Raw genomic sequence first — 274,723 nt, forward strand, 5'->3', positions numbered from 1 at the left:
TGCCAGGTTTGGAAAAGTGTGTGTGAGTGAGGGCTGGCTACTGGGCAAAAGGGAGCTGAAATCAATGGCTCAGGAAGTGGACTCATGCTTGCAGTTCCTCAGGGCAAGGAGAACTCCTCAGACACAACTGACATCGGTCCAGGAAAGTCCTGTCTAGCCACACTTCATCAGCCACCCCGAAAAGTCCTGCTTGGGGGGCCTATCCCTTGCCCAACATATGGGCTGTTATTATACTCCATTCACTGGGATGAAGGCAGTTCTCTTCTCTCAAAACAGATGTTTGCTATTAGCTTAACCTTATGCCATGTGCATCTCTGATGCAGTTGTCAATTTTGTGCAGGCCCATCTGCCTACAGAAATACCACAATAATCCCAAATGGGGGGCATCTCGGAGCCTCAGTCTTGCTCTGTGAATTTTAATTCTCTTTGTCCTAGCCCCTGAGATAAAGACTAAGGCCCGGATCCTGCAAACACACAAGTGCTTAACTTTACTACTGTGAGCAGTCCCTTCGACTTGGCGGTAAAGTGAATCCCATGAATACGTCTTTGCAGGATCTGGCAATAGGGGTCTCATTTACGTAAGTGCTGAGTGCCCACAGTGTGCACGGAAATCAACCGGAGGTTTGGATACACAGCACTTGTGCAAATCAAACCCTTAAATACCCTTCTGGGATTCAGCTAGAGCCACTAGATGTCCCTGCTTCTCTGTTATCAAGAGGGCAAGCAAGGCATCCATGCTGTGTGACTACTTGAATAGGCAGAAAGTTAGATTTCTTAAAAAAAAAAAACCCAAAACCCCCACACTTCAGGCATGAGATTTTAATTTCTCATTGAAACCCACATAAGCAAAATCCTTCCTCCCAGTAGGAAGAGGTTTTCAAATAAAACTGCCTTAGACTTCATCTAAAATGAGGGTGTTTTCCTCCCAAAGAACAAGAAGTGGCAGGTGCATGCCAGATTGATCAGACATCTGGGTATGCAGAGTGCAGAAATAAAACACCACTCCCAAACTGCGCAACGTCTGGGATTTAATTACCTTTTCTGCCCTCTACAGTCTGGGAGCATGTGTAATCCCATGGGCAAATCAGTGATAGAAAGGGAAGGGGGGGTATCATTTGATTCGTAAAAATCTACAGAATCATCATGCTCCCAGACTGTTAGGGGACATATATAGCAATGGCACTACAGTAGCACCTCGGAGTTACAAACACCAGAGTTACGAACTGACCAGTCAACCACACACCTCATTTGGAACCAGAACTACACAATTAGGCAGCCACGGGGGGGGGGGAGGGAGGAGCAAACACAGTATGGTGTTGTATTAAACGAGAACTACTAACAAAATAAAGGGAAAGAAGCATTTTTCTTCTGCATGGGAGTGCTTCAAAGCTGCATTCAGTTAATGTTCAGTTGTAAGCTTTTGAAAGAACAACCATAACATTTTGTTCAGGGTTCCGAACATTTCAGAGTTACGAACAACCTCCATTCCCGAGGTGTTTGTAACGCTGAGGTTCTCCTGTATATAAATAAAAGACTAAATAATAATAGTTAATAAGAGCTCAGTGTACTTCTGACATTGAACTAAAACCACTCACTGCCTGTTACAATAGCATTGGTTTACGCTCTTCCCTGAGCGACAAAAGTTTTGCTGGCATAAATGCTAGACTAGACAAAGCTTTAGCCTCAAAGCAGCAAAAACACACCACAGCCCTAGTGTAGACGCAATTATACCTGTATAAAAAGGTTTATACCAGTGTAACTGCATCTACGCTAGGGTTTTTACTGGCAGAAGTATGTTGGCAAAGTATTACGCTGCTGACGTAGTTCATAGATTCCACTTAGTCTGGTAAAACTTTTGAAGTGTAAATCAGGCATAGGAAAAAGGGTGCTTTTTTCAGGCACATTAGTTCAATTGTGCTAGCTCAACTCTAAGTATTAAGGCCATGTATGCCTATTATGTCGACCTAATTTATGTCAGCATACAGCCACTGCAGTTATTAAATCGCTCGTGTGTGTTTGTGTGTGCGTGCACACTTGGCTCCTTGTGGCAGTGGTGCACGTCTTCACCAGGAGCGCTTATATCGATTGTATTGTCAGTGTGGGGCATTGTGGGACGGCTCCTGAAAGCCAGTAGCAGTCCATGTAAGCAATGACATTGCATCAAGCTAACTACCTCAGCTATGACTCTACACTGCTTGGAGAGGTGGCGTTACTGAATCGGCGTAGAGAGGGGCTTATGTCAGTGGGAGCCAAATTTAAGTGACGATACTTCCATAGGTAGGTCGATGCAGGACAGTTTACATTGACCTAACCCTGTAGTGCAGACCAGGCCTCAAAACGTATGGTTTTTTCCTCAGGCTTGTCTACACACAAAAGTTGTACTGCTTTAACTATACTGGTAGGGGTTAAAGTGGTGTAACTCCAGTAGTGTGGCTACCAATACATTGGTATAAATGTGCTTATACAGGTGCAGCTTTTCCCTTACAGAAAGGGGAATAAGCTGTATCTGTGTCAGGCACCTTTACATCAGTGTAACTATGTTCACGCTAGGAGTTGTACTGGTATAACTATTCTGGTTAAAAATCACATCCCTACTTGACATAGTGATACCAGCGCTAAAACTGTGTGTAGACCTGGCCCTAGTCTAGGCAAAGGCCACAGATAAATTCACACCTTGCAAAGCACCCGACCAAAGACACCTCTGCCCCACATATTCACACACCCTGGCTGCCCACACCCTGCTATGCACACACTCCGTCTACGTCTACACTCCCAGTGCAGCAATGCAACTGTGGTGCTGTAGCATAGACGCTTCCAACACAGACGAAAGGGATTTTTCTGTTGATGTAGTTAATCCACCTCTCTGGGAGTCTGTAGGGAACCTAGCTGTGTCAACACTGGGAGTTAGGGTGACCAGAGGTCCTGATTTTATAGGGACAGTCCTGATATTTGGGGCTTTTTCATACCTAGGTGCCTATTCCCCCTTCCATCTCCCCAGACTGTTCACACTTGCTGTCTGGTGGTGCTACTGGGAGTAAGGTTGACCTGACTCCAGACCTCATAATGCAATTGTTTTCACCGCCCAGAGCAGCATAGCTAGATCGCCTTTTGTTAAGTGTAACCCGTGCCTCACTTGCAAACATCTCCCTACCTATGCACCCCTGCTGCATGCACACCTGCCTGTGCTCTCTCACAGGTCACCTGGTCTCCCCTTCACACTGACGTTCCCTGCCAGACCCTAAAGCTTCTGCCCTTCGCTCTCACGCACACGCTCCTTAATCAAACCCTCCCCCCTCTTTCTGACACGCACTGCCCGCTGGCTCGCTCCCTCCTTCCTGCTGACTCGAATCCGCCTGGGCGGGGCGGCCGGTTGGCTGCAGAGTTACCCCACGTGTCAGCCAGCCCAGGCTGGACTACGTTTCCCGTGGTGCCGTGCGTCTTCTGCGCATGCGCGATATCCCTTGTCCCACCCGCCCCCTTCCCTCGCCGCTCCTTGGGCGCGGCCCCGGAGACCCCGTAGCGAGGCCAGGGTGCACGCGCAGCGGCGGTTGGCGGGCGGCGCTGAGGGGAAGAGTGGGGCCGGAGCCGCCGTTGCGCAGCTCGGGAGGGAAGCGGAGCCCGTGACCTTCCGCCGCCGGGGCCTGAGGGAGCCGGGCCCGGCCCGGACGTTGCCAAGAGGAGCCGCCGCCATGAACAGCGTGGGAGGCGCCGACGAGATCGGGTGAGGGGGGGCGAGCTGAGGGAATCGGGGGGGGGGGGGGTGAGGGGCTCCGGGGACGCCGAGCCGGTAGGGAAGGACGGGGAGGGGGCGGTGGGGGTGGTGAAGGCTGATCCTGAGACCGGGTAGTTACGGGGGCCTGGGATATTGTCGTCCCCCCCCCCCCGGCGGCCCCTGGCCACGAGCTGGCGGCCGACGCCATCCTGGGTCCTCGCGCATCTCTCGTGGTGGGGGAGGGTGTTTCCCACATGCCTTTCCCCCCCCCCGCGCCGGGAGCCTGGCGGCTGCAGGTGCTTCGAGCCGGAGCCCAAGGTCATCGGGGCTCCCGGCCCCGGCGAGCTCTGAAGCGGGAGCCCTTGTGCCCTGCTCCAGGCCGTGACTCGAACCGGCCGTGCAGCCTCGCTTCCATTTCCGTGGGCCTGGGAGAGTCGCGTGTCTCTCGGGCGGGAGGGGGGGCAAGCGCAGCTTTGTAGGGACCCCCTGTCTGACGGCTTGCCAGCCCCGCCGTGTCCCAGGGGTGGGGTGCACGTAGACATACCGCCCCCCCCCCCCCCCCCAGCAGGTATCATGGGACTGCGGCAACCCTGCATCTCATGAATCCCTGTCTTGTCCTCACCCTGTCCCTGGTGTTGCACGAGATGCAAAATCTGCTGACAGTCTTGCCCCAGGGCAGAAGGAGTCCCTGACTCATCAGGCTTTGCCCGCATAGTTTTCCCCCTTTGTGTCTGAGGGTGAACTACACATCTGAGCGTGGGGCCCAGACCTCTTCTCCAGGAAAGACCGGCAGGACAAAGACTGAAATGGAAAGTCTTTCTATCTCCTCTCTGCTTTCCTCTGCCCTGCTAGAGACAGGAACCTTGTACTGTGCATCTCTGCTCTTTTAAACTTCCCATCCACTCCCAGGCTTCCACATATCAGTTTCACCATAAGAATCCTGAATGGCTGAATTTAAAAAAGAAAAGTTCCACTTTTGCTTTAAAGGCCTTCTGAGGACTTTGGCTATTTTAGTTAGATAACGCTCTATATGGCTCCCCATGGATTTAAGCTTGCTTTTTATTTAATTTTCCATGCACACTGTGCTCAAACATTTACAATATTAAAAATTACGATACAGTGGGCTGTGTATTGGAGAATTGACAGAAAACTATAAAGAGAACTTTTACACAACTCTGGTTGCCAAGTGTTTTGTTGTAGTGAAATGTAGCAACAGTTGATAGTAAATTTTTCCACCATGATAAACTGTTCATCTTTATAAAAACTAAAATATACATAAAACCATAAACTAAAACCTTAGATTACATTGTCCAGAAATACACACACAGAATGGTTCATCTGTTGTGTTGCTCTGTGTTTTAAGTTTTGAACTATCTCAGAAGTACAAGAGATACATTAGTAAGTGAGTGTCTTGAAAATAACTTCTCAGTGAATGGGGTTTGCCCCAGGGGTTACGTTTACTGCATTTTCCTGTTCTGAAAGTATTATTTTTGTGTCCTGAGTCCCAATTACTGTTGAAACTAATTTATGAAATGCCCTCCCATGGGAGAAAATAAGAGATGCATTTCTTAAAGTGACTGATTTGTTGCTCTTGGGTTACATGTTTAAAACAGGCTTTTAGATACTGAGCAAAATAACTCACATTCTGGCCAAACCCCACTGTTGTCAATGGCTTGTTATTGGTTGTAAATTGCTCATAATTTGGCCCTCTGGTAAATAGTGGTAATCATTAATTTCTTTATCTATTAAAAATGCTTAGAAGGGAAAGGTGAAAAAATAAGATACATTGCCGTTTTAAACAACTTACTATGATGTCCAGAAAAGTCTGTGTGGCTGTCAACTAGAAATTAATCTTAAGAAATACAATTTTTATTTTGAAAGCTGTTCTAAATCTTCTGTGGCTGTCATATTGACTAACTAGAGTATGAGTGTTTACCTTCTAATGCAAAAATGTAAGTTGATAACATTTTTTTTAAAAGTTTAGAAATAAAATGCAAGGGTAATTAAACTGTCAGCATTAACTTAAAAGGAGAACATTCTAAGCTTGCTGAACTAATTGACATGTAGAATATTAAAGTTGTATGTGTACAATGGGAATATTGAATCAATAGATACTTGAAAAAGATTTAAAAAATTCTTGCTATCAATTATCTGTTTCCAGCAAACTAACTGCGAAAGTTGATATGCGATAATTACTCTGGAGAAATAGTTTGAAATAGTTATGGTTTTACAATATGTAATATTATAAAGAAATAAGATCAGAAAGATGTTCCAGGTCTGCTGGACTCAAAACATCTAATTTGAAAGATAGTGTCTGAGAATGGAGTAGCAGGGATCTTCTCCTGCCTTTTGATTACACTCTCTGACATAGTTTTTGTTTTCAAATCACTCTGCTGCTCCTTGTGTCTTGAGGTTTATTACTTTAGCTACCTGTACTTCATGCTTATTGTCAAATAGTATAGTTCTGACATTCATGGAAGCCTGTTAACCTGAAATCTAAAAATAAGACATTGAATAGTTCACTGGCTTCCCATTGTATTGAGAAATAGAGTAATGGTAATGAAGAAGGGGAGTTTCAACCATTCAGCACATGGTATTTTAGTTTTGTGAATTTGGAATTTGTGGTTGAAGATATTTAATACCTGAGTGAGAATACAGTGTCATACTGCTATAAGCCTCTAAAAGACTTTTTGTGCCTTGACTGCTGGTGAAATCTGCTTCTCTTACTTCATGCCGTGTCAGTTGTGATTGCCTATATAATTAAAGGGAAAACTACACAGGATTCCAAGGCAAATCACCTAGATGGATGATAAATTATACACAAAAGGCCTGTAATCTCTTGTGGTAGCTGGGGCACATAGGGCCACTTGCACTGTTCACTGCAGTTATTGCTTAAACTACTGTGAGTCAAAGAAAATGGTGTACTCCTGGAGGACTTTATAGTCTACTGAAGCTACATTGAGAACAAACTGACATGTATTAATCAGCTAGGATATTAACTGGAGATTAGTTTAAAGTGTTTTTCTGTTATAGTTAATTCCAAGTTTTCACATAGTTGAAGATTTCAACTGTTGTAAACTATAAAAAAATAAAAAACTTTATTTCTGTGCGTGATTACATAGTTAACATATTGACTCCAGAGGGACTGCCTTTCAGTGGTGGGTGAAATGGCGCTGACTAGAAGTGAACAGTTGGGGGATGCAGCTACTTTGCATAGGTCATATATTCCTCCTCCACTTCCTACTCTGGGATGAGACGAAGCATGCAAAATTTCAGAAAGATCAGCTTTGTTTGAGAGAAGTTAGCTTCAACCATAATATGTGTTGACTGCAGTAGCTCCATAATATAAGTTATATACAGCTTTGTGAAAACATTGGGGTGTGTATGTATGTGTCTGAAAAAGTACACTTGGCCAAGACTTGAATTGATGGCAAGAGTTTTTCTAACTACATGTTCTTAAGTGTTTGAACAAGCAAAGCTGTAAATGGCCAAGCCTCAGCTTGTGTAAGACTCATGAGAACAGATTGATGGTATAAGCTGAATGTTGTAGGATGAGCAATCCTCTTGCACTGTCCTTTCTTATAAATAATTTGTTTCTGTCAGCTTTCTTGTTTTATATTATGCCTATATCCTTGTTTTAGACAGGTGTGTTGGTTAACTAGGGTTTACTTTTGCTCAGTGTATTAGAATCCATCCATCCATCACAGAGGTGAAGGCTAAGATTGTCTTGGCTTTTGCCATTCTGTAGCATGCATATAAATAGAAGTACTCTATTTACATACAGCTGCCGTAGTTGACCTTAGACAACCCTGCTTTTTTGTTTGAATATTTGTCTGTGAGGTGGCTAGAAATAATTTATAATGGAGCTGGAAGGTTTCAATGGTCATTATCGAGAAGGGGGACTCCCTGCAGTCAACAACTAGGAGATCTGTCAAAAACCCCACAGATGGTATCTTTTTTTTTATATATTTGATAACCTGGCATAGAATAGCTATTGTATGTGGCTGATGAAAAGCATATTGCTGATCCATAGTCCTTGGTTTAAAAGAAAAGCTAAAATCATTAGCTTTTTCAGTTATACTGAAATTTTATTGTGCATATTTTGTTATACACAAAACTGCCTGGTTTTAATTTTTTTAAAATCCATGTGTAGTTCCTGTTAGGCAGTGTTCTGTTTCACAGAATAGATACAGCATAGGCAAGAGCAGTGAAAGCCATTGTGCTCTATTCCATTTGAGGAGACTAAATCTAAGGAAGAGTGTAGTTCTCACCTTGGCCGCTTTGCTGAGACTGCTAGCAAGACTGTTTTTGTATCATGTATCTGCCTTGGGACTTGGAGACCAATTCACCTACCTATTCACCTAGACAACCAAATAAACCATCAGGTGATAGACTTTGAAGCCTTGTCAAAACCAAAAAATGACATGTTACTTAAAACTTGTTGGAGGTGTGTGGATTGCTTTGAACTGATGCTGCAAACACTTCAATTGCTAGAGACAGGACAAAACCATTTTCAATATCATTATGGAAAACATTCTCAACATGTAAGCCTTGTTTACTAGTATCTTCCAGGAAATCTCCCACTGTTGCACTATTGTTGGTGCAGCTTCATTGACGGTAACACTAGCTGGGTGTGCCAGTGCAGATAGGGCCAAGGCATTTTTACTTCTGTATCATTTAGACCTGCGGGGTTGGGTTATATGGCAGTTAAAACACCAAAGCCCTGTGTACGCTGTTGGGGATACTACAATGGTGGGAGCACCCTAAAACAGTTCAAGTGTGGACATAGCCAGTGCTTTCCGTAACAGTGCAGAAAATTGTTGTTCTTTGTATACCAGTAGTTAGTTGTTTTCTGGGCTGGTTCATGTGAACCCACTGACAACTGTTCTCAGCAGCAAATCAGATTTCTAGTGCTGATAAGGCTTATGTCATTGCTGATCTGGTTCATCTATGAACGAATTACTTAAAAGTGAAATTCCAGATCCATTCTAGGCAAGTTTTAATATACCATATAATAGGATTAAAATTTGTATATTATGTTAATTATTTTTAGACTCTGTAAACCTAAATTCTTAAAGTATTTTTATTTATTATCATTTGCTGAGTAACTGAGGTAATTTTGTGAGGAGATGTCTTGGAACATGTTGATGTAAAGTGCGTAAAAAAACACAAGACCGTTTCCTTTCTTCTCTGGAGACAGATCAGAAAAAACAGGACATTTTCTAAAAAAATAGATCGTTCTATCATATTTGTGTAAACACAGTTGCTTACTAAAATATAACAGATGTAACTTTCTTTAAGATGGTGCTTCTGAGTAAGAGGGCCAAATGTTGGGATGTCTTTAACTTAGCTTTTAATTATGGGATGCACTTTTTGTGTGTGGGGGTTTTTTCAGAGGCCAAAATTTATATGTACGTGCAAACAGTTGCAAATTGGTAGTCCAGTGTCTGTGCACAGATAGAAATTTTGGGTCATTCTGTAACATGGAAAACTTGTGCGTGCAGATTTAGATGCTGTTGCTAAAAACATGGCCCTGAACCAGATTTCTGTTTTAGTTTACCATTTATTTAAATAATTAAGACAGAATCAATTCTTAATTTTTTTTAGTGTTTTGATCCATAACTTCCTGTTATACACCAGGCATGAGATTGTTCTTACCTGTTACTTTCAAACTGTATCATAAGGTGACGTAGATATGGTTTCATAATTAATTCAGTATTAAGGAGTTGTCTGGTGGTTGAACACAAGTTTGGAAGTCAATACTGCTACGTTCATTTTCTAGTTCTGTGTCTGACTTCTGTGACTGTAGCCGGGTCACTTCTGTTGGGTACACTTAATAACAGCCATATCACAGATGGATTAATAACTCTTAAATTCAGATTAAAGAAACTGTATGAATACAAGAATCACTATCATGGTTCTTGTCTTTGTCTGTAACAAGACTACAAATTCTGACCAACCAGTTTAGCTAAGCAATGCATTTTGATTAGTTTTCAAACTATCTAGTTTGCCAATTTTACAAAAACTAAATACTGTATTTTAGTATTTCATATGTTCAGTCCATGAAATGAAACTTGACCTGCTGTGTTCTGTTTGTAAAGGGGAGTGCACATAATTTAAAGTTTGCCATTTGGTTTCAACAGCAGCAATATTATTTTTCATAAGAGTTAAACAAAACAAGCCCCTTTTAACTATCTGGTGCCTAAAGGTTCCTAGGAAACGCCTTCTGATTACATCATAATCTTTTTTTGGTGTTACATTTAATATAAAATTATTTCTGGAGACTAAAATAATTTAAGAACTTACTAATTAGTCATTAATTTCAAGTTTTGTTTTTAAAAAAGAAGCAGAACTCTGTTCTAAAGTAGGATCAAACAGAATGTGGTGTGCTGACTGCCTAGCAAAAATTACAGAATTACTAGGTTATGTATTTTCTGTTGCAAAAGCCCTGGGCATTCTGATCTATTATCATGAAGCAGAAATCTTCGCTATTGCTATTGATTTTATGTGGAAGATGCTCAGATACTGTGGAAACGAGTGGTAGTATGTAAGAGAGTTTTATGCTATGATAAGCACCTGCCAGTCAGGAGAGGACTCTCTTCAGATGAAACCGAATTAGGGTAAATTTCCACTTTTATTTGGTATCTTGCATTTATTCTTCTAGCAGAGAGACTTGTATGCAAAATCTGTGCAGTCTGCAATCTTAGACTGCAAATCTTTAATTTTTTGTTTAAAAATTAGCTCCAGAAGGATAGTTTTGTAGACTGACTGTCAGGACTTAAACTAGCAGAGGCATAACTTAACTGCTCTTTAGATTTCACCGCAGTTAACAAACAACCTAAAGGGATACTGTCAGGTTAGATTTTTCCCTAGAATAATGTAATTATTGTGAAAATGAGCCTTCCGAAACCTAAAGACCAAGCAATAGACATGTTTCCCTTATTTTTATGCCAATACATGTTTTAAAGCTAAACCGTCCCTGCAATTTTTAACCTAAACTTTGTAACTACTTTTCCTTTCACTTTCATTTAACTAGAAACTGACAGTAACCAAAAATGAATCTGACTTCTCTTCCAAGATGAGCGAAGCAGCAACATATAAAACATAAGTAGCAAATAAATAAATAAAAATTACTTGTTTTATTGACAATGTAAGAAATTCCTTTTTATGGGTTATTTGACCTGACTCTGCCTCTTTATGATTTTTGCGAGACGAAAGACAAGTAGGTGCAACTCTCCTAAAGAACCAACTCCAGCTCTCCGATTTGAGAGTGGGGGGAAATTCAGATGTTGTTCTCTAAGTTTATAATTAGGTCAAAGGAAAAGCTGTATACAGAAGTTCCAGGTGATTGGAATTAATGATGTCTGAATTTTTCATTATTGCATCTAGTTCAACATGCTTTAAAGTGAAGCATGTGTCTTTGTTAGTCATGATTCCCATTGGGCTCTTACCACATGGCATGCAAGAGAAATTTGCTGTACCATTCCCCTGTGTGAATGCATTGTATTGCTTGACATTTGGAAGTTGGTATGAAATAACTTTAGTAATTCAGGTAGAATAAATTTTCACATACCAGTAGTTTTAAAGATATCCCCGGAAGAAGGAAAGGTAAATTGAAGTACATCACAGAACCTGGGAAATCTGCTGTAGCATTTATCGTTCAAAAGTGATACAAGGAACTGCAGTATTAGCAGTGTTTATATATCCCATCAGATACAGTACAATTACTAAAATCTATCTAGTTGAGTTATTTATTCTTAACAACTTTATATATTGCATTCAACATTCAGTGATTAATGGGTTTATTAAAATAGTCCATACTGGTGTTCTCTGAGCTTATTCTCAGAGGGCCCATGTAAGACCCTAAGCACTACTTCAAATCCTTAACTTGGGACTATAGTGATGAATAGATTCTTGTTTATACTCTGTGAACCATGGAGAGAGTCTCACAATATGAACAACCCCACTTGGCCCAAAAGAGCAGATAAGTAAAGATACCTGGTGTTGTCTTCTATAATTTTTCTTCTGTATGTTTTAATGTCATTACACAGCTATTCTCTTTTATTAATGTTGAAGCTATGGATGTTTGACTTCTGCTTTTCTGGCATGTTTTATGTCTGCTATTTCAAATGAGAATGAAATATATTCTTGATATGAACATGCAATCCTGTACCTGTGTTTGTGGTGCAGAAGAATTAGTACTTCAGTGTTTTTAAATCTTTTACTACACCAGTAGTAATATGCCTGAAGATACCTTGTAATGAAAATGTAAACTTAAAAGCAAAGGAGAAATACATCTTCAGTGAGTGACAGGCATTGTATTCTTCAAAATATGCTAAAATACTGCATTAGCTAGATGAGCACGCAAGCAGGTTGTGTATGCTATTACTTAAAATAGTGCATTTTTGATTCACACCTCAGACTTTAACAACAATATGTTATTTGAATTACAGAAAGTTGTTTGTGGGTGGCCTAGACTGGAGTACAACACAAGGTAAGTTATGTATTCTACAACCATTAAACAAAAACTTTACAAAGGACAAAACATTATACCTCATACTTTCTTATAATAGTAACATCTCTGGAAAATTCAAATGAGTCTTTACTACTAACCTTTGACTTTGTTTTTAATGAATGACAGTAATAGTATTTCTGTAAATAAACTTTAAATTTACATTTCTCTTTTGACTATGTAATTTGTCTTTGTCACTTTTATATCTCCTGGACAAGGATATGTGGAAATTGTATATTCCCTGGTTACATTGGTTAGTATTAGGAAAAGTTGGTTTTGACATCCCTCTAAGTGCTGACTCAGAAATAGCTGATCTCTGTTTTGAAAACTAATTTACTGCACTATTTTCTTCCATCTGCATGAGTGGAAGTAAAACAATGATCCTCTTCTGTTTTCAGATACACAGCTAGTATATCCTTTTTAAAAGATACAAATCCTCATGCCAGGTTTTAGCGAGTGCATATTGGAAGACTTAGATGTGTCAGTTTTACTAAAAGTTATACCCTTTAATATCTGGTTCTGCTTAATACCATATTTTTTAACAGAAACTCTTCGTAGCTACTTTTCCCAATATGGAGAAGTTGTAGACTGTGTAATAATGAAAGATAAAACAACAAACCAATCTCGAGGGTTTGGATTTGTCAAATTTAAAGATCCCAACTGCGTGGGAACAGTATTGGCTAGCAGACCTCATACATTAGATGGCCGAAATGTAAGTTTACCTGTCACTTTGGTTTTAACTATTTTAAAAGATTAAAAAATAGTAAAGATCTAGTAATCAGTGTATTTAAAAGTGGTGGTTGTTGGCAAATGAATAATTCATTGACTGTTCTTTTTAAAATGTGTAATCTGGGGGTATTTTTTATCAAAAGCATTACGTTTAGAGAGTGGCTTTCACAGCTATTTTGAATGCATTTATTGGAATCAAATATTTTGCACACTTAGAACTGACCAATATGGAACTTGTTACAGATTGATCCAAAGCCATGTACACCTCGGGGAATGCAACCGGAAAGAACACGGCCAAAGGAGGGATGGGTAAGGAGAGATCCTTAAAGTATGCTGATTGATATATATATTCTAAGGTCTTTCTGGCTAGCGACCTGTGCTCTTCATCCCACACGCACCATGAATAGCTTGTTGGTATTTCAGTTCCTGATAACTTTACCTACATTTTAGAAAGCTCTTTAACCTGCTTGGAACTGAGAGAGAGAGAGAGAGAGAGAGATGCAGAATTGTTGGCATAAAACAAAATAAGCAGTTGGTATTAAGGCCTGGTGTCGTCTTAATTAAAACTGATTACATTTTATATTATGGTGTGTGAAGGAGTTTACTTTCATACATACTGCTTCAACAGAATTTTAGTTCTGAATGTCTATCCTGTAAGCAAATAAACTGAAGTAGAAACCATCTGACTATAACTTAGGACTGTCATGAGTGTAAATTCTCTGCTACCAATGTTCCCCCCGAAATATTGCCCTAATTACCCAGAATTATACAAATCCTTCAAAAGGTTAATTTAGTGAAGTCTGTTTTACTTGGATTCTTATCTTGATTTCCCAGAATAACATGTTCAGCTTCCCCCTGATTGTGAACCAAGTCCACCTGACTTGTAAAATCATGGTTGCTGAAATTGAGTATAATGTCAACAGTTGATAGGCTTTGATGTTTTCTAGGGTGTTGATAATGGTCATTATTTATTTATTTATTTATTTTTTAAAGGTCGCTGTAGGTAACCTGTGACTGTGATTCGTATATCAGTGGGGATGTTTAGGTCCAGTACAGCCTAGGTCTACAACAGATGTTCATACACCTTCATTTTGGCAACTGATATAAAAATTCACGTTTTTCTAATGACACCAGTAATATTTTTAATTACCTTACTTTTGTGTATTGAAAGCATGTAAATGATAGTGTCTAAAAATCCCTTAAGTGTTTAGTGGATGCTGTCCCAGCACAACCTTCTGCTTACTTAAGAAATTAATAAATAAATTATTTCAGAACATTTCCCTCAGTTCTCCATCCTTAACAAGAAAGGACACTAAGTTATAGCTAAGCATATCAAATTAATTAATCCAGAACACACTTTTGCTCCATTTGAAAAAAAGAGGGTAGTTTCCAAGTTTGGACTTCAGTTTGAATGGTGACTTTTGTAGTCCTAGAATGCAAAATGGATTAGAGAGTTACTTCATGTACCAGTGGAGGAAAGATGATTCGAAGTGTTTATCACAGTTTTAACTAACAGTATTTTATCCCTCTTGATTTAGCAGAAAGGACCCAGAAGTGATAACAGTAAATCAAATAAAATTTTTGTTGGTGGGATCCCTCACAACTGTGGTGAGACTGAGCTCAGGGAATACTTCAAGAAATTCGGAGTGGTGAGTCATTCATCATGATGGCAAGCATCAGCTGGTTACAAGATGGTTTCCACCTGCCTTCATTCTGATTACATTAAGCTGTCAAATTTTAGTTTTAATTTAGGCAAACTGCCACAGAGACATACTGAAGTGTTTTGTGGTAAAGTATAGTAAATGTTTATCTTCTTGCAGCACATTTGCCATTTTTCTTAAGATCTCTTGCCCTTATCTGCACAACTTGTTATGCAGCTTCCCCGGCTTCCTTTGGTTTAGCTATTCCTGATACTTATTCTTTCTCGCCTCTCCTCAAAGGGGAAAGAGCCCTCCTTTCAGCTGTTACTTTAGTGTACCTTAGTTTGACTATGAAAGCTTTCCATTCATTTTTGGAACAGCAAGTACTTCAGGAAATTTACATCACCACAGGTCTCTATCTTCCACCAAGTTTCATGCTGCTGTTTTAAAAGTAACTAAGAGTCCTTTCTGTCTTCAGAATCCCATTTTTAGAGTCAGACTACTAGTTTCTTTCTTATGCTTTTCTTGAGATTTTGCCAGCTGCAGTTTTACGTTGATATAGAATGAAGATTTCCAGATATGACCTCATTAAATTCACATTTATTTCTCACTTTTCTTGTCAGATTTTTTTTCCTAAATAGGTAAATTGTTACTAACAATGTTCAAAGATTAATTGGTATATTAAATTAAATTTAAAATATTTTGGAATAGTATAAACTCCTATATGACCGTTCATGTCAGTTGTATTAATCATAATGTCAAAAGCAAAGAGATTCACGGTGGCTGTTGGTTGGTCATCCTGACTCCAAAATGCTTTTGTCCCCATCTTTACCTGTAAATCACCTATGTTTCTAAATTCCATCAGCAGCACAAAGCATCTATATAGCCATCTTTCTCAAGCAGTTCATGGTGTTTTTCAATGGAAGTTGATTAAAACAGTTTTAAAAAAAAAACAAAAAAAAAAAAAACAATTATCAACACCAATGGCTAATAGATGTTTCTTTAGTTTGAAAAGCTGCATCAGACTGACTGTTGCAAATAAAAATGGGAAGTGGATTCCACAGTTGTGGAGCATAATTTCCAAAGGTTCTTCTTGCAGATTTATGGCTTTCCAATTCTGACTTGGATGGCTTGGGAGATACAGGGTTAAGTTTCATCAGATATAGGAGGCCACAACCATTAAGTGTAAGTGCCATAAAAGTAAGTAGTAGCACTTTATAGTTAATATAGAATTTGGTTAGCTAATGTAGCATTCTTAAAAGACGGATTGTATATGCAATCAATTGGGGACCTGTAGAAATATGGGATCTGCATTTTGGGAAAATATATTCAGAAGCACACAGAATTACAGGCATTGCAGCCTGAAAAGTTAGAAACTAAGACCCAACACAAAAAGGCATGTTCTGATTCTAAGAGACCTATGCGAATTGTTACTGACCAGTATGAGTAGGACTCAAACCAAGCCAAAGCAGTGTCACGGACCAGCAGAACAGACATGCCAAAATAACATTACGGCTTGCTGCTATGCTGCCAAAAGGCTTAACAACTCTAACTGATGACAAATCTGAATCAGCAGAATTCAATAATACACTTTCAAGTGAGTGCATCTGCTATGGTGATCACCAAAACATGACTGGAATCTTTCACAGAAGTTGGAGATCAAGACAGATGTGTATCAGTCTATCGATTACTTCAGCTGCTTCAGATAAAAATTTTCTGAGTTAAATTGAAAGTAGTTTTTTAAAGCAGGGATGTAGTGATGTGAGAATAGCCACAAGATTGTTATGAAATGGGAAACTTTCTGGTTTATTTTTATATTTAATTTGAAAATGACCATATAAACTGCCTTTAAAATTATTAAAATAAGTGGCACTCCTGGGTTTAATCTATGCCAGAGGTCCTCAAACTGTGCGATGTGCTCCCTAGGGGGCAGGGCCTGGGCCAGCCCCCACATGGGATGGGGAGGAAGCGACATCCAGCCCTATTCTGTGTCCAGCTGCAGCCCTGGCCCCGAGGCTGCAGCTCTGTTCGTGGTCCCTGGCCGTACTCCTGGCCAGCTCCAGCTCATGGCCTGGGTCCCATTCCTGGCCCTGGGTCTGCAGCTCAGTTGCCAGCTCCCAGCCCCATTTGCAGCCCCTGACCGTGGCTCTGGCCCCGTCTCCCAGCTGTGGCTTCGGGGGAAATCATAGACCAGGTAAAGGGGAAGCACAGCCCAAAAAGTTTAGAGACCACTGGTTTATGCATATCACCTTAACTGTGCAGTGAATTTTTATTCTGAAAAAATCTGGAGGAGGGGTGATTAACATTGAAAATGATGAGACCTAAAGCAGTACAGATGAATGTCATTTAATGCGTGCATGTGTTCTGTACTAGTTGTACAGTACGTCGGAGACTACACTTCAGAGTATTTAAAAATAAAATGGCGACATCAATTTCAGCTCTGATAAGCTTGCTGCATTGAGATTTGCACTTAAAACTGGATTTGTTTCATACTTTACAGAATTTAGTCTCAATCCAAATTTTGCACAATAACTCTGGAGAGACCAGTTGGCTTTTCTATGTAATATTTACTGCTCTGTTTGCCAAGGAAACACTTTTAGATATTCCTTTTTGAACTTTTATTCTGTTTTCCTCATTTTTTTTTAATTCCGCCAGCTAAGCCACCACAGTCCTCACAAACTTTAAGCTTCTTTCTGTGTGTGTATGTGATAACATGTCAGACATACACCAGATTTGTAATTTGACATTATAATCACTTCCATATTTAGAACAATCACTGGCAGTGGTTACCCACTGGCATAACTTTGCCTAAACATCACCAAAATGTCTTATATCAGTGTCATAATTTGCATGTGACAATAGGCTCCACAGAGATGCAAAAGCATGTCTGGAACTGCATACAGTACAATTCAGGAAAGCTACACAAATCCTATATTAATCAGTACACGTGGTTGGGATTAAGACTACCTTGTCCAGGATGATGGTGGAAATGTGCATGTTGTGGAGGAAAGGTAGTTGAGACTGAGAAGTAGAACTGAAAAGGGACGTTGAATGATTTAATTGTTTCCTTATTTTTATGGTCTGATTGGTGGGATATGCAATCTAGCAACCTTTATATCAATTTTTTTGGTGGGTGAACTTTGTTGCAGTCCTAAATAAGCAAAAGTATGGTTATACTTTAGCTGCTAAGAACAAATGAACTCAATTAGAATTTTCATAAATGGGGAGTGTTGCTCTTCACTGGAGTTTATTTGCATTGTGCTGTGACAGACAAGTATTGATGGCTACATCAGGCATTTAATTGTGCTTTGTGGATTGAGTGCTGGAAACCAGCCTGTTCTACTCTGCTTGTAACACTCCCCTGGTTACATAGTTAGTAGAATTTCCCTTCTCTCTTCCAGGTCACTGAAGTTGTAATGATTTATGATGCAGAGAAACAGAGGCCCCGAGGTAAAGGCTGATCTAGTTTGTCCTTGAAATTTTTTTCATCCTCTTCTGCAGTCAGATGGCAAACTATTTCACACCATCAAAAAACGTAGTTTTTTTTTTTTTCCTACATTGCCTCAGGAAAAGATTTCACTGGACAAATATCACTTAAGTGTAGGCTTTTCATACGCAGCTTCATTTGGTGTCTTTGTATTTTTAAAGTCAGATGTTACATGTTCATTTTTTGCTGGTTCTTTTTACTTGAATATGACAGAATTAAACATCTGAACCGAACATATGCTTTAAAATGATATTGGAAAAAGTACAATTAACTAATTTGCCTAAGATTTTTCTCCCATTTAACATGAAGGTATGTTAAAGTCTACAGTTGCACTGTGTTCAGTTTTTTTCTTTTGCAGTTCAAATTATCTCTAAACGTGAGATTGGAATCAAATCCATCCATTTGTGCTTTTTGTTTTGGTTAAATGGCTTCACTTGAAATTCAAGGAAAAACAATTTTCTTAAAATATATAAATTTTCCTTTGAGAAGTTATTTATATGTTTGAATGGGGACATAGTCCCTGCATAGTAGAATGATTATTTTTGTTCCTTAAAAAGGAAAGCTATTAATTTTTGATAGGCTATATGAGCAAGTCTGTAACCTTTGGTCAAAATATGAAGCAATTTTCATGTCATCTACCTTTCATTGCATCAATCATCTATTTGTTGACTATTACAGAGGCAATATTGTAAAGTACATGAAATTTAGTTGCACTGATCACCTTGTAGCATGTGAGACATGCTAGAGAATAGTTTGCCATCTGAACTTTCATTTCTCCTCTGACTCCATTATTAAGAAATATATTCACTTCATATTTATTAAGCTAAGTCAAGTCTTAGTTTTATTTTTAATTTAGACATACATCCTTAGTGGCATATTTAAGTGTTTCATAGTAAAGTACAGTAATGTTAAGTAAGTTCTTTTTTCTTTCTCTCTCTGTGAATTGTTTAACTGTGATTAACGATATCTCTTTAGATTTTTTTCTCTCTAGGTGATAAATTATCACAGAGGTACAGGCCAGTTCCACAGTCAGAGGAGGGGACGGGCTTTGTCTTTATTGGAGTGTAAACGAAGTTTCAATATATTTGTTTTGTTTTTGCCTTGATAATACAGTCTTAATCCTCTTGCAACTGATCTGTTCTCTTCAAATAAAAAACAAATTCATCCATTCAGTAAATGCTGGAGAGCAGCTTATTTTAAATAGAGAAGGCAGTGGAGACCAAGATAAACACCTGATTAAAATTTCCCTGCAGTTTTGAAACTATTTTTGAAATGATTGCATCACCTGAATCTTTGAAATATTTATCTCAATCTTGCAATCTCTGAGCAAAAAGGACTAAAACATCACAGCTGGTTTGGATTAATGGCTCTGCTGCTAAAGCTGCACTAAAAAATTAATAGAAGGCTCACAATCCACTCATAATGTTACAGGGAGAAGCAGAATTTTAAGACATCATACTCTGGAATGAAAGCCCACATAAGTCCATCTATTTGAGGGAGTAGTTGTACCCACAATTCTCTGTAATTTCTCAAACTTTTGACTGAAATCCCTCAGTCCTGTCACTGTTACTGTTGTAGCTGGCTTTTTGTGTTTTGTTCTCCATTTCTGTATCCCCTTTATAACATGGTAACTGCACATAGTTTCCAAACATGGCCTCATTAATCCCCCAGAGAATGCTAGGCACATTTTCTTAGTTTGTATTCAATGCTGCAGTTTGTACATCCAAGAATATTTTTCTCCTGCTCAGTATTTTGTTATGTAAAATGCTATTGAGCCTTATATGCTGCTGCTTCTTTTGACTTACTACCTTAAATTTCTGTGCATTAAATAGCAGAAACCCACTTATCTGCCCATATTCTTTTCTATCTGCATTATTCTGAATTTTGCCTTCCTTTTTTGACTTGATTGCCCTCACAGTTTCTACAAATCCCTGAGTGCATGTCACCTGAGATAGAAAGAAAGCAAAATTGGCCCTGTTGTTATCCCTTGTGACGGTCTACTACTGCTTACTACAAGAACACGGGGGGAGGAGGGGGGAGGGCAGATCTTCAGCTGATGTAAATCGTGATAGCTTTGTTGACTTCTGAGAATCTGGCCCTTGGGTCTTCAATACCCAATCCTGGTCTTTCAGTTTACACACAATCTCATCCTTTCCACATGTCATACCTACTCATGTTGTGTTCTTTTGTGCAGTGCTTTATCAAGAGCTTTTCTAAATTCCAAGTGAAGTATGAGCATAGTCAATATTATTACTTCCTAAAATAATCAGCATTGTTTATCGTGATCTTTTCTTTCATGTTATTTCATTAACTAAACCAATCACTTTTCAGTAGCTCACAGGTTCTTACTGTGTTCAGTTTCTTCCCTCTGGCTGCAATCCAGCTTCACTGTTCTCAAGTCCCCATAGATTTAATTTTAAACACATTACTGATAGACTAGACATAGATTAAACTCCTGCCTTGAAAAAAGTTAGAACAAGTCTTCCAATAGCTATATTTATAATTTTTTAGTACTTCCTTTTAAAATTCTGTAGCAGTTCCCAGTTGCTCCTAGAGTTCTGTCATCTATAGTCATTCTCATTTCTTAAATACTGAGTTTATAGTATGGTGTTTGGGTCTTCAAAACATTGTCCTTGTTTCCCTGAGACTTTTTCATGGTATCTGTCTACTGCCTTTGCCCGGTTTTCTGTGAACAAACTTAAATGGACTATCTCAGTAGTTGGATGGGTATCATCTATTTTTCCCCTCATCTTTTGAGATGGAAGGCTGTAATATTAAACTGATTTAATATTCAATGCAGACTTGAATGTGTCCTCTCTCTACTCCAGTGCTGCTGAGAATTCCAGTTAACTTCAGACAAATATATTGATGAAATGCTGCTTTCAATTTTGAGGCTGCTTTCATCATAGACCAACAAAACTTCGTTTATACTGCCAGTCTCTTGTGTGTGGGAAATGCTAAAAGTTTTTTTTTCTTTTAATTTTATTTTAGTGATGTCTTTTGCTCTTGTTGCTGACAGCAGAATTTCACCTGCTGGAATCTATTTTGGCCTGTATCTTTGTGTATTTTATATATAAACCTTCTCTACAATAGGCCTCTTTGGGCTTACCCAACCCAGTTGGATAAGCTTAGAGAGACGTTAACTGTTATAGATACTGTATTTCTGTTTAACGCTTTAGAGCAATATATGGCTGCTGTCAGCACTAGCTGCAAAGCAAAATGCAAACCAAGGGGGAAATCTTGGGTTTCAGAAAAGCAGAAATGCATCCATATTCCATATGCTTTTGATGCTGCACCTTGTTTTTTCTTTCTAATTTTATTGCTGTACCCCTTAGCTAATTTAAAGAATGGCAAAACTGTTATATACTGCATGTGTTCTTACCTTTCCTGGGATTTGGTTATTCCGCCAGCGATGAGTGGTTGATGGCATGACTCAGCCTTAATGGTCTATGAAATTAACCACTACTTTGCCACTTTCTAGGCAGTGTCAGCAGCTACTGCCTAAGCGCAGTGGTTCTCAAACTGACTCCAGAGAGCTCAGATGACATGGTGCTGGTACCTGCTCCTTTCCAGTTGCTTCTATGGGCATTGGAACCTAGCTGCCTGTAAAAGCAGATAGATAGGAGGATTCAGGGGAGTTGCTTCATTGAGATTGCTGCTATAGATGAGGAGGAAATGAGCCACCCTCAGGAACCCAGAGCACCAATGGTAGAAATGTGCAGGGCAAAAGTCTACTGGGGGGAGGATATCCTGGGATTGAAAAAGAAGGGAACCAGGCAGCATGGGGAAGGGCCAGCAACAGAACAGATTGGGCAGAGATGAAATGATAAGCAAGAGACACGAATATTTTTTCATAAAAGGCAACAATTGCTACTTTAAACAGCTAAATACTTCTCGTTTGCTGTGTAGGTAACTGCTTTAGCACAGGAAACCAATGATTGAAAAGGGGTAATGTCCATTAAGTGCTCTCTCTGTTAAGATGTAAGAAGTTTGAGAATCCCTCACCTAGGCTATTAGTTTCTGAAGCTTATCATTCATCCATGGAGTGGTAAAAATTCTCATGCTTTATCAGCTACATTTCAAAAATTATTTCCTTTCAATTTTTACTATTTTCCAAGAAAGTAAATTACCCCCACCCTCACATACAATAATTTTTGGGGGGGGAATTACTTTGCAAAGATGGTAACTGTGATCAATCTAGGTTTTACCTGGGGGTCCTAATCCTAGGATATATTCTAGATCAAGAATAAGAGCAAAGCTTCTTTATTTTAACCTGCTGTTCCACAAACATTGTTTTTTTGAAGATGTGGCACAGTATCATTTAGGGTTGTGCTAGTGTTTCTCTCTCCACCCCTTTAGTGGATGGATTAGATACAAGAAACTAAACATTGATTTTAATTTTCGGTTTGTAATGTTGCATGTATGAAACTAAGCTGAGGCACTAATTGCCTGATAATTTATATATAAAATACACACTACAGTTTTCTCAGAGGACTGATTTTTTGAGAACTTCATAACACAACTCTTGGTTATCTGAAGCCCCTGCTTGAACCCTTGGTCCGCCCCTAATACTGTTCATCATCCTGTTTTGTGTCACAACACCCTGCTACCTTGATTCACTCTTCGTCGTTGGCTAGGTTTTGGATTTATTACTTTCGAGGACGAACAATCAGTGGACCAGGCTGTCAACATGCATTTTCACGACATCATGGGCAAAAAAGTGTGTAGTTGTAGTTTTATTTTACCTTAAGACAAAACTAAGTCTTGGGCAATTGGCAATTTCACTGGTGAAATAGAATCAGTAATTTGTTGTGTTAAGCAGAAGAGATCCTGAAAAGTTAAAGGAAATCCAAATTCAGGGCTTTGTCCATGATGATGGGGAAAGTCCCTTGAGTTTGCATAAAACAGTAGATTGGAGAGGAACCTCTCCTTAACTTGCTGCCTTATCCCATGGGAAGGAAACAGACCTTGAAGGCCTGAGTATTTATGCAAGTTATTTAAACTGTTCAGATGAACTCTTGACCATTATACAAATAGCAAGCTGCTCCATTTGAGCAGAATTTGTATCTGAATAAATTGACTATATGACTAGTCATGATTTATGCACTGCTACATGACTGCTCAATATTTTCTTTTTCAGCGGTAGGGATATTTTTGTAAATTGAGATCCCAGTGAAATCTCTGAACTGGCTAAGGCTTGGTTTAATATGCCACTCCTTCAGATGTGCATTTAATATTCAAATTTTGAGGTACTTTGCGGGGATCTGCCTTTATAATCCTAAACTTTAACTTAAAAAAAGACCCTAAAACATCATGAAGGATTGGTTAAAAAAAAAAAAAAAAAAAAAATTGGGTCACTTACTGTGAAACTTTGATACGAACCCACATATTCTATATAGTATTTAACCACAATGCAGTTAAGTGACCTCTGGTTGTTTCATCTTCATACTGTGTTGTCAGCACAACAAGGTTTGATAGGTGAGGGATTCTGCCTTTCTATTCCTTTTGATGGTATTAATCAACTGTGAACATTGATTCCCCTGTGGAAAATCTAAAAGTAGAATGAATAAGTAGTTCCTGAGAGAGATTCCTAAATCTTTGTTATGCTCTGAACATCACAGCTTCTTAAAGGGAAGTTGAAAATTAAGCAGAGGAAATCTGGTAAAATTGAAAATATTGCAGCTTTATACAGCTTAACCTGAATTTGAAAACATAGGTGTTAGGAGGCTGTTGGAAATCCACAATGAAAAGTACTTGTACAAGTACAATGAAAAGAAACTTCTATTGAAACCCAAGGATTTTGTCATATTCCTTTAACTCAAACATTTTTCCACATTGAATTCAAAAGATTTCTACAGCCTAGTATCTCTCAGGCATTTCTTTGGCTAATAAGTAATGTGTTCTGTGGGTTAGTGCAAAATTTGCATTGTTAGATTATAGTGCTTTGTACAAAGTGCTTTAAAATGTCACTTTTTAACTATTTAAAGGGATATTACCTATTCCTATACACTAGGATCACGTTGAGATAAAGAATGGTTTGCCAATTAATACAAATGAATTATCTGCATGAACGCACTTTTGACCCAAATCTTAGGAGGAGGAGCATGCATAACTTTCTTACTGTGAGTAGTTGAGTAATCTCATTTGAATCAATGCAGCTACTCACATAAGTAAAGTTACATGTGTGTTTTGAGGATCGGGGCACTTATTTACTTGTGTTATCCTTTGTACACCCAGTGCTCTTTCGCTTATATTCTCTTAAATCTTGGAGAACCGCTTAAATTAAAGCACAGATTTCAAGGTAGTATGCCAGTTAAGAACAGGACCAACTGATGCTACAGGTACTTTTTTAAGATACTGTAAATCTGTGGAGAGCCCCTTGTAAGTCTCTAAAGTGTCACCACCGTTTATGTGGTCAGTTCTTGAAGGATTTCAATCAATTGCTATTCACTGTGGTAGTGCTACTTTAGGTCTCTATTTGCTACACAGAGGTTCCTGAACAGGCTCAGTATCAGAGTGTTGAAATAATTTTCTGGGATTACCTTCGTTATTTCTTGCATGAGCTGGTCTAAAACATGCACAAATATGCAATATTTTCCCTGATTGTTTGAAAAAAACCTAGTTAGTTATTTTGTGAATGTTTATAACTTTGGCAGGTCTGGAATTCTCACCTTGATCCTAAGGTTAGTTTGCATTAGGTTGTCCCAGTCCCCAGTAGGAGTCTAACACTTCCAAATGCCAGTTTATGGGTTAATGAAATTCTGCCATTTAGATTAATGTAACATTGGATACTCCGCCCCTTCATTGATTATTAATGGATTTTTCAAGCTTTCAAAATACTTTTATTTTTTTTTTATATATATATTTAAAAATGTATTGCTGCAATGAATCTGCTAAAGCAAAATTTTAAAATTACAGGGAGGACTTTGCTTTTGTAAGCAGTAACCAAATTCCCTTCTGGAAAATGAGTTAAGACTCACTAATTTGAGTTCTTTGGGAGATTCCCTTGGTTCCTCTCTAGCAGGACCTTCAGCTGACAGAGATTTGGTTACTGTCATGTAACGTCCTTGGGGCATCTTCAGAAGAAGAGGAGGAGGGAGGCCTTTGTCCTTGTGCTGTGTCTATTTCCTGTTTGTTCTCGAACATGAATGGTTTTAAGACATAGCAGGAAGAATTCTGAATACTTTATTTTCCATACTACTTAGGCCCATTAGTGATTGAGATTTATTTTCTTTGTACTCTGGCACCTATTAATATTAATCATAAAATAAAAAGACTTTAATTCAGCATACATGAGTGCTGAGTGTTTCATTAAATCAGAAACTGGATTTTTTTCAGAGGTTTATATTGAATGTGGAGCTTATTTTAAGTAGGTCAGATGCACTTGGTGCCTTGGGGCCCTAAGACATTTTGTTTTTAAATGAAATAAGTTAAACACTTAGGTTTTTAAAACAGGAAGGTTTTTGTCACTGACTTAACACAGTATGAAGATTTGCTTCTTATTGACTCAACTGTCCATTTTTATTACTTGCATGTTTGTTTACTTTTTTGTTAGATGTAATGTAAGATTCTCTTATCACATCCATTCCCTCTGACATTGTTTGAGTTATTTGAGATTCTTTAAGCGTTAGCCTGGGGAAGGTAAGTCTTTATCTTCCATTAGACATTTAAATAAAACCTAAGTAAAGAACCAAACAAACGAATGTGTGTTTCTCAGGTATGAAAAGAGCTGAAATTGCAGGGAGATGGGGTGGGTTTAAACTATAACTTCCAAATGAACCCCAATCATCCTTGAATGTTAAAGCATTAGTACCCTTTTTCAGAGCGACTCTTTGCTTGTGAAAAGATCTTTACTAAAAATGTTTTCTTTTTTGTAAACGTTGCAGTGAACATTGAAAAATAGTCTAAAGACAAAGTTAAAAAGATTGTCTATACATTTTTAGCGAAGAGCTATTGTAAGATGGTACTGCTGCTTTAATATAAGCAAGCAAATGACTACTTAAAATAATGGAACAGAAATTGTCTGTAGGACATGTTTTGCTTTAAATATATATGTTGATATAGGACTTGTAATGTCTTACTATCACATCGATTGTACCTGAGAAACATTTTTTAAATTACTGGCCTAACTAGTTTTATAATTAAGTATTTAGACATAAGTCATAAGGTGCTAAGTGTAGACTTAAGTGTAATTAAGGGTGTGTGTGAAGGGAAGGGGGGTGTATTGACCTACATCATCTCTCTTAAATGGCTAATCTGTTTATTTAGGTGGAGGTAAAACGTGCAGAACCTCGTGATAGCAAAAGCCAAACACCAGGGCCACCAGGTGCCAGCCAGTGGGGAAGCCGGATCATGCCAAGTGCTGCCAATGGCTGGGCAGGTCAGCCCCCTCCTACCTGGCAACAAGGATATAGCCCTCAAGGTACATATTCTGTTGGGGGTTTCAAAGAGCCGGAGTCATAGGTGATTCCCATCTCCCTTAAAATTGGCAAAGTGTCTGTCACTAGCCATGTTTTTTTGCAGACCATATATCACTTGATCTATTCTTTCAAAAGGTAACATCTCATTACTGATACAGATACTTCCAAGTGGAGTTGAAGCCATGTATGCAGGGACTTGAATACAGTAGAGAACCACAGTGTTTTGCGTCTGTTTTACCCAGTTCTGCTTGGGGTTTTCCTTAGTTTAATTTTCTCAGAATATTTGTTACATACTGCAGAAGTCAGCAGGTCTTGCCAACACAAATTCTGTTTCCTCAACATCCTCCAACCTGATTAAGTGGGTATCTTTACTGTGATTGGTGCTTCATCCATTCTGTTTGTGTGGGAAGCAGGAGCACCAATCAGCATGTTCCTTTTACCCAATAATGGCAAGAAGTCGGGGAGAATTCCATGATTCTGCAGCTGTGGGAATGTGTGGTATGGGACCCTGATTACAAATATTTATGGAACACAGATTTTCAAAGATGAAGTCTGAAATGAGTTTCCAGAGAAACTACAAGTGAAATATGAAAGGAAGACAGGCTTTCTTGTGTCTTTGTATTTCATTACTTAGTGTAGCTAGGAAAAGTAACAAGCAGATCTGTGGTTAGTTGCTAGTGGTGGTGCAGGGGAACACTTAATGCATATGATTTTCTTGATTTACCTTGAGCCCTTTAGGACTGGGAGCAGGTGCTTATTTTAGTTTTGAATGCCATAAAAAAAACCCACAAGATTTTTGGAAACAGAATAAAAGTGTTAAATTCATCTAAAGAATGTTTTGATACCATATGAAGAAATGAGGTGTCATAATTGAGTCGCATCTAACAGCATATATAACCTGCCTTTCTCAGATATGAGAAATGACTACCGTGGGGAAAGGGGGTGGCATCACCTCGTCTATTTGCCCCCAAAGGATGGCTTACTATCTCCCCATGGTGCCTGTTAACTTGAAAGCGGCAGCTGAGGCTTTGACATTCTGCACAGATTAGCTAATCTGCAAACTCAAATTGAGAAACTAGATCACTTTCATCTTGGTTATTTGCAGGGAAAGGTATCATATCAATCTGTGGGAGTGATTAAATGCAAAACTGTTAAATACATTAAACTTTCTATCTTGACACTGCAGCAAATATAAAATGAGGTTGGCCATGGTTCTAAAACACTTGAAATAGCTGAATGATAACCCTTATCAGATTTATATTTGAAACATCTTGTATCTATAGCTTCACCTTTTGCAATCCTTAGTCTTTTTAAACTGTGTTATTGAGTGACTTTTAATGCTAGAATATGCTCTCAGTTTGAACTTTGAGTTTTGAGACTACAGGACATTTCTTGCATTAGCTTTTTATTCAGCATAGAACACTATTTTTTCAGAATTGCGTTATATGCCATTTTTAATAGAACAGTTCCAATATACAAGTTGATGAATTATCGTTCTGTTTCATTGTTTTAGGAATGTGGGTACCAGCTGGACAGGCAATTGGTAAGTAGGTAACAAAAGTGTGGTTGTTCAGTATATTGTATGTAAATTGTAGAAAAGGCTAACTGATAGTGCAAATGCAAATTGCTTTTCAATGAGAATTGATAGTGGCTGTAAATTTCTGAAGTGCAGTGCTTCTCAGCCAGTTTTAAATCTTGACAGTTGAGTTTGTATTGGAAAAAATGAGGGGGTGACAATTCTATTCTTAACTATTCAGTGTTGGGAGTTGGAATACACCCCCTTGCTGATAATGCAATTAGACTGATACAGGCCATCAAAAAATTAAATTTGCAGTCATGATTCTCTGAGCAGGAGCATTTCCCACAATCCATATTCATAGAGGGGGTAAGGGTTTCCAGAATTTGGTTCCAAGTACAGTAGCAACAACAACTTTTTCTGTTTGGGGTAATTTTGACTTGGTATTAAAAAGTTGCCTTTGCTGTGTTTTATGAAGGCACTACTTGTTCTCACAGCTCTATATTGGATTTTCTAGGTGGGTATGGACCGCCTCCTCCAGGAAGAGGAGCCCCACCTCCTCCACCACCTTTTACCTCATACATAGTTTCTACGCCTCCTGGAGGATTCCCACCTCCACAAGGGTTCCCCCAGGGCTATGGCACCCCTCCACCATTTAGTAAGTGTCCTCTGAGAGTTTTGAACCCATGATGTGCCACTGAATACACTTCTGTTTTGTCTGTTTCATGCCTTTCTATGAATTCACTGGAGTCTTTCACATTTGATCCACCTGTGGATCCACACAAATATTTCTGTGCTGTAGCCAGAAATCAGTATTTTTCAGTTGTTCATGTTTCTTTGAATCTGTCAATTCTGATCATTTTAGGTAATATTCATTAACGCCATAACCTCTGTTTGTCCGTGTTTTGACTGAGGACTTTTACTTTTGACATCTCCTTTCTAGAGGTGAAATATTTGAACTAGTAATACTATCTGTTGAAAACTAGAGACCATAGGCTCCTTTGAAAATTCTAGCCTAAGAAATGAGGCACCCAACTCTTATTGAATTTAAATGGGATTTGGGCACCTAACTCCTTTATGCTCTTTTGAAATTCCTATGCACAGTTGGATTAAAACTGGCAGAAAGTTGCCCTTAATTATCTAGAGTTTCTTAAACAGCCATTATGCACCTGTTAGTTCTGATTCTTGTGCTTTGGGGAAGCAGCCTGCTCAGGAATTTTCAGCCTGAGGCTTTTGGCAGCCTCCTTATTTGGATGGATGAAATGCTTTTGAAGGGGTGTCTCACCATGGCTTTCCCTGCTCCCCCACTGCACATTTCGGTATTTTAGTCTATCTTGTCAGCTACTATTTGCTAGGTAAGATGGTACAGTTGCTGTTGTGAACCTGCAGTCTATGTACTAGCTGTAAGATTTCACATCTTTTAAGAATATGAGAATAGGATGACTGACGAGATGGTTAAATCAATCCCTTTAGGTCAGCTGCAGGCAAACAAGTAGTAATCTTTTTTCTATAGACTCATAACAAAGGGTTTAACAACAAAATGTTAAATTATTCTGAAGCCAAGTAAAAAGTCCAAGTGCTTTTGGCCTCTTAATATGTCACAGATTTTATGCTCTGCCTCTTATTTATCAGGCTTTGGATATGGTGCTCCACCTCCTCCACCTGACCAGTTTGCCCCTCCTGGAGTACCCCCTCCACCTGCCACTCCTGGGGCAACACCACTAGCTTTCCCACCGCCGCCACCACCATCTCAGGCAACTCAGGACATGAGCAAACCCCCAACTGCTCAGCCAGAATACACTTATAGCCAGTTTGGTAAGTAACTACATATAAAATACACTCAGAGCGGCAACCTTTCCCCTCCAACCCCTAGGTTCTGCTTTCCTTGTATTCATAATGCTTTGGTGAAAAGTCTGTTTCCAGGAGCAGTGCTTTAATGCTGACAGCATTTGTACAAATTGTGGGAGTGCCAGCTATTGGCCCTCAAGGGGTCCCCAAAATGTCCAATACTCTGATATAACAGTATTGTTTCCTTAACCAGCTTGAAGTATTGTCCATTTCCTGAGTCACTAAATACCTGGCTCTCCAGATAAGAGAGGTGGGATAAGTCACCACTTGCATTCCCTCAAACGCTCAAGTTTAAACCCTTTTTTGTTCAACTAACAGTTTCACACTGCAAGATGCTCAGTAGTTTGCTTCCTTTTCTGTTGAACTGTCTTTGGTTAACACAGTAGCAGCCAAAGGGAATTCTGGTAATCTCTCCTCAAGGAAGATGCCTAGAATTGGAGCAAAGCACAGTGAAAAGGGCACTGAAAATGGTTGAGTGATAGGGCTTGCATAAGAAGGTGGAGCTTAGAATGGAGAATAGTGGTACTTAGAAGTAGTACCTAATTATTGAGAGTAACTGGGGAATTGACTGAGACACAAAACAAAGGGTATAGCAAAATCTGACCTGCATGCCCCTTTTGTCGCTGTTTCATAAGACTTGTTGAAACTGAGGCAGCTAATTTAAAACAAAAGTGGATGCTTACTAGGGAAGAGTTAATCAGTCTCTGAAGCTCACTGCTGCAAATAGGTGAGAGAGAAGAATGATTTAGTAGATAAGCTACAGTAAGAGGAAAATATGGGTAGTCAAATTCTCATGCTACTGGCTGGAAGTTGACTTTGTGGAGGTCAGGAAGGAGTTTTCATTTTACCCTTGCACCCAAGCCTTCCATGAGCAGCGTTGCCCAGTTAATTGTTGGGGTGGTAGGTGTGCTTTTTTTCCGATCACTGGCCATTGGTAACTTCTGAAGGCAGCATACTACACAGGATGAGCCTAAGAATCAAGAATGGCTACTTTAATGTCCCTGCATTTTAATCAGTTTTCCCCTGTGTTTATGCATACCCTACCAGTCCCATATAAAATACCTGCAGCAGCTGTTCATTATGGAGTGTTCACTTCATAAAGCTATTTGAATGGATTTTCTGTAGTCCAAAAAATCTGAAGTATAAAACTCTCTGATAGGAGATCAGTCTTTCAATAGTTGTTGTCAACATAAGGTGAGGATGTTACAGTTTTGGTGGGTTTGGTTAGAGATGTTCTTAAGCTTGTGTCATAGACACAATAGCTAACGTGCCTCTCTTACATATGAGGGGAAACATTTACTGAAAAGAATAAAAACTGATGCATACAAATGTATCTTGTCTCATACTTGGTAGCTAAGCCTTTAATACCAATAATTAAAATGGATCCAAACAGTAAAGGCACAGTTGATTATAAATAAACTTTCCTTACTGGGAACTCTGCTCTAAAGTCCCTGTGCAAGACTTATATGTAGTAGCCTCCAGTTATCATTTTAAAAAACCCATCACTCAGTTTAATTGACTGATTGATTGATTTTCAAAACAATGCTGTGAGGGATAGTTGGGTTGTCTGGTGTAAGGAATATGTAATACCAGCTGCATCTTGTATACATCTTGGAGACATTCCCCCACCCACCCACTCAACCTCCTCCCCTGGAAATATCTGAAATGCTGGCTGTAGTTAGTCCCTAGGGGTTAATGATTTTTTTGGGGAGCGGGAAGGGGGTTAGATAACATCATTAAATGCATTAGTCTCTCACCCCAAAAATCATGCCAAAAGCAAACTATTTCTGTGCAAGACTGCACTCTGACATGATATATACACAGTGATAGAAGTATTCAGCTTAGTGTATTACCATCCAAGTCAATAATTTCTTCCATGTTTATAAAACTATGTTTAAGACCTTTTTAAACCTCTTTAAGATCTTTGGAACTTCATGTGTCATTTGCAATTCAGCTAACAGCATTGGTATACAAAAGGCAGTTAACCAGTTTTTCATGTTTTCACTTAAATGCATAGAGTTTATAGACGTTAAAGAGGCATCTAAGTATTTAATCATTTTGCCATTTACAGATTCATCCTGGCTTGACAGCATCATAAATGCTGCTATGTTTACAGCTGGGATAAATGTAAACACTCTAGTAAATTAAACACTAACAAGGGTGTGTTTCCTTCACCCCAAAAAAATTATATCTCTGTACAGGGCTGTCTTGGGGTTAGTCACCCTGGTCTCCTCATTTCTTACTAGGGCTGGGTACCTATTCTCAAGACCCTTCAGGCTACGCGCCAATACTTTGTTTACACTCTTATGGTCAGGCTGAGCAGTGATATATCCTAGGTAGGTGGAGCCTATTTACAACCAATGCTCTTACTTTATCTGCATTTGGGAAATTAACTTTTGTTTCTTGCAGGGTCTCTTCTCTTTAAGAGGGTGGGTGAGATAAGTATTGTGGCTTGGAAATGTTTGCTTTTTACAGTTCAAGGATAATCTAGTTTAATTATCTAATAGATGGCCTAAGTGAAAACGCATCCTTGGAATATGACTGCACTGCTGTTCGCTTCCCAAGATGTTGCATCAGCAAGACTTAGTTTGTCTTGTGTAAACAAATTGCATTTAGTTACCCTAAGCAACAGAGTCAATATCCCCTGCTACTTTTGGAACAACTGACTTAGAAAACAGATCACTCTGAAGCAGTGAATCAGCTTTGTGTCACTATTGGAAGTGACAGTGCAGACCAATGGCTGGGATAGTTCACTGGAGGAGAGAATAGGACAAAATAATACGTATTTAAATGTGTTGGCTGTTTTGGTTTGACTGCTGGATTCCTTTGTGGCAAATAAACCAGCAGAGCTGTGCTTTTCTTAACTCTTCACGGCAAGCCACAGTGCTGGTGAGGGTAGTGTGATTATTTTTATTCTGAACTCCACCCTTTGGCAAGAAATTAATACATTTAAGGTTGCCTCCTGATCTTGTGTCAAAAATGGCTGAATTAGCGGCTTGAGAAATCTTCAAAAAGGGAAGCCCATGACAAATGCAATGTTGGATTCATTAGCAGTAGTAAGTCCTGCAAGACAGGCAGAGCTTGAAATTGAAATACTGAGAAGATGCCAGGAGACTGTTGCTTTGGATTAGCACTGTTAAACCTGCTTTAACGCTGTGCAGAAAAAAAAAGTCACAGAGATGTATTGAGTAATTACAGGATTTTTAACAGTGCTGTCATGCATAGTGGAGTGTCATGCTCATGCCATTGTAATGACTGACGGTTGTATTTTAATCACTAGAAATATTCTGTTAGATTTCTTAACTTTTTAGTAAGTTATTATTAATACACATCCATTTGCCTTCCAGGAATTTAGTTTTTTCCTCCAAATTGAAAGGGTCTCTCTCTATCTCCTCTCTCATCCTGCTTACTCTAAACCTGTTGCTCCTAAATCTCTGACCTCAACTCCGGATTATGTCGCAGAATGGAGGTGTCAGCCTCATTGACAAGGCAGGAGGAAGATGTGGTATGAGGTAGAAGTCTCCTGGTTCTGTAGTTACCTTTATGATTTTTCTTCAGGGAAAGCAAGCTAGTTGTTACCCTCTCAGAAAGATACTGACTTACAGAGTCAATGAGCATAAAATTCACGGAGGGACAGCTCACCTTTAGATTTAAAACTAATAAATCTGGTAAAACAATTAAGACTAACTCAGTGGTTGTGTTAGTGTGAATAGCAAGGGTATACAGGAGGGATGGCTATTCCGATATAACTACTTACCTGTTGCTTCATTGTTTTTGCTACATTGGAAATGTGAGCTGCCTGCTGAAGTTATGTGGAAAGCTGGTGATAAAATAGCTTTTGCTGTTCTTCTGCGCTGCCTTTGAGAAGAAACTTGTCATGCTATTTGCTTATTTCAGCTAGTTCTATGCAGTGAGTTAACGCCAGGGAAGGGTGTTGGATTTTGATGGCAGTTAGAAGCTGAAGTTCCCTTTTTAACCACATAATGGGTGCAGTAGCAGGAAAAACAAGTTTCCTGATTCTGCTTTGTGGATTTGATGGAAGTTGAGGGGAGACCAGTCATCATATCCTTTGAAAGGGACACTGTCAACTTGGTTTTTTTTAATCGACTAATTTCAGAAAATTCCATTTTTTGATGCAACCGTAATCTTTAAAATATATATTCAGGGCCTTGTATTTAAAACAATTTCCTAAGGGTTTTTTCTGTTTTTCTTATAGGGGTCTTTTCAGCAAAGGAAAACTTGATCATACAAGGGAAATTGAAATTGACTGTACACAAAATAAAGTGAAAAACACAATCTTTCGCCAACTCCTTTATGTTACGAACATCAGCTATAATAAATATAAAATTTTCAGACAGATGTTTCTCCATTAATTTTCTCTACCTCTGCTGAAACTGACAGAATGCTAGTTTTGCTTATATGAACACTTACTTACCCATTATGGACTAACTGATACCACCAACCCACTTTATATAAGCTTCTGAACAGCAGTAACATGAAATTTTGGTCACCACCAGCCTGGGTAAGATTTGATATAGAGAAAGGGCTATAGTGAAAAAGCACTATCTCCAATTACGCATTCAGTCCCCTTTCCTCTCTGCCTTTTATCATTACCTGTATTTTCTACATGTAAATCAAAAACTGATCAAATGTAAAAGTGACTACTCTGTCATCTGGGTATTAGATCAGCACATCATTGTGTGTTCATAAGGCTGTGTATTGGTGTATGTGGCATCAGTTTTGAATTGGTGCTACGCTTCTGCCTTTATGAGTGTGTGGATTGCAATAGAAGCTTACTGCAGCCTTTTCCTCTTCTTCACAGGTTATGGACAAGACTTGAGTGGTTTTGGACAAGGTTTCTCCGACCCCAGCCAGCAACCCCCCTCCTATGGAGGCCCCTCAGTGCCACCATCAAGTGGCCCACCTGCAGGAGGAAGTGGGTTTGGACGAGGACAGAACCATAATGTGCAAGGATTTCACCCCTACAGACGCTAGCACGTGCTGGCAATCAGGGAATCCTGTCCACAGTGGGATATCTGGTAGCAGCTGAACCCAGGAATCCCAGACTTCTGAACTTGTGACAATCACATACTTGATGGAGGAAAAACCTAACAACATTGGGGGAGGGGAACGGGAGGGGGGAATGGCTTTTGAAGGCAAAGCTGTGGGTATTTGGACTGCAGGTTTTAAATATATTCCTTTCTCTAACCCATCAGCACAAATAAAGAAAATGTCACTGGTTCAAACTACAGGGTTTTAAAAATGTCTTCAGCTTTAATTCAGAACTTCAGGTTTCTTTTTTTGAAATTATTTTTCCTGAGCCTTTGTTTTACCGTATATTGTAAACTTTTATGTTTAAAGAAAAATATATACATTTACAGATTGTGAAATTTTTAAGAGAAATTTTCTACTATGTATGCTGGCTTATTTTTTAATTTAAAACAGGGTTTCTGTTAGCACTGTTGGAAGTGATGGTCAGTTTCAACCCCTTTACTTCTAACATAGTGGTGGAGCAGTTGGTCCAGAAACTCTGGGAGTTAAAAGACGAAATCTACTGAGTGTATTTTGCTTTTGTTACCTGACAGTGTAGAACTGGTAACAATGCAGGTGCAGACTTGTTGATGCACAGAGTCACTTATGAAGTACAGCATTTAGATCTGTGCTTCAAACTCTTTAAAATCCTCTGTGGATTTCATATGGGGTTAATGGAGGCCTTGTTAAGATGTAGATTTCCCTCAGGCAAAAGGTTTAGGTGCATTTTGCACTAACCAGTGATTACCCCTGGTTTGAATAAAGAGAAGTACATTTGGATTAGAAACACAAGCCTGTCTCCATTTTTTTTTTCTTATAAATTTTTCCATGTGAATTTGTGTTCTCATGAAAGTTGCCAGATTGACAGCCCTGGAAATGAAGTTCTTGTGGGTACAGCCTCAGTGTGTGCTTATCCACACATTTTGCCTTGTGCCTCAACCAGGACCTTTAGGTACTGCCTAGAAGTGCAGGCATAATGCACTCTACATACCCATTCAGCCCTTAACGCAAGTGATATGGTTGTGCTGATGTAGGATTTGGACTGAGACCATTAAATTAATTTCATAGGCTACTGAAGAATCTCAGTAGTTTTAGGTCTGTACCAGCCTGGGCTGGATTTGAACTGGTAATCTACAGGTAAAAGATTCAGTATATCATTGTCTCTAAAACTCTTCTGTGTCTTACATGATGTGTGTGGCTATAAACAGGAATTGATGCATTACAGAGCATTAGCATGTCAAATCAGTGATATGCTTCAGTGTAGCATTAAAGATGAGATAAGTTTCAAGATGATCAGGCTGCAAAATAATCTTAAATCCTAAATGTAGCATGTAAACATATACACAAGATCTTAAAATTTAAGAGTGGGGGGGTGTCTCTGACAGAATATATCCACCTCTGAATATATTCAGAAGAGGGTGAGACTAACTCCTCTGAGATTTGGAAATCCTTTTGCTCTCATATATATATTAAAAAAGCACAGGCAGTATCTGTATTGCACTGTTCTCTGGGATATTCTTTAATTTCTTGTATCCTCATACAAGTCCAGGTAGTGTTGCCTCTCCATATCAAGGATTTGATCTATGAAAAAAAATCCTTCACTGCATAATTCCCCTGGAATCAGCTTTGTGTTGTTTTGAGCAGTGATAGTGGATTAAACCCGAATTAGATGAAAATTGCTATATGAGTGAGGAGCTTTATTCAGGGAAGTGTTTCAGGGACAGGTTACAGGGAGCTAATCAACTGTGCTGTCAACTTCATAGAGCTGGGTTCATATGTGTTCAGAGTGTGAACTAAATCTGAGTTTGAACCTGTAGTGACACTTCACCACCACATCCAAAATGCTGCCATAAATCTACACCTTCACCAGCCACTCCCACTATGCCCAGATCCTCTCCCAACCCATTCACTAGCTTCCCCTTAACCTCTGTCATATTTAGACTCCTTGTGCTTACTTTCAAAGCCCTGCATAACTTGACTTCTACCTACCTCGCTGCAAATAACTAAACATGCTCATCGTGCTTTTCTTCCTTGCAGTCTCTGAAGGAGCTCTCTCCAGCCTGATTTTTTTCAAATGCCTCTGCTAAGTCCATAAAGCACACTTCATTTGGCCTTAGTATTAAAACAGAGAATTAAATAATATAAACATAAAAACAGTACCAGCACTGCTCAGTTGCTACTTGATGGACCCCATCCTGCAATCTTTTGTCTGCTGATTGATGAATTATTTAATGTTCTATTAATGCTGGAAAGTTTCACCTGCAGCATTTCACCTTTCTGCTGCTACCTTCTGTATGTGAGTTATGCTTGTAATCTCAGTCCAAATATAATTTTGTGACACTTACATAGGGAGGAGAGTTCCAGAAACAACTTGAGTGCTGTAGCACTTTAAAGACTAACAGTTTTAATTTCAGGAGGCATAAGCTTTCGTGAGCCTCAGCTCACTTCCTCAGATGCAGTTGGTAGAAATGATACAGCAAAATAGGAAACATAGAAAATATATAGAAGGCAACATTTACATATCCAAGGGCATAGATAACAATGGGGAAGCCGGGTACTTGAGTCTTGATGACAGCCATTGAGTAGGAGGTGAGAATGGGTCATCAGAACAAATTACTTCTTGTAATGAGAGAGCCATTCCAAATCCCTGTTTAAACCCAGTTTGAATGTGTCAAGTTTGCAGATAATTTCTAACTCAGCAGTAAAAACCCTGGTTGATGGGTGGGGTGTTTGAAGGGATCTAGTTTCTGTGTGCTTTTACATAACAATAGCAGAGGCCTAAACATCACCTCACTTGATCATAACTCATTTAAAAAAACCGCAAAACACTATTAAGCCAAATTCTGCAATGTCTTTGCATTGTTTAAACACTGTCTTTCTGCTTCTTGCACCCAGCTGTGGCTGCTTGTTCTCCATCCTCGATTTGATTCAAAGTCTGTATCAGAGGTGAACAGAGTCCACCAACTTCTGCGAACTCCAGGCTTGGTGCTTAGAGCATTGGTAACTCTTGGGTAGGCCTAGCATCATCTTTTTTTTTTTAAATGGTAGGATGGATGCACAGTGGAAACAGACTATCCTAGCTGAATAGAAAAACCATGTGTAGAGAGGTAAATCCTGATCCCTGACCTCTCCAGAGAAGAATGGCTGTTGTAGCCCCCTCTGCACCTCTTACTGAGTCCCCAGTTTTGCACATAGAAAAACTGGAGTGACAGTGTAAAATTGTGAAGCCAGGTTCCTGTGCAAATTGGCGGCTGTTCTTGAAACTGGTAAATTAGTTTCTCTAGTGGATTAATTTACACTGATTCTCAGTGCTAAAACATGGTCTCTACAAGTTAAAACAATTTGTTCTTGTTGTCCAATCACTGTTAGATGGGGAGTGAAAACAGGTCTTTCAACGACACCGTGCTCCTGTTCGTTAGTGTCCAAGGTACTACCTTAGCCCCATGGCAGGCACTGGCAGAAGATGAACTGCAAAGCTTAAAGCAAAAACTCCATGATGGCCAGCAATGTGCTCACTTTCCACGGCGAGCCTAGGGTGGGGAGATGGTACAGGAATAGCTTTATTTATTTTTTTTCATTTAAAAGTTTGAATGTGAAACTCTGCTGAATGCACCTCTAATGGCCCAGTTACCCAAGTATTCTGTGAACTTAGTGTTGATTCTGCTGGTCATCTATAAAGAAACACTTAAGAGGCTACATTTTCCAGAGTGACTAGTAATTTTGGGTGTCCAATATTCAGAGGGGTTGCTCAGCATTTCCTGAAATTCAGATGCTTTTTAAGGTGTGTCAAGTTGGACTTCTAAAATCACTAGTTGCTCTTTAAAAACTTGGCTATTGCTTACAGTGAACAACGCTCTTCTTCCCCTATGTTAACTCCTACAATGACTGGAATTTAGTAAAAATATTATGTCTCAATTCACGGTTAGTCTGGTCCTTGTGCAGTCATTCACACCCGTACAAAGCGTGTCTAAAATGTTTCCAAATCAGAATGGTAGGATTTTACATTTGGTCACTTTAAACCAGAGCAAAGAGTGTAAAATAATACCAGTTTGACTTGGAAGCATTGGACACTCAGGTTGCACTGCTATAACGGACTGCAACAAGGAGAAAGATAATGGAGAATCTCTTAACTCTTTATTTATGCTTTTCATTTTGTATTTCACGCCGCTTGGGTGTGCGAGCTTGACTGGATACCTTGAATTTCTAGAACAGGTTTGCTTTCCAGTTCTGCACTTCAGCTGTTTGGAATTGCAACCTGTCGGGAATGTTTTAAATGGTTGTGCAGGTTTTGTTTAATAAACCATTAAATCTGAAGTGCAACTCTGCTCAGCAACAGAAATTCTGAATCAACCTGCGTGAAGAGCTGAGCCAGCATTAATCTGCCACGCCTTGGCATAATGTTTGTGCGAATCGTCTCCCAAAAGCTCTGTGGGTGGAGGCTTTTCAAGTGCTGTGAGCAAGAGATGGAAATACCTCAAAGATATTGGAGGAACATTTTTATTAGGAAATCTGATGTTGGGCAAGTCTTCACTGCCCTTAATGCAGGTGTTTGGCAGCTGGGTCTAGACTAGGTGTGAGCTGCTACACCAATACAAAGTCCTATCTGATTCTGTGTCGTCAGCATTGCACTCAACTGTGTGTGTTACTAGGACTTCTGGGGGCATCTCCCATAGTTCTTTGTGCCGCTGCTCTGTGATTCTTTCCCACTGAACTGAGGGAAGGTGGGGGCATTTGTCTGTCCTGGGCATGTGAAGGGAATTGTGAGAAGGCATTGGCGCACTATCAGCATTTGAGTGATTTAACCTCATCCAAACTGCAACGTGGATGAGGACCAGCCTGTCTGAAAGCAACACCTGAGCTCTAATCCCTGCCCACAGCTAGCCTGGGTTTAAAGCATCACCAATCTTGGGTGAGAAGGTTTTGTGTGTGGATGGCTGAGGGTGTAACACCTGAGTATGAACCCAAGTTAACTTTGCAATGAAGACCTACCTCATATCTGAAACAAACTGATATTCATCGGTCTCTGCTCCCCTCCTAGGCCAGTGGAAAAAGACAAACAGTTTTATGGTGCCACCCATGGGGAAGCAAGGAGGTAGCAGGTCTGAAACCCACAGGCACACTGCCTCCCTTTGGTTTTCTTTGCCTCCACATCTTGGAAGCAGAGGCATAGCCTCAGCTTTCCTGCTCTTTCCCTCCTCCAGCCTCTTCCTCCCTCTGGACTAAGGAAGGAATAGGAGACAAGAAAAAAGGAAGAGTAAGAAGAGGCTGGAGATTTCTGCTTCAGGGTAGGGGAGAGGATGGAAAGCATTGCTCCCAGCTCTGAAGCAGAGCACCCGCCTTCCTAGGCATCTCAGCTGGGACCAGCCATTCACTCAGACATGATTCCCACCTGGAAGTGGCAAGAAGTTCTGCCAACTAGGCTGGGCACGAGGAGGGAGCCAGGCCGCCGTCGGTCACGAATCCGATGCTCCAAGATGCCGATTGCAGAATGAGACCCCAAAGTTTCTGTGTTTTTACCCCATCTTTGATACTTGCTGGCTCATGTCAGTCTATGGGCCTTGCTGTGTCATGTTGCCTCTGGGTTCAGTACAGTTGTTAATCACCAGCTAATTGCAAGCAGGACTAGACTCTTATTTCTGTACTTTGTTCCCAGGGTGGATCCTTCTGTACGTTAGGGTCGTTTATTTGCACTGTCGGGTTGTTGGTAGGTATTCTTCAGCCTTCAGGGGTAGGGTGGGGCAGTTGGTGTCTTTACTCCCCTTTTCTGTTGTTCGAGCAGTTTAGGTTGGTGTCTTTTTATGCCCTGCCCCTACATTCCTCACTCTCACACACAGAATGTATCAAGCTATTTCAGGTTCAATAATGCGTGTTTCAGGAAAGAGCTCACTGCAAGAAACTAACAGGCTGGAGTCCACGTATGCCGCACTAAACAGCGCTGCACCATTATAACAGTAAAGGAAAAATCTCTCTCTACCTCTAACTCACTTAAACAAGGAGTCTACATCTGATTGGTTTGCACAGCTCCTGGGGATGGCTCACACATGGATAGTGGCCAGCAGGGCAAATACTTGTGGCGGGTCATCAACCTCTGGGGCAGGAGCTGGGAAGGTAAGATGGCAGGGCAAAGCGTCAACCAGTGGCCAGCGTGACTAGTACTACCTGCTGTGGTAAGTCCAGGGGGACAAGGACCTGTGTTGGGGGGATGCCATGGGGGCCTGGGCATGTCCAGGATAGCCAGTGTGGGAAGTACCCGGGGCCATGGTGGGCAGGTGTCCCATTGGGGGCTGTGCTCGGTCTAGCTGAGTGCCCAGAAGGGACTGAGCTGAACGGGTGCCTGGGGCAGCGTGGGGGGAATAGGGTGTGGGGGGTGGGTGAGGAGGCTGACAGAGGGGTGGGGGGCCAGTGCAGGTGAGACCTTAGGGTGCCTGGGTAGGGAGGTGCCCTGGGAATGGGTAGGTGAGGCCATGTCCCTGCTGGCACACCCCTCCCCCCACATGCTGCTCCAGCAGGGACGGGCGAGTTTCTGACTTCTCTTCTCTCCCCCTCCCCTCACCCTTTTTTTTTTTTTTTTGTGGGGGGCGGCCCCTTTAAATCTCTGTGCGGGCGGAAACGCCGCGCGGAGGCTGTAGTGGGCGGGGCCTGCCCCTGGCCGTGCTCTCGCGATATCTGGAGCTGCCCGGACGAGATCAGCCCTTTCCGAAGAGACGCGGCCAAGATGGTGGGTGCCAGAGGCGCGGGCTGGGGCCCTTAATCCGGCTCCATCCGCCTCGGGGGCGGCTCGGCCGGGCTCCGGGTGCTCGGACCCCCGCGGGGCGCTGCCCCCCTGCCCGCCTGGGGCTGTATGGGGGAGGGAGCGAGGCTGGGACAGGGTCTGGCTGAGCTGCCCGCAGCTGGGACTAGGCCTGGGGGTGGCGAGACTCCCGCCCTCCTAGTGACGGGGCCTACGGACGGGTGGGGGGAGGGGAAGGAGTGGGGGTGCAGTGTGTGGGGGAGGGGAAGGGAGTAGGGGTGAAGTGTGGGGCGGAGTGGGGGTGCACTTTGAGGGCGATATGGGCAGGGATAGTGATGGGGCGGTGGGAGTACGTGGGTTTGTGTCATACATGTGTTGTGTGTGTCTGTGTGTGTGTTGTGTGTGTGTGTGTCTGGGAGGCTTTTGGGGATGCTCCCAGCCTGTGTGCGCAGTTCAGGGAGCTGGGGTGCTGCAGCCAATGGCTGCGATTCTTGGGGGCTCGGTGTTGAGGGCACATTATGTGTTGGCAGGAGTTGTGAGATTGTGTGTGTGTGTGCAGTGTGTGGAGCTGGGCTCCGTGGAGCGTTGTGAGGCGCAACGTGTGTGCTGTGGCATCTGCTGGGCGCCGCTGGCGTTCTCTGGCTGCTGGGTGGGAGTGAAGTGTGAGAGTGTAGGGAAGGGAGGGGTGCGGTGTAACACTGTGTGCGTGTTAGATGTGGGGTGCTCGCGGGTGGAGGTGTGTGGCGCTTGTTGCAGGGCTGGGCTTGGTGCTGAAGGTGGTTGATGGCTCTGGAGTGTCTGTTCTGTGGGGAGTGGTGGCCGAGGAATCTGAGGCTCATGGAAGGATACTACTGGGCAGGGTTGGTTTATGTAGTGTGTGAAGCGTTTTGTGCTTCTCCAGGCTAAACAGGCTCTAGAGATGTCCAGTAACCGACCTCTTGTAAATATGGATGTGCACCGTTAAGCTGTGTCAGTGTTTCCTATTGGGGCAGGGGGGTCCTTTCATTAGATCTGGGACTGTATGTTGTGTGCTCTGAAGTGAAAGAAGCATTAATATTGGTTCTCATAACAATGAATCGTTGTTAATAATACATAGCATTTATCTTGTTTCATCAAAGCACTTTTACAGGGACTAATGAACTCCCATGCACGGTCACTTCCCTCTGAAACACACAAACAGTGAGTGGGCCTTAACTGGGGTGATAAACACATGGGGGGGGAAGAGGGGTCAGCAAAGGTATCCGACAGAATGTCACCTGCTTAGATGTCTTGGTCATTTGGAGGCCTCATCTGTTTTTTCTCTGGTTCTCTCAATCCAGGCGGAAGTTGAGCAGAAGAAGAAACGTACCTTTAGGAAATTCACCTACAGAGGTGTTGACCTGGATCAGCTCCTCGATATGTCCTAGTAAGAAACTCTTCCTTATTGGCACCCTTCTTCCCCTTTACCAAACCCAGCAATGAGGTTATGAAAGGAGATGAAGCCAGGACTGGGGGTCAAGAGGGCCCAGAAGAGTGCAGGGGAGAGGCCTGAACTCTGACCCGGGTGATGGCGGCCCCCCCAATAAGCATAGTAGGGGGCAGCTGCAGAGAGGAGCCATAGACTCCAGCCCGCAGGGGCAGAAGCCTCTTGCCATTCAGAAAACGTTTTACTGTTTCTATGGACTTTCTCTGCCCTGCATTGTTTGACGGTTTGCTTCATCCCTCAATCACTTCGTCCCTCAGCTTTGCTCCATGGCTGCCCCCTCTGACCTTCTCCTCCGCTGCCCCGTCCCCCTCATCCACTTCCCTTCCTTTCTCTTCCCATTTAGCTAATCCCTTTCTAAGTAAACCCATCTCCCCAAAAGTTGTCACTAACATGACGTTAGCATCACGTAGTTGACTCTGCTCGTGACCTTCCTGGACCGTGTGGCTGTCTTGTCTGTTTAGATGGTAAGCTCTTTGCGGCAAGAACCAGCTACTACAGTGTTCGTAGAGCACCTAGCGCAGTTCTTGGCTGACCGTTAAGCAGTACGGTAACAAACATGATTAATAATTGATACATGAGTCTGCATCTCATTGGAATGTCCTCGGCAGTACTAGACTCAGGATTTGATCATTCCTGGATATTTCCAAACTGTAAACAAATGATAATTCTTCCCTCCCCATAGCTGGCGATAGAACCCAGGAGTCTGGTGCCAGGCCTGGCATTTCTCTCTTTTTGTCACTGAATCTAAACGTTACACATGAGCTGACTCTTTAGCTGATCTGGTTCCTTTTGTTGTTTCAGCGAGCAGCTGATGCAGCTGTACAGTGCTCGCCAGCGCAGGCGTCTGAACCGTGGCCTGCGTCGTAAACAGCATTCCCTCCTGAAGCGCCTTCGCAAGGCCAAGAAGGAGGCCCCTCCTATGGAGAAGCCAGAGGTAGTCAAAACTCACCTGCGCGACATGATCATCCTCCCTGAGATGGTGGGCAGCATGGTTGGTGTGTACAATGGCAAGACCTTCAACCAGGTGGAAATCAAGGTGAGCCACACGGGCGTGAAGGGTGAAATGGTGCCTGATACGAACAGAAACTTACCAGCATCCTGCGTGCTTTGCTTAGGCCTTATCCCTGCTACACCTGAATTTTCATGCAGTGGATTGATTCTGAAAGTATAAGCCATTTGCTCTTCAAGTTGCTTGAACTGGCCTTGGCCTGCTCTGTTTCTTGGAGGAGAGTCTTTGTGTACAAGCGGCTTTAACACTTAAGAAAGATAGATTGTTGTGGCGACTTTTTTGGGTTTAAAAAAAAAAACAAAACAAAACTTTGTGTTGTCTTGAACTCATCCTCTCTCTTCCTTTGAGAAGATGGTGTCCGGCTTTGGGGAATGTGCTGCAAACAAGGCTTTTTTCCTCTTCGCTTGTTAAGAACTGTGCTAAGCTTTGCAAGATGTTGCTTGCCCTTCTGATAATTCAGTGGATAAATCAGTGTGTACATACGGGGGAGGTAGCTGTGGGAAGAGCGAGAAGAGTAAGGCTCTGTCTGCAGTGCAACAAAAAGCTTGTTCTTAACTTGGCTTAGCTAATGTGAGTTAAGAACACACCTTCTCCTGCAGTGTAAACAGGACCCTTGGTGGCAATCCTGTGCTCCCTCAGCCCTACACTCGCATGCCTGGGGGTGGGAGAGCAGGGGTTCAGTTACAGAACCAGAATGTGTCTTGCTGTATCAAGAAATCCGACTTGCATGTCCAACTGGTGCAGTGTGGCATGCTCTGATACTCAAGGAAGGATTAAACAACTTAGCAACCGTTTCTTTGCCAGCTTTGTTTGTGGTTGAAACCGAAGTCAACTTGAAAACATTGAAGGGCTTAAGGCAGATCAGCCTGTTTGGGCTCTCTGGGAGTGGGAATGTTTGAGTTGTGTGTTTGGGAGTGATTTTTAAAGGCGCACATGGCAGTTAGGTGTCTAACTCCCATTTTATTTCCATCAGTTAGTTAGGATCCTAACTGCCACGTGTGCCTTTTACGTGTGTCTAAAGGAGGAGATGTTGAGTGTATACTGCTATAGTTAATTGCAGTGGTCTAAGTATCACCAAAGTCATGCTTACGCTAGGAGTACTTTATGGCTATAACTTTATCAGTGTGTTATACCAGCAAAGTGCTCCTCGTGTGGACGCAGCTAATACAAACAAAACTGCATTTTTACTGATCGCTTCTCCCAACCTGAGTGAAACAGGTTTTGCTGGGATACGTGCATCTGCATTAGGGATGTCTGCAGGCACAGGGCCGTCAGTCGGGGTCGCACCTCTTCATGCCACTGACACAGCTGGGTCAGCAGAAATCTGTAGTGTACCTGTCGTCTTATTTGCTCTAGAGGCAGGGGTGCTGTCTGGGCAGAGGGAAGAAGGGGCATTTTTGAATGTGATGTGGATTTGCAGCTGTGGGGGAGGGAAATTCACTCTGGTGTTTGACCCTGTTTGTTCGATTTCTGTCAATGTTCTCGTAAGTGTAAGTTTTGGTGTGTGCAGAGACTTGGAATTTCTCTCTCTCTCACACACACGCACACTCACACACATGCAGTCATCTCTACAGCACTGTTGATTTGGGAGCCCTCCGTCGGAGCAGGAACAGTACCATGGCACTTGGTGCCCAGTTGCACACATGGCAAGCTACGACTCACGCTTGCTCAAAGCAATGGTAGCAGTGATCGGCTGGAGCAGTTGGAGGCTGAAGTGTTCACATTGATCTTTCATTGAATAACAGACTCATTTGCCAAAATCAGTCTAGTTGGATAATTTGGGCACAGGAAGAGAGCTAAATCAATTGAGTAAGCCATCGGCTACAAATGGCATGCCCATCTCTACCTGTACCAAGCACCTGATAGATGCGTATGGAGGCACTGAACTTTTAAAGAGTAGAGGGTTAGTTCTAAACCACCATCCCAATGTTCTTTGTCATGAAATCCAGCTTGTCTTCGGATGCTGTTCAAGGTCTTTGCAGGGTACTCTCCTATTCTAGCCTCAGCTGCTTGACACATCAGATCAGTTCACCCTGTCCTTTCTTTTGCAGCCCGAGATGATTGGCCACTACCTGGGCGAGTTTTCCATCACTTACAAGCCAGTGAAACACGGCAGACCTGGTATCGGTGCCACCCATTCATCTAGGTTCATTCCTCTGAAGTAAACGATGCTTGGGAAAATGTTTTCTATATGTAAATAAAGAAAATGCTCCTGACCCATATTGTCTCTGGTCTCTCTCTCGGTAGGGTCTCATTTCCCTTCCATTTGGACTGGGCCTTCTGAAGCTAAATGTAGTGGGAGCGTGGGTGTAGACACAGGGACCCTTAGCGAATCCAGTGTGATCAGAGTCCAGGTGTCTGTTGGATTAGCGTAAGCTCATTGGAAATACTTTGAGTTGTGCAACTGGGGACAGGCCAGGTGGAATATCCCTTCCAGTGTCAGGAAAGGATCAGCTTGATGATGAGTTGGTCTAAGAATGTCATCTTTTTCAAAGTTTCTTTTTATTTTTAACGTGAGAAATTTGGGTCTGGTCTAGCCCGGGGGACACTGACTGAAAGTTGGTGAAATGACGTCACAAAAGCTAAATATGAGAGTTGAACAATAGCGGGAGGATGTCTTACCCAGACTGTTTTATAACTCTTTTCTCTTCACTTTTACTGATTCCAGTGACTGACAGTTTGGAGTGGTGATTCGAGACCCTCTCTTCAATGAAGGGATGAGAGCTCGTTATAAAGAACCCATGCCTTCCTAATCTTGCAGGAAAGACTAGAATTGCCATTCTTGATTTCACTCCTGCTTTTTTAGTGTCCTTTCACACATCTTTGTGGTGTGATAAAAGACTTGGGGGGTGAGGGTGTGTGCCCAATCTTCTGGAATAATTTGCAGTCACCTTTTAAATATATATTGACTATCAAAGGGAGGCAGAGATCAGGTTTGTGGGCTGTTAGATGTCATAGTCTGAGGAACGCACTCTGGATTCTTAGATGTCGATATTGTCTACCTCTAAAAATGAGTAATATGCTATTGCTGCCACTTTGAACTATTGAGGGTTATTTTGGGGGCTGTGGTCCCAAGTAGGAGTTTAACCTATTGCTGTGCACAGGTGTTTTCTGTACTATATCCACTCTTGTGACTTCCACGAAGATGCTGGTACAAAGTAAACAAATGTGATGGTTACCCCAAACATCTGAAAGAAGTAATAATCTGTGGCTGACAAATAGGAAAGGATGAAAATAAAGATTTTTTTTTTCCCCCAAGCTTCCTTGACTATCAAAAAATGTTTAGTATGTCACAATACCCCCCCCCCCCCCTTCCCAAGGCCAATGATGGATCCCAGTGTGTGGAAAATCTCCCCTGGCAAAATCTAAGTGTGAATGTTAGAGAACAGCATTGAAGATGGACTAGAAATGTGACAGTGCAACTTCTCTTTCCGCAGTGCAGACCTGATTACAGGCTGTGTAATCCCGTGCTGGTTTCAGTAATTGTACTCTTGAGAGATCCTGAATCCTTGTCCAGTAAAAAACATCTGTGGAAACTAATCAGAGAGGAGTTTCCTTGTTGGGTGTGCCTAAAATGGGAAGGAAAAACAACACTGAATAGATGAAATCCTAATGGGACTAGTCTAACGTACCATATCCTGAGTGTGTTCCCCTCCAGCTGCATTGTTTTCTGGACCACAGTAATTGATACTCAATTGAAACAAGATTTTACTAAAGGTTCCTGGTGGCAGAAGCATGGTTATAAAAGGGCTTGTGTATTCAGACCCCACGTCTTCAGTCCTCCTGGGACGGCTCTAGTTTCATCAATTTTTCCTTCTCTAGTAATAAGGTCAAACAGAAGTCTGGTTGGTTTGCCAAGGCTGTTTATGTCTAAGCTCTAAGCCCAAGTGGGTTTAACAGATTCCCCTCTACTTGTGGCAGCAGGTGTGAGAAACTTCAGTCAATGACCCAAACAAAACGCTCCTGGGTAGCACCAGTGCCCTTCCATCCCCTCGGACTGTGAAATGCAGTGTTTTGGGAGCTCTCTAATTACATCTCATGATAACCTGTTTTAAAACCTCTGGGGATTGGAAGAACCTGGCTCCTTTTGCCTTCTGCAAACTAACGAGATCTCCCTTTGGGCTGGGCTTTTATAGATCTTGCATGCGAAGTGATGTCGGGCTCGATCACTTCTTGGGTGGGAGACTCCCCTCCCCCACTACACCTAGTGGAAGCTGGGATTAATCCTTCTGGGTGGTAGGTAGAATAACTCCTCAATCTAGTGTGCCTAGGCTGAAGTTCTGATAGTTGTATAAGACCTGTAAGTGGGGCTGTTACCTCCACTTTCCTAGCCAAGTGAAACGGCTGCCATGTTTCTCCCAAGGGTGCCTGCACTTGAGTGGTAGGTTGATTTATAAACTGCCCTGGGACACTTTGGGATGAAAGATGCTACATAAGGGCCTTGTGTCAATTGCTATCCATTCAGTTCCCCATGGGGGGGAGCTTGGTAATTGACACCGCAAATTCGGCTCAGGTCAGTGGGAATCAGAATGGTAACTACTTGATGGCTGTCTGATGGCCCATGTGACAAGAACAGGTGGGTCTCCTTCCATTTCCCAGTGGGCATGTGTCCACATCGCCACCACCATTGCTGGTGGTTTTAGCAGCGAAGCCAGGGGGAGTTGGACACCCTTAAAAAGATGGTCCTTGACCAGCCAGGCTGAGAGATAATTTATGTGCATTACTGTGGTGCTTTGGAGCGTTAGCCATGTAGCAGAATCCCCTTGTGCCAGATGCTGTATAGACATAGGACAAAAAGCCGGCCCTTTCCCCATGGCATCTACCATTGAAATGTGACCGGAGACAACCAATGGATACAGACAGAGGTAGGAGAGTGGTAGGTTGTATTGCTGTTCTCTGTGCTGTACCGGGTGTGCGGCTTGGTCTTTCTCTACAAAACTTCATACCTTTCACCCCTGCTAGATTTACTCCTCCCAGCGCTCTCCCCACCAAAACTGCTGCAGCCTTGGGGCCGGTCTCGGAGCCAGCAGCGAAAACAATCATGGCTGCCACCCATTCACCAGCTCTGTGCTGGTGCTAGCACCTCATGGAAGGCGGCGTGAGGTCAGTTTGCAGCAGCATTCAAAAAGGGATCTTTGTGGCGCTTTGTTCTGGGAATAGCCTGGATTCAAAAAGGGTCTCCCCCCTGCCTTCCTCTCCCCCCGGTCCTGAATGACTGCCTGTCAAGGAGCTTACATAGCAACGGAGGAATTGGATGGCTTTGGAAATGAGAGAATAGGGTTGTCGAGTGTTGGAATGTCCTTTTGTGCACCAAACCTAATCTCCATATGAATGGCCGGGGACAGGCATTCACGGTAGGATCCTATCTATCACATCGGTTTGTTTTCCAGGTACCACAGCAATGAGCTGATTAAAGAGTCTCTTAACCCCTTAGGAGCTTCAGCGTGAAAGCGGTTATACTGAGCCTTCTCTGATGAGCAGGGATGGCGCTGCTGATGCAGCAGTGACTGGAGCTTGGTGCTGTGGGACAGGGGTTCTTCACCAGGGGTACGTGTCCCCGTAGGGCTACGCAGAGGTCTACCAGGGGTACTTCAACTCATCCACTTGCCTACTTTTATAACCGCCTATGTAAAAATCACTAGCAAAGTCAGCACAAACTAAAATTTCAGACAGGCACTGACTCACATATGCTGCTCTGTACACTGAAATGTAAGCACAGGGTTGATATTCCAATGGATTTATTTTACAGTTATGGTAAAAATGAGTGATTTTTTCCAGTAACTCTGTGCTGTGACACTTTTCTGTATTCTTAAGTCTGATTTTGTAAGCCAGTAGTTTTTAAGTGAGGTGAAACTTGGGGGTACGCAAGACAAATCAGACTGCCGAAAGGGGGACAGTGGTCTGTAAAGACTGAGAGTCACTGCTGTGGGATCCCCGAAGAGGAGCAGCAATTCTCTGCGCCTGGTGTGTTTGTCCCCGACTCTTAACGCCATTTTCGGCTTCATCCAGCAGGACTGTCCCCCAAGGTGTTTTACGCCCTATTGCTCAGGCAGGTGCTGAAATGCTGCACCCAGCTCTGGGCGGCCTGCTGGCATGAGAGCATAAATACAGAATTGCTGCGTGGTCTGTGACAAGGGCTTCAGGAACTATCCTTTGCACAGGCTGCTGCTGTAAAACCACATGACCTCCCCCTCCCCAGAGCCGGAAAGATGTTTGCAGGCAAGTCTAGCCTGCAGCAGGGTAATAGGTATTTTTGGCCAGCAGATGTCGCTGGGAGATTGTTCCCCTTTGGTCCATAGTTCTGGAGAGCCTGTGAAATTTGCTTACTGCCCCTTTCCATTGGGCCAGTGATCAGAGAGGCAGCATTTGCCTAGCAAAATCCTCTCTCAGAATCAGCAGCGTGTGGTTGCTGCTGGGGTCAGAGCTTTTAACCCTTGCGGTGCTGAAGAGTCTAAATCAGAAGAAAAAACAGCCCACGAAAGCTTATGCCTGCAGAATTTTGTTAGTCTTTAAGGTGCTACAGGACTCTCCCTGTCTTTGCTAAATCTGAAGCACAACACTCCGTTTGGATGAGCAAAGTGAAATGTCCTAGCAGCTTTTTAGGTTAAATTCGGCTCTTCTCCATCATCGTCTCTCACTGTAGTTTCGAACACACGTGGCTTTGAAATGTAGAAACCTGGGAACGTCAAGCTGGAGAAGCCATCTACATCCCAGTTGTGCCAGGGCAAGGTTGTTCTCCAGGGAGGAAGGCTGGTTTTGGGGTTAAGGCATGGGCCTGGGACGACTTGGGTCTGCCACAGACTTCTTGGGTGGTCCTTGGTCAAATCACTGCAGTTACCCTGTACCCCCGTTCTGTAAGATGAGGCTAAAACATCCATGCCCTGCAGAAGTGGTGTGATCATAAATACCTTTATTGAGGCATACTGCTGTGAGCCACGGAAGTGGATAGAGCTTTGTCTATTCCAGCTCTAAATGTCTTTAACCATCAGCCCTTTACCGGTTCCCTTTGCGGAGATCATTCCACAATCAGCTCTGCCTTTAGCAAATCTTTCCTGTTATCTGGCTTAAATTTCCCTTGTTTATATGTCATCCTATTCTCTGTATCACAGTAGCACCCAGAGACCCTCAGCGTGGCTCCAGGCCTCATTGTGCGAGGTGCTGTACAGACAGAACAAAGCAATGGTCCTTGCCCCAAAGGGCTGCCATCCTTGGTTACATAAGGATCTGATCTGCTGTGAGTTGTTTGAGTCACTTTAAGTGTCACTCTCATGCAAGATTGATGATGTGATGATAAAAACCTATGTCCCTTGTTCCTATATACATCACCACCACCACCAGCATTGTCCCTCGGGGGGTGATTATGCAACTCACCCTAACACAGTGTGTGTCTTTTTCCCCCTGCTAACGGCTGGGCCACATGAGTGGATAATAGCCTACTGGTGCTGTCAGCTGGAGGAGTTACTCCTTTAACTCAAGCAGTAGTGGCTCCTGGGTGTTAGCCCTGGCAGTCATGGGCTCGGCCCTTCTTGGCAACACCGGAGAGTCACCAGGACACCCGGTCAGTTAAACATGTGGTTTCCTGGCAGTGCCTTTTGGCCCAGCTTTTCCAGGCGGCGGCTGGAAGATCTGAGCAGCTGCATGATGCATCCCCAGCAGACTGAGCAGGACACAAGCCCAGGAGGAGGCAGCCATGAAGTGGTTAAAGGCGCCCTTCTCCCGGGCATTCAGGATGGTGCAGGTCACGGCTGGCGGGCAGGGAGAGGGAGGGCATTGCACCAGCACGGGGAAGGGGCTGTAGAGCGCGTGGAACGTCACCAGGAAGATGCCTTCGAGGACAGCCTTGGCCAAGAGGCTTCCCAAATGCAGCCAGAGCTGCTGCTGCTTGCCCCGGAGTTTGGGCTGCGGCCGGCCGCCCTGGCCCCCGCCGTGCTGGCAGACGTGCCGGGAGCAGGCCAGCCCGTGCGTGAAGATCACCACCAGCTGCAGCGCGAAGAGGCTGGCGGGCGAGAGGGGGAAGGCGGCGTCGAAGCAGGTGCGGCGGCAGCTTTCCCCGCTGGCGTTGCAAGCCAAGTCCCCCACCTCGTCCCGCCACAGGGTCTTGGCTCCGACCAGCCAGGCGCCCAGTCGCAGCGTGAAGAGCGCAGCCAAGCCGCCCCTGCACGGGCGGGGACAGTGCCCGCTAGTGCCGCTCAGCAGGCTTGTGACGGCTTCCACCACCATGGCAGCCTGCGGGGGGAGAAGGAGAGACGTGCTTGGAGCATGGGAAGGGGCTGCCCCCCGCGTATTCACGGCACAGATGGAGCAGGGAGAAGCAGATCAGAACTCTCTGGGTCAGATGCGAGATCAACCTGATAGGAGCCTTCGAAATACCATGGCTTGGCTGCAGAGAGAGGTAAGGGGGCATGGAGGGGGCTAGAGAGGAAGGCCGGGCTTGTGATTAAGGCATGGGCTTGGATGTCCGGAGACCTGGCTCTGCTGCTGAGCTGCTGCGTGGACATGGGCACGTCCCGGCCCCTCTCTGTGCCTCAGTTTCCCCTTCCACCTTTTGTGTCTCTGGTCTGTTTAGATTGCGAGTTCTCTGAGGCAGGGGCTGCGTCCGTGTAGCACCCCGCAGAACAGGGCCCTGCCCCCAGGTGTCAGTCATGCCTGGGGATGGCACGTGGCGATAACGGAGAGGTCGCCGGTGCCGCAGAGGGCTAGGTAATGAGCTGCTCCGGCGGGAAGGATCAGCTCTTTTCACACCTGCTCTGTGTTAGTAGGCAGGAAGGAAATGGCGGAGTCTGTACGAGGCTAGGGGTCACGTCTGGGTCTCTGAGCTGGGATGCTTGGAGCTGTCTGCCTGCTTCCACCGGGGGGGTGGGGGGGGAGAGAGTGTCAAAGTGGGAATATTGTGTAATATTCTGGAGTGCTGTTTGTACCTCAGTTTCCCCATGTGGTGCATTGTTACCCAGTGGGATGGAAAGGGCCGGTTTGCTCTCAGGGCAGGTGAAGAGATGTAGGTGTGGGTGTCCCCTAGCCAGCTGGGCCTTCGTCTCCATGTAAACGGCGCATCTGAGAAGACCGGGGTGAATCTAATCGCCAGGACATTGGGACCTGGCAACCGAGGACCCGGAGGGATATAGACTCTCCCCGTCTATTGAGGGACGATGACCAGCAATCGTCCAGCTCGAGATCAAAGGGCTGGTGGGTGAGGTCTGGGGGATCAGAGTTGGCTGCCGGACGGAGTCCGGGCTGTCTCAAAGGAGGTCAGACAGACGGAGCTTGAACCAAGGGGTTGCCTCAAACAGTGGGTCTGGCTCTGCTGGGCTGGCTGGACGTAGCTCCCGGGGTGGCCCTGAAGGCCCGGAGCTGCAGCCTAAGGAGGCGGTGAAGCCCCGTGTCTGACCCGGGCGGAGGAGTCAGAGCGCGAGGGGGTCTGGCACACTGAAGGGGGCCCTCCCAGAGACTGAACCAACCCTGCGGATCTGTGGCAGGGAGCCTCTCGGAGCACCTGCCTGCCTGACCTGCGTCAGTCCTGAGCCCAGCACACCAGCCCGGTGGCTTTGCTTGGATGATCTCCTCCAGGTGATGGATGAAGATCAGGTATTGTCCCTGCGGCGTCATTGTTTGTTCAATCTCTCGTTGCCTTGGATACCACTGATTGCAACTCACATGCAAACCCTAGCGGGAGGAGATGGGGCTGCGGATCTGGGAACAAAGCCGGAGCCAAGACGTGCAGTGATTTGCTCTTCTGCCTCGAAGCCTGTCTCATGTGACATTGGGCTGGGCTCCAACTTCTCTGCTTCCCAGAGGAGTAAACTGAGGCACGGAGAGGGGGAAATGGCACTAATTTACCCAGCAAGTCAGTGAGTCCTGGATCCCAGCCCCCCTCTGTTCTAGCCCCTATGCCCCATGTCCCGCTCAGAGCTGGCGAGAGAGCCCAGGAGTCCTGACTTCCAGCCCCCTGCTCTAAGCCATTCGTCTGAATGCCCCGGCAACCTTCTCACAGCGAGGTTCCCAGGAACGGCTCAGGGGGCCCATGGGTGACCTTGCCCTTTGCAGGGGAGCTCTTCTCCTCACCCTTCCTGCAGAGACCCATCTTCCCACGCCCTGCTGGGCTCTTCCACGAGCTCGCTGGAGGCTGGAACCTGAAAATGGTTTCTGGTGGCCCATCAAAGCAGAGGCCCTGGTGCAGCTTCCCCTCCCCGCCCCCTGTCAGTGATGAGGGAGGAAGCTGCTGCGCTTCTTCCTTCTCTGACTCGGTTCAGCAGGATTCGTTGCCCTGCCCCTCGTGGTGCTGAGCGGAGATCAGGGACCTTCCTCTACACAAAGAGCTATGGCCGCACCACTCCCTAAACGGAGCCGGCCAGCACCAGCCGGACTGCCCTGGTAAACCTCTCGGTTAGTTGGGATTGTACCAGGCCGGGCTAATGGGAGAATGGCTGTGCTGGTCTCGTGGCTAAGGTGCTGGCCTGGGGGCTAGGAGACCTGGCTTCTAGTCTTGCCGCTGACCTGCTGGGTGACCGTCAGCAAGTCCCTTCCCGGCCCTGTGCCTCAGTTTCCCCTCCCACCCTTTGTCTGTTCAGACCGTGAGCTCTTTAGGGCAGGGCCGGTCTCGCTCCATCTATGCAGCGCCTGGCACGACGGGGCCCTGATCTCAGCGGGGGCTTCAAGCGCTACAGTCGTACAAATAGTCGCCATGGTTACTGGGACCCTCGCAATCAGAGAAAGGAGAGATGGGCAGGGGTGCGTGGAAAGCTGGCAGCTGGCGCTTTGGAAGGTGGGAGGAGGGGTTTTAATGTGGGAGCCAGTTAGTCGCTGTCATCGGCCTGGGCGTAGGAGCGGCCTAGGCATGGAATCATTTGGACTAGGGGGCATCAGCAGAGCGGAGTGCGCGGGGGTCCCAGAGCTGGGACAGCAGGGGGGCTGCAGTCCAGGACTGAGGGGCAGCGGTGGAGCAGTGAGCAGGAGATCCCAGGACTGGAACAGAGGGCGGGGGGCGGTTGGGTGCCAGGAGTGAGGCGTAGGGGTTGAGGAAAGCTGGTGCAATCTGGGGCCAGCCGCTGTCAGCCCCTGCTGAGGTCAGGCAGGACGCACGCCTCCGTTCAAAGCTATTGATCCCTGCGGGGGCTGGCTGGAATCCTACGTGAACTGCATTGATCGGCCAGGCTGCTCCCGGAGCTGGGCTGGGGCAGTGAGAAGAAACCGCCCCCATCCTGGGTGAAATGGAGAGGAGCTGCCGAGATGGGGGCAAGTGATGGCCAGCCCTGCCTGGATGCACATGGGGGGGAAAAAAGCGGGCAGGCAAGAGCTTCCCTCCTCCACCCCCGTGCAGAGACCAGCCCCCGTCGCACTGTGCTCATCCAGCAGCCATGCTGGATTCTCAGCTGGGCTCCTTGAGCCCCTTCCAGCCTCTCCTTGCATCCTCGCCACAAGACCCCGGTTGGAGCTGCTGCCTCTGGCTGGACTTTTCCAAAGGGCTCGCTCCTTTGGGCGCCTCCGTCTTCGGGAGCCCAACTGGAGACCTCTGAAAAGAGCCCTGATTTCTCTGTTCCAGAAAGCGCCCAGCTCTCCCCCGCTGGAAATCAAGCCCTTTAAGGGACCTCCAGGAGCCAGCTGCTTTAGAAAATTGTGACCTTGGAATCTATCACTGTTCAGAACCCTTCCACTCTCGCTACCCCAAGCATTCAACAATAATGACGCAGGCCCCCAAAACAATGAGATTGGCTTAGAAATCCCGAGATTTCAGATAAAAGGTGGGTTCTTTTTCCTTGCCTCCTGGTTTCTCAGCCTTTAGCCTGCTCTCGGGTCAGATTTTTAAGCTCTTCTCTGCAACCAGGAGGGACAGACACACGGTTTTCTTTTCTTTTTTTTTTTTTCAAAGTGAGAGTCTCACCTCATCACATGGACCGAAGTTCTGGGGCTTCCAGAAAAGCGTGAGAAATGCCCTCTTTCAGAAAATAACCGGCCCGATCCCCCGCTGGTGTAATTTCAAAGGCAGTGGGAGGCACCCTGGCTGAGGAGGTGACCAGTGAGTTACGGCCCAGGGGCAGGGCAGGGCAGGGCAGTCAGAAGTGGGAAAACTAAGGAGGATCCAGCCCAACTTCCCCTTTACCTGGCTGTTTGCAGCTCAGACGTTAGAGGTTGTTCGTCGACGTGTCCTGGTGTTGGATGGTCCTTTCCTGGGACAAGAAGAGTGGTTCCCTGGGCACCTTTCTGAACCCTTCTCCTCCCAGGCACTGAGGGCACCAGGAAATGCCCAGGGACCTCTCCCCCAGCTGCTTTATTTTGCTGTAAACAGCACAGAGTGGAGTAGCATGCAAGGTGCAGGTGTGTGAATGGTTCTGGCTGGTTTGGAGCAGCCAAGTCTAGGTAAGACACTAAAACAGAAGCAACCAGGAGCCCTCAGACGGGGAAGAGAGCAGGAGGCGATTGCACAGGCAGGGAGGCTGCGAGGTCATTCGTGTCACCTCTGTACTGCCAGCACACAAGAGAAGTGAGCAGGGGAAGAGTAGCCTGGTTTTAAACCTAGACCCTGCTCTGTGCCACTGTGGGGAAGTGGGGGGGGAGGGGGGGAATTTCTGCAGAGAACTTCTCTGAAGCCATAGCTAAGACCTCCATGCTCCAGAGCACGCTCTTGGCTGAGGATCAGGAAGAATTACACCCTCTTCCTGCACAAGTGCTATAAGACCCTGCAGGGGGAACAGGTTGATTTTATGGCTCACAAGACGCTTGTTCCCCTTTTAAAAGGCCAGGGCAGGGGGTGAAAGGGAAGCAGCCTCACCGCCTAACAAGAGGGCCTAAAAGGGGGCGAATCACCCTGATCAGAGGAGGTGGTGAAGGGTCTGGGTGCCCAGCAATAGGACTCCTTGGTTCTACTCCCAGCTCTGGGAGGGACGTGTGGTCTAGCGATGAGAAGGGGGTTGGTCTTTGGGGTCCGGATTCCTGGGTTCTATCTTTTTTTTTGGCTCTGTCTCTCACTCACTGGGTCACTTTGGACAAGTCTCTTCCTTGTCCCAGGCCTCTGTTTCCCCACCTGTAAATGTTGGCCCGTGACATTTAACCCCTCTTGGCTAAGGGGCTTTGAGATCTGGGGATTGAACATGCCAGATGACTAAGGGCTGGTACTTGTCCTATTAGTGTCTGAGAAACGGGAAGTGAAACTGATTAGAAACAGAGAAATCTGGCCCCATGGACGATCATGACAAATCTCCCATTGACTCCCATGGGGCCATCTTCCCTCCCCTCCTCCCAGAGAGTAAAATTCAGTAGGAAGAGCTCCGTCCCGCACATGCTGAGGATCCCATGCACGTGCTGCAGGATTGGGGCCTAAATGCGAATCCCAGCAGACAAGTGTTTGAGGAGGACAGGACCTGGAAAGGATGGGCGGCAGGTTTGCTTCCAGGAGAAGGGTTGGGAAGGAGATTTTGCAAGCAGCTGGTTGAGCGCCCGTCGAAGTGACATAATAATGCGGCCGGGACGCAGCCGTGTCGCTCACACTGTCTCACGCCACTCGCAGCCTTGGCTCGGCAGCTTTTGAATTCTCAAATTGAAACAAACGGTGAAGCCCCAGCCGGGATTATTGAAGTTCTCTCGGTTTTAACCATTTAAGGGGGGGTGTCCGTGGAGATTTTTTGTTCATTTACAGAATCAAATAATAGAAATGGGGGGCGAGAAGAGGCCTCCAGAACTCATCTTGTCCAACCCCTGTGCTGAAGCAGCATTAAGGAAACCGAGACCATCCCTGACCAGGGTTTGTCCAACCAGTTCTTAAAAACTTCCAGCGACAGCGATTTCACAGCGTCCCTAGGTCGCCTTTTCAAGATCTTACCTGGCATTACAGCCAGAAAGTTTTCCCTAGTATCCAGCCGAAATCGGCCTCAAAGCCGCAAACTAAGCGGATTTCTTCTTGGCCTGCCCTCGGTGCAGATGGAGAACAGCTGATCGCCGGCCTCGCTGAGTCTGAGAGATTTGTCGATTTTAACCTGATTGCTTCAGGTGCTTCCAACACCGATGGCGTTTCTCTGGCTGTGTCGTCAGATCTGGCGTATTCACAGCCCTGCTCCTACCCCGTCCCCATATTTTTCCAAGGCTCCAGCTCCTTTTCCACTAGCCCTAAGCCTGGCACATTTGGATTTTCCCTTTCCACGGCTGTTGCAATAGGTCTAATAGCGGGAGCCAAATAGGATCTGCTGCCACCTAGGGCTGGGAGCTTGGCACATGTAAAAAAAAAAAAAATTCCACTCCAAGGACCCAGCCCTTCAGGAGGAGAGAGAGAGAGACACAGCGACCGCGTCAGCCGCTGCAGAATGCGAGATACATGGGACTGCTGTGGCTCCTGTCCTTCCTGCATTCGACCTTCTTTGGAGATGAGGTAAAGCAAAAGGCGACGGATATTTTATGTGCAATCAACTGGCCGAGCTGGCTGAGGAGGATGGGGGGAGAAAAGGAAAGGGATTTTTTTTTCTTCCCCTGCTGGTGGCTGTATACCCAGGCTGCCAACCTGAGCTGCATATTAAACAGGTCAGCAGCAGCCTATCTATAGCTGCAGGGGGTGGGTTTGTTGCAGGAGACACAGATGTGCGGGGCGGGGGGGCACGTTTGGGGACTTTGGTGTCTGCATGGAGCGATCGCACCGGGGCTTTTGAGCCACACTCTGGTTTTATTTCGAGGGCGTTTGGGGCACGGTCAAAATCATCATCTCCTCTGTACCTAGACCCATGGCGCGCAGAGCTGCCTGGCTTGGTGGGGACGTGGCTGCAAAATGCATGTCCCGGCTGGTGGGAGGCCGCCGTGGAGCCACGATGAACAAGCAGATCTAGTGGGTGCCGTGGGGAGCACAGAATGGGAATCCCTTGGTCTGTAGAACCGAGAGCAAAGCTCCCTGCAGCAGGATGGCAAAGGGTGTGTGTGTGTTTTCTAGGGGCGTTAGCTGCATGACAGACAGAACAGGGCTAGGTGTGGGCCTAGCCGCTGTCCGCCATGGCTTTGCTTGGTAGGGGGGTTCTGTCTGTCTGGCAAGACAGAGGGATCCATGGCAGCCACTCGGACTATTTTTTTTTTTGGTCCATCTCTCCATGCCGCTGTGTCTATACTGTGATGCACCGGGCTGATTCGCCAGCCCCATCTCTGCACAGCGTGCCGTGGGGACGACAGAGGGCTCTGCACCTCTGATTCCTCCCCGGAGCTATGAACTCTGGGGGGGAAAAGGCATCTGGGCTTCCCACGACGGGCTGTGGTGCTGTTCGGAGCTGGTGGGCATGAGGGAATTCTGCTGCGTGCCTTGGTCTTGCAGCCCAGACAGCTCCCTGCTTCCACGGCTGGGGGATTGCAGGGGTGTGGGGGGATGAGAATTGCCTAGCCTGGAACCTTTGTTGTGCTGGGGGAAGGGCGAGGTGACCAGGCAGCGGGGGAAGGGACGGGGGGGGGGCTGTATCAATGCAGGGGCTGCTGTTCTGACTGATGGTCCTCTTAACTTCACCGCCAGTGCATCAAAAGCAACGATGGGCCAACTCCATCCTGGGTGTAACGCCACTCACGGCAATGCAGTTAAACCAGCAAGGAATTTGGCCTGCTATTGTTGTGCCTGTCATCCAGAAGCATCCCAGACTGCTCCCTCGCATGCACGCTAAATGCAGCTGTCTCTGGGGTGGAGCTCGGCAGCCGTGCTGCACTGGACACATTACACAGCACTTCTCTTCGAAGCAGGGAATTGCAGAGGGTGCATTACTCCCCCACCCCCCACGCTGGGATCTAGCCAAAACGCTGGGGTCCCCGACTCGTGTGGAAAATGCCAGGGGATGTCTCAGTCACCACAAGTGGTCTGAGCCTCCGTCTCTGTGATGAGATGTCAAACAGCCACACACACCCCCCCACTGCGCAGCACCCCTAGCAGCCTGCTGGCAGCGTTGCTTTGAAATTTAGAGGCCTTGAGTGGCGGCTGAACGTTGGGCTTTGTCTGTCCCTCCTGGATCTCGGACGTCTTTCCCTGGTTTGGGCGGGGGCCGGCTGTTGTGCTGCAGAGTTGTTTCCTGCTGGTGCATGATTGGGAGGCACAGACCGGTAAAGCTGGGCTTGGGGTTTGCTTTCGTTCGGGAACGCTGGTTCTCTGACGGGCCGAAGAGACTGGCCTGAACTGCATTGCAAAATAGCTTTGCCAAGGCGCTGATGTCTTGCTGTGTGGGGCGCACCGGGCTGGCTGGAGTAGCCGGGGCTGGGGGGGAGCGCAGGGCAGTTCTGAGGGTCTTCAGCAGAGCTGGGTGGTGGGGGGAGCCCGGGTTTGGGAGAGCAGGAGAGTCTGCAGGCAAGGCGTGTTGATATGGACCCAGTGATCAGTGTGGATACCAGTGAGACACGGGACGCCCGATCTGCAGCGGTTTCTATAGCTAGACCAGCTGAATGCAGAACCTACAATTAACTCCAGTATATCCCACCCACTACGCCTGGAGAGCCACGCCGTTACGCAGAAGGCTGGATACAGGAACCGCTTTCTTCAGGGGCCGTGCCAGGGAGTCAGTGGCCCTCTGGTCCGACCGGCCCTGCTTCCAGCCCTTCTGGCTAAGTAATGACTTCTTATACCCTTCCATAAACAACTTTTACCGAATTACCTCTCTGCTCATTATCATGTATGCTAATTACCTACATTGGGTTTTCACCCTTAACTCAGCAGTCCCGTTCATCGCTGCCAGCCGGCAGGTGTCATGCTAAGGGGTCAGAACAGCCAAGCAAGCAGACTGGCGTATGCTAGGCGTGTAGGACGATGGTCAAGCAACTCAAATTGTGCTGGGCCTGCGACAGGGCGGAGGGGCATTGATCCAGCTCGCTGCGGGGCGCTCGGGACTGGCACAGCAGGGGGCTCTGAGAGGCACTTGCAGAGCTGGCTGTCGGAGGCTGGGGGTCACCCAGGGCTGGGAGAGCGGGGGGGGGGGCTGCAGGTCGGAACCGAGGGACCTGGGCAGAGCTGTGAGGTGCTGACGGCCGCTGCTTTTAAACTGCTCCTCGCAGCACGTTCCAGCAGGCTCGCTCCACAGTGGCCTGGGCCTGCGTGATCCCAGAGAGGACGGGCCGGTTGAGGGCTCAGTCACCCCGTTTGCACTGAACGGACACGTCTGTGCTAATGGGTCCTGTTCTCCTAGGTGGCACGTACCAGGGCGGGGCAGGTGTGGTTGGGAGGTGCCTATGGTGGGATCCCAGGGCATAGGAGCCAGCCAGTCGTGTCTCCTCCCCCTCCCCCCAGTTATTTTCCCCTCTGCTGCCTAGTCACTGTTGTCTCTTTCCCCTCTCTGCTCTGGGGCTGCACTCACTGTTTCAGCTCATGGCCTGGCCCAGCCCCATCTCTGCTGTGAGGAGCTTCAGGCGAAGCCGGGCCTGGAGAACTTGGAAAAAGCCAAGGATGGCTTGAAAACAGGCAGAAAATTGCCTGCAAACAGACAGAAACTCAGTAGCTGGGTGGCTGGAGGCTTTTCCCTGCAGAAGAACTTCCCAGGAGCAGAGCTGTCATTGGTATCCAGGGACTTGCCCAGGTTTCACAGGGAGTCTGTGTCAGAGCTGGGGAGTCTCCTTGGTCCCATCCCAGAGCCCTAGCCAAAAGGCCGGCCCTGCTGGGGTGACTGTACGTGGTACGTTGCCCTGCCCTGAAACAGGCTGGGGCCGGTCTGCACAGACCCAGTGAGAGACAGTCCCTGCCCCAAGGAGATTGCAATTCAGAGACCAGCTAGATAAAGGCTGGGAGGGGAAACTGAGGCAATGAGAGGGGGAAAGTGATTTGCCCCGGGTCACTGGCAGAACCAGGGATAGAACCCAGGTCTCCTGAGTCCTAGGCCAGGGCCCCAGCCTCTAGGTGTTGGCCCCCCCAGCGGATAGCCTCAATGACTAGGTCCAGCCCCACTGCTCTCTTGCGTCTATGTTCTGCACTGGGGCCAGTTCTGCCCTCCGTTCCCATGGACTCCTGTGGGGTCGCAGGGGGGTCCCTGCAAGCAGAATTTGCCTTTGAAGGCATGCCATCTCCTCTTGGGGGCCGGATCCTGATCTCGGTGATGCCAATGCAAGTCCGGAGTGGCTCCCTCAAAGTCAGGGGACTGGCTCTTGATTTGCACCAGCATCCTTGGGCAGGAGGGCCAGATCCTGAAGTCAGGGGAGTGACTCTGGGTGTCCCTGCGATCGGGATCTGGCCTGCTGCCTCCCTTCCCTTTCCTACTTCCTCTTATCTCCCTCCTCCCTGGTAAACCTTCCCACTAGGTCTCCCGTCCCCAGCACAGGTTCTCGCAGACACAGATCTACCCAGGCTCTATCCTGGTTCCTGGTGTGGTCCTGGTAATTTGTGGCACTCAGACGTATAAAAATCCCAAGCCAGTTCCTGAGCGTTTCATTTCCCTGAGAGCAAAGCCAGCTCGGAAATGAATACAGCCCCCCCGGGTGGAGATAGGTTGTTAGGCCACGCACAGGCGGGGAGGTGCTGCCGCAGGGGGGGTCTGCGCAGGACCTGGCCCCGTTAGATGCATCCTCGTTATTTCACTCTGGCTGCCCCCGTCTTTTCTTAGGAGCCCATCAGTTGTGCTTTGGAGACTCGGATCCAGACAGAGACTGCTGGAGAGAACCCGGAGCGCCGGGCCTGTTGGCTGTGGGGTTCCTCTGCCCCCCTCTGCACGCATGTGACACCCCCTTGCTTCCTGAGATACTTGCGTTGGCCTGACTGGTGGGGGAGAGTGGCTGCTGCGGGTGCATGTGTGATACGTTGGCTCCGGTTTGCAATGGTCCCTGCCGTATGTGTGCTCAGAGGCAGGTGGGGCTAGTTCTCTGGCAAATCCTCCCTTGGGATGGCTTTGTGCCGCTGGTTATTGGGTTTCTCCCTCCCCCAGCTGAGTCCCCCTTCGCCTGGAACCAGCTTTCGCTGAAATTTCAATTAGTGGAAGCTGATCACAACATGCTGTTTGTTTAACGGCCCCTGGGAGCTGGCGGGGAGGGGGCCGCTCGGCAGAGGAGGGGTCTGTGGTGACTGAGATGCTGCTGTTCTCCCGCTGGGACTGTCCTCTGCGCTCTGCAGTGATTGCCAGTGACTGGCAGCCCTGGGTTCTGCCCCCAGCCATGCAGCGCCCCCTGCCTCTGTCTGGAGGGTGCCCCCAGGGATGAGGGTGGGATACGGGCCTGGGTTTCGACCTGCACTAATTTTAAGCCAGGAAACCGCAGATTCGGCCCTCTCCTGCAATATCCCAGTGGCGTTTTTCCCTTTGTAACCTTTTGGTGCGTTTCCCTTTCGAGTCCCCCCCCCCGCCGCCCCCAGGCAAGTTCGCTCTCTGCACCCTGTTCTCAAGGGCGTCTGTGTGACAGCAGCTGCTGAGGTTGGAGTGGCCAAGCAGCTGCCTTTCCCAGCCAGCGGTGGCTTCAGCACAGCTGAGTGCTCATTCCTTAGTCACCCTCTGTTTGCTGGCACACTAGCTTGATCCTGATGGAAGATCAACCTGTTGGGGGGCACCCTCTCCATTCTAACTCCCCTCTGGCCTGGGGCTGGGTGGGGCTTAAACACCTCGTAACAGGGTTAACCCTGCAGGAACTGAACCCGCCCCCCCGGGGTAGGGCAGCTTGGGACACAATGCCACGACCAGGAGTGCTGGAAAAGAAGTTCCCGTTGTTGGTCAAGGTTGTAGCAATAGGAGATGGAGGCAGAGTCACCTGCTTCCCCCTGGCTCCTGACCTACGTCCCAGGTGGACAAGGTGACAGACGAAGCACCAAGCGCCCACCACTCTACCCCTCCCTATAAACACCCGTCTCTCTCGCCGCCTGCCTCCATCGCTCCCTGGGTACAAAGCCGGCTCCTGGCGAAGCACGGGGAAGCTGCAGCCTGCACAGATGTTTTTGGCTGTCCACCCCAGGGATCTCCCCTCAACATCTGGGCTGATAGCGAAGCCTCCAGAGCTTCGGGAGGATGCAGAGCCGACCCTGGCAGTGGTTTTGATTCTAGCCTGAGGGGGAACCAATCAACACAACGCTATTATTCCCCGCCCCATCCTCTTCGCTTTGCATCGACTAAAATGGGCCCTTGCCCTGTGCGAGCCGCAGGTCGGGGTGACGTGTCCCGTCCCCAGCAGATACCTACGCTCCCACGTGTGCGGATCAGACTTTCCCCCTCAGCGGGAGTATTGCCTGGCTGGGTGTCCATGGATGCCGTCGCTTGGGTTCTGACAGGGCCACCGAGGGAAATAGGCTCCCTGGGAATGAACATGGGGCAGCTGCAGTGGGGTAGCCGGGTTGGTCCCAGGATGCGAGAGAGACGGGGGGAAGGGGGGGAGGATATCTTTTATTGGACCAACTTCTGTTGGTGGAAGGGGGAAGTGTTCCAGTTACTCAGAGCTCTTCCTGGGGTCTGGGGAAGGTAACCAGCGATGGGGGCATGGAGAGTCCCACGGCGCAAGGCTGAGTTCAATTGCTTTTTGCTCACGAAGCGGGCACCCGGCTCGCTGCAGAAAGCATCTCGAGAGATCCAGAGGCCCTACCTCTGCCAGTCGCTGTTGCCATGGGTGTCACCCGAGAGGGGGCCTTTGGCTAGGCCCTGCCTTTCTATATTGCTCGGTGCAATGAGACGCTGCAGAGGGGCGGGTTTGTGCCTGGCTTAGATCCCCAACGGGTGTAAATGGTCACCTCTCGCATGCGTTCGGTGGCGTTATGGTGCCTTGCACCGGCTGGAGATCTAGCCCTGGAGATCAGACATCTTGTGTGTGCATTGATCAGCTGAGGGGGGGGGTGAGTGGAGACTCTTTCCCCCTGGCTGGCAAAGTCTTGGGGTTCTGCTAGGAGAGAGGCCGGCAGCTGATTGCACGGAGGGCTGGTGACCTTGAGAATGTCTCGTACTGGCAACTCCTGAGAGTTGGGAGCTTGCAGCCGAGTTAGACGAGGGGCTCGCAGGGGCAGGAGTCTTTACTCGTCACTGATTTTCCCCAAACTAGCATGCAACCTTGGGATTTGTAGCAGCACTGAGCCAGGTCCTCAGTGGGGGTGGTTTGCACACCCCGGTCTCTGGCTCGTGACCTCTACTTCAAAGGTGTCACGACACGCGGCAAATGTCAGGGAATGAAGCACCGTAGCGCTCCTGGGACCCTGTACAGTTACAGATCGGTAAACTGAGGCGCGGAGTGGGGAAAAGACATTGTCCATAGTCACGCAGGGACTCAGTGGCAGAGCTGGGAACAGAACCCAGGAGTTCTGAATATTACGCCACCCTCCCCTTCCCAGAGCTGGAAATAGAACCAGGTGTCCTGACTCCCCCTCCTGCCCCAACACCAGCCAGTTCTGATCCCAGATCTGGGAAGAGAACCTAGGAGTCCTGAATCTAGACCTGACTAGCCCACCCTTCCCTCCCCAGAGCCAAGGAATAGACCCTGACAAGTGTGACTCCTTTCATCCCACGCAGCCACACGACAGTTCTCCTAGTCCCACAGCTGGGAATAGAACCCCCAGGCCTCTGCTCTGCTCACTAGATCCCACTGTCCATGCCTCTGGCCCATGACCTGTTAGCTCCTGGGGCTCGGTGCACCTCAGTTATGGTGAAATAAGGGGCCCCACGTTGCTCCCGGTTCCATATTATCGATCTTGCTCGGCCAATCTGCATGGTGCGAATTGTCTGCTACTTGTGCGTGTTTGTGTGTGTTCACACTGCTGTGCTCGCCCTCCACACACGTCCCTGCCATGTCCGCCACAGGCCTTTTCAATAGGGCAGGGCTCTGCCAGAAGAGACTCTAGCTTCTATCCATGGTGCTGAAGCCTGAGTGGGGGCTGAGCCATTGCAGCGAGAGGCTTTACTATGGGCCTCTGAACCCCCTTAGTGAGATCTGGGCTCCTCTGCGCAAGGTGCTGCACGTGCACACCTGAGAGAACCCCTGCCCCAAAGCGCTTCCACTCTGAATAGGAAAGAGTGGGAGGGGAAACTGAGGCGCATGGCGGGGGAGAGGACACACAACTTTTCCAAAGTCCCACAGCAGGTCAGTGGCAGAGCTGGGACTAGACCCCAGTTCTCCTGAGTCCCAGCCAAGTGCCACTATCTATTGGCCCATGCTGCCTTCTTAACAGCAGTCTTCATAAGGCAGCATCGCCCCTACAATTACCCCTGTGCATGGGGTGGCGGGATTAGTCTTCAACTGCTCTTATTGCCCAGTACTTTTTGTTGTAGCTTGAATGACTCACTCCAAGGTCTTTCCCCCTCCCTGGCGTCCAGCCTGTAGTCAGAAAGACGGTGGCTGCCAAGGGTGAGGGGTTGAAAAAGGTGTGTGTGGGGGGCCCTCCAGGGCAGCTCTGAAATGGTTGAGGCTGGTGCTCTGAGCACAGGTGCTCTGGACCCCTGAGTTCTAATCCCAGATCGTACTCCGCCTCTGTGCGGCCTTGAGCAAGTCACTTCCCTGCCCTGTGACTCAGTTTCCCCACACTGTAAAATGGGGATGATAACCGGTGCCCAGTTACTGCACTGGAGCAGGCAGAATCAGGCTGTGACGGGGGATTTAATCAGGAGCGTGGGCTCACGCGTTTCCCTGGGTGGGTGCTGCGTTGGTTTGCCTTTGGACGCCGGAGAAGGTGTGAAGAATTTACATAGCTACTAAGAATCAAGTCCCTCTCTGGGGAGAACATGACATCAATTTATAATGATGAGAACCTGAAAATAACACAGGCCTCAGATTGCTTGTGCAAGCCGGCTCCCGTGGCTCAACGCACACGCGCGTGTGCGTGTGTGTATGAGAGAGAGAGAGAGAGAGCGCGCCAGCTGCACAGCGAAGAGGTGAGCTCTGTCACACAAAATGCACTTTCTGCTCCAGAACAGAACCCTATACTGCTGAAACGAATGTTAGAGCCTCTCTGGAAAGATTCCTGCCTGGGATATGTGATTTAGCCAGACATAAGTTACTGGGCTCAATAAAGGGGTGACTGGTGAGCCCATGGTCTCTTCTGGCCATAAAATCTATGAATCGTCAGGTTCCCCCAGAATAAAACGCCCATGGCAGAATGGGACAACTAAGAGGAAGCTGATGTGGCTGTAGGCTGTTCATCAGGCACTTTATGCCTTTCCCCCCAAGTGGAGATAACTTGTCCTCAGTTTTCCCCTCAGTGGAATGGGGACAATGATATTGACCTGCCCTTGTAAAGTGCTTTGAGATCTATGTTTGGGAAGCGTGATAGAAGCATTTGTGGCACCGTGTGAATAACACGACATGGCGCTGAGAATACAGCAAGGAAAAGTGGCTGTGTGTGAGCCAGCAAAATCCAGGTTATCTGTGTTATGGCAATACCTCTGAGCTCCAGCTGAGGATGCTGGGCGCCCCATCAGCACACATGAGGGACTGGGCCTGCCCCAAGGACCCTATGAGCTAAATAGGTAAGACAGACAAAGGGTCGGAGGGGAAATAGCAGCCCAGCGTGGGGAAGTGACTTGGTCAGTCGTAGAGTAAGAAATGGAACCAGATCTCCTCTGTCACTGTAGTATCAGAGCCACTCACAGCACCCCCTATTCAGTAGGGAAAAAATGTGAAATTTGTGGCACAATTCGTTGAACTTTGATTTTAAAAAACTGGGCAGGTTTTTATTTTCACCATTTATCCTGCAGATATTTTATTATTCACCCCGGCCTCTGCTACGCAGCAAGTCAGATTCATAGTCCCTTCTGGCCTTAAAAATCTGAGTGTACAGTGCGTGGGGTGGGGCGTCAAAGAAAATGATATTACAACATGAATGGAATAAGATGCTCCGATGTCACCGGCGGAGCCCTGCTTCTGCCATCGATAGTGTCCGAGCCCAAGGACAGAAAGATGCTAGAACGGGAATCGAAGCTAATTAAAAGGATCCAATATGGTTTTTTCCTGATGCTGTTAGAATGCCTTGTAGTGATAAACTCAATCGATCTGGTTTATCCAAAGGAGGGTTAAGACTGTGACTGCCGCTGACTGCTCGTGGTTTACAGGTACCTGCCTGGTGAAGAGATTTCTGACAGCAGAGCTCTTTAATCTAGCAAGACAAAGCAGCTAGTGGCTGAACCTAGACAAATTCAGATTAGAAATAAGGTGCGCGTTTTTAACAGGGAGGGTAAATAACCCCTGCAACAAGCGACCTGGGCGTGTTGTGGCATCTCCATCACTTGAAGTCCTTAAATCACAATTGGGCTGGGCAGCTTCCTAAAAGATGCTGTAGCTCAAACGGAAGCCGCGGGGGGTGGTTCAGAAAGAGCTGGGTGGGGTTCTCTGGCCTGGGCCGGGAAGGGGGTCGGACTAGATGATCATCATGGTCCCTTAGAATGTCTGTCTCCACAAAGGGCCCGTCCTTCAGAAGAACCTGGCGAGTCTGAGCGCTGAATCCCGGGGGCGGGTGCGGGATGACGATCACTATTGAAAACTCAGCTCGAAGTGGGGCTGGATTTAGGGGCAGGCGAGCGGCTGGGGTGCCAGGCTCGGGGGGGGGGCTGTTGGTGTTGTTAGCGACAAAAGGGGGAAACAGGAAGTTTTGGAGTAAAACGTTTCCGGGATCCCGTGTGTGGGTTCGTTTGTCACCAACCTCCGCGAACGTTCTGGGCCTTTGTACAATCTCGTGGAAGCTTCCAAACTTTCTGCGACTGACCTTGTCCTCCAACCTCCTCCGATGTCACCAGCCAGGCCCGCGCGGGTGTATCCGGGGCAGGGCGGCGCCCGTCAGTCCGTGAGAGAGAAGAACCGAGTGCCCAGCTTGAACCTGGCTTTCTTGTGCAATGGTGAAAGGGTACTTGTCCGTGGCGTACCGGGGGGGCGGGGGACAGGGCCCCAGTGCTGGCCTGAGGGGGGATGCCCGGCCGGCCCTTCATGACGTGCAGGAGGTGTGGGGCGCAGGAGGCTCTGAGGGCTGTCCCTCAGCACCTCTCCCCCCCCCAGCGCGTTGTAAAGAGCTGGCTCGGAGCCGTGGGGTGAGGCTGCCCCATCCGAGCTGGTGCTGGGCTGTGGGGCTGGAGCAGGAGAGGAGGTAAGTGTGGGGAGGTGGTGGAGCCAAGTCTGTATTTGTGCCCCCAAGCCTCATGACCTCCCCCCATTGCTACAGACCCCACCCCACCCTGGGGCAGCTGGGGGCCGGTGTCAGGGCCCCTCCTGCCCTGCATGGGGGAGGGGGAGGTGAGGGAGGCCTGAGGGGGGGGTGCGCAAATGTAGGCTTGGCCCCCCCCGGGCACCGGAGCCCCACAATACGCCCCTGGTGCTTGTGTTTAAGACTTGAAGAGTGTAAGTCAGACTAATGAGGGACATATCTAACGAGGCACCAGAGGTATCTATCGAGCCCCTCTCTACGCCACCACATGCAAGCAATACTGTGACCTCGTTTGCCGTGCTTAACACGTAAGACTGCCTGCGGGACGGAGATGGTCGCTCTCCCTCACACTGAGATGGCTACACAGGCCATAAAAAAAAAGGCATTCAAAAGTGTAACCGGTGGTGGTGAGACGCCGAGCCTGGGGGGCCATTTGGTCGCAGCCTGTCGGCCTTCGGGATCGCATCGATACAGAAAGGAGTGCTGGGTCTGGCACGTAAGCTTGTTCAGCTCGCTTCATTTAAAGCGGACGCGTTTTGTCGCGGTACAGAAGGGTTTGTCAAAGGGAGACGCGGCAGCTATTGTTTGTGACTCGGTCCCCTGCGCCCCCCAGCCCTGATTTAAAAACATACAAGAGCTGCCTACGCCCCTGCAAAAGAGGGCTCGGTCCCACTTCTACTGACGTCGAGCGCAAGATTCCACGTCAGCGGGAGCCGGGCCATCTCCCCCGCAGTGGGAAAGGCAAGTGCGGGAAAGGCAAGATCGGGAAATGCCATTCAGACTTGGGGGAGGGGGTCCTCAGGATCCCTAGTAAATATCTCAGCCGCCCGGAAAACTCGAGTGCAGCTCCTGCTTGTTCACAGTCATTAGAACCTGAGTGGGCCCCAGCGAGACTCTGACCCTGGTTTCTCCCTTCTCCTTCTGGGCACGGGGCATTTACCCATCAGCTCGCGGTAATTTGCATTCTCCATCTGCGTGAGCTTTGCCCCTTTGTGGCTGGGCTGGTGAACGAGGCAGTGATTTTCAAGGCATCCACTTTAGGGGAAACAATCTCAGCCCACTCTGGCGTCGCCGTTTCTTATTCTCTGAGCGGCTTCTCTCTCCGTGGCGTGGGCGTCTGCAGATCGAGGGAGCTGCAGGAACAAGGCGAATATAGGCACGGGTCTTGTGCGCTCCCGCACGCCAGCGCGGGTTGGATGGAGGACGTCGGCTCGGGTGGCGTTTGATGCTCTTTTTGATTGGCGCCAAGGATTGCGCAAGGGGTGGGGCAGCGAGGAATGGGGCCTTGGGGGGCAGGTGGTTGGCAGGTGTAAATTGGCGTAGCTGCGCTGATCTCAGGGAAGCGACAGAGATTCACGCCAGCAGGCGATCTGAGCTCGATGTTCCGTGGGCAACGGGCCCAGCCCGTGAGCTGGAGACAGGAGCGGTTCAAACAGAATCCAGGGGGTCGCGGTCGGCTGATCTGACGCGGGGCTGGATGCCTTGAAAGGGGCGAGAGGGAAGGGAGAAAGTCAGGGCAGCGTGGAGCCAGGCAGGGGGAGGGCGCGAGAATGAAAGGTAGAAGGAGAAAAATACAGAGAGCGGGAGGGGAAGGAGAGACAGGACAATGGGGGAGGGTGGCATTAGAGGGGGTCCTATAGACATTGCACCCCCAGGCATGGTAGCATTCCCAGGGGCAGAGTCTGGGGCGGATGGAGAAGGTTCATCTTTAAAGGAGCTGAGGCTGGGGGGATCCTGCCCCGCAGCCACACCCCAGCCCAGCCGGGAACCTGGGGCACCTAAATAATTCCCTGGAGCAGAAAGGCAAACGCTGATCATAGCAGCCGATGGGAAGGCTGGCGGGGAGGGGTGGAGTGGGGCTTCGTGTGCCATGGGCGAAGGCTGCATGCAAGGCGGGGGTGGGGGAGGCGGTTATTGCTTTCCTGTTAAATCCTTCCACGGAGGCAGACCGATCCCCTGCGATGACAGGGAAGGCTGTCCCGCCTGCATTCCTCTGCCCCTTGCCAGGATGCGGTAAGAGCTGGGACCTCTTGGTTCACAAGCTGCTGGAAATTCTGCGGCGTCATATTATTTGTTGTTAGTTTCTAATGACCCTCGGCGGTCCGAGCGCGTCACTCAGACAATGGGTCCCTGCTGCAAGGTGAGGAAATGGCCCCAAACCTCCCAATTTCCTGATTGCGGGTCTTAGCAGCCAGCTTGCAGCCCTGTCTGCACCTGCCAATCCAACCCCATTAGGGGGTGGGACGCCAGGTGGTTGAGCGGATAGCGCACTGACCTGGGAGTCAGGAGACCTTGGTTCCTGTCCTGGATTTGCCACTGGTGAGTCACGTCCCCTTTTTGGGCCTCAGTTTCCCTATCTCTTTGATGATGCCAACCTCCTTTGTAAGGTGCGCTGAGATCTGATGACTGAAAGCACTTTGTAACAGGTGGGTATTCTTAGTGGACCCAGGAGAGGGGCTGAACCGTTTCTTTACGCAGACCCGTCTGCTTAATGGCTGCTTGGCTAGATTCTCCTCCCTCTGAAGCCAACGGCAAGGCTTGCATGTGTAAAGTGAGATGGCAGCATCGGAGCACTGTGCTAGGTGCTGTACACACACAGAACAAAGACACAGTCCCTGCCCCAGAGAGCTGACAAGCTAAACTCTGTGCTCTAGATCAGCGCTGCTGGCTCTACTAATAGCAGCCTCAGGGGTCTAGTAGCTGTTGGAGTTTTGTATGCTCACGTCCTTCTATCATCCGCATTATGGTCGTACCTAGAGTCTCAATCAGGCATCAGAAGGCAGTTGTGCTAGGAGCTGTACATACACGCAGTGAGAGACAGCCCCTACCCCAGAGGGCTTACAACCTGAATAAAGATTTCTGCAAAAGCTGTACTGAACTAGTCCCTGAAGGTTTTTCGAGCGCTTGTCCCAAGGGAACATGCTGGCTGATCAGCTGCGCATCAGCCTTCTGCTTTTCTCAGCGCCTGCCCTCGCTGATTATTTACCCACGGATGGTTCTTGTCTTGAGATGGGCCCGGAAAGACCAGGATGGAGCTGGAATTAACAAGCACCCTCGCATCTATATTTGATGGCATCATGAAAGCCTCCTCGCCTTTATAATCCGGCTGCCGGGGCACTATTGGCTGTCACCGTAGCAACCAGAGAGCCTTCGCCAGGCCATGATTGGCTGGCCCTGTTGGCAGCATCTCCATCGCTTCTCCTGATTGCCATGATTTATTCACCACCCGGGAAGCATCACATGGGGCTCGCCCACGAAGCGAGATTTATGAGGCTTCAAAGAGCCGCGGAGCCTTTTGTCTCCCATTGGGACTTGTCTTTTATTTATTTATTTAGTGGGAAAATGGCTTGGCTCTGGCTTAAAAGGACCCCTCGGTGCATTATCTCTGCCCAGTGGAGCCTTCGCCGTGTCTTGGCAAAGCTTATTGGGGTGGAGGCCTCAGGAAGGTGAATTGGAAACAGGATAAGGAAGCCAAGTGCAATGAGACATGTGGGGAGCAGAAGCTGTTGCGATGCTGGGAGGTAGAAAGGAAGGTGTTTAAACCACAGGAGTCAGGGACAGGACATCGGGTGCTTTTGCCCAGCTCTGGGTAGGGGGGGATAGTTTAGGTGATTAGTGCAAGATGTGGCTGGGAGTCAGGACTCCTGGGTTCTCTTCTGGCTTGGAGAGGGACTGTGGTTTACTAGTTAGCACAAAGGAATCTTGTAGCCAGGACTCCTGGGTTCTGTCTTGGGGAGGGAGGAGTGGTGGGGAAGTAATTAAAGCACAGGGCTCCTGTCTCTGAGCCTGATCTATGCCTTAGTTTCCCCCCTCTGTCAAATGGGAATAATAATCCATCCTTGCAGGACTGTTGTGAGGTTTAACTCATTGATGTCTGCAAAGCAGTTTGAAACCTAAGTCAAGCAGGTTTGAATTTTTTTCCAATGAAACGGGCTTTAAAAAACAGAAAAGGGTGTTTTGATGGAGCAGAGATTTTTTGTGAAAAAAAGTTCTATTTTCCTTGAATATTTTTGGATTTGAAAAGTGGTGACAGACAGAAAGAAGCAAATTTGAGTTTTCTAGAAGATTTTTTTGCAGGGGGAAAACCAGTGAATTTCCCCACCAGCTCTAATCCTAAAGATGAAATGACTGACTACATGGGTGCCTCTGGCCGAGACTGAATTGAAGTGTTATTTACTCCTCATAATGCAAGAACTAGGGGTCACCACATGAAATTAATAGGCAGCAGGTTTAAAACAAACAAAGGGAAGTATTTCTTCACTCAACACACAGGCAACCTATGGAACTCCTTGCCAGAGGATTTTGTGAAGGTCAAGACTATAACACGGTTCAAAAAAGACCTAGATCAGTTCTTGGAGGATAGGTCCATCAATGGCTATTAGCCGGGATGGGCATGGATGCAAAACCATGCCCTGAAATGTCCCTGGCCTCCGTTTGACAGCAGCTGGGGATGGGTGCCAGGGGATGGATCACGTGCTGGTAACCTGTTTTGCTCATTCCCTTGGAAGCACCTGGCATTGGCTACTGTCGGAAGACAGGCCACTGGGCTAGATGGACCATGGGTCTGACCCAGCCTGGCCGTTCTTCTGAACAGGAAGCGTGTGGGCCCTGACGCTTGCTTGCACACCCCAACTACAATGCACGCAGCGGCTCCCTCCGAGGCGCCCCGGGACATGGCACACTCACTCGCGGCACAAGCGTGCAATCAGACTGGGCTCCACGCTACCACCCCGAGCCACCCGCACCCGCTCACCCCCGGAGGGACGCTGAAACGCACACCTGCCCGTGAGACGCGGGCGCAAGCACATGGGTTCTGAAAGATGTCGGTTCTCGGCCACGTTGGCTCGCACGCACATGCATGTGCGGAGACACCTGCGCCCCGACACGCTGAGGCGTGTGCAGACACGGAAGCTCGCTGGCACTGCAGGGACACAGATGCACGTGAGCTGCCGCCTACTAACCAACCCCCCCCGGCAAGCTCAGACACTTCGAAGGCCCTGGCAGGGGAATGGGGAAGCAGCCGCTGTCCTGATATCACCCTGGTCTCATGCACGCTTTCCTGAGCTACCCTGTGCTGAATCGAAGGGGCAGCAAGCAAACTTTGCGAGCTCTGGGGGAAACAAGAGTGTCACAGCTGGACGTACAGCCCGTCCTGACGCAAGGAGGCTGGGGAGATCCCAGCCTGGGCAGTGCAAAGGGCTCCCCACCAGTATGCCATTAGCATTAGCACTGCAGTGTACTATTCAATCACCCCCTTGTGCAGCTCCCCCAGCGGGGACGCCCAGGTCATCTATTGCATGATGGGGACAGGATTTTTCAGAAGGGGGCAGCACCCTGCAATTCCCATGGAGGACAGTAAAGGACCCCCTGTCGCCCCTTTGTTCTCACTGGGAGCTGCTGGATTCGGAACCCATATGAAAATCTCTAGCACGGAACAGAGAGTGCTGGAAAACCAGCACAGCTGCAATGGTAACCGTCCCCCAGCGGAGTACAGAGGCAGAGTCCTGAGTTATTGGGTTATTCCTCTTCCCACTCATAAGATCTGATGGCTGCCAGCTACTGGGTAATGGCTTTGTCCCAATTATCTAAGACCCTGGGGTGCAACCTTTCCAGCCGTTCCATGCACGCACGACGGCTCTGCCTTTCGAGGTGCTTGTGATTGATAATTGCAAAGAGCCAGATTCTGCTCTCAGTTTACACTGATGTAAAGCCAGAGCGATTCTGACCTGGAGGGGTTCATGCTAACGTTGTCAAAAGAGGCCACTTGAGACTCAGAGGGCACATTTCCAAATGAGCCCCGGGCCGGCTTTTCAATCGCTCAGCACCTGACGGGTGGCGCTCGTGGGAAAGTCTGGCCCTGCCTGGGGGGCGCTGAGCCCCTCTGAAAATTCTCTGCTTGGGGCCTGACTTTTATGGGTGCTGCGCATTGATGTGAGTTGGAGCTGTGAGTACACAGGAGCCCGGATGAAAACCAGGCTACTAACCCCTCTGTGACTCAGTTTACGCACTTGCTAGAGGGAGATGATCTTTCCCGACATCCAACGGTGCTGAGAGGCTTGGCTTACTGATGTGTGCAAAGTGCCTTGAACCCCGCGGCTGGACGGTGATACAGGAATGCACAGGGTGGGATGGCGAGCTCCTTGGGTCAGAAACCGTCTTTTTGCTCTCCGTTTGTACAGCGCCTAGCACAGTGGGGTCTGGTCCATGACTGGGGCCTCCTAGACGTGGCCACAGTATCAATAATTGATGAGAAATGATGACTGAAAGAACCATTCAGCCAGCTCTTGGGTCGACTGACACAGGGGGCAGCAACACCGTCCTGGCAGCCCGCCAGCGATCGCGATGAGGCTGGGGCTGGGAGTGAAGAAGCAAGCCGCAGGTGCCAGAGTCAGCTGTAGTTCTAAGGTCCGTTTTTGTTCCCTTGCTCAGTTTGGGGGGCTGGGAGCAGCTCCTGGGCTTAGGGCCAGCGGCTCGCACTGGCCACGCTGGTTCACATCTAGGCTGTGCCAGACCTCGGCGGCGCCACTGGGGTGCAACGAGTCCTGAGCGCGGCTGAGTTTTCCGTGGCTGTGTCACCAGTGCCCACTAGTGCCATTGGCACGAAGGGCCGGGTTTCCCAAAGAGCGCCAGCAGCTGGCAGCTCCCATTGTGCTCAGTGGGGGAGGGGTGGGATGCCCCAGTGTTCTCAGTGGGGGAGGGGTGGGATGCCCCAGTGTTTTCAGTAGGGATGGGGAGGGATGCCCCAGTGTTCTCAGTGGGGGAGGGGAGGGATGCCCCATTGTTCTCAGTGGCAGGGGCTGGGTGCTGAGCTCCTTTGAAAAGCTGGCCCGAAGGGTCCCCTTTGGTGGCCCCACTCAGCAGAGATGGGGAGCAGGAACCCAAACTTCTCTTAGGGTCAGGATCGAGGGGGGTTTTCCCCTGCAACCCATCCCCCCGACGGCTTCGACCTTCCCCATGGGGTGTCCTGCATGATGCCTGCCCCCATGACGAGGGGGGGGGGGGCTGCATCCCCAAAGGCAGCAGCCAAAACGAATCCTGTGGGAGAATTTTAAACCATGCTCCAGTTGGGGGGGGGGGGGAAGCTGCTTTCCTATTCTCCCCCCCCAGTGGAGTGTGAAGGAAGGAGCCTGCACGGTGCTTGCTGGCAGCAAACAAAGCAGAGCTGCCGTCTCCAGTCATATTGTGGAGATGCTGGGTGGGGGGGGCTGCTAGGAAATTAGCAGATCACAGGAGTCCCGTTCCCCCCCCCCCACCACCACCACCGCTGGCGAAGGCACGTCGAGGAGGTGCCTGAGACGGGGCCGGACATGCCGTGTGCACCAAGATACCAGACGCCCTCCAGCCTGCCCGGTGGGCCCTCAGGCTAACGAGTGCAAAGAGAGGGGGGCCCCCTGGGACCCCGGCTGGAGCATCGTCCCCGGAACGCGGCGCCTACGGGGCAGGAGACGGAGCTGAGGTTAGAGGGCAGGGTGGGAGGCTGTGGGCGGGCTTGGCACTGGGCGAGGGGCTGAGCTGAGGACGGGCGGGGGACTGGGCGACAGGGGAGGGATCCCGCGGTAATTGCCCTGTCCCCTGCTCCGTTCATCCCCTCTGAAGCACCTGGCACCGGCCACCGCTGGAAGACAGGATGCTGGGCGAGATGGCCCATTGCTCTGACCCCGTAGGATGCAGTGAGGGGGTGTCAGTGAGGGAGAGGGGCCCAGCAAGGGACAGCGGGGGGCAGGCGGGATGGTGGGGGGAAAGGATCCTTTGTCGTTCCCTTCCAAAGGAAGAGAAAGAGTAAGAAACGGGGGGGAGGGGCGTCAGAAAGGAAGGTGAGCGAGCCAGACAAAGGAAGAGGCACCTCTGAGGCTTGGGTGGGGTGGAGGAAGGCGGTGGGCGAGGGCAGGGGGTAGGATCAGGGGCTGTGAGGGCCTGTCACTGGAGGGCAGGTGGCTGGGCCCTGGCCGGTTAATTGCTTGCTTGGAATTAACGCTTTGCGTCCCCCCGTCCATGCTGTTCTCTCTGTGGCTGGGAGGGGGGGCGGGTCGCCCGCTCTGTGTGAACCTAGTAAGGGCATCGGGGCTGGCGGATGGGGCTTGTCCGCTACGCGGGGGGATCTGGAGGGGCAAGGAGGCTCTGGGGGGTTGCCTCAACTGTACGGGAAGTTTCACCCAAAGAGCCGGCCCAGGAAAAACGAAAGGCTCGGCTGGTTCAGAAATGGTCCAGAGGCTAGCCGGGAGGGTGGGGGGGGGTCCCCCGAACCAGCTGGAGTATTGCACGGGTACTCCTGAGTGCTCCAGGGGGGTTTTCTGAGCCCTCCCCGTTCCCATGTGCCCCCATTGCCCGTCACTGCCCAGCCCCCTGCCAAACGGCGACTGAGTTACCCGGGGTGGGGGGGATTGGGCAGGTTGGATGGGAGCCGCTGCAACTGCAGACTGTGTCTAAAGGCCTCTTCATCCTCCCTGAGTTGGCCGGCGACGCTGTGCCAACCGCGCCCCCCTCCAGCCCCCAGCGGCACGAGCTGCCAGGAAATACCCAGCCAGGCCGAGCGCCTGCGTAAGGCATCATGCAGCAAGTGAGAGGCATTGGTGCCCCCTTCCCCGCCGTCTCCCCGCTCAGGACTGCCCTGACACTCCTGCCCCGGGGTGCCACGTGCCAGGCTCTGCCAGCACAGCACTCCCTGGGCACCGGGTGCCCGCCTGACACGTGGCAGGGCCAGCTGATTCCTGCAAGCGTTGGTCTCCCCGCGTTAGCTCGCTGGGTGCGCTCAGCTCCTCCCTGCCTCACAAGGGAACCTGGCTGGGCTAATGCTTCCTAACACTTCTAACGTTGTAAGCGGGGGGAGGGGGGGGGGGAAGGGATTATCAGCCACCCCCTACTCACACACACACACACCCTCCCCCCCCGGCGTGGTTTTGGGAGCTCCTTTCTCCGGGCTGAGATCCGTGCCGGCTGCCGCACTCGCCCCGAGAAGCCTGGGAAAATCCGCTGGGTCCGTGAGGTGGGTTGGGGCCTTTGCTGCTCCCACGCCTGGTGACGTGCATCGGAACAGGCAGGACGGGAGAGGGGGAGGCAGGCCAGGAGTGAGCAGGAGGAGGAAAGCAAAGAGAGCGATTGCAGAGAAAAGGCTGGGGCGGGAGAGCGGGGGGAGTGGGGGGGGACCTGCAGAGAAGAGGGGGCGCCTTGGATACGCGGAGTCGCTGCTCTCAATACTTCCACACCCCTCTGTCCATGCACCTGCGGCCTGTCTTCCAGCCCCCCTGCTAGCCCGGCCCTGCGCCCGCCACAGCTCTGCCGAAGCCCCTCAGTCCTGACCCTCAGCTCGCTGCAGTGTCCAAGGCCTGGCCCCATTAAACCTCCTTGCAGCTGCAAACTCTTGGATTTGATCCTCTGTGCGGCCAGTGGATTAGAGAAGCCCCCTCGGGGCCTGCGCTGTTGTTCTAGAGCCAGCCGCTAGGAGGCGCTGGAAAGTTTTCTTCCCATCCAAGGGAAGCCGCTGGGACGCAGCCGCGGTCTCCCACCTGGCCATGCAGACTGGCCAGGTGAGAGCAACCCCCCTGTGGAGCCTCCGGCGTGCGGCGAGTGTTTCTGGTTGAGCTGGCGGGTGGGTGCGAGGAAGGGGTGCTGGTCCCTGCAGCAGGTGCACCTTCATTCTGCGGCCAAGGGCAATGCCAGGAGCCAGGCACGTCCTGCCACGGGGGAAAGAGCCCCAAAGGTTTTGCTGCTTCGAGGAACCAGGACTTGATCTGAGGATCCCCTCGGCTGAGGCCTGCCACTCCAGCCGCTCTCTGGGCCGCGGCAGCTCTGTCACCCCACGGCAGGACCTTTGACGCAGTTCCTTCCCAGGAGCGTCAACCAGAACGTAGAGCAGAGCAGAAACTGCTGCGGGGAAAGGGACGGAGGGGACAGGGCGGCCGGCTGAGCGTGCCTGGACGGAAATCCTGGGGCAGGGAAATCCTCTGGCCGGCAGGGAGACCCTGGGCAAGTCGCTCCCCTCCGGCCCTTTGTCTATTTAGACGGGACGCTCTTTGGGGCAGGAGCTGTGGCTTCCCAAGTACCCAGGTCAACAAGCACCCAGGTCTGGGGCCAGTTCTCAGCCCTGCCGCAGACTCCCGGGGCGACCTCGGACACGTCACTGACTCTCTTTGGGCCTGAGCCCAGCGCCGTGGGGCCTCCATCTCCTGCTATGGCACGTCCCTGGGCCCCGTTCCCGAGCACCTGAGCGCCTCGCCGTCTGCGGTGGGTTTCTCCAGGGCAGGCAGGACGTGCCATCAGCGCCCCCGTGGGATGGCTGGGAGAGGGAGAGGCAGGGAGACCGAGGCAGCGTTCAAAGGACGTTGGGAGGCTAAATCCCTCCGCGGAGCCGGGCCCGACTTGAAATAGCATCAGTGCCGTTAGCAGCCATCGACTTGGGGACCGTCGGGCCCCCACGCCCAAGCCTCTGACGCGTCCGCTAAACGGGGCTGCTGCTTGGAATCACCTACTAAGTGGGTGATCTCGGGCGCTGGGGGGTCCCTGCCGGGGACAGGCCACCCATGTCTCGCTCTTTCCCCAGGCGCTGGAGGAGCTGAAGATGTCTGGCTCGATAGCATCCTATGAGCAGCTGGTGCGGCAGGTGGAGGCGCTGAAGAAGGAGAACAGCCACCTGCGCCGGGAGCTGGAAGACAACTCCCACCACCTCTCCAAGCTGGAGAGTGAGACCTCGGACATGAAGGTGAAGGCGCTGCCAGCCCCTGGGCCCAGCCCTCCCGCGCTGAGCTGGGTTTTCCTGGAGGGGGGGGCCTCGTGGGCAGAGCAGAGGGCTGGAACTGGGGAGGTCAAGCGTTCTTACCCCTCCCCTGCGTCTGACTCCCGGCCTGGCCTCGGGTGATCGTGCTGCTTCTCTGGGCCACATTTTGCACTGATTTACACCTGCGGATTCGCCCTTTCTGTGCCTCGGTTTCCCCACCTGGAGCGAAGACTCTTTTCCCTTCCCCCTCCCAGGGCTAATCAGTTCCTGTCTGCACTAGAACTCATCGGGGAATGTATTTCGTGTCCCCCCCCCTCCCCCTTCCACAGCTTGTGCTTCAATCAGAGCACGGGAAAGCAAGGGGAGCTGCGCCCTTTCACAATCTCCCCCTGTGCACCACTCCTCTGCGGGCCTGGCTGGAGTGATGCTGGCTGAGGTCGATCTCTGCCTCTCATTCCCCTGCCGCTGTAAAGGGGGCTGAGCGGGAAGCCCTGGAAACAGATGTTCTCTGCCTGTCCCCTGGGCCCGGCCTCGTAACCCCCACGTGTGCAGTGTGGTGCTGTGTTCCTCACTAACGATGCCTAGGCCACCCCTGGCAGCCCGCGGGCCTGTGGCCGCCTTAGCTAGTGCAGGGGAGGGCGGCTCCTGCTTTTAGAACCAGATGGCCCAGGTTTGAGCCCTGCTGTCGACAACCCGCCCAGGAGCGAGCCAGCCAGCCTGCCCTGCAGGGATCCCCGGTGGGGGTGAGGTGGGAGCCCCGTCTCCATGTGCCGTTCACGTCGCGGCTTCTCTGCAGCGGCCTGGCTGGCTGAACGCGTTCTCACCACGCAACGTTCCTCTGTTTGTTAGGAAGTCTTGAAGCACCTGCAGGGCAAACTGGAGCAAGAGGCCCGGGTCATGGTGTCCTCTGGACAGACGGAGGTTCTGGACCAGTTGAAAGGTGAGTGAGCCCGAAGAGCTGGGGGCAGGTGGGGGTTCTGTTCTGTTCTGTTCTGTTCTGCGCAGGGGGGTCCTGCAGAACGTCTGGCAGCCGATGCAGCAGGAAACCCAGGACCAAGGGCAGACCTCAAACATGGCAAAGAAATTGGCCTTGATCCAAGAAGCAAAAAGACCGGGGCTCTGCAGGGGTAAGACTAAGGCCAGGACTCTGGGGTTCAAATCCTAGCTCAGGTGGGGAGTTGTGCCTGGTGGTTAGAGCAGGGGCCTGGAGATTATCAGTCATGGGTCCTCCTGGAGACAAGTGGGGTCTAGCGGACAGGCTGCTGGCTTAGGACTCAGGAGATCTGGATTCTCTTCCCAGCTCTTCTGCTGAGTGACTTTGGGCAAGATCCTGGTCCTTACAAAGGGTCAGGCTCTGGATGCCTGTACTTAGCTTTATGCCCGTGGAAGTCTCATGCTGAAAGGGCGAGGTGGGTGAGAGTCACCCAGGGTGAAATTAGGGCCAAAGGGTTTCTAACCCTAGGTGTTTGTTTAATGATAGGAACCTAGGGCCAATGATCCATCGACGCCTTCGATGCACTTATAGGCCCTGGTCTTGCAAACACTGACCCGTGAGCTTTAAACACATGAATGCAGCTACCTTGCTTCGCACCATCTGAGGCCCTGGCACGGCACTGCATGACACAGCTGCGGGCTTCCCCTCCCAGGATGGGCACAGCCATGGTGTGAGGAGGTGCTGGCCCAATACAGCAGTTTGCCAAATGGTTTGCGTGTCATTCCCCTTAACTCTGCCCACTTCAAAGTGAGCGTTGCACCATCTGCTCCATGAGCCGCCTTCAGTCTGCTGGGAAATGCACATGGCAGGGTGGGGCATCAGGTTATAACATGCTAGCTCCCCCCTGCCATGCTATAACACAGGCTGAGTTTGCGGCGTGGACGGGACCAGAGTGTGTCACACACAAGGTATGGAACCGTGTAACAATCAGGGACCTGGTTCACCTCCCCACCTGTGCCCCAGGGCGTGGGATTCACCCTGGAGGAAAAGGAGAGCAAGGGCTGTGTGAGCTGTGTGAGGCCCTGGGGCTTCTGATGGGGCCGAGGATGTATCTTTAAGTGGCCGCCGGGGCAGAGTAGCCTCGGTTGCCCACCCTCTCCTGAAGCTGGGCTGGGCGGCTACTGGACCCTGATGGAGGGCAGTTTGCAATGCTACAACCCTCCTCTAAGGGAGAAACAATCCAGGGCTGGCTCAAGACCCAGGAGGGGGCCTCTAGCACGGCTCTGTCTGGTCGCCTGGTTATAACCCGAGGGATTAAGCCACGCCGCACCCGTTGTTTCTTCTCACCCCGGCCACACGAGGGCACCCTTGTGCTTCCCGCCCCCCCCAGCTCTGCAGATGGACATCACCAGCCTCTACAACCTGAAATTCCAGCCGCCCGCCCTCATGCCCGAGCTCGCCTGCCCCGAGGACAGCCCCGTGCACTCGGCCGCGGCCCAGAAGAAGGACACCATGGGGGACCTGAGCCGAGCCACCATCAGGCTGCTGGAGGAGCTGGACAGAGAGAGGTAAACCCTGGGGAGGTAGAGGAGGATGTGGGAGGAAGAAGTGACCATGAGGTGCATGGCTGGGAGCCAAGTGCCCTGAACTGTAGCTACCTTGCCCTGCCACACCCGTCTGTCTGCCTGTCCCCCTACACACCCATCTGTCTGTCTGCCTGTCCCTCTATACACCTGTCTGCCTCTCCCCCCGCACACCCGTCTGTCTGTCTGCCCATCCCCAGGCACCCCCGTCTGTCTGCCTGCCTGCCTGTCTCCATCCTGCCCCCATCACCATAGTACATGAGCCCTAGCTCACTGATGCTTAAGGGGCCCCTTCCCTGCTCCCATTACCAGCATCCCGTGTTCTCCCGGCCCATTGCTGCCCATACCTGGGATGCTCCAGGGCCGTACGCTGACCCTCGAGCCAGGCTCGGTGTGGGGAGAGGCCCCTAGAGGTTTTCCCCCCGTTCAGTCCCTGTTTCTGTCGCTCTTCCTCTCCCCCGGGAGGTGTCCGGCAGGGCCTGGGGTTGGGTTGGCAGCCGCTCAGCTGCAGGGGGTCGGGTTCCTGGAGTGGCGGGGTGGGGCCGTGACTGCCGGCCCACCACCCTCTCCCATTCTCCAGGTGTTTCCTGCTGAGCGAGATTGAGAAGGAGGAGAAGGAGAAGCTTTGGTACTACACCCAGCTGCAGAGCCTCTCCAAGCGCCTGGACGAACTTCCTCACGTGGAGACGGTGAGTCTCTGGGTCCAGGGGCCCGCAGGGCACCCGGGACCCAGCCGCAGACCTGAGCCAACCGGGATACCTCCCCTGCCAGGCGTACCTGGGTGTGGGAGGTCCCGGGGAGTTGGGGACCCAGCCCAAGACAGGAGCCAGCGCCTCCCTTAGGGCACGCACCGTGCTGGGATGGAGCGGGGCCAGGAGGGCTGGGATCCGGCCCTCACGCCCTGCCGCTCCTCCCGGCCCCCAGTTCTCTATGCAGATGGATCTGATCCGGCAGCAGCTGGAGTTCGAGGCCCAGCACATCGGCGCGCTCATGGAGGAGCGCTTCGGGACCACCGACGAGATGGTGCAGCGGGCTCAGGTCAGGGCAGAGGATCTGCTCCCTTCCCGCGGGTTATTCCCTTCATCCTCACCCCCGGCCCCCCAGTAATGCAGCCCTCCCCTTTGCAAAACTAAGTAACGGGAGGGATCAGAGGGCAAACCCCTCCCTCCCAAAAGCCGGGCAGTGTGCGGGGGGGAGAAGTGGATCAGGAAGCAATGCCCCCTCCTCCCCCCTGTGTGAGCAGTGGGAGGCATTGCAGGATCAGGCTACAAACATTTCCCCCCTCACCACCCCAGAAATCTGGGTAATTGTGGTGGGAGGAGGGTGCAACCCCCCTACCCACAAAGCTGGGCAATAGGGGGTGGGTGGGAATACGGCCCGAGTTCTGCCATGGGCTGGTTTATTTTTGCATGGGGGAGAGAGGTAGTAGCTCATCTGGGAGAGGGGTGCGCCCCCTCCCTTCCCCGTGTCCCCCTTCTCCACCCAGCGGCTGAGCCTGCCTCTCTCTGTGGGCCCCATGCTGCCTGGTCCCGTCCTCTAATGGGACACGGCTGGAAGGTGTTGGGCTGGCGGGGGAGGCTGCACTCGCTGACCCTGTGGTTAAATCCCCGCAGATCCGAGCGTCCCGCCTGGAGCAGATCGACAAGGAGCTGATGGAGGCTCAGGACAAGGTGCAGGTGTCGGAGCCGCAGGTAACAGGGCAGGAGCTGAGTCCGCTGGGCTGCACCGGCTGGCGGGAGGGAGGGACGGGTGGTGCTAACCTTGCAGGACGCGGGAACCCCCCGGGGCACGGTGCAGCTAGTGCCGCCCCTTCCACAGCCAGCTGTCTGCACACACCCAGCTGCACACACCACGGGTGTCGCTCGTTCACCTGCACGCACAGCATCACCCGCATTCCTCCGGACTCACATGTGCACTTACACACGCACCTGCCTTTTGTCGTCACTCCCTCCCCGACCCATCGCATCGCACCCAATGGCGCTCCTCCTCCACACACCACGACGGCCCGGGGGTGCCCTTTCCCCCTCTGCACACCCACACTCATTGCACCTGTGTGGGGATACCTCCCCCCCTTCCCACCCACCCCGGGCCCAGATCACTCAGGAACACACCAACGCCTGTGTGCGCACGTGTGTTGTCTAGGGGAAGGTGGTCTTTGTGCTAAAACACAAGGCTAGGAGAGGAGAGACACTGGTTCTAACCCTGGCTTGCTACCCGCTCATGAGGCATGGTCCCGTTCTGTGCCTCAGTGTCCCCCTCTGATAGACAGGCTGCTATTTTACCCTCCATGACCGGGGCCGGGGTGTGGCGGTTTCCTCGCTGTATATACAAAGGGCTTGGACAGCCCCAGGTGCTGGGTCTCAGGCCAGGGGCCGGATTGTCTCCCTCATCCTCTGCTGACTGCCCTCCAGCACCCGGGGTCTCTGCAAGGCCCTGCCAAAGCCGGCCGATGGGCATGTCTGCTCTCCCGCTGCCCCAGCTGGCCCCCACTGGGCGCTGGGGTTTACTTCTCAATTCACGTCCCACCCAGAGGCCTGGGCACTGCCTTGGGGCCGCCTGGCTGGGCCGGCGATGGCAGGGGCGTGTGGGCCATGGCAGGGCTGGCTGGCTGCATTTGGGTGGGCCAGGGAGGCACTGGCGCCTGGGCTCTCATTCTGCGTCCTGGGTGTGGACCGGGCACGCTGGAGGAGGCTGGTTGGGTTGGCCGGGGGGTGAGAATGGAGCTAGAGGCGGGCGGGTCTCCAAGGCCCCCCTCCGCCCCGCTGAGCCAGAGGGCTAGGCCTTTGTGTGTTTCGGGCACCACAAAATGGGCAGTTGCCATGGTGACAAGAAGTAGGCCAGACAGGGAGATGCTGGCAGGCCCGGCTGCATGGGGGGGGAGATGCTGGTTTCTGCAGAGCTGCTGCGGGGTCATCTGCTCTGAGCGGCTAAGCCAGCCCCCGTGCTGTGAGTCAGTAGCGGGCGGGGTGTGTGGGGGGGGAGATGTGTCCCCCCCCACCCCCGCTGGAACGAATCGCCCTGCTGCCCAGGCTGCATGTGTGTGTGTGTGTGTTATTGACCCCACCCATCTAACACAGTTCACCACAAAGACCATTCACACTGAATATCCCGCAGGGACCTCACAAAAACACCACTGCGTTGTTTTAAAAGAACACGACCCTAATATCATCTCTCAATACTCCAGTATTTAAAAATGACACTGATATTCAAATAGTAATTTTTCAGTATTACAGTGATATTAAAAGCCCTAACTTGGTATTTTTAAAACATCAGTAACCCTTAAAAAACAGCAGCGTTGTTTTTAAAATACTACAGCAATACTAAAACGCTACGGCGTTCTTTTTCTAAAACCACTAAACTATATTAAATTAAAAATGCTACAGCGTTAAAATCAACAACATCATGTTTTAAAAGTCTAGTCTTATAAAAAAATTAAAAGGAAAAAACCTTACATTAAAAAAATACTAAAATTATAAGACAAAAACTTCAAAATTGTTCAAGAAAAATACTTGCAGCATTTTAAAAAATCCTACAGTATTATTAAAATAGTACAGCCCTTTAAATATACTTCAGCAGTACAAGAGGAAATGCCATGGTTTTATTAAGTATATTACATTATAAGAAAAATATTATATAATTGTTAAAGAAAAATATCTATAATAAAAATTATTGCAGTCCTACAAATGCTGTAGGATTATAAAGAAAAATACTGTAGTGATAGGAACTAATACTACAATATTATTTTAAAAATATAACAGGACAACGCCCACAATTTTATAATAAAATAGTATTTTTTAAAAGAAAATACTATGATATAAAAAATTTACAATGTTATTAAAAATACTAGGGTATTCTACAATAAGACCCCTGAATCCTTCGGTAATATGGTAGGAAGGAGCTGTGTTTTGGATCATTACTGGAGAATATTGTAGCATTTTGCTAAGGGTTAATCACCCAGAGTTTAATTTGCCTCTGAACAGTTTAAAAACCCAGGGACCATGCATGAAATCCTGGCCCTATTCAAATGAATAGGAGTTTTGCCACTGACTTCAATGGGGTCAGAATTCTGCCCTAGGGTTTCATTAGCATCTGAACTGGTTTTTAAAAGTCAGAGGTCATGTGGGTCCTATGCTGGCCTCCCAATAGTCCCCAGTGCTCTCTCCTGTATTCTGAGACAGAGATTAAGTGAGTGTAGGGACAAATTATTTTGCCCTGAGCCTTTCTCTGCACCAAGAAATCGATAGCAGAACTGGCTTTGAACAGCTCCCTTAGCTCCATGCAAAGCCAGAGCGCAGCAAGCCTCTGTAATGAGCCCTGGGAAGCTGGAACAGTTTAGATTCAGTAAGACAATTATTGCACTGTTTGCTAAAAAGGGGATTTGTCCTGGAAAGAGAAATGAGCCATAGCGCTTGGTCCTGGAGCCTCCACAAATACAACTTGAATCACTGGGCAATACATATCTTATTACATACATGGGCACTAAGGCAGGTAGGTAGGGCAGAAGGGGGGGTGTATGCTGTTTGCCCTATGACTCAGGAGAGCTGGGGTCAAGTCTCTCCTCTGCTACAAACTCTGGGGAGTCTGCTTGCCTGGAACAAGCCATTCACGGGGCAGCATTAGCGGGGCGGGTAAATCGGCCTCTTCAGAGAAAATGGTTTTTGCTGCAGGCCTCACACGGCACCGAATTGGACCCCACGTGCATCCCAGAGTGTGAAAACGGGTGTGGATGCCTGCTTCCTCCTGCCCCCTCCCCCAGCATATGTCACGCCCACACCCTATACTGGCCTTTGAGCTGTGTGACCCACTGATCAGCGTGTCGCAGGTCCCCCTCTGATCCATGGGGATGTGAGTCGGTTACTGCCCAGCTCCAGCCACTGGGTCAAACTGCAGAGACGCCGTGTTTACCTCTGGTTGTGTCAGCCCACTTACTCCCCCTCTCAATCTGGCGGGATGAGTTGAATTAGCTGGGGTGTAATTTACACTCAGAGGGGGCTGCACGAAAGGGCAAATCGCACCAGCTTCAACTCACCCCTGAGCTGGGCCCTCCATGTGCCCCATGCAGCAGACAGACGGAGAGACGGGGACAAGCAGACAGAGAGAGGAGAAGAAAATCGCAGCGTTCTGCATGTTCCCAGTCCTCCGTGAACAGAGTCCCCTGTGCCCATTCATACACCAGGACTGATGCCCGGCCTCCCATCGGCTCCAGGGTGAATTGCGTGGATGAGGGGCAGCCGGCTGGGTCCTCGCAGGGCAGGGGAGCTATTCAGAGCCAGTCAGCCCAGCGCTGCTGCTGCTGGGATGGTCTCTGTACAGCTCCCCCCTTTCTGTTTGTGTAGCTGTGTGAGAAGCTGTCTGGCATGGAAGGGGATGCGAACCTGGACATCCCAACGCATCCCGAGGAGGGAGGGAGCCACCTGGGCAACAATAAGGTAAAGAAAATCCCCGTCACTCGGGCATTTGATGGAGAAAACCCAGATGCTCACTGGAGGAAGAGCTAGGTTTGTTGATGGCACCAGTGTAATGCAGAGTGACTAGGGCATTGGGCCCGGAGCCCTGGTTCTGTTGCTACTCACCTGCTGGGTGACTGTGGGTGAGTCACTTCCCCGCTCTGTGCCTCAGTTTCCCCAGGAGCCCACTGGGTCAGACAAATTCTCAACTACCTGCATACATGATCCTTAAACGAAAGGGGTGCCGGGCGCCCAAAGCGTTAATCACACCAGAGGCAGCAGATGGTTTGTCGTGGGCTGCCGGCTTCAGCAAAGCCTCGTTCCGAATGAGAATCAAATCTCAGCCTGGCGCCCTCCACTCCCACTGAAGCCATGGAGGCACCTGGCAATGGGGCAGCCCTGAGTCAATCAGAATAGAGCTGCCTGTCAGCTGATCAGCCCATCACGCGCATTTCCGCCAGGTGCTGAATGACTCCGGGTGAGGGGCTGTGGGATACTAGTAGCGTTATGAGGGGCTAGGGCCTGGGTGTGATTAGGGCTATGGGCAGGTCGGGGAACCGGTGGGGGGTGGGGCTGTCGGGGTTAGGAGCACTATTGGGTTGGGGCAATAGGGGGCACTGGTGGGGCTGGGGATACGGGGAGGTGAGGGACGCTGGCGTGGTCACTGGAGGGGTTGGGGCTAGAGTAGGCGGGGTGGGGGGGGTCAATTACAGAGGATGCTGTTCCTCTCCTGGCTGGAGGCTGGGTGCTGCCAGGCAGAACCTACTGAGGGGAGACGCGAGAGGGAACGGTGCAGCAGGATTCGTGCGGGGCCGGGGCTGGCCAGGGTAGGGCGCAGGGTAACCCATTGGAGGCGTCTGCCCTGCAGGTGGAAGTGGTCTTCTGGCTCCTGTCCATGCTGGCCACCCGGGACAAGGACGACATGTCCCGCACCCTGCTGGCCATGTCCAGTTCGCAGGAGAGCTGCCTAGCCATGCGCAAGTCCGGCTGCCTCCCGCTCCTCATCCAGATCCTGCACGACACGGACAGGGAGCCGGGAGCCCCCGAGAGCCCCGGCAGTGGCAAGGACTCCCGCATGCGGGCCAACGCCGCGCTGCACAACATCATCTTCTCGCAGCCCGACGAGGGCCAGGCCAAGAAGGAGATGCGGGTGCTGCATGTGCTGGAGCAGATCCGCTCCTACTCGGAGACCTGCTGGGACTGGCTGCAGATGCAGAGCAAAGACGGGGGCAAGGGCCCCGAGGGCAGCGCCGGTAGGGAAGGGCGACGCTGCCTCCAGCGCGGGACACCAGGGCCTGCTGCTCCCAATGGAGGGTGGGGGCAGAGAGCAGGGGACACCTGACCTTGCCGCTTCTGCCTGGGGAGCCGGGCTTCTGGGGGAGCGTGTGCGAGCAAGGGCGGTTGCAAGCACCCCAGTGTATGCGTGGAGTGGTGCATGCATGTTTGCATGCTGGCACGCAGCTGAGTGTGCGTGTGTGCGTGTGCAGATGAGGTGCGGGGGGCATGTGCAGGTGTTCAAATGAGTGTGCGCACCTACAGGTGTGTGCCTGTGGGTGTGAAGAGAGATGTGCACGGTGGAGGGGTGCAGGGATCACACCATGCCGTCTTCCAGCACAGCTGTAGCTCCCCTGGTTCTGATCCCAGGGCGGACTGGCCCCAGAGACTCTGTTGGTCCAGTTTAGGAAGAACAGATCCTCCCTGATGGGAAACCAGCCCGTCCGCTGCCCCCGGGCTGCCATCTGATGGATCCGGGTGTGTCTGATCCCTGGCTGGGCTGGGCCGGGGGGCGAGGAAGGTCCTGGTTCTGGTATCTTGCGTGGCACTTGCTGCTCACCGCCGCTCTCCTTGCAGTGCCGGTGCCCATCGAGCCGCAGATCTGCCAGGCCGCCTGCGCCGTCATGAAGCTGTCCTTCGACGAGGAGTACAGGCGGGCCATGAATGAGCTGGGTAAGCCAGGCGCGGCCCAGGGAGGAGGGAGCTGGGGGAAGTGCGAGGGGGACCTAGGTTCTGCGCCCGCCGTCCAGGGGTGGGCAGTGAGTGCGGCGGTCACGGCTCAGTGGGTTAGAGTCCCCGGGGGGCTGCTATGCCCCCCTGCCGTAGGCAGCGCGATCCCCTCTTGAAGGGCACGGCACCCGAGCCCCTTTTCAGTGGGACGTCCGGACCCCCGCCCCACCCCCTCGCTGACGAACCGGGAGAATCCGGGCGTGAGGCACCAGCACCAAGAGGAGCGGGGCGTTGTCTCCCGCAGTGCCGGGCTGGGCCTGTCCATCTCCCTAACTTCCCCCCCACACACCCGGCTCGGATCCCCCCCCAGGTGGTCTGCAAGCCGTGGCCGAGCTGCTGCAGGTGGATTATGAGATGCACAAGATGGCCAGAGACCCTCTCAACCTGGCGCTGAGGAGATACGCCGGCATGGCGCTGACCAACCTCACCTTCGGGGACGTGGTGAACAAGGTGCGTGTGTGTGTGTGTGTGTGTATTTGTGGGGGGGGGGGCCCGGTTGGGAAAGGTGTCTGGGGGGATGGGGAGCCGGGGGTCGGACCTGGGAAGGTGGCAGCTGTAGGGGACAGGTCAGGGGAATATGGGGCGGGACCCTGGGGTGGGGAAGGGTCAGGGCAGTGAGGGGAGGGGATAAAAAGGCTCAGGGAGGGGCTAGGGGAAGGGGGTGGGGAGTGAGGACCCAGGGCAGGGACTGGGAAGCAGAAACTGGGGGTGACGGAGGGACGGGGGTGGGAGATGGGAATGCAGTGCAGGGATCCTGCTTGGCGGGAGAGGGGGAGACTGGTGAAGGAGCCTGGAAGTCGGGGAAGGGGGATGGGGTGTTGGGGCAGAGGCCCTGGGGACCAGGGGTCTGGGGAGGGGTCAGGGAAGGAGCCTGGGGGGAAGTGATCTCAGCTGGCTTTAAGCTGCAGGGAGCTGTGGCCCCTTCCAATGCTGGCAGGGGCTCTGTGGCCCCATGGGCTGCACCGGGGCCTGGGTGTGTGCTGGATCTGACCCCCCCTCCCCATCTCCTCCCCTTGGCAGGCGACTCTATCCTCCCGCCGGGGCTGCATGCAGGCCATCGTGGCCCAGCTGGCCTCCGAGAGCGAGGAGCTGCACCAGGTAGGCGGACGCTGGCTCCCCAGTGGCTGTTGCGGCGGCTGGCAGCAGACGCTCGGGGCAGGTCGTGCCCACGCGCAGGGAGCCAGGGCACAGACCTGGGCACGTAGAACCGGCCATTGACCGCTGCACGGGGACTGAGTTACTCTAGGTCCCCACATGCCGTGGGGGGCGCTAATGCACGGCGAGGCGCATGGCATTCCTGGGTTAGATAACGTGGGAAACCTGCCTGCCTTGGCTGAGAGCAGCCCAGCGAGGGGCTGGTGCTGGAATACTGGGGTGGGCTGGGAGACTTGGTGGGGGCGGTGGGTATGACCGCGTGGCAAGACGCTGCCCTCTGCTGGGCTGTGACAGAACTGCTCCAGTCCTGTATTGACAGCTCGGATGGGAGCAGGGAGCCTGGGATCCTGCCCACGTCCCTGCGTGTAAACGTGCTCATCTCTCCCTCCTCAGGTGGTCTCCAGCATCCTGCGGAACCTGTCCTGGAGGGCCGATATCAACAGCAAGAAGATCCTGCGCGAGGTGGGCAGTGTGACCGGCCTGATGCAATGCGCCCTGCGCGCCACCAAGGTAAGAGCCGCCAGCCCTGCTCTCTGGGCTGCGTGTGCGCACCCTGCATTCGCGCACGCAAAATGCCTGCTCACGGTGAGCTGCGTGTGCAAGCGCTGCCTTTGCATGCGCAGAGCTGGGGATGGCTTGCACACTCACTGTAAGTGTGTAAACAGAGGGGGGAAGGGGTGGCATGCATGTGTGCAGTGATCTGTATGTGCAAAAGCTGTGTTTGCAAACACAGAGTGAGTGCAGGCTTTCACGCTTCCAGTGAGCGTGGGGGTGTGCAAAGCAGATGCACTCCCAGATAGACGGCAGGTGCAGTTCAAGAGGCCCTGTCACCAGAGGGACACTGATGGTGATTTTGTCCTGGCTAGGAATCCACCCTCAAGAGTGTCCTCAGCGCCCTCTGGAACCTGTCGGCTCACAGCACGGAGAACAAAGCGGCTATCTGCTTGGTGCAGGGTGCCCTGGGCTTCCTGGTCAGCACCCTCACCTACAAGTGCCAAAGCAACTCACTGGCTATCATCGAGAGCGGCGGGGGCATCCTGAGGAATGTGTCCAGCCTGATCGCCACCCGGGAGGATTACAGGTCAGCATCGCCCTGAGAGGGGGCAGGGCGGCTGCCCCACCTGGATCAGATCCGCTCCCAAGTCCCCTCTCCAAAGACCAAAGCGTTGTGATTGTCGGTGGCCGGGATCAGGAGGGGCTGTGGTTGCAGCCCAAGATGACTTGGTTCCACTTTGGCCCCTGGGCACAAGTGCGGCAAGATGCTCTGTCGCTGTCTGATACCCGCTGTCGGATCGTCACGTTAGTGCCGCGTGCCCCCTGTGGCGTGCGTGACTCCCCCCCAGAACAGACTCACGGTGCCTCGGGGAATGTGTCCGTCCCGTTAGCATTCTGTATTAGTTGGGTTTCTGTCACTAGCGCGCGCTCTTCAGCAGGTCTTTCGCCAGGACAGTCCAAAGCACTTTGCAAAGCCCATTGTCCCCATTTTACAGATGGGGAAACTGAGGAACAGAGCGGGGAAGTGACTGGGCTGGGAGTCAGGACTCCCGGGTTCTAGTCCCAGCTCTGAGAGGGGAATGGGGTTCAGTGGGCTGGGGGAGAAGAGCTGGGTCGAGTGGGTTGTGGGGGGAAGGCTAGGAGTCAGGACTCCTGCCTGGCCCCTATGGGCTGCTCTGCTGGTGTCTCACTGTGTGACCTTGAGCAAGTCATTTCCCCTCTTTATGTCTCGGCTGCCCCCCATAGAACAGGGCCGTTGCCCCTACATCTTGGGGGGGGGGCCCTGGGTCAGTGGAGGATTTTGAGGCCCTTTGAGACCCTCCGATAGGAGGCAGGTGACGAGGGCCATGTATGGTCGTCGTTTCTTGAGCGGGTCACCGATGTGAAGCTAACGGAGGGTCAATCCCTGTCCTGCAGGCAAGTGCTCCGGGACCACAGCTGCCTGCAGACCCTGCTGCAGCACCTCAAATCCCACAGCCTCACCATCGTCAGCAACGCCTGCGGGACCCTCTGGAACCTCTCGGCCCGGAGCCCCAAAGACCAGGAGCTGCTGTGGGACCTGGGCGCCGTCAGCATGCTGCGCAACCTCATCCACTCCAAGCACAAGATGATCGCGATGGGCAGCGCGGCCGCCCTCCGGAACCTGCTCTCCAACCGCCCCCTCAAATACAAGGACGCCACCGTCATCTCCCCGGGCTCCTGCATGCCCTCCCTCTACGTGAGGAAGCAGAAGGCTCTGGAGGCCGAGCTGGATGCCAAGCACCTGGCGGAGGCCTTTGACACCATGGAGAAGCAGAGCCTGAAGACCCAGAGCGTCAAGAAGCCCGCGAGGCACATCGACAGTCTGGTGAAGGACTACGCCTCCGACTCCGGTTGTTTCGACGATGACGAGGTGCCCAACGGCTCGACGGGGGCGGAGACGGGGAACGGCTCCATCCTCTCCATGTTCCTCAACTCCTCCTTCCTTCAGGGCCAGGCCTTGCCCAGGGCCATGGGCCAGAGGAGGTGCCCGGAGCCCGAGAAGGACAAGAGCGGCAAGCCAGCCGAGCCCAAGAAGCTGCCGTTGCCCGAGGACGAGGTGTCGCTGGCGGCCGAGAAGCTGGCCAACAAGATCTCCACCGCGGTGGCCAAGATCGACAAGCTGGTGGAGGACATCTCCACCCTCCACACCTCCTCGGACGACAGCTTCAGCCTCAGCTCGGAAGACCACTGCCTCGACTGGCAGTACGGCTCCGACGAGCTGCACGAGGCCCGGGCCCAGTCCTGCTCCCCTTGCCGCCTCTCGGATGCCAGCGGCTTCGTGAAGCGGGAGAACCTCAGCCGAGCCCACACCCTCTTGAGGCTGAAGAAGGCTTACACGAGCTTGTCCAACGACAGCCTGAACAGCGGCAGCACCAGTGACGGCTACTGCACCAAGGAGCACATGAAGCCCTGCACCCGGGCCTCCTTCCTCGATTACAAGGAGGAGCTGCAGAGGTACCAGAAGAGGCCCAGCAGGCTGGATCTGAAGAACATCCTCATCCACAGGCCTGAGAGGATGGAGCAGCTGGGGGTCAAGGCCAAAGAGTCTGGCAAGCCGGAGAAATTGGAGACGAGAGACACACACGAAAGGGCCAAGAAAGCGGTCACGTTCCCCAGCCCCAACGCCCTTGAGAAGGAGCCTGAATGGAAGAAGGAGCCAGGCAGCAAGCTTTCTTCCGACCCCCAGGTCCACACCATCAAACTCTCCCCTTCTTACCAGCACGTCCCACTGCTGGACAATCTGGCCAAGAGCAGCCCTGACCCCAGCGCCGTGGGGCTCTCAGGTGATACTTACCATCCATCTCTGCCAGGCAGGAAGCAAGCCTGGCTCCCCAGGGGGCTTCTGCAGACAGCAGAGAACTTGAGCAAGATCCCAGAGAAGCTGGCTGCCCACACGCCGGCCCCGGTGGAGCAGGAGTCAGTCCAGAAGTACGCGGTGGAGGACACCCCCATTTGTTTCTCCCGGTGCAGCTCCCTCTCTTCCCTCTCCTCCGCTGACAACGTGCTGGATGGGCAGAGCCACAGCGAGCACGAGGTGGACAGCGACTCCTCCCTGGAGATTATCGACGTGGAGGAAGGAGCCGAGGCAGAAGGTGACATGGAGCAGGCCGAGACCTGCGATGGGAGACAGGAGAAGCTGAAGGTGATGGATCCAGGCCCGACCACGCCACTAGGCATCTCCCAACCCATCACCATCCCCTTCCAGAAGCGCGACAAAACCTTCCTGAGAGAAGCATCCCCGTCCCGGCACGAGGAACTGACCCCATCCAGCTCCTCGGAGAACTACATTCAGGAGACCCCACTGGTGATGAGCCGCTGTAGTTCAGTCAGCTCCCTGGGCAGCTTCGAAAGCCCCTCCATCGCCAGCTCAATCCAGAGCGACCCCTGTAGTGAGATGATCAGTGGCACCATCAGCCCTAGTGAGCTGCCAGACAGCCCCGGTCAGACGATGCCCCCAAGTCGCAGCAAGACGCCCCTGTTCGAACTGGGGTCCCAGCCGGAGAAGGAGACCAGCCAGTTCAACATCCAGTGGGAAAATAACGTCAAGAAGTTCATGGAGATCACTGATTTCAAGGAGCGTTTCCAAGACCTGGACTCCATGATCTACTTCACGGTGGAGAAACCCAACGAGAACTTCTCCTGCGCCTCCAGTCTGAGTGCCCTGCCTCTCCATGAGCACTACATCCAAAAGGACGTGGAGTTGAAGCTTATGCCCCCTTTCCCTGAGAAGAACAGCCTGAATTTTGTGGCGCACGAGAAGCGGGAGGATGGGTGGGAAGAGAGAGCCATGGAGGGCAAGAGGAAGCTGGACCTTCTGGAGCTCAATTCGGACGATGATATCGAGATCCTGAAGGAATGCATCAACTCGGCCATGCCGTCCCGCTTCAGGAAGGTCCAGACCTCCCTGGTCTCCAGCCTGCCTGGCCAGGTCTTGAACCCTCAGACCAAAAAGGCTCTGCACATACCGGTCTACATGCTGGTGCCCACCCATTCGCACCGGGGCATCCCCAAACGCCTGCGAGCTGCCACCCGGGACCTCTTTAAGGATGACGACTCCTTCACGGACTCCGCAGAAGGCACCCCCGTCAACTTCTCCAGCGCCGCCTCCCTGAGCGACGAGACCCTCCGGTACTCCCTGAAGGAGGAGGCCGACCACAGGCGCGGCCGCGGGAAGAGGCCAGAGAGGAAGGAAGCGGTGGTGCCGCCGGCGGGGCGTGATACAGAGGCGCACCGTGAGCCAGGGCGCTTGAGCCCTGCGCCAAGCAAGAGAGCCGCCTCCAACTCCTCGACGCCCACCAAGGTGAGTGCGGCCTACAAGCAGAAGGGCGGGTCGAGACACGCCAGCCCCGTCCAGGCGGGCAGGGGCCACGCGGCTGAGGTGAAGAGAGGGCTACCTCCCCTGAAGAATGGGCCCAACCTGGAGCTGGACATCGGCAGGGCGGGGGCCCACTCTGTGGGCGTCCAGCCCGGGAAGGGCGCTCCCTGCGAGGGCATGGCCTTTCAGTCCCTGTGCCACACCACGCCGACCGAGGAGGCCGTCTACTGCTTCTATGAGAACGACTCGGACGAGCAGCTGGAGGTGCGCAGAGGCTCGCCCAAGGGAAAGGCCGGCCCTGCCTGGGCGCAGAAGAAGGAACGCTGGAGCGGCCTCGCCGCGAAGAAGGAGGCCGAGCAAAGCTCCAGGCAGCTCCTGCAGGCCAAAACTAAGATGGCCGCCAAACTGCACAGCAACCTCATCGTGGACGAGACGCCGCCCTGCTACTCCCTCAGCTCCTCCATGAGCTCCCTGAGCGACATGGACCTCGGCGACCACGAGGAGCGGACGGCGCTGTACAAGGCCAACAGGCAGCTGGCCCTCAGCCGGCTGCATGAGAGTGCGGCCTCCCGGGCCTTAGCCAAAGAGAGGGACAGCTCTCCCAGCTCCCTGAGCTTCAACTCGGACGACGAGCGGCTGGAGCGGTGCGTCGGCTCCGCCTTGCCCAAGAGGAGGCGGCACTCCACTCGCAGGAGGAACGCGGAGCACAAGCAGAAGCTGAAAGGGGCCGACCCCAGGAGCGCCGCGGGCAAGGAGCGGAAGCCGGAGCCCAGGCACGCCCCCCCGGACGAGGCCGTGTCGGACAAAGGCTCGGACCTGGACAGCGTCGAGTGGAAGGCCATCCAAGAAGGCGCCAACTCCATCGTCACGTGGCTACATCAGGCTGCAGCGTCCCTCTCCAGGGAGCCGTCCTCGGAGTCTGACTCCATCCTCTCTTTCGTGTCAGGGCTGTCGGTCGGCCCCACCCTGCAGCTCTCCCTGGACAGGAAGGATAAGAAGCGGGCTAGGAACGGGGCAGGCCTCGAGGCAGAGAAGAGAGAGCACGTGAAGGCCAGTCAGGAGAGCAAGAAAGTGGTGGACGCCAGGGCCACCGGGGGTCGAAACGCCCGGAGGGAGAAAAATGTAAGCCAGCAGAAGCCGGTGTCTAGCTTGCCAGTGGTCTTCCGAGGCAGGACAGTGATCTACGTGCCCAGTGTGGGGAAGGACTCCCCGAGCCCCAGGTCCACCCCACAGAAAACAGCCTCAGCTAAGCCTGAAGCCCCCGTCAAAAACCTCAGCCTAAGCCAGCAGAGGTCACGGAGTCTTCACAGGCCGGGGAAGATCTCGGAGATGGCCGACCTCACTTTGCCCAAGAGAAGCGCCACCCCTCCTGCCAGGATCACCAAACCTCCCTCCTCGGGCTCCTCCAGGACCTCCACCCCCTCCCAGCCCAGCCAGAAGAAGTTAACATCGCCCTCCCAGCTCAACAAGCAGCTGCCGTCACAGGGCGCGAAGGCGGGCAGGAGCTCCCCACCGGGTCCCGCCCCCAAAGCGCCCCCCCAGAAATCGCCCCCCACCAAGCAGCACAAGACCCAGAAATCCCCCGTCCGCATCCCCTTCATGCAGAAGCCGAACAAGACGGTGCTTCCAGCCAGGAGCCCCATGCCGGTGCTGGAGGAGCAGGTGGGCAGTTCTAAGCCGAAGGGCCATGGGAAGGGCGTCTTGCCGACCAGCCGGCTCAACTTGGTGCGGATGTCCTCGGCCAGGTCCAGTGGCAGCGAGTCGGACAGGTCCGGCTTCCTGAGGCAGCTCACCTTCATCAAGGAGTCCTCCAGCCTCATCGTGAGGCGTCGCTCCGAGCTGTGCGCCTCTGAGTCCATGTCCTCGCTGCCTCAGAGTGCTTCCCCCAAGAGGGGCAGGCCAGGCCTCCCGGCCGTGTTCCTGTGCTCCTCCAGGTGCGAAGAGCTCAAGGTGGCCAAGCCGGCGGTGACCAGGCAGAGGCCAGTCGTCCTCAGGACCCTGCCCAACAACAAACCTTCCAGTGAGAGGCCTCCCAGGAGGACCAGCTCTGAGAGCCCTTCCCGGCTGCCTGTGAAGACCAACGCCCCCTCGCCCGAACCCTTCAAGAGGTATTCCTCCTCCCCCAACATCAGCCTTGTCAAGAGGACCGGCAGCCCCTCCTCCGTCCTGTCCTCTTGCTCCGAGTCCTCAGCCAGGAGAAGGAAGAGCCAAGAGGCCTCCAAGCTGAGCCCGAATCCTGCCGTGGGGAACTCGGGGCAGCAGGACAAGCAGCAGATGATGATGATGAAGGGCACGTGGAGAAGGATCCGAGACGAAGACATCCCACACATCCTCAAAAGCACCCTGCCTTCCACAGCCCTGCCTCTGGTCAGCACCCTGGAGGAGGAGACCCCCGACGCCCAGATCTCCATCCAGAGGAAAACCAGCGACGCTGTGGTGCAGACTGAGGACTACCCCACCACCAAGACCAACTCCAGCACCTCCCCGACGCTGGAGACCCAGGAGGTGCCCAAGAGCGACGCGGAGTGCTTGGCTTCGATCAAGGGCACCGTGCCCATCTCCTTCAGCCACGAAGGGCCGGCTGGCTGTGTCGGGAACTTCCCCTCGAGCAGGCACAGCTCCCCCAGTAGATCCGCCCGGGTGACTCCCTTCAACTACGTTCCCAGCCCCATGGTCGCGCCAACCATCCACAACCAAGCGCTCGAAAAAATGCCAGCTTAAACAGCTAATGCCAATGCAACGGGCACCTTGACTTTGGTGGCGGTGTGTTCAAAAACAAAGCCCAGCGCACTCTCTGCTGCACCGCCGTGAGGATAAAACTCTTGTTCATAAAGAGAAAGAAGCAGCAGCTTTTTTCTTTTTCTTTTCTCAAGCTTAGCAAATCAAGTAGGAACTTTTGCATTGATGTAACTGTTGGCCAGGACGGCTGGGATAATGTTGACTGAGACACACACGAAACACCTGGAGAAAAGCAAGTATTTATTCCTTTATTCTCCTCACCTGTTCTTTTTTGTTTAATGGCGCTTTGGAACCTTTACCATCGGGCGATGGGAAAGAACCTGGGTAACTGCTCACCCCATCCCCCTGCCGTCTGTGCGCTGCTGATGGCTGTGCCAATGTCTTCCCTGCTACGTCTGATCACCATACACGCTAGTTTAAGGAGATTTTTATCTGTGGTGCCTGGATAGTCACAAGTGTCCTGCATGGAGGGATGGACTTATGCGGTGAAGCCTACGGGACATCTTGATGGCCTCACAGCTCACAGTTGTTGAAGAACTTTGAAGCGGTCATCAGCCAACTTCTCCCCGGGACCGTCCGTCTCCTAGAGGAGCGGTGGGCCCATTGTCTCCACCTTTTCATTGAAGCACACGTGGGATTTTCGAGCGGCGGGCGAGTTTTCAGCGGGAGCTGAGATTGCTGCTCTTTCTATTTAAAAAAAAAAAAAAACTGCAACACCCAAGAATGCTTCAAGCAAAAGCCTTAATCTTAGGTCTTGGCTGCATGCTTCGTCTCACGCGTCAGCACTGATATCCAAGCATACAAGTAATCTCAGCTAATTTAGAGAAACGCCATTGGAAACCCACCCACAGACCCAGAGCGCAGAGGGAGAGGGGTGGGATGGGGGGTGAACGCTACAATGGAGGACAGAAGACGGGCAGAACCTCCCCCGTTATGAAACCTGCCATTTGCGTGGTGGGAGGCCTGCAATTATGGTGACTGGCTAATCCGCTAATGACTAACGTGCCGGGCCTGTGTATGTGTTGGGTGTAACCCAGTGTCGGAGGGGGAGGGCGTAGCAGGGAGGCTGGTTGTTACAGAAATGCTTATAGCAGCATGTGGGAGAACGCCAAGGAGCTGGGGCCAGGAAAGAGCAGTTTTGTTTTTCTGGCAGGTGAGGGGATGGGGCTGTCGGGGGTGGGGGGAGGAGATCAATTTATGCCCTTAATCCCCTTTGCAAATTCAGGCCCTCCATGCGGGCCCCTTGAGCCTCGCCTCAGAGGCAGCGTCGGGTGGGGGGAGGATTGGCTGGTGCTGACGGCTCCTTGTGGGTCTCCTGCTTTTAAAGGAGGAGCGTGAGGACCGCAGGAGCTAAAAGGGCATAGGACGATCTGCTGGAGCAGAAGACACATGGGTGCCCGGCTCCAATGGAGAGTCAAAGAAATGCAAGCACCTAATTCCCATAGGCATCGGGTGAAAAAAAATAATCCCCTCAAAAATATGGGCCTGATTCTCTTGGGTTGACACCAGTGTCGCGCCATTGACTCAGGGGCACAGGAGTGACTTCCTGGTTTGCAGCTGGGACGCAGGAGCGCGAAAGAGGAAAACATACTGTGCTCTATGGGTACCTTGGGACGCCTCGTTTGTTTCAGGCCCTTGCCGGCTCACAAGCAGGGAAGCAGAGGGAGGTCTGGCCTGCCACACACCTGGGCTTTGTCGGTGCAGGTTTGTCCAGCACGGTAGGAAGTGGATTTGCTCAATGTTGCAAAGCGCTGCGGGAAACGGCCGAGGTGATTTCTCGGCTCAGGAGGGCAGAGTGTCGGGGTGGGAGGGTGCAGTGATATTTGTCTTAAAACACTGCAGCCGGCAGATGTCAGGCTGGCTTCGCTCTTTCAAGAGTGTTACAAATTCATGACAATGCCAGCTGTTTTTTTAATCTGCTGACTAATAATTGTCTGGTAGGGTCCAAAGGCATAGACGAGTTCAGGCCTCCCATGTGAGTGATGACAAAGTGCAGGGGCGTTATGCTGGAGGCAGGCAGGTTCGTACCAGGGTCCGGGCTAGATTTCAAGGTGGGTTATGCCCGTCGGCCTCCCTAGAATTATCCAGGAGTTGCAGCCGCGTGCAGGGCACGGCAGCGTTCCCACAGCTGGCAGCGTTGCTGTGTGCGGTCCAAAGGGGCTGCTGTGTTGTGCCCCAGAGGTGGCTTTATTTCCGTGGCAGACGACGCGGCTCGGCTATAACCGTGCTGGGGCTCAGCGAAGCCCATGTAAGTTTGGTCGCTAGCTCTCCGGGGGGGGGGGCATTGTTCAGGCTGTTCTGTGCAAAGTGCTCCACCCCGAGCTACACCGTAGCAACAGGAGCTGCTGGGAAGGCAGGTGACGGTGGGTTAGGAGCGTGCTGGGCAGCGTGAGGCTACAGCAGACCTGGCGGAGTGGCTGCTGCCTTAGCCAGCCAGGCTGGCACAGTGGCTATAGCGTCAGACTGTGGCCAGCTGGCCACAAGGATTTGTTCTGCCACAGACTCCCCGGGTGCCCGTGAGCCTCCCTGCGCCGCCTTGCCCCAGCTGTAAAAGAACCCTGTATCCCTGCTTCCCAGGGAGGTGATGGGCATTAACGGTGCCCGTGTGCTACGGTAATGGGGCCAGATACGTACCAGCTCCAAGGGCGAGTCAGGGCGTCACAAGGGGTGTGGACACTGAAAGTACTAAACACTGGAGGGGGGGGGGCGTTACCATTTTTTAAAGTGCCTAAGTGGCTTAGGAGCACAAGGGCTCGTCCACACCTGGCGTGACTCAGGCACGGCTATTCAGGAACACCGCCACGTCCCGGCCACTCCTACTCACTGTGGACGTGCGGCACGTTCAACAGCAGCCCGGCAGCCTCAGGTCAGACTACCAGGAGGCCGGCCACAAAGGGGACGTATGCCTCTAACGCCCTATTGTGGCGCCGTGTGCAAGTCCCTGGGCCGCTAAGTTGTCCCTGGTTAAGGCCCCCAGGTGCCCAAATTTCCACTTTGTCACCAGACCCCCCTTCCCCCCCCCCAAACCCCACATTGCCAGTTTTCGACCCAAAATGCTCAAAGACCAGAAATAGAAATATGGGACTGAACACTGATCATTTACGGCTGCAAAATATTGCTGCTGTTGCATTTTTTTCCCCGGGGGGGAATCCCTTCCCGTTTCCCCACCCAAGCCCCTGGCTTTGCTTTCAGGAGCTAGGCCGAGCCTTCGCGTCAGTTTAAAACAGAGCCGCGGCTAGAGACTCTGGCTTTTGCAGTCGCTCACAGAACGGGGAAGTGGTTGGGCAGCAACCGTCCCACTCCACATGTGCTTGGCATGGCCAGGACGCCTGGCAGGTGGGCCCCAGTCTGCCGGGTTGGTAGGGCTGCTATTCAGTGCCACGAGCAGTTTTTAATGGTGTGGAGACAAGTCCACTGAGAACTGGACTAAATCCACCAAGCGCATGTCACAGGCCCCCCCAAGAGTCATTGGATGGGCTGTGTGAGTCAAGGAGGGTGCAGAAGATGCTGCAGTCATCCACTGCCCCTCCTCGAGCCAGCCTGGACCCACCCGCCCCCCAGCAATTGTTCTTCTAACTACATAGTGCAGAAGCAAGTTCCCGGGCAAGTTTTTTTCCTCCACCCTTTTCTGGGCATTTTGCAGCAGCGCTGAGAGCAGGGGCCCGCCCCGTGACTGAGGACGGATGCTGTGCACATCACGTGGACTGCACTCAGTGCACGAGCAGGGGCGGTGAAGTGCTTGGGATCCTGGCCCTGTAACCAGACCCCCAGATTGAGCGGTGCCTACTGGCCTGGTCAGCCAGTCCCCGCTGCAGCGCCTCAGGCCTGCAGGTTGCCGGGCTCTGTGGTCAGCTGCACTCGTGCACCCAGGGTGTGAAATGCCACCACATGGAACGGCAGCGTTTGCCCCCCCCGTGGCTTTGCACAGCTTTGAGTGACCACCCGGGGTGCCGAGAAGAGCAACCTGGGCCCTGCCTTCTGGGCCTGCCTCTTCCCCTGACCGGGGGCCCATCACTTCACCCCAGCCTGCCTCACGCTCTCTAGCGGTAGCGGGGGGGGGTTAACGCGCCGTCTGCCCCTGGCTGGGGTGCGGCGGCTGAATCAGGTTTGGAAGCTGTGTTAAAACAGTGCAAAGTTTGTTCTAAAGGTGAGCCGGGGGCAGGCAGGGGCTGCCATAGGTCACCCTAGCGCAGTGGGGAAGAAAGCGCTTCAGCTCTCACTCCAAGGGGACTGCTGGGGAGTTCAGAGAAGGGGCTTTTTTAATGCCACTACACCACCCCAGCCTGCGGGGGGAGGGAAATGAGGGGTAGGGGAAGCCTTTCCCCCAGCAAACTCAGAGCCGAGGGGGTCAGCTCCAAGCAGCGGTTTAGTCCTGGCCCAGTGGCGCACTCGCACCCGAGCCAGGGGATGCAGAGATGGGGTTTAACAGGCCCTGGAGAAAGACAGAAGCGAGAGGCAGTCGGGGGGCTCCACACCCCACCCCGTGAGTGCTGTAGTTAATTCAGGGTACAACACACCTGCCACAACAGGGAAAGCCTGCATTACCTCACCGTCTGTTGTCTGCAGCTGCTTGTTTAACAGACAACCCCCCCAGCCCCCCCCCCGTGCTTCCTCTGAGCCTAGCCTCCCCCCAGCGTTAACCTCCGCTTCCCTCCTCTTCTCTTCAGCAACGCGCTGAGGTTTGAGACGTCCTGTTTTTTGCCACTTGTTTCTTCCCCCGTCCCCCACCTGCTGTACGTAGCTACTAAAGACGTTATTTTACTGGGGCACTGGACAGTATTAAAATCAAACCTGTGTAAATAGGAAGGGGTCTTCTTTATTTGTCCATCCTGCTAATACAGACGGCGGGGCCGGTTGGAAGTGGGAGGGCAAGGGAGATCTGCAGAGGCTGGGGGGTGGTTTCCCTTTGAGGTTGAGGAGGCAGAAGGGGTTAAGGCACTGGCTTGAAGATCTGGGTTTAATCGCCAGCTTTAACACCGCCTCCTCCTTCTGTGCCTCAGTTTCTCCAGCAATAAAGCAGGGATAATACCAACCTCTCACACCTAGCTCGGGGGAGGCACTCAGATACTCAGGCCAGAGAGGCTCCGCATGTAGCTAAGAAGATCACAGCTGGGAAAGCAGGGGCGGAGGGTGCTAGCAACATACCGACAGATGAAGCACATGCGGCTGGGTGAATGAGCCGATCTCCAGCCCGGGCAGCGTGGAGAAGCCATTACGGGCCAAGGCCCGGAAGAGGAGATGGGCGGCCCAGCTTACAGATTTCGCTGCAGTCGCAGGGGAAGGCCTGAGCGCACGTTTTTTTGGATCCACTTCTTGTATTTAAAGACAGCCGTGGCCACGGATGGTTTGAACACGTCGCTGCAGCGCTTGCCCGTGAAGGATATCACGCCGGCTATCTCTGCTCTCTTGCCACACACCACAGGGCCCCCGGAGTCCCCCTGCAATAGCACAGAGCACACGCCGTCTGTCAGCCTGGGAGGGATGCCTTGGAGCATTGGGAGTGAGGGTCACGAGCGGGGAAGGGGGTGGGCACAGAGGAGGGGGCACCATGCAACAGAGAGGAGAGAGGCCGGGGGGGCACATTACACCAGGCGGGCATGAAGCCCTGGGGTTGCCTGAGGCCTGGAGTTAACCAACAACCTGGGCCAAATTCTGTGCTGGCGAAAGGGGCTCGAGTGACGGCCCTGGAGACTGGAACCCTCTCGCCCCAGAGCAGGGACAAAGCAGGGCAAGTGTCCCACACACGTGCCCCGCTGGAGCTCGGCCCTGACCTACGGACAAGTCCCCATGGCCCATTCAGTCTTTGGCCTCTCCTCCAGGCCAGCCACCAAGAGCTTCAACGGGGCGGGGAGACCCCGGGCAGCAGCTCGCCGCACCTCAGGTACTTTATTCTCGCTTGCGACAAAAGAGCAAAGCACGAGGGATGGAAAACTGGCTCCAATCCCCAGGGAGAACATGCGGCCAGGTCTCTGGGCATCCCGGTCAGCGGCTGTCACGTCCCCCAGGGCTCTCTGGTATCTTAGCTAGGTCTGGGGCACCCGTATAGGGTGCTGCCATCTCCATGGTAGGGCGATCACAGGGCAAGCTGCTGAACGCTCAGGCATGGCAATGAGGCAGTCCAGGTGGTATGCAGCCAGCTGGGGGCCTCTTCCCCCTCCACACACGTGGTGGTGTTAACCCATCACCTTGCAGGGGGCAGACCCCTTCTCGACCCCTTCGATGCACATCATGGTGCTGGTGAGCTGGCCGTCCCAGAACCGGCTGTTGTTGCACATCCTGGCGTCCATCACCTTGACGTTGAGCTCACGCAGGACGGGGGAGGGTTTGCTTTCCTGGCTGACAATCCCCCAGCCAGCCACACTGCACAGCGTCCCCGGGCCTGGCTTCTTGGGCAGCGGGATAACTTTCGTCCTCTTGTTCTTCGCCACCTTCCTGTCCAGCTGCAGACAGGAGCGAAAGGCAAGGTCAGGCCTGGAGGACGGACTCAACCAGGTTGCAGGAAGGCTCCCGGCTCTAGCACCCCCGCGGTCCCCAGAGCCGCTTCCGTCTCCGCAGAGATGCCTCTGGCTTCCCCAGCTGGCTGCAGCCCAGTCCCGGGCATGCGGGGGGTGGGGGGGGGTAACTGTGCCAGCGATACACAGAGCCCCAATGTGACTCTCTGCATCACCCAGTTCTACAGCGACCGAGGTCGGGGGGGAAGGGATCAGCAGAGGTGGGGGCTGGGGAGAGGGTCTCTTAAGTGGGGGGCCCACAACCTGAGAAGGTTTGAGAAACACAGAGACTGACCCAAGCCTGGCCAGTCTCTAGCAGCCAGGGGCCGCATTCCAGCCCTCTCCTGACGCCTCTTTGTGCCACAGGGCTCCGGGGGGAACTCCCCCTGCCCCCCTTGGCAGACCCCGCTGTGGGGAGCGCTGCGCAGCCCACAGGCGGCCAGGTGAGGCGGCTGTAAGATGAAGCTGCCTTGAGGGCTCCTTTAGCCATCCCCAAAGCCGCACCAGGCCCTCCACTTAGAGCGAAGTCTAGGAGTCACCAAAGCACCCCCTCCCCCCACACACACCCCCCCCAGCTGCACCTTCTGCAGTGCTGCCAGCCCTAGCCGTCTGGAGGAAATGGTGCAGGCCCAGAAGCCGACTCCCGGAAAAACTGCACCCATCCCCAAAAGCCAGGCCAGCCTGCCAGCACCTCCGGAGTGATGTGAGCTGAGAACGACTCCAGGCCAGCTCGAAAGTGCAGCGAACACTCAAGATTTCCGGTAAGGTTTAGGCAGTTTGTCACCTCCGCATCTCACCTTCCTCTCCGCAGCGGGAGAGGCCTCCAAAGAGACCCCTTCTGCCTCCCCGCCCCTGAGATGGAGGGGAAAAGGAAGGACTAAATCCTACCCAGTGCTGAATGCCCCAGCTTGTCTCGGAGGGTCCTAGCACAGCGCTTTCCATCCACAGACCTCAAGGTGCTTCACAAAGGAAATACCAGTAACGCTGGCAGCGTGGCTTAGTGGCTAGAGCACTGACCAGGACTCCAGGCACTTGGATTCTAGCCCTGCCTCTGCCACTGACCTGCTGGGTGACCTCGGGCAAGTCACTTTTCCCCGCCCCATCTGTAAAAAGAGGAGGCTGACTCTACCCTGCTTTCTAAAGCGCTTTTGCGATCCACTGAGAAGAGCTAGGGATTATTATTACTTCCATTTTACAGACGGGGGAAACTGAGGCAACATGGCCTGCTCAAGACCACGCAACAGGGAGGGCCAGGAATTGACCCCAGGTGCCCTGACTCTCACTCCAATGCCCTAGCCACATGGTCAGGTTGCTGCCTCGTAGGATTGGACCCCAGTAGCAGAAGCTAGAAGGACCTGGGCCCCGGCTCTCCAGCGCGCCCACGTACCTTCAGCAGCATGATGTCATCTGCCATAGTCTCGCGGCTGTAGGAAGGATAAGGGAGACGCTGCTGGATGTTGAAGATCTGCTCTTGGGCATATTCCCTGGACAGCTGATGGAGACCCACCACCACCCTGATGGGACCCTTCCTCCTGAGACACAAAAGGAAGCCTCTCTCGTGTTAGCAGCCTCACTGCGCCTCAGATACCCGGCAACCCCAAGGGAAACACCCCCTCTGGTGGGCACGGAGCTAACCCTGCTGTGTCAGTAGCAAGTGGGCTTTGTGGTGGAACACATTCCTCCAGCTCCTTGACTCACGACCCCACTGACGTTGGCCCAACCACTGAACCTGCTTGTCTCGCCCCCGGTCTGCTGGTGGCAGAGAGAGCGGCTCTGCGTGCAGAAGTCTCTCATGAGCTGAGCAAGTATCCTCTGGGAATGCAGAGAAACAGACACTTTGGCCCAGATCCTCAAAGGGATTTAGACGCCTAAATGCTTTTGAAGATCAGGGCCATTTAGGCCACATTTTTTTTTTTTAATGAAAAGAAGTGGCCTCTGATTTGGGGTGCTCTGGTTTTGGGGTTCCCAGCCTGCGATGCACTTTTGGGCTGGATTCCTCAGAGAGAGGCTGAGTGCCCACAACTCCAGTGGGCGTCAGGGGAGCAGTAGGCGCTCAGCCGCCTCCGAAAATCAGGCCCACAGACCCCAAATCAGAGGACATCTTTGAAAAATGCGGCCTATCTGGCTCGCCCAAGGGAAGCTGGAGAAAGGACACGAGTCCTGACTCCCAGTCCCGCCATTGAACCGCAAGACCTGCCCTTCCTCTCTGGGCTCCTGATCTGCCTCCTACTGAAGGCAGTGGAAAGATTCCAATTGCATTTAATTGCCCCATTTATGGTCAGACCCTAAACCCATTAGACGTCCCTCCGAACCCTGGCCATGGAGCGTGCCAGGCTGAATGCCTTTCACGGTTCTGTTTGCTGCTCTCCTGCTTTGGTGAGATTCCCGCACGTGTTTGGTAAACATGGCCCTTTTCCTCCCTTGACTGGCATCCAGGCTTTTCCTCCGGCACTACTGGGTATGAATTCACTGGCATTTCTTAAATCCAGGTTTCACTATTTGCCCCTGCCACAGCGGAGCAACCCCTGCAGAAAGTCAGCTACCAAATCACCAGAACAGCCGGCTGCCCCGTCCAAGCCAGGAGCCTGCTCCTATGGCCCTCATCTGTGGGAGCCCACCAGCCAGGGGTGGGTTGTGTACTCACTGGCCGACCAAGCAGTGCGCAGCCGTCAGCACCCAGCGTGCTTTGATCAGGGCTCCCCCGCAGGCGTGAATGCCGCCGATCTGGATAGACACCATGTAGGGCCTGGAGTGAGGCGATGCTTCGCATCCGCCGATGATCGAAGACTGCAGCTGGCCTTCTGCAAAGAAACAGCAGGACGCCATCGAGGGGCCTGATGCACCACTGCGCCGGGATCAGGGAGCAAGAAGATGCAGTGGGCAGTTCTCATCCCGAGCCCTGGAAAGGGACGCGCATTCCAACGGAGCGGAGAAATCCTGGCACTACGACGCTGGAACCGATCCACGTTCCAGCTGCTCCAACGATACCCTTGGGTGTGTATGCCTTGAACCCCGGAGGTAGCTAGCCCCAGTCCAGTGGCCAGGGAACAGGAGTATGAATCAAGAGCCCCTGCTTTGAGCAGGGGGTTGGACTAGATGGCCTCCTGAGATCCCTTCCAACTCTAATCTTCTGATTCCCACCTAGCCACGTTAAACCATCAGACCCAGCAAGTGCAGAAACTTGGCTCCAGCAGTTGTGATGCTTCAGAGGAAGGCAAACTCCTATACCAATGGGGGAAACTGAGGCGGGGAGAGAGAAGTGGCTCAGCTGGGCCCCCTCAAACTAGGGGCAGAGCCAGGAATAGAATCCAGTGCGCCTATCTACCAGCCCACTCTGCCACTCCAGGGCACCACGCAATCTCTTACTCACCACCCTTCCCAATGGCGAGAAACAGAAGCACCAGGAAGAGAGACGTCCCATCTGCCTTCATGCTGCCACCAAGCTGAGCCGTCTGCAGACCTCGCTCCACCGCTTCAGCTGGGGAGGGCATTTCTGCTCTTAGTTATATACCCTGCCCCTTCCCTGAATTTATTTGCATCTCCTCTTCAGCAGTTGGAGAAAGGGTTCTCGGGGGAGGGAGGCGCGGGAGGGGAGGGGCGGAGGTGCAAGATTTGCAGAACAGAGAATGTGCAGATGAAGTCAATGCTGGGTCACACCAGCAGCTAGGCAGTCCTGGCAACACCTTCCTTGGCCACTTGTGAAAACGTTACGGCTTGGAAAGTGAAGTGTTACTGAGCGGGGGCTGGGGGAAGATGTTTCGGAGGGAGGAAGAAGCTGAGTGCAGACAGCTGAAACTTGGCAAGGCAAATGGGTCAGTCACAGCAACTGTACTGCTCTATTTAGAATCAGAGATTAGAGTTGGAAGTGACCTCAGGAGGTGTCTAGTCCAACCCCTGCTCACAGCAGGACCAACCCCAACTAAACCAGCCCAGCCAGGGCTTTGTCAAGCCGCAGCTTAAAAACCTCTAAGGATGGAGATTCCACCATCTCCCTAGGTAACCCATTCCAGTGCTTCACCACCCTCCTGGGGAAAAAGCTATTCCTAATATCCAACCTAGACCTCCCCCACTGCAACTTGAGACCATTGCTCCTAGTTCTGTCATCTGCCACCACTGAGAACAGCCTAGCTCCATCCTCCCTGGAACCCCCTTTCAGGTAGTTGAAGGCTGCTATCAAATCCCCCCTCATTCTTCTCTTCTGCAGACTAAACAAGCCCAGTTCCCTCAGCCTCTCCTCATAAGTCTTGTGCTCCAGCCCCCTCATCATTTTTATTGCCCTCCGCTGGACTCTCTCCAACTTGTCCACATCCTTTTTGTAGTGGGGGGCCCAAAACTGGACACAATACTCCAAATGCGGCCTCACCAGTGCCGAATAGAGGGGAATAATCACTTTCCTTGATCTGCTGGCAATGCTCCTACTAATGCAGCCAAATATGCTATTAGCCTTCTTGGCAACCAGGGCACACTGCTGACTCATATCCAGCTTCTTATCCACTGTAACCCCCAGCTCCTTTTCTGCAGAACTGCTGCCTAGTCCGTCGGTCTCCAGTCTGTAGCTGTGCATGGGATTCTTCCATCCAAAGTGCAGGACTCTGCATTGTCTATGTTGAACCTCAGATTTCTTTTGGCCCAATCCTCCAGTTTGTCTAGGTCACTCTGTATCCTGTCCCTACCTTCCAGGGTATCTACCACTCCCCCATCTTAGTGTCATCTGCACACTCGCTGAGGGTGCAATCCAGCCCATCCTCCAGATCATTAATGAAGATGTTGAACAAAACTGGCCCCAGCACCGACCCCTGGGGCACTCCGCTTGTTACTGGCTGCCAGCTAGACATGGAGCCATTGATCACTACCCGTTGAGCCCGACGATCTAGCCAGCTTCTATCCATCTTACAGTCCATTCATCCAACCCACACTTCTGTAACGTGCTGATAAGAATACTGTGGGAGATCGTATCAAAAGCTTTGCTAAAGTCAAGGTATATCACATCCACCGCTTTCCCCACATCCACAGAGCCAGTCATCTCATCATAGAAAGCAATCAGGTTGGTCAGGCATGACTTGCCCTTGGTGAATCCATATTGACTGTTCCTGATAACCTTCCTCTCTTCCAAGTGCCTTAAAATGGATTCCTTGAGGACCTGCTCCATGATTTTTTCCAGCGATTGAGGTGAGGCTAACCGGTCTGTAGTTCCTTGGATCCTCTTTCTTCCCTTTCTTGAAGATGGGCACTATATCTGCCTTTTTCCAATCATTAGGGACCTCCCCCAGTTGTCACGAGCTTTCAAAGATAATGGCCAATGGCTCTGAAATCACATCAGCCAACTCCCTCAGCAACCTCGGATGCATTCCTCTTGTTGGTAACATATCAGGGTTTCTATAGGTTGTTCCCCTTCACGTCCCTTGCTAGCTGCAACTCCAATTGTGCTTTGGCCTTCCTGATTTCATTCCTGCATGTTCGAGCAGTATTTTTATAATCCTCCCTAGTCATCTGACCAAGCTTCCACTTCTTGTAAGCTTCTTTTTTTGAGTTTAAGCTCACCAAAGACTTCTTGGTTAAGCCAAGCTGGGCACCTACCATATTTGCTATTCTTTCTGCACATCAGGATGGTTTGTTCCTGCACCCTCAATAAGGTTTCTTAAAAATACAGTCAGTTCTCTTGGATTCCTTTCCCCCCCTCATATTAGCCTCCCGGGGATCCTGTCCATCACTCCCTGAGGGAGTCAAAGTCAGCTTTTCTGAAGTCCATGGTCCGTATCCTGCTGTTTTCCTTTCTTCCTTTTGTCAGGATCCTGAACTCGACCATCTCATGGTCACTGCTGCCTAGATTGCCACCCATTTCTACTTCCCCTACCAAATCTTCCATTTGTGAGCAGCAGGTCAAGAGGAGCACAGCCCCTAGTTGGTTGCTCCAGCACTTGCACCAGGAAGTTGTCCACAACACTCTTCAAAAACTTCCTGGATTGTCTGTGCTCTGCTGTATTGCTCTTCCAGCAGATGTCAGGGTGACTGAAGTCCCCCATGAGAATCAGATCCTGTGAACTGGAAACTTTCCCTAGTTGACTGAAGAAAGCCTCATCTACATCGTCCTCTTGGTCTATAACAGACACCCACCATGACATCACCCTTATTGTTCTTGCTTCTAAGCTTAACCCAGAGACTCTCAACCAGCTTATCTCCAGTTTCATACTGGAGCTCAGAGCAATCATAATGCTCTCTTACATACAGTGCAACTCCTCCACCCTTTCACTCCTGCTACTTCTCAGCAGGGAGAGGAAAGTAGCCGCCACATCGCACATCACCCACACAGCACACGTTAACCTTGTTACCGCCATAAAAACAGGAACTCAGTGGTCTAGAGTGTGTAAAAAAAACCCCCACGTCTAATGCATTACATGCTTCCTGAACACTCTGGAATCTGGCCCCAATCTTTGTTTGCTCCAGATGTGCACATCCCCCCCACCACACGACCGAATCCCCCAGCCCACATGCCCCGATGGAATGGAAGTAATAGATGTAAACTACTCCCCTGCTCCATGACTGATCACTGCTATAATAGCAGCGGATGGCATTTCCAGCCACTTTTAACTCCCTTTTTATTGCATTAAACTAAACTGGGAATCGACCATGATCACATCTTTAGGCACAAACAGCAGCAGAAACAGGTCCTTGGTCTGTCTAGATTATAAATTTGGAACCATTCCCCAATCCCAAGGTTTGTAGTGTTGCTAGAGCCTGACTTTCCAAGCCACGTCACGTTGTCACACCCATGCACCAACTCTCAGTCACTGCACAGCTCTGGACTTTGTCAAGATAGAGAGAGATGCCACTCGCTGCATTTTGGCAACCACTTACGTGACCGACTGCAGCATGCAGCTGTGACTGCCTCCCCTGCACCCTGCCCAGTATTGTGAGAAGCTGTGTTGGTGCTTGTAGCACGTAATAAGGCAGTTCCTCTCCCTTAGCTGTACTGCTTCTGAGCCGTAACACCGAGGTCTTCAATGAGCACTGGGTGATTTAAGATTCTAATTGCAGGAAGCACGAGACCCCAATGACCAAATTCTGATGGCGCCAACACCCACCAGCTAGCAGAGATTTGAAGGAAAGGGCCCAGGCTTTTCAGGTGCGTGGTACTTCACAATTCAATAACACTCCACATCATTAGCTCGTGGACAGAACAACGGGCTGAGACTCCAGAGACCTAAATTCTATTCCCAGCTTTTCCACTAGCACACTAGTTGTGTCCTCGGGCAATTCGCTCTCCCTCCGTGCCTCAGTCTCCCCATATGAAAATGGGGATAACAAGACTGACCATCTTTGTAAAGCACTTTGAGATCTGCTGTTGAAAAGCACTAAATACGGGCTAGGGATTATTACTACTACTTCCAATAAAATCACAAACTTTAACTAATCCTCACCACCCACACCCTTCAAAATAGGCAAGCACTGTTACACCCATCTCACAGATGGAAAGAAACTGAGGCTCAGTCCTACTTGACACCAACAGTTTTAGGGACATCAACTATTGCTGTCCACACCGGGAAAAGCTAGTGTACAGGGCTTCTGGGGCCTTTCCCACCATCCTCTAGACCTGGTGTGAGCTGCACCAATGTAGCAAAGCATTCAGAGACGACCAGTTAGTTACCAGGGCAGACACAGCCAATGAAAAGCTGGGTGGGGTTGGGGGGGTGCCAGTGTCAGAGCTGAGAAGAAAGACCATTACTGGCTCCCAGCGGGACCTGATCTGATCCCTACCCAGCACCTCTCCATTAAAGAACACGTAACAAAGACTTGTCCATTCAGCTTTCTGAGGAGTGGATTTTAATAAAGACTTATTAAATAATGAGATTTATGACACTGGCAGCCTCAGGACCTGGCTGACATTCCATATAAATTCTCAGAACATTTGCTATAAAAATGCACACCACCAACTGACAGCTTTATTTTCTAAGTATTCGCCTGGTCGAGTCTAGGCACAAAGCCAAGCAGATCAGTTCGCCGCCCACACAACAACAGGGCCCAGGGCAAACTCCGGACGCCAAATGAACAGGGCGTGACAATGCTGCTTCACCCCTGGCAGTAATCAACCAAAGCCAAGTCTCCGAGCTCAGGTCCTCTGTGCAGAAGCAGCGCTGCTACTACTAAGTTCCAGTTGCTAGCGGTTGACTCTGCTTTTGACATTGGTAGCTTTGGAGGAGGGCACAGCCCTCGCTCTGCTAGCTGGGGCTCTACTGCTTCCCAAGCTCTGCAGCAGCCTCCGCCTGAAGAAGTGGTTTCTGTAGTCGAGTTCGTTAAGATGCCTCAAAACCAGAGGCACTTGCTGTTTCTTTACATCCACGTAAACGGGGATCATCTTCGTCCCCTCCTGCTCTATCACGTGATGCAGGTTCCACTCCAAGATGCGCTGACACCAGGGGTCGTTCAGTGACCTGGCCGACAAGATGATGATAGCGACCCTGCTAGCCTGGATGACCTCACTGGCCGTCATTAGAACGGACGTCCCTGCCACTTGGTCCTGGTGCTCGATGTAACCCTGGAAGCCTTGCTCCTTCAGCGTCACGTAGATGTGGGAGGCAATGTCGTCATCATGGAGGCAATACCAGATGGAGAAGTCGTAGGTAAACCTGGAGGGTGAGGGGGACGTCATGCCAACAGTCACCGCGGGCACCTGAGATGGTGACACGCGGCTTACGAAAAGTCAGCGGCTGCCTGGAGTCTGCTCTTATCCCAGCCAGGTCAGGTTCAAGCTTGCTGTTTGGAAAGCTGACATCTAGTTCTCTTAAGGGCTCAAAGAGGCACCTGTTCCAAGAGTTCCTTCCGAACATGAGCAATGAGATCAGCGCCACCCATTGGGAAAGGGCTACGGAGGCAAATCCTGGAGCATTTTTAGCTTTAAAGATAAAACCCACCCATCACACACACCCTAGCGTTTCCAATGAGCATGAGGGGTGACTCTTGTGAAGATGCATTCATGAGGCTTGATGGGTTCCAGGCGAGATGCAACAGTGTCAGATTCTCCTTGAAATCAAAGCACACAACGTGTTACCTAACTGGGTGGCTTTCCAGCCCTATGATTTGGATACAGAAACAAGAAACAAGAAGCAAGACTGGGGACCTCTGTGAAAGTCTAACACACACTGAGAAGTGTTTCAGGACTAGGAGGTGGGGCTTTTTACTATCAAGCACATACCCTGCTGGGCCAGCTTTTTGCCTATGCTCCCAATTTCTTACACTCATTCCAGAGAGGCAAGACAACCTCACAAGGCCTTTTCCTTAATGTCCATGACATTCTGTTCCAAAGTCACGCCTGCCTGCTTCAGCTCTTCACACTTCTCCTTCAGCAGACGGCAGGCCTTCTGCAGCCGCTGGTTCATCTCTACGTAAGAATGACTCTGCTGATACAGATGCTCTCTCTCCGCTTCAGAATCCTCCTTTTTCCCAGGGGCTGGCGAGTCTGGGGAGGGGAAATATGGGAGGAAAAGACAGACAATAACATGAATTCAAAAGGGGTAGTCCTTTCACATAAAGCTAAGTTACATTTATTTCAGATCAGATACACCTTCAGGTTTGAATAGGGGATGACCACTTTTCTATATTCCATTCTGAGGCGACTGGAGGAAGCACAAGTCTACATATTTGCCATCTACAAGAGGGATGTGTGTTCTAGTGCTCAGAGCAGAGGATTAGGAGCCAGGACTCCTTGGATCTATACCCAGCTCTGTCACTAACACCACATGAATGTAGACAAGTTGCTTCATCCTCTAGAAGAGGGATATAATACTCATCCTAGATTACAGCAGTAATCAGAGCTCCCCCCTTTCCCAGTCTCTTTTCCCCTGGCCCATAATCTCCCACTGATGTTCTACCCCAAACGGTAGTGAGCACAACCCAGCTCTCAGTGCTACTGCCTCAGGCAACAGGTTCCCAAAGGAAGAGAGTTTGTTGATAAGGTGCAATAACGAAAATGGAATTAAGATCGTTAATTTTAAAGCCTGGTTAATTTTACAGGCTCCTCCGATCAGAACTATTGTGATTTGCAGGTGATTGTGATTTGCAGGCCAGGACTGAGACCCAGCAAGTCACGTCACCCAAGCCAACAAACTGGCAGCAACTTTCAGGGCTAATTTGTGCAATGCTCGTTTATGGAGAGTTTATCATGTACAGGCAGGACCCCAGTGGACAGGGACAGGCTCCCACTGGTCTGGGAGGTTTCCTAGTGAAAGGCTTCACGGAGATTCCCAGGGAAAGAGTTGGGAAGCATTCGGCTACCTTCGCTGGACTCCGCTAAAAGGACAAACATGGGATCGGACGGCGGGGCCCGCCTGACGTCCTCGAGAATCTGCTCCACGCTGGGCGGTTCAGGCCGGGTCGGCAGAACCACCCGCTTCTTCCCTTTCGAGCTCATAACTCTCCCGTCCCACGAACGGGCATCCTGGAACGGGAAGGAAGAGATGCCGGAGTCAGCGACCTCCCCGCCTGCCGCGATAACGCTGCCGCCCCCGCCGCCTTCCCTCCTCCACGACTGGATACACCCCTTAGCCCTACCCCCCCCACTGTATATCCCCCTTCCTGACTGCCCTGGCTCATACCGTCTGTCCCCCGCCCCCCTTCCCGCCCCCCCATACCGTCTATCCCCCCGCCCCCTTCCCGCCCCCCCATACCGTCTATCCCCCCGCCCCCCCCCGCCCCCCATACCGTCTATCCCCCCGCCCCCCTTCCCGCCCCCCCATACCGTCTATCCCCCGCCCCCCATACCGTCTATCCCCCCGCCCCCCTTCCCGCCCCCCCATACCGTCTATCCCCCGGCCCCCTTCCCGCCCCCCATACCGTCTATCCCCCCGCCCCCCTTCCCGCCCCCCCCCCTATCCCCCGCCCCCTTCCAGCCCCCCCATACCGTCTATCCCCCGCCCCCCTTCCCGCCCCCCATACCGTCTATCCCCCCGCCCCCCTTCCCGCCCCTCCCATACCGTCTATCCCCCCGCCCCCCCATACCGTCTATCCCCCGCCCCAGAGCGGTTGCCCCCCACGCACCCACCCAGCCCCTCACCTGGTCCGACTCCTCCTGGTTCCGGCTCCCAGACAATCCCCGCCCCGGCCCGGCCACCGTACCGCCCCCGCCCGCTCAACCGCAGGCCCCACTTCCGGTTCCGCCCCCCCCGCCACGACTCGTGCTGCAGGATAGGCCCCGCCCCCCTCTTCAACGGGCCCCGCGCTCCGCTCAGTCGGCCCGCCCCGCCCCGTGCCGTTGCTGCCCCCTGCTGCCCCCTTGCGGGGCTGCGAGCCGGGGCCGGGCGGAGGGAGCCCCCTGCGCCGGGGTGTGTGTGTGTGTGTGTGTCTGTGTCTGTGTGTGTGTGTCTATGTCTCTATGTGTGTGTCTATCTGTGTGTGTGTCTGTGTGTGTCTGTGTCTGTGTCTATGGGTGTGTGTGTGTCTATGTCTGTGTGTGTGTGTCTATGTCTGTGTGTGTCTATCTGTGTGTGTGTCTGTGTCTATGGGTGTGTGTCTGTCTGTGTGTGTCTATCTGTGTCTATGTGTGTCTATCTGTGTGTGTGTGTGTCTGTGTCTATGTCTGTGTGTCTGTGTCTATCTGTGTGTGTGTCTGTGTCTATGGGTGTGTGTCTGTCTGTGTGTGTGTCTATGTCTGTGTGTGTGTCTGTGTCTCTGTGTGTGTGGTGACACAGCCCCAGCCCCTGACCTCCCCCGCCCAGCCTGCTGCCCCGGGGCGCCAGGCCCCAAACCCTCTCCGCCCCCCACATCCTGATCTGGAGCTAGGGGTCACCCTCCCCCCGATACCCTCTCTGGTCGCGGGTGCTGCACCTTGGGCGGCCGGCAGCACCTGTGACCGAGCGGTGGGGGGTGACAGGCGCCTAGCTCAGACAAAGCCCCGCAGATCGAGACCGTCCCTGTAAAATCGGCCCGGCTGGTCCCCCCAAGCCGGGCATCGAACTTCCTGGGCTGGGACCCTGCCCCAACGCGTGGCGCTGGCTGCCCCTGGCCTGCAGGCATTTTTACAGAGGTAGCCTTAAGCCTCCCAGGCCCATAAGCCTGCAGTGCCTAACTCAGTGTCACCGCCCGGGGGCTAGGTGTACGATACCCCCTTGCAGATTTCCTCTCTGGGCTGTGTTTGGAGCCAGCTGTGCAGCAAAAAGGTTGTTTAGCCAAAGCCCTTGAGGTTCGGTCACTCATTGAAGCCTCTCCAGCATAAAGACACCCGTCCAACATCAGCCTTTACAGCACAGCAAACGTGCTGGTTTACCAGCAGCTACAGTGGCCCTAGGAACAGGTACCCCACCCATACAAGAAGTTGGGGATCCTGTGTCATGTCTAGACTGCAAGTCATCGGTTTGCACCCAGCTAGGAGCAGCTGTAAGAGTTACTGAGTTCAGCCCTGGTGAAAAAAGCAGGAACTCACTGATTTTAAGGGGAGTTGCATCCATATTGGAGCAAATTCAGCTCATTCCTAAGTTGTTACCCAATGACTTTTGCTGCCTGTGTCAAGCAAGCAGATGGCTCTCCAGTGACTGAATGAGACAGTATCCAATCTAATCTCCCTTCTCACCTAAGTGGAAGGGGCCCCAAGGCAAGGTTGAGGTGCAATGGCAGAATGGGGCATCTCTGGTTCTGTAGCCCCTCCTCTCAACTGAGGAGTGGTCCTCCCTCCCCCCCCCCCCAGATTCAAAGAGGTCTGCATTTCACTGGGGTTAAGACAAGCACGAAGACAATGAAAATAAAAACCACAAACAGAACAGAGTTTTTAATGAGTCCCATTTATTTGGTTTCAAACAATAAATGACTAAAAAAAGAGTAACAACAAAAATCATGTTATGAGCAACTTTTTTTTTTTTTTAAATAAAAAAAGAAGCCAGTACATAAACTGCTGTTGATGGAGTCACCATTGAGGACAAATGGAAACCATTTGCTCCCTCCAGAATTCACAGCTTATTGAGATTTGCCCGACAGGATCCGATGAAGTAAATTAGATAATTTAACGTTTTATTTTTGAAAGAGGAAGGAGAAATGGACAATTTCCAGCAGAACTCTGACCTGCTAGGGAGCGTGGAGCAGACTCAAGACAGATCCGGTTTTTCCACACTCAAACAGTATTAAGATTGGGACCAGGTGAGGTTACAGCTTGTTGGTTTAGTGGAAGATGAAAGACTGGAAAGCAAACATGCTTTGGAAGGAGCCTGCCTCCGGCTCACACCCGACTGGGAGACCCTGACTTGTCCGGCTGTGGAAGAGAACTGCAGAGCCAACACCTACCCAGACTGCCAGAACACATTATTGCCGCAGAAGCGTACTATGATGTAAGCACAGCTCCAGGCCCCCAGGCTTTGGAACATGGGCTGATCACAGGCTTGTGCTAACTATCACCTCCCAAAGGCCCCTTGTCCCCGACTGCATTCTTGCTGCCTGTGCAAGACAAAACACCTCCCCAGGGCTCCCTTCCTGTAGATTCATTCAGCGCTGGGATTCTGGCCGCGGCCTCTTGCCAGCCTGTGGTCGGCTGGCACAAGGAGAGGAGAGGTGATGGTTAGAGGAGACTGTGAACCGGTGTGGAAGTTTGGTCCGTTATGTAACCGCGTGTAGGGAAGTGCCAGCAGGGGGTTAAACAGAGTCAGCATTTCAAGAGTCGTTATTGTTGCCACTTTAATTATTTTGAAGGAAGAAAAAAAGAGCTGAATCTTTCTGTGGACTGCAGGGTCTCCCTGAAGGTAACAGCTTCATGTGCACATTAATTCCCCATCTTAGCAGCCCCACTAGCCCCCTGCAGCACCCCGAGGGCACCACTGTGGTTGTATGATCACACAGGAGAGCAGCAACTTCCTTGTTGTTGCTATTGATCCTGATTGACAGAAGAGTCTGGAACTCCCTCTCGCTGCAGCCATGCGTGAACGTCCTCCTGTTTCAGCCAGCCTTGTTTGAAAACCTGCCCTTCTCACGGCTTGGCTTTTCAACTAGAAGGGCTCCATCTGCTCCTATTGACCTCACCAGCAAGCAGTGCCATGGACTTCAGAGGGAAGAGGCACCAAGCTGGGGAGCGCTAGGGGAACTGAAGAGGTACCTGCTCCGGGGCCAGGCCCTGGCCGACTGAAATGAAAACTGAACAAGCAAGAGCCACAAGAAGCGGTGGGATTGACAGCTGAAGAGCGAGTGGCTCCAGAACCACTTCCTTCTCCCTTTTGAGCTGTGGTTTATTGCAAAAGACGCTGAGTTAGGAGGATTAAGGGGCCCGGGGGAGGAGGAATGGGGGCTTGAAGGCTTTGTAGCTCATGTTAATCACTGTAGAATCATCCCCCACCCACAGAGAGAGTTATACTGCAGCACCTGTCATTTGACACCTCTGCCGAGGGCAGGTCCCAGCTCCCCTTCCAGCCAAGCACAGAGGTGTGGGAGAAGAATGGACATTTTCCAGGGGTTGCTTTCACTGGTCTCAGTAATAACTAGGATCAGTAAAAACCCAAGCACCAGCCGTCCCGCTTCCTGAGGGCACGCAGAAGTGGCCAGTGTCCCGCCCCGCTACAGTCTGTGCGCTACCTCATAACACAGGACTAGCGAAGCTGCATCTGTGATCCCCAGTGCAGAGCTGACAGCCCTTCCTGCAGAATAAAGGCTGCCCGTGAAACAGGAACTACCAAGTGTATGTCTGTTTGAGACAAGCAGAAGGTCCCACGCTGCCTAGGTGCTGACTCCCAGCAAATTCCTGGCAGCTGTTTTAGATCTACTGGAACTCTTTGGGGACATCTGGACGCTGTACTTCTTACAGACACCCTGGACCCAGCTGTTGCGGTTGTTACTGGCCAGTGTGGTTGCAGAGTGGGAAGGGGGGGGGAGGGTGTCACTGTTTTATTGACAGGTGCCCGGGGGTTACTTTAAGCCTGAGGTTGAGGGAGTTGCGTGGGGAAATTCAGCCCCTTGGCGCTCAGTCCTCACTTGGTCTTGTCAGATTCGAGACCAAGGTTCACTGCTGCTTTGGATGCTACAAGGAGGAAAATAAAGACAATTAGCACATCAGGGCCCCTGAGTGATAGACCCCCTGATTAATCCCTATAACCTCTGCTCCCCCTTTCCCCCAGTAAGGGAAGTATTGTCTCCATGAAGGCAGAGAGGAGTGACTTGTCCAAGGTCACACAGCAAGTCCATGGCGAAGCCAGCCAGGAGCGCTCTCACCGCCAGACAGCATTCCTTCCCAGAGCCAGGAATAAAACGCCCGTGCCCAGCTGCCCCTAGGCTACACCCTATTCCCTGGCTCGGCGACCTCACAAAACCTCGGCCGTTCCAACCCCGCAAAGAGAAGACACTGGCAAGGTCCTGCCTCCGGCTAACAAGTCCGTGCCGCTGTCACACTTAAGCAAAGCACGAAGCGCTAATAGGAGGCAGACAAAAGCCTCCCCCTGCACAGAGGTGCCCTTGTGTGCAAGCTGGTGAACTTCTTGGCAGACTTCCTACCTAATCCACTTTAGCAGCTGCGAGAACCCTGCTAATCCAGCTATAACACCCCAAACCACGGCATCAGCTTTTCGCTGCTCCCCAGGTGCAGGTGGGCACTCCAGACCAGACCAACCAGAGTCGGCTTCTCCTCTTTGGGACCACGGCCCAGTTGAACCAGGTATGTTTGACACCTGGCCAGGGGACCAGGCTCTTGTTATGCAGAGGTACATGCAGCAGGGGCCTGGAAACCCGAGCTATGAAGAATTCACACCCCACCCCTTGCTAACAGCTGCAGGGGTGAATCCAGGCCCCTCCCGCAAGGAACAGGAGTGACAATCTTTGGACCTGCCATACACCCTAGAGCACCAGCTGGGTCCCGGTGTCACCTGGGCCTTTTTACACTCCACTCGGCCTGCTTTTGAAGTTAACTCTCTATCACCCCCTGGGTAGGTTCCCATCTAGACACCCAAACCTACCACACTCTCGGTGGCACCTGGATACCTCTGTGAACGTGTGATTCAGAGAGGGGAATTCAGTTCTAGCGCCAAGGGAAGAACACTCGACCCATAGCAGCAGAGTCGAGGCCACTTTAAATCCTTGGCTAATCTGACCTTCCTTTCACCTACACCCTGATTTCTAGGGGGGCTGGGATCTGGATTTCACAGCACTGGGACACACAGGAGCACGGAAGGTATGTCTACACTGCAGTTGAACACCGGCGTCTGGCCCATGGCAGCTGACTCACACACACGGGGCTCGGGCTACAGGGCGATTTAAATGCGGTGTAAACATTCAGGATGGAGCCAGGGTCTGGTAGCCCGCAAAGGGGGAAGGTCCCAGAGTCTGGGCTCCAGCCCAGGTCAGCTGACACAGGCCAGTCGCAAGTGTTTACCGACAGTGTAGACGCACCCTATGGGATTTCACCCTGGGGACTCTTAAGGGAACCAAGAGGGCTTCCCATCCAGAAACTGCACACCCTCCCCGTGAAAGGGTGAAAGACCACCCGCTCTGGGACTGATGCCACCAGAGAAAACTCTCTCTAGTGTGAGCAGCACTAGTTATTTGTGTCTCTGGAACAGAGAGTGCACTGGAATCCAATTATGGCTAAAGCGATTGATGGGTTTAATGTGTCCGATGGGCAACTGGGCGTCCCCAGCCCTGTAATGTCACACACAGACAGCTGGGGTCAGTTCAAGCGGTGAGGGGTAGGAGGATGCTGTCCCTAGCAGAGGGCTCCTGCTTGGGCAAGTTTTTCTGGCTCAGCCGTCCACGGGGTGATTTTTCCTTTGCCACGTCCATTATGGCGGATCTGGGTTCAGATAGGAGATGGCAGAACCTCCACTTCCCCTCTTGGCTCAGCCCATGATGCAGCCACTGCCCTGGCATTCAGCGCCTGCTGTCTGATGTATGTCAGGGCGGAGAAGGCCCTGTTCCCATAAAGCAGCACGATGCTGCGGTCCCATTGCCTCCGGTCCTGGCTGTCCCAAGAGCAACAGCCAGATCTTTCTGCTACCGCCCCCCCCCCACCCCCCACTTCTCCCAGGGGAGAAACCATGTCAGCGCTGGTCCAGCCGGCTGGCCTGCAGCTGCCATCCCTTCCCCAGGCCACTGGATTTCACCTCCAAGTCTCTTGGGGGCCATGGGAACGTGACCCCACTCCCAAAACATGGGGCTCTTGCATCGCACTGCTGCATTTAAATAGCACTGTGAAGAATTAACAGCCAAAGTACCTTCCACACTGGGGCAGGTGCTAGCCAGGAGAGACTGGAGACACCAGACCCAATCCCCACGTATCTACCACCAAGGCATGTGTGTGAAGGGACACAACTCTTGGGTCTGCAAACACCACAGTAATAAGCAAAGGGAAGACAGGCGACAGTGCACCACTCTAAGCTGCAGGGCTAAGCTACTGGAGGCCAGAGAGGTGCTGGAATTTAAAGAGGACAGACAGATTGTTCTCTACCAGGGAAGGGAGAGAAAGGAAAGTTTAGCATGACTCCCAGTGAGATTTTTCTTGAGGCAGTATCACCCGCTTCCTCAAGAAGTCACAAGGGTTTTCAATCCAAGGACCAACAGGACAGCTCCATCACTGAGTCCCCTTGGAGAAATAGGACCTCCACGGTCACGCAAATCTGCATAACACTTACCCATAATGCTCTGGGTTGCAATTGCACGTAGCAAGCTTGCTGCTGTTTGGAGCTCAGCCTCCCCAAGTTATGGATTCAGGGTTAGTAACATCTGGGGTGGTTGTACAGAGCCAACTTGTTAATCCACGTGGCTGCCAGCTACAGGACCTTTCACAGCGGTCAGAGGCCAAGGGGAAGAGCACATACGTTTGCCCCAGCACCTTCCTCTAGATGTTCTGCCTGAGCTCAGCACTGCTTTGCCAGCCGCAAAGACTGTTGCCATCTCCACGTGCCCCCAGAGCAGAGAGAGCCTGGCAGAGCTCGGCTTCCCAGTTACCAACGTACCTCAGCCTGATGCTGAGCAACTCTTGTTAGGGGTCAGATAGGGCAGTTAATCTTCCAGGGCAGTCGTGACAGAGGGTGAGCCGAGCAGGCGGTTTTTGAGCACAGTGCAGGCATCCCTGGGTGACAATCCAGGGCCTGTGTCAGGCTGGGAATCAGATTAGTTTGGCAACCATCCCTCTGGCTTTAAAAATTTAGGGGATGGGGGGAAATCCACTGGCAACAAGATTGTGGCCACTAAAATAAAAAGGCGCCTGAAGACACAGTTTTTGTTCTTTGCTGGTCTTTGGCTGGATTTGAAGCAGCCATCATCGGGGCTCCCCAGCCAATTAACAAGCCATCATTGCCACTGCATGCCTCGCCCCTAGCACACCGTTTCTAGCAGCCACTGGGACAGAGATAAAGTAGCACCTTCAACTAAGGACACGCTCAGGTGCTTCCCTCCAAACAGCAGCAAGGTTTGAACCGGATGTTTTCAAGAAACCAGGAGCTAGAGTTCTGGTCCAGCCTGCAACGATGGGAGGGGGAAAGTCATGCTTAACTGACCTCCACTCCCTCCACCCCTTCCCTTTGCTCCAAGAGGTGAACGACAGGAGTTGTTACATACAGACAAGCTGAGCCGGGGCCACCTCAGACACCAGGCGGGCTCTGCTGTCAGCCAGAGCGTGGAGGACTGGGCGGAGAGACACGAGGGAAGAGAAAGAAAAAAAAAAAAAAGGAGAAGAGGCAAGAGATTACGAGCCGCTTCGTATTGCTGCGGAGAGGAGACAGGGCTCTGTCTGGCCATGAAGTTACGGAACAAGAGAAGGGTGAAGAGAGAGCATGTTCCTGCAGGGACACCGATGCGATGGTCTCATCTTGAACGAGGGCTTGATTCACAGTTCCATCGGTGCTACTCTGGCAGGGTGCAAACAATCTCCTGAAAATACTCCCTGCTCCGAGGGTTTCCCAGGCTGCCAGCCCTGCTCCCAGCCCAGGGGCAGATTGGCGGTATGGCTGGAGTACCTTGCATGACAGCTCTTCGCTGCTTCCCAGGACACATAGGAGGCCATGGGAAGCAATGCCTAAGTTAGAGCAGCCCTGAGACTGCTCTAACTTACACCCCGGCCAGGTAGGGCCCTGCCCAGCCCTGGAATACAAGGAGGACAAAAGGTGGCTGTATGCCCCCTCTTATTGCTGCCCCAAGCACGGGAGGGAGGTAACTGAGAACACGGGCCAGAACGGAGAGAGGGAATCGGACGTGGTACCTTCTCTGGTGACTGTTGAAGCAGCGTTGAGTGCCTTGCCGCTCAGGTCACTGATCACGCTGTCTACCGTCCGGTGGTGCTTCAGGAAGCAGGGCCGGATGACGTTTTGATACAGCACCTGGGAGCCGTTCCAAGAGACGGGCGCCATGCACCAGACCAGGAACAGGCACTGCAGGGAAGGAGACACGCGTCACTCCAGATTTGGAAGCGACCCAGCAGAGATCTGGTGGCAAGACAGAGGCCTCACAAGACAGTTCTCATTCATCAGCTTTAAAGGGCAGAATTGGCCCTGGGTGCCATCAGCAGAAGTGGCGCTGGACAAAGCTCCATGGAGAAGCATTCAGCCCGCCCAGCTGGACAAGGAGAGGAAGCAGCCAAGAGGCTCCCGATAGACCTGGTCATGCTTTTTTGGGTCTGTTTTTGTTCAAACGAGCTTCAATAAGCCTTGGACACCACCCCAGCGGGAACCCTCGAGACACCCCTGCTGGGTAGAAACTCAAGGCTAGAGACATCCCTGCTATTGACGTCAAGCAAGTTACATCAGAGAGAGAGGTTTGGCTCCAAGCCTGTAGTGCTACGAAGTGGGCTGACTCCCCATTAACCCAAGGTTTTATCTCCCTCTCGAGAAGACAGAGCACAGCGGGAGAAATGGGACAGCAGCTGATCTCCGGGGGCCTCCCCCCAGTTACCTTTCCAGCGTAGTAAAACGGGAACCAGTAGAGGAAGGTGTCGGAGAAAAACTCTGCCACACTGAAGACTCCATACACCACCCAGTACGTGAGCCACATGGTATCATCTTCCTTGCTGGAGCTTTCAATGGCTTTGATGCTACGGGCAGAAAGGGGACAGATTAGTTCTACCTTCTCCGCTGCTCACGTGTTTTAAAGATGGGCACATGAAGGCTGAGATTGTCAAAACTTATCAAATGAGCTGGGAGGCGGGGGGAGTTTTGGGTGCCCTCCAGGGGTGCTGATGAGCATCCACTGTTTGAGGAACTTGCCTCTTTAAGGGGATCTCAAGTTGATCACCCCCCAAAAAACCCCAGGCATTTTTTTTTTTTAAACTATCTAGGTCAAAAAATAATACAATGGAGACTAAACTTGGGACTCCAACAACATTGTGAGACATTCTCCTTGGACAAGGAGAATTTAGCATCTCGTACGTAACAAGCAGATACTGATAGTTTGGGTGTTTTTGTGGGGCTCATCAAAACACGCTGGCCCAGCCTCAACTTAATCCTGTTTCCTATAGCTGCTCACAGGGCCCCACATGGTAATTTTGGAGGTGAAAAAAGCATTTGTGTTCTGACGGTTCCCTCTGGGGCCCCCCCGAGAGACGGTCTTGATGGGGAGGCCAATGCACCTGGCCTCTGACCCCCTGGAAAGCGAGGGAACTGCAGCCACGCTAGGTGGGGCGGAGACGTCTGGCACTTACGAAAAGTAGGCGGGGTAGACAAAGCCAATGAGGTTGCAGAGCAGCGAGGCGCCATATCCAAACATCAGGTACAGCCCCAGGAAAGCGACGGTACCTGACCGGGAAAGGAGACAGGAAGAGAGACAAATTCCCCAGGGGTGAGATTAGTGACGCCGGGGAAAAATGACTGGCACAGGGGGGTGGTCGTTCTGTCCATCGCTCAGCAGGGCTCCTAAGGCGCTCCAAGGACGGACGCCTCTCACGGGAGCTGTGGAGAAGACCAACGCCAAGCAAAGCAGAACCAGGGACGGGACAGAGAGGTGCCTCCTGATACACCGCGAAGAGCAAGTCGCCTCCATGCCATCAGCTCGTTTTAGCTGGTTCTTTGCAGCTAGTGAAAACCCTCTCGCTGGCTCTTTGTTCAGCCTTCACCGCTAGCAGCGTCCCACAGCAAAGACAGCAAGCACCACAGGTGTCCGCATAGCAGCCAGCTCTGAGCTAGCAAAGTGTGGGCCAGCCATGTCTGCCCCCTCCACGGCAAGACCAGATGGGGAAGAACATAAGAACGGCCACAGTGGGTCCCACCAATAGTCCATCTAGCCCAGCATCCGGTCTTCTGACAGCAGCCAGAGCCAGGAGCTTCAGCGGGAATGAACAGAACAGGCAATCACCGAGCGACCCGTCCCGCTGTTGTCCATGCCCAGCTTCTGGCCATCGGTGCCTACAGACACCCAGAGCATGGGGCTGCATCCCTGACCATCTCGGTGAATAGCCATTGATGGACCTGTCCTCTATGAAATGGTGAATAACGGGGCCATGCTGCTGGTAAAGATGCCTGCTCTACCCAGGAACGCTGGCTCCTTTGCACATACATGTTAAATATCGGACCACCTGCCAGAACCGGCTGGATAAAGACAGCCCCCATCACTTGATCGGTTCTGCCAAGCAAAAAGCCTCCATGCACCACCATTTTGCTAGCGATGCCAGGGAAGCCCAGGCACATGGAGTAGAAAGGGGCCTGATTCTTTGGCCCTTTCCCTGGGTCTCCTCCCCAGAGAAGTTCTGTCCCATCCCTCCCCTCCCCCAAATGTTCAGTGTCAGTCCCTTCTTGTTCTTCACCTGACCTTCCTAAGACCAACAAGCGCAGCCCAGATTTCAGGGTGTCGCCCAGGGTCTCTTTCTGGATCTCTGTCTCAGGTGCTTTTATAGGCCCCACTACCAGAACATGGGCCCGCCTCCCAATCGCGAACACATTTATCCCCATGACGCTGCTGTAAAATAGGGCTGCTACTGCACACAGGGGAACTGAACCAGAGACTTGCTGGACGTCACACAAGAGGCCTATGGCAGGTCTCCCATGTCCTAGACCCTAACCTTCCTCTCCCCCACCCCAGGCCCCCTTTTCCTGGTGAGTTTCATGCAGAGGAAGGAGCTGATTTGCTGTCCCTTTGGTTTGTAACACAGGACCGGACTAGCAAGAGCAGCAGCAGCACAGGCTGCCCTTGCATTGCATCTCAACCACGAGAGGAAGCAGCCATCCCCAATGACGAAGGGCGAGCCTGGTCTCTCTCAGCCAGTTCAATCCCTGGCCTCTCCACTGGGCCAGTTAGCAGGGGCTGTACTGTCTTTTTGATAGAGACGAGGGCTGGACCGAGGCCAACTCATTCCCCTTGGGCGGCGGCAGCAGCCTTCCTCCCCCCGAGAGAGAATCAATAGCACCTGCCAAGGCTGGATTTGAACCTGCAACCTAAAGATGGAGGGCTTTATAGGCCACTCCCACTCTCCCGAGCACCTCCCCCTCCCCAACGCTTCCTTAACTTTCGGGAGCTATTTGCCAGGTTTGAAACAACCGGCGGCCGCAGAGCACAGAAGATTCTGTCCAAGGGCCCGTCTGTTCCAAGAGCTCAGATAGCAGCTCCGCTGGGAGAACGGACCGAAAGGGGTTGTTCGGGAACACGCCGCGTTCCCCTGTGACCGAGGAAAAGCAAAAATTGCTACTAAGTGGCAAGCTGTTTGCAAGGAGACATTAGCGAGCTCCCTGGCAAAGGAAAATAAAGCCGAGATGCAGCTACCATCACTAATGGATGTGAAAGTGTACGTGTTGGTTTAATGGAAGGAGGGTCTCTTACTGGTCTTCAGGCTAATGCGAGACAGAACCTGTACTGTTTTCACAATCAGCTGCATGTCAGACAGCAGCAGCACGGGCTCCTCTTTGGGGAAAATATAGGCTGTGTATTCTAGCGGTTAGGGGCATGGGATTTAAAAAAAACCCATGTTCGATTCCCAGTTCTGCCACTGACCTGCTGGGTGACCACAGACATGTCCCCTCTACGTGCCTCTGTCTCCTCCCATGCTCTGTCACGTCTCTTTAGATTGTGAGCTCTTGGGGGTAGAGAAGGTCTCTTGCTAGACATCTGTACAGCACCTGGCACAATGGGGTCCAAATCTTAGCTGGGACCTCCAGGTGCTACTGCAATACAGGCTTGCGCAGCAGCAGAACTGCCCCCAATACTCTTCATCCAAAAATTCACATTTTGGGGGGGGGGGAAGGAAGGTCCTCTTCTTCTGCACTCAGATCCAGGCATCAGCCAGGATCAGCAGCCCCAACAGTGACCTCAGAGTATTTTGGACCCAGCGTGAGCCAAGAACTACTGGAAAGCCAGCAGGAGAGAGGCAGGATGTGTTTGCTACATCTGACAGCAAAGGCGATGATGGGGAGGGATATTATTAGAGGGCAACAGAACAATTCCATTTGCTACCCTACATCAGCTTTAGATAAGATTTAGTCCACATCTGGTGGACAGGAGGAGCAAGGGGACAGTTTGTTATGTGCCGCATAGGACAGGGGGAGCAGGAGGATTATGGTGGGGAGCAGCCAAAATTTAGCCACTCTGCTCCAGGATCTGAACTCTGCTGCAGTGCAAATGGTTCCTTGGAGGGGTGGTGCCTGTGGCCTGGCTTGAAGCGTTATGCTTGCCTGGTCAACCTCCCCACTGTTGCCTGAGCATCTGCAGCATAGTCGGGGAGTTTTATACTCCATCCTCCCAGGGCAGCAGAGATCTCATGAGCTCAGGAAGCTGGTTTGGGAGCCTCCCAGTTGCTGGGACCCGGTACGTACCCACCCTTGCTGCTTTCTTTGCGTGTTCTCTGCACGCCACTTGTACTAAACATTTGTAGCCGATTAAAAATAAAACCCTCAAAGCGCCAGCAGTTAAATCCCACCTCAGTCTTGAGTTAATATATTGAGAGGGGATTTCTGCATAGCCTAAAAGTGCACAGCTCAGTGTTTTCTGCTTTGTGTGTCGCTGAAGGATGCACATTCAGACTAGAGTACAGAGTCTCAGCCTCGCAGCTATGTTATCTAGGGAAGGCACAAAGGTTGAGACGCAAAGTTCAAGAAAGAACTCTCATTGCTTTAAGCACCAGCAAAGCAATAGGTGCAGCACCCCGCCTACGCAGGTGTTGCTATTCACAGGCGAGGCCTATCTCCCAATCAAGGAGGGGTGCAGCTATTTACTCTATCCCACACAGGTCCCCCACATCCTCTAGCAGTGCCCCAGTCTGGAAGGCTGGCATTGTGCCATCAGCAGCACAGACCGAGCTACTGGGGACTGCAGGGATGCTCACCCAGAGAATGCACATCCAAAAGGAGCTTGATGGGCTCACGATGATTTGCAAACCGTTTGCAGTCACGTTACCAAATTCTGCAAGAGCACCAGAACGCAGACCTCTAGAGGAACTCCATTAGATGGCAGCAGTAGTAGACTCTTGCACTCAACAGTTCAGTTACCATTACCAAAGAGGGACATGACACTGCTCACGTTACATATGCAATAACAGGATCCTCCTATTCTGCAAAGCATAGATCGGCCCCAAAAGTTTTGGGAGGGACATAAAAACCTCGCACTTCTGGGCTTAAGCCAATCTCTAGTTATTAGGGTTTAAGAGGCAGCCTTCACAGGGGGCAGATTATCCCACACTTTCTTTCACTGTCCTCTGAAGCACCGGGTGTTGGCCAGCTGGAGGCAGGATACAGACCAGCTTGACTCTGGGTCTGGTTTAGGGCAGCAATTCCTGTGTAAAAGCCCCTGGGTCAGACTGGCAGGAGAACTTCAGCCCTACCCAGGGTTTGTAGCATGGCGTTTGCCAACCCTCTCTTTAAAATAAAACAGCATCACACTGCGGTGGATTCCGTGTAGAGAGCCTTAAGCTGGGTTTTATGGGCTGCGTGAAGTTTAGCTGCTGGAACGTTTTGAAATACCAGGCTGTTCCCGTAAGCCAGCAAGTGGACACATTCCCACAGTCTGCTTAATCCCTGAAATGGGTCACATGTCAAAAGAAAAAAGGTAGCACAGAAAAAACACAGCCACTAGGTGGAATTAAGGCCTGTGCTTGTGTGTGTGGGTTTCTCTTTTCCTTACAGAGCTTAAAAGGGCTAACTGTGACTGGCTGCAGGAGCTGCCCACACAGCTCTGCCAGTGCAGATCAGTCCCGCCCTGCAGCACTCGCTACTAACCCAGCCTGTTTTCCCACAGACAGCTCAGCCAATGCCCCTTTGCAACAGTGGGCATTTTCTATAACAGGTTTATGCTGTCTATGCATGCCTCAGTTTCCCTCTGTCCTTTCATTGCAATCTAGTGGTTGCAAAAGGGTTAAATCTGCTCTTGGAGCAGAGCAGGAGGCATGAGGTGTTGGGTCAGGTAACTGTCTGGGGTGGGTCCTAAAACGGGTTGATGTGGCTGACACCCACCCATATCAGCGGAGGATTCGGAAAGACAACAGGACTGAACAATTGACACCCAAAGACCTTCGGCAAGCGGAGTGCGTGACTGCTGCAGGAGGACAATGGGCCGAGAGGTGTCGGGGACTCGGAGGAGAGCTGGTTCCTGGAAGAGTCGAGGGAGCTCTCACCTGGGACTGACAAGGATACACAAGGAGAGAATCAAAATTGGATCCCACAGTGGCGTGGCTGTCTGGAGCACCGGCGTGGCCAGGATAGACTGTGTCTTAACCTTTGGAGGAGGTTGACCCACTGGAAGCCTGGGTTCCTCCAAGACACGGTTTAAAAGGTGGGGCAGAGGGCAGAACTTGCGGCTCTGCAACAACCTTCAAGCTGACCCGCTGCACTAGCTGCTATTCCACGCAGCTCTGCCCCAGGCGGACCAATGCCAGCGCACCCCAGCCCTCATCAGCAAGACCTCTGCTAGTCTTGTCCATATTGCCAGGATCTCCCCAATACCAGATGTCACCAAAGCATTTTGCAAATGTTAGTTAAGGAAGAAGCACGAAGTAGGCAGTGGGTATAATGCACGCAGGTCTGGCAGGAGACAACCCTGCTCCTTTCCAATTGTCTTCTAGGTAGGGTGACCAGGTAGCACGTGTGAAAAATTGGGACAAGAGGCGGGGGAGGGGGGGTAATAGGTGGTTATACCAGACAAAGCCCTGAATATCGGGCCTGTCCCTAGAAAATCGGGACATCTGGTCACCTTATTTCTAGGACAGGGTCTTCCCAGACGAAAGACTAATGGCTACATTTAACACTCCAACCTTTGTCTGGGCACGGGTGGGGTGGGGGAGGAGAATCTATTTTAAAGTGATCTAAAGGGAAACAAGAACAATGATGTTTAAAAGGCAAATAAAGTTTGGTGGGAGCCTCCCCTTGCAAAGCGTAGAGCAGCCACGGACATTACCCTAGCTACAGAAGCAGATGGCCGGCTGACAGCTCTGACCCCTTACAAGGGAGCTACTTTTTAAATATTCCTTTGTTCTCAAGATGTCCATTACCCAGCTTAACCCATCACATGGCTGAACTGCAGGCAGACACTGACAAAAGCTGCTTGTCAAGTTCTCCGTGCCAGCACCTCTCTGTAGCACAGTAGCCCAAATTTATTTTAATGATAGAGGAAAATGCAGCTGGACTAAAACAAAAATTTGCATTAAAGCTGGAGGGGGAGGAAGCCTTGAGGCTTGTTGGCTAGAGACAGACTCTCCTTTCACAGGAGTTAATCATTAGGCCATGGAGAGTAGCTATCTTGGCAGAAGCTAGAAGCAAGTATAAATCTGACTGACAACAATTCATCTCTCTCTACTTCTGCAAGTGCATTAAATCCAAAATATCCAAGTGCAACACAAATCCTTTGGATCTCCGGCAGCAAGGATGTCAGAGAGCTAAGTATCGTTTGCAAACATTACCTGCTTGAAAAACACACATGACAACGCATCTGGTTATGCAGATGTTTCCAGGCTAGTGACAGACTGCATTGAAAGCCAGGGAAGTCACAGGTAAAGATGAAATGAGGAACGTGTACTCCAGCACCCAGGCACCAGTCGGTGCCTTGTCACAGCCGCACCCCGAGGTCCCAACCCGGAACAGTGCCCTATTGTGCCATGTGGGATACCAGTATAAAATAACCCAGTCTCCGCCCCAGAGAGTTTACAGTCTAAACCCAAACTAGCAAGCTGTTCCATGAGCTGAACACAGGGGTCCAGCCACATGGACCCCTCTGCAGGATCGTGGTCTAAGTAAAAACAAGACAGGTGGGTGTATGCCATGGAGGGGCAAGATAAAATAGAATTTCCAATTTCCTATTTGTTCCTTTATAACCAGACTTGGAATATAAATCGGCAGAGGATGCTTCGAGTTACAAATAAATGAGTTGCTTCATGCCAGCCCCATCCTACAGGCTATTGCAGTCAGCTACCGCAAACCTGCTGCTGTGCTTGCTACAGAAAAAGTGAGAACCGCATAGAGTCAGCCAAGCAAAGGCTGCGTTTGACACAGTTAGACACGGTGTGATTTAGGGGAGCACAAAGAGGATGTTCTTAAAGAAAGGAGGAAGACCGTATTTATTCAGCACATTCATTCCAAATGTCAGGCCTTCCAAGAAGAGCGCCAGCGAGCTGGGGATTTTGATTCCTAGCATCAGCCTGCAGCAAGTTTTTATGAATGGTCTTCTATAAAAACAACGCAGCTAGAGAGGTGCGGCTACGGGGGACTGGGAACCAGGGCTATCTTCTGTTCCTGATTCTGACACAGGCTTCCCATTGTGCATATTATTGATCCCTCTTTGCTTCAGTTGCCTAACCCTCTGCGGCAACACAGAAACACCTCCCCCTCCCGGAGAGGTGCTGGGTTGTTAGGATTTCATCATGGTTACGAAACTTTCCAAACTGTCGCTCAACTATTATATAGGTAGGCTTTAAAGGTTTAGATTGGAAGCATGGACAGTGCAGCCAAAACAGTCTGTTACCTTAACGTGTCTGTGCCATCACCGGATGCAAACAAAGAATCTATAGGAATTGCTGGACTGCATCAGACCCAAGGTCTGCCTAACCCACTACCAACCAGTTCCTTCAGGGGAAAGTGTAAGAAACCGTGCAGGAGGCAGATGTGAGATGATCTCCCCCACCCTGTCTCATCCCAATCCCCTAGCAGAGTTTGGTTTAAACCCCGAAGCATGACACGCTTCGGCTACTTCTCAAGAGCAGGTCAACCATGTGATGCCTGTCACCAGTGCTGGCCCCCCCACCTGCCCTGATACACACCACCACACCCGGAAGCAAGGAGAGCCAGAAACCCCTGTCCTCTGGGCAGTGGAGGAGAGAGCTCCAGACTGAGATACATGCATTGTGAAACAAACAGGCCACATGTCATCCGAGACCAGGAGGGGCTCCTAGAGCTCAGCCACTGGCCAGAGTTTCAAAGAGCTCTTCCTTCTTGCAAGGGTCCCCTGAAACTCAGCCGAGCAAAGCCCTTTCTTGGGGCAGGCCTGGAGCGCACTGGCAGGACTCTCCCTTTCAAGGCAAAGATCAACTCCCAGCCCTTCTCCTCCAGTCCTTGGGGGAAAGGTGCTTTAGGCAGGATGGGGTCCCAAGGGAGGGGTGCATTAGGAAGGCAGATCGGGGGGGGGGGGGGGAGAAGGGCTCCCTGAGTGGGAGGGAGGTGGCAGGGATTTACTGAGAAAGGGTGTCCCTGAGAAGCGAGGGGGAATATCTACGGTGAGGTCCCCTGGGAAAGGGGGGGTGCCCCAAGGGCAGTGGGGGGAGGCACAGGGAAAAGGGCTGCCCCGAAAAGTCCCCTGGGGATAAAGTGTCCCTCCCCCGGGAAGGTTTGGAGACGTGTAACCCGCCTGGTTCCCTGGGAAGGGACGGTCCCCAGCAGGGGTGTCCCGGGGGGCCGTGGGGAAGGGTGGGGAGCGCCCCGGTTCAGAGGCCGTCCTGGGCAGGGGTGTTCCAGGGCTCCCACCTGTGGCCAGATAGTAGCGCTTGATGCCGGTCTTGGTCTCCAGCCGGCCCAGCAGGTCGGCGAGCAGGCCGGGCCGGTCGAGGAAGGTCTGGAAGCGCTGCTGCAGGGAGCCCATGGCGCCGGCGAGGGGGCGACGCGCGGTCCGGCTCCAGGCGCTAAACCCGGCGGCGGCTGCTGCTCGCTCCGTCTCTATCGGCTCCGCGGCCGGACCCGCCCCGCTTCCCCGCGCCGGGCCAATGCGGGAGCGGGGCGGGGCGGGGCGCAGCCAGGTGGCAGCCGGGGCAGGGGACGTCACAGGGGACAGGACAGGTGAGGGCGCGCGCGGGACAGAGCAGGAGAGGGCGCAGGGAAAGCGCAGGAGAGGAGAGGGCATGGGGCGCAGGATAGGAGGAAAGGCGCAGGGGAGAAGGGGGGATGCAGGGGAGAAGGGGGCGGAGGGGAGGAGAGGGCAAGGGGAGCAGGGGAGAAGGGAGGGCGCAGGGAAAGCGCAGGAGAGGGCGCAGGAGAGGAGAGGGCACGGGGCGCAGGGGAGAAGGGGGGCGGAGGGGAGGAGAGGGCACGGGGCGCAGAGGCCAGAAGAGAGGGTAGGAGAGAAGAGAGGGCGCCCAGGAGTCAGGGTTCGGGGCGAAGGGCGAGCGCAGTGTCGGGCAGGGTGAGTCCCCTTCGGGGGCAGCCCCCCGGGGCAATGCCAGGAGAGGGCGCCGCGCTCAGGGGAGAGCCGAGAGGAGGCTGCAGCCGGACAGCCGGAACTGGAGGAGAGGGTGACCCAGCCTGACAAGCTGAACAGCAGCAGCAGCAGCAGCAGCTCCCTGCAGAGAAGGCTCGGCCCCAGCACAGCTGCTCCCGGGGCCGCTCCGCGCGCACATAAAGCAAGCCGGTGTCACTCTCTGCGCAGGGGCGGCCTGTGAGGGCAGGGCAGGGCAGGGCAGGGCGGGAGATGGGCGGCAGACCCAGAGCCTAACGAAGGGGGTGGGGTGCACCTAGTGATTGAAATGGTAAAGCTCCTGGGGGGCGGGGACTGTCTTTTGGTCCTGGATTTATACAGCGCCTAGCACAGTGGGGTCCTGGGCCAGGACTGGCTCTGCCTAGGCACGATTTTGATGCAAATAAATCATAACAATGATAATAACAATTTACAAAATAGTTATGACGAGAAGAAGGTCTCTTCCCCCCCCCCTTGTCATCTTCTTTCAGTAAGGGAGGGGGGCGCGCGCACACACAAAACTACAACTCCCATGAGGCCTCGCGGCTAATGACCCGCCTCTCTCGTCGTGCGGCCCCCTGGGAGCTGTAGTTTGTGGGGAGCCGAGGGTGTCGTTCCCGGCTCCCTTGGCTTTGCCGTTGCTATGGCGACCCCGGTGGGGGCGGGGTGTGAACACGTGGCGGGTGCGAGGCGGGAGGCCGAGCAACCCTCCCCCGGGGCCGGGGAGAGAGGCAAAATCGAGGCCCGGGCTGCAGGCGTAGGGCTAGGCCGCAGATCCCGGCCGGGGGGTATTTAAGGCCCCCTGCCCCGCGTGGGCCCCCCTGGGCAGGGGAGAGCTGGGCCTCGCTCCGGGCGGAGCCATGGCGGGGACGGCGGCGGCCTGGCTCCGGCTCTCGCTGCTGCTGCTGGCCGGCGCCTCCTGCTGCCTGGGCGGGCCCCGCATCTACCTGAGCAGCTGGGCGGCCAGGGTGCCGGCCGGGGCCCGGGAGGCTGAGCGCCTGGCCCGCAAGCACGGGCTGCTCTGCCTGGGGCAGGTGAGGGGGCGGCAGGCCGGGGAGGTGGGGGTCAGTCTGCAAACGCCAGCCCCAGCAACAGGGTCATGGAGCAGCTGGGGGAACCTTCCCCCCCCCCCCTCCTCCCATCCTGCTCTTCCTCAGGCTCCTGCCCCACACACTGTTCCTGCCCCACACCACACCCCCCTCCCCAAGAGCAGCTGCCCCCAAACCCTTCCCTCCCCAACACCTCCTCCAGTTCTGCCCCAGGAACGCAGTCCCTTTCCAAGCTGTGGAGGGGGAGGGAGGTGTTTACAAGGAAGCACACACCCCTGCCTCTAAAAAGCATCCCACCAATTGTTCCCCAGGTGGAAAAATCTCCCCTTGGGAGCCAGGGCGCAAGGCCGCTCCTCTAACCCCACCCGCCTGTCTGCAGTGGCAGCTGGTGAAAGGCTGACATGCTGCAGAAGTGCATGCTTCTGATCGCCTCTGGCCAGCAGTTAAAGATGCATGGTCCAGAAGTGACATTAATACACTGGACATAGGACTAAGTAGGCGGCTTCAATCCAGCCTTGCATAGGTGCCATTGGATGTTGCATTCTTTTCCTCCCGCAAACCTTGATTCTCATTTACCCGTTTTCCTTCCTTCCCTCTCCCTCTTCTCTCTCCTATCTGAATTTGAGAAGCCTTTATCAGGATCGATTTTTATTTTAGATGATGACACTCTAGTATCATTATCAATTCCTCCTCCTGCGGCAGCTCGAGCTAAAAGCATGCAGGATGCAGGTGGGCATTGACAACAGATGCAAATGAATCTTTAAAGAGAGGATCTATATAGCAAGGTTGTATAAAACACACTGCTGTCCAGTGCGTTATCTGTGCTAATGCTGCCACCAGAGGATTTAGCAATGGATGGAAATTTAAGGAAAAAAGTTTGGTGCAGACCAGATCTGTCTAATTATATTTGGCCCCATAATTAAGTTTTTTATAAAAAAGAAGCTTTTATCAAAAAAAAACCCAGACTAATGAAAAAAATGTATCTGAATTTTTTAATAATATAATAGCAATACTAGATGAGAATACTTACTTTTCCAAACTGTGCAGTTCATGGCTCTATTCAGCACTTCCTGGTCTCTGCCGATGCATTCTTTGCACTTTTCCATTTATATTTATTTTAAGTTTTATAGCACCTAGAGTGTTGTGCTAGGTGCACCTGTCCTGAAAAGCTTACAGTCCAAATAGACAAGACCAATAAAGGGTGGGAGGAGAAATAGACTTACCCAACATCATGCGCCAAGTTTATGGTAGAGCTGGGATTAGAACCCAGGTGTCCTGACTCCCAGTCAGGTGCACTGTCCACTAGATCATGCTGCCTCCCTAGCTTATTGTACCTTCCTTAGCACAAAGCCAGCTGGCCAGTGGAAACTCTTATCTGAAAGAGAGCTTTATCTCCTTTTAGTTCTAACTGGCCCACAGCCATCTTCCTGCCATGTGTCGTAAATCAATGAGAGATCCAATTCACCTTCTCTACCTAGACAACCAGTTTTAGGCCTGGAAAACACCACTGCAGCAGCTATTTGGTTACAAATGACCTCACCTTTCAATCTGATCTTTTATACCAAACGAGCCCCCAGCTGACTTTCCACCTTGATTTTCAGACACTCACCTACCGGTCTTCCATGGTGCTTTCTTTGATGATACAATGGCTTGCCCTCTTTGCACAATCCTGGGCAAAGGGAATGCTGGTCCTTCATACAGCTAGGTGTCCAACTAATTCAATGTCACCTCATTCACCTCTTTCCAAAATCCATTATCCTCTTAGCCCTTTTTCTTTGATTGCTCTCACAGTCACTCTGAATTTACTCTAGGATTTCCACCTGTCTTTTGTTCTAGGTGTTCCACATTGCACTATTTCAGAAGTCTCAGCAACCACCCCCTTCTTCCATTGACCTTGGGTCTGGGTAGTTGAATGGCTGTTTGCCCTCTACTTCCCCCTCCCATTGTTTCCTTGGCAGCATGTTCACTACAAGGTAATGTTTCAATTGCCAAACCAACCTTTATCCTAGTGGTGCTTTGCTAAGTAACAATTACTTACCTTTGCCATTGTATAGGCCTGTTTTCAGGGTAACTCAGCCGCATGAGTAACCTAGTTTTGAGCCGAAACTTGCTACAATTGTTTTAATCTCTTCAGCAGAGCACTGTGTTTGCTATTTGATGTTACAAGAATTTCCTCTTTATCAGCGCCACCTCTTTGTCCTTCCCTAGCTTTCTGTTGTAGCATCCAAATGGCCTCATAGAATATTTAAAAGACTGTGCAGGTCTTTGTTTTGTTTCTACCCTGTCTTTCACTTTAAAAGACATCTTTTGCTAATCGATTGTGGAAACAGCTCTCTACACTTGGTGTTTTCAGGGCTGGGGATCTTTGGAGGCCGCCTGTCCTTTGGGGAGAACAAAATTCCATTCTAACTGTCACTCTCTGTAATTTTACCCAGTGCCCCATGATTGAGTAAAATGGAAACTTTGACAGATCCACTCCAGTTAGCCAGCAGTTGGCAGGTTGATCAGAAACATTAGCTCTCCGTTACTCTTACGGGAATTCTAAAACGATAAAGGCAAATGTAGAAGTGAAATTCCTAATGCAACAGCCAGTTTAAAAAAAACTAAAACCATTACTCTGTTCTGTTTTTATACACTAAGGTAAGCCCAGAGGAGGTGATTATAGGGGAGCAGAGATCTAGCTTGTATACTCCAAGAATGGCAGAATCTGCACTTTATTATGCTGAATGGCAAACAGGGTTAATTTTGCTGGAGGTGTCTGGCTGTCACCTGTGTCATAGCCTTACGTGTAACTCTTATTTCTGCAGATAATTGAAGGGGAACACTATTACCATTTCAAACACCGAGGCATAGTGCAGAAATCCCTGGACCGACACTGGGGCTGGCATTTGCGTCTGAAAAGAGAGCCTAAGGTGAAGAGTGTAATTTCCAGGGGGAGCTCAAAAGAACTTCAGCTTGCTAGAAAATGTGTTTGTGGCTTGTAAGGCTAAAAGTGACCATTGCGATCCTCTGGCTTGGCCTCCTGCATAGTACAGGCCAGAGAATATCACAGAGTTACTCCTGCATCGAGCTTGTAACATCTGGTTGAGAGGTAGCATGGCCTCTTTCCTCCTGTCAGAGCTAAGGTGTAAAGGGATAGACCAAGGGGCTGAGTTCCACCGTCATGTCTATAAATACAGCAGATCATGCACAGATTGAAAGGAGCTGCTGTGCATGTGTAACCTTGCACACAGAGTCCCCAGCTATTTTGATAGCCTGTCCGTGACAGCAGCCAGTGCTTCAGAGGACGGTAGAAGAACTAATAGTACTTTACTATCCCCTGTTTGTTTGGAGGAGGAGCCTTCTTCTTTAGTCCCAGCTGGTGATCAGATCTGAAAGATGAGAATCAATAGCCCTTTTATCTTACTGTGAGCAACTGCGAATGTTATTTTACATAGAAGTACTGTAGTCTTCTAGAGGCAAACCTTGGATGCTTTTGCCAAAGATCTGCTAGTTCATTTGATGCCCTGTTCCAGACTTTGGAATTGATTTGGTTAGGAATTGATGGAGGTTCTTTTCCGTTGGGTGAGGAGGCGGTGGTCATTAGTGCTTTGCAACCAGACTAGAACTTTAGGAAATGAGATCTACTTTGGTGGACACGGAAAACCTTTAGATGTACAGTTAAAATGGCCGTTCCCAAGCCAGTAGATCATAGAGGTATAAATGGTATGGGAAATATACAATGGGAGGTGAAATCTGTCACTGGGAGTAGACCGGTGAAGAGGAACTTGCAGCTTTCCCTGGCATTAAGAAGGGTCACTCCTCTCTCTAGGTCCACTGGTTTGAGCAGCAAACATTGAAGAGACGTACGAAAAGAACCATCGCTGTAGTGCCCACAGATCCTTGGTTCCATAAACAGTGGTACATGGTAATAATTTATATTCATTATCTCCTCCTTCCTGATCCTCCTCTGTCTCTGCTACCATATCCTCTTGGTTTAGTGGTCCATGAGGAAGTGTGTTCTAGAGGTTAGAGCAGTCAATTGGGTGCCAGGCCTCCTGGCTTCTATTCTTCAGCTCTGACTAGCTTGAGGAAGTCACTTCACTGCGTGCCTCATTTTCCCTAGCTGTAAAATAGGAATAATAATGATAATAAATCAGAATGATCTCTGTCATTGGAGGTTTTTAAGAGCAGGTTAGACAATTACCTGTCAGGAATGGTCTAGATAATGCTTGGTCCTGCCTTGAGTGCAGGAGACTGGACTAGAAGACTTCTTGAGCTCCCTTCCAATCCTACGATTCAATGATTCTTCAAGGAGATTCATAGATCACAGGCCACAATGGGCCACTGTGATCAAACCTGATCTGGCTTTTGTTTCAGAATAACGACATCAGTCCAGACCTGAACGTCCTCACGGCGTGGAGTAAGGGGTACACCGGGCTGGGCGTGGTGCTCTCCATCCTGGATGATGGACTTGAAAAGAACCACCCCGATCTGTCTGCTAACTATGTAAGATCAATCTGAAACTACCCTGGCGTCCCAATGTTGTGACCTCACAGCTAAGGAGTTTGGGATCAATCAGCTGCAACCGGTTGCTTCCCTGCAAGGGAGAGGAGAAGCTGTGAAAGAGCCGTTATCCTGATGTGGTGGGGCTTGGCCCTGGGGATCCAAACCTCTGGATGGCTGGATTGAGAGGCTTAGTCTCTTCACAGTGAACTCTCTCACTGAGGGAAACTTCAGAAATTTTACATGGCTTTTATAAAAGAAATACCCAAGACCAAAGAAACGCGACGAGATGTACTTAGAGGAAGCTGCACAGCAAATAAACCTTTGCATCCCAGCACATGCTCAGAAAACAAATGGAGAAAAGAGCAACTGAATCGCCTTAAGCGATCATTTATAGTGCATCTCCTACATCCTCTAAATAGCATAGGAGTTGGGTTGACGCCTTCCTCCCAGCCATATGGTCCCCCGGAGAGGCAGCGTGGTCTAATGGACAGAGCACTGGGATGGGACTCAGGAAACTTGGCTTCTCTTCTTGGCTCTGCTACAGATCCGCTGGGTTATTTTAGCGAGTGACTTTTTACCTCCTTGTGCCTCTCTTTCCCCATATGTAAAATGGGGATAACGACACAGACTTCCTTTGTAAAGCGTTAGGTATCCGAACACTCTGGTCAGAACACAGAGTACTGCCAGTTTAACTAAAGCTGTGATTATAAGCAGACTTTGTCAAACCAGTGCAAGTTTATGTGTAGGACCCTAAATTGATTGCAACCTGTTTAATTTGCACCCAAGATAAACTGAGTTTAAATCAATAGAGTGCGTTACAAAGTTGCACTGGTTTAATTAAATCCTGTTTATTAAACATCTTTTAAATTAATCCAGTGCAATTTGTGTGTGTGGATAAACTCTTCATTCTTGGTGGCTGGAGAGCAAGAGACAAGTGGTTGCTGTGTTCAAATATCCTTGAGGCAGTAACCCAGTGGACTGAGCATAGGACTAGGAACCAGGAAGCTAATGTGCTAATCCTGGCTCTGCTACTGAGTTGCTTTAGGTTAATGTCTGTTTTCCTGTTTTTAAAATAGGGATTAATAGATTATTAGGCCAGAAGTAACCACTCCGATCATCTAGTTTGCCCTCCTGTGCAACACAGGCCGTAGGATTTCCCTAGATTAACACCTGGGATATGGTTTACCAGTGTCCCAGGCACGGTAATACTTGTGAAGAACACTCACAATGTGGAGTGCTATGCAGATGCTGGATATTTACCTTGTTGGTGGCTTTACTTTAGGAGTTAAAGAGACTGTATCATGTCCATTGTAGCAAAGACAAGCTTTCTGAAGCAAGACCTTCTCAGCTCTTGTGCTTCCTCTTGCTTTAGGATCCCCTTGCGAGTTATGACTTCAACAGTAATGACGCGGACCCACAGCCTCATTACAATGTCTGGGATGAGAATCGGTGAGTTCCTACAGCAGACAGGGATGCTGTTATTTGGGATGGCCAGATCGAAATCCCTCGCCCTAGGATTTGAGTTTCTGGTGCTGGAGCGAATATCCTGGGTTGGCCTCGTGCTATGTCATGAGATTCATTGTTAGGATGCATAGAGGTGAAGAAGGTGGAAGCTAATTCTGTCCCTCCTCAATGAAGGTCTGGTGTTACAAAGGATGAGTGTTCATATGGGGGACATTCAGGCCAGGGCCCAAGCATAATTTTTTTGAGCCCAGTACAAACGTGTAACACAGGCCCCCTCCTCCACACATCCCACAATCCCTCATCCTACACATACAATCTCATGAGCCATGAAAATTTTTTTCCTCATGGCAATGGGGGTTGCAGCCTGGGCCGGGCCCCCCAAGGCCTCCGGGCCCCAGTAGAGTGTACCCTTCCCGCCCCCCATGTGGGGGCCCTGATTCAGGCACTTGGATTGGAGTCAGAGGGATCTTTCTGAGAATTGCACCTACTTCCTGAAGTGCTGTTTGGGCGATGACACTGACCAGGGTCTCAGCTACTGTTAATTGAGTCCCCGTCTGGGCGTCAGGCAGACTGGGTGGCTGCTGGGTGGTTTTGGTGGTTCTCTGTGTCATCCCATTTGCTAGCTGCTATTGCACCACTTACCACGACTTGCATGTGACGAGTCTTGCCTGAATGGAGAGCGCTTCTGATCGCTTTTTCACTGGGAATCTTGTGAGAGCGGTAAAGCTAGACAGCATCCCCCCATCTCTTACGCTGAGTAGAAGGGATTAAAAGCACAGAGGTTCTGGTATCTAGGTTAAACTGAGGAGACTTTTCCCATTAGAAGGACCACCCCCAAATGGCAACGTATCTTAAGGAGGGAACACCCCAACTCTAATGGAATATTTCAGGGAGAGAACAGCTGCTAATTAGGATTAGCATGCGATGTCCCTCGTGGCAAGGTATAGCACATGGGGGAATCTGGCTGTGGTGACTCTGACTCCTTGACTCTGTCCCTCAGGCACGGGACACGCTGCGCAGGAGAGGTGGCAGCCACAGCTAACAACCGAATCTGTGGAGTCGGCGTCGCGTACAATGCAAAAATTGGAGGTAAGCAACCCGCTTTCTTGGGGTAATACTTGCCAGATATCAGGGCGCATGGGAAGGGAGCTCCCGAGTTTGCCCCGATCTATGGAGTGCATGGCCACAGAACAGGGACTAGGCAGCGCAGCTTAAGGGCAGTTCTGCTGGCATCTCAGACCAAACTCTTGGTTAAAACAGGCTGTGACTGACCGAAGAGGCAGCGTGGTCTAGTGGATTCAGCACAGCGCTTGAGGGCAGGAGCTCCTGAGCTCTTAACCCAGCTCTGCCGATTTCTACCTTGGACAAATCAGTTAGGACCTGACTGATTTATTTATTTTTTTTTTTTTGCAGCAGGAGCACGTAGCTACAAATCCATTTGAAACCAGTGCGAGTGGCAGGTGCTCAGCCCCTCTGAAAATCTGGTCCCTTAACCTCTGCGTGTCCATCTGTAGAATAGTGAAAACACCATCCCTGCCTCCCAGGGTGCTGTGGAGATTGATTAGTTAACGCCTGTGCCTTGCGCTGAACGCGTACAAAGGGCTACCCAACCTGGCTGGAGCTGGAGTCTGGCGTGACACTAGAGGGTGCTCTTGCATAGCTGCTGCAAACAGAGTAGACGAGCTGTGGGTTACGAAGCGGGGCTGTTGCACCCTGTTCTGGCCACCGGCCTTCCCGGTGCAAGGGAGGCGGTTTAGCTTAATAAATGCCCTTGAAAGCTGGCTCTCTAGTGCACCACCTGCAAAGCCTGGCTCGGTGCAGCAGCGCCCAGCGGAGCGGGCACCACCACTCATGGCACGTAGCTCAGGCTGATTTCCTTCAGTGGGCGTGTTTGGCAAATAGGGCTCGTGCTCAGGTGACCTGTTTAGCTTAATAAGAGACAAGCATGGAGGCTTGCACGCTAATGTCAGCGACTGAAGATGCTTGCCTCACCTGGAGAGAGAGAGAGCGAGAGAGCCCATGGGCCTGTTGAAGGCAGCAGCACTGGCTGGTTGAGACCTCTGACCTCTCTTCCCTGGCCCCGCAGGTGTGAGGATGCTCGATGGACCCATCACAGACATCGTGGAGGCTCAGTCCCTGAGTTTCCGCCCTCAGCACATCCACATCTACAGCGCTAGCTGGGGCCCGGAGGATGATGGGAAAACGGTGGACGGACCTGGCGTCCTGGCCCTGGAAGCATTCTACAAGGGGATAGCGAACGTAAGCGCAGGCTTTGGGCCTGGTTCCTTTGAGAGAGCTCGTGACGGCTCGCTACGCCAGCCCCCCAGCGAGGCGAGACAGCAGGGCCCAGTTCAGGGAGGGATTCTGCTCCCCACGCACCACGCAGCCCTGTGTGCCGGGTTTTTGAGGGGCATTTTTCTTGCCTTCCTTTGACGCGTCCGAGCCAGCCCACTGCTCAAGGCTCGGCTGGATGGAGCCTTGGTTTGATCCAGAATGAACAGATATGGTGTTTAGTTCCCATGTGACTAGCCCCTCCCTACCCATTTACTCCCAGCCACCTCCATAAAAGCACCTGTGTGCACGGTGTGGCAGACAGGGATCGGTCAGCTTAGCTACAGTATATTGTGTTCCCATGGAAACAAGGTCAGCGGTAGCCAGGACCCAGGAATAGCTGTGTCTGAGGGCCCCTGCTGCCAACAGACGGGAGCCCAGTGTCTCCCTAACACCCCCGCAACAGCATGCGACTTGGTCCCCACCCCCCAGGACCCAACGCAACACTGGTCCCTGCCTGCTCCCCTCCCAACAGGGACGCGGTGGCCTGGGCTCGCTCTTCGTCTGGGCCTCTGGCAACGGTGGCCTCCGCTACGACAACTGCAACTGCGACGGCTACACCAACAGCATCCACACCCTGTCGGTGGGCAGCGCGACCCAGAGCGGCAAGGTGCCCTGGTACAGCGAGGCCTGCGCCTCCACCCTCACCACCACCTACAGCAGTGGCACCAAGAACGAGAAGCAAATCGTGAGTCCCCCCTGCCCCTGCCTCCCTCTCCTAGAGAAAGCTGCGTTAGAGACCCAGGAGGCTCAGCAGTGACCCTTCTGGCCGACTGGGGAGCAGACAGATGGCTGGAGGGTCCCGTCTGCGTCTCTGTCTGAAGGGGGTGTCTTGAGGGTATGAAGAGGGAAAGGATGGGGAGGAGGGGAAACTTACATGCCCCACAGGGAAGCATCAGTCTTTGCATCAGTCTTTGCTGTCAGTAACCTGTTCTTTACTGTTCCTTACTCCTCATAGCTCCAGGCAGTTTCTGAAGTCAGGGGAGGGAGGGTTGGGGGTCTCTTCGTTCCCACACCACACTTCTCTCTCCCCATCTCTTCTCTCTGTTAGCGCCTGTGCTGCTGCTGGTGTTCCCCTGGCAGGAACTGCAGAGTGGGGCTGACTGCTGGGTAGAGCAGGAACATTTTCCCCCGCCTTCCCCAAGCTCAACCTGACCTCTGCCCAGGAAATCCTGCCCTTCATTTCATCCATGCTCCTTTACCAGCAAGCGCCAGCTCAGATCCAGCCAAGGATTCTGCACAGAACGTGTCTCTGCATCTCTAAGTCAATCCCGGGGCTTCCTGACCCGCCCCTCTCGCCCTAGGTGACAACTGACCTGCGGCAGCGCTGCACCGACAAGCACACGGGCACCTCCGCCTCTGCCCCCCTGGCCGCTGGGATGATCGCACTCGCTTTGGAGGCCAAGTAGGTAGAACGTGTGTTCACGCTGCGTTCCTGCCTCCTCAGGCTGTCCCTGCCTCAGCAATGCGGCCTCTACCCACAGGGACTCTGCTACGCCCTACGGCCTCTTTCCAGGGCCTTTCTGTAGGAATTAGGACCAAAATATCTCCCTGTCACCCCGACAAAAGCAAACCCTGTAACTGGTGATGTGGAGTCAAAATAGTTCACGATGACCAGGGATGTGCAGCTCCTTTCCACGGAGATAATTCAGAAACCAAAGTGAACGTCCCCTCCCAGTTGTTCAGTTGCCTGGGGTAAGCCAGCTGGTTGGTCTCCATCCAGGTCCAAGTGGCTGGGTGTCCACCCCACCATCTGCCCTCACTGGCCCGCTTGTTGGCAGAGAAGCCACGGACTGAACGAGCCACAGATGCTCCGCTCTTAACCCTGAAACGCGGCCTCTCCAAAGCACGGGAGAGCAGAGCAGGGACTGTCTGGAGGAAGCTTGCCCTGACATTGCCCACGCTCTACTTGCTGTGCAGATAAGCAGAAGCCACCTGCCCCCTCTCCCCAGCCCCTGAGTCACATCAGCCTTGGATAGAGGAGACCTCTTTCCCCAAGTCCTCCTTGTCTCTAGCCCAGCACTGACCTGGCGCGACATGCAGCACCTCGTGGTGAGAGCCTCCAAACCAGCCCACCTGCAGGCAGAAGACTGGGCCCTGAATGGAGCTGGACGCAAAGGTGAGGCTTGGTCGAGCCATTGCAGAGCTGTTGAACTGCACGTGCAGCCGTTCGTTAGCGCTTTACTGGATGCGGCGTGCTATCGGCACCAGGGACCCTATTCGCGTCCACTCTAGTATAACGTGGTTTAAAAAAAGGCTTGAAATCCTTGCCAGACTGTCAGCTGTCGATGGTCTCCACTAATGCGGCAGCATCTAAGCTAGGTGCTCCTTTCCTGCTTGGTGTGCAACACAACAAAACAGTCTGGTGTTGGAGCTCATTGAGTCTTCCCCGGGCGGGGGTCTCTGTTTTTCAGTGAGCCACCATTACGGCTATGGACTCCTGAATGCTGGCGATCTCGTGGACCTAGCCAAGAAGTGGACTACGAGCAGGCCCCAGAGGAAGTGTTCAGTCAAGGTTGTCTACGTGCCCCTGTAAGAGAAGAAACCCTGTTGGAATCTGACCCTTTGCGTTGCACGGGTCAGGGGGAATCCTGGTGGAAAAGCCCTTCCCTGCACAAAGCAGGAGCTGGGAACAACTTCCTGAGGACGCTTCTACAGGGAAATGAGAGCTTGGGAGGGGGACCAGGTTCTCAAGTGTCTACAAACACCACAGCCCTTCAGGAGCTCCTGCTGTTGCAGTTGTGTGGGTGTTAAAGGGGGTGGCAGCAAAGATTGACTGTCTGTCACTCAGATTCATGGGGGCAAGAGCCAGGGCCACTGGGGGGGTGGGTCTTTCTCTTACCTCCAAAAAAGAATAACCCAGACTTCAGAGCTTGATCCCGTCCTCTGCTTGGAACCCAAGAACTTCTGTCCCAAAGCTCTGCTCTGCTTTAGCTCCTGTTTGCTGGACACACCTGAACTGATGCAGTTCCTCTGTGGTTTCATTAAAAAAATATCCACTGAAGCAAGAGCCGACTCCCCAATACCTGGTCTCAGTGGGTGTCTGGGAGGTGGGGGATAGATGCCTTCACCTCCTTTTCTTGTCTCCTGGCAGGGAGATAGGCTCAAAACTCACAGTCAGCAAAAATGTCTCTGGCTGCATCGGGAGGACCAGGCATATCCGCTCCCTGGAGCACGTGCAGGTCCGCATTTCCCTGAGTTACAGCAGGAGAGGGGATCTGGCCATCTCTCTGACTAGCCCGATGGGAACCAAGTCCACCCTGGTGGCCATCAGGTACGGTGTGGACCGAACGCTTCCTTCCATGGGGGAAGGTGCAGCCTGTGGTGACCAGAGGGGAATTACGTGACTCTAGAGACTTAAAACCTGACCAGCAGGGAGTGGGCTTGCTCCAAAGAGAGCCGTGGCACGGGATAGGAGATCTCAACCCGGGGGTCAGAACCCTCCAAAGGCTCAGGAACAGGTGTTGGTCTTACTTAAAAGAGATTGGGAGGATGGGGTGGTCCCAGCGAGGTGAGAGGCGGGTCGTGTCTCTGCGCTGGGGACGTCAGAACTGCCGCAGTGGAACAGATCCATGGATTATCTGCTGCGGTTTCCTGGCTCCAACATGGTGAAACCCTACATTAGAGGGGCTCAGGTTCCTTCCTGACCCTAGCCAGGGAGCAGCGTATGCCCAGAGGAGAGAGACTCCAGCTGGCTTCTGAAGTGCATCCCGTGACCTTCTAGTGTCCAAAGGCTGAAGGGTTTGTGCGTTTCCCTTCACTCGCCCCACTAGGCCGTACGACACCAGCAACCAGGGCTACAAGGATTGGTCCTTCATGTCCACGCACTTCTGGGACGAGGACCCACAGGGCACCTGGACGCTCTTACTGGAGAACAAGGGCGATGCCTACAACACAGGTGAGCATCCCTGTCACACGGGAGACATCTGCAAGGGCCTATTTGCCATTGCTACAGCTGCTTTTTCTCTGGTTCGCTGAGGGTGAGCAGAGTTCAGGCCATACCAGGCTGCTGTGTCCATGGCTCGGCTAGCAGGGCTGTGCGGAGCTGGAGCAGGGATCCCCTGGAGGTCTAGGCAGCGAGGTCTCTTTCTGGGTTAGTTGTTACTCACGCTGCCTTCTTCCAGTGGGAGCGCGCTGTTCCCAGCGGCCTTGGTGTCTCCCGGGTGGCTGTTCATAGCTCTTCTCCTGAACGCCTGTCAGTGTTAATCCCTTGTGCCCCAGAGCCGTTACATCTCCTCCCCTAGGCGCCCCTCCTTTGCTCTCCTGTTTATCCCAGCCGTCTCCTGCACCACTCAGTGTACACGGGGCCTGAACTAAATGTCCTCTTCTGGTGGGGATTTTGGAGCTAGTGCGGTTGTGCCTGCTTGGGATCCTTGGGAGCTCCCTTGCCAGGGGCTCTCTCGTAGGTACCATGGCCTGTAAAGCTGGGATGGGGTGGAGAATCACCCTGGCATTCTTTCACTAACCCATCGAACACCACGTGGTCCCAGCACTCCTCCGCCACACCGTGCTGTGCCTTGGGCCAGCCCCTCGGGGCTGGGGTGCCGTTAAGTGCCCGTGCGGGTGTCTCCATCCTGGGCGCCCCAGCTTCGAGTCTGAAGCCCTCCCCTCCCCATCTTCCCCCGCCCGCTAGGGTTCCTCACCAGCGTGGTCCTGCAGCTGTATGGAACGGATGAGGACATGATGGCCAGACGGATAGCAGCCTCCGTGGTGAGCGAGTGTGTCAGGCGGGACGCCAAGGGAGTGTGCGAGGGTGAGTTGTCCTTGATCTTCGTATCCTGCTCTCCCTGACCCACCCCCGGAGCAGGGAGGGCCCTGGCAGCACAGGCGGCTGTCTAGGAGTCACCTGGAGACCATTTGCCCAGTGGGGCGGGGGTAGGTACATCCATGCAGAAGCCCCGGGGAGGCGCCTGTGTTCTCTTGAGACCCTTCTGGCTGGGACTCCTGAGAAGCCAGTCAATGGCTGCTCCTCAGCGGGCCAGGGGGACACTGAGGGACAGACCCCCCCTCCTCCCGTGGGTGCTGGGCCCTGGCCCTCGCCATTCTGGCATCTCCGTTTGGCCCCAGGAACGAGGCTGCTGCACGCCGGCCTCGTCTCCCTCCATTACGGCGGGGCACTGTCTGCTCTGCCAGAGGGGGCTGATCACCCGTTTTGCTGGGGTTCAGCAAACTGGATCGGCCTGGGGCTGAATCAGACTAAGTCTCAGCCTGTCCATCCCGCAGCCAGAAACGCGCCGCTTCCGAGCCGAGCGCCTGTCTTGCTTTACTTCCCGGGGACATCTCGGTGCTCTGCGCAGCAGGTCAGAACTTGGAAACCACCTAGAGGCCTTGGAGTCACGGATTCGAATCCAGCCAGGGCCAATTTAACCCTTGTCCTAGCTAGAAGTAACTGGAGTTCCATGCCTGGAGGGCTTTCTTGGAGAAGGCCTTAAACCCAAAGCCCCAGATCCTCAAAGGTATCTCGGCTCTTAACTGCCGCTGAAATACCTTTGTGGATCTGGGCTCAGGCTCCCCTCTGCTAGGTCCCTAGCAGGTCCACACTAGGTCCCTCTGTGCCCCACAGCTGTGCAGCAGGCTCTGTGCTGGCTGTTGCCCTCCCACCCCAGAGGTGGCTGCATTTCAGCCCCGGTTGCAGTACATAGCCTGAGGTGCTCTGTGCTCATGCTGTCTCTTGCCCCTCTCCCCGCAGAATGCAGCACCCCGTTCTACGCATTCCAGCACCTGTGCCTGTCCTACTGTCCTCCCCGCTACTACAACCGCTCCCGGAGGTCTCTCTCGGCTGGGAGCGCTCACCCCATCCAGGTCTGTGCCACCTGCCACCCGTCCTGCTACACGTGCCGGGGGGACACCGCCAACAACTGCACAGCCTGCCCTCCCTTCTGCACCTTCCATGAGCTCTCCCACTCATGCTCGCAGCCGGCGTACTCCTCCCTCTTTCCCCGCAAGGTCGTGGAAGCGCAGCACCGTCAGCACCTCGCTGTCCTCGTCCTGGTGATCCTGCTGGGTGGGGGCCCACTCCTCGTGGGCATCCTCTACGTCACCTACCACTTGATGTCCCTCGCCGGTTCCTGGGGGCAGCAGAGGGGGCCTTGCACTCTGCCCACAGCTGCTGGCTTGGACGTGGGAAGACAGACTGGGACTGGCAGGAACAGGAGTGGGGCTGGGTGCTTAAATGAGCCGGGGCAGCTGCAGGCTCCTGGGCCACCAGCGGAGGGCAGAGCTGGCCCCGTAGCCCTGCCACTGACAGCAGGCCAGGCTGCTTCCAGACTTACAACCTGACCCGGCTGCCATCTGTCACTTTGATACACCCCCCCCAATCCCTCTGAAATAAACCAGCGCTTGCCGTTCAGAGCTGGCCTGATCTCTCGCTGCATGCTGGCCGGACTGGAGCAATGTAACAAACCTCACAGGCTGCCATGACCACTGCACTGGCTCCTGTGCTGATACCACTATCCTCCGGTCCCACATCCCTGAGACTCGGGGGACAGAGGCATGTAGGGTGCTCTGCTGTCCTCTGCATCTTTCCCTGGCTATAGCACAGCACAGGTAAGGACCCAAGGCTTCGCCTAGGGTGCAGCATTGCTACAGGTGCCCAGCAGCAGCGTCTTGTATCGCTTTCCCAGCCCGAAAAGGAGGGGGAGTGAAAACTGACAAGCAGAGAGAGGATTTTCCACCCAGTCACCTGCCCCTCTTCTTGCTGCACCTGGGTGAGGGCGTTTGACTCCTCCAATGCTGGCTTAGCTGCGAGCCAATGCAGCAGGCCCGGGGAGGAAGAGAGATGTAAACCGGGTCGCTGTGCTGCTTGGAGCACAGAGCCTGGAGCGGCACGGGTAACAAAGGACCGAGTCCTGAGCTCTCCCGCCCAGGTCCTCAGTGGTCTTTAGGAACCTAATTCCCACCGAAAGCAATGGCAGCTGGGTGCAGAAGTCTGTTTTTGCAGCTCTGGGTCTACCCCTGCCCCCAGTCCCGCCGTCACTTCCTGCTGCTCAGATCCCTCATTTGCGCCACTCTCCTTCCCAGTAACAGAAGCTGCAGGGCCTGAAGAGGTAGAAACATTTTATTTTGTGCAGAGGTTTTTGCCCAGCGAGTTTGTGCGAGGAGCCATCGGAGCAGAGCGCTGGGCACCATCACTGAGTGTCATGGCCTTTTTGTGCAGGAAACAGACGCCTAGCGCCTCAGCTTGGATTTCGAGGGAGCTGCAGCGCTCCACGGTAGCGGAGGAGTTGGCTCCGGGCCTGCACAGGGGCAGTGCAGAAAGAGGAGGGAGGCAGGTTTCTGCTCCAGGAACAGAACCGAGGGGCTGGGCCTTGGGAGGCAGCTTAGACTCAAGTTTCTCATCTCAGAATTCACAGTTCAGGGGCTTTCACCTCCGGGCAGAGCTGAAGTGGGGAATTCTCCTAAGAAAGGTGACAGGTAACGGGGCAGTGCTTGGCGGGCTGCCCTGGCCCCTTTGAGGAAATAGCAGTCAAAACGCCAGGGCTGTAGCTGAGGATATCAGAGCCACCTCCTGGCACTGCAGTCTAATTTTCAAGGGCAAATCAACCCAGGTTTTTAGCCCAGCTCTGGCCACATGATCCAATCGGCCAGGATTACCACCTCGTTAGGACACTACAGTCACTCATCTCCCTGCCCTGGCCGAGAGCAGCAGGCCCTGGCCACATCAAAGAGAGAAGCTAAAGCCCCTCTCCTCTGGGCTCAGATTAACCTTGGCCAGGCTGCAGTGACAGCTGTGCCCCCCGCACACAGCACAGCCCTGGGGAGGGCTAGGAGGGGATCTCCCTGCATAGGAATCTGCGTCACTTACACTCTCTCCTACGAACAGGAGCCCACGGGGCTCTTGGATCTGGTTTGCAGGCTGCAGGCCTTACAATGGAAAAGCCCTTCCCGTGCTGTTTGGTTGTACAGCGCTGGGCCCTGCTGCTCGGGGAGGTCTTCGGGACATTACCATGGGGCTTGCTAAGAAGCTGCCTTCAGCTCTGGGGTGGTCAGTCACTCAGCACTGCCCGGAGCCCAGCCGGGGAGGGCCCCACGCAGGGATGCAAATGGGGAACATGGCAGCTGTATGCAGCTACGCTGGGTTGGAGCAGCTGTTCTGGTCAGTGGCTGGCTGAGTGAGGGATACAGGGCGTCCTTCGAGGGTCCAAAGAGCAGGAGGCTGCTACAGATCATGACTCTCCCCGGCCTGTGCCGTCCGTCCTTCATGTGCCTTGGCTCGCCAGCTGCAGCGTGGGGGCAGGCGTGGCCCTGCTGCCGTCACCCCCCGCGGGCGAGGGCGTGAAGAGGAAGGCGAAGCCCCGGTCGTACAGACAGAACAGGTTATAGGCCGTCATCGCCAGGGCTGGGAAGAAAGAGAGGCCGAGGCCAAAGCCACGGTAAGCGCTGCCGACATGGAGGCTGATCCAGTAACAGCACCTGCAGCAGAAAGGCAGAGAGTCTGCGAGACGTCCCCTCCGCATGAGGGCTGAGGCTGACGGGTGGCTAGTAGATGTAGCGTGATACAGGGGGACGGGGTGTTTGGAGGCCAATAAGCCTGGACTCCCTGCCCCAGAGAGATTCCACAATTCAAATGAGAACAGGCGTGCATTTGCTTGGGAGGTTAAATAGCCAAGTGGCTGAGGTTGGCTCTGCTGTATCCGGCGCCATCATAGCCTAGCGCATAAGAACCGAGAGAGTCCCGAATCCTGGACGATCTGTTGTGAAATTTACTCCCCTGCCACTCGTTTTACACAAAGCGATTCCTAGCCCAGGCTTTGCTTCCTCTCACCCAGCACCCCACAATCTAATTAACCAGCCAGCCAGTGACCTGCAATAAGGAGTTAACCACTCGGGATCCGGCTCAGAACACGTCTGGAAATACACCAGAGGCTTAGAGGAGCTCACTTGTCTCCGTTACACCAGTGTAGCGCCTATGGCCGCCTACGGGCAGGACATCTCTCTGGGCCCGTCTACGCCAATGGGACGGGAGTTTTGGGAAGGCAGCATGAATCCCTCACAACGGTCCTGATCTATCTCCGCTAGGGAGGGGCTGGACAAGAGACATTTAACGGAGCCTATGTGGGGTACAGATGGGGGTGTGGGGGGAGGGATGGACTAGGTGCATTGTCCCTGCTGCCCGCTGCCATCACTGGGCCCCGCATCTCACCTGCCGATGGAGAAGAGCCCGGCTAGGGTGGGGATGAGGCGCAGATGCTCCTGGGCCAGGAACGTGGCCAGCACCAGCGCGTTCAGGCAGAAGATGACGAACTGCTCCACGGAGCTGGCGATGTACAACTGGTGGAGCAGGACGGGCGGCGAGCGCGTGTCCAGCGGGTCGATGGCCACCGAGCAGAGCTTGGAGACAGCCCCGAACATGATACCTACGGGCAGGGTGGGGGGAGAAGGGACGAGGTTTACATCAGACACCCCAGCCAAAGCCGGCCCCCTTTATGTTTCCGAGTTCCGATTCCAGGCCTCGCCGGGGTCGTGCTGAGACAGAGCAACACTAGGCCAATCGCACCAGATGTTCCCCACCCCCCAAAACTAGCAGCGTAGCACAGCCCTGCCCCACAGGGAGTTAAGGAGACACTCAGACACTCCAGCAATAGGGGGCCATCACTACCCTAGACTGACAGCAGACAGGACTCCTGGGTTCTATCTGCAGTTCTGCCGCTGCGTGTAACCTTTAGCAGTGTGCCTCAGTTTCCCCAGCTGTACAGTGCAACAAATAAGCATCAGTCTGGCTGTAAAGTGCTGGGTGTTATTGTTGCTGATGGATGGAAATAGCTGTCAAAGGACTGGTGGGGTCTACTGGCTGGTGGGGCGCAAGGGCAGGTGCAGTGGGCCCCAGGAGCAGAAGTACAGGAGACGCACCTGGTCCTACATTTAAAGCCGTTGGTTTACACCAGCTTTGTGCCTGGAATTTGGTGCGGCAGCGAGCCTTGTTATTTGCATTGGGGCCGGGGCGAGCTGCTGCAAACAGCACGGGGGGCCTGGGGCACGGGGGCCTCCAACCTGCCAGGGCTGGCCACTGGCTCTTGCCGAACTGGGAGGCCAGCAATGGGCCGGGCACTCGTGCGAACCCTTACCCACGGCCCAAGAAGGGGAAGCCTCGGTTTAGAAGTATTAGAGGGCAGCCAGGCCTCTCTTAGACCTCCCCTGCTCCAGCTGTCGCAATCCATGTCACTCGAAAGTCAGCCCTGCTGCCCAGCTCACACCCCCGCCGTTCCCAGCAGACAGCCTCCTATTTGCAGGGAGATTTTCTCAGCTGAATTCATTCCCCGGTGGATAGGATAAAAAGCCACCACCAAAGAGTCAAGGGCAGGCAAAGCTGGCTGCTCTGCTCTGGCAAGCGCCAGCAGAGGCTCAGAACTGGGTCACTAGGCGGGAGGTGGGGGGGGGGTCCCTTTTGACTCCTACCAGATGCAGATGGGAGTTGTTAGTGCATGCAACACAGGGAGGGAAAATCTCCGACCAGTGCAGCTTCTGGTGGGGCTGGAACCTAGATTGTAAACTCCGGGGCTGGGCTGGGTTTGGACAGAACCTAGCCCCGTGCATCCTGGGCTGTGACTGGGGGCTTCTGGCCGTGCCCGCACTACAAACAATAAATAACTATCGTGGATGGGCAGGGTCACTCAGGGGGCTAGGTTCTGTCCAGAGGTGCACGGCCAACAAGCTCACAAACACAGCAGCCGGGCCATGCCGCCACCCCACCCAGCACACAGCTATGGAACAGGCCAAGATCATTCATCCCCCTGCATGCCCCGGACCGGACGTCTCGGTGCCACAGGTTACCCTGGTGACACGGCCCATAGAAGACCCTAGGTAGGTGCATTAGGTTTAGGGCCCGATCGGACGCTCCTCAGGCCCACGGAGGGGCTAGGCAGCTGGTGCAGCATCTCCCACGCCTCTCTCATTAGAGCAGGAATGCTTTGCTCAGGGATCCTTCCAAAAGCCCATTCCAGCCCCACGGCCCTGTGTTTGCTCCCTGCCCCGCTTGCTATTTACAGAGATAACAAAGGGACCCGGAGGAATTTTCTCTGTAATTAAACCGGCTCCTGAGTGCCTTCCGTGAGACAGGGACAGGGGCTGGGGTCCAGCCATAACGAAGCAGCGCTTAGCAACACTCGTCTCCCCCGCTGAAAGCCCCGAGACAGCAGGGAAACCGTAGCAGTTGCAGAAGCGCCCAGCCCAGCCCAGGGAGGTGGGAGTAGCGGGGCGTGGGAGACGGAGCTCGGGTGGCTGGAGATGGGCGGCAGGCCCAGAGGACATTCCTGGCGTGGCTCAGCTTGGAAAGGTCCCTGTCAGCAGTGGGGACCCTCGGGGGGCTTTGCTGGAATTCAAAACTGCGACACTGCCGTGGGGCGGCCCCATTTCCCCCAGCTCTGTCATGCCCCCTACTCGTGGAATAACCAGCTGTTCTCAGCCACCGGGGAGGGCCTGGGGATGGGTCAGGCCTTCTCCACGGCTTACGAGCAAGGTCTGTGCCGGGGCTGCAGCAGGTGCTGTGACCCACGGTGGGGGGTATTGTGCTCCCGACCTGGAGGTGCTGCCACTCCCCAGGGAGATGTGTGACAGCAGGCTCTAGGGACCATGCCTGCACTGCCGGGGCCACCTCACAGCACTCACTAAGGGCCTGATCCAAACCCATCCCATGGAAACACTCTCATGGCCCTGGGAGCAGGCCCTCAGCACCCGAAGTCCTGCCCCAGCGGCGCTGGCCGCAGCATAAAACCCGGGACAGATTATAACGGAGCTGGTGCCAACGCCCAGGCTGGGAATCAGGAGAGGGACCGTCCCAGAGGGGGCCGGGTAACGAGCGAGGGGAGGCGGCTGCCCACGCCCCGGCCCCGCTTTAGAGGCAGATTTCCATCGCTAGCTCGTTGCACAGCGCAGAGACCCCGCAGCTGGGTGATGTGGAGAATTCAGCCACCCGGCTCCCCCAAGGGCACAGGGGAGGCAAGCGGCTGGCAAAGAAATTACCCGGGGCGGGGACCACGTCTTCCCTCTTCAGCACCACGGCCAGAGCCGGGAGGGCAGGGAAATGAGGAGAGGGCAGAGGGGGACCCCAGCGGCGTGGCAGCTAGATCCGCCACCCCGGCAGCTGGGCCTGCACTGGGCAGATGTGACCGCTACTGCCCCTTGCTGGGGCCCTGGGGGGCGGCTTAGCTGGAGACACCACCCAATATCGGCCCAGCAGGAAGTGGCGGCCTGGATGCCTTAGTGCCTGGTGCTGCAGAGCACGGAGAGTCGCCCGCTGCCCCCGGGGGCTCCAGACCCTCGCACACACAAGGGACAGAGCCACGATGGGTCGGGGGGGGCGGTGCCAGCGGGGTGAGAGCTGGGGTCCCCCTGAAGTGCTGGGGAGGAAGGTGCTATGCCTGCCAGGGGGAGGAGATTCCTTCCTGACCCCTGCCTGGGCCCTGAAGCCTAACGACCCCTGAGCTTACCAAGCAAGATGGGCACCACCGCGATGAGAAGGCAGCGCAGGGCGAAGGCCACGCGGCAGGCCAGGTCCGGACAGAGCGGCGGCTCGAAGGGCAAGAGGCAGTAGAGTCCGTAGAGGATCCAGGGGGCCAGGAGCAGCGAGACGAAGACCGACGCCGCGGCCTTGAGGTGGGAGTTGGTGCAGCAGCTGCAACACTTCCCCAGCGGGCCAGGGGCCGGCTCCTCAGGGCCGGAGGAAACCGGCTCCGCACCCGAGCCGAGGATCGGCTGCTCCTCCCCGGGGGGAGGCCGACCGGCCGCCGGGCGTGCCGGCGCTTCGCCGTGGGGCTGAGCCCGGCGTGGCTCTCCGCTGGCGGGCGGACGCTCCATGCGTTGCACCCTGGCTGTCTCTGCCCCCACCCTGTCCAGGAAGCAGGTCTCCTTGGGCACCGCCACGACCACGCCGTCTCCAGGCTTCGCCCTGCCGGCCTCCCGGGGGATGCAGCCTTCGAACGGAAGGGCGGGTTCTGTGGGATCCATCGCCAGGGGGAGCCTGGGGTCCCCCTGCCCCGTGGAAGGCCCAGCCCCCTGGCTCTGTATCCCCGCCGCCGGCTCAGCCCCTGGCCCCGGGGAGTCCCCCATGGCCAGGCTGAGGGAGGCCCCCTCCTCGGAGGTGGAGTGCAGCTCCTCCAGGGAGGACTCGGGGCTGTCGGAGACGGGCGCCAGGGAGATCTGGGTGTCCAGGTCGAGGAAGGGCGAGAAGGAGAGGCGGCCGGGGTCGATGTCCTGCAGCTGGCTGATGAGGTCAGCAATGGAGTCCTTGACGCTGTCGAACTCCCGCAGCTGGTGGCAGCTGGCTGGGGCCTTGGGGGCGGTCATGGCCGGAGAGGCAGGCTGCAAGGCAGAGACCCGTCAGAGCCCGGGGGAGAGAACAGGGGGTCTGGGCCATTCCCCCCGCACCCGGCAATCACCGGGGCTCATCCACTCTCCTGGCAGGTGGGTCCCAGCAGCCCCTGCTGCACAGAGGGGGAATCCGAGAGACAGAGAGGGGAAGGGTCTTGCCCAAGGCAGCACCACAAGTCAGTAGCAGAGCCCGGGAGAGGAGCTGGCAGTCCTGATTCCCACGCTTGCTTGCTCTAACTATTAGACCCTGCTCCCCTCCGAGCTGGGAAGCCCAGGGGCCCACACCTGCTCTAACCAGTAGGGATCCTGACTCCCAGCCCCTTGTTCTAACCACTAGACAACCCCCCCCCTCGTTTGCTTATTGCCTTTTCCCAGGACTAATCTCTCCCAGCAACGTTTCTCATGGGGGGTAGAGCGTGAACAGGACATTCGATCTGGTGCCTGAAAAGCGGCTCCCACCACAGTTCTGTTGGGGGCGGGGGGAGGGAGCGGAGCTCCGTGTCACATGTGGGGCAGGAAATGTCCCCCAGGGGCTGTGACAGCATTTGTCCCGGGGGATAGCTGTTGGGATCACTTCTCTCCCTAGGGTCAGGGCTGGGGGCTCAGTTCTCTCACCTGTCCGAAGAAACAGGCCTCGGCCTTCCGAGGTAACGTCTCCTCTGGCAGCCTGAAGCCACAGCTGAGACTCTGGAGCCGGACGGACGCTGCCACCTATGGGGAAAGTGCTGTGGAGTCCATAGAGCCCTCCTGCCCCACAGCCTGCGAAGGGGGCAGCCCGATTGCAGTCTGGATTTCCGACACCGCAGGGTCCAGGTCTGACTGGAGCCAGGGGCCGGGAAAAGTCGATGATCCTTCTTGGCAGGGGGCAGAGATTCTGGGAAAGGCTCAGCTCCTCAGACCGCCCCAGCCCCCTAGGGAATGGCTTCATCTGAGGGCTGAAGGGGGCAGGGCACGTTGGGTGGGGACTTCCCCACAGCTTGCTCTCTAGCATCGTACACACCCTGTTGTCAGAGGGGTCACGGGCTCCCGGCAGCAAGCCCCATCCTACAGGTTCGGTGGGAGCTCTGTCTGCACCAGGACTGCAGGATGGAGCCCCCTGGGAATTGGGGGGGGGGTTATAAATTGACCCCTGAGCAGCAATTTCCCCCAAATCTAAGACAGAACTTGTCCCTCCCCCAACATGGGAGCCGGGGGCCCTACGGGGTGCAGCCCATGGGCTGGGGGCTCCCCATGGCCCAGCCAGGGGCTGTGTGCCTATAACAGGGGACCCCGTCGCTGCCGTGGGGCAGAGCACACGTGACGTGAGCCCACAGGTGCGGCGTGGCTGGGACGCGGGAACTGCCACGGTGCACAGATCGAGGTGCGGCCCATCCCCGCTGCCAGCCCGACGCCCCGCAACGCGCCCAGATGTGCAATGTTACCCCCCCCCCCCCCCGGCTCCCCAAAGACATCGGCTCCAGCCCCTGTGTAGGGATCTGGGGAGACACCTTGTGGGTTCAGGACAGGCTCAGCATTAGCTGGGCTGGGGGGGCAGCACGGGGGGGGTCAAAGGAGGGCAGGGCTCCTAAGCAAACAGGTCTCATTGTGGTCCGTGTATCGGAAAAAGCAGAGCCCCTCCAGCAGCAGCCCCACTGCTGGGAAATTAAATCAACCCCCCCCCCCCATGTGCGCAGGGGGAGGGGACACCACAGCACAGGCCCAGCCAAACATTTCACCTCGGCCCCCCCGTTGGGGAAACGGGGTGACGTGTCCCCCCCCCCCCCCGGATCTCCGCTGCCCCCACCCAGCCCCCCATGCTGCCGGAAAGCAGAGAGGAGACATTTCAGTCGCCCCCCCGCAGCCCGTGTCCCGGGGGGGGGAGCCCCAGGCAAAGCCCGACCCCGGGGGCCCCCTGCCAGGTTAGACGAGGGAAGAATCGCCCCGCAACTCTGCTGGGACGGGGGGTGGGGTGGGGGGGAAATGGGGGGCGGCTGTTGGGTTAGGAAAGGGCCACTGGGAACAGAGGCACAGCGCCCAGACAGCAAATAGGTTTGAACCGGGCCCCCCCATGGCCCCCCCGCCCCACCTCCTCCACTGCCCCACAGCCTCCCCCCGCTCCCCTCCTCCGGCCCCCGGACCTGCCCCCACTTTCCACATAACCCCCCGCCTGCCCCCCAGAGCCCTCCCCCAGCTACCTCCCTCGCCTCCTGCGCCCCCCGACTCACCGCCCGGCTGCGGGCTCCGCTGCAAGTTTGAATGGAAACGGGAGTCAGGTTTCGTGCCTGCCTCGCCCACCCCCGCCCGGCCCCGCCCCGCCAGCAGGGCCGCCCCCGGGCGCTCCCCTGCCCCACACCGCCCCGCGCGGGGGGCAGGAGCAGCCGGGGATCCCCAAGCGCTTTGCAGACGCCCCTTCGTGCGTCCTGGGGCCCGATTCTGCACCGCTCACACCGCTGTGGGTAAGGGCACGGATCAGGGCCTTCCCAGCTCTGCCCATGAGCAGTGGGTGAGCGGCCCCGTGCCTCAGTTTCCCCCTCTTGCCCCCAGGCTGTAAGATCTTCTGTAGCCCGCGTAGCACAAGGGGGGAGGCGTGGGGGGGCTGTTCCTGTAATACAAATACTAGACAGGGAAACTGAGGCACCAAGGAAAAGTGACTTGAAGAGAACCCCACAGCCCAGCAAGTCCCCATGGCCGAGCTGGGATCGGGTCTGCCTCTGCCTGGCTGCTCCTACGCAACCCGCTCCTTTCTAAGTAGCGCCAGCCCTTTAGCAGTGACCCGATCACCCTCCATGTCCCGACCCAGGAAGAGACGGCGAACATCCGAGGGCTCCTCCATCCAGCCGGCCCAGGCAGAGCACGGTACAACAGCTGGAAGCAGACACTCAATAAACCCAGCCTAGACAGACGAGGCAGTGAGAGGAATGAACCACTAGAACAAACTTCACCCGCCCTGGAGGGGTACAGCTGAAGTTCTTACCTTATAAAATGAGCTAGCTCGGCCACCAGCTAGGGCTCGATCCAGGAATTGCCAGCCAGAGGGCACCGGTCTGTGCTCTGCGGATGTTCCTAACGGCCCCTGCTGGGCTTAGATTTTATGAACTCAGCATCCAAAAACCAGCAGCAGGGGAATGTAACCAGGGCTCAGGGGACCGCTCCCTCTGCAGCGCTCCCCTTTCAGAGCATCCAGCTCAGACTGCACTGCTTGGGCAGATAACGACCCTGAGCGTGCCTTGGGTGTACAGGGAGAGAGAGCGTCCTCGCCCCTGCACAGGACTGACCTGGTTAAAGCTGGGTCTCTCCCTGCACATCCATCCAGGCCTGATTTTAACTGGCATAGCACGTTCCCTCCCTAGATCTCACAGCATGGTGGGCCAGGTTAACTCTATTTGACAGATGGGGAAACTGAGGCACAGAGATTCAGTGACTTGCCCAAGTCCATCCACAGAGTCTGTGGCAGAGCCAGGAATCAAGCCCAGGTCTCTTGAATCTTAAATCGCCCCACGTCCATCCTTCTGGCAGGACAGCACCATGGGCCCCGGGGCTGCTTTTCTGCCTGTGTCAGAGCTGCATTGTTCCCTGACACCTTCCCCTAACAGCAGGACCCTGGGAGGAGCTGGCTGTAGCCAAGTGAGCCAGGCTCTGGCCTGTCTCCTAACTCAGCATCAAGTGCAACCGGCTTCTTGGGCTCATGCTTGCAGCTCCTTTGCTCCCATGGTGCTTTTGGAAGACGACGGTGCACAGCCAGCCCCCGTGAGCGGAACACGTGAGTGCCCGTCTAGAGCTGGGGGGACACCACAGCACAGAGAGGCAGAGATTTGCTCAAGCTCCCCCAGCAAATCCCTGGTAGAGAAGCCAGCCCCCATCCCTGGCCTGCCAGCACACTGGACAGAACCCAGCTGGCCTGACACCGGTGGGGTTGTAGAGCAGGGTGAAGCACTCCGGTCCAGCCCAGGTTTCTCACTGCACGGCGCTGGGCTCGGAGCAGCTTTCTGCAGGATGCATGGCCTAGGGACAGCTGAGATTTCTCACTGCCTAGTACTGCTTCCCCCCTGCATTGACTAGGGGCGGCTGCTGGCTCTCCTGCCCCTGCCCCCTAATCATTGCTTTGAAAGCTGGGCTGAACTCTTCCAGGAGGGGGGGAGCTAAGGGCCTCTCTGACAACAGCCCCCTTTGTCTGGCAGCCGCCACGTGCTCTGTGTTGAGAGCCCAGCAGAAAGTGGGACTGAGGATAGAGTTACACCAGCCAGTGACAGGATCCGGCTGGATCCCGCTGAGGGGGACAGATGGGCTGCGTGTGCAGGCAGCTAGCGACCACTAGGCAAAGCCGGGCGGCTATGGAGCCCCTGGAGCCTTCCCACCTCCAGCTGCTGGGGTTTGCAGCCCCGTCTGCATGGAGGAATGAGGCCGGCAGACAGGATTTCTACTGCCCAGCCAGAAAGAGCCACTCTGCCCCTGGACCTTGGGATTGAGCCAGTGCTGACTGTGGGAGGGGGCTGCCCCAGCTCCCTGCACCCCCCACAGCTCCTAGAACTGGATAGGCCCCCTCAACCCAAGCCCCCCCACTTCCCAATGGCTGGAAAGGGCATCTAGGTCCCAGCTCAGTAACCCTCCCTTCCCAGACCCCACAGCCTGGGGCAGGGGCCGTAGGTGGGGGAGTGAAGCTGGTATCTCTGCACCCCCTGGGGCTGGTTCAGGAGCTTCCAGGTACCCAGCCAGGGCCCCACACCAGCTCCAGCAAGAGGCATCACTTCCAGGGGGAAACGTAGGCCTATTCCAGCCATTGGCAGCCAGAAAGCAGGAGGGTTACACCCCCGCCCACCCCACCTGGAGCCAGGCAGGGTTTCCCTGGTCAGCAATGGGGCAGATTGTCCCTGCAGGGGTACCAGGTACTGAATGGTACATGACCTGTGCCCCCCATCGAGAGCTTCACCAGGCTGGAGCTGCCTCCAACCCAGCAGCCCTTTGGCGCCAGCAGTGAAGAGTTTCCCTCTTGCACGTTATGCTGAGTAGGACTGAGCCCCTGGCACTAAAGCAGGCAGCTGGGGGATGGGGGGGGGGTGTTACAGCAGCACAGCAGGGATATGTAGCTGGTTTTAGTTTATTAAATTTGTGGTTACAAATAAGAAATTTTCAACAAAAAAACCAACCAACCAAACCACCCCGAAGTGACAAAAACCCCAGCTGGGAATCTCGGCACAGGGCCCCTAGACAGGGAGAGCGCACCCCACAGAACCCTGGCACCCACCCCAGCTTGGCAGAGCCAGGCACAAGAGCCGCGTACCTGCCTTGCAGACAGACGATCATGAGGGAGGCCTCTGGGGCAGGGAGGGAGGAACATCAGTTTAACGTGGAAAGAGCCACTTGTCCCATCGGAGTTGGAGGGTCCAAGGCTGAGCCAGCCCCGCCAGCTCCTTGGCCCCAGGAGATCAGTTACTGCTCTGACATTTGTGGCTCACTGCGGTCCCCAGACTATATGAACAGAGTGCCAGGATCCCAGGGGGGCCTAGGCTGGCCCGCTCACCCGAGCGGCTCAGTTCCCAGTACAGTGGGGAGGCATGTTGGCAAGACAGTGGCATGCCGCAGATCTAAAAGCCAAAGCCGGCTGCAAGTCCCGCTCCTCCTATCAGGGACACATTGCCCCTTCCCGGCTTACAGCTCAGATCTCCTGCCAGGACTCAGCCAAGCTCAATAAACCCCTGGAGTGACTACAGGAAAATGCCTGGCTTGCTGTCCACTGACCCACCCAGGGAGCAGATTGAGAGGCTGAGAGTTATTGAGGCCAGAAGACAAGTGCAGAGTTGGAAGAATTTCAGGAGATAAGCCACAAAGACACACAAGAGGCAGGTGCAAACGTACCACTAGAGAAATCTGAGCAGCAGGCAGAGATCCACAAACCAGCTCCCACAGGCCCAGGCCCCAGCACACTGAGATGCTAGACTGTAGCCACACCGGGACTACAAGTCTTAAATGCAAGCCTCTGGCTGCCAAACTGCTTGGAAGGTTTAAAAAAAAATCTGTTTTAAGGACACATGTTTCAAAGCCAGTGCAAACGGCCCAGCATCAGGCGATGACAATTGTTGGGTGGCCAAGATCCACAGGGAAGTTGTTGCTTTAAAATGAGACAAAAGGAAGCTTCCCTCTGCAGTTTGAAGAGCAGCAAATAAGTAAAGGGGAAACTTCCAAAGGATCTTAGTTTGGGTTAATATATAGACCAAGATTTTCTTAATGAACCAATCCAGGTGCCCATCTGGGAGACATTAAAGGGGCCTGAATTATCAGAGGGTGGGTGAAAACAAAGTCAGGCTCCTTTGAGGGATTCTCAAGTTGGACCCCCTCCCAAAATTGAGGTACTCAAAGGCACTGGTAACTCCCGCACTGTCGCTCTGGAAAGCTGGGGGTCAGATCTGGATTTCCACTTAAGATGCTGGGCACACGCTTTAGGAAGCTGCCCTCTGTGCTCACGTGAATGATGTTCATGCTCCGCTTTCCCAAGGGCTGTACGTGGAAGAGGAGCTAAAGTTCGCCTGTCTCTCCCCTTCGCGGATATTGCTGCTGACTGGCGCTGGACAGCAATGCTGTCTGAGGATAAAGCTGGCATCCGAGCAGCCCGTCAGGAGAGGCTTCTGGGAAGAGTTTTTCCTTCCACACTTAGTCCCCGGGCTGACCTCAGTCTACAGCCAGCAGCCTGCAGAGACGGTATTTCCTCCGGATCTCGGTGCGGACATCGCCCTGTGACAAGGGATTGCAGAGGGTTAGCTCAGGGGAGTGTGGCACAGCCCAGCCACAAGGATCCCCCACGAGGCAGGGGAGTCAAACTGGGACCTCCTGCTACTGCAAAGCCACTGCTCTGCTAACAGGCTGCAGTAGTAGGTTGTTTCCCCCCCCCAGTGGCTGGTGCACTGAAGGAGAAGAGGCAGATGTTGCCCACTCTGCCACTGCATTACAGGGCCTTTCTTTCCTAAAGAGATGAACAGCACCCAACTTTCACGGCTAACGGGAGCTGATCACGCCATGTTATTGGTCCATCAGTTCCCCTCGGTTTGCGCTGCGGAGTCTCCGCAGAAACAGGGCACACATGGGGGCAGTGCCCATGAATGGCCAGAACCATCGGGATCCCAGCAAGCCCCTTCCTCAGCCGGGTTGGAAGGACATGGACCAAGCTGGCTCGGAGCTCCGGCCTCCTTACCCCTTGGCTGAGCTTCCCAAGCAGTGGGACGACACGCAGCAGCTCCTCGTCCTGGCGGTCTCCCAGCCAGCTGGGGATTGGGAGCCAGTTGGAAATCTGCAGAAAAGGAAGAAGGCTCAGTCGTGCGAGAACCTGTCAGCCCTGCTGAGCAGGCTGCAGTTCGCTAGGAGAGTGCTGAGAGGTCAGAGATCCCAGGAGAAGGGGGGGGGGGGGAAGAATGTGTCAAATCCTCCTAGACATGTTGGGCTGAAGGAACCCCGAGAAGTTGTCCAGTCCCACTCCTCTGCACCGAGGCAGGGCAAAGTCAGAGAGTCTCCACCATCCACGACAGGTGTTCGTCCAACCCGTTCTTAAAACCACCACCGAGGGGGATTCCACCACCTCCCTTGGAAGCCTCATGGGACCCAAGAGATCTACCCTCCCCGTTTGACAGTGAGCTGCTGAGAACCACTCCTGGAGAACAACCTACTGCACACCAGCCCTCTAGCAATGTCAGCTGGATTGCATTGCCCTGGTTTGAGTGTCAGGGGAGATTGCGTCAAAAGCCTTATTTAAAAAGAGCCAAGATCATGTCTATCTCCCCCCTCCAGACTTGCTCTGCAAAGCCCCATTCCCATGAAAAGGGGGCACTCGGCACCAGTTTGCCTGGCTGTGGGCAGGACATAGACCCCCGCAGGACCTCAGCTGGGAAGGACGTGATGTTCAGATCGAGCAGTGAAGACTATGGTCTTTAGGAGACTGAAGAACGTGTAGGTTTCTAATGCCCCTGACACTTGGGGTGTTTGCTTTCAGGGGAAAGCCAGAGAGGCGGTGTCGAATCGAGTCAGGAGGTCGGGGGTGATAATCATACCGGGGCAATGTTTCACGGCCCGCTTTCAGCAGCCGTGCCTTGCTGTGTATTGTTTAGCCGCTCCATCGCTCTCCAGAAGTGGCTGCATTCCAGCAGCAGGGGGTGCGATGGTTTGCAACGCACCGTGGGAACCTTGATGGATGAAAGGGGCTAAAATAACGAGCCTCTTATGCTTTTAGACGGGAAGCTCGCCTCATCTGTGCCCTGTGTGACATTAACAGGTCACTCCCCATGGGAGGTAGGGGCAGGCCTCTGACCAGCTGCAGAGCATATGGGGGGGTGGGGGGGAAAAGATGATCCAGCAGAGGGTCACAACTGCCTTCACATCCCTCCTGGGCAGGCAGAGCAATGCCCGATGCATCCAGTCCCCCACCTCCTGGTGGAGTTGATGGTGGAAGGGGAGCACCCCACACACACAGTTACCTGGTAAGGGAATCCTTGGAGGGAGTCGTGCAGTGCCACCGTCCTGGCCAGGTCTCTCTCCAGGATGGAGAAGTCCTTCACGTAGTAACCCCGGACGCAGAGGCAGTCCTGCTGGTAGAGGCGGTGCCTGGAAGAGAGAGGCCAGGGCAGGATAAGAGTTCCTGAGTGGGGGCAGGGAGGGGACACATGCGTCTTGCCTGGGACATCACCTGATCAGCTTCTTCTGAGGGTCCAAGACATCCAGGATCTTCTCTGCGTAGTCCTGCTTCGCGGTGGTGAAGACAAAGATCTGGGAAAGGAGCAAGAGCAGGGTGGGGGAAACCTGCTCCCCCACTGTAGCGTCGGAGCAGCTCCCAAGGCCCCCCCTCTACTCTTTCCCCACCTGTTTTACCAATGGGGAACCAGAGGCGTGGGGAGATGAACTGACCTGGTCACACAGGGGGGCAGTGGCAGAGGGGGCTTGACCCCAGGCCAGGAAGTTCCTCTTTAGTCCAGAGATGAGCCCCAGCCACCCATCCCCTCCCCAGCCAGACAAGCTCACAAGTATCCCAATTCCAGCCTGGCTTTGGATCTGGATTCTGCAGCTGGGTCCCCTCCCTACTGCAGGTCTCCTAGTGCATCCCTTCCTCCCGCTCAGCGAGCATCATTATTCCCTTTGCCCCCACACCCAGCAGAGCCAGGGTGCTGCATGGCCATCTGAGAGAGGGGCCCAGGAGGTACCTCATAGGCTTTGGAGACGGTTTCCAGAAACTCCTGCACGTGGGGACGCATCTTCATGTAAACCTGAAGGGAACCAGGGGTCAGGAAGCAGGGATCAGCAATAATTGGCCCAGCCCCTGCACTGCAACCCCCCCCCCCTCCCCAAACCCTCCAACAGCTTCTCATTCAGCACCAGAGACCACAGAAGTGGCAGATCAGCTCAAAGGCCCATCAAACCATGGACCCAGTCTCCAGGAGCAGTGACTCTAGATGTTCCAGAGGATGGAGCAGTTTCCTGATGTGCAGGACAAGCCCATGCCTTCCTGACCCCCATGCAGGGGTTGGGCTTGTGCCCTGAAGCATGAGGATCAGCAGCTAGTGCTGTTTGGATTTGAGCCACCACAGCTACAGATTACAAGTTAATATTCTTCCCCCCACCCCCCACTTCCGACTGGCTGGGAGAGACAATGGAGGCATCCCTCCGTGGGTCTGATCGTCATGGGAGGGCTGGGGAAATGGACAGAGGTGGGGAGGCCAGGTTAACAACGTGGCTCTTGATCTCCATCTAGTGGGTGGATTATGGACAGAGGATCATTGCAGCCACGGCAGTTTCTGTTTAGCAGCTCACACAGCAAGAGGCTGGTGCCAGGCACTAACCTGATAAGCGTCCCCTTGGAAGTCCGTGAGGAAGGTGCAATCGGCATCCTCGCTGGATGTCAGGGAGCAGCGGACCAGGGTCCCCTCCTAGGAGCAGGGAGGAAGGAGCATCTTTAGCCCCCCACCCCCACGAGCAAGGCCCCACGGCAGCACCCTGAGCAGACGTGGCAGCCAGGAAGCACCATACAGTGGCACCCAACCCGCCATGGGGATTTGGCGCCCCTCGGGCAGGCCTGATCACTGCCCAGATCCGCCCTGCTCACCAGCTCCAGGACCAGCGTGCTCTCAGGGGTGCTGCGTGTCTTGATGGGAATTTCTCTCCTGGAGGGCCTCTGGCTGGATGCGCGGGGCAGGGCCTTGTGGAGGAAGCTGGACGGGAGGGAAGCAAAGAAACGGGATCGGAGCTTAAGGGTTAGAGCCACACACCACCACCACTCCCCCGGACACGGGGAAGGCGGCTGGTGGGAGGGCAAGTGCCATACTCACGGGCTCCAGGCAACGGTTTCCTCAGGCTCATCCAGTGGGAGGTCCCCGAAGTAGACAACGCCCCCCATCGGCTGAGCCCTGGGCTTCCCTTTCGGGGCCCGAGGGCTCTCTGACTCTGTGGGAACAAACAGGCCTGGCATGTGGCCAGCAACTAGGACTTTAGGCTAACCGATGGGGCACCACCCAGAGCCTATGGGCCAGGGCTGAGGGGCCCAGTCCAGCCAGCGCCCACGTGGCAAATGTCTTCGCTGAGGCCCCAGCGTCACCTGCGTCGGCCTCCCGCCCCCGGTCCGAACCCTGGGCCTCCCGATACTCAGCAACCGCTCGAGCCAAGGGCAGATCCAGCGCGAAGGCTCCTTGACGTCAGACCCAAGCACCTTGGCTGGGGGCAGCCGGCCTCACACACCAGCCCTGAGGCTGGGCACAGGCTCCGGGAAGTCCCGGTCGTCAGGCGCCCAGCCAGCTTCACTTACCCTCCATGCCCAGGGGAGAGAAGCAGACGATGCCCGGCGAGGGACCCTGCAGGAGAGCGGCCTGGCTTCCCGGGCTGGACGGGCCCTGTTCAAAATGCACCTTCCCGGCCCTTCCCGCCAGCGGGGTCCCGGGCTCTGCGGGAGGCAAAGGTGGTTACAGCTTGCAGGAGGGGGGGGGACCCACAGAAGAGTGCTGGGTGGGCACTCAACACCCCTGGGGGGCGTGGGCTCGACAGGACACCATCCTGAGCTCCTCACCTGCGGTGCCTACCACTCGCCAGCCTCTCGACCGGCTCTTCCCCCCTCTGGGGGCGCTTGCCTTCGGAGCCGGCGGACCCAGCTCCTCCACATCCTGGCTGAAGGATTTCTTCACCCGGGGCGTGATCTTACCCGAGCGGAGCATCATGGTGCAAGCGAGCAGCTAGGAGGCAGGGAGGAGAGACAGAACAACCCAGACCCTTCAAACAAAAGCCATCCTGAGCTTCTAGCTGCCAGCGGGAACAGGTTCACTAACACCCAGGCCCTTCTCCAGCGCCAGCGCCCCAGGGATCTCTAAGTGCTTCACAAATGGTAATGGACCCTCAGCGTAGGGCCTGCCAGTCTAGATCAGACCAGGAGCCCATCTAGCCCGGCATCCCGGCTCCAGCCGTGACCAGAACTGGATGCTTCAGAGAAAAGCACCAAAAAACCCCCAACCAATTGGCTCCAGGGATGTCAAGGGCAGAAATCCCCCTCCAGCCCCTTACGTTCAGCTAATGCTTTTGGAAAAAATTCCCTCTATTCCCTGGCATTGACAGACCCTAGCAAGTCACCCGCCCAGGGGATCCATGCGTTATTCGATCCCAGGAGCTGCAGCACAGCTCGGGACAGAGTCGCCCCCAGACATAGGGACCAAAGCCTTGGAAAGGAGCATTTCAAGCCAGCAGGGCAACCAGCAAGTGCCTCTGGAGCCACTTCGAAGGAGAAAGGGGCCCAGGCCCCAGAGGAAGGGAATCATGCCCTCCCGCACGCTCCACAACAGCATTCAGAGACCCCTACACCCCAGGCAGGGCCCGACAGAGTCACCAGCGCCAGGAGCTGGCGGTGCAACCCCAGCCGCAGCATAGGCCGAGGAATGAGTGGCTCACGGAGCCCACGTCTCCCTCTAAGCAGGGCATGGCTTGTTCCAGGGCAGAGGGACCCCGGCCATCTTCACGGGGAGGCCGCAATGCAATGATGTGCCCGCTTCAGATAGAAGTGGTCGCTCTGCCCTAGCGCCAGCCTCCAGGACCGCCACAGGCACTGGGGTATTGCTGCCGTGCTGCGCTGGCGCATCCCCTGGCGGCAGGAACAGGGGCTTCGCTGGCCATCAACCCCCAGCCCCGGGATTTACCAGCACTCAGAACGCATCACGCCAGCAGCATCGCCCGGCCATGGGGCGCTAGCATGAATGGCTGCCCAGGGAGCAGAGCAGCAGAGAGCCAGGACTAGGGACCATCGGGCACAGGGCCAGGGACCATCGCCCCTCACTAGTCTCAAACAGAGTGAGACACCTGCCCACAGCAGGACGCAGCCCGCAAGCAATGCTAGTCAGCCCGCTTCCCCAATGTCACATGGAGGAACAGAGCCCGGAAGCTAAGCTGGGGAGCCTGGGCTGCTCTGATAAAGACACCCAGGCTGCTTCCAGCTTTCTGTAACCAGCAACAGGGGACCCAGAAAAAGAGCAGCTCATTGCAACAAACTGGGGCTCCCAGTTACTGGAGAGCCAGCATTTCAGCCACGTCTCCCTGGGGCCTGAAGAGCTGCTGGGGAAGACGCATGGGACTCACCTGGCCTGGGGGGCACAGCACAGCAGGGCCAGGAGATGTAGAGGGAAAGGCCCCCAGGAAGCTGTTTTATTGGCAGGGTCCATTAGTAATAATGCAGCCCAGCTGGGCCTGTAGGGAAAACAGGTGCATTTAAAGGGACGGGAGCTCTTTCTAAAAAAGCAGCCACTAGCCCTCAACCCTGACCCATTGCTGCTATTCCAATCTTGGGTCACCCCCCCCCCCCCCCAGCCCTGGTAATGCCTCTCAACCCTGACCGGCAGGGACCTATTCCAGTGTGGAGCCCGCCACCACCAGTTCTGCAGATGCCCCACCACCCCAACACACAGCCCCAGCCCCCCATCCCAGTCCTGGGCTTAGTCAGCAGCAGCTGCCCGGCATGCCAGTCGGTGTGGTGTTTTTCCTGCTACCATCCAAGGTCCCTGCCGGGCTGGGTGAAGACCCAACAAAGTCATTTCACTTTTGACCTACACCAGAAATTAAGAAGTAAGGGGCAGTGGGGTCTAGTGGTTGGAGACACTGAGTCAGGATGCATGGGTTCCGTCCCCAGCTGGGCCACTGACTCAATGAACTGGAGTGGCCACGTCACTTCCCGCTCTGTGCCTCGGTTTCCTCATGTGTAAAAGGGGGCTAATGGTCCCATGGGGCGCAGTCAATATCTGGGCTCCGGGGATGGCGTGTGCTGTATACAAATATTCCCATGAGTGGATTTTCTCTGTACAGAATCCAGGAGAGACAAGACAAACCCCTTCTCTTTTCCTCTTTGGGGGGGAAGGGTTCACGTGGGAGATGGGATGGAAAGATAAAACGCCCGCGGCCTGGGATCTGTCTGACACACAGCGCTCCGGCCCCTACGCCCACCCCACGGAGCCCAACTCTGGGCTCCTGGCGGTGCCTGACAGAGTCCAAACAGCCAGCAGAGGGAGCCCCGGTCCCGAGCATCTAACGCCTGGACGGTGCCAGAGGAATCAAAATAAATGACCCAGCGTTAAATTATCCGCATGGTGCTCGCTGGTTCGTGGCCAGGTCACCTGCCATCAGGAGACCACCCGCAGGTCGGGGCTTGCTCTCTCGGATCTAGAGTGGCAATGTTTTCATGCTACCGACCAAGCCGGAGAAAGAAGAGGGAATGCCTGCGGGTGCACGTGGATGGTGGTGCATACCCGCACGTAAGTGCATGTTCACGAATGTGTGCACACGTGTGTGCACGCGTGCACGGCCACACCTGATTGCTAACCCGCAGCGTTTAAAAAATCAAGTCCGTCCGTCCCCCAAAAATCATCAGCCTGGCTTAAAGATCGTGAGATTTTTGGTGAAATTCACAATCTGGGACTGGGTTTCTTCTTCACCTCCCGGCTGGTGAGTTTCTAGGTATCATCCTTTCGAGCGGCCCGGGCAGCCTGGAGGGCTAGAAACGAGCTTTGTTTTTAAATGAAAGCTCAGAGTCTGATGCAATCACCTGACTCCGAGAGGTGGGGCTTTAAGGAAAGCGCCTGGTACCGCGGGACCCAAGTTAAGATCACAAGAGCTGGCTATGCTATTTCATGGGATTTTCTCTGCTGGGCAACTCACTAGCTACAACCCCAGTGCACCAGGCTGCTTTGCATTGGGAAGACTGTCAGAGCCCAGCTACCCCATCCTCCTGCCCTAGACAGGATGGTTCCCTCTGCAGTGTATTCTCCAGGGCGATGGGCCCCCCCGCTCCCTTCGGCGGCTATTCCACAGCTTGCTAGATCTCACCCGCAGGACCCATCTCTGCTAGTTGCCTGTGCTTCGCCCTGGGCCCACTCCACACAGCATCAGCTGCTTTTCAGCGGCTTGCTTAGCCATCGCTGGAGGGGAGGTAGCTCTGAAATGGCCAGGCTTAATTGCTGCCTCGGCCGCTCAAGTGTCTAATCACAGCCCTTCAGCGGCCTTCGGGGCCCAGACTTCAGGGCAGAGGAGCCGGACACACCCCTGGCGCTCTCCCACGGCGACTCGACGTTAGTTCTTTCTTGCTGCGTTCTCACAATGGAAAACCAAACTTCTTCCGGCTGGAAGCCTCCAGCTGCCCTTGGCTGGGGGGAAAGACAGAAGACGCCGTGGACAGAATGACCGCTCTAGCTCTGTAAAGGCCACGGTACTTGCTGATGACCAGGCTCCTCTGCGGCGCAGCCTCTGATGATCAGCAGTGATTTTTTTCAGCCCGTTTCCTTGTTTATTCACCGTCCAGGGATGGAGCTGCCATTTGGCAGGCGCTTCTGGTCCAGGGGTGAAAGGTGGGCGTGCGGGCGGGCCAGGAGCGAGTCCTGCCACCATTGTTAATTGTGATGGGGGATTTTCCAGCCCCTGGCAGCTCTTCCTGGAGATAAAGCCGCCTGTTTTGGGAAATGGGTCCAGATAAGGCAGCGCAGCCGGAGTGCTGGCTTCTGCTGAGCTGTCGATCCCAGCATTTCCCTTCAGCCCCCCCTCCTTTCCCCCCACCCCCCCACCCCATCCCTGACCTTCTGCTGGGATGTGCAAGTTCATCCGCAGAGCAGGCCGGGCTGGAAGCCTCCCAGCCCTGTTAGACTGCGGCTTTGCAAACCCAGAGCCATCAGTGAAATGAGTCAGGGGGCCTCAGGTCGGCTCCTGAAATTGCCGGGAGGGGCTTTCCTAGCTCTTTTCCAGCCTGCTGCTGTGGCTCCATGGGTGACGATGTCCTGGAGCAGCTGGGCTGGGTCAGAGCCCTGAGATGAACCCTCCGCCCCGAAGGGCAGAACTAGCCCCTGCAGCGGGCTGGGGACAGCGGACCCGACATCTCCCTTACTCCAGGGGTCATGTGGAATCCCTGGGTAAGGCCCCTCACGCTAGCCCCAGTGCCGAGTGGAGAGGTGCCGTCCCTGGGCTCTGATAGCAGAGGACGCGTTGGCTCAATGGGAAGGGACACGGGGGGGAAGGTCCCTACTCCCCTGGGATCATTGCAGACGCTAAACAGGAGCCGGTGCTAAACTGAGACGGGGGCACAAACTCTGGGGGTAACTGTTTTGGGCACCACACCGGCTCAGGACTGACATTCTGCCCCCACGAACTTTCCCCCTTCGGGGTCACATGGCTGCAGAATTCCCCCTTGCCCTGCAGCAGTTCAACAGCGGCCAGGACTCAGCCCAGAGGTGGCTGCATTTTGCCAGCAGCTTCTGCAGCAAGGCTGCGTAACCAGCTGGGGGAGAAATGGGGGCTGGGGGGGGGGCTCTGGCAATGCCCGGCCGACGTGGGGGTAGGAATGGGTTCAATCCATAACGCGGCGACATATTTTATTTTGCGAAAATAAATTACCCCCAAGACACAAGAAGAACGGGGGGAGCAGCAGGGGAGCCCCAGGCTGGCGGGACTCTCTGTGGCTCCCCGGGGGAGAGGCTGGCAGTGCCCATATTCCTGGCAGGCGGGAGGGGCCGCAGAGAGTTCTGGGGTGGGCAGCGAGGGGCAAGTCTGGGCCGCATGCTGGGGTCGCAGTGCATTCAGGGGGCGATAGACAAGGCCTAACTCCAGCTGTGCCCCTCCCCCACCCCTTCTTTACCCCCCCCCCCCACCTCAGGAGCACACACCCCTGAGATCCTATCTCCCGACAGGCCCTGCCCAGCTCACAGCCCTTCTGCAGCGCATGGCCTCCCGCTGTGCCCGCCGGCTGGCATGCTCTGGTGTGCCCCTCTGCACCCTCCGCCGACTGGCCTGGCCCTAGGAACGCCCGCACAGGGAGAGGGGACCCCTCTCTAGCCAGCCCGCCCCCCTCACGTGCCCGTCGCACAGGGTGCCCATCCCATACCCACTCTGCCAGCTCCTGGGAGCTCACCCTAGGCTGAAGGGCGTGTGGGTTCCCAGCAGGAGCCGGGAGCGGGGCAGGCAGGGTGGAGATGGAACAGACCAAGCCCAGGTGGGGATCTCGCCTGGCACGGGCTGGTGGGCCGAGGCAAAGGGGCTGGCTGGGCAGTGGGCGTGGGGCTGGGGCTCCAGGGACTCAAGTGTTACTGCTGCCGGGCAGAGCTGGGGCAGGGATCCGTGTGCGAGCTTCACGGTGGTGGGCGCCAGTGGGGGGTGCAGCACCGCAGGGCCTGATCCCAGAGACTCGACTCGGAGCCCCTGGGAGCGGGGGGGAGCACCCCCATCCCTGCACCAGGGAGAGTGTGCGGGGATAGGGGGTAATTCCAGACACAGGCGCTTTGCCTCGGGCGCTGAGAGCGCCAGATGGGTTTGTGTGAGAGAGGGGGGACTTGGGGGTGCTGGCGTGCCTGGTGTGTATGCAGGGGGGACTGCATAGTGAGCTTGCGTGTGTGTGTGTGTGGTGTTTGCATGTGTAGGTTTGCATGGTGTGCTAGCGTGTGTGTGTTTGCATATGTAGGTTTGCAAGCGTATGAGTGTGATGGATCTGTAGGTTTGCATGGTGCACTTGCTTGTGTGTTTGCATGTGTAGGTTTGCAGTGTGTGGCTGTGAGGGATGTGTAGGTTTGCATGGTGCACTGGTGCACTAGTGTGTGTATTTGCGTGTGTGTGCTTGCATGGTGTGCTAGCATGTGTGTGTGTTTGCATATGTCGGTTTGCAAGTGTGTGGGTGTGATGGCTGTGTAGGTGTAGCTGCGTGGGTGTGCTTGCGTGTCTGTGTGATGTCTGTGCATGGCTGGGCTCTCGTGCCGTTTGCACCCTGCAGTGCCTTGGTTTTGCAGTGGCAGGCTGCAGGGCGGTGGTGGGAGCAGAGTGGCCCGGCTGGTAAATGGGTTGCTGCGAGTCTCATGGCCTGGATTTGCACCTGTTGGGAGGCACCTGTCCCCACTTTCAAGCCCTGTGTCCCCTGATCCCCGCGAACGTCCTGCCCCATTGGGAAACCCCAGTCCCAGCTCCCCCCTCGGGCAGCGTGGCTGGGTCCCGCTCCAGTGGATGCTGAAATCCCCCCGTTCCGATGACCCTCTGCCTTCCACCTTCTCTGCCTTCCCAAGTGCTCTCGGCAGCCGCTCTCCCATCAGCCTCCAGCCCTCGCCTCCAGGGCTGGCACTCGGGGTGAGGGTCCGGCTGGGAGCAAGGGGGTGACGTTAGGCCAGGGGTACACGCTTGCATCAGGCTCTGCCCTGGAGCCAGCCAGCCCAGGATAGAGTGGCAGACGTAGGCAGCATTGGTCGGACTGGCTGATCTGAGGGGACCCTGCATTTTGTGGGCTCCCCTCCGGTCACGCTGGCCTGCCCCGGGCGCAGTGCCCGGCGATGTCCCGCAGCAGCGTGTCCTCGCGGGGCGTCCAGGGCCGGGCGTAGCTGCCGCGCTGCAGCAGGATGCGATTGAGCGTGTGCTCGTAGTTGACGTGCCGCCGGGCCATGAGCAGGTACTCGCGGCGCTCCAGGAGCTGGGGACAGTCGCAGGCGTTGGAGACCCACACGTACTCCCGGTGCACCAGCGGGTAACGGTTGCGGTAGGTGTGTTTCACCTGCACGTCGTAGCGCGTCTCCTGCCCGATCAGCCGCTTGGCCAGGATCCGGGCCCGGAACACTGCAGGGCCAGAGCAGAGTCAGGGCTGGGGCGGGGAAAGGGGGCGGAATGGGAGCCGTGGGGCGTGCGGAAAGTCAGCTGCCCTGGGGGCGTTTGGGAATGGGACACGGGGCCTATCTCCTCTAGGGGGCGCCAGCTCTGATCTGACCCCAGGGCAGGGGACTGGTTGGGGGTATTGGGGAATGGGACACGGGTTCTGTCTCTTCCAGGGGGCGCCAGCTGTGATATGGCCCCAGAGTGCGGGGACTGGTTGGGTTGGGGGCGTTGGGGAACGGGACATGGGGCCTTTCTCCTCTAGGGGTGCCGGCCCCGATCCGGCCCAGTTGGGGGGGCAGAGGGGCTGGTTTTTCCAAAAAAGGCTATTTGGAGTGAAGTCCCCCGGCCCGGCCCAGCCCAGCTGTTCATGGGCCCTGGGCCAGCTCCCAGGTCCCTCCCCCGGCCACGCTCCCATTCAGCCGCCCCTGGGGAGGCCGGGCCGGGGGCTCTTACCAAAGTCACTCTGGCAGTAATGCTGGATGCGCTGGGACTTCCCCTTGGGTGTCTGGCACCTGCCGCATCTCCCTATGGGGCACAAAGCCAGCGCAGTCAGTCGGCTGGGGTGGAGGGGGGGCAGAGACCCCGCGACCTTCCCGCCAGCCCCAAGCCCTGGCGGAAGCCCCCTGCCCACACACTCGGCAGCCGCTGGGGCCAGGGCTGGCTGTGCCGTGGGCCAGGTCAGGTCCTGCAGAGGGAGGGGGCAACAGCAGCCCTGCCGTGGGGCGAGGGGGGCTGGTCTCCTGCGGACAGTGGGGCGGAAACGTTCCCAAAAGGCCCCCACCCCTGACACCCCCTAGCTCCCAGCTGTGGGGCTGTCCAGCCATGCCTGTACCCCAGGGGGTGCAGACTGGAGCCAGGGGCCAGGGACCTCCCTGCCCAACCTCCCACATAGTCAGGGCACGGGTGGCACATGCCCTCGTGCCGGCAGAGGCCATGGATGTCCGGGCCAGGAGGGCTGGGTGTTGAAAGCTGTCTCCCCTGGGGCCGGTCCCGCATCCCAGCAGCTGCTGGAGCCCGAGGGACAAACGGGCCTGGGGTCAGGGGGTGATGTTCAGCTCCAGACCCAAAGTTCCCCCCAGACCCTAGGGGCGCAGGTCTGGGGGGGTTGGTTCCGTCCGTTCGAGCCCCAGTTCGGAGCCCGGCCCTCTTCTCCCCCCTTCCCCGCCACCCCCCAGCAGGGGCCAATTAAGCTGCTGTCTGTCCTTCTGTCTGGGCCAAGTGGCGGAGCCCTGGAGGGAAGATCCGGAAGGGGGCAGGGCAGGCACCTGTTGGAGTTGTGTCGGGGGGTCCCTTCCGGGACCTCTCCGTGGGCGTGTCCCCGACGCTGGCGGGAGTGGGGGGCGCTGACATGCTCCAAGGCAAAGGCCGGGGCGCGCTGGGTGGGTCCAGGTGGATCCCTCTGGGCTGAGGCTGTCGCAGGGGGCTGGAGTCACCCTGGAGGGGCCTGGGCTGCTCCCTGGGCAGCCAGAACTCGTACTCGATGCCTGAGTTCGGCTCCTGGAACAGGACCTGCCAGAGGGGAGAGGAAGGAAAACTGCCCCTGAGCCCACCCATCAGGCAGCATGAGCCCCCCGCGTCCCCGCTCCCACCTGCCAGGGGGCATAAAACAGTCCCTGAAAGACCCTACAATAACAAACCAGCGTGCATACATGCTGGGGGAACGGGGCAGGCTGTTCTCCCAGGCACTGGGGCCCCAGGGGTGTTATGCTGTCGGGGCACCAGGCAGGGGAAGATCAGCCTGTGAAGGGGGGAGAGAGATGGGGGCCACCCCCTTAGTCCGTGAGCCCTGCTCGCTCTGTCCCCCGGTCCCCACCCATCCTCACCATGAGGTGCAGATCCTCCGCTGTTGGCCCGGCTGCCTCAAGGGTCTCGTGGGTGTCCGCGTCCCGGGCATAGCGCACCGTGGTGCCTGCCACCTCGTACACGCCCGGCCAGTCGATGGCCCAGTCCCCGTTGATCACGTAGCGCCGCTCCCCGGTCATCAGCGCTGCGGAGAGACCCAAGGGAGAGCTGGTTCTGGGGGGCGAAGTGGGCGGGTGTCTGGTGGGGGGCACAGCATGTGGTTCTGCTGGGCTCGGGCGGGGGGGAGGGGGGGCAGGCACCGTGGTAAAGGTGCGGATGGTCAATGACACTTGGACTGTAGCTGTGCCATCCGGGGGGGGATGTACAAAGGGCCCCAACCCAGCATAATTGGCTGAGGCAGTAAGATTCAGTGGTGAGAGCAGGGATGGGATGGAAGTCAGGACTCCTGGGTTCCATTCCCAGCTTGAGGAGGGAAGTGGTGTCTAGTGGTTAGAGTCGGGGGGTGGGGGAGGGTGCTGGCAGCCAGGACTCCTGGGTTCTGCTTTAAGGGCACCTCCCCCAAGCGCAGTAAGGGAGAATCAACCCCAAGTGGCATCCCCGGGTCCGTGGGGTGTGGGCGGAGCCATATGAGGCAGGGCGGGGCTAACAAGAAGCCATGGGACGGGGACAGCCCCGCTTACCTAGGTAGTTGCGGCTTCGGTCGGTGACCTTGATGTGCATCGCCCCAGCCGGGATCCTCGTCACGTTCTGGTACCCAAAGAAACCTGGGCGGGGGGCGGAGGGACAGGAGTCAGGGCAGGGCCTGGACATGCGGGTCGAGCTACGGGCTGGTTCCTCCCAGCACCAGGGCGCTGTGTGGGCTGAACCCAGCCCCATGGCGCCGTGCCGGGGGCAGCGAGAGCAGAGCACGTCCCGCACGGCTCCCCCGACTCGGGGACGGGGCCTGGTTTGGAGCTGGCGGGATGTCGGTTTCCCACGCACACGCAGGCAAGGGGGGCACTGGATGGCTATGGGGTTCGGGGGGAGACAACGGGCCTTGAGAGTTCTTCTCCCAGGGGTCACCACATCTAATCCAGCTCTGAAATACCATCACGGCTACCCCGGATGGGTGCCCTCGACAGCAGCCTCCGTAGAGGCCCAGGACTGAAAGGAGCTCAGAGATGGCCCTCTGCCCCCCGGGAGGGCAGGGCTCAGACACGCTTTGGGGTGCAGAAGGAGGCTTGTCCTGACACTGCCCCACGGGCAGAGGCCAGCAGCCTTCTGGGGCCTTAGCACCAATGCTCAGCCCTTTTCCACACGGGGCGAGGCCTCCTGGCGTTGCTAGGGCATGGCTGCCCGAGCTGGGGACCCTCCTGCCCGTCTCTCCCCACCGCAAGGGGGCCTGGTGGGCCTGGATTATTTGCTAAGCCGCTAGCGAGGCCGTTACTGCGCAGGGAGCAGCGCAGTGGGCGCGGTGGAACTGGAGCCTGGCACGACGGCAAAAGGGGGCTGCGCCGCCTGCCCCCGGAACTGGTCTCCATCTCCGCAGTGCCCCCCCCCCACACCCTCCGCCCGCTTATCCCCTCTATCAACTGCCGCTGACGGCTCTCTTCCTCCCTCCTGTGTCCGCCACCTCCCTCTGCCCGAGGGTGCCTGGATTTGCCCAGCGATGCCCGCCACCACGCGGGGAACGTCGTCCCGACACCGGTGGGCAAGGCTCGTGCATGCCCGGCGACCAGTGGGGGTCAGTTCCTCCCGGCCCGCTTGGTGTCAGGAAGGGGATAGGGTGCCCGGGAGGGGGAGGGGCCGGGCTCGCGGGGTGCCAAGCTCCGAAGAGGGGCCGGGGAGGGGCGTGCGGCGGAGGAGACAGAAGGAGCGTCGAAAGCCAAGAGCCAAAGCATTCACCCATGGAGAATGTCAGGGGCAATCAATCACCGGGAGAGGGGAGCGCGGCCCGAAACACCCTCTGCACGAAGAGACACGAGTCGTTCCTGCTGTCGCACAGGCCGCAGGCGTCGCTTCGAGCGCCGGTCCCCAGGATCCCATCGCAGCCCGCCGCCTGCCGGGAGGGAAATGCAGGCGTCAGAGAGGGCTGCACCTAATATCCCTGCCTGGCTCTGTCCGGCACGGGACGACCCCCCAAAACCGGTGGGGCAGGTGCTCGTGCGTCGTCCCATTGCCGGGGCTGGAAGACACCCACCTGCACTCCCTGAATGCAGGGACAAGGTCGACAGGGCCTCGGAGGCGGGCGCTGCCGGAGCCTTATCCGGCATCCCTCCTTGCCATGGCGTCGTCAACCCCTTGGGTACCAAGCGCAGGGCAATCCCCGCCTCCACCTGCCTGGACAACGCGGGACCCAGCCCAGGGTGTCCCGAGTGCCCCAGGCCCTGCAGCAGCAGCGAGACCTACCAAGCACTGGCCGCTGATGCAGAGATCCCGGGAATCCGGGCTGCAGCGGGTCCCGTCCAGAACCCTGCCGAAAGTGTAGTAGAAATTGTGTCCCACGGCCAGGCAGTTCAGGTCACAGAGGTTGGGCGCTGGCGGAGAGAGCAGGGGACGGGAAGGGAGACAGAGAGAGATTAAAAGGAGACAGAGCCTTGTCCCAACGACCAGAGCCGTCCACTGGGGTGTACACTGGGGCAGGGCTCTGGGCTACTATGGGGTGGGGGTGCTTCCAGTCCAGGGGCCGGATCAGGAAAGCAGCGGGCCCTGCCGTTCAGCGAGGGTGGCTGGAGAAATGGCCACAAGCTGAAAGCGGAGACGCAGTGGAACGGCTGTGCCGCCGTGTGGGTGGATTCGAATCCAGGACTCACCTCCATGGAAAGGAACCCACTGGTACCTCGCCTGGCCCCCCAGGATGGGCTTGCCGTCATACAGGGAGCACTGCAGGGCCCGGAAGGGCACCGAGCTGCCAGGACACTCCTGCAAGGGAAGGGCACAGGGCTGCAGGATCATGCGGTGAGCCGCCTTTCCTTGGCCACCAGGCATGCAAAGGGATGGCAAAGGGCCGCCGGGTCCTGTCCCTACCGGCAGAGGCCAGTGGGCGGGTCAGGGCGTACCTGGAAATGGGGCGGGGGCGACTGCAGGAGGAAGGAAAGGCCAAGGATCAGGGAGAACGCCATGCCCAGCGCGCTGGTCTAGAGGCCTGAGCGCCGTCTTTTCTGATCCAGAGGAGACACGGGTCTCAGGATCAGAGCAGCACCGGGGCTGGTGGGGACGATGTGGGAAGGAGCCACACACCACTGTGAGCACTGCCACCGAGCGGGGATGGGACGTGATCCAATTGCGGGAGCGACAGACGAACCTCCAAAGGGCCGGTGAGGAGCAGGGCCCAGCAGCTGGCCCGTCCTTCCAGGGGCCGCAAAGCTCACGTGAGGAACAGATGGAGAAACTGAGGCACAGAGAGGCGGGACTCACCCAGGCTCAGTGGCAGAAACAGAACCCAGGATCCCGCTGTCTCAGTCTAGCCACTGCACCCCACTGCCTTGCTCGGAGCCGGCAGCGCCGCGTTGCTGCGGCATCGTGGGAGGCCCCACGGAGGGGATAGAAACTGATTCACATGCACCCCCCTCCCCACTCCAGCCGCCGTCGCTCCGGTGCACACTCACGGATAGCTTGCACACTCGGTACTGCCGGCCCTCCCCCGCACACTGCTCCTCTTCGGGGAACCTGCGGTAAAAGCACCTTAGCGCCGCTGCTCACAGGCCTTCCAGCTGGGTGGGAGGCCAATGGCGGGGGTCCCATCAAAGCCCCTTGGCCCTGGGGAGGGAGCCGGGGCGGGGTGGTAGGGCTGGATCTGCCAGGCTCATTCGGGGCCGGGATGCCGGTGTGGGGTGCATGTGACAGACACGCTGGGAAAATGTGCGGCAGCGTCACCGCGGCACAAAGGGAGAACCAAAGGGCAGGCAAAGGTGCCAGAAATCCCAGGCAGGGCGTGGAGCCAGATGCCCCCCGAGGTGCTCGCGATGCCCCCGACCCCGGGGCCAGCCAAGGTGCCATTTGCCCAGACGCTCGGCTGACATCCCCACCCAGGCTGGGGAGCTGGGGAAACACGGGCCCTGAGTCACACCCTATCTTGCCAGCTGCCTCCCTCCTAATCAGGGCGGAGATAAGGAACCTGCTCACCCATGGACTCTGGCTCCTTCCCAGGGGGCCAACGGGCACAGACAAATCCGCAGGCCTCCGTCCCGCCCGTGTCTGTCTGGGATCCCAGCCACAGCTCAGACTCCCCAAAGCAAACGTTTTTCATTAGGAAACCTCCCTCCCATTTCAATCCAAATTAAAACGTGAACGCGCCTGAAACGCCCCAGAGAAAAATATCCTGCCATGAAAAAAACATCAGGGCAGGTGGAGAAATGGAGCCTGTTCCTTGGATCCCTTCCGGCTGGGCCCCGGAATCCAGGCCAGCGTTTGCCCGTGCCTGGCACAGAGGGAGGCAGGGAGGTGAGAGGGTGAGGCTGATGGGCTTTGCAGAGAACTGGAGCTGGATTCCCGGGCCTGCCTGGAGCGGAGCCAGGCCAGGAGCACATGTTGCTTTGCAGCACAGTGCGCTGCAGAGGGGTCGTTCACACCTGCCCCCACACCTGTAATAACCAGGCTGGGATGCCCCGGGTTGGGGCCCTGGGGGAGGACGCTGTCACGCGTGTTCCACGCAGTGACCCAGGAGGACCTGGCGTGTGGTTCTCATGGACACCCCCAGCCCCCGGCTCCCCAACTCACCGGATGCATTTCCTGGTGCGAAAGGAAGCGCCGTCCCCACATGTACTGGAGCAGGCGCTCCAGCCTCCCCAGGGTGTCCATTCCCCACGGCCCGGCTGGCGCCGGTGGCGGGGCTGAGACTCCGGGCCAAACGCCAGAGGCCCGCTGGCTGTCCCCTACTTAAAGGAAGATGACAAAGTCACCCCTCCCGGCCGGGCCAGCCCCTCCCAGCCCAGGCCTGCCCTAGGCCCCTCTGGTTATACAAGCAACAACATTTCCCAGTGGGCCCCGAAAGAGGCACCCCTGACCAACACCGGGAGGAGTGTCTCAGTCCTTCTACCCTCAGATCCCCCCTACCCCACACTGAGAGGGGCTATCTGCCCCCATTTCCCTGTGCCCCACACTGGGAGAGGTTATCTGCCCTCAGATCCTCCCTTGTCCCACACTGGGAGAGGCTCTCTGCCCTCATTTCCCCCACCCCACAGTGGGAGGGGATATTTACCCCCCTCATTCCCCGCTTCCCCACACTGGGAGGGTGACACCAGAGCGTGACCCACACCCCTCCGCTCCTTTGGCTGCGTCGCCCACACGCCCTGCCCAGTGCCGATGGCAGCTACAAAATCCCTGTGAACCTCCCCCGGTTATTTCGTTACCCGGCCCCTGAAAACCACAGCGCAGCTGGCACCGGCCCCCCGGCTCCCTGCCAGTGGGGCATCCTGGGACACACGCCATGGGGAGAGCACAGCTGCACGCAGTTAAACAACGGGGGGTGGCAGGCCCCAGGCCAGGAGTCAAACGTGCGGTTTCCCTGCACGGTTTGGCTGGAGGCCACGGGCTCGTAGCTCTCACAGTCCGCTCCGAGATTTGTCCAGCTTGGGCCACTCGAGAGGGTTTGGGATACTGGGGGTGAGTCTGGGCCACATGGCTTCTCAGCAGTCAGCAGCCTAGATTCCCCCCCCCCCCCCCTTTATTTGTGCCGGGAAAGCCAACGTCACCCAGTGAAACCACCCCTTGGAGCAGGGAAACAACCTCCTTCCCGCAGCCTGGGAATTGTCTCCTTCTCTGGTTTCTCTCCCTTCCCCTCCTTTTATTGACTCCGGCAGGATCCCTCCAGCGCCTGCTTTATCTCCGCGCCGCCGACGTTTGGAATGAAGATTCGTTCCTGGCTTCCCAGCCCCTGGTCTCCCCCTTCCTTCGTCCCCAGCCAGGCCTGCCCCCCCTTCCAGCCCCCTTCCCTGCCATACATTGTCCTTCTCAGACAGTGGTCGGGAGGGGCCCGCGGGAAAGTCCAGAGCCAGATTCGGATGGAAACTACCCCAAACCAGATGGGGTGGGGGGGAGGAGAGGCTGGATACACCTTTGCTTATTCTGTGCTGCCCTTGGCTAAGCAGCCCCTGGGGGCGTGGGCAGGGCAGGAGCACATGATCAGACAGATAGATAGATAGACAGACAGACAGGAATCTGTCTATGACACTGGTGTTCCCTGTGAGCAGCCAGCCTTTGGCAGGAGCAGGAGGCAAGCTGGAAGGAACCGCCAGGCCCAGACCAGTTGCTGGGTCTCTGGGGCTCCCAGCTGCAGCATTCCTGGGCCTGAATGAGGGACGGAGCAGATGCAAAGCTCCTCACCCCCCCCCCACATATGGCTGCTCGGGCACACACGGGCGCACGCGCAGGGGCGGGCACACATGCCTGCACACGGATGCCCGGGGGGGCCTGGCCGCAGGGGAAGCCGAGGGCCGGAATGCCCTCTCGCTGGTGAGAGACGGGGGCTGGGCCGCGAGCGCAGAGCACCCCCCCGGCAGGAAGCTGACCCACAAACGAGCTGCACCAGGCGCCGGCGACTGTCCTGTTTGGTGGCAAATTGCACGCTCCCACTCCACGCCCCTTGGATGCTCCCTGGGGCAGCCACAAGCACGGGCACTGAGCCAGACCCGGAGGGCTCAGCCCTCCTCTCACTCAAGCACCCCCGGGAGCAGTGGGCTGAGTGACCCGTGCAGGAGACCTGGGGGCAGATGTGCCCAGGGTTGCCCTGCAACCTTGCGCCAAGAGGGCGCAGTGCACAGCTGTTGTGATTGGAGAGCGCTGGCACTGGCGCCAAGGCGTGTGCCAAGGTGCAGAGCTTAGGGGAGCCCCTGCCTGTGTCCTTAACCCCCCCTCCCAGCCCTTTGGACAGGAGGGATACGCTCGTTGCTGTGGGACGGGTCCCTGCCTCTGTGGTGAGAAGGCAGTGGAGGATGCAGGCCTGTTTGAAGGGCAATCTGCATACCAGCTACTTCTCGTCTGCAGCGTGTTTCCCCAGGCCGGCTCGGACCTTCCCCTCCGTGCACAGGGCTGGGATCCTCAGGGCCCCTCCTCTGCCTCCACGGCTCAGCCCTGCTGCTGCGCTGGGTTAGATTCTTCCCTTGCTGATGGCTCCCCGCGTGAGACCCTTCCCCTCTCTCCCCACTCACAATGCAAAGCCGCTCAGACTGCAGGCACCAGCCCACACGGAGTTTACTGCCAATCTGGCCTTTGTGAAGTGTGATCCCATGGTCAGAGCGGCGGACGAGGCGCTAGGGCTCCTGGGTTCTCTCCCCAGCTCTGGGAGGGGAGTGGGGTCTAGGGGGTCTAGCGAAGGGAGGCTGGGAGCCAGGATTCCTGGGTTCATCTCTAGCATTAACTTGCTGTGTGGTTCTGGACAAGGCACAAAGATGCCCTGGCATGTATATTACATCTGTGTCCAACCACCTTCTCGATATTTCACACACACACCCGCCCCCCGTCTCCACCAAGAGCTAAAACCCGGCTTGTTCTCTCGGGGAGTGGGGGGCATTTGTCCGGGAAGCGTTCAGAGTTACGTGACGTAGAATATTGGCTTCCAAACCTGAGGGAGGTGAAACTTGTCACCTGCAACAAGGTGGGTTTCCAGGATGACTCAGGCCACACTGAGAACAATTCACGTCTGTCAGCTCAGCCCAGCCCCATGTTCACAGTCTGGGGCAGAGGCAGGCTTGAGCAACGACAGAGACAACGAAGACAGCAGGCAACAAATGTGACGCATCCCGGAGGCCACATTCGGCCAGCGGGAGCGTCTCATTGAAAGGGTCCTGGCCTGGACACATGCCGTAGGGACTGATCACGGGGTGAGAAACACCGGTTAATAAGTACAGGCTCTGGCGTGCGTTGGATGTTTTTCTCCTACCTGTAACCTTGTGTTTCCAAATCCTTTTACTTGCCTCTTTAACTCAAGCTGTGTTTAAATCCGCTCCTGCTCGGTTTTACTATAGACACGTCAAAGCGCCTTCTGCTAAGGCAGGCTGTCCTGTTTCACAGAGGCGGCAGGTTGGGGTACACTGCGCGTGCCCAAAAGAAAAGGCACGGGGGCACGCGAGTGTAACAAAGTGGGCTGTGTAAATTGCTAGCCTGCAGAGAGAAGGGGGGACTCACAGAGCCCAGAGGGAGCAGAGCCGTGGGGAAGATTTCTGCCCGTGGGCACAGACACGCCGTAAGCAGGTAGTAGTGAACCCCCAAACGGCGTCACGCCTTCCCTGCGCTGCGTCTCACTCGACAGCCCTCGCTCCTGCCTGTCTGCAAAGCGCTTTGACAACCTCCCGTGGACGGGGACCGCAGCAAGGCTGGGCCAATCGGTATCAGCTCAGCCGGCGCCCTGACCTGCGAGCCCTGGCTGTCCCCAGAACGCACTGGGCAGCCAGCTGCCGGATCAGACCCTCCGGGTACCCGCCTGAGAATCCCTGAGATTCCTGGGCCGTTAACTCCACAGCAGATGCTGGGATTAATGAGTGAAGGGCAGAGCTGGAAATAAACAGGGAGGGGGGGGGGGTGTCATGAGGCAACTGGGAGAGAAGCAAGTGGCCAGGCCTTGCTGGATCAATTCGCTTGCTCAGGGATAAGATCTCCCAAGCGGGGGGACACCAGCCCGGCGACCTGACCCCCACGGGCCGCTGACCCTGCCTCCCAAGGAGCGGACATGAAGGGAGGGCTGGGACGGCCAGCCAAAGAAACACAGAGCAGCTCCGGCTGCAGAAGAATAAACTAGCTGAAAAGAGGCTATTTCCTCTATGACCGAATGGAACGTGCCTCCCACAACAGAGCCCCACTGCTGCTGGAGACAGGGCCCTGACCCCTTGTGGTTGCTACGGATCCCCCCCGCAGGGGTCTGCTACTCCCAGCATCCTGGCCAGGTTCCAGCTGGAGGCATTTACATCTGGCTCCCCCAAATCCCCTCTCTGGCTGTTGTTGCTTTGTGCTGTCAGACAGCTGCCACCTCCCACTCCAGGGGGGGCTGCATTGCAGTGATGGGTGGGAATGCTTAGAGGAGGACACAGACAGAGACATTGCTATCTATCAGTCAGCAAGCTAGATGCAGTTGCGTTGGGACCCTTGGCAAGTGCTTAGAGTTATTTTTATCTCCAGAGCTTTTTGAGGGCAATACACTCCCATGCTTCAAGGCATGAGCCAACCTGTAAATCGCAGGGGTCAGGCAGGAAATTTCCAATGTGGCCAGGTTGTTTCTCACCCCTGCCTCTGAACTGAAGCAGCTGGTGCCAGCCACTGTCAGAGACGGGCCGCTGGGCTAGAGGGGCCGTGGGTTTGATTCTGCCTGTAGTGCCTCTGTTCCTTGTTATGGGTGTCTCTAGGCTTATTGCTGTGCCCGTCAGCAGGATCCTGCGTTTACGGGTGGTGATACCAGGATGTGCATCAACAGGGGCAGATATCTGGGGAGATGTTCAGATCCTACATGATCCCCCACCCACCGGGCCGGAAGGAGACACGCTGCTGCAGGCTGGGGCCAGGCTCCCGCTGGAGTTGATTGGCACGGACGTCAGTGGGGCCTCGGCCTCTGACACCAGCTGCAGATCTGTCCTCCACCCTCGGCTGCCCACACAGTCTCTTCTCCTTCACTTACCTGAGTACTGCCAATGCTCCAGCCAACACTCAGCCAAGCCAGGAGCAGGACTGTCCCCGGGGAACTGTGCCTGCAAAAACCAGAGAGAGAACTCACCGGCGGTTCCAGAGATGCCCTGCCTGGCATGTCGCCCCCCCCCCTCCAACTCCCTGCTAGGCAGCATGTCTCTGGCACAGACACGGCACAGACACAGACAATTTTGAACCCTCGTCTCACAGAGGGGGGACCATGGCCCAAGGAGGCGAGTGACTCACCCAAGGTCACGCAGAGAGACCGTGGTGGAGCTGGGAGCTCCTGGGTCCCAGCCCAGTGCCTGAACCGCTGCCACTCTCCCTGAGAGCCCAGCCCGGACAGGGCCGGAGGAGCCAGTGAGAGAGGCCAGGCGGGTGCAGTTCTCCAGCCAAAGCTAGTGAAGTTGGCCAGGTCTTAGAGGCATCTGGGAAACAGGGATGGGGGGGGCTCTCTCTGGAAGGTGTCCCCCCCTTAGTTAGCCACGTTCAGATCTATCATGGCAGGCAGCAGACACAAGGGGGACTCAATCCCTGCAAAGCCAGCTGGGCTTGGTCCCTGCCCTTCCCCCACCTTCCCCCCCCAGTGATTTTGGCCTGAGCCAGACAAGACACCCAGACATAAGACAAGACAGGACAGCTCAGGTGTGAGATCATCAGGGAGGAAAGCAAGGTGGGCTAGATTCCTGCAAGTCACGGGGGTGGGGGGGGTTGATTGGAGCTGGGGGGGCCCTGGGATGAAAAATGTGAGTCCAGGTTTTGACCCTGCAAAACAAATGTATTTGGATCTGGGGTTCAGTTCGGACCATTGGGGGGGGGGGGGGGGACAAGCCATGAAAGCTGCATCCACATCTGGGTTCAAATCCCAGAGCCCACAAGGCCGGGGGCGTGTGGATGCGGGGGGAGGTTCGGCCCCCACCCCCCTCAGCTCGGGCGAGCGAGCAGGGAGACGACGACTCGGGGACCAGCGGTGCCCATCTACAGGGACAGCCCTGCTACTCGGGGCTTTGTCTTAGGTAGGCGCCTCGCACCCCCCCTGCCCCGTCCCGATCCTTTGCACTCGGCCGCCCTAGAGACAGGGCACGCGAGGGGTGGGGAAGAGACTGTGCCAACCCTGGCGGGGCCGTGGGGGGAGCAGAGCAGGGGAACCGGGGGGCGGAGGAAACGAGCAGAGAGGCGAGGCGGCCGGGCACTGGGCTGCGACTCAGACCGAGGTTGAGTTTGAGTCTCTGCCCCTCCCCAGGCGAGCTCCGGGAGTCGCTTTTCCCTCCCCGTGGGCCATCAGCGCCTGGCCGCTCCGCCTGCCCGGAGAATAGCCGGCGGGGTGGGAGTGCCCCTCTCCGCCCCGGGTGCCCCTGGCAGGACTGGGCAGAGACGGGATCCCCCGTCGCCCGCTGGGAGCCCAGATGGGAGCGAGAGGTGAGATCCTGCGCTGCTGACGACTGCTGCAGCCCTTATTGCGCTGGCATGCAGTGCCAGGACACCCGGAGCCAGGCCCTGGCGACGGCCTGCGGGAGGCGAGTCAAGGGCACTCGGCCGCTCCCGCTTCGGGCCTGTGTTCCTGGCAGATGAGTCATGCAGCCACCCTGGGACGGGCCATCTCTCATCACGAGGAGCGCCACATCCAGACGGGACGGGGCTCAGCAACCCGCCCTGCACGAAGGCAGCGGGAAGCTGCCGGTGGCCAGAGTTTGTCCCTGGAATTTCAGGACCTGTCCAGAGTGTGGAACCTGCAGAGCCGCCGAGGAGGTTCTTGCCACCGGCTCCCCTGGGGTTCTAGAGCAGTTCCCAGCTCACTGAGCTATTTCCTGTGACGAGGGCCCGGCGCCGTGGGCCTGGGCTGCACCCCAGCCGGACACACACAGGTGCGCAGCAGCATCCCCGCCCCAAAGGGCTGGGGGTCTAAAGGAGTGCCGGCCTGCACCCCCACCCCCCGCCAGCCTGTCCTGTGGGTTCCAGACATTAGACCCCACTGCAGATGAATGGGGGGCTGGAATGTAGAGGCCACCGGCTCACACGGGGTGCTAGGAGGCCGGGTCCCTTCTAGCACTTCTGGGTCCCCTAGGCCTGAGCCCTCCTTAGAACAGGGTCAGATTTGAGGGACTCAATTTCTCTGCAGGGGAGACCAAGCAATTAGTTTGCCTTGGAAAGGTCTACGTCAACCACCCCTCCCCCCACTCCTCTCCACCCCCCTCTTCACACCCGCCCCCAGCTGCTCTGGGTTTTCCCACAAAGCTCAGGCCTGGAAAGTCCTGCTGGGGCGTTGTCTCCATCCCGCCCCACTCCCCCGGCCTGGCTGACGCAGGAAACTGTGAGAGATGAATCCCTCCGTGGTTCAAGAGATGAGTCAGACGGGGAACAAGCGGAGGTGTGACTGGGGGGGTGTAATTTTGTCCAGTCCCTTTGCAAGTCCCAGAGCAGAACACACGAGCCAGAGGCCTGCCCGGATGCCAGCCTGGGTGGTTAATGGTTTCACTCGCTGGGCCAAAGTCTGCTCTGCCGCCCACGGTGAAAACCTGGGAGAAACAGGGCCCCAACCCTACAACTGGGGGCTGATTCTCCTCTCACTTACGCCGGGGGGGAATGCTTGGCTGAGTGAAGGTGGCAGGATCCGGCCCGTTCACCCCCCTGAGCTGCCCCCCCAGGTGTACCAGGGCTGGTGAGTCAGAGCCATGCCCGTGTGTGAGGGTGCTGGTGGGAAAAGGATCCACAGCTCCCGGGGGTGCCCTTGTTATCCTGTCCTTGCGGCACGTGAACTGATCAGAAACTGCGGCAATCAGATCCCCAACACCTCCGTGCCCCAGGCTGGAGCCTGCTGGTTTGCAGAAGCAGGGCACAGAATGTCAGTGGCACCAGCAGCTGGCATGCCGGCTGCCCACGCCAGGCCGGACAGGGTGCCCTGTGTGTGCAGAGCATCCCCAGAGTCCATCCGGGTGATCCCACGGCAGGCTCTGGCTGAGCCGGGTTTATCGGCGCCCGAGCTGTACCTGATTCCACATCACAGCAGGCTGCAGCTGCGGGGACGCTCCACCCGGGACTCAACAAGTTTTCTCATGCACCTGAAGACGCTGGCGCTCAAGGCACCACGGCTGCTGGCGCTTAGCACAGGCGAGACGGGGGCTGATGGTGGAAGGGGCAGGAAGCGTGGAACACCGCACAGGTTCTGGGATGGGGGGGATGTAAGACCCCTGCCCGCTTCTAAATCAACGTGCAGCACATCGAAACCCGTCCAACACGCCCTGCAGCCTGCACCCCCTTCTGCCTCAAACAAGCACCTTCCGCTGCCCCCAGCCCAGGTCAGGCCGAGCTCCCAGGCCATGGGTTGAAGGTGTCCCTGTGCTGTTACAAAGAACAGTTAGCCCTCTCAGCTGAGGAGGGCAGGGCAGGAGTCTGATCAAGGAGAAGGGTAAGGACCAGGAGTCAGGACTCCGGGGTTCTATTCCCAGCTGTGGGAGGGGAGTGAGGGCTAGTGGTTGGAGCAAGGGCGTGGGCGTCAGGACTCCTGGGTTCTATTCGCTGACCTTGAGCAAAAAAATCACTTCCCTGCCCCCGTGCCTCAGTTTCCCCATCTGTCCATTTGGGGGTTAATCACATTTGTGGATGCGGTGGGGCGCCAGTGGTAACGCGTTTGGAGACCTTCCGCTGAAAGGGGCTAGAGAAGGGTGGATTGCAAAGGGTTAATAAGAAAGAAACTTACCAGATGCTCTGGGAGCCCATGGTCAGCGGGGTGGATGACAGGCCCTCCTGGCACCACGGGCTGTCTGTGCCCGCTGCTCTCTTCCCCCTAATCCTGACGTCAGGCGGGCACTTGGCCATCCCGGCTCCCACCTGTATCTCCTGGATGCTGGTGCCTGGGTCTCAGTTCCCAAATGGGAGTGAGGGGCGCTGGGGAAGTAACTGCCCCAGCCCCGGTGCCTGACCTTCTCCCAAAGCCTTCAGCCTCTGCTCAAACCCAAGAGCCTGGCCGTGGACTCGTGCACGGGTGAGAGTCCAGCCCAGCTTCCCTCTCCGGTAACTCCTGCGCACTCATTCCCAAGCAGCCCGTAGCGTTGGATCCCGTCCCGCGTCGGCTTGGAAGGCGTCCCATGTGCCGAGCCTCCCGGGGGCTGGTGTGTGTGTGGGGGTGGGGGCCGTGCCGGGGTAACCGGTTCCTGGGTTTAGCTGTCTCAAAGCACAGAGGGGAGGCAGTTTCTCCTGCTCCTCGCAGCGTCTGGTGCGGTTCCTCGGGGAGGGAACTGAAGCACTTTTCCTTTCCCCTCCCCTTACGGCGTTTCACTTTTTCACGCTCTGATCCTGCCTACAACCACTGGCATTATTAATATTCATACCGAAAGGTGCACACGGCCGTCCCGGTTTCCCACTTAACCCCTAAGGGCCCGTGCTGCTCCGAGAGGGAACGCGCAGCGGCCGGGCCCTTCCCTAAAGGGTACAGGGCGAACTGGCTGGGCGAATCTGAGGTTATCTCCCTTTCAGAGGAAAACCATGAAGATGGCTGGTTTGTTTCTCTCGTGCCAGGCTTGGAGCCAGGGCAGAAAGGGTAAGTTAACCCTTTGATCCACGGCGTTTTCCAGGCTGCCGGCCAAACCTGCCTTTGGCAGGGGATGGGCCATGTCAGCTATAAATAAATACCCTGGGCCAAATTCAGAGCTGGTGGAAGAGGGTGCAAAGCCAGGGGTAACGTAAATGACGTACTCAGCTGGGGTCACACAGGCCTGCTCCTGATCATGCTTTGGCCTCGGTGTAAATCAGGAGTAACCCAGGGCAGCGGATGGAGCCGTGCCGGGGCTGGGGAGAGGGGTCGAAGCCACGTAACTTGCACCGGTCTGACAGCTAGCGGGGGTGGGGAGACGGTGGGGGGAGAAACGACCCCAGACACCCTCCTGTCCTGTCTGCCGCTTTCCTCACTACACCCCACCCCCCAATCATGGTCAGTGACACGCACAGGGGGCCAGTCACTGAGCCTTGTTCTGTTCACACGGACGCCAGCGCCCACGTGCTCCTGAGTCACACTGGATCAGTGACAGTGAGATCGGGCCCAGGGGATAATCCGCTGCACAGTCAGACCCCCCCACCCCCCAGTTGGGCCCACTCCGCCCGCCTCCTGCTCTGCCCGTGCTCCCGGCTGCGTGGTCTCAAAGCCACTTTGTCCCCCACAGGGCAGAGATCCTGCCCCTCCCTGCCGGCCGGGGCTGAGCTCTGTGCATGTCCAAAACCAGCTGCAGGGACACGTCGCTTCCGTTGATTTCGGGCCCGAGCAGGAGGGGGCTCAGCCCAGCGGCTGGATGGATCCGGGCGGGCTGGGCGGAGGGGACTGGAGCGGAAGGGTCAGATCAGCTTTTCTGGCGCCTGGGCATCTCCAAGGCGGGTGCTTAGGATGCTTTTACAGAGAGGAAGGGACGCGCCCGTCTCTGCAGGGGGAGGCAGCGGCAGGACTAGGCAGAGCTCTCAGGAGTCCCGCCTCTGTCCCCCTTCTAGCCCCTGGACCCCCCCCGCTCTGCCAGAGCCGCACACAGAACCCAGGAGTCCTGACGCCAGCCCCCTCGACGGCATTCCCAGCCCCTCTCTCAAAGCCTCGGGCCCAGCTCAAAGCGAAGCGAGAGCCCCTCAGCTGTCGCCCTCCCACGGCCTCAGCCCTGTCCCGACTCTTAATTCCAACACCCTAGATCTTCTGGCCCCACTTCTCCCCGGTGAACTCCCCACCCCACCGCCCCAGCAAGCCCCAGGCAGGCAGGAGAGCCGTGTGCCCCCCCCAATCCCCTCCTGCTCTGGAGTCGGGGGCTCGTTCCTCCCAGCTGCCTGGGAGGGGAGGGCAGCTTTCAACCCCCTCCCCTCCCCTCCCTGCGATGTAGGGGCCCAAAGAATGGGGCTGAGTGCTGGAAGCAGCCAGGGGGCCTGGGTGGGGCAGGGACTGGGAGGAGGCTCTGCCAAGAATCTTTCCCCCTTCTCCCTTCCCGGTCCCTCCCTGCCCCACCCCGTCCGACCCTCCCGGCAGGGAAGGCACTGAGCGGTGGGGACCTGAGCCCATCGAGGCAGTGACAGGCTGAGGCTGTTGCACACCTGGGGTGGGGAGTTGGGGGGCGGGGGGAAGCGCTGAGCGATGCCAATGCTGCAGGGTGATGTGGGGCGAGGGGCCCCCTCCCAGCGCTGCTGCGGGCGCACAGCTGGTATGCCGAGCTCTGGCAGGATGCCCTGATCTCGCTGTACTGGTTCCAGCAGCCCGTGGGCGCTCTTTGTCGCCTGGCCCCACGTGGGAAGGGGAGCAGCCGGGGCAGGGCTGGAAGGAATCCAGGCTTTGGCTCCGATGTCCCCAGCGGCTGGGCCGAGCCAGGTTCCCAGCCAAGCCCCTCCTCCCAGCTCAGGGTCGGGGGGCTGGGAGCTCCCCCAGGGTGCAGGGATCAGGGGGCCAGGGTCCCTTCTCTCTCTCTGCTTAAGGGCTCGGAGAATACTCTTCCCCTACAGAGGGGACCACTGGCGGGGGTGCTCTCTGCCCTGCACCCTGAATCAGTTCTCCTGCCTGCCCCCCTTGTGTGCCTCCCCACCCCACAGCCTTGCCCCCAGTCCACCAGCCCAGTGCTGAGAACAAGGGGATAACTGCGGGGGGGGGGGGGTGTTGATTCCACTCATGGGACTGCAGGGAGGGGCTACCAGGTAAGTTCTCTGTGGGGCCACACGCTAGGGCCGGGAAGTGGGGGGGGCGTGCAAGGGGCTGATGGTTGGGGGTTAGAGAGAATGGGGGGCTGGGCAATGGTGGGGGGTGGGGTTTGCACCTCTTGCTGGAATGCAGCTGAGCCCCGAGAACAGGGCCAGCGCGCACAATGCATGCTGGGAAGTGGGCAGCCCTCAGCTCCTTGCACCTGCAGCCGGGCTGCGCCTTGTTCTCCTGCCAAGGCTGCTTCGGGGGTGGGGGTGGGGGAGCAGGAGGAAGAGGAAGGGTCAGGGATGGGGGGAGGGGAGGGGAAGGTCGGAGAACAGAACAAAGGGCATGTGGCGAGGGAGGGGGGATAATTAGCCAGGTGCCTGCATGGAGTCTACGTCCCACTGACACATGCCGGAGGGATGGTGTCCGGCAGCTGCCAGCCCGGCCTGGGTGGGACCCACAGCCGCTGTGTACATGGGGGTGTTGTTCAACAAGCTCTCCTAGTGGGGGTGAACCCCGTGGTGCGGTACTGATCCCAGGCTGGGACTGGGCCTCAAGTCCGTCTCCCTTCCAGGAGCTTAGCATCATTCAGCTCTGTTCCCGGCCCCGTCGCACGAGGACAAGCAAGAGGGTCGAAAGGCAGATCAGTGTTCCAGACTGAGCCCTTCCCCCTAGCAACACACCGTTAACCCACGGAACTCACCGCTGCAGGATGTCACCAGGGTGAGCAGCGTGAAGGGCTCCACCTAAAGAGAAGCACAGCAGAAGTCTTTTTTAGATGGGCTTCCCCTGATGTCTCCCTGTATCCACCTGCTGGCTTTTGTACTTAGATTGTCAGCTCTTTGGGGCAGGGCTGTCTTTTTGTTCTGCTTGTACAGCACCTAGCGCAGTGGGGTCCTGATCCATGACTGAGGCTCCTAGGGGCGACCCCAATACAGATGAAACCATGAATAATAATAGTCCATAAGCTGTTTGCAGGCTCAAGCAGTAGCTCTTCTTGGTCCTAGAAAACCCACGAAAAACGCATCCTCCATGTACTGGCACCTTAGTTGTTAACTATCTGGGTATATACGAGCAGCTGCTCTGCAGCGCACTCTTGTAACAAGCACTACCTAACAAGAACACAGTCCTTGCAGTGATACTGGCTAAGGGAAATCAGCATGACTCCCAGTCTTCATGCTTCAGGGCATATGCTCAGGGAGGGTCAGGAAGGGATTTCATCCCATGGAGAGAGCATGACATTGTTTAAGAGCCATATGGTGCACCTGGCACTGGCAGCTCTTGGAGGCTAGATGTATCAGTGGAGTGTTTCCAGCTCCTTTTTTCAGACTGAGAGAGGAATGCAGCCTCCTTGGATTTCAACCTGACACCACATTGCTAGAATGGGGGAGTTTATACAGTCATTGGTCCCTGGCTTGTAAATGACAGGGGAGCAGAGATTATTTCATACAGTTATTTATCATGACACCTAGAGGACCCAATTAAAGTCAGGGCTCTATAGTGGAAGGTGCTGTATATAAAAGTTAATAAGAGACAGCCTCTGCCCTGGAGAGCTTACAATCTAAGCAGCCCAGACCAAGGAAGGGGTCTTATCCCCATTTTACATATGGGGAAACTGAGGCACACGGTGATGACGGGACTTGCTCAAGGTCACACAGGGAGCCAGTGGCAGAGCCAGAAATTGCCTCCAGACTGCCTGCGTCCCAGTCCCGTGGCCTGACCCCTTCTTATCTTGCTAAATCACTGAAGATCCAGATGCTAATGAGGGATGTGTGTTCAGTGAGCGACCCTCCGACTAGTCGGACCCTGTGCTGTTTCTCCATACACAGCGCACTGAACAGAAAGGGCTCCCCCCGGCCCTGTGGTTCAGCACTCGATGGGTTAAAGTTCTAATGGCACTTGTTGGGGGACGGGGCAGCGAAACCTCTGGAGCAGCTGTTCCCAGCCTCTGGTCCTCAGGGTTCCAAGGAAAAGGCTCCCCACAGAAAACATCCATCCTCTTGCCCCAAACTCCCACAGTGCTGGCATCGCCCAGGCTGGGTGTAGGTGATCGGGCATGATCCTTGTGACACAGGGTCTGCCCGTTATCCCCCAAGGGTCCCGCAGCTGGAAAGGAGAGCCCAGAGGGCTCCCAGGATGGATCTGAGCACTCCCAGGGGTGCAGAATGCAGAGGTAGAGCTGGATTTCCACATTTCAGGGGAGTTGGGGTCTGGGATTTTGGTTTGGGCCAGATCAGGGATAGGGAAGGAATTCCCCCCTCCCCCAAAGCATACAATAGAGAGGAAAATGGGGGGGGGACTGGCTTCCCCGCGGCCCTGAGCAGGGATCACCTGGCCATAGCCCAGGTGGCTGCTTTGCAATGATAAAAACACATGCACTTTCCACCAGGGCGTGAAATTAACTCGCTGTGTCAGTCGCAGCTTCCATTATGGGGCCTTTGGGGTGGGGAGAGAAGCCCACGGTGACTGCAGGAGAAAGGGGCGGGGGGGGGGCTCCTTCACACATGGCTTGTTTCTCTCTGCTCCCAAGTGCTTCTGCTTTTATTTTCATCGGCGTCCGCAGCGGGGTAGGGACCCCTCCCTGCCTCACGCGCTGGAGCAGCCCCCGCTGGCGAAGCAGATCCGGCCGCCACATGGAATTCACTCGATTCCTCCCGCCTGGCTCGGCCTGACCAGGCCCTTCCAGCAGCAACCGACTAAACCAACATGCCAGCACTGGGGAAATGAGGCTCATGGCGGGACCCAGAAGTCCGAGGGGACCCTGCCTTCTACATGAGTCCCTCTTCTTCTCCCCGCTCCCCTTCCGCCAAACCCAGACAGCCGCCAGGCTCTTGCTGCCGCCTGTGTGAAAAAGCAGAAGGTGCCACTGTAAACACCAGGAGATCTGGTGTCAGACACACATTCCACAAGCCTGGCGTCACAGGCTGGCACGTCCCCGGCCGCCAGCCCCATGGAGGGAGAGCGCAGCCTGGCTTCGGCCCAGTGATGTCACAGGAAGCCATGGCCAGAGCTGCCTGCATGGAGGCAGGGTCAAGAGGGTGTGATGGGGACATCTGGGCAGGACCCACCGGGGGCAGACCCAGCTGTGCCAGCACCAGGAGCTGCCCGTGGGAAACAGCAGTGATTGCTCCCGTAACGCCCAAAGCACATCACAAGCACGCGCTAATTAAGCCACCTTTTGAGGCAGCTCAGCGTCAATCCTATTTTGCAGATGGGGAAACTGAGGCGCAGAGGGGGCAGGGGCTGCTGAGGTCACACGGCAAGTCAGTGACAGAGCAGGAAGCAGATCCCAGGAGTCCCGGCTCCCCCAGGCCTAGGTGCAGAACACTAGGCCACACCTCATTTGCATGTCAGTTACCCAGAATGCCCATGCAGTGGGATTTGGTTCTCATCCCAGCAGCACCTGAGCCCCTGGGCGAAGCCTGGTCTCTGCTCCCCAGACCCATACTGGGAGCCCCTTCCCTCACCCTGAGACAGCCATTGCCATCGGCACGTACTGGCCTGGAGCCGGGGCAAGGCAGAGCCTGAGGCTCCCCCAAACTGCACAGTGGGGCGAGAGTCGCCTTTCCCCTGCTCTGAGGGCTGAGCTTGTGAAGACAGCCGTGGGGGAGGGGTGAGCACACAGGTTGGGGGGTGGGGCAGTGTTTGGGGAAGCTGATTATCCCCCCCAACCCCACACACTGGGTTACCGCCCTGCTGCCCTGCCCCCCGCCGCTTACCTTTCATCCCCTTCCTCCTGTCCCCTCTTCCATCTGCATTGCAAGCCCGCGCTGCCCCCCAGGCCAGCCCGGCGGGGTGTGCGCCCAGGAGCAATGCTTCGCTGCTGCATTAGGGTGAGGGTGACTCGCGGTGAGGCCGAGGGCCCCCCATCCAGCAGGGTCCCCAGGTGCTGCACACGCACCGCAGAAAAGTCAGTCGCAGCCCCGAGGAGTCAGCGACCTGCAGGCCGGGCTGGCTGCTCCTCCCACCAGCCCAGCGCCAGGAGGGGAAGACAGTGGAAGAGGAGGCGTCATCCGCTGCATGGTCAGTGGATGCCCGGGGAGGAAGGACTGGGGCGGGTGGGGAATGAACCGAGAGGCCAGCTGAGACCCAGCTCTCAGCAGCACGGATGGGTCTAGTCTCTGTGTGTGTGTGTGTGTGTGTGTGTGTGTAGCACCTTGCACAAGGGGCCCGGCTGCCCGATGCGTGCCCTAACACAAATAAAGAAGTGCTCACACATCCCGTCCTGGCTCTCATCTCTTGTTGAACGCTGCCCCCTCGCCTCTCTCCCCTGCTACTGCCGGTTCCTGTCGACAGGCGCGCTCGGATCCGGCTGGCCAGGGGATCTTTCCAACCTCCTTTCAGGTTTTCTGAGCTCAGGGCTGATTCCAATCAGGTGGGATCTGTGCAGTTTTCCCCCTCCATAAACCCCGGTTCTGCTCAGATATCGGTCAAAGGGAACTGCAGGCCAGCCACCTCTCGATGGCCTGGTGGTCCGATTTCCGCTCTGGGCAGAATTGCTTTATTCCAAGGCAGACACCGTCTATACTACCAACAGAGCGGCTGAGCTGAGAACCGAGATGCTCAGTTCAGTGTGGATGTCAACAGCAGTAAGACTCGGCCCTTCGACAGAACTTTCCATCCTAGGATCTTGTTGGGCTTTAGCTAGATCAATTTGGCCCACAGCATCCCCATTTTATAGATGGGGAAACTGAGGCACGGCACGATTTAAGACCAGTATTTTCCAGCCTGGGTGCCTCAAGTTAAGTGCCTAACCAAGGGGTCTGATCTGCAAAGCTGCCAACCACCTGCAGCACCCCCGGACTTCCCTGACGCTGTGGATACTTAGCACCTCTGAATCAGGTCCCTTACGCTTGGATCGAGGGGGGAGAGCATCGAGCTAAGTGACATGCCCAGGGTCACCCAGCAAGCCTGTGGCTAAGCCAAGACTGGAACCCAGATAACCACAGCCCCTTGGCCTCCCTTAGAGATCCCGGGGGCTCTTCCTGAGAGCTGCCGTTTGCCCTGGACCAACACACCCCTTCCTTGTGCTGCTGCACAGCGTTGCTGGGCCCTAGCTGTGTGCCCCCCCCCCGAAACGGCTCCATTTCAGCGGTGCTGTGCTGCTAGAGTGCGGTGGGTGGAGAGGCGCGGGGCACGGCCCAGGGGGTTATTCTGACCCTTCCCCCCCACTCTAGAGTAGGAAAGAGGAGGGGGAGCAGCAGATGGGGGCGGAGGGGAGGAGGCTGCAGGACCTTTGGGATGTGGCCGGGGACTCTCAGGATGGGGGTCGGGTCCCTTCCCTACACCTAGAGATGGAAGGGAAATCTCCTCTGTGCAACGGAGACGGCAGGGACTCTAGCACACCTGCTCCGTCCCCTCGGCCCGCTGCTCTGCTTCCCCTTCTCCAGCCCACCCCCACATGGGCCTGCCGCAGGGGCCCCCACCCCTCACGGGATGACCCCCCGCCCAGCTGCCAAGCGCAGCGTTGGGAAGGGCTTTGATCAATCCCAGCCCACGGCTGCCGGTTCCCCCGCCACCCCCTGCCTCCGCCCCTTCTCTGGAGCACAGCGAGATCCCTGGGGGGGGCTGTCACGGCTCCCCGCTCCCAGTGGTGGTTTGAGGCACCCGAGGGGGATGCGATAGTTGCGCCGGGGGGGGGGGAGGCGGGGGGCGAAGGGCTTTGCTTTCTTGCAGACACACTCAAGCCCAGCTGTAAAGCAGCAAGGAATTTTCATGCTCCCTGCCAGATGCTACTGAGAGCATGGGGGGTGGGGGTGGGGGCTGGCGGGGGAGCTGCACCGTGACACGGGCTCAGAGCGAGAGCTGGACAGCAGAGGGAGCCGCACCCACGGGAACGTGGGCCTGGGCCTCGGGCTGGAATCCAGGCCTGTCGGCTGCCCATGGCGCGGGGACAAGGGGGGGGGGTGCTCCAGGGCAGAGCGAGGCGTGGGCAGGAAGGAGGAAGGGTTTGTCTACACGGGAAATCCCAAAGCGGAACAAATCTCCCCAAACAGAGTCACTTGGAGGCTGGAACAGCGGCCGCACGGGGAGTTGTTAGAATTGTTTTGCTGTTGCTCTGCAGTGACTCGCTCCACACAGACAAACCTGAAGGGTCCAGGGGGAAGACAGCCCCCCTCCCTCCAAAAAAAGATCCCCCCCAAATGGACTCATAGTTACAGCTAGACTCGTCCCCTGGCTCCCTTCTCGCCTGGGCCTCTCACTGGGCCGCCATTTTTGCTCCCCCGTTAAGCCTCGCCTGGGGAAAAGAGAAGGATCAGCCCCCCCACCCACCCCAACCAAAATGCAGCCACCTCTGGGGTGGAGTAAGGCAGCTGTTTAACAGCCACATGGCAACGCTACAAAGGAGCAGGGGATGGAACACGGAGGCGGAGGCTGCATCTGGTTGAAATGCCATGGGGTGGGGCGGGGTTTGTCAGGTGCAGAATGGACCTGGCTGTGTTCTCCAGGCTGTGAACCCTGCACCATGTGGGGTCAGGGATCTGTAGCCACTATGGAATTTGCGCTGGGTACTTCCACGACGCGAAGAGGGCTTGTTTTTGGGTGGCCTTGGGGCCGTCCCCAGGGCTGCCACCAATTTTGTGTGCAGCCGTGGACAAGAACTTGGTCTCCCTGGGCCTCGGTTTTCTCAGCCGTCTTTCTCCCACCCTTTATCTAGACGGTGAGATCTTTGGGGCAGGGGCTGGCTGTGTCCGTGCAGCACCGAGCACACCAGGGCCCTGATTTCTACGGGAGCCTCTAGGCATCATTGTAACAGACACGGGATATTTACATGGCAGGCCTAGCCCCAAGACAGTCACCATCGCCCTGCTCCATCCTGTCGGATCCCTCCGGCACGTCACCTTCAGAGCAGCCGAGACACACTTCCCCAGGACCCCGTCTCGATGGGTCACGGATTTTTCCATGTTTCTTTGGCTGAAAGGCGACCGCGGGTGGGGGGAAAATATCAGGATATTTTGTCAGTTACCGTAACCCCCCACGTGTGACATCACATGTCCCCACAATAACCAGCCATGCGGCCACCACTCCAGGTGCGGGGCAAGACAAACCCTGACAGCAGTCCAGTTGCGGCTAAGGCCAGGACTGGAGGCGCAGCTGCTCTGCCAAGCCTGGATTCCCCTTTAATTAGCACTGCCGGCCCCTCCTCTCTGCCCGCCCCTGAGTTGTGGAGTCTGGATCCCCTACCGTGGGTATCCAATCGGCAGGCGATGGGTAGAGCAAGCTGGGTGGGGAGCTGCACCCCCCTCCTGCATTATAAGAGGTTTCCATGTGCTCTGCCTTGAGTACAGCGAATGGAGCACGGACAGAGAGCCAGGGGGAGATAGGGGGGTGGGAGAGGGACTGGAAAAACTGGTGAGTTGCAGAAGCAGTGGGGCCTGGGGGAGGATGGAGTATGCAGCCAGCAGGAGCGCATGGGGAGACCATCTGAGCTACTTCATAAGGGATCCAGGCACCGGGACGCTGTACAGGAGGGGACAGCTCTTGGGAAAGGTACCTTTTTTTTTTTTTGCTTTCAAAGCCATTCCCTCCCCAGAGCTGTCAGATGGAGGCAATGCTACCCTCTGCACTTCTCTGGCACCTGTCCCCACATGCTGGTAATGGATTAAACTCTTCTAACCCCTTCCCCTCCTCCCCCATGAGGTAGGTTGTCTCCAGTTTAGCTGGGGAAACTGAGGCACGGGGTGGGGGGGAAAGGGTGATTTGCCCAAGGTCACCTAATCAGTGACAGAACTGGGAACAGAACCCAGGAATCCTGACGCCCAGCCCCTCCCGCTGTAGGAACCACTAGGCACCACTCCCTTCTCAGAGCTGGGACTCTGGAGTCCCTCTCCCCTGTACTCGCTGGTCTGCAGCAGGGCCAGGGCTGATTCAGGAGAATCTCTGCTGAGATCAGGATGTTCCAAGCTAGCGAAGCCCGCAGCGGGGTGCGCTCGGCGCAAAGAGCAGCGAGCCCTCGCCGCAGGGCTCTGCCGGACCTGCCCTGGCTGGGCTGAGGATCTGGGCACTGCTCCTCCCACGTGGGCTGGATGCCACCCGCCAGGGAGCAGTTACAAAACTCATGAATGAGCAGCGCGGAGTCAGCAGGGTGGCAGCAGCTGGGGGCTCTTCCCAGCTCCTCCTTGGTGCAAAGGGGACGCTTAGCGACCCCGCTCTTCTCCCCCTGGTACCCTGGGCCCGATCCTCCGTCGCCCTGTGCCAGCACTCGCCCCAGCGCACAATGCTGCCTGATCAGTGACAGCTGTTTACGCTCACTCGGCCCTGGCGCAAGGGACAGGGAATCAAAGAGGTTTGGCCCCAGGACGTCCTTACTGCAGCCAGCTCGGGCAAAGTCTGCCAAGGGAAGCCCCAGGTACCCAGTTACCCTGGACAGAGCGGGGCTGGGTGTGTCTGTCTGAGTCACCATCTCTGCTCCGAGCCCTCACGCCCTGCGCTGACCTCCCGGCTCTGCCAGACAACGGCCAGGCAGGGATTTAGTCCTGACCCCGGGTCCGGTCACAGAGAGCCGTAGCCTGTGTGGTCACTGGGGGCTGGGGGGTGGGGGGAAATTCTTGCAGCAAAGCCGAGGAGGGGAGAGGCCCTCATCCCAGGAAGAGGTCGAGGGGCTTTGCATTCTGGCCTCGAACCTGGAGCCAAAATCAAGGGGAAAGATCAGGCGGGTGGAGAATGGGCTTTTGGCTGTGGAAGCTGCAGGTCTCGCCTTGGGGAAACCGAGGCACGGAGGCAAAGCAACTCACCCGTCAGCTGATGCTGCACCTGCAGGAGGGTGACTTTGTCTCTTCCAAGAGAGCTGCGTTGGCGGGCCGGAGAGCCCCACCTGCCACGCAAAGCTGCCCACAGGACGGGCGAGATGGAAGGGCCACGGGTCATCGTTGGGGGAGGGGGGGGGAAGGAACGACTTTCCTCTGATGCCCCTCCCCCCCCGATGGCTTTTTCTTCCACCCTCCTCTAAGGGACGCTCCTCCTGGGCCGTGTCCCTGCCTGGCGGGGGGTGGGGGGGCAGGAGGCAGCTCTGCGGAACCAGCACCTCACGGCTGCTCCTTGCACGCAGGGGGCTTTCGGCCGGTGCTACAAGTCCACAGACGCGGCCACCGGCAAAGTCTACGCCGTCAAGATCGTCTCCCTGTCCCGCATCTCCAGGGTGGCCAGCAGGGGGAAGGTGAGCTGGGGGGGAGCCACTGGCATGGGCCAGAGAGAGGAGGGGCCGCCTCCCTCCTCATCAGCTGGGCCCTGCTCTGCCTCCCCTGTGCTGGGACAGGCGCCTGTCAACGCTAGGGGGGCAGGTTAACCCTTTCCTTGCCAGCGCCTGGGGCGAGTCTCTACCTCTCCCCCCTTCTTTACAAGGGACTCCCATGCCCCGCCCCCCCGGCCCCATACCTCAATCTATTCTCTTTTCTGGAGGGGGAGATAAACCCCGGGGTAAACAAATAAACGCCCCTTCCACCTCCACTCTCTGCACAGTCCTCTGGTTCTCACCATCCCCAAGCCCCTGGGGCGTCGCCCAGCCCCCCCTGCGATGCTGAGTCTGACCATGCAGAGACCAGCAGCAGCAAACACCAGCGCCGGGGGAGAGCCCTCCACATTCCTACCCGCCGGGACGCAATCGCTCCCGCGCACGGAACATTTAGGGTGTTCACACTGCTGCCCTGGCCAGTTCCCACCCCGCCAGTAACTACAGCCCGGCCGTCTCAATTCCCCCTGCAGCTTCCTTCAGCATCCAGAAATTCCCCCATCTAAAACAGATCATGTGACTCGGCTGTTGCGGGACGCCGACCGCGTTCCACCGCAGAGCCAGCTGCATTTCGGTGGCAGAGGTGTGATTTCCCCTGCACTCATTGTCTGCAAACTGCTTTGTCATCCGTTCTGCTCCCTTGCCCAGGAAACATCAGATCTCCTTAGCGGCTCGGTCTTGCTTCTGTCACTTTCATCAGATAATGTTGGCAGCAACAAAAAAGCACAAATGTTGTGAGCTAGCCGGGTGCTGATTGTAATGTAATGGCCAGTGGTGGGTGGGGATGCACAACTGCCACCTACAGGTTGGGATCTGAACTGCATAGCTGTGTCTCATAGGCCCTATACTGCTTAGAAACGTATGGGGTTTTCCCTATTGTTCAAGTCGCTTTGGGAGTAGGAGGATCTGAGTTCTGCCATAAAGTTCCCAGGGAGTGTGGTGTGCAGCGTTGACAGCTGTGAAACTCCCAGCGGGGTGCAAGGACCCAGGAGGCAGGGCCCAGCTGGGGAGCTCAGGGGGATGGATGACACTGGGGGGGTGTTTTCCACCTCGCTGTGCGATTCCAGCTGACTCCAGCGTTTCCGGCTCGTTTCTTTTGATCCTTTTTGTGCGTGTCTGCAATTTCCTTCCTGCAGGTTGAGAGAGAAATCGAGCTGCACAGCCAGCTGAGCCATCGGCACGTCGTGGGCTTCCACCGGCACTTTGCTGACCGGGACAACATCTACATGATCCTGGAGTACTGCAGCCGCAAGGTGAGCCGAGCCAAGCCAAAGCACGGGCCCCAGGATCTCATCAGGGAAGGAAGCAAAGTCCCGGTCAAAGAAATACCTAGACTCAGACCCTCAGACTTCCGCGGCAATCCAGGAGTGTTAGGAGCTGACATACCTTTGAGAATCAGGGCCATTCTAACTGGGGTGTCTCCTCTGAATCTTTTCCAATCCTCTGGTGTCTGCAAACCTGGCTGGAAAATGAGACCAGCCTTTTTCTGGCTTGAAACACATCCCGAGAGGCCTGTTTGACATTTAGGGGAGGCCGTGTGGTCTAGAACAGATAAAGTGCTGGAGAGCTGGGTTCTGGTCCCATCTCTGCCAGGGATCTACTGCAAGTGACTTCAGGCAAGTCACTTCCCCCCCCCTTTGTTTTATTTAGACACTGAGCTCTTTGGGACGGGGTCTGTTTCTCACTGTGTGTGTGTACAGCGCCTGGCATGATGGGGTTCTAATCTCAGTCGGGGCTTGTCGACGTTCCTGTCGACGTTCCGGCCCTTCTGCTCCTGATCTCAGAAAGGCAGCCAGAGATGTGAGCCGGGCATAACTGAAAGAGACACGGAGCAGGGAGTTGGCAAATAATGCCACCGAAATTCTGTGCAGGGTCATCTGAGTCTGTAAAGGAGTTTGCCCAGACTGGCAGGCTCGTGTTACGCTGAACAGGGGTGACTTTGCTTCACTCAAATGCACCCAAACCGCCAATTTCCTGAGTGCGAGCCCTTGGATCTTTACGGCTCGTCCATTTTGACTTCTCCGCTCCAAGAGGCCATTTGAAACTCGTGCCGATGTTGGTTAATGGCCTATGGCTCCTAGTAACGGGACCTGGCTAAGGAAGGGAAAAAAATGTTGAGGGGGAAAACATGTCAGGGGACATTGTAACAGACACTGGCTAATTATCTTGTTCCCCCCCAACCTCCATTCATGCTGAATGATCCGCGGCTGAATTTTTTGTTTTTTAAACAAGGCCAAGAATTATCGGCCAGAGAAACTTGCAAGTGTTTTGGAAAGTGCAAAGAGAGAGAATGTTTTACCCTCTGTGATGAGCGGGGAAGGGAGAAAACCAGGGGAAGCTGATCCAATGACTCACCGGTTACAAAACACCTGCCCAGCTCGCCTTTTAACCCATCGGGCCAGCTCTCTGCTGCCTTCCGAATGCCTCCGGGGCAGGCCAGGTGTGGCCGGAAGGCGCTGCTGGGCTGGGTGATCTGCCTCCCACACTGGACAGCGTCACTTAGAGCAATGGTTAGGCTGCTCTAAACGGGCCTGGGGTGGTGGCAGGTTTCCTGGGAGCAGCGGAGGATTCGGGCTGCACAGATACGTAGATGTGTGTTTGTTCGATTGAACGTGACAGACGTGTTCGTTTTTCAGGGCTGACTCTTTAACCAGCTAAGTGACGGACAGGGCAGCTTTCAGAGTAACTCACCTGCTTGCCACGCCTCCACTGAATCTCCAGAAAGCAGAGATGGGCTGGACCCCTGAAATTCAGGCCCAGATGCTGAGCCCCCCGAGGGTCGGAGGGAGGGGGGATGGGTCTGGCAAAAGCCCCTCCGCCCCCTTCCCCCGATCCAGTGTGTCCCCAAAAGTCTGGCTGGGGAGTGACCGGCGCCTTGGACGGGGCCGTCGATGGCCGGTGTGCCGTGCTGGACCCGATCCCTCGCTCAGCCGATTTCCTCTCCCCATCCTCAGTCCCTTGCCCACGTCCTGAAGGCCAGGAAAACCCTGACGGAGCCGGAGGTCCGATACTACCTGCGGCAGATCATCGCGGGGCTGCGCTACCTCCACCAGCAGGGCATCATCCACCGTGACCTCAAGCTGAGTACGTGGCTGGGGTGGGCGGGAGCGAAATGAGCCCGGGCCTGGCTGGGAAGGTGGGAATTCCCGAGGGATGCCGGGGGCGGGAGCTCTCCAGCCATGCCTTTGGAACATGAGCAAGCTTATAAATCGCCTCTGAGCTCCCATCCCGAGTCCTCGCTTAATGAACGGATGTGCTTTGGGACATAGCTGCAGCGGGAAGCACCCCGTGGGGACAGGAGACAGGAGGGCAGTACTGTTGAGTAGTTACAGCCAGGGCCTGGGAATTGGGACACCTGGGTTCTGTGACTAGCTTTGGGAGGGGAGCGGAGGGGATGCTGGGTTCTGGTCCCGGTTCTGGGAACGTGGACCGGAGGAACAGTGGGGGTTGGGAGGCAGAACTCCTCCGTCCTGTGGAGGAACAGAGGCCGGGGGCTGGAGAGGGGTTATAAATACACCGGCAGCGCGTCTGGCCGTCTCGGAGCAGCCCCGGGGTTGTTGCTCTCAGCGCTGGGAGTAAATGCCACCAGCGTGACTTCATGCTCTGAATGGGAGTCCGGGAGCCAGCTCTCCATGTAGGGGCTGCCAGAGGTGCCTGCCCCGTGGAGGGGGAGACACGGGGGGCCCCTGACGCGCACACAGCTGTACGCTGGGCCGGGGAAGGCCTCGTGCTCGTGATTTATTGCTCCCCCGAGGGACCTACAGAGCCAAGAGGGCTACAGAGGAGGCCCCATCCACAACCTTCTCCCGCACAACGGGCTGCTATATAGAAATACAACGGCACGTACTGCCCCCGATACACCTCCCTCTGCTGCTGACACCCATGTCCCCTTCTCCTCTGCAGCGTGGTCTAGTGGCTAGAGCCAGGACACCTGGGTTCTGTTCCCAGCCTTGCCACTGAGTCACTGTGTGGTCTGGAACCAGTCCTTCCCTGCCCTGGCTTCATGCCTCAGTTTCCCCAGCTGTAAGGTGATGATGCTGAGGCCTCGTGACTGGAAAGCTGCCCCGAGCATGCTCGGTGGCTGACTTCTCTCTCAATCCCACAGGTAATTTCTTCCTCACGAAGAACATGCAGGTGAAGATCGGGGACCTGGGCCTGGCCACCAGAGAAGAGCAGGCCGGGCGCAGACGGGGGTGAGCACTGGCCCAGCGCAGCCTGCGGCCCTTGCCGGGGCGCCGGGAGGCGGGGGGCTCAGCGGATTCACCTCCCGATGCTTTTTCCCCCTCCAGCGTCGTGTGCGGGACGCCCAACTACCTGGCCCCCGAGGTGCTTGCCAAGAAGGGGCATTCCTTCCAGTCCGACATCTGGGCCCTGGGCTGTATCATGTGAGTGCCGCTCTGGGGCGCTGGCTCTGCTCCGGCCCCGGGGCAGGGGACTGGCTGGGTCAGTGGGGTGGGGAAGGGGGTCACGGGGCCTTGCCCCTCTGAGCGGCTGCCTTCCCTCGCCCCAGGTACACCGCTCTGACCGGCCGCTCCCCGTTCGAGGTCACGCACAAGCAGGAGATGTACCAGTGCATCCGGGAGGGCCGGTACCCTGCCCCCAGCCACCTCTCGCCCGGCGCCCGGCAGCTGATCGGCCGCCTGCTGGCGCCCAGCCCCGCGGAGCGGCCCAGCCTGGAGGAGGTGCTGGAGCACGAGTTCTTCACCCAGGTCAGGCTCAGGCTGGGCGGGCGAGCCGCTCCCGGCGCTGCTGACGGCGGGCACCCGTCCCGAGCGGCGCCGCGACCCCGCCAGCCAGGCCGTCAGGCTGCTGGCTCAGATTGGAGGGGGGGGGCCCTGGGCGAGGGGGCCGAGCGCACGCTGGCGGAGCCACACCTGCTCGCTGGAGACGCACGTGAACCCCCTCCAGGCGCCCGGGAGGGAGACGTCCCTAGAGATGTGCTGGAGGGGCTGGGGAATGACTGCGTGTTTGCATCCATGCACGCCAGCCTCCCAGAGCTGCCGTGTCTTAGGGAGGGCAACGTCCCCTCTCCTCGCCCAGACCCCAGCGCCCGTAGCTCAGGTGCAAAGAGCCATGCCCTGGCCTGGTACAAACCACAGCAAATAGGATCCAGGTGCGGGCACCGCCAGGCCCTTGCATCCCGCCCCCGCTGCCTGGACGGTGCCCAACTTCCCTGGGCTGGTGCTCAAATCTCTCCGGCCCCTCTGGGTTATTTCCACCGTCCCTGGCGTCTCCGGCTCCTTCTAGCCCTGGTCCCGGGTGGGCTGTGCGGTCCTGGCCCTGCCTCCTCCGTGGCACCAGCACGTGGCATGGCCGGGAATGGAGCGACGTGGTTCTCGTCTCTTAGGGCTTCACGCCGGACAAGCTGCCGTCCCGCGCCTGCCACTCGGTGCCCGTCTTCGCCCTGCCCAACCCGCTCGGCAAGCTGCTGCAGAAGGCGGCCAAGGTGCTGTTCCGGGGGTCGCCGTGCCAGGAGCCCCGGTCAGGTGGGTCAAGCAACCACGTCCCCCGGGCTCTGGGCTGGGCTTGGCGGTGGCCACGCCACGTCACGGCCCTGGTGTGTCTCTATCCAGGTAGCCCGGGGCCCGACGAGGAGCCGGAGAAGCTGGGGAGCCGATGCCGGCAGGCTGGGAACCTGCCCGGCGCGGAGCAGCACGGCCAGGTAGGAGGGGGCCCCGGGCAGGAGGGCGGGCAGGAGCCGGGGGGGGAGGGGTCTGCAGCCCCGATTCTCCCCTCACTCGCCCGCTGTCCCCGTCTCCCTGCCAGCTGGAAAGAGGCAGCGTCCAGGCCACGTGGCTACCCGAGGCACCCGGCAGGTTCCCCATCCATCTGCTCATGACGGGAGCGCTGAGACCCGGCTGTTCCAGCGCTAACTGTAAGTGGGTCCTGGCGGGTTGACGCCCCAGGCCAGGCTGCTGTCCCGGGCGGGCCCTGGCGCCCATCGGGGGGGGGGGAGGGCAGCAGGTGGGACTCGCTCCTTGGGCTGGCACCCAGGCCCCCCCGGCTCTTGGGGAGCAGAGGCAGCTGGAGGGGGGCGACCTTGCTCTGTCCAGCTTGGGGAGGGCCGGGGGGCCTGGGCCAGAGACCTTGAAGCCACGTTTCCCAAACCAGCCTCCCTCTGCGAGGCCTGGAGTTTGGGAGGTTGGAGACATTCGGGTCCCACTGCGGGCTGGGAGCAGCACGTGCTGAGCCCCTCCTGAGGCTCGGGCCCTGGGGGGGCCCCCATTGGGCCCCCGAACCAGGCACCTCTCTCAGCTTCCATCTCCCAGGGGAACTGCCCGGAGAGGCTGCAGCCCGTGTGTGCTGCGTGGCCAGGGGCTCAGGGCAGCCCGGCTGCTGGGGCCTGCTGAGCCGGGATTGCGGTAGTGCAAGCCCCCCCAAATGAGCAGCTTGCCCCTCTCCCTGTGCCTCCCTCCCTGCTTGCTGTTGGCTGGTTGCAGGGGAGGCATTTCGTGCACCAGGGCCCATGGGGTGGGCTGGGCAGAGAAATGACTCCAGCCGCCAGCTGTGCTTGCTGGCAGAAGCATTGTCCAGTGGTTAGGAGGGGGTAGGAGGCAGGATCCCGGGGTTCTCACCCCAGCTCTGGCAGGGCAATGGGGGGGGCCTGGAAGTCGGGGGGCCGAGGGGCCGAGGGGCGACCCCTCCAAGCCTGCAGCAGGAGCCCTGATCCCGGCCCCGTCTCTGCAGCAGACACCGGCTGGAGCGTGGAGGGCGCGGTGGAGTCAGTCACCAGGGTGCTGAGGAGCTGCCTGGAAAACATGCCATTGGGTAAGAGGGACCCTGGCGCCAGAGACCCCCCAAGCCCCTCCACGCCCAGGTCCATCGTCCCTGCGCCTTTCCCAGCCCAGGCACCAACCCCCCCAGAGCAAACCTGGCTGGCTACGGGTAGGGACCCAGGCTGGGCTAACTGGACCCACCCTGGGAGCAGGCTCTGACCGGGCCACTGTCCAGCCCAGGGGCGGCTTGGCCTGGGCCCACGGGGCTGGGACTCCGGGCTGGGGGGTGGGATTGCCCCACTGGGCCTGGCAGTACCAGGGGTCGGGCAAGGTCCGGGGGGGGGATCTGCCGGGTGGAGGCACAGGCTGCTCAAATGGCCCGCTGCCCCCACCCACTCTGTCAGGGCCTCTCCCCAGCTGGTGGGGGCCTCTCTCCTGGGTCTCAGGCTCACCCCACTCTCCCTGCAGCCCAGCACAACCCCGTGCAGCGCCTGGCGCCACCCGTCCTCTGGGTCACCAGGTGGGTGGATTATTCCAACAAATACGGCTTCGGCTACCTGCTCTCGGACGGCTCCACGGGCGCTCTGCTCGCCGACGGCACCCACCTGGCCTTCTGCCCGCGGCCGCCGTAGGTATCCCCTGGGCACCCGCTGGCCCTCTGCCCCCTTCCCCGGGCACCCGCTGGCCCTCTGCCCTCTGCCCCCCATGGGCACCCGCTGGCAGTTAGCCCCACTCCCCCTTGGGTACCCACCACTGCCCTTACCCATGCAGCAGGTACCTCCACACCCTGCCCTCTGCTCAATCCCCCCGACAACCCACCTCGCCTGGCCCCTGCCCTGGCTGGTCTCTGGGCACCTGTGACACCTGCCGTTGCCCCCTCCCAGCCCCCAAGCCCCAGGTCACCGCTCCAGCCTCAGGGCTTCTTGCTCCTTCCTCCCAGGCGTGTCTGCTACTGCCCACGGCGCGGGGAGGCCGTGTCCTTCCCCCAAGGCGACGTGCCCGCCTCCCTGGCCACGAAGATGGGCATCCTGCACTTCTTCTCCCAGTACATGCAGCAGAAGCTGCTGGAGGTGAGGCCCCGGGGCCAGGGGGACCTTGCGGCTGGCGGGGGATCGTGGGGGCCGTGCCAGGGGCGGCTGGGGGAGAGCCGGGGGCAGCACTATGGGTGACACTGCCTGGCCTGTGCTGCTCTCGCAGGCAGGGCAGGGCCCAGCCATGGCTGCTGCGGGGGCTAGAGGGACACGGGCCATGCCCACGTGGGGGGTGGGGAGCTGTAAGGGGGAGCCACGCTGGGTGCCCACCGGCCCGGCTGGCTCCTGACTCTGCTCCCGCTGCCAGGTGGGGAATGAGCCGGCGGGTCCCAGCGGCTCCACGGACGCCCCCTGCCTCCTGCGCTGCGCCAAGTCGGACCGGGCGCTGCTGATGCTTTTCAGCAACGGGACGCTGCAGGTAACCTACCCCCCCGGGTGCAGGTCCCCCCGCCCTCCTCACCACCCCACCGTGCCTCCCCCGGGTTCTCCAGAGGCCCAGGATCCTCCAGCCCAAGGGGGAACCTCGGAAGACCTAGGTTTCACTGGACTAGCCAGCGTCACAAGTGGAACGAGTTTGACGGCCTCAGCCACGTTCCACCCTCCCCATGGGCTGAGGCACAGCCTGGCCTGCGGAGACAGGCCTGGGGTTGAGCTAGCAGGGCCTGTGGGTCAGGATTGCGGCCCCACCACTGTTTCCCCCCCCCCCCCACCTCCTACCCGAGGGTAGGTGGGCGTAGGGAGGGGTGGGCAGAGGGGAGAAGGTGGGGCAGGAGCCTCCCATCTCCAGAACCGGCTAAACCCAGGGGGGCTGGTCCTGTTGTCTAATCCCAGCTGTGTGGCCGTCAGCTGGGGTCCCCAGGGTGTGTGTGTGTGTGGGGGAGGGGGGGGATATCCTGGGGTGGGGTCCTGTTAACCCGCCCCTGGCCCAGCCTCTGTCACTCGCCCTCCCCTCTCCGCCCCGCAGGTCAATTTCTATCACGACCACACCAAGCTGGTGCTGAGCCGCCCGGGCGGTGGGCCGCCCCTGCTGACCTTCATCGACCAGCAGCGCCTCCGCGCCAGCTTCCCGCTGGCCGCCCTGGCGGCGGGGGGCTGCGCGCCGGCCCTGCGGGAGCGCCTGCAGTACGCCCTGGACATGATCCGCTCCCTGTAACTGCCTCCCGGGACTCTCCCGGCCCAGCGCCAGGCCTGGCGTGGACACATGGCAGCTGGGGGGTGGGGGGGGGATGCCGCGGCCTGGGCCCCACACGTGGCTGTTACGGGACCCCGCTTGCCCAGGGGCGATCAAACCCCGGGTCCTTTCCACTCTGCCCCTTGCTGCCCCGGAACTGCCGGGACCCATTTGCCAGGTGCCCAGCACCGGCCTGGGAGCCTCAATCACTGGCGTCCCGTGGGGCTGGGATTCGCCTCCACCTCCGGGCCTGGCTGGAGGAGCTGGTGCAGCGGGTGCAGGTGAGGGGCGCCCGGCTGCCTGGGGGCACCCGGCACGGGTGGGCGTCGCTGTCTAATTGCCTGCAGGGATCCAGGGCTGGAGCCGGCTCAGGGCAGAGAAGGGATCTGCCGGGCTGGGGCCCTGGAGCCAGGACGGGGGGCACTGGAAGTCGAGGTTACGTGATGCGGGGGAGGGCAGAGGTGCTCTGAGGTGGCCGCCAGCTCCGTGGGGGCAAGGGAACCCAGGAGTCCCAGGGCGGGAGGGTGCAGAGGGGGAAGGAACTGGCTGGAGGGGGAGAGAAGGAAGGTGAAGGAGTCGGGGGGAGGTGAGTGGGGGGCAGGGGTGTCTGGCTGGTTCTGGGCCCCCATGGCCTCTGAACCCCTCTCCCTGCCCAAGGAGGCAGCGGGGGCCGGCCCTGCCCAGCCGGCTTCCCTCAGGCTGCCCGGGGGCCGGCCTGGCAGGGGCCATTTGGCGATGCGGGTGGCAGGAGCAGGCAAAGAGAGGGGCTGTTCCTGAGCACATCCCCCAGCGCTGAGGGGGTGCAGGGCAGCACGGCGGGGCTTGGCAGAGCGGGGGGGGGGCTGCAGGTCAGGAGTGAGGGGCAGGGGTGGAGGTGTGGAGGGAGAACCCAGGGCTGTGGGGCAGGAGTGAGGGGCACAGACAGTGCCATGGAGGGGCTGGACTGGGGAGGGCTGTGGGGCAGGAGTGTCCCGCCCCCACCCACCCAGCCAGACCCCCCCCCCCAGAGGTGGCGCACGGGGGAGCAGGCCCGGCAGGTCAGCAACCACAGCCGGTGGGCCGGGCGGGGGCCGGGCTGGCATAAGTCACAGAAATACCTTTCCTGATTAAACTCCCCTGGCTCTGCTTTAGCCGCGTCTGACTCCGAGCGCGCTGGGCCGGGGACACAGGGCTCCGGCCCTCCGGGGTGTGCTGCAAACCCGCCTCCCCTCAGCAGGCCGAGTGCACTTGGCTGCGGCCCCGGAGGCCTGTGTGATTTCCTGGCTCTGACACCGGCCTGCTGGGTGGCCTTGGGCAAGTCACCGCCCTGCTCTGTGCCTCAGTTTCCCCCTCTGTAAAATGGGATAACGCTGCTGAGGAAAAGTTCTAGGTAAGAACCAGGGGCGAATATCACTAGTAACCCAGGGGCAGCCCCCGGCTGGTGCCCAGGACGTGACTGGAGGTGGCAGGGCTTCTGCCCGGTTTCTAGCAGACCAGCTGCCCTCTCACCCAGCCCGTGCATGTTTTGTCGAACGTGCTGAGTGGAGAAAGCACAGGAAATTCCAGCGCTGGAGATAGGGGCTCTGGCTACGCAGGGCAACGGGCCACCCGAGACAAAGGCCTCTCGCTGTTCCCTTGCCAGCGGGGGCCAGAGGTTGTAGCAACAGGCAGCCGCTGTTTCCGAAAGACCCTGACCCTGCAGAGCTGAGACTAACCAGGCCCGAGGAAGCATCCTCCATGCCCGGGGAAGCCGCAGGAAGAAGCGGGCGCACCCTGGGTGTGCATCCCGCTGTCGGGAACGGTGGTGGTGTCCAATGGTTATAGCCTGGGCGATTGTCCCCCGTCCTGCGCAGAGCTAATGCGGCTGGTGGTAGCCGGGCAGGGCGGTTGCCCCCCAGCCCTCGCCCTATAGGGACATGTTCTGTGTCCAAACCCCCCCCCCCCCCCGTTGGCGTGACCATGCCAGGAATGCAGAGCACGGCTCACATGCCCCGTGTTCTGAGATTAGCCCCTCGAGTGCGACAAGGTCCCAGCGACGAGCCCTTCCAGATGTCCGGGGCGGAGGAATGCGCCCTGCTCTGCTCCCCGCCAGGCCTCCTGCGAGAACGAGCCCAGGGCCGCCCATGGGGCCAGGGCTGCTCTGGAGCAGGGTCAAGCCCCATTCGATGGCTTTCCCGGCCCTGCCTTGCCCCTCTGCACTCCCCTGGAGTTGGGGGGGGGGGGGGGGAGATCCTGGCTGGGTGCTTCATGCCCTCGGCCTGGCCCTGTCTGGGCTCGGTGTGGCCATGCCGAGTGGGCACAGGCCCCACCTTTGCACCCCCAGGGGATGTCTCCACTGCAGCGTGTCATGACCCCTGCGTGGCAGCCCAGCCCAGGGAGAGGCGCCAGGGCAGGGAGGCGGTGCCTTTTCCCAGTTTGGTGCCCCCAACCCACTCCTGCACCACTGGGACAGTCTCTTCCCCTCTCTCTGTCTCCATTGCCACATAGGCCCTGGCCTGTCACCTCCCTGCCCCGGCCCCATCTCCTGGAGAGACCCAGGGGCAGGTGCCGCATTGCCAGCCCCGAACTCAGGCCGGGCGCTGGGAGAGAGGTGGCCGATTCGTCCCCCCTCCTACCCCGCTTCTCCGGCCTGCGGCGAACCCTGGCTGCCTGGCGGGGCTAATTCGGGCTCCGCTATTTAAGTCGCAGACGGGTATTAAAAGAGCAGACGGGACAAACCAGGCTGCGGCTGGCACTAGCTCTGGGCTAATCGCCCACCTGACGTGTCAATTCTCCTCCCTCCCAACCCCCCCCAACCACAAGGGATCCCTTTTGCTCTCCCCCAAGAGGTGCGGTGTAGACAGTAGCATTAACCCCCGTGCCCTCCTGCAGGCCAAAACAGCCCCGGGCTGCTACTGCTCACGGGCTGGCACCCAACTTCCCCCATGAGAACTTCCTTCCCCGGGAGGAAGACGCAAGCCCTGCCTCAGAGAGCTCAGGGCCTGGCTGGCTACGTGGTGCGCAGGGTTCATGGCCATGGATGTGCCCCAGGCACCGTGCTGTGGGGTTGGCTTTCACCACCGGGGCACGAGGGGCAGGAAAGGAGCAGCTGGCACCAGGTGGGGTGGTTCCCCTCCCGGTCGAGCTGTCGCATGGATCTCCGTCTCCCCTCCTGCAGGATTGCTGCCTAGGGGGCGCCTGCATCGATGCCAAGGCCTCTGTGGCCATCAGGGCGATGGGGTTGGCCCCTCTTTCGAAGCAGGATAAACAGCACCTGTGCCACTCACAGGACACGGGTGCAAATGGCCTCTGGACTAAGGTGTGCAATGGCTAAAAATCTCTCTGGGGGCAAGGCTTAGAACAGCCAGAGCCCAGCACATGCCGACAAAGCTGCGCCCAGGGGGGGCAGAAGGGCTGCAGGCAGGTAACCAGCATTCCTGGCACGGGGGAGCCCTGATGAGCACGCACAGGGCCACAGTCGCTGGGCTGGGGGGGGGGGGGGGGGGGGGGGAGGCATCTCAGCTGACCAGCTGAATCTGCCTCCGTTTGTGCTCCTGGGGTTTAGCACGTGCCAGGAGCGACCGAGTGCAGGAGCTTCCCAAGGGATCTGCGCAGGAGTGGGAGGCAAGGCTGTCCCCAACTCTTGGCACAGCCCCGCTCGAAGCCCCCGGCCCGCCAGGGTTAAGAACCAGGCCCAGGCGTCGGAGCGCTCGTGTGGCAGGGAAGATCCAGATAGGGGCTGTCAGGAGGTACAAATAGCAGAGCCTGTCTCCAGCTCCCGGGGGGGTGAGGGGGCTGATTTGGATGACTTCATGGGCGCTTCCACTCCAGCCCCTGGCCTGAACACACTACACGTGCGCTTGCCAAAAACGCCGGGCTGTTTGTAAAGCGATAGGCTGCGCGGGGGGAGATGGATCGGGGGGGACACAGACGCAGAGGAATGCAAAGGTTAGTGACGGTCAAGGTGATCCCACAGGCAGCCCCGGCTACACCAGCCTTATTTCGGGCCGGAGGAGCCCAGACGGCGGCGAGCTCTGGAATCCATCCCGTCTAGCCCCGGCTGGCCAGAGAACGTTCCCCCTGCGGCTGCGGCGGGAGGGCAGGGCCTGTTGTGGTCCCAGGCAGGAGGGGAAAACCTGATCCTCTCCCCACCGCAGCCACCCTCATAAACTGCTCCAAAAATAGAGCCTGGCCCTTTTAAACTGCCCCCCAACCTCTGATTCCTGCACAAAGGAGATGCAGGAAGCCCAGACAGCTGTGAACACGAATAGCAACAAACCCGCTCAGCTGCAGGGGCAGAAAGCAGCTGCCCGCTGCCCCCTGCCGGGGAGAAGTGCTTTCGGCAGCCCCGCTCAGATTACCAGGCATCAATGCCCCACAATCCCAGCATCTCTGGGCCCTGCAACGTGCGGAGCCGAGCAGTGGGGAACAGCAGCAGGGGGAGAGACATACCCATGAGACGACATCTTAGGAGGCGGGCAGCGGAATAAAGCTCTGATTGTGCCGTGTCCGATGGCTCATCGCTCTGCGGGGCAGGGCCCGGCTCTTTAGTGGGGGTTTGTAAAACACCGAGCCCAGGGGGGGCCTGGGGCTGCTAGGAGCAACTGTAACACAGGATAAATGATGAGCAACCCCACAATTTAAGGAGGTACAAGGGTGGAAACAGTTCTAACCTCGGACGTGGTTCCCTGGTCTACCACACTCGCCCCGCGACCATCTGCACAATGAGGACAACAGCCCTGCCCTGCACCCTGGCCATGCTGGGAATCCTGAGGTGTGTGCACAGCCCCTACACCAAAGACGGGAGCCTGGCTGAACATACCACGTTTCAGGTGGGCAAGGAGCCGAGTCCCTGGCAGAGAGCGAGTGACAGCCGCTCAATTGACAAAAACTCTTTATTAGTGCTAAGAATCGTCTAAAATCCAACCATGGTAACAAACAGGGCTGGGCACAACCCTTACAAAACTCCACGGGCAGCCCCCACCCCCGGAGAAGGTTAACGGAAAACGAGCTGACCTCTCCCGCAGATGGATGTGGGGGAGGCAAAACAGGGTCGAGGGGAAAGTGGCCACCCGCTGCAGGTGGGTTTTGTTCTTTGCCACTGGGCACGAGAGTGAATTCCAGTGCTAGTGAAAGCACCCCGCTGCTTAGAGAGAGGCACCATACGGTGCACCTTAGCGCCCTGCGGGCTGCTGCTGTTCCAGTCCTGAGCCCGCCTTGAGCACAGACTGGAAAAGGGTTAGGTGGGTTGTGTGGTATGACAGGAGGGTCCACAACTAACGGTGCCCCACCCCGGTCACCCAGGGAGGACGTGAATTCAAGCCTCTGCGTGCAAAGCACCACTGTGAGCTCTCTGAGCCGAGCGGCACAGGACGCCTGGTTAGGAGAGGGCAGCATACAATTTATCCCATTCAGTAAAAATCCTAAATGGGATGGAAGGGGGCGGGGAAGGTCAAAAGATTCGTAACAGCAATGAGCCACGCACGGCCTGACAGGAAGAGGGAGGTGGGGTGGCAGAGACAAAATGCTTATAAAGTACACAGCGGGCACCGAAGAGCCAGATCATTTCTTACGTACCCAGTCCAGGGATGGAAAGTTGGGAGGCCCAGCCAAATAACGTGGCAGTGGCCAGAAAGGACCCACGTCCAGTTGCCTCCCCCAGTCACCAGGAGGGCAGGGAGAAAGGGCTGCACAGGTCATTTCACCTGCATGTGCCATGAAGCAATTTTTGCTGATCCCTCTCTGCCTTGGGATTTTTCTTGGTTAATTACATTGAACCAGGCTTGGAGGGGGAAAGTCACAATTCCTTCATACAAATAAATACAGATCCATAGACCTGTACAATAGAAATGGCTTACATTTCAGTGTATAGATAAAGAGGAATGGGTCGGAAGGGGGGGATGGAGGGGGGGGAGAAGAAATATCTAGGCCACAATCCAGCCATCAAGGCAAATCTGAATTTGGGTGGGAAAATGACTTGAGAGCATTTCAAAGATCTAATGAAGAGATCCAGCTGAACACATCCCAAAGCGCAGCCCAGATTTCTATAGTGGGATTACGTTCCAATCCTAATCCTATGTCCAGGGCACTCGGGTTAGGCTGCACAGGGTGACAAGTTTCTGGGTAACAGCAGAGACACAAAAACCGTGAAAATCACTGAGCCCTTTGATGTTCACAGCAGGAGAAGGACATTAGAATTAAGAGAAGCCGAAGGGCTGGGGGTTCAGGGGACTGGCAGGCATCGCTCCTACAATGTAACATTTTGTGTAGAGGACCCCACAGCTGGAAGTTAAGCATGGGGTTGATTTACAATTCGAAGAGGGGGGACCGGACAGACAGATCGGGGCCAGGTGTCCTGTCCAGACTACGGATCATTCATATGGTTTCCAGTAGCTGTAACAGCAACAGGAGAACCAGAAAACAACAAACAGTCTCGCCTTCACCCGTTAGAGGATGATACTCCCCCGGAGACAACGGAAAATCTAAAAAGTCAGGAGGTGTTAGGAACAGCCTGCAGATGGCAGATCCTTCCATTTCCCACAAGGATCTAAGCTCCCTGGCCCAATCCAAGAGTTCAGTTTCTATCCTTCCCCATTGCCCAAAACCTTCACTGTAAAATCTGCTCAGCCAGGCTTCGCAGACCGAGCTGCCTCCAGCTGACCACCAGCTGCATGGGATGGACCCTGCTTTTCAGAGCCCAGGCCGGGGGTTAGCTCCACAGCCAGGCAGGGACATTGTAAATGGGGAGGTTGTTAAAGGGACAAAGACAACCTGAAATGGAGTCTGGTAAAAAAAAAAAAAAAAAAAAAAATCAAAAGCAGTTGCAGTTTCTACCTTTGCCCCTCAGGCCTTCCGCCAATTTGAGTGAATGTTTCTACACATTTTCCTTTGTGGAGTTAAAAAAAAAAGTGTCTCCTGTTACTGAGAAACCCAAAACAAGGGAAAGTGACTAGAGACGATGAGAACTGTGGGTGACACCCTGGCCCCGCTTGAAACCTGGGAGTTCTGCCACTGAATTCACTGGGAGCCGGTTTCCCTGTGTCTAGTCAGTTTCATAAAGTGCTGTGAAATGCACAGGGTAGGAGTGAAAACACAGGGAAAATATTCTCCTCCCCCCCCCCGGATCTTTCACTTCCGGTGACTTTAAGGGGAGGCTTGGGGGAGTCACAAAAATTCAGGCACATGTGTGATTTTTAAATGGACAGGGGCCATTTAAGCCACAACCGCAGTTGTTCTTTTTACAAGAGTGATACAAATTCTCAGGAAGGTCCAATAGCTTTGGGGGCTGAAACAGAAACACCTCAGGCTGGATGTTCAGAGGCGCTGGGCACCAGCTGAAATCAACATGCTCGTAAAAAAAAAAATCAAACTCGGAGAGGGTCAAGTAGGGTCCACCAAAACTGAGGAGTCCAAATTCAGTGGCTACTTCTGAAACTTTGCCCTTCTCTGTCTGCGCTCACCTTTCCCTGCCCAGGGCAGGAGAGTTGGGGGAAATTTACAGACAGAAAATAAAAAGGTTGGTTATTTGGGTTTTTGGTTTTTCATCCTTTACCAGCTACAGTTAGAACAGAGATGGATTGACAGTGGTTTGGGGCATAATCACGAAGAAAAGCATTGATACGAATCAATTCATCAAATCTTACCCTAGTGGGAGGCTTGTACCATTTAAAAGCGATGCTTAAAGTGCCATCAGCTAAAAGAAGTAGGTGCCGACAGTTCACAGGGTATTTCTGTAACACTCCCTCCAGCAGCAGCAGCAGCAATTGACATTAATAAGCTAATAAATACTTCCAATGATTCTCCCTGCCTTACATTTAGAATTACACTATCCCAGGGGAGGGATCAAGTAGTACAGAAAAGGCCCAGTGTGAAATTTCAGATGTGAGGGGAGGGGAGAACAGTTTTTGCCAGGATCTGCTGTGGTTTTCTACCATCCCTGGGAGAAGCAGGGGTGAGGACAGATGATGCAACTCAGCCAGATAATTGTACAAGGAGCTGAATTGCATCGCCGCTTGGTTTTCCACAGAAGAGCAAAACTCTAGACTAAAAAGGGGCTCCAATGAGATGAGCTTAGACAGCAGTTAGCCATCTCTCCTAGCAATCAGGATTTCCCCAGTGGCACAGGGGAGCAGGGACTGGATTCACGGCCACAGCCTACCGCTTCTGTTGAAACACAGCGGTTTCATAATGGATGCGGCAGTTACTCAAGGGTTCGAGCGACTCCCCGCCAGACACCTGGATCACAGGGGAGACCAAGGCCTCTGACAACAGCGCTGGAAGCAGGACGAGGCGACCGTATGGCGAGGGAGGCGTGTCATGCCAGCACTGGCTTGAAGGCCCTCTCTGCACTGGGCAGTACCCGAGGGCAGATGGCGTTGCTGCTCACCCTGGTCCTGCCGCAGGGCAAACAGGGCCCTGGGCCAGCTGACACTCGCCAACCGAAAATCACACCCCATAGTCTGACATTAAAGGATCCCCGACCATTTCCCTCGGCCACTAGGTATGTGTATTCCTGCAGGCCACGTTGCGTTAATCTGCCTGTGCCCCTGCTCCCGGGACCAACCTTTGCTACGGAGCTGGTGCTGTGATATCGATGCTCCACCAAGGCCGTTGGCATCTGAGGTGGCGAAGTACGACTGCCCAGAAGAGGGTGCTTGGTACCTTTGGAGGGCAGGGCCCCTTCCAGCTCTGAATACACTCCTCATTAGGGGAGGAAGAGAAGCTGCGGAGGGGACAGTGCCCACTTCTGACATGGGCTGGAATTTCATTTGCTTTGGAGGGAGATAACACACCGCAGGCAGGCTGGCAGTGCGGAGGGGAACGTTTCTTTTGCGGGCGAGGGAGGCTATTGAGTTAGTGTAGGGGCATTTCGTGGCTTTTAAACCTTGGCCTCGCAGCTGTGTTTATTCTGAAGTTTCCAGTCGGCCCATTGGAGAGGAGATCAAGCCAAATCATCCCTGTCCTTCAGTTTCTCTCTCTCTTTGTTTTATGATCAGAGCCGTGATTTTACCTTTGGGCACAAGACAAGCGGAGTGCTGGGGAAGTCTCGGCTCTTCAACAATGGTGTCACTTCTGAAACGGTGAATCCAATTTTTAACCCCCCTCCCCCCAAGCTGTGCCAAACTTTGCCCTGGTGCAGACACACTGGGTGCAAAGTTCCAGCTTTAAGCCAATTTGTATGGGCTACTTATAACACCCACACACACACCCACACACACACACACACACACACACACACCCCACCCCCAGGGTGACGGACTGCACCACCCACCCCTCTGCCTGCAGTCCTCCGACAGCTCTGTGGAAAGATAGTGGCTGCCGAGTCATCCAGTGAGCTGCCCACCCGACAGGCGTTTAGAGACAACAGAGGATCTGGTGCTGCCTACTTCTCTGGCTCAGGAGGATGGGTTTGCAGACAAAGGAGCTGGTTCTACTCACAGGGCGGCAGGCGGGTTTCAGCAGGCAGAAGGCAGCGAGCTGGACGCAACCTTCAGTCCTTTGCTGGCCAGGAAGGCGTCCTGTTTGGGGTCTCGACCCAGGAACTTCCTCAACATGTCACAGGCATCGACAGACCCCCCCGGACGCAGGATGCAGTTCCTGTAATCCAGGCCCACCTGCAGGGGGAGACAGGGGAAAAAGAGAGGGGCAGGAGGGATCAGGGCCAAGACGACCAGCGAGGGAGAGTGTTCTCATCCCGCGGTGATCAATGCTGCTGCCTGCGCTGTCTCCCCGCATGGTCTGGGCTGGTCCCAGCCAGGTAGAGTCTCCCTTCTTGTCACTTTGCTCCTCCCACTGCAGCTGGGCGGATATTCCCACAGCCGGCAGCATTTCTAAAATGCCCTGGGGAGACAGAGCGGAGCTGCCGTTACCTTACAATTCATGATTCCCTCCTGCTTGAAGCGCGTGTGAAACATGTCCATGGAATACACTTCACTCCAGAGGTAGCCGTAGTACTGGGCATCGTAGCCTCCAGCCAGGTGGCCAAACGTGGCCAGCATGTTTGTACCTGGGGAATGAAGACAGACACGCGGCACGCTGATGAGCAGCGCTGCAGGAGTTCGGCGCACAGACAACTGCAGGAGGAGCAGGGTAGAAAACATCCTTGATCCAGCTGTAAAAACCTGATGTGGAAATTTAGCAGCCCAGGCACCAGATCAACTTGCCTGTGCTGATGGGGGAAAACCTGGTTGGGGGGGATTTTCCACCACGTTCGACATGGACTCCAGTCGGAGCAGTGTTACACCAATGGCGCGCTCCTGGAAATGCCACCCTGAACACAGCTGACATGCCCCAAGCGAGTGGGGAACCAGGACTAGGCAAAGCCGCCTTTATTGGCTAGGGATAGCCATGAGCCTGCGGTTGGCATTTCCAATGGTGCTTTGGGGGCACAGGCGAGAGATTTCTGCTTGTCTTCCGCCCGGTTGGCACCAGGCATTTTGAGAGTCTGCCTTGGAACGTGCTGAGGCAGGAGGCCAGGAAGAGAGGAAAAACTCCTTCCCCCCCTTCACACGATCTTCAGAGAACAGACTTTACTAGGGAACGGGATGGTGCAGCCGCAGCCCCTCTCCCCACAGCAAGGGCCCCAGAGCCTGTAGAACCAGAATGTCCATCAGTGCTAGGTGGGTACCTGGGGTGGCAGGGATGCCCAGCACCTCCTCGCACAGCCGGGCGTACTCCTTCACCGGATCTGCCTTCGTCTGGGTGTGAAGGGCCTGGTCTACCTTTGCCAGGACGATCTGACGCAAGTTGAACAGCCCTGGTACGGGAGAGGAAAGCGAGGCAAACTGAGAACTAGACGGTGCCTCTGTGGGGACGCCAAGGTGGCTGGGTGACAGTCAGCAGACACCGGCTGTGAGTGGCGGCTCCCCACCCACCCAGCTCTGCCAAGGCCCCGCAATCCTGTCCTGCGACCTCCCACTATTCCAGTGCTGAGCTCCCTCACTTAGATCCATCTAGGCCCTTCAGTCCAGACCTGCAGCCCTTCCCACCCCATCAGTTCCACGAACGGTGACTGCCAGTGATCACGGGGGGCTTCCTCCACACCAAACCCGCCCATCATACCCTTCCCTGGCACAGCAGAGGGGCCTGACTCAAACCTGCTTCCCCTCCCCACCCCCTTTTCCTGGGTTAAGTCTCCCCCCACAAGCAGAGTCCATAGCGAGGCTGATCCTGACGAGGGGCGCAGAGGCTCTGACCTGTGTTCGCCTGCCTGGATTTGATGAGCTTCTGCAGCAGTTCATCGGGCATGGGGCTGCCGGTTTTGTAGTGTTTCGACATGCGCACCAGGGGCTCCTTCTCCCACACCCAGTTCTCCAGCATCTGAGACGGGGCCTCAACAAAGTCCCGCTCCACATGGGTCCCGCTGAACATGGCAAACTCTGCCTATGAGACACACGCACTGTTACAACACAACCCCCTCGGGTGGACACAAACAGTGCTGAGCCAGAGACGCCCAGCTCCAATTAATGCCCACCCGGGGGCTAGGCAGAGCGGCCCCTACGGGCGACTAGGCAGCTGATTTTGTTAGCCCACAATTAAATCATCAGGCTTGTCACGCATGAAGATTTGAGTTTAGCGCCGCCTTCATTCTGCGTGAGTTGAGTTTGCTGCTCTCAGCCTTGTCCCTGGGAGTGTTTGTTTGCACCAAGCAGCTGCACGGTTTAGCACAACCGTCAGCTGTCGCGCCAGCATGGCAAAGGCCTGCAGCTCATCAGCAGAGCTGGGCAGCCCAGGGCTGGGATAGTGGGGGCAACGGCTGCAGGTGAGGATCGAGGGGCACTGGCTGAGCTGTGCAGGAGGCTATCTGCACGCCCTGCGCTATGCGGGGCTCTAGCCGTCTCCCCTTACAGCATTCTGTGGGGCCCTCAGCCCCACACTGTCCTGGCCTTACCTGTGCGCAGAGCTGGTGCATGACATGGCCGAACTCGTGGAAGTAGGTCTCCACCTCATCGTGCTGCAGCAGGGACGGCGCCTCCAGTGTGGGCTTGGTGAAGTTGGCCACCATAGCGGCGATTGAGATCTGCCGGCTACCATCTGCCAGCAGGCAGCCAGGCTGCAGGCCGAAGCAGGCTGCATGCCCATACTTCCCCTCCCTGGAGGGGTGGAGGAGATTGTCAGAGGGATGCACCAACAGATCCAGCCACAGCCCTGTCACCTAAAGAGCCTGTGAGAGCCTGGGGGCTGCCTATGAAGCTCAGACGGATTAGTGCAGACCCAAGTGCTCACTGGGATTGGCTGGCCCGGCCACACACCTCTTCCTTCTCCATTCGGGTCAAGCTCTGAAGGAATGGGACAGACACAGAGGCTCTCACACCGACCCTAGCGAGTGGTTTGGGATGGCGAAGCCCCCCCAGCTGCCATCTCCCCCAGGGCGAGTTATTTAGGGGGAGAGGTCGTTCTGGGTTTGTCGCGCTGTTTTGGTGGGACAGAGGAGACGGCCAGGCACGCACCAGATAGAATAGGCAGGCTGGAGAGATGGAGGAGTCAGGGCTTCTCGGGCCTCTTGTGGGGGTTGGCTGTCACTGCAGAGCAGAAGGGATGGGGAGAACGCTGCAGGGCTCGGCCTGATGGAGATGTCAGACAAGGAACACGCCCCAGAGCAAGGCGCAGCGGAGCTGCTGGGTGACGGTGAGAAGCCCCACTCAGCACCAGAAGGCCTCGCCTTGTAGCCAGGCCCTGCTAACTGCAGGGTTAACGCCAACGCCGTTCCCAGAGGCAGGCGGGCAATGCTGATGTACTGCCAGGGAGGGGCGGCACGAGGATAGAGCCGCAGACACACCTCCCACAGCAACACACCGTCTGACTAGCCCTAGACAACCGGTTTCCTATTCCCAGTGGGAAGAAGTCCAGACCCTGTAATCTTCACACAGGCAGACTCCCCCGTCACTCCAAAGGGTGCGCAGGAGGTTTTGCCTGTGCGCCAGGGTCACAAGATTCACCGCCCCCAGCAGGACCTATAGAATCCAGCCCTGTCAGCCCATCTCCCTCGCTCTGGGTTGAAGGGGAACTCACCGGGGGTATAAATCCAGGTAGAATTTCCCGATGGTCTTGCCCGAGGCGATGTCCTTCACCGAGTAGAGCCGGACGTCCTCGTGCCACACTTGGACGTGCTCCTCCAGGTGGAAGCTCAGGCCCAGCAGCTCCTGGTAGATGTCCAGCAGGCCAGCAGTGACCACCTGCATGGGGAAATACTCCTTCAGCAGGTTCTGGTCCACGCTGTACTTGGTCTCCTCCACCTGGTTCATGTAGTAGCGCATGTCCCAGGCGTTGATGCGGGCGTCAAACTCCAAGCCCCGCTTCCCGCACTCTTTCTTTTTCAGGTCCAGGATCACGGCCCGTTCCTTCTCCCCTAGGGGCTTCAGCTTCTGGGCCAGCTCGTCTGGATGGACAAAGAGGGGGAAGCATGAGAGCAGGACACGCAGGAAAACCCAGCCCCTTCCCCTTCCCAGGCCAGGTGGGGTACCTAAGAAGGAAGCCACGGTCTTGCTGGTTTTAGCCATGTTCATTTCCAGCACGAAATCAGCATGAGTGTCAAAGCCCAGGAGGCTGGATTTCTGAGCCCGCAGGTCCACCAGCTCCTTGAGGATCAAGCAGTTCTCCTGCAAGGGAGAACAAAGCAAGAGCTCAGCCCGTGGAGCTGGGCAGGGCAGAGGCACAAAGCCCAAGATGGAAGAGAGAAGCCACTCCAGGAAAGCAGCAGCAAGTTACTCCTCTTGTGCCCAAAGGATTTTTCAAATCTTTCCCCTAAAGCCTAATCTAGGACACCCACCCCATCCCCCCCAAAAACCCCCAACCAGAGAGCTACGCTGCAGTCTCTGTCACCCATTTGAACCCTTGGCTTCTCTGCTGAGAATGCTCATTGGGACGGGGGGTTGGGTGGCGCGGGCCCTTGGCCTGAGGCCCACCACACTCGTTTCACACGAGCCACGGAACAGTCTGCAGATGATGGTGTCATCAGTCATGCAGTCGCCACTGATCTGGGCTGGTGTGTTGCTTCCCCTGTGCCCTTGGACATCTGACACCAAGGGGCTCCTGGGCCATAGCTGGCACCAGGGTCCTACATATGGAAACGTTCTTTGGTGCCTGGTCCCCACGTCAATGGCCTGGATGGGAGGCTGTAGCATAGGGTAAAGCCGGTGCTGTGCTCTAAGCTAACAGGTTTGCATGCTCAGGTGTTCTGGCCCAAGACCTTGGTCTACCTACCTCCTTGCACCTGGAATTGAACATTTCCTCCACCTTCCTCCTTGTCTCAGGCACGTAGCATTTCTTCATGAGGGGGAAATAGTGCGGGTACTTCAGGGTGACCTTCAGCTTGCCGTCCTCTGTCTTCTCCAGCGAGTTCAGGAAGTCCTCAGGGAGCCCCCCTGCAGCAGGAGAGGAGCCAAGGACAGACGGGTGGACGTTGATGACGAGCTGTGGACCGCTCCCCAGCTCCCCATGCAGTGCACTCTGGGGCAGCGCAATCAGTACGCATGGGAACGCACTTCTTCACTGCAAATCAGGAAGTGCCCAAGCCAGAAGGGTCTCTGTAGCTGGGTTTAATTGGCAACTATCATGCTGCTTCACTGGGCAGAAAGAAGCCAGGGCACTCAGGGCAGCAGCCGCTGAGTTATTTCCACTGGTAGATTTCAGCTGGATAGTTAGAGAGTGAGCTCAGAGACGGTCATCGTCACAGCAGTGAGATAAGCCCACCCATGCGGACTTAGTGCCAAGAGAAGCAAGTCCTCCTGGAGGCACCAGCAGGCCTGATTCCTCCGACACGGAGCCGCTCTTACCCAGTTCCTCCTTGGAGAAGGGTAGGTAGGTGGTGTCTTCGTTCAGGTTCTTGTTGAAGTCTATGCAGAGCAAGCTCAGCCTTTTCTTAATGGCTTTGATTTTCTTTAAAAAAATATATATACATAATCAGACAAAAATAAATCAAGCCGGAGGAAGCGGAGCAAAGCTGTTTGCTGTGCTTCATCAGTTTTGTGCACACACAGGTCCCTAGCGTTTGCTATTGGCTTCTATCCAGACAGGGCTGGCCATACAGAGAGACAGAGATCTCAACCTGGGACATGCACTCTCTGATGACGTCTGGTGGGAGCACATCCATCACGCCAAGATCCCGGCTGCAGTGGTCAGCTCAAGGAGCTGTGGGTGTTTAAGGTACGTCCGGCCGTCGGCTGATTTCATTTCCCCTTCTTGTCTGTTTTTAACCCAGTGTCAAGTCCCCCTAAGATTCCCCCACTGCCCTCTAGCCCTGCGTGCTGCAGTGCAGCCTTGAGCATATCCTAGTCATGAAATTCAGGGTAAATCTGCTCACTGGTTCCCAGCTCCCTTATGGAACCTCTGTCCCCCACATGCATGCTCCTGTTACTATCGTTCTTGGGTTGGGAACTGCTTTCCTTCCTAGGCGGCTGTGTCCGATTGTGACTCTCCTCATCTGGGGATCCTAAAGGACACAACGAGCACCCCAGTATGGCAGGGGTTTATTATCTCCATCTTCCAGGAGAGAAAACAGAGTGTTAACCTGATTTGCCTTGAGTCAGCGGCAGACCAGGAACAGAAATCAGGAGTCCTGGCTGACCGTCCTCTGGTCTAGCCACTAGATCGCACTCCTATAGCTGTACAGCTATTTACGACACCACGGATAGTCTCACCTCCTGTGTCTCTTCAGGGAGGTGAAGGCCATTTCGTTTACCCAGTTTAATCAGCCTCTCTAGATACCTCTTCGCTTCAGGCCTCAGGGCAGAACTTTCCACCTTCTCCTGTCAGACAAAAAGTAGGAGCGTCCAGCGCCGAAGGGGAGACGGTGCAGGGAATGGGGTTTGCTCATTTGCAGCCGAAGCAAGTTGTTTGTGTAGGTCCTACGCATGGATTGTTTAAATGTCTGGTGACCCCGAATGAGCACCCCCCTAGAAGAGTTAGATTCTAGAGGCTGGTCCCCACTAGACCATTTTCAACTCTTTGCCCTTCAACTGCCCATTCCCAGAGGATCTCAAAGCACATTAAAAATCATTAGCCAACCCCCAGCCTCCATGGGCTGTAGGTGAATGTCACTATCCTCATTTTAAAGATGGGGAAATTGAGGCACGATGAAAGTACAAGACTTGCTCAAGGTCACACAGTGAGTCAGAGCTGAGACCAGATCCCAGAAGTGCTGATTCCCCAGTCTCTTGCTCTAACTACTAGACCATATTGCCCTCACATTGTAATTTAGCTCTAAACTGCCTAGGACAGACAGTAGGGAGAGGGGCTCATTGAATTTACAAGGAGGTCCCCGTGCACTCCCTATTGGGATGCTGGGCCAGTTGTCTTCTCAGCACCCTGAGCCACTCAGATTATCCCCCCCACCCCCCTTTGAACCTGGAGCCAGACGATCCTCTGGTACACGTCCTGCCTCATGCTCATCTCCACATCGAACTCCGAGAGCTTTTTGTCTGCCTCTGTGCTCGCCATGCGGATATCTTTGCAAGGGGAGACGTGCTGGGGGAAGTCCAGCATGTTCCTCTGAACTGAAACGACAAAGCCAGGAGCTCAGGCTGCAGCAAGGACAGCAGGCCCCGTCCCAGCAACCCACGTGTGTGCTGGAGCGCGACAGGATTAGCGTATGAAGTAGGTGCCAGTTTCACAGTCTGGAGCCTTACACATAGCCCAAGCGGGGACAAGGCAAGCTACTCCTACCAATATGTCCCACACCTGACCCGGAGCAACGCCCTCTAGCACCTTACTGAGTCCTTGAGATCTCTGTTGAGCCTCCTGGTCTCAGAGTCAGCTGTCTGCTGATGCTGCATTGCAAGGATCTTGGCTTCTTATTGCTCCAGAAAGCATCATGCAACTTCATGCAACACTATTTGGGGTGCTGGGGACACCTTTCCCTTGGGAAATGGACTGAGGGCCAGCCTGCCACGTCACACAGGCAAAGTGGTGTGGGGAAGCCAGCACAGCGGCAGCCCATCTAATGCCAGGCTTTGACTGGTGCCATCTGTCTCCCCTTTTTCACAAGCACTATCATTCAAGCCATAGTTCTAGGTGAAATCCCACGATGTTGTAGAGACCAGACAATGTGTCTCTGTTCAGAGATGCTGCCCTGCACACGGCCACTGCTGCCTGCTTAACCGGAGAGCCAGGATTAGACAGAGCACTGCTGGTTAATCAGGAAATACCTATAAATCCAGTTTGCCACTCCCAGGAACCTTGGGGTTCAGAATCAGGGCCTGGGACTCTCTCTCAGGTCAGCCAGAGCTGGGAAGGATGCACCCAGCTATCACAGCACAATTGGAACAGAGAACACCCGTGAGTCACAGCGTGCCCTGCACTCCCCTCCTAAAGATCACAGCCACCCTTCACTGGACTTGCCATCTACCGCAGCACACCCCCTCACCGTAACGCCTCACTGGCGCAATCCATACTGGAAACTGCATCACGCAAAGGACCTGGGCGTTTCTCACCACCTTGTTATCTACCTCTGCTCAGCTGGAGCCACATCAGGGCTTGCTGCAGCTAGGGAGTTTGCTAATGCAGACAATACCCAAGGGGTTTGCTTTCAGTTCAGCCCCAGCTCACACGGTTGGGCGGAGGCAGTTTGGGTTGCGGAGGCGCTCTCAGGATGGATTTTTTTGAATTGTTTGATTGCTAGGAAGGTCTTTTGCGATGGACTAACCAAAGCCTCTGTGTCCCCAGCCTGTGTTCTCCTTGTCCATTTCCACTTCAAAAGGCAAAGGGGGGGGAGCATATCCCTTGCCACCACTTCCGTGTGGCCCTAAACAATAAAACTGCTCTCCCCACAGATCCACCATGAGAATTCTTGGCCCAGCAGAGAATTGGGGTGCTGGGGTGCTCCAGGAAAGGGCTGCGGACGTTAACACCAATCTCTGTTTAGTAATCTCCCACTTTTTTTTTTTTAAATCAAAGAAAGAGGATGCAAACTCTTTTTTATTTCAGACAATTATAAAGGCACCCCCCCCCCTTGCACCACTGGTGGTCAGACTGGGGAAAAGATACTGCGAGGGGGAATGTTGTACGATTCATCCACCACGGAGAATCAACAGGTGTTATCTTGAGGCCAGCTTCATTTACAAACACCGTGTTATTATTTCACAGCATTTTAGCTGTAGTTCTAAAAAGAAATATATTGTTTAAACAGAGAGAGGGGCTCAGACACACCTGTGCTCATCCCTCATCGGATCTTAGACGGTAGAGATGGAAAAGTCCTGTCTGGCCACCCAATCATCTCTCTGCCAATGCATGGCTGCCTCCTACAGCACATTTTCTAGCACCAGTCCAGCTACTGCAGCAATAAGCAACTCAAAGTCCTAAGTGTCGCTTTTAAAAATCACTTCCAGTAGTTACTCTAAGAAACCATCCCCTTGCTAAACTCGCCATCAGGCAGATTTTTCCTGACATTCTGTCTATATTTCCCCATCCAATTTCACCCCACTCCTCCTACTTACATCCTAGGGTATAAACACTAACTGGAGAAAATGTGAGAGAGAGGCTGGTGGAGTTATTCAAGGAAAAACCAACGATTCTATAGACCAGAGATGCACAAGATCTAAAAACTACTCAACTCCTAACAAGAGCTATGGAGACTTCCAGAAAAGAGCCTAATCCTGTTTGCCCACATACCTGTATACTCCACCTCCACATCAGCCAGAGCTTTGAGGGTATTTTCATAGGAGACTTCCCCCTGCTCCTGGGAGCCAACCCGGTCATACACCTGCTTGGTCGTTTCTAGGAGCTCCATGGTCATGTTTTCTATTTGCTCTGCTGTCAGGTCCCATCTTAGCCGGTTTGCTGGGGGTCTGTGGGACTGGCTGTCCACAACGTTACCTGAATAGGTAGGAAAGAGAGCCACGTATAAGATATTGCCCTAGAAGAGTACCGGCAGTGTAATAAAGCAGGGACTCAGAAGGCAGGCATGACAAATACCGCAGATGCCCTGTAATAGGCCCAGAAGAGAACCCAGTCTGTTTGAACCAAACAGGAAGCAGACAGTTTCTAGTCAATTTTTTTACCCCCTCATTTATGGCAACCCCTTAATTGAAACTTGATTCCTTAATTACCCCCCCACCCATCAGACACATGCAGGTTTGTTATTGCAGGACTGCTGGCATGGATCTGTGAGGAGACTTAAAACATTGGTTTTGGGGGGAAAGTAACAAAGAATGACAAAGAACCGGCAACTGATACAGGGGGGTGGGGAGAGGAATAATGGGGGGAGATGACCTCAAGGTAAATGCCTTCGTGAGGAAGCAAGTGGTTTCAGCAGACCCAGCAGAGCTGCCACTGGAGGGCCCAGAGAGCAACTCCACAGCAGTCAGCTTCATCTACATGACTCACTCCAACGCCCCAGCTGTGGCAACCCTTAGCAAGGCTGGGGAGGAGCCTCTCCTTGCTTGCAGGGGAAATTTGAAAAGAGTCCGGACTGTCAGGAGCAGACACCCAGATTAAACTGAGAGGTGAAGCGAGAAAGCGATATTGCTTGGAAACCGTCAGATTAACAAGTGATCTCCACAGCTCGGTTTGCAGCTGGGGCTGTGCTGATCCCAGCATCCTAGAGAGACAAGGTGGCGGAGGTGAAATCCTTTACTCAGCAAAAGCTGGCCCAATAAAACGTTTTCCTGACCTCACCCACCTTGTCTCTCTAGGAGACTCCACAACCCATCATCATCACATTCCTGCTGAACCTGCTTCCCCGCTTCCCTCCCGTCCCCACCCCTTCACCCTGCCCCCCACCACCTCGCGCCCTGTTCCCCCCCCCCCGACTGCCTTCCCCCCAACACTTACCTCCCTGCTCCCCCTAAGGTGACCAGATGTCCCGATTTCACAGGGACAGTCCTGACATTCGGGGCTTTTTCCTATTCCCCCCCGTCCCGATTTTTCACACTTGCAATCTGGTCACCCTAGATACCCCCCTCCCCCCCCGGACCCTATCCGATCCCCTTCCATCTCCTCCAGCCTATACCGCCCCTCCCCATACCGTGCCTCCGTTCCCAGCCCCCCGCCCCGGCTACTATCCCCCCTGCACCCCCCCGCCGCCGCCCGTCTCACCCCTCCCCCCGCCGCCCTGCCTCTCCCCGCTGGGGGGTACCGGTGGGGGGAGCCATGGCGTGCGGGAAGGGAGGGTCCAGCGGGCCTGATCCTGCTGCCAAGGCGGCTCCTGTCCGGGAGGAGGGAGGGATCGGGCCCCTGTGGCGCGTGCGAGCGTGTGTCCCAGAGCGAGGCGGAGACAGAGAGGCAGGCGCCGAGTGAAGGATGCTGGGAGCGTGGAGGACTAGGGGGTTTGGCCAAGCCTGGGGAGGGGGCGGGGGCGGGGTGGAGACAGAAGGGACGGGAGCGGCCTGGCCAGGCAAGGGCATCGCCCCCCCCCCGCAGCCGGGGTCCTGGTCCCGATCCCAAAGGGGGAACCGCATCGAGCGGGCGGCGAGGGGCCGGGGAGCGCCGCGCCGGGGTGGGGGAGGGGCAGCCCCTCAGCATTAGCCCGGGGGTCCTAGGGCTTAAGAGCGCCACCTCCCCTCCCCCCTTTTCCAGATCATTCCAGACCCGGGGGGGGCAGAGGGAGGCAGACCCCTGCTACAGAGCCCGAGGAGTGGGCCTATCTGGGTTATTAGCACTAGCCCCTCCCCCCGCGCAACGCCGTTCTAGGCGCTCCCTCTCTATGGTAAAGCTTTCCCCGGCAGAGAGGCTCCGCATGAGCTACCCTCTGACAGCCCACGACTAGTCTCCGAGCACTTCCGGTACCACTTCCGCTTCCGTGTGACCCCTTGGACAGACACGCTTGTTGCGCGCATGCGGGAACGGGCGAGGCCCGGCTCCTCTGCGCATGCGTTGTAGCTCGCGGCGGAAGGGCGGGGCTGGAGAGAGGCGTGGCGGGGAAGCTTTGGCGCCTGCGCAGTCGGAGAGGAGGGCGGGTGGCCGAGAGGGCCCCTCGCGCGCTTGCGCGGTGTGCGCTTGCTGGTTGGGGCGGGGGGGTGAGAGGAGCTCGAAGGCGCTTGGTGAGTAGCGGGGGGAGCACGACAGGCGGGGGGGGGCCCTGTGCTGGGGCAGGCTCCGTCCTCCTGCCCCCTCCTCCGGGGGACTCGGGGGCGGGAGGCAGCGAGCAGGCTGGGGGCGAGGGGCGGTGCTGCGGGGGGGGGGCGGTTGGGGGCGGGGTGCTGAGGGGCAGCGAGCAGGCGGGGGGTGCTGCGGGGGGGCCGGTTGGGGAGCGGGGTGCTGGGGGCAGCGAGCAGGCGGGGGGAGGGGCGGGGTGCTGCGGGGGGGCCGGTTGGGGAGCGGGGTGCTGGGAGCAGCGAGCAGGCGGGAGGAGGGGCGGGGTTTTGCGGGGGGGCCGGTTGGGGGGCGGGGTGCTGGGGGCAGCGAGCAGGCGGGGGGTGCTGCGGGGGGGCCGGTTGGGGGGCGGGGTGCTGGGGGGAGCGTGCCGGCTGTGGGGGGGCCGCAGGCCGGCGGGGAGGGAGGGCAGGATGTGGGGCGTCTAGGGCATGGACACTGCAGTGCCATGGGATGGCTGCGTGTGTGGAAGAGGAGCTCTCCCAGAAAGGGGCTGGGGGCCTGCTGCTCGCTTTGGGGCGGGTTTGAATAAGGGCTGGCAGCTGGGTCTGTTTTCTTGAGAGCAAAACCCAATGTGGGAGCTCTGGTGCACTGCACGTCGCTAGCTCTGGAGTAGTTAGCACCCATCCCTGTAGCGTCTACAGAAAACCCATAGGCCTCGTCTGCCCTCTTTAACCCTGCTGATGTAGGTCAATCAGCACAACCCGCTGCTGTGGGCATAGCTATACCAGTGTAAATATTCTTAATCTCATATGGGAAGGGAAATAAACTGTACCGATGTAAGCATGTCTGTCCTACTGTCACGGTATCCTCACTATGGATGGGACTAATATCACTATTGGCCAAAAAATTACATCCCTGACAAACACAGTTATACCAGTATCAAAACTGTGGGCAAGCTTTAAGCCGTGTCTAAGCTAGGAGTGCTTTACCGATATAGTATATCGTTGTACTGTACCAGCAAAGTGCTTCTAGTGTGAAGCCGCTTATAGTGGCAGAGCACATTTTTACTGGTATAGCTTATTCCACACACACACAAACAAAACCAGTTAATGTGCAGTTATGCCAGTAAAATTGTCTGTAAGTAGGGGCTTTTTCCAGTACACTTGTGTTGGTCAAGAATCACACCTTTGTCCAACATAGCTATGCTGGCAGAAATCTATAGTGTAGACATGGCATTTGAAAAGTGGATCTCTCTCTGAGTTCCTGGGCATTGGTGACTGCCTTATATGTTCATAAATTGATTAAAAGCGAGGGTGGCTCCGGGAGGTGGCTGTGATGGTAGAATTTGAAATGTTCCTGAAGGCTTGAATATTTGGTATGTTTTTGCAGTTGCAGACTAATGCAGGCCTTTGTGGGGAAATTCTGTGTAAGCGTAATAATGATATTTTGCCCTCTTAATATTTTCTCTGCAAAAATCTCAAAGAAGAGAGAGAGAAAAGCATTTCAGGTGACTATTAATTTGCTGTGGTGTGTCATTTAAATTTCGACTCTGCAAAGTTAAAGTGAATCTTTACCCACTCCTCCGCTGCTCCGTTCAGAACTTCTGACTTTGCACTGTTTCTTTTATTGTTAACCTGCTCAAGTTGCATAGGAGCTAAAAATACCCAGAGCAAGGTAGAAAGCATGTGCTAGTGGACTAAGCACAGGATTGGCAGCTGGGTATCCCTGATTTCTTTCCCCAGCTCTGATATTAATGTTGGGCAAATTATTTTGCCTCTTGGGCTCAGTTTCCCCATCTCTGAGATGTGCGCAATGTGTTCTGTTTTGAGTGATGTGTCAAAGGTACTTACCTGGCCCACAGCACCATAGCATCTGAGCACTTCAAATACTTAATGTTTACCCTTGCAGCACCACGGTGAGGCAGGGCAGCGCTATTATCCCCATTTCACAGATCGGAAAGTGAGGCACAGAGATGAAGCGACTTGCCCAGGCTCACACAGGGAGTCTGTGGCTGAGCTGGGAATTGAAGGCTAGTGCCCTAACCAGTGGACCGTCCTTCCCCTCTGTATGGATGGCCTTATTTAACTTAGTAGAACCTTGCTGTTAGCCCTGTGGTTGATTAAGTTGCACCATTTTTTTTCCTGCAGATTTTTTATTAAGAGAAACCGGAGCAAAAAGTTCTCACAGGGACACGAAATGGCTGACAAGAAGCGTCTTGCTTACTCCATCATCCAGTTCCTACATGACCAGCTACAGAATGGGGGTCTCTCTCCTGATGCCCAGGAAAGCTTGGAAGGTAAGTGGGTGGATGTCCTTCCCTGCTCATGCCTTCTAGAGCAGGTGCTGCTTGACCTCTGCTCCATGGCTCTTGGGGGAACCTAGAAGATCAGTCCCTACTACCTGCCTTCCATTCAGCTGTGCAATTCCTGTGGTACTGTAGTATCGAAGCCTTCCTAATTATTGAAGTGAAATCTTGTCCTACATAAACTCTTAGTGGGAAGGCATCCAAAATGTTAAGCAGTCAGATAAGAGAACAACTTTCTTGCTAGCCTCTTCCAGAAGAAGCACAGGCTAACCCAGGGAAGGAATATATATAGCAATTGAAATTTACACTGATCCAAAGTCTGACACATGCCACATTGGGCCTCAGATAAGGGCTTATCTGTGTCGTGATTTCTAAAGTGCACTAACTTGTTGTGCATTAATAGGTCTGTGTAGAACCTGCAGGTATGCACTGAATATTTCCTAGTGTGCTTTAATGTATTTAGTGCTCACTGGCAGGGTGTACACAGACCAATTAGCACATGACACAGTAGTGCACGTTAGAAATCACACCCCAGGTTCTACATTATCCCACTGTGTAGACAAGAGCCTTAAGTCTCAAAAATCTGTGCAAGACTGAGAGATCAGGGATCTTCTGATAATACAATGCAACACTGAAAATGAATGCCTTATACTTGTTGGAAGCTTTCCAACTCTGCTGTTAAGAACCTTCCCAGTGGGGGACTCCTGGGTATTACAGACCCTATGGGAGGGCTATGCCAGTGATGGGAGTATATGACCCTTCACCCAAATGCAACACACAAAGAGAGTAGTTGAACAAGAGGGTGCAGCCAGAACCAGGAAAAGGAGTGACCTTTGTAGGCAAATTGGGAAGGTGAGAAGGTTGCCTGAAGCATGGAAAAGTTATTTCAAGAGCTGGGTGCTGTGTCTATAAAAGTACAAAGTACAGGGGCTCTGCTTCCAGCATGTCCTTAGGTCTGTCTTTAATGCACCATCCTTGACCCAGTGCTGGGAACACTGGTAGGTAACAATATGTGACAGAGAAGGGGCACCAGCCAATGTTAGAACAGTTGCCCTCTTTGTTTTGCATCTTTGGTATTTCCAGTGCATTCACCAGAGAAGCTACAGCAAGAAGCTCAGAGAGCTAGTCAGGAGTAATTAATCCTCTGCTTTGAAGTTTTAAAAAAAAATAAATGCAAATGATAATTGTCCTTGCAGGAGTGTCGATCTTGTTTGCCATCTGTGGGCTATGTTGATTTTATTTTATTTTATTTTTTACCCCTAAAGTCATCTGAGACTATGGGGTGGTTGCCTTTCTGACCCGTTCCAGAAGCTCTGTCTTCGGAGCCAAGGTTTGCACAGCTCTATTAAGTGTGTTGGAAAACCCCTGACATGTAAGGTGCTGTGCCTGCTTCAGCGAGATAACATTCAAGCATCTCCTTGCCACTGTAGCCTAAGGGACTGCTGCACTCAAGGGTAGTCAATTATTTTTTGTCAGGGTCCAAATTTCTTGGTCAAGGTCCAGAGAAAATAATAAATAAAATAACAATACTGATAATAAATAAAAATATTTCGGGGTCTGTTCAAAAGCATCTGGCGGCCCAGATTTGACCCACAGTCCATCTGTTGACTACACCTGGATGCAGTCTTCCGATCACTTGGAAACCGCAGTATGCTCAGCATCTGAAGGCTTGTGCATGAGGTTTCAGATGCTCTAATCAACATGGTATTAAACTTAATGTAGCCGTTTGTAGCTAAGGCACTGGACTGGGATCTAGGAGATTTGGGTTCAATTCTTAACCCTGCCACAGACTCCCTACGTGACCTTGGACAAATTATTAAATCTCTGTGCCTCTGTTTCTCCACTTATAAAACTGGGATAATTCTTTCATGGATGTTTAAGGATAGCTTCAGAAAGATAAATGAATTTAGCAGGTACTACAATGCTGGGGCCATATAAGTACTTAGATAGAAATGTTTTGCTTACATAACTACAACTCCTTTTTGCGTTCATGTGTCCTGTAAACTTTACAGTTCTCTTTATTTCTAAATGGGGACTTTTCTCTTGCGATTCCACATTTCTCCTCTTATTGGCAATCTAGGGGTTAAAATGTGGCACCAGAAGATTTGGGATCTGTTCTTGCTTCTGCCTGTGTGACCTTGAGCAAGTCACGTTGCTGTGCCTCAGTTTCCTCACCTGTGAGATAGGGATACTAATGCTCTTTATAGGATGATTGAGAGGCTCTCTCTGTTTGTAAAGTTCTTGGAGCAACTCCAGTTTCAGGAGGTATAGAAAGCAGACATGGTTATCCTAAAATAACTGACCTTCTAAATTATTTCTTTGTAATACTTTTGCTTCCATAGCTCCTTTCATTGAAGGGGCCCTCCCTAAAAGCTTTAGCTAACATTAATCTTTACAATACCCTTGAAAGGTATGTAATGTCCCTGTTTGACAGATGGGGAAACAGGCCTGGAGGTGAAATGACTTGCCCTAGGTCTCTCTCACTCCTGGTAGCAGAACTGGGAATAAAACCTGAGAGTCCTAGGCTCCCTCAACTGTTGCACACTGCCACCCCACAGCTAGATTTGAGACTATGTCCCAAATCTGTAACTCCTTCGTATACATGTATTTTTCCGGTATCTTCATCAATTCAGACTCCATTGGAGGGGGGACTGTCGGAAACAGGTGTTTAGAGGATGTAAGGAATGTTAATTGCCCACCTCCCTTCCAACCCAGTTGCAATCCAGTGCCTGGAGACTGCTTTTGGCGTATCCATGGAAGACCAAGATCTCGTTGTGTCTCAGACTCTCCCTGAAATTTTTGAAGCTGCTACAGGAAAGGTTTGTGTCTGACAGACTTCTTCGACCTATGAAAAGCATTGTATGAGAGCAAGGTATTTATTAATATTGTTATAGACCTGAGGTTTCAATTAAAACAGCAGAAAGCTGCCCCCATTGTGCTTAATTTCACAGCTATGCTGCCCCCTTGGGGGAGTCAAAAGCTGGAAGTATTTAACTCCCAGAGATGCAGCGTCAGGGAAATTGGAGCATTGGTTTATCGCAATTGCTGAGGATAGAGCATAGCTTTCTTATTCTTTTTGATTTTATAAGGAGCCTCATTACGTCAGAACAAATTCTGAGCCAGTCACCCCCTCGGAAGAAGACATGGTTGAAGCTGAGAGACTTAAGACTGAAGGTAACCTCCTACTGGGCTGGTATATTGATGGGAAAGATTACATGATGTATACAGCATGGGCAACTGATAACAGCGGAGGCACGCAGGTTTAACTTCCCAAGTATCAGAAGGTTGACACAGCAAGAAGGGAGAGGAATTGTGTAGGGTGATGCAATTAGGAGCAGTGGGGTGGAATTAAGAACTGGTTCATCTCTGCGTAGACCCATGGGGAGTCAGAGAATGCTTCACCCATGTGAGCAATTCACCAGTTTTTATGCTCAGATGAAAGAGTTTGCCTTGGTCTTACGAGTCTCCCATAATGCTGCTGAAGCTGAAGGTGCTGGAATCTTGTTCAGATTGTATGTATAGGAACTGCTTCTGCCAACTAAAGTCAGCGCCCTCTGCGTGGGAATGTAGTAGGTCTTCAAAAGAACGCAGCCGTGCTGCGCAACTCTGTAGCGTAGCAAGGGCAGAATCCTATGTTCAGCTAAAACTGCAGAAGGGTATTTAGATTGGCAGAATGTAGTAGCTCCAGTTGGAATCCAGCCAGGAGACCAGGTTAGTGTTCACTCGGATCATTACATCCTGGAAGAGAACTTGTTGAGTGGAACATGGCACAGATGCGGACTGTTTTCTTCCTGACAGAAACCTCCTCTCTGCAATGTTAAGACTGCATGCTCATCCTGGAAGAAACTCTCCACTCTCCGCAGCTCCCCTAGTGGCCAGTCAAAGCCGTGCTGCCTGGCTCAATGAGTCTGTGGATGGAAACTGAAAGCTGTGCTCTTGATTGTGGGTTTGACAGATGCAGAAGGGAAGTTGATGAGGGAGCATGCAGGATCCCTTCTGAAAAGGCTGTGGTTAGCGTGTTAGCCCCATAACGCCACTAGCCCCACCTGCTGTGTTTGCTGAGCGGATCTCCCAATGGCTCATATTCTAAGGCATCTGCCAAAGGGCGGAGTTTTCAGCATATCTACATGCTCCTTTTTGCATTTGTTTTTAAGCAGAGGCCAAGAAAAATTTAGACTCTAGCCCCTTGCTCTCATTGCTTCATCTGTTGGACTTGTTCCAGAGACCTTTGTTTTTCTGTTTAGGAAATGAACAAATGAAGGCAGAAAACTTTGAAGGTGCTGTGTCTTTCTACGCAAAAGCAATTGGATTAAATCCATCAAATGCAGTATATTTTTGCAACAGGTACTGACACTTAACTCTTTTTCTGCAGGTTTTTAAATTCAGGTTCTTATATTTTTAGCCCTCTCATTTTTCATGGTTTATGGGGCTCTCGCATGGTCAGATTCCTCATTTCACCCTTATCAGATTGTTCTTAATTTATTATTCTCCCTTTGTCTTGTTAAACTTGTGCTGATGTCTTTTCCTTTGACTTCTGCTTGCCTTGTGGCACTGGCATCTCTATGTAGGGCTGGTTTCTATATTCCTGGCCTGTTAAGCACTTGATAATATATATGGATACCGAGTAATGCTGTCTGATTCTACTTGACTAGCCCTTTCTAACAGATAGCACAGATTTGAAAAGATTGTGTTGATAATGGGCAAAGCAGCAAAACAAGATCTCATTTTTCAGAGGTTGAGGATTGAAGGCCTGGTTTTCAAAGAATTTGACAGTTTTCTGTTGCCCACGTGTGCAGAAAATGCAAGAAAACTATAGGTCTGATCTAAAGTCCATGAAATCAATGGAAAGACACCCATTCGCTTAAACAGGCTTTGACTCAGACCCTGTGCACCTGACTTAGCTTGCAGTTACCATGTTTGCATGTATACAAATGGCCATGCAAATAACCTGTTTGCACAAGTATTATTGCATGCCTAGATGTATGTCCAGCTCTTTGAAAAAATCATTTGATAAGTCTCAGCATGAATTTTGCCTGTATCATATGATCATTGAGGGCTTGAGCCTATGAGGTGCTGAGCACCTTCAGTAGAAGTTGTGCAGGATTGAAGTATGAATGAGCATACGGGTGGAGCCATGATAAATTTGGGACAGAAAATTGAGGAGAATGTATTCACCTGAAACTACACGGGGAGCCTAGGATGGCAGTAGGTTGTTACCCAGGTTAGAATCTGAGCTGAAGTTAAGTTTAAATTTCCCTTGGATGCATGTATTCAGGCCCCGTAAACTCTCTCTGCATCTCTTTCTCCATTTTCCCAGGGCTGCTGCCTACAGTAAATTAGGAAACTATGCTGGAGCAGTCAGAGACTGTGAAAGAGCTATAGGCATTGATCCGAACTACAGCAAAGCTTACGGCAGAATGGGGTAGGTACTGAGAACTGCTTTTTTTTTATAGAGGCATTAACTTAAAAACTAATGGCAAGTCCTGTGATAGTGATACTAGTAGTGGTGTTCAGAATGCTAAATAGGAAATATCCAGTGCTTAATACTCTGTGGGTCTTTGAAAAATCCACAAATTGATATGTAACCTTCTATAACGGTCCATTTTATTTTCTCTTTTAATAGCTTAGCCCTCTCCAGTTTAAACAAACACACAGACGCTGTCGTTTACTATAAAAAAGCTCTGGAGCTTGATCCGGACAACGAAACGTATAAATCGAACCTTAAAATAGCCGAACAGAAAATGAAAGAAACCCCTAGTCCAGTAAGTTCTTTCACTTCTTTGAGGGCAAATTCAATAATTATGCTGTGGAAGTGTTACTAACCAGCTCCAACTGCTATATTAATGTCTTTCACTATCTGACAGGGACATTGTTAATTTGAGTTAAGTCTGGAATATAGGTGTAATTCATAAAGTGGTGATTGTGGGGGGGGAGAGTAGAGGGAAAGGCAGTTTATAGATGCTATCACAAATAACACAATTAAAATCTAGTTAGAATAACTTCCCTGCAGTGCTGTGGACCCAAACACAGCAGCATTGGGCTTACCCAGAAAATGCGTACAGAGAGTGAAACTAAAATTGAGTTTTGCTGCCCTAAACAATATTTATTCTTTTATTGCACATTGATTATGAAAATCTTTGCATTCATCAGCTCTTACTGATAGGAGAGAAGGAGTTCTTTTCAGTATGTTTTCTTACCTTGATTGCCTTTTAAAAAGGGACAAACTTAAGAGGGAAAAATATCCATGATCACACTCTGTTATAAGGCCAGAATATTTTGTGCTTGACTGATTCTAATTTCCACTAAGGCCCCTTTACACTGAGCCTTTGTATAAATGAGAATCAGGCCCTGTGTCTTACCCTTATGGCAAGAGTATAGATGAAGAGCCTTAAGCACCAGTCACTCTTAACTTTGTTATGGTTTGGGTTCAAATCACAAATCTGCGTACAGAATGATTCACAGCTATAGCAATGTTCTATTTAGAGATGTACCGCCCGTAAGCTATTTGCAGCATGCTGTTAGATGCATTGGAGGCAGTTTGATGTTGTCATGTGGGCGCCTGATTAAATTTATATTATGTTTCATTTTGCAGACTGGAGGCACAGGAGGATTTGATTTAGCTGGATTGCTGAATAACCCAGGCTTCATGAGTATGGTAAATTTGCACACATTAGATCACAGCCAGTTTGCATCTTGTCTGTGTATTTGGATGTATGGAATGGAACATTGATACATGCCTTTGGGAGTTCGTACATTTCATTAGCAGATATGTTTTCATTTCATTCATCAAGGACTGCTTTGAGGAGACTGAATTAAAGCTAAAGAGCGAGTTACTTCTCACAGGCTTTTCGTTGTGAGATATGAGGACATGATAGGAGCTCCTTGCTCCACATTGCCAGTCTTGTCTTGTGTGTAGTACTGTGTTTCTCATGGCGCTACTCTTCCTGCTAACATAGCTTAGTGTTTCTGCCTTCACTTTGTAGAGTTGAATGACAACAACATCTGTATATCCACGCAGGCACTTCTGACTAAATAGGATGTAATCTTTTTCTTTTTAAATAGGCATCTAACCTAATGAACAATCCGCAAGTACAACAGCTGTAAGTTTGATACCGTCTCATATTTCTTCTTTGAATCACTCATTTGACATTGTGCATTAGTTGACTGTTGGGATAGGATGAAGTAAGGTTCTGGTGATACTGAGGTCATAAACATGTCGGAAGGTGTTTAAAGTGACACCTTATTTTGCGCTGCGTACCTGTTGTGATCGTTGTGGCGTAACATGCTAAAGACTTGGGTTGTGTTGTAAAAATGTGCAGAAATGAGGGAAGGTGGCCTGTAGTTAACACACTGAGCTGGGGCCCAGGAAGCCAAGATTCAATTCATGACTCTGTCACAGACTCTCTGCATCACTGGCAAGTCACTTTACCTCTGTCTCATTCTTTGTCTGTTAAATGAAGACACTTATGTGCCTTGTGGGAGCGCTGTGAGGACACATTCTTTAATATTTGCAAGGTGCTCAGATACTGTCAGGCCATAAAATATATAGCTAAGCTGTGTGACTCTTCTATTTATCCCCTTTAAAGCACAGTGGCAGTTAGAAACGAGGCTCTCTAAAGACATCCTGGGGATGCCCCCTTTATTCTGATTTCCTAATCCCATTGGCTTGGGAACCAAAGATCTGGTGTCACTGTCTCCACTTGGTTCTTTCTGCCTCTTCCATCATCATTGTTAACAGAGGCTCTGCAGTTGGAACTCCACTGACAATTTTGTTGATGATGCAACAGGCAGGATAGGCTCCAGCTTGCACACCCATAGACACTCTGTCTTAAGTGAGCTGAAACACCTTTAGCCTTCCAGGATCACCAGATCTGACCTGAAGACGCACAGTGAGCAGCTATCTCAAGTAAAGGCTGTATTTTTAAGACAGCAGAACTTCCTGTACAAAACATGCGCACACAAAGCAGAATCTTCTCAGGTCTCAAGACCACAGTAGCAGATTCTGTAGCAAGGCCCTTCATTGCTAAGATCATTACAATATCTATATGACAGCACACTTGTGAGTGAGCTGTTGATAAATTAAAACGAAACCACAGCTGATGAAATTAATAAACAAATTGTGAATTAGAGAGGGAGCCTACTGTAGCTTTTTGACTGTCACCAGACCTTAAAGATCAGAAGGCAAGGGAGGAGATTAACAAGATTCTCCTGAATGGTTGACCAAGCATTCAGCAGTGGAACTGAAAAACAGGGATAGGATTACACTTCATCCCGTGAGAAACTCAGGTTCTTCACACTGTTGTTGGAATGCCTTAATTTACATTTAATCTCTAGCAAGGCAAATCTTTTCCTCCTTAATCATGAAATGGACATGCTTTGTGCTAACTTTTTTTTTTTTTTTAAAGTAACTGTTGTCCCTGCCAAAGAACTTGTAGTAAGTGAAATTTCCATCTCTTTTTCTGAGCAATAAATACTTCTTTGCAGGATGTCTGGGATGATTTCAGGTGGCCAAAACCCTATGGGAGCGGCAGGCACCAGCCCTTCCCCTAACGACCTTGCCAGCCTTATCCAAGCGTAAGTAGAATGACTTTTTTCCCCTCTTTGAATAGTCTATAGATGCATTTCAGTCTTCTTGATCAAAAGTCAAAGGTACAGCTGAGCACCTTGCACAAAACTTTAGTCTCGCCACCTGCCTTTCAGTAACATGCTCCAGTTTCTTTTCTTAAATAGATCAGGATGCGACTCTTGGGCTGTGGAGAATTTAGCATCCGTGATCACAGTGCTAAACTTCTCTGTGCTCCAAACTGCCCTGACGTGTGTGATGACAAAAGTTGATTAGATGTGTTGCTTTCTCTCCTTAAGAGGCCAACAGTTTGCTCAGCAGATGCAGCAGCAGAATCCAGAGCTAATAGAACAGTTACGAAGTCAGATTAGGAGTCGAACCCCAAGTGCCAGCAACGAGGATCAGCAGGAATGAAAGTAGCAGGTGAGTTCATAAACCCGACAGTCTGTTATGCTGTATTGAGCAATGGCTTCTGTGCTGGGTTACTCAAGATCCATCTCATGTCTTCGGACAGCTTACTTTACCTATTCTCTGTGAAGCACAAGCTATTATTTACATGTCCCATGCTGGCGATCAAACAAATTAGTGTCATCCTACGTGCAAAGGAGTTAGGAGAGGAATAATTTGGAAAAAAAAAAAATCAAACTCATGAATATGTCTTGTCTTCCTGTCTTTGCAGCACTCTCCATGGGAATTCTTCACTATAAAAACTGGAAGCCATGTGTGTGTTGCCATTTCTTCAGTTGGAAACGTCCAAGAGAGAAAAAGGAAAACAAAACAGAAAAAAAAACTTTATGCGACCTGCATGTTAAAGACAGATTTTCATTTTCTTCCCCTGGTCCCCGCATCTGCCCCCAAATCCCTCTTGTCCCTCTGGAAGATCCAGCAAGCAGTAAACACAAGCCAGTATCAGTTGTCTTTCTAGAACTCAGAAAACCAACCACATTGTTACCTGCTGTGTTGTGGATTTTAACCCGTTTTCAAGGACACAGCACTCTTCACTGTAAGAAACCTCCACCCTCCTGACCTGCTGCTTAAAGGGAGTGAACAGCTCCATTCCCCCTCTTTAAGTCTTTTTACCATGTCACAATTAACCTATTGCAGGTCACTGAATCTCCTTGCACCCAACAGCTGGGTGTCAAAAATCGCTTATGTTCACTGCATTTCTCATTCGGGTGCATAGCGATGTTGCTGATGCTGTTTCTACACTGGAGATTAAGGTGGTGGACATCTTTAAAGCCATGTGTGAATGTAAGTGTATTTTGGGGTGGGGTTGCCTAAAGTGAGACCATTTTCTGTGACTCCAAATTGAGCATTTTTGATACACTTTTTTTCAGATCTTTTTTGCCAATAATGACGCAATTTGTCTAGTGTTTAAAAAAAAAATCATGGTTAATCTTTTGTCAGCAATCCTCTGTGAGGTAGTTGGGGAGGGAGAGACGATTTGACCCTTTATTTTAAGTTTTTAGAAGAGGTTTTTTTAAGTTGTCTCGTGTGTGAGTGGTCGCAGAGATCAGGGCTTCTGTGATAGAGATGGGAGTTGGCAAATGCCCATTTCAGAGTTGCCTAACACATGGGAATGCGAGTTGGTGGAGTAAAACTGCTGTTTGTGTCCAGGATATGCTGACTGGTCACTGACTCAGTTGTGGGACTGGCAAGGAGCTCTTATGCCCTAGTGTATTGCGGGCAGAATGGGGCAGGGACCTATGTACTTTACCAGAATAAATGTCCTGCATCTACCAGGACCTCTAGTATTACCAAAATGATTCTGTAGTTCAGGTGCCCAGTAGCAGACTGACTTCAATATGTGTAAGTGAATCCACTGGAGATCTCACTAGTCAAGCTCAGAGGGACTTTATAAACCTGAGGTACAAAGCAGAGTAACTCAGAGTGGGAGGGGATGTGTGTGAAAGGTCACATTGCCAGGTGCAAGAAAATCATTTAGTTTAAAACTGAATAGGTATTAAGAGATTAAAAAGCCTAGGGGGGAGGGGGTTGAGTGAGGGGTGGGAGGTATGTGTCCAGGTAAATAGGATGATGTTTTGATATCATCTGTAAATTCCTTTTTTTTTTTTTTTTAAATACTCTAATGTGGTCAATGTAACTTGTGAAGAATAAAATACTTTGATGCTCTCTTTGTCATCCCTTTTGACCAGGTGACCAAAACAACAAGGCCCATAAACCACAGGGTGTGACTAGCTTGCCCAGTCTCTTCATAGGAATAATTAATTTGGGCCCCGATCCTGAGACTGATCACTTGTGAGTGACTGCTGGGCCTCTGTGCAGCCCTGCTTACACCAGGGGGGCTTCACCCAGGTACAGCGATCCACCCATGTGCCAACGATCGCAGGATTGAGGCTTTGCTTCCACTACACAACAGTTACAAAGGGACAAATCCTACGTGTCTTTTTTCTGTCTCCTTCACGGACCCCTCTTTGCTGCTTGTTTTGCTCCTTTATGTGGTACTCTACCTGCATATTTCCACCGCAATCTGGCAGAGATGAACCTGACAGAATCTTTTATAGTTGTAGTGAAAATGACTATCAAAGGAGAGGTGCCAGCTAAAATTCATGACCTCCTTAGAAATCTTTCTCTGTTTGTTACCAATTCCACCTTAGACCAATAAAATTTGAATTTTTAAAGGTTCTAATTTCCTTTTCATACTGCTTATTTACTGTTGTATTTGACTCAGCTTGGCCATTGAAAACAGGCTAGTCAATTTCACTTCATTTATATGCAGCTTCTAATCAATTTCACTCTGGGTCTCTTACATTGGCTTTGTGCTGCAACCTTTGGGATGCAGTGACTGCAGGGGACTGTTACTATTTTGAAAATTAATTGGCCCCATAGCAATTTTTTAAAAAGTGGTGGAAATATATTTATTAAATGTTGCAAAAGCTGATTATTCCTGAAACTCCTGGAAAATATTGGCCCTAAATTCTCCCTTTAAACTATTGCAGGTTAGCAGTCATTTTTAGATCTATAAAGAAATGTCCTAAAGGAACACTCTCCATTTTTAAAATCACACTTCTGTCTCAAGATTTTTACAAGTAACACCCAAGATTACTAGAAATGAAAGAGCTCAATGAAACTAGTGATGTCTTATTCCTGGTTTATTTTGTGCATTTGACAGCATTGTGTAAAGATAGTTTTGCTGCTTTCTCTGTTCTAGTAAGTTTCCTCTCTGTAGGTGGATCATAAAGTAATGGGAGAAGAAACAATTTTAAAACTAGGAACATGAAATTGTAGAACCACAAACCTTAGAGACACTTGGGGGCAGCTGAGGAGCTAGAGACTACTTTAAATTCAATATTTTTAAGCAACTAGGTTTCAGGTTGGTGGTGTCTCTCTCGAGTGTGACATGACCAGAATAGAATATTTTATAGATGCCTTCTTACATTTTAAAATAAAACCTCTTCCTGCAGCAAGGCAGGACACATTGCAGCATGTTTTTGCATGAGCAATGGTCAGGGTTGCTTGTTCCTTTACGTGGCTATTATAAGATCACAATTCTAGAGTCACTGTGGGGGCTGCACTCTGCTTTCATTTCCTTTTTTTTTTTTTTTTTTTTTTTAATGACTTTACTGCTTTGGCTCCTTGTGCTTCTTTCCTACCTGGGTTTTCCTGTCACCATGTTTGTTTTTGTTTGTCTTTTTTTTGAGGGTTACCCAAAGGATATTTTAAATTCAGTATTGTAAAAACAACATCCAGCTCTCCACATCTTTTTATTATGGACTGTTCAAGAACTGGCATGGCATTTTAAGACCGTTCTTAGAGTGTTACATTTTCTCCCTCCATCTTCCCGGCAAAAAGGCAACTTTATAGGAAAAGGCTGTGATTGGATGATCCAATGTAGCATGTGGAGAATAACTAATATGTAGTCATGTCTAGCTCTCTAGAATACCTGCATTCCTAGGCTATTGCATCTATCATCCATCTCACAAGCCACAGGGGTGCAACTCCTCACAGAGTGCATCCCCTGCAGAGAACGTTTTGCTTTGGAGAAGCTTTCACTTTGTCTCCCGGGACCTTCTGTGGCTAGCAGTTCAGGTGCAGCACCTGCAGTGTGACATTTAAAACTAACTTATGCATTTACATGTTTTGAATTTAAAAAAAAAAAAAAATCCTACTGTATTAAAAAGTTAAAACACACAAAAAGTGAAACTGAATGATATCCTTGCTGGTAAGAACTTCAGTGTGGTAGCCACTGGCTAATTCTTTCTCTCCTCCTCTTGGTATGAGTTTTTTTTTAAACAGTGGTTCACAGATACTGAAGGGTTTTTTAACCTTCCAATGTAAAAGCCTTTCTGAATGGTAAAGGAGCATTGCATTCCTGCAGGTGGGTGAACTGTGTGTGTAGAATGTACTACCAAGAAAGCTGTGTCAGGCGCTCCTTGGATTGCTCCTGTTCTTTTTTTTTTTTTTTTTTTTTATGCCCCGTTCTCCTTTCTGTTGAACAAATTGCTGTTTTGTAGATCACAACCTGAAATGACGTTTAATAAATACTCGTGCTCCTGAAAGAGACTTGTCATGGTGGCTGTGCCTGGACTTGGCATGAAGCGTTTCTTCTCTATAGTCTTGCTTGTTTCTGCCTACGCTTTCTCTGTTTGCTTGACACTTCAGCGTTTCTGCAGCTGAGCGTCTCCCACAATTCTGGACATCTGGGCTGCTCCCTGCAGCTCACAGAATGAATCAAAGTCGTGGCACCACGTGCTCTGGCCACACTCCCTCTGCTCCTGCTTGCTGCCAGATTCTCTGCCTCTGTGGCAGTGTGTGGACAGCATTTCTGTTGCTCCCACTTATTTTCTTCTCAGTGGAATTTTGGCTATTTGTGGGTCACTGCTGTGCAGTGTTCTCCCTCTCCAGCCTTTTCTGTCTCCTTGGGTTGGTTCACAGTCAGATGACTTAACCCACCCTCCGTCTGCTACAGCACCTCCCAGCCGGCTCCTCTGCACCTCTCAGGCATGGCAGAGCAGCCTGAAACATTCTGAATGAAATCCAGACATTGCTTCACCTTGTGCCTGCCTTCCCGGGCTTGGCAGAGGGTGAGCTGTGCCCAGCCTTCCGTCCCTAACTCCATTAGGTTTGAGAGTCGGTTGGTCATGTGGGCTCCTCTACCCACTAAAGCAGCTGTGACTCCAACATGGAAAAAGCGGGCCAAGAATCTCTGAGCAGAGCAGGGAGAGGCTCTAAAAAGGAGGACCCCAGCTAGCTAAGTCTCAAAGGGTCTCAGGAGAGCAGAGGGGGAGACTTGTGGGGCCACAAGTCTTAGTGGGTCCTGAGTGCCCTGAGAAAAGAAGCAGGATTCATAAATGACCCCCTCCTTCCCAGTTTGAGCAGGAGGGCTCTGGAATTGTATCCCCTCTCGGGGGGAATGGGATCTAGCAGGGAAGGACTGGAGGAGAGAGCTTGCAAGAGGGCTTCGGGCCCTAAGGAAGGGTGGTGGCAGCGTTCACACAGTCTGTGCAACAAAAGTTCAGAACTCGGAGAAAAAGGGAAGAAAAAGCACAAAGATGGAGCAGGTACGAGTCCTCTGCCTCTTCCTCTTCCTCTGAGTGAGTTGTTGGACTCTGAATCTGAACAGGACTGGGGGAAAACTCGGCAAAGATTCCCCCCCCCCCGCCTTCCCCCCTGAGAAATTTGAGGCAATGTGTGGAGCAAGATTGTCGTCCATGGTGAAAAGTTCCAGAGGGGTAGCCGTGTTAGTCTGTGTACAGCAAAAACCACCAGAGTCCTGTAGCACTTTAAAGACTAACACATTTAATCTCTGCAGGCATAAGCTTTCATGAGCTGCAACCCACTTCATCAGATGGGCATCTGACAAAGTGGATTGCAGCCCACGAAAGCTTATGCCTGCAGAGATTAAATGTTAGTCTTTAAAGTGCTACAGGACTCTGGTGGTTTTTAAGGTTCTTTGTTGTTCACATTCAACCTCAACAGAATCCTGAGCATAAGCCTTGGAGTAAATACCCTGCTTCGAACTCCTCCCCAGAGGCTCCAGTTCCCCCCCATTTCTCCTCTGAGGCGCTGATCCCAGGAGGAATGAGAGACGTCTGAAAAGAGCAAGCACCTTAACAAAAGTGACTCCAGTTTCTATAAGATTCAGGAACTGAAGGATCCTGCTGCAGAGATACCGAAGCTTGTTGCCGCTGTAGCATCCCTAAAGAGCTCTGGTTATCCCTTCCCAGGGGGGGTTCTACCCCACGAACCCCGCAGACAGAGGGCAGGTCTGGGAGTCACTTTCCAAAAAGTCTTTTTAGACTCCTCAACTACCCTCACAGTGTCCCTAACAGCTACCTACTTTCCAAGGGCATCTCCCCTGGCTGGAACATCTCAGGGCCCTAAAGGGGAGAGAGCACTCTGAGTTTGGCTCTGTTTTAACTGAAGTTTCCCTGGAAACAGCATTTGTAGTGGAAGCCTCAACAGATACAAGGAGGTTCTCAGCCAGCAGCTCAGTAACCAGGTCTATGGCGCTGACCCTGGAAGCTCAAACAGTCTTGTCTAGCTCTGAAGTTACTTGTCTTCTGTTTTCCTCACACGCATGATTACTGGGTGCATGTACACACACGAGGCAGATCTACAGGGCAGGCTGTGTCAGGCCTGAATATAACTTTGCTCCCAGCCAGAGACCATTTCTGTGACTCTGTCACCAGCTCAGATCGGGCCTGGTTAGCTAATTATCTTGCTATGGTTCTCGATGCTAAAGTAACTGAGTGCCAATGTCTAATGTCCTAGTGACCGAAGGCGTTTCCCAGCCAATGGCTGTTCTGGGTCCTGTGTGAAATGCTTTATGAAGCTTGTACTGGATGAATCATCCAGATCAAACTATGAAAATCAGCCCTTGGACAACGTCTGTTGCTTAAGCTAGGGCAGTCCCAGGGGGCAACTGGACTCTCAATATAAAGTGTGAAGCTTCTGGTTAAGAAGGTACTGCTCTGCCTCTGTTTTCTGCTCCTAGAGATGAACTTCAGTGGTGAATACTGGTTGTCATCAATTCACTGATGCTTGGTAAGTTTGAGCCGGGTGAGGTAATAAAGGCTTCCCAGAGAGAAAGAGAGATGCCACTCTCAACACTGCCCCTTGTCCCTGATCCTTGGATGCGCTTTCTAAGTGAGACAGTAATACCCACTAAATTCGTGTAGCGGTGATGCTAACAATAGGAATCCTCCTCCCCCCCCCGCCCCCAGTTCCCACCTTCCCGGCGTCATTTCAGCCATCCAGCGAGCCCTGAGGCACAAAAGGAGGTCAGGTGTAAATAAGTAATAGCAAAGGTATCCTCTGGCTGTGTCATTTGGGAGCTGGCAAAGGGAAAAGTTCTGTTGGCTCTTTCCTCTCCACTGAGCAGCCCTGACAGAGCAGCCCTGCTCCATCCTTCATCCTATCTCCCTGTAGAGCAGAGCGCCTGCCTGCTGCCTTGGTGAAGCCTGTGCTTTCCTGCCTCACTCCACTGACTCCTCTGCTTAAAGCTGTACATGTCTGTCCTTCCCAGCAGAGCCTTTGTGTATTCAGAACCTTCTGTTTAATAAAATCAGCTGCCGTTCATCATCTTTGCAGATCTCCAATTAGCTGGAAAGGATTTCTTTCCCCTGTCTCCAAATCCTCCTCTGCAGGTTTGTTTTCACCTCTACCTCCACTCCTAGGCTTGGGCCATGCTGCTGGCTGTCCTACTCACTTTTCAGCATTGCCACTGGTGCCTGCATGTGTCAGGCTGTCATTTGAACATGAGACAAAGAAATCGCATCCCCTCCTGTGCTCGGCTCCACTTGAAAGCAGTTAGGGAGATGATGGAAATGCTACTTGGCTTTCCCCATTCACGGTCATCTTCACTTCCCAGGCTGTGCTAGAAGCACAGCTGTTAGAGATGAAGATGTGTGATTTAAGGAGTAATGTCAGTTTCTCCTCCCCCTTCCTTGCACTCACTTCATGATCGTTCCCTACAGTATGTTTTCTTAGGGCTTACTACAGTCCACATGGTAATGATGGGGTTTCCACGACCTCTCTTACAGCTGTTCCACAGTTGAAAAGCTTTTTGTTGCCAAAGTTTTCCCTGGTGTTCAGCCTAAATGTTTTCCTTTCTTTCTCTGATCCTAGGCATATGCCCTCGATCTAGACCAATCAATTCCTCTCCCTCTTTTGTGCGTACACCCACCCACTACTGGCAGACACTTTCCTTCCCCTCCTACACCATCTTGCAAAATGCATTTCTTTTACCTGCCATCTATTCTGATCTTTCTTCTTTCCAAACAAAATTCAGCTGAAAAACAGCAACTTGTGCATCAAAATATTTGCTCTTACCTGTAAGGTTAGGGGTTTATGGGGGACGGGGAAGGACCCCTGCAGTAGCCCAGCAGTGGGGAGGGAACTACCTAGGGTCCCTTACAAGTGTTGATCTGCTCCTTGTCTTGTGCATTTATATCAGTTTTGCCAAAGAATGGGAGAATATTTAGTTCAGGTGGAAATTTCCTGACTCCTAAATACTTTCCCTAAGCTGTAATGGCTGTAGGTGAGCATCAGACCCATTTCGCCCTAGCCCCCGTGCCATGGTTTGTGCATTCAGAACACACTGTGCCTCTTCTGTTTGCACATGCAATAGATGGACTCTTCAAGAGCAAAAATTCAGACCAGCAAGCCTGAAGGTGAGTCATACACTAAGGAGCACCCCTGGAGGGGTGGGGGCACTTCTTACCTCTTTCTCTTGCTTATCGACCTACAATGCAGAGGGAGGGAGGTTCCTTGATCAGAATTTGTATTTGTAAAGGAGAGGGCCTACTTCATTCCCAAGGAGAACCATGTGCTGCATGTTCTCATGAGGACAACAGCGCAAGGGTTGGTGCAGCTTGTTCCCCCAGATGCTACCCCCTCCAAGGCGTCTAGTTCCTGAACGCCAGAGGGGCCACCTCTGGAGCTGAGGGGAGCGTTCAGTCTCCATTGTCTCCACCTCTCTGCTGAGATGCGTGGCAGGGAACCAGTCCGCACCCATTCCGGGAGCCCTCCTCCCACTTCCCTCCTGCAAGCACCCGCCCGTGGCACTTTCAGCACCGCCTGCCCCTGGACAGCTCTGCAGCCGCTAGAACAGGGCCCGGAACCTTGTACAGCGGGCTCTTGTTTCTCCTCGAGCCCTCCTCAGCGAGGCACCAGGAGCCCGAGGGGGGGGAGAGGCGGGTTATTTCCTTGCCTCATGGGGAGGCGTGGCCAGAGACGCTGATTGGCGTCCGCTCCAGCCGGTGAACAACGGCGGTTTCTCGCATGGCGTCACCGGCAGCCAATCAGAGCTGAACGTCGCCGGAAAAGGTGGGACCCAATGCTCGGGCTTGCCCAGCCGAGGAGGGAGCCGGCCGGAGGGAGATCCGGAGGGGTGAGTGAGGCGGGTCCGTCCCGGAACTCGGGGGACAAGCCCCGGGTGGGAGCCATGGGGCGCCTGAGGGGATGTGGGGCAGACAGGTGGGGGAGGGGCTGGGCCAGGCCAGGCCGGGCCGGGCCTGAGAGCTCAAGCCCCGGGTGGGAGCCTGGGGAGGACCGGCATTTGGAGGCTGGGGGCGGCCACAGCGCTGGGCGCGGCCCCGGGGTCCGGCCGGCTGTCAGGGGCCGGGGGAGGCCGGGGTTGTGCCGGGCTCAGGGCCTGCTCCCCGGGTGCAGAAGGAGGTGACTTCACCCGGGCCAGGCCCAAATACGGGCGGGGGTAGTGGGGGTCCCTGGGGGGGGGGGTTCGCCTCCCGCATCCCAGGCCTGGCCTCCCGCATCCCAGGCCTGGCAGGGCTCGAGTCCGGCCATAGGCTGGGTGCAGCCAGGGACAGGCCGCCGCACCCGCTCGGAAATGCAGCGGGGGGGCTCCATCCCTCATGGCTTGCGCCAGCGGTTCCGGTGCCCTGGGAACTCAGGAGCCGCCCCCCCCCCCCCCCCCCCTCTGCTGTCCTGTCCCGTGAGCCATCGGCGTTAATAACATCCCCAAATACCTCCAGGGATCCCCGCATGGTCTGGTTTCTAGGGCAACGTAGCACCATCAAAACATCACCACGGTTTTGCCCTGGAGAGCAAAGCCTTTACAAGTTCATCACTGTCCCTTTTTTCAAGCCACCGGTCCAGTTCTGATGTGCCTTTTGTGGGGCGTTAAAACAGTCGTTGGGTCTGGTACAATGTTCCAAAGCAACAGTTTTGTCCCGGGGGAAATGATCTATGAAATGGGAATTCCCTTCTGTTGTTAGAACCAGGCAACTCAGAAAGGAAAACATTCTGCAGAGGAGCAATGTGCTGTTCTTAAAAGATGGTGCATTGCTCCAAAGAAGATAAGGGTGTTTCCAACCCGAGAATACCTATATTCAGAATCCTCTGTGGACTTTGATTGCTAATTCAGTATAGGCAAGACAGTTAATGCTGAATATGACACCTGTAGTTAGACAACCACAGGTTTTACTACACATGCATTGGGGAAGATACTTTCTTCAGGTGATTTACAGTCTTGGCAAATCATGCTGGATTGACCACTCCTGGAGAATGAAGTTCTCACTAGCTACAGATCAGGTGCAGCAAAGATAGTGGTAGATCAAGCTTACCTGGTAACATGCCTAAGCCCTGACCTGGATGGATCAGCTTGAAAACATGATAGGAGTTCTGTGTCTGAATTTGTTCACTCATTGGCTTCTCTGCTAAGTTTGAAAATGGATCCAGTTGGCCCATTTGTTGTCAAAGGTATTTTCTTGTGATTGGACATGCCTCTCCACCAAGAACTTCATTGAGATCCACCAACTCACTTCATACATGCCGTCAGACAGAAACCTCTTTAATTCACTGTTTTGGGATTGGATTTGAACTGCTAATCTACAGATAAAAGGCCCTAAATCCTTTTACAAGCCCCACAGCCATTCAGTCCTCCTAATTTTTTATTTTTTTTTAAATAAACAAAAGCATACAATAACCCAGACCCAGAAGTGATGATGATAAACGCTGTCATCCCCTCAAGGAAATATTTATCCCCAAAGTTTTTTGTTTTCAATCTCATTTGTTGGTCCAGTAACCAGGTATCCAATTATTTACCTTGTCCATCATTGGTTTGAGCATTGGTATGGCTACGAACATTTTGTCTTTGTTCATTAAAGTGAAATATATTGTGGTTCAAATTGCTGAGTGCTCCGGGCTGTATGGAATTCTTTACCTTTGAGTCATGGCATTAAGAACCTTTCAGCATGCATGGACTTGACTTTGTAATTTAGTTCAGTATAATAATTAAGGGAAATGAGCTAGAATCCTAGCTGTGCCTGATTTCTAGATCTCAAGGGAAACATCATCTATGGTAGTATACCTTTAAAAAATGTTTAATCTTAATTTTACCCATCTCTCCTTTTAAAGTGCTTTGTGGAATACAAATTGCACCCTTGCTGCATATGCCATATGGGGAAAAACTTTTATGTTTCAAAGTAAATTGTTTATAATGATCCAGGGATCTTGAGTTTTTACATCGTAGTTTTCTGTGAATTTACCATCTGTTTTTTCTTTCACCCACTCTGTTGTTGTTCTGTATGAGAAAATAAAGAATAAACACTGAATTTCTGCCTAGGGCGTCCCTTTAAAGGGGCATACTACAGATGGTTTAAGCTTGTTTTTTGCTAAACAAAAATAATCATATTTCAAAACTTAATAATGTAAGTGATTTTAGGATTATTTATTCATTTAATTTAAAACAGGGTTGGTTTTTTTTAAAAAATAATTCAGATATTCACCCACAGAATTGGCAGCCCAAACCATAGCAACCTTGCAATCCTGGCATAAGAAACTGAAACTGATCAGCTAAGTGAAATTTAAAAAGAAAACCACATAAATGGTGAAGGTGGATTTTTAAAAGTGTAATTTCAACAACATAACCTATCAGTACCATAGGTGAAGTAATCAGCGTGGACCTTTATTCTTCCAAGGTGGCCTGAATTAAAAGTGGCTTCCCTTATTCTGGAGTTGGATTTGGATGGGTGCAAAGTTCTGCCCATGTCGATCTGAATGCAGGATTGGTACCTACGTTCTCTGCATTTTACTGTGCCTGGGTGTCTCAGATGGTGCCTTAAAAACTGAGACTATCTCCATTCAGTATTAAAGAGCCTGTGGTGCTTTTTACAAGATTATGAGTTTGCCCTGTGTCCTAACTTTGAACATTTCCCTTTTCTCTGCTTACCTCCTGCCCCCCATTTGCATGTGCTGGCTATTTGTTTCCCTCCACCCTAGAGGCGGCTGCATTTTAGTGGGGAGTGAAGTAATTTCTGTAGATAGACTGAAATGCAAGTTTGGGATGAAAGATGCTATATTAGATATTATGACTATTTAAATAGGAAAATATCATTTGTCTTGCTCCTTTCCACAGCTACTGAGCTCAGGAGTGTGATTCTCTGGACGCTTGTCTTTGCTGTTTAAATGCTGATGTGACAATTAAAATAACTATCTGAAGGACACCAACAAACTAACTTTTTGCAGAGTTCCTGGCAGGGGATGTTCTCCAAGAAGACAAAATGAATATTAAAGTAACCAAAGTTCTGTGTCTGCTGGGGGTCTTTTTCCTCATGCTGCTCGGGTCCCTCCTGCCTGTCAAGATAATAGAAGCAGATTATGAAAAAGCTCATCGCTCCAAAAAGGTCATTGCCCTCTGCAATTCCTTCGGAGGAGGGGTCTTCCTAGCCACCTGCTTCAACGTCTTGCTCCCCGCTGTACGAGAAAAGGTAGTTGTGGGCAAACTCTCTTGGGTTTGTTTTGTAGCTGTACTGATTCTAGATAGTCCCTGCTGTTCTGAAGTAGGGATTTGGGAGAGTCCTCTGCTTTGAAGATGTTGCCCAATATGATAATGGTGCCATAGGCCAGGGCTTCCCATGTCTTCAGGAAGCTACCACATTACCAGACTAAGCCATCTGCTCTGCCAGCTAGAGCCCAACCTCTCCAGTTCTACTGTAGGCCGCATAGGGGTGTCTCCTAATCCCAGTCCTGCAAGGGCACATGCATGGGCTGCCCTTAACCCCAGACTAATTCTTGTGAGACTAGGCAGCCCCAGCTTCATTGCGTATTAAAGTGTGCACCATTAAACAGAAGCCATGGGAACCGCAGAAAGAGGCTGATCCTTAAAGCAAGAAGTAGAATCCCCGAGACACAGTAACACAAGCCTGATGTACCCTGGCAGGTGCCAGTGATTGGGGACCTGCTGTGGTAGCAGCCTTTACACTGAAAGCATTTAAAGCTTAGGGATGAGTCCCCCAGGTCATTTTTCACGGTGAATGACGCAGCCAGTTTCACCGCAGGTTCCTTTTCCTTTGTTCCAGCTTCAAGAAGTTCTCAAGCTTGGGAACGTGACCACAGACTACCCTCTGGCTGAGACCATCATGCTGATGGGCTTCTTTATGACTGTCTTTGTGGAGCAGCTCATCCTGACCTTTCGGAAGGAGAAGCCTTCCTTCATCGACCTGGAGACCTTCAATGCCGGCTCAGACGTTGGGAGCGACTCAGAATACGAGAGCCCCTTCATAGCATCTTCCAGAGGGCGCACGCTTTATAATGAGCACAGCCATGGCTTGAATGTCCAGGAGCTTTCCCGATCCAGTCCTTTGCGGCTCTTCAGCCTGGTGTTTGCCTTGTCTGCCCATTCCATCTTTGAGGGCCTGGCCCTGGGCCTGCAGGAGGAGGGCGACAAGGTCATGACCCTGTTCCTGGGCGTGGCCATCCACGAGACGCTGGTGGCCGTGGTGCTGGGCATCAGCATGGCCAAGGTCTCCTTAACACTGAAGGATGCTGCCAAGCTCGCCCTTACGGTGAGTTCAATGATTCCCTTGGGCATCGGGGTCGGCATGGGTATCGAGAGCGCCCAGAACGTGGCCAGTAGCGTGGCGTCCGTGCTGCTACAGGGCACCGCAGGGGGAACTTTCTTGTTCGTCACCTTCTTTGAGATCCTGGCGAAGGAACTGGAAGACAAGAATGATCGCCTCCTGAAAGTCCTCTTCCTGGTTTTCGGCTACGCGGTCTTGGCGGTGCTCGTCTTTTTCAAGTGGTGAACGCAGGAGCGATGGACAGTAAACCCTGACTCCTCCCCGTCGTAAATAGTGCCGAGAAACAAGGCCCCTTTCCAGCCGAGTAGGGACGCTGAGAAACATCAGTCTGGGTGGTGTTTAAGCATCGACCTAGCAAAGGGAGAATTGTTTCCTGGGGGTGCAAAGGAAATGAGATTGGGGCGTGTCCAGAAAGAGGTTTCCCATGGCATTGGTCCCATACATTGGAACAGTGGGTGGGAAAGTTTGCGCAGAGATTACTGGAGGTCGTGGTTAAGTAGCTGGTTGTAACATTGCCTCCAAAGGGACCTTGTCAGTTGTTTGTTCTGCTATTTGTCTAGAGATCCCACCCCCCACCACAGGGTAACATGACTTTATATTTTAGGTCTCCTTCCTTCAGATGGTAGGCTCCAAGAAGGTGAAAAGTTACAGAGAAATAAAACCGAAAGTAGACTGGGATAATGGACCACAAGACAGTGCTAAATTGCTTTTGCCAGTTTAGTTTTGATTAGAAAACTGGCTGATGTTATTAACTGCCAAAAATATCAATCATTCTGGAATACAACAAATGTCTTTTAGGTGCGATTTGTGCCATGATCCTCTGCTGGCAGAGCTTCCGTTAACCCACAAAAAGACCACTGGGTCTGTACTGTTACACAAAGAAATTAATCAAAGAAGCAGAGCCATAGTCCTTTTTACCCCCACGTGTCGTGTTCCACTACTGTTGTCTTGCCCATTCATTGCACAGTCACTGGTGTGAATCTGTAGGCGTTTGGGTGACACATCGCATTGAAAAACGTAGCGTTGAAATCCCAAATCCTTTCCAAAGCATCTTGGCAGCTCTGGCTGTATGATCTTTAGGTTGTAACAAATGGATATTTGCAATTTCCAGAATGAATATTTAGGTCATTTAAATTGTCTGAGGTGGATTTTGGTTGGGGGAGGGGCACCTAGGGGGCTTCCCTTTGATGGATCTGAAATGACTCTTCCAAAGCTATGTCCTCTTTGTGCTAACGTGTTTGCTTCTCACTTATACTGATCTACAAGTGAGGCACTTGGTTACGAAGATCCCATTGCAAGGCATTCTGTCAGTGTTTTCATAGGCAGGAGAGAATGCCACTCCCTTCGAAGGGTCACTGGACTGCAAGGTAAAGATTATGGAAATGCCTATTAGAGCCAATTAGAACCTGGCTGATCTGATTCAATGCTACCAGAACTCGCTCTGTCCTTGCAGGATGGAAACTTTGCTTCTGGGGATGTTTCTGATCTGGGAAGCTTGCTTCACTATGGATCATGTCATTTCTATAATTCAGACCTGGCTATCAGATTTGGGCTCCCTCCTTTCATCCTGGTAACAGAATCCCACTCTTAGTTATACCTCCCACAGGTTTGTGCATGCATGCATGCATGTGTGTGCTCAGGGGAACAGGCAAAAAGATCTCAAAATGTCCATCATTTTTGCTCTGCAAATCCTTAATCTTAACAAAAGAGCACTCCTCCCCGGCCCCCAGAAGTGCACGCATTTTAATTGCAGGAGGCTGCTGCAGAATCACAGGCTTCCGAGAGGCAAGTTGACTCTTTTGGAAGCATTGATGGAATGTTAACAACGGCTGAATGCAGCCTGGTCACCTGCGCGTGAGGCAGCGGTAACTCTCCCCATGATCAGACTCCACAAGGATCCAGAATGAAAGATCAGCAACGCTCTGATGCGCCACCATCTCACAGCCAGTGGTTGGCACATCTGTCCCGCATGGTGATTGATGAGGGCCACTTGAGGGTAAGAAACAACAATGGGGAGGGCAAGTGCTAACAAAGTCCATTCAGTTAAAGTAGATGAGGCCTATTCACAACCGTTGATTAGAAGGTGAGAATGTGTGAACAGTGACAATTACTTCTTGTAATGAGACAACCATTCCAAGTCCCTGTTTAGACTTGACACAATCAGACTGGGTCTGAACAGGGACTTGGAATGGTTGTCTCACCCTTGGATATATATCTCCTATCTGTGATTTCCATTTCATGCATCTGACGAAGTGGGTTGCAGCCCACGAAAGCTTATGCCCACAGAAATTTGTTAGTCTTTAAGGTGCTACAGGACTCTCCTTGTTTAAGACAGGCGGAGTTTCCATAACAACTTGGACATTTCTGTGCTACTTTAGTGTGTAAAACCATTCAATTAGGTGTGAAAACGACACAAGAACAGTAGAACACAAGTGGCGACGGAGTGTACTTTGGGGTCTGATGCTATGAGATAGATTGTATATTTCCTGCCCTCCCACGCCACCTTAGTATCCAATGTGGCCTACAGGGAATCTCTTAGTTTATTTTGGATCTTGTATGGTCCCCACCACTGGAGTGACGAGACCTGGGTGATGAGCCTAGAAGTTCTGAGTTTAATTCTGACTCTGCCACAGACCCCGAGTGACCTTGGGTAAGTCTTTCCCCATCTGTACAGGGAGGAGGAGATTTATCCTGCCTCCCGGAGGTGTTCTGAGAATTAGCCGGTTCATGTCCGTGCTATGGAAGTGCTGAGTATTATTACTAAAAGAGGGTTGTGTGTGCAGTGAGAATGGACCCCAACACGTTTGACATGGGCTTTATTGTGGAACTAACAAGGCACTGGGCGGTTCAGAGTGCTTATTTTATGCTGTTCATTTAGTAAATCAAACATGGGATGGGTATTGATGTTGATTAGTTGCTGTTGTTCTAAAGTTGTCATGCATAGGCTCCATCCTGAAGGGAGATGGCCAGAAGATTTGATCTCCTTCAAGGCAGGTCTCAAGGGGTGGAAGTGGCCATATCATACCTGAGTGTGCCAGGGTTTTCACTTGTACAAATGTTCAAGAACATTTTGTTTTCCTCCCCTTCCACAGTCAGGTTCTTCCCCCATCCTCAAATCCTCCAGCTGGCCAGGCAGGGCAGGTATTGCAACTGGATCTCAATATGTGAGCAGCGATCTCTATCAGACTGTCAACGAGTACAGACCTAACGCTGTGACTAGGGGCTGTGTATTTTGGGGTGACATGACCTTGAGAAGCGAGGAGCAGAAGAGTTGGATCTCCCGTCTGTCATCAACTCTTTCCTGTAAAGAGGAGCCAAAATCCCAAGGTTATATCCAGTTTTGCATCTCTCCTTTGGCAAAACACAGCCCCTGTCAACATTGGACTTTTTGTTGCAGCTCCCGTATGCCTCTGCCCGTGCTTGTGGGAGCCTCTCGTATTTGCTGTATGTTAACAGAGCAATGTAGGAGAACAGAGCAATGCTCTGCCTAGGAGATGGAGTGCCTCCCTGCAAACGATCCACAGCCTAAGGAATGCTCTGAGCCTCAATCAATAGTCAAGGCTAAATCCAGCAAAGCTCCAGTGAGTTGCAGGAGCGTGCCTACCCCAGTCCACACCAGGACTCTGCAGAGAATAGATTGCCTGGCCCAGAAAGATGCACTTGCTCAGTGGCGCTTCTGGGTTAATCTCCTGTAGTGCCCCTCTCTGCAGTTTGTCTGGAAGAAAGAAAAAGAGTCCATGTTCCCTTATCTGAGAAGTTAGCAGCTCCCTCTGTTGCCATCTGTCCCCCACCCTGCTACTGCTCTGTGGGGGTCTGGCTCAGGCCCGGAGGAAGCACCTTCAGGAGGCTTCAGCAGGTGAGATGGTTTGCTCTCCTCTGGGAAATGCGTGTAAGCTGCCCCGCAGCTCTGTGCATGTGCTTGTGTGCGCGCAACTGTGTGTTCCGCTACCACCACTGTGGATTTCCTTCCAAGGAACTTGGCTTTGATTTCAATTTGAAGTTCTCGTAACAAGATCACAGGACAGATTGCTGGTCTTTATGGACAAGGAGCTGTAAGGGTCAGTTCAGCTGCTGCCCTGTGCTGAAATCTTCCCAGTCGCATCAGATGGTAGAAAGGGCCTTTACAGCCGTTTTGGTGGACAGCGTTAAACTGGGGCCAGGGGAGGGGCCGTCCAGCTCCTCTATCTCAATGTCATGCGCACAAATACCATTTAGAGTCAGGTCTCCTTCTTTCCAACATGGGGTGAGTGATCTAGACATGCATGTGGATCACATCCAGCCTTCTGGGGGGATGCATTTGGTCTGCCAAGGTTTGAACATGTTCCAGCTGCCGCTCAGCCTGCAGATTCTTGTATCAAGAATGTCTACACTGCTATTTTTATCCCCGCAGCCCAATCCCTGCAGGCTGGAGTCAGTTGACCCAGGCCCAGGGACTCGGCACCACAGTTTTTCTTTGCAATGTAGACATACCCCTGACACAAAAAGGGACAATGGCCAAACTTAAACATAGTCCTTGTAAAACCTGGGGCTGTTGTTTTCCCAACCCGAACTAGAAAGAATGGTGAAGCTCAGAAAACACAAGTGGTTGTGAAAACGTCACTCCCGTTTTGAGCAACCTTGTTCATCTATCTCTTAAACGTTAGGTGTCTCCAAAGGACCGTCAATTTGGGACCAATGCTGTGGTTAGAGAGACACAGAAAACCTGTTAGGTAATGGAAATGTTCTCTTGTAAGGGCAGAAGATAAGTCCTCCAGTCAGAGATCCAATATTAATCTCCTACCAAAGGCTTAAAATACTCATTTGGGGATCACTCTGTGGAAGAGATTGTCTTAACAGAAGATGAAAGTAGGGTTGTCCTTTCCCCATCTGTACCGCTCAAGTGAGTGGAAAACCTTCCTGGTATGGACTGACATTCAGCAAAAGATGAAGTCCTAGCCCCCCTCCTCGGTTGGCAGGGGATGGAAATGCTGTGTGTCACGGCTGCCAGGACCCCCAAGAACCAAGGAGCTCTGGTAGAAAGCTGCCCTTCTCATTCCCCCTTGAAGTGACCTCACTCTGCCTAGTCTCTTTTTGAGAGAGAATGAGCCCAAGTGCTGGGGAGCTGTTGGTGTTAAAGGGATCAGTTGGAAGCGTACAGCTCTCTAGGCTGGAGACAGAGAGGGGGAGAATTATCAAGCAACAGTGGAAACCATCGTATCACCCTGATGTGCTAGCAGGATTGATTGCACCTGTTTATATTCCAGCAGAGGGACCCCTTAGAGGCAGGCCTGATGTATATGGGGGTTGGAGGCCTGGTCATTGTTCATCCTCGTTGGTTTCCAAGGTCAGGAGCCTCAGGTGGCATGTTCTGCAGGTGGTTCAGGGCTGTGGGGTTGTTAAAAGCATTGTCTAGGATCAGACCTTCTCCTGCTGGGTGCCAGAGCGATCTCCCAGAGTGTGGGATGGAAATGTTTGTTTCACTGTGTGGATGGTCTAGATGGCAGCTTACGGTGGTTACTTCATTTGGAAAAGAAGAAAGCTGACCCAGTGCTCCCAATAAATACGTCTTTCGTTTCTTGGTTTGTTTCATTCATTTGTTTTGTCCAGAAAGTTTCTGTTGTGCCTCTGCCTGTTACACCACGCCCCCGTCTGCCGCCATGTGCACTTCACCACACAGGGCGTGCGTTTAGCATGTGGGGGGTGGGCCCCAATGCAGCCTGAGACTTCCAAGCCAGGGTCCCATCACAGGTTTACACTTGCGCCTGGCTAATTGCAGAAGCCCCTTGACTCAGCTCAGGCCTGATTTCCATGGAGTTGTACCTGCTTGTCCTAGGTAGGAATTTGGCTGCTCGTTGCCCTGCACAGGCATTTACACCAGTGCACTGTGGGTGCACAAGGCTCCCATTCGAATCCGGGCGGCTTTTACAGCTACTCTGTGCTACCGTGACTGTCCAAGGCACAGGGCTGTAGTGAATTGGTCCACGAAGGCTAACTGAGTGAATAGAAAAGCAGCTAGGCTGTCGCACATAGGATTATTGTTATTTATTTGTATCATGGTAGCATCGAGTGACCCTAGTCATGGACCGAGACCCTATTGCGCTAGGTGCTGTACGGACACAGAACAAAAGGCAGTCTCTGCTCCTCAGTGCTGACAGCCTTAATAGCTGGAAAATATTAGCTCAGTAGGTCAGGAAAGGGAACAAACCTCATCATCCCTACGACTGCTCTCAACCAACAGACCAGTAAAGGTACTACATGAAATCTCTGACGTGCTTCACCCAGTCAGGTCCACCAAACCCAACCCAGCTTGCAGGGTTCCTTGCTGCGGGGACCTTGGTGTGAAAGGCATGCGAGGAGGCAGCCGTTAAAATGATCAAGGAGACAGGATTTCTTTTTTTAATGAATAACGGTTCAGTTCATTCTGCTCCAGGGGGCCAAGGAGCTGTTACATACATGCTGCATCTGGGCAGTGGGGGGGGGGTGAGATTATTATGCACTTAGGGAAGCCCCCGTCTTGGCCCTGTGTCATCGGTAGAGACAGAGACTGCCTCCCCCCAGCACCGCTTTCCCCCCCAGGGGACTCGCTGCTTATCTATCAGCCCTTGTAATCAGGGCAGGAAGCATCGTGCTGGCAGCAGAATCCTGTCGCTTGCATCCCCAGGGAGGAGTCTCCTGAGGACACAGAGACCCCTCCCTGTTGGCTCTGTTGTTACTCGCGTGTGTTTCTCAATGGAGAGCTGTGCTGACAGCTGCGTGGGGGCCGCACTCATTCACCAGTGGCTAGGCTCCTCCGCTGGCAGCTATTAATAGCAGCTGCAGATTTTAATTGCTCTTGCGCCAGTGCTTGTCTGAGTCATCCGGCCTCCGGCCCCATGCGGGGATTCTCGGAGAGGCGCTGTGCAGCCTGGCAGCCCCAGTCCACCGGGTCGGCACGGCGAGTCCTCCTCGGACATTCTTTCTCGGCTCTGCAGCCCCGCCAGCTCTGCTTCGTTCATGCAGAGAGAGCTGCCTCCCACCTGCCGGGGGTAGGGGCCATTTTAAAGTCTCTCCTCTGAGTTTTGAACAGATTTCTAACAAATCCCCCACACACACCCCCCTCATGCAGGCAGCTTTACAGCCACCTGGAGCAGGCTGGTCCCAGGAGTGGAGCACCGGCCTGGGACACCTGCCACCGACCAGCTGTGTGTCCTCCAGCAAGGCACCTCCCCTCCTGCCCTTTGTTTGGCTTGTCTCATGGGACTGTAAGCCGTTGGGGGCAGAGACCCTCTCTCACTGTCTGGGCAGTGCTTGGCATGACGGGGCCCTGATCTTGCTGGCACTATTGTCATTCAACCCTAACAATAATACCTTGGAAACGCTGGGTGCTAATAGTCACCTGTCCAGGCAGCCCTCAGCAGTGTTTGGCCAACAGCTCTGCTGTGTTACCCGCAGCGGGCCGTGCTGCCAGCTGCTGCAGAATAGCCAGAAGCAGAACTGCTCTGGGGCAGGAGCTGTTATCGGAAATTCCTAAACTGCATAGCCCTGGGCTGATTCTCTCCTCGTGTCCTGCAGTGTAAATCCGGAGTCACTCCCTGGAGGCAATGGGATTACCAAGCTGTCAACCTGCTGCTGGGATGCTCGGAATGTATCCAGTCCTCCGGGGGTTGACTGATGCGGGGTGTGTGGGTCGCAGACGTGAGAGGCAGGATGGTGCAGTGGCTGGGATGTTTAGCTAGGGCTTGGGAGACCCGAATGCAATTCCCCTGTTCTGCCACAGGCTTCCTGGGTGACCACGGGCAAGTCACTTGGTCTTTCTGGGCCTCGGTTCCCCCATCTTGAAAATCAGGAGAGTAGCACTGCCCTGCACCATGGGGCATTGTGACGATGCAGAAGTGAAAGCGCATGAGGTGATCAGATATTACAGTGATGGGGGTTAGCCAGGCACTGTAGCTAGATTGCTGGAAGTCCTGGCACGAAGCAGCCTCCAGCGGCTGGAGAAGGGCTGCAGGGCAGGTGGATGCGACTGCACCTTCAGAGGCGGATTCTTCAGCTGGGGGTTGCAAGTGATGGTCCAGTAGAGTTTACACCAGCTGGACCAAGAGTGAGGGTCCCACCCCTGCAATGATCCTCAGGGCCTGCTCCCTCTCTCCCGCAAACTAGCGGGACAGCAGCGGTGTGTGGATTGCAGCACCTGCCTCTCGGTACGTCAGCAGAGGGTTAGCGTTTCACTCCTCAACTCTGGGTGGTGGCTAGAGAATTTGTGCCTGATCCTGATCTCCCTCTGGTGTAAATCAGGAGCAAATCCATTGAGGGCGCTGGGGCTCCACCGGCATGAATGTGAACGGAAGCGGGCCTGGCAGACTAGCTATTTGCCCTGGTTTCAGCTCTGGGTGTAGCTGCACCAGTACAAATCCTCAGTGCTTGGGCAGGGTTAACCATGGAAACTGTCATTTGCACGGGTGCCTCCACGGTGATGCCAAGCAGGGCTGGACTGCATCGAGGTGAATAGCAGCTTCGCCTGTTTGCATGGGGGCTGCTAAAATGGCCGAAACTAGGGCAAATACCCAGTAGAGGTAAGGCCTTGGGCCCTCTTTATTGGGGGAAGGGAAACCAAACCCCCTGTCCCAGGAATTTTGTCCCAAAAGATTGCTGCAGTTTGTTCTGTTTCATGATCTTAACTCTTGAACCGCTCTGGGGACCAGAGCTGGACAGAATGCAACCTCGCAGCTCAGAGCCTGGGACGCAAGACTAGGCCATGGGGGCTGGAGATCCTCTCCTAGGCAGAGGCTCTCTCCTAATGGGGTGGGGGGGTGAATAGGGGGCGCTTGCTGCACAGCTGGGCCAGCTTTGGGGTGGTCAATCTTCCAGACTGATCATTAACAATCCCCTGGGTTTCTTGGCTGGGCCTGCCAGCCAGTTTACATCTTCAGCACTCCTACCGCGTGGGATGTGGATGGAGGCCCCCCAATAATTTGCATGATGGTAACAGCTTCTGCTATGTGTGCGTAAATCAGCTGAACTGCGGCCATTGACACCAGCTGAGGATCTGGCTGACACAGGCTATCAAGAGAAACTTCCTAACACTGACATGCATTGGGCTATGCAGGGATCCCCCAGGAGAAGTGGTGGGAATCCCATTGCTTGGGACTTTTAAACCTAGGATGGACAACAGACTAGAAAGCATCCTAGAGAGAGCAGTTCTGCAGTGGCCCATGGAAAAAGAAACCAGAATAACATGACTTGACTCTTCTCGGGGGCTTTTTCAAATCACGTCACGCAGGAAGGTAAGTGTCCTCTCCATTGTACAGGGAAGCTGAGGCACAAGGAGCTGACGGCTGGGACAGAATCCCTGACTTCTACTGACTCCTTTAAGAATCCCAGCTACAATGACTCCCCAAGGTCTGTGGGAGAGACTGGGATAGAATCTGGTCTCCTGACCCCTACTCCATAGCATTAGCCATTAGACCATGCTACCCAGACCTTTTTTTTTTTTTTTTTTTAAACCTCTGACTTCTCTGAAGATTGCAAACCAGCTTCCATTGCCCCCCTCCCCACACACACACTTGTTTTCAACATGCTTGTAAATTTTCCAAAAACTCACCCGTGGGGGATGAAAGGTTCTTGGCTTTGGTTGAAGCCGAAAGGTGCATTTGTTTGGGAAAAACGGAGTGTCTTCCCCAGCGTTGTTGTTGAGTTGGGGCAGAGAAAGAGGGTGATTGTGTGCTGGGGTGTGGGGAAAAGGAAATACACTTTTCCCACTGGAAAACCTTTGCATCGTATTTTTTTTTTTAAATGTATCCTCTGCAAAACCGGATGATACTGAGCCTGCCTAGCCTCAGTGGGACTTTTGCAGAGCCTGACAATACCACGGGGGCCTTTTTTCATCTCCAAGGTACATATATGCTGAAGCTCAGCTAAGGATGGGTGAAAATTACCCCCTGCAGAAGCCCCAGACTGCCCCAGTGAGGTGGAAAACAAGAGGGTTTTCCAAGGGGCCTGAAGGATTCCTTAAATTGCATGCCTGGAAGTATTGCTATGGACCTATGCAGTGCTGGTAGATACTAGGTTACCTCTGGGGACTCACGGGTACATAGGAGAAATTTACTGCCATTTAGCAAGGACTGGGCACCACTTATGTCCTTGTCTGAGGATTTAACGGTGGTCCAGGCTCCGTACGGGCCCTCTGCCCAGGGATGAATTTCACCCCGAGGCCACAGTTTACTGCTGCTTTCCATCTGCACCAGTTGCTCTTTAACCCCTTTGGCACAAAGGTATTTCTTTATCGTTATTAATCGTTTATATTAGTGCAGCACCTAGGAGTTCCCGCCCCATACAGTGTGCTAGGTGCTGTACAAAGACAGAACAGAAAGATGGTCCCTGGCTTGAGGAGCTCCCAATCTAAACATGAGACCAGAGGAGGGGTGGAGACAGGCAGGCAGGGAGTACAAGGGGTCAGCTTGACAAGATTAGGCCACATTCTCTTCCCTTTAAAAATGCCAAGGAAATGGAGCCGTAATGCCAGGGGTGAGTGCTGTGTCTGCTGCAGGACATGGCAGTGGGCTGGGCAGCCCGTCACCTTAACTCTGCCCCTTCCTGCGCCTGCCCAGCCTTTTCCCCGTCCCCCTTCCAGCCCCAGGGAATTTCCTCTGGGAAACAGAGACTTCAGGGGGAGTCTCTCCAGCAAGGTGACCCCCTTTCTCTGGGTTGGCTCCTTTCCTCCTCTGGACAACCACGCCCCCCCCCAGCCCGGCGGAGCCTGGCAGAGCAACCCCAGGGCTGCCCGCCCCGGGCTGGGAGCAGGGGTGAGGATCCCAGGGCCCCCCCCCGATCTCGGCAGCCTGCCCTTCTGAAGGCTCCTGGGCTGCCCGGGGCAGGGGGCTCAGCCTCGAGCACCCCCAAGGGCCCCGCCCGGCTGGAGCTGGGGGGCTCCGTCCTTCACCGCCCGGCCCGGCCCGGCCCGGCCTGGGGGAGGAGTTTCCCTGCCCGCCCCGCTGGGGCTGGAGCTGCGCCCGCCTCGGCTGCTGCCGGTGCGCAAAGCTGGCGGGGCCGCGCCGGGCGGGCGGGGAGGAGCCGCAGCCGCTGACCGCCGAGCAGAGCCGAGCCCCCGCTCGCTGCGTGACTGGCCCGGCTGCGGGGGCTGCTGAGGAGCCGGGCCCGGGCTGCGGCGGGGGGCTCGGAGCGCGCCGGGGGGAGACGCCGCGGGAAGGTGGCTCCAGCCCGGGGCCGGGCGGACGGTAAGACAGCGCCGGGCGCGGCTGGCAACGAGCGAGCGGGGCTCGCCTGTCCGGGCCCCCCCCCCCCCCCCCCCCCGGGCAGCCCGGGGGGGGGGGAGCCCTGCAGCAAAGCCCGGGGGGGGGGGGCCGGGGCCGCTGACCCTTCCCGTGGAGGTCCGAGGGGGCTGGGTGCAAATGATCGCCCCCCCCCCCCCGCCCGCATACCCACCCTCTGCCCCCCCCGCCCGTCCTCAACCCTGTAACCCCCCCCCCCCCCCGTCCTCACCCCCTCTCCTCAAACCCACCCATCTGTCCCCAGAGCCTCCCCTCTGTCCGTCTCTCTGCAGTCACATATCTGTAGCTACAGCTGCACACCTGGACACGTATGTGTGTGCGTGTGTGCACACGTGTGTGTGTCTGTGTCCAGCGGTCAATGCGGCTGTGCACATAGAGGGGGGGGGGAGACGTGGCCGTGCAGCCCTGTCTGTGTGTAACCTACAGGCACATGCAGCGGGGACGGGTTTGTCCTGCTGTGTATAGATCGATCGACCTACGTGTTTTTGTATAGACCTAGCTACCCATCTTCCCTCTCTTTTCCTTCCACCCCATATCATCATCTATCTGTCTGTCTGTCTGTCTGTCTGTCCTGTAATTAACAGCTCCATCCTGTAAAGCGGGCATCTTCCTTTTGTGCGTTTTGCATTAGCTGGTCCAGTATTTCACCCCTGCCCGGTAGGAATCAGGAGTTATTTATTCAGTGCCGAGCAGTAAATTAATATTCTGGCCCTCTGTAGGCAATATATAAAAATAAACTCCCGTCAGCAGTGCTAGCTACGCGTTCTGTGCGGGAAGGTGATGTCAAGGCAGCCTGCTAGCTCATGGAGCCCCCAAAATAAACCCCCTCCATTTCTCCTCCGCCCACTCGATTTCCTAATCAGAGGCTTGTGCTATTAATGAAGGAGCAGCCTGCGTCGAGGTGAATTGAATCCAAGAGGTAGGGTCGCAGTCAAGGTATTTTTCGTTCAGAGCACGAACAAAAGCCTGCAAACCTGGCTGGAGCAGTTAATGGGCTCTTGGAGTAGCTGTAAATGTGTGTACGTGTGTGGATGCATGTATGTTGCTGTGTGTGTGCGTGTGCGTCTAGATGGCTATATATATATATAGATAGATAGACACACGCACACGTATATCTGGATCTCTCTTGCTGTATACGTCCATAGAGGTCACAGGCGCACGCGTCAGGCAGAGCAACCAGGCCGTTCTTTGTGGCGCACCCCGGGAGCCCTTGATTCAGTCCCAAGCCTGCACTCAGGTGGCCCAGGGTCCTTTAGCCCGCATGGGAGATCAGACTGGGAGACTGGTTCGGGCAAAGAACGCAGCCTATGGGATTGGGGGGACAGTGCTGGGATACGATGCCTCCTGCCTCCGCCCCGCTCCCACTCCTGCTCCACCGGGCGGATCCCACCTTGTTTCAGGCCCTGGCAAAAGCCAGAGATTCAGGTGGGGCAGAGTGAGTGCCAGGCGGCCCCCCTCCCAACACCCGAAAAGTGGGTTGGAGAGTTAATCACCGGGTGGGGTGCTGGGTGCCCATCCGGGATGAACTGAGGGTGCTCAGCTCCGTGAAGGATCAGGCCCCTCGTGATCACCTGAAAAGCGGTGGGAGCCGATTCTGTCCCCAGCAGCAGGCGCGTCACCCCCACTGGGGCCGTGGAGTTTACCCAGGTCCCTGGGACGTGCCTGGGAACGGTGGGGCAGGGCAGCCATTTGCAGCAAGAGGCGAAGCTAAACGGCACCGCCGGGATGCCCAGGCACATGCCAGCATCTGTACAGCTCAGGGCGAAGGGTGAAGCATCAAGGGGCTGGTGTATTTCTCCCCACAAGCCCACAGGGGGGAGGGCAGGGCTGTTGTTCCCATTGCACAGATGGGGAACCGAGGCTCTGGTCGCCCGCGGCATTTAGGTACCTAACTCCCATAGGAATCAGTGGGAATGAAGCACCTAAATATCTTTGAGGATTTGGACCTAATCAATGTGCCGAGGTCACACAGGGCGTCTGTGCCAAAGCAGGGAACTGACCCTTGTCCTCTGAGTCACGGGCTGGCCCCTACTCACTGCTTTACCCTTCCTCTGTTTTGGCCTGTGTAGCCCGTCCCCTCATTTCTCTGGGACGTGCCCCCCAGAGGGTAGCTGGAAAACGTGGCAGTAGAATGGGACCCTTCGTGTGATCTGAACCAGAGGGGATGGGGATGTGTTTTGTCTGCTGCAGAATCTGTCTGTGTCTTCGCTGGGGAGATGAACCATCGCGGTGGGCTGTGCGCAAACATGACGTTAACCCTGAATTAGCACTTAGTGTGGACATGGGCGTCGGTGTCACTTGCTCGTGTCCCAGAGTCCCTCGGTGACTGGATGCGACAGTCCCTTTCCACACTAAGGGCAATATCACGTTTATTGTCATGGTAGCTTCTAGAGTCTCCAGCGGAGATCGGGGCCCCGTTGTGCCGGGCACTGCCCAGATGCACAGCAAGAGGCAATCCCTGCCCCAAAGAGCTGACAATCTAAATGGACAAGACAAAGGGCAGGAGGCATGGAGAGGTGAAGTGACGTGCCCAAGGTCACCCAGCAGGTGAGTGGCAGAGCTGAGACTGGCACGCGGGTCTTTTGGCTCCTAACAAAGTGCCCTCGCCACTGGGAAACACTTCCTCTCTTGACAGGCTTTCTGACATGATCCATTTGCCTAGTGTAGACAAGGCCATCTGAGATCTCTGTATTTGCAAGGAAGGCTCAGTGCTCTGCGTCTCAGGTTCAGAACAGCAGAACCCTCTGCATTCGACACTTCAAACCCTGGCCTTGTCTTCCCAAGGAAAATAAAAGAGAAGTCCCGGGCATCTCCTGGGCGAGTCCAAGCTCCTCTCTGCTCTGGGTAGCGGTCCAATACTCCAAGCTAGCTTTTCAGCAGGGCTGGCAAACTCATTCCACTTAATTCTGAACCCAAGCTAAAAAGATCATGCCTCAGGCTGGAAGGTTGTTTTCATCCTACTGTGGAGAAAGGCTAGGGACAGGCGTGGGGGGATGAGCGGGGAAAGGGGAAAACTGCAGCAGGGAAAGGGACTGGAAAGGAGAAGAGAGAAAAAACTCTCTGGAAAATGCAGTTCTATGCACATGGATATTCTATGCGCTGGGCTGGATTTCAGGGTGGAGAGGGTTCGATCCTAACACAAAGCCGGGGCTGGGAAAATGTGTTTGGTTCCGTGCTTTGACCTGCCCTTGGAGGGACAAACACGTAGGTTTAAACGACAAGGGGCAAAAAGGGTGGTGAATCTGGAACGGTTTTGCAGACACAGAGTATCGATTGCAGGGGTCGCACCCCATCCAGCCAGCTCCCCATCCAAACACACGCACGCCACTGGGCCAGCGTCTTGTCAGCCTGGCTGCTCCTCCCTCCCCAGAAGTGGCTGGTTCACGTGAAGCCATGTTGCTGGGAGAGCTCAGTTCCCGTTGAAGTGGCTGCAGGATGTGACCAGATTTTCCAAAGCGCTCAGCACCCGGCAACATTAACAACACAAGACCAATCCCTCCCCCCCTCCCCCCCTCGCAATAGTATCTTGGATCTCCCTAACCCCGTTTGCCTCAAAGGAATCACCTCACCCGCCACTGAAATGCAGCCACCTCTGGTCTGGAGTGCAGCAGATGTTGAACAAGTCCCTCTCCAGTACCTTATCGTAAGCCCGTCTTTCCTGCTCTGTCTTTCACTAGCATTAAATTAACTAGAAAAAAAGCCTAATCCTTGACGGTTTAATAAACAAAAGGGCTGGGGAGGGGGCCGGGACGGAAGAGAATCAGCGAAGCAACCAGGCTGGAAACGGAACCAGCCGCTGAGGAGTCAGATGTGCCAGGGAGACTTTAGCATCGCTGGCCTGCGTGGGGCCTCCTGGCCCCAGTTCAGCAGAGCACCGGCATGAACTCGCCTGGGTGTCCCTCCCAGCCGCTCGGACAGCTGCGAAGGGGGCAGGATGTTCTGGGAGCATCGCAGGTCGGAGGGACCTTCAGCCTGCACGGGCCCTAGAGCGGGGGGGAGACAAAGGGTTTTAGCATCTGCTTAGCCCCCTCACAGTCGCCTGCGCCGTGGCCCAGCTGGCCCCGCTCATTGCTTCCTCTGCGGAGACATTCAGCCGGGGCCAGGTTTTCAAAGGCGCTCAGCTTCCATTGTTCCCAGCGGGGCCTCGATTCCTCTTTGTATTGCGGGTGGAGGCGGGGTGGATTCTCCAGTTTTCTCCAAGGGGGAGGGGTGGTGGATTGCTCCACGGGAGCTGCTGGGTGCTGCTTTCTTTGGAAAACCTGGCCAGTGGTGCGCGCGCGCGTGTGTGGCGCAATGATGGGCTGAGACCGCGCGCACTCATTATGCCCAGGCCACCCAATAGGTAACAGCTGAGGGGAGGTGGATTGGAGCTGGTGTTCTAGAGGCATTTGTTTCAAGCCCCATAGAAAGAGCCAGATAGTGCAAGACCCTCTGGGACTCTGCCAGCCTGGGGGAGGAGGGTCCCCGCTCAGCAAGCCTACACCCATCCCTGCACTGGGGTCTGAGGTGTGCGGATATTACTGAAACCCAAAGGCCGTCCAGCTGCCTTGTGGACTTGAGAGGTCAGAATTCAGCCTCCCTGTTTTCACTTGCACGTCAGGTCCCGTTAGCGCATGATCTTGCAGGATCAGGGCAGCTAATACCGCCAGGGCTTGAGTCTCAGGTCACTGGTTCCCTGTGCAGCCGTTTACCGCAGTGCAAAGCGGGCACGCGAAGTTTACCATTGTGACCTGGTAGCATTTCACCACCACTTCACGCTGGCATCCATGACTGCAGGGCAAGGAGAGTCAGGTCCTCAGGGCCGGTTGGGACTGTTATGGTTAAAGATCCCTGGGGGACGAGGTGGGCGGGGGTCTGCTCTGAGCCCTGGGGCTGGGCTGTTTGCAAGAGTTCAGCATCTATCTGGGCGTCTAAGAGAGTGGCTCGATTTCCCCCCGAGTTCTGCACAGTGGCAGCTGCACCTAGAAAGTCTGGCCCCAAGCCACGTTTAATATCATGTTAATGACTGTGTCTACACTGCGGCTGGGAGTGCCCTGAAAATAGCTGTGTGAAGATTACGACTTGGTCTCTCAAGGCCCTGGGGCCGAGCTCCAGCAGGCTAGCCCGTGTCTCTGATGGAGCCGCGACAGCCACGCCGAGTGCGTGGGCTCGAGTCTGTCCCTCCGGCTCGTGCCCAGCCGCTGTGTAGACACACACCCTACTGCTCGTGCCGGTTTGCTAATGAATACACTAACCTCTAGCTCCTCTCATCAGTCGCTCTCAAAGTGCTTTACAAAGCAGGTGTCAGTATCATGATCCCTTTTGCACAGATGAAGAAACTGAGGCACTGGGATGAAGTGACTTGCCCAGGGTCACCCACCTGGCCAGTGGCAGGGCTGGAGATAGAACCAGCTGTCTGTATTCCTAGGACAACGCTCTATCCACTAGACCGCGCCAATGCCCAGACTCCAGCGGCCTGGCTGCGATCCAGGGGGCCAATTCGCTTTGGCCTCTCCTCTCCTTCCCGAACCTGCCCGGCTTTCCATGTCCCCGTTCACGCCTACTGGCTCTACCCCAGGGAAACTCCCCTGACTTCACCGGAGCGGCTCGTGATGTGCTCCGTTGTGCACGACCGGTGAATCAGGCCGGCCAGCACCAGCTCTCTGTTGTTCGGAGCGATTTCCTTCAATAATTGATGGGGACGGCCGAGGGAAATTTGTGAACGGTATTGCTGCGAACCCGTGTGCTGTGTAGCGCAATACACTGAGGGGGGCGGGGGCAGGGAGGGCGATTAACCATCGCTCCTGTCGGGAGTTGCTTTTCACGCTGTCCCCAAGGGTTGGGAAGTGGCAGATCAAAAGCGGCTCTCGCGGCAGCTGGGAAACATGCAGACACAAAAGTCTGCGTGAAAATGGCACCTGCTTACTCAGCAGATTTGCTCCTGGCATGTGCGTCGGAGTCAGATCTGCTGCCTTGAATGCAGCCGCGGGGGCCTCGCTCGCGTTCGCCCTCCAGGAGCCGCTCTGAACACAATGCTGTTGTGAACTGCGAGCTACGGGAGGCAGCGCGGACTAGTGGGGAGGGCCCTGGAGTGGACGTCAGGGCTAATCTCAGCTCGGCTACTGGCCTGCTGTGTTGGGCAAGTCGCTTCCCCTCCCAGCCTTCGTCTGTTCTGTCTATTTAGGCGGTGAGTTCCTCAGGGCAGGGCCAGCCCCTCACTGTGGGTCTGTGCAGCGCCTGGCCCAGTGGGGCCCTGATCTCCGTTGGGGCAACGAGGCATCCTGCAATCACAGCAATATTGCACCCCAGGTATCCCTAGCAGCAGCATTGACTGGGTTCTGATGTGGAAACTTCGGGCCCAATTTTCTGCAGCCTCGGGCTGTCATTCCCATCAGTGCCGAGCAGGTACAAGACGCTGCCAGCTCCGGATGCCCTTGCATGGGTGTAAATGACGGGTCAAGGCCCAGAGGAATCAAGGCCTGTTGTTCCCAGGGTTGTTATAAGAAGTGCAAGGAACTGAGCT

General features: G+C 53.9%; 16 protein-coding genes across 28 annotated transcripts in view; 8 read left to right on the forward strand and 8 right to left on the reverse strand.

The window, feature by feature from the left end:
• The first annotated feature begins 3,458 nt into the window (after window positions 1–3,458).
• On the forward strand, window positions 3,459–35,687 carry DAZAP1 (DAZ associated protein 1). Of its 8 annotated transcripts, XR_010921966.1 has the most exons (14): window positions 3,459–3,721; window positions 12,166–12,206; window positions 12,770–12,936; window positions 13,197–13,262; window positions 14,492–14,602; window positions 17,995–18,043; window positions 22,718–22,800; window positions 26,349–26,502; window positions 28,014–28,043; window positions 28,534–28,674; window positions 29,649–29,831; window positions 32,111–32,200; window positions 34,081–34,386; window positions 34,687–34,812. XR_010921966.1 is itself a non-coding variant. In XM_067559489.1 (13 exons), the coding sequence occupies exons 1-12, from the start codon at window positions 3,690–3,692 to the stop codon at window positions 32,188–32,190; spliced, it is 1,137 nt and encodes a 378-aa protein (XP_067415590.1). In that variant the 5' UTR covers window positions 3,459–3,689; the 3' UTR covers window positions 32,191–32,200; window positions 34,687–34,824. The 8 variants fall into 8 exon arrangements, 7 of the variants coding, with proteins under 7 accessions (XP_067415590.1, XP_067415582.1, XP_067415603.1 ...); XM_067559489.1 differs by lacking the exon at window positions 34,081–34,386 and having other exon boundaries at window positions 34,687–34,824; XM_067559481.1 differs by lacking the exon at window positions 34,687–34,812 and having other exon boundaries at window positions 34,081–34,632.
• Window positions 35,688–41,532: 5,845 nt separating this feature from the next.
• On the forward strand, window positions 41,533–46,315 carry RPS15 (ribosomal protein S15). The gene is made up of 4 exons (XM_067559531.1): window positions 41,533–41,613; window positions 42,945–43,030; window positions 43,892–44,126; window positions 46,151–46,315. The coding sequence occupies exons 1-4, from the start codon at window positions 41,611–41,613 to the stop codon at window positions 46,262–46,264; spliced, it is 438 nt and encodes a 145-aa protein (XP_067415632.1). The 5' UTR covers window positions 41,533–41,610; the 3' UTR covers window positions 46,265–46,315.
• A 5,347-nt stretch (window positions 46,316–51,662) lies between these two features.
• On the reverse strand, window positions 51,663–52,319 carry LOC137157513 (gap junction beta-7 protein-like). Its single transcript, XM_067554806.1, has one exon. The coding sequence runs from the start codon at window positions 52,317–52,319 to the stop codon at window positions 51,663–51,665; it is 657 nt and encodes a 218-aa protein (XP_067410907.1).
• A 27,332-nt stretch (window positions 52,320–79,651) lies between these two features.
• Window positions 79,652–98,482, forward strand: APC2 (APC regulator of WNT signaling pathway 2). Its single transcript, XM_067554819.1, has 14 exons — window positions 79,652–79,792; window positions 80,657–80,747; window positions 82,132–82,309; window positions 82,905–83,013; window positions 83,249–83,362; window positions 83,938–84,015; window positions 87,661–87,753; window positions 88,640–89,024; window positions 89,623–89,718; window positions 90,086–90,225; window positions 90,796–90,873; window positions 91,324–91,440; window positions 91,797–92,011; window positions 92,842–98,482. Exons 1-14 carry the CDS (start codon window positions 79,652–79,654, stop codon window positions 98,480–98,482), a joined length of 7,476 nt encoding a protein of 2,491 aa, XP_067410920.1.
• A 5,017-nt stretch (window positions 98,483–103,499) lies between these two features.
• On the reverse strand, window positions 103,500–108,453 carry GZMM (granzyme M). The gene is made up of 5 exons (XM_067559546.1): window positions 108,362–108,453; window positions 107,636–107,792; window positions 106,379–106,523; window positions 104,686–104,940; window positions 103,500–103,938 (listed from the first exon to the last, which is right to left on the reverse strand). The coding sequence occupies exons 1-5, from the start codon at window positions 108,420–108,422 to the stop codon at window positions 103,753–103,755; spliced, it is 804 nt and encodes a 267-aa protein (XP_067415647.1). The 5' UTR covers window positions 108,423–108,453; the 3' UTR covers window positions 103,500–103,752.
• Window positions 108,454–108,598: 145 nt separating this feature from the next.
• On the reverse strand, window positions 108,599–116,148 carry CUNH19orf25 (chromosome unknown C19orf25 homolog). 2 transcript variants are annotated; one of them, XM_067559567.1, is made up of 4 exons: window positions 116,039–116,148; window positions 115,261–115,423; window positions 114,248–114,445; window positions 108,599–108,780 (listed from the first exon to the last, which is right to left on the reverse strand). In XM_067559567.1, exons 2-3 carry the CDS (start codon window positions 115,394–115,396, stop codon window positions 114,249–114,251), a joined length of 333 nt encoding a protein of 110 aa, XP_067415668.1. In that variant the 5' UTR covers window positions 115,397–115,423; window positions 116,039–116,148; the 3' UTR covers window positions 108,599–108,780; window position 114,248. The 2 variants fall into 2 exon arrangements, with proteins under 2 accessions (XP_067415668.1, XP_067415658.1); XM_067559557.1 differs by lacking the exon at window positions 108,599–108,780 and having other exon boundaries at window positions 112,796–114,445.
• Window positions 116,149–118,886: 2,738 nt separating this feature from the next.
• On the reverse strand, window positions 118,887–134,101 carry REEP6 (receptor accessory protein 6). 2 transcript variants are annotated; one of them, XM_067559580.1, is made up of 6 exons: window positions 133,797–134,101; window positions 125,573–125,666; window positions 124,828–124,966; window positions 124,139–124,307; window positions 123,499–123,564; window positions 118,887–119,971 (listed from the first exon to the last, which is right to left on the reverse strand). In XM_067559580.1, exons 1-6 carry the CDS (start codon window positions 133,909–133,911, stop codon window positions 119,922–119,924), a joined length of 633 nt encoding a protein of 210 aa, XP_067415681.1. In that variant the 5' UTR covers window positions 133,912–134,101; the 3' UTR covers window positions 118,887–119,921. The 2 variants fall into 2 exon arrangements, with proteins under 2 accessions (XP_067415681.1, XP_067415689.1); XM_067559588.1 differs by lacking the exon at window positions 123,499–123,564 and having other exon boundaries at window positions 133,797–134,097.
• A 1,101-nt stretch (window positions 134,102–135,202) lies between these two features.
• On the forward strand, window positions 135,203–151,330 carry PCSK4 (proprotein convertase subtilisin/kexin type 4). Of its 3 annotated transcripts, none has more exons than XM_067559601.1 (15): window positions 135,203–135,533; window positions 138,356–138,460; window positions 139,360–139,455; window positions 139,908–140,036; window positions 141,409–141,485; window positions 142,501–142,589; window positions 143,587–143,759; window positions 144,307–144,519; window positions 145,136–145,236; window positions 145,847–145,950; window positions 146,246–146,363; window positions 146,926–147,105; window positions 147,605–147,729; window positions 148,465–148,584; window positions 149,521–151,330. In XM_067559601.1, exons 1-15 carry the CDS (start codon window positions 135,360–135,362, stop codon window positions 150,108–150,110), a joined length of 2,394 nt encoding a protein of 797 aa, XP_067415702.1. In that variant the 5' UTR covers window positions 135,203–135,359; the 3' UTR covers window positions 150,111–151,330. The 3 variants fall into 3 exon arrangements, with proteins under 3 accessions (XP_067415702.1, XP_067415723.1, XP_067415713.1); XM_067559622.1 differs by lacking the exon at window positions 149,521–151,330 and adding an exon at window positions 149,055–149,269; XM_067559612.1 differs by lacking the exon at window positions 139,908–140,036.
• A 68-nt stretch (window positions 151,331–151,398) lies between these two features.
• LOC137160784 (transmembrane protein 79-like) lies at window positions 151,399–158,237 on the reverse strand. The gene is made up of 4 exons (XM_067559636.1): window positions 157,752–158,237; window positions 156,257–157,127; window positions 152,974–153,187; window positions 151,399–152,243 (listed from the first exon to the last, which is right to left on the reverse strand). Exons 2-4 carry the CDS (start codon window positions 157,110–157,112, stop codon window positions 152,030–152,032), a joined length of 1,284 nt encoding a protein of 427 aa, XP_067415737.1. The 5' UTR covers window positions 157,113–157,127; window positions 157,752–158,237; the 3' UTR covers window positions 151,399–152,029.
• A 3,499-nt stretch (window positions 158,238–161,736) lies between these two features.
• On the reverse strand, window positions 161,737–169,743 carry LOC137160789 (CTD small phosphatase-like protein 3). The gene is made up of 11 exons (XM_067559648.1): window positions 169,695–169,743; window positions 168,145–168,307; window positions 167,887–168,021; window positions 167,414–167,528; window positions 167,191–167,296; window positions 166,928–167,014; window positions 166,292–166,354; window positions 165,781–165,860; window positions 165,572–165,698; window positions 164,299–164,394; window positions 161,737–163,841 (listed from the first exon to the last, which is right to left on the reverse strand). Exons 2-11 carry the CDS (start codon window positions 168,290–168,292, stop codon window positions 163,779–163,781), a joined length of 1,020 nt encoding a protein of 339 aa, XP_067415749.1. The 5' UTR covers window positions 168,293–168,307; window positions 169,695–169,743; the 3' UTR covers window positions 161,737–163,778.
• Window positions 169,744–174,855: 5,112 nt separating this feature from the next.
• ADAMTSL5 (ADAMTS like 5) lies at window positions 174,856–190,818 on the reverse strand. Its single transcript, XM_067554834.1, has 12 exons — window positions 190,306–190,818; window positions 186,601–186,670; window positions 181,716–181,870; window positions 180,605–180,665; window positions 179,810–179,918; window positions 179,406–179,533; window positions 178,932–179,055; window positions 177,698–177,781; window positions 177,038–177,201; window positions 176,480–176,723; window positions 175,668–175,739; window positions 174,856–175,178 (listed from the first exon to the last, which is right to left on the reverse strand). Exons 1-12 carry the CDS (start codon window positions 190,422–190,424, stop codon window positions 174,865–174,867), a joined length of 1,644 nt encoding a protein of 547 aa, XP_067410935.1. The 5' UTR covers window positions 190,425–190,818; the 3' UTR covers window positions 174,856–174,864.
• Window positions 190,819–200,258: 9,440 nt separating this feature from the next.
• Window positions 200,259–211,882, forward strand: PLK5 (polo like kinase 5 (inactive)). Its single transcript, XM_067562302.1, has 16 exons — window positions 200,259–200,276; window positions 200,530–200,736; window positions 202,295–202,402; window positions 203,611–203,727; window positions 205,429–205,558; window positions 206,580–206,667; window positions 206,764–206,859; window positions 206,985–207,183; window positions 207,822–207,960; window positions 208,048–208,136; window positions 208,241–208,349; window positions 209,162–209,242; window positions 209,659–209,818; window positions 210,131–210,260; window positions 210,529–210,639; window positions 211,186–211,882. Exons 1-16 carry the CDS (start codon window positions 200,259–200,261, stop codon window positions 211,372–211,374), a joined length of 1,971 nt encoding a protein of 656 aa, XP_067418403.1. The 3' UTR covers window positions 211,375–211,882.
• A 3,971-nt stretch (window positions 211,883–215,853) lies between these two features.
• THOP1 (thimet oligopeptidase 1) lies at window positions 215,854–231,992 on the reverse strand. 2 transcript variants are annotated; one of them, XM_067559670.1, is made up of 14 exons: window positions 231,422–231,992; window positions 229,957–230,160; window positions 227,695–227,843; window positions 226,989–227,096; window positions 226,125–226,227; window positions 225,553–225,713; window positions 224,813–224,948; window positions 224,362–224,728; window positions 223,241–223,442; window positions 222,546–222,732; window positions 221,978–222,106; window positions 221,220–221,356; window positions 220,789–220,964; window positions 215,854–215,954 (listed from the first exon to the last, which is right to left on the reverse strand). In XM_067559670.1, the coding sequence occupies exons 1-13, from the start codon at window positions 231,741–231,743 to the stop codon at window positions 220,806–220,808; spliced, it is 2,364 nt and encodes a 787-aa protein (XP_067415771.1). In that variant the 5' UTR covers window positions 231,744–231,992; the 3' UTR covers window positions 215,854–215,954; window positions 220,789–220,805. The 2 variants fall into 2 exon arrangements, with proteins under 2 accessions (XP_067415771.1, XP_067415763.1); XM_067559662.1 differs by having other exon boundaries at window positions 215,943–220,964.
• A 218-nt stretch (window positions 231,993–232,210) lies between these two features.
• On the forward strand, window positions 232,211–247,708 carry SGTA (small glutamine rich tetratricopeptide repeat co-chaperone alpha). The gene is made up of 12 exons (XM_067559678.1): window positions 232,211–232,325; window positions 234,468–234,616; window positions 237,341–237,444; window positions 237,715–237,799; window positions 238,870–238,969; window positions 239,943–240,047; window positions 240,249–240,387; window positions 241,218–241,280; window positions 241,688–241,725; window positions 243,110–243,199; window positions 243,488–243,611; window positions 243,868–247,708. Exons 2-11 carry the CDS (start codon window positions 234,517–234,519, stop codon window positions 243,600–243,602), a joined length of 939 nt encoding a protein of 312 aa, XP_067415779.1. The 5' UTR covers window positions 232,211–232,325; window positions 234,468–234,516; the 3' UTR covers window positions 243,603–243,611; window positions 243,868–247,708.
• A 4,772-nt stretch (window positions 247,709–252,480) lies between these two features.
• SLC39A3 (solute carrier family 39 member 3) lies at window positions 252,481–257,763 on the forward strand. Its single transcript, XM_067559689.1, has 3 exons — window positions 252,481–252,543; window positions 255,532–255,883; window positions 256,475–257,763. The coding sequence occupies exons 2-3, from the start codon at window positions 255,677–255,679 to the stop codon at window positions 257,198–257,200; spliced, it is 933 nt and encodes a 310-aa protein (XP_067415790.1). The 5' UTR covers window positions 252,481–252,543; window positions 255,532–255,676; the 3' UTR covers window positions 257,201–257,763.
• A 9,822-nt stretch (window positions 257,764–267,585) lies between these two features.
• Window positions 267,586–274,723, forward strand: part of DIRAS1 (DIRAS family GTPase 1) — an 18,178-nt gene continuing 11,040 nt past the window's right edge. The window contains exon 1 of the mRNA XM_067559702.1: window positions 267,586–268,167. The gene's annotated coding sequence lies outside the window, so the exon portion shown is untranslated. The remainder of the gene's footprint in view (window positions 268,168–274,723) is intronic.

This window comes from Emydura macquarii, unplaced genomic scaffold (genome assembly GCF_026122565.2).
Source record: "Emydura macquarii macquarii isolate MOO-44397 ecotype Brisbane River unplaced genomic scaffold, CSIRO-AGI_Emac_v2 contig_306, whole genome shotgun sequence".
Lineage (NCBI taxonomy): Eukaryota > Metazoa > Chordata > Testudines > Chelidae > Emydura > Emydura macquarii.

Coding starts and splice junctions, on each gene's coding strand:
- DAZAP1 (XM_067559463.1), top strand. CDS start 3,690: ATGAACAGCGTGGGAGGCGCCGACGAGATCGG. Junction 12,937..13,196: donor ATACATTAGATGGCCGAAAT/GTAAGTTTACCT, acceptor AACTTGTTACAG/ATTGATCCAAAGCCATGTAC. Junction 28,044..28,533: donor ACCAGCTGGACAGGCAATTG/GTAAGTAGGTAA, acceptor TGGATTTTCTAG/GTGGGTATGGACCGCCTCCT.
- RPS15 (XM_067559531.1), top strand. Junction 43,031..43,891: donor CAGCTCCTCGATATGTCCTA/GTAAGAAACTCT, acceptor TTGTTGTTTCAG/CGAGCAGCTGATGCAGCTGT. Junction 44,127..46,150: donor TCAACCAGGTGGAAATCAAG/GTGAGCCACACG, acceptor TTTCTTTTGCAG/CCCGAGATGATTGGCCACTA.
- LOC137157513 (XM_067554806.1), bottom strand. CDS start 52,319: ATGGTGGTGGAAGCCGTCACAAGCCTGCTGAGCGGCACTAGCGGGCAC.
- APC2 (XM_067554819.1), top strand. CDS start 79,652: ATGTCTGGCTCGATAGCATCCTATGAGCAGCTGGTGCGGCAGGTGGAG. Junction 90,226..90,795: donor TCGGGGACGTGGTGAACAAG/GTGCGTGTGTGT, acceptor TCCCCTTGGCAG/GCGACTCTATCCTCCCGCCG. Junction 90,874..91,323: donor AGAGCGAGGAGCTGCACCAG/GTAGGCGGACGC, acceptor CTCCCTCCTCAG/GTGGTCTCCAGCATCCTGCG.
- GZMM (XM_067559546.1), bottom strand. CDS start 108,422: ATGAAGGCAGATGGGACGTCTCTCTTCCTGGTGCTTCTGTTTCTCGCC. Junction 107,793..108,361: donor TCTCGCCATTGGGAAGGGTG/GTGAGTAAGAGA, acceptor GTTTCTTTGCAG/AAGGCCAGCTGCAGTCTTCG. Junction 106,524..107,635: donor GCGCACTGCTTGGTCGGCCA/GTGAGTACACAA, acceptor TTTGTGTCTCAG/GAGGAAGGGTCCCATCAGGG.
- CUNH19orf25 (XM_067559567.1), bottom strand. CDS start 115,396: ATGAGCTCGAAAGGGAAGAAGCGGGTGGTTCTGCCGACCCGGCCTGAA. Junction 114,446..115,260: donor TTTAGCGGAGTCCAGCGAAG/GTAGCCGAATGC, acceptor TCCCCTCCCCAG/ACTCGCCAGCCCCTGGGAAA.
- REEP6 (XM_067559580.1), bottom strand. CDS start 133,911: ATGGGCTCCCTGCAGCAGCGCTTCCAGACCTTCCTCGACCGGCCCGGC. Junction 124,967..125,572: donor GTCTACCCCGCCTACTTTTC/GTAAGTGCCAGA, acceptor TTCTGCCCGTAG/CATCAAAGCCATTGAAAGCT. Junction 124,308..124,827: donor CGTTTTACTACGCTGGAAAG/GTAACTGGGGGG, acceptor CCTTCCCTGCAG/TGCCTGTTCCTGGTCTGGTG.
- PCSK4 (XM_067559601.1), top strand. CDS start 135,360: ATGGCGGGGACGGCGGCGGCCTGGCTCCGGCTCTCGCTGCTGCTGCTG. Junction 139,456..139,907: donor TCCATAAACAGTGGTACATG/GTAATAATTTAT, acceptor CTTTTGTTTCAG/AATAACGACATCAGTCCAGA. Junction 142,590..143,586: donor GTACAATGCAAAAATTGGAG/GTAAGCAACCCG, acceptor CTGGCCCCGCAG/GTGTGAGGATGCTCGATGGA.
- LOC137160784 (XM_067559636.1), bottom strand. CDS start 157,112: ATGACCGCCCCCAAGGCCCCAGCCAGCTGCCACCAGCTGCGGGAGTTC. Junction 153,188..156,256: donor GGTGGTGCCCATCTTGCTTG/GTAAGCTCAGGG, acceptor CCCTGCCCGTAG/GTATCATGTTCGGGGCTGTC. Junction 152,244..152,973: donor GGGCTCTTCTCCATCGGCAG/GTGAGATGCGGG, acceptor TTTCTGCTGCAG/GTGCTGTTACTGGATCAGCC.
- LOC137160789 (XM_067559648.1), bottom strand. CDS start 168,292: ATGATGCTCCGCTCGGGTAAGATCACGCCCCGGGTGAAGAAATCCTTC. Junction 167,015..167,190: donor GCACGCTGGTCCTGGAGCTG/GTGAGCAGGGCG, acceptor CCCTGCTCCTAG/GAGGGGACCCTGGTCCGCTG. Junction 165,699..165,780: donor CCTCAGAAGAAGCTGATCAG/GTGATGTCCCAG, acceptor TCTCTCTTCCAG/GCACCGCCTCTACCAGCAGG.
- ADAMTSL5 (XM_067554834.1), bottom strand. CDS start 190,424: ATGGCCAAGTGCCCGCCTGACGTCAGGATTAGGGGGAAGAGAGCAGCG. Junction 181,871..186,600: donor GGAGCATTGGCAGTACTCAG/GTAAGTGAAGGA, acceptor TCCTTTAAGTAG/GGGACAGCCAGCGGGCCTCT. Junction 179,534..179,809: donor GTGGGTTCCTTTCCATGGAG/GTGAGTCCTGGA, acceptor TCTCTCCGCCAG/CGCCCAACCTCTGTGACCTG.
- PLK5 (XM_067562302.1), top strand. Junction 200,737..202,294: donor GGGGACAGCTCTTGGGAAAG/GTACCTTTTTTT, acceptor CCTTGCACGCAG/GGGGCTTTCGGCCGGTGCTA. Junction 206,668..206,763: donor CAGGCCGGGCGCAGACGGGG/GTGAGCACTGGC, acceptor TTCCCCCTCCAG/CGTCGTGTGCGGGACGCCCA.
- THOP1 (XM_067559670.1), bottom strand. CDS start 231,743: ATGCGGTTCCCCCTTTGGGATCGGGACCAGGACCCCGGCTGCGGGGGG. Junction 225,714..226,124: donor CTTCTCCAAGGAGGAACTGG/GTAAGAGCGGCT, acceptor CTCCTGCTGCAG/GGGGGCTCCCTGAGGACTTC. Junction 224,949..225,552: donor TCAATTCCAGGTGCAAGGAG/GTAGGTAGACCA, acceptor TCTCCCTTGCAG/GAGAACTGCTTGATCCTCAA.
- SGTA (XM_067559678.1), top strand. CDS start 234,517: ATGGCTGACAAGAAGCGTCTTGCTTACTCCATCATCCAGTTCCTACAT. Junction 237,445..237,714: donor TTGAAGCTGCTACAGGAAAG/GTTTGTGTCTGA, acceptor TGATTTTATAAG/GAGCCTCATTACGTCAGAAC. Junction 240,048..240,248: donor AAAGCTTACGGCAGAATGGG/GTAGGTACTGAG, acceptor CTCTTTTAATAG/CTTAGCCCTCTCCAGTTTAA.
- SLC39A3 (XM_067559689.1), top strand. CDS start 255,677: ATGAATATTAAAGTAACCAAAGTTCTGTGTCTGCTGGGGGTCTTTTTC. Junction 255,884..256,474: donor TCCCCGCTGTACGAGAAAAG/GTAGTTGTGGGC, acceptor CCTTTGTTCCAG/CTTCAAGAAGTTCTCAAGCT.